Source organism: Xyrauchen texanus, chromosome 9 (assembly GCF_025860055.1).
Source record: "Xyrauchen texanus isolate HMW12.3.18 chromosome 9, RBS_HiC_50CHRs, whole genome shotgun sequence".
Lineage (NCBI taxonomy): Eukaryota > Metazoa > Chordata > Actinopteri > Cypriniformes > Catostomidae > Xyrauchen > Xyrauchen texanus.
Window position 1 is genome coordinate 28,157,114 of NC_068284.1, and position 268,194 is coordinate 28,425,307.

General features: G+C 40.0%; 8 protein-coding genes across 17 annotated transcripts; 6 read left to right on the forward strand and 2 right to left on the reverse strand.

The window, feature by feature from the left end:
* Window positions 1–676: 676 nt before the first annotated feature.
* Window positions 677–15,476, forward strand: LOC127648870 (neuropilin and tolloid-like protein 1). 2 transcript variants are annotated; one of them, XM_052133681.1, is made up of 9 exons: window positions 677–917; window positions 1,686–1,751; window positions 1,881–2,015; window positions 2,102–2,350; window positions 9,192–9,233; window positions 9,326–9,453; window positions 11,287–11,515; window positions 11,705–11,818; window positions 13,884–15,476. In XM_052133681.1, exons 1-9 carry the CDS (start codon window positions 890–892, stop codon window positions 14,462–14,464), a joined length of 1,572 nt encoding a protein of 523 aa, XP_051989641.1. In that variant the 5' UTR covers window positions 677–889; the 3' UTR covers window positions 14,465–15,476. The 2 variants fall into 2 exon arrangements, with proteins under 2 accessions (XP_051989641.1, XP_051989642.1); XM_052133682.1 differs by having other exon boundaries at window positions 1,896–2,015.
* A 214-nt stretch (window positions 15,477–15,690) lies between these two features.
* Window positions 15,691–18,052, forward strand: LOC127648880 (ATP synthase subunit C lysine N-methyltransferase-like). The gene is made up of 4 exons (XM_052133694.1): window positions 15,691–16,204; window positions 16,441–16,578; window positions 16,703–16,753; window positions 16,872–18,052. The coding sequence occupies exons 1-4, from the start codon at window positions 15,917–15,919 to the stop codon at window positions 17,064–17,066; spliced, it is 672 nt and encodes a 223-aa protein (XP_051989654.1). The 5' UTR covers window positions 15,691–15,916; the 3' UTR covers window positions 17,067–18,052.
* A 1,047-nt stretch (window positions 18,053–19,099) lies between these two features.
* Window positions 19,100–51,518, forward strand: LOC127648866 (E3 ubiquitin-protein ligase MARCHF6-like). Its single transcript, XM_052133674.1, has 26 exons — window positions 19,100–19,362; window positions 20,185–20,284; window positions 25,115–25,188; window positions 26,665–26,808; window positions 26,924–26,996; window positions 27,189–27,357; window positions 28,433–28,625; window positions 28,783–28,844; window positions 28,936–28,968; window positions 29,376–29,427; window positions 29,566–29,624; window positions 29,739–29,819; window positions 30,014–30,082; window positions 30,905–30,979; window positions 31,091–31,225; window positions 31,319–31,438; window positions 31,895–31,995; window positions 34,965–35,102; window positions 35,301–35,514; window positions 35,632–35,701; window positions 38,468–38,649; window positions 39,053–39,187; window positions 39,784–39,873; window positions 40,166–40,298; window positions 47,794–47,929; window positions 48,029–51,518. The coding sequence occupies exons 1-26, from the start codon at window positions 19,344–19,346 to the stop codon at window positions 48,114–48,116; spliced, it is 2,745 nt and encodes a 914-aa protein (XP_051989634.1). The 5' UTR covers window positions 19,100–19,343; the 3' UTR covers window positions 48,117–51,518.
* Window positions 51,519–52,246: 728 nt separating this feature from the next.
* On the forward strand, window positions 52,247–65,329 carry LOC127649709 (ankyrin repeat domain-containing protein 33B-like). Its single transcript, XM_052134942.1, has 4 exons — window positions 52,247–52,666; window positions 58,715–58,844; window positions 63,818–63,958; window positions 64,441–65,329. The coding sequence occupies exons 1-4, from the start codon at window positions 52,247–52,249 to the stop codon at window positions 65,259–65,261; spliced, it is 1,512 nt and encodes a 503-aa protein (XP_051990902.1). The 3' UTR covers window positions 65,262–65,329.
* A 6,573-nt stretch (window positions 65,330–71,902) lies between these two features.
* Window positions 71,903–215,755, reverse strand: LOC127648753 (catenin delta-2-like). Of its 6 annotated transcripts, none has more exons than XM_052133499.1 (23): window positions 215,512–215,755; window positions 185,451–185,584; window positions 171,589–171,701; window positions 142,723–142,757; window positions 141,214–141,330; window positions 137,607–137,773; window positions 130,814–131,168; window positions 127,946–128,089; window positions 120,080–120,329; window positions 117,095–117,151; window positions 101,033–101,165; window positions 99,444–99,657; window positions 95,834–96,017; window positions 91,046–91,163; window positions 88,676–88,861; window positions 87,799–87,972; window positions 86,895–87,045; window positions 85,125–85,347; window positions 84,244–84,328; window positions 83,811–83,937; window positions 75,635–75,766; window positions 75,153–75,229; window positions 71,903–74,243 (listed from the first exon to the last, which is right to left on the reverse strand). In XM_052133499.1, the coding sequence occupies exons 2-23, from the start codon at window positions 185,577–185,579 to the stop codon at window positions 73,998–74,000; spliced, it is 3,417 nt and encodes a 1,138-aa protein (XP_051989459.1). In that variant the 5' UTR covers window positions 185,580–185,584; window positions 215,512–215,755; the 3' UTR covers window positions 71,903–73,997. The 6 variants fall into 6 exon arrangements, with proteins under 6 accessions (XP_051989459.1, XP_051989457.1, XP_051989458.1 ...); XM_052133497.1 differs by having other exon boundaries at window positions 87,778–87,972; XM_052133498.1 differs by lacking the exon at window positions 215,512–215,755 and adding an exon at window positions 185,804–185,916 and having other exon boundaries at window positions 87,778–87,972.
* Window positions 215,756–230,084: 14,329 nt separating this feature from the next.
* On the forward strand, window positions 230,085–235,510 carry si:dkey-94e7.2 (uncharacterized protein LOC100141353 homolog). Of its 3 annotated transcripts, none has more exons than XM_052133511.1 (7): window positions 230,085–230,203; window positions 230,506–230,621; window positions 230,993–231,148; window positions 231,351–231,455; window positions 233,817–234,026; window positions 234,461–234,653; window positions 234,786–235,510. In XM_052133511.1, the coding sequence occupies exons 1-7, from the start codon at window positions 230,181–230,183 to the stop codon at window positions 234,886–234,888; spliced, it is 906 nt and encodes a 301-aa protein (XP_051989471.1). In that variant the 5' UTR covers window positions 230,085–230,180; the 3' UTR covers window positions 234,889–235,510. The 3 variants fall into 3 exon arrangements, with proteins under 3 accessions (XP_051989471.1, XP_051989472.1, XP_051989473.1); XM_052133512.1 differs by having other exon boundaries at window positions 233,817–233,975; XM_052133513.1 differs by lacking the exon at window positions 230,085–230,203 and having other exon boundaries at window positions 230,508–230,621; window positions 230,982–231,148.
* A 1,305-nt stretch (window positions 235,511–236,815) lies between these two features.
* On the reverse strand, window positions 236,816–245,164 carry LOC127649710 (oxygen-regulated protein 1-like). Its single transcript, XM_052134943.1, has 4 exons — window positions 244,499–245,164; window positions 242,752–242,911; window positions 238,524–242,571; window positions 236,816–238,223 (listed from the first exon to the last, which is right to left on the reverse strand). The coding sequence occupies exons 1-4, from the start codon at window positions 245,162–245,164 to the stop codon at window positions 236,816–236,818; spliced, it is 6,282 nt and encodes a 2,093-aa protein (XP_051990903.1).
* A 14,848-nt stretch (window positions 245,165–260,012) lies between these two features.
* On the forward strand, window positions 260,013–266,836 carry LOC127648756 (transcription elongation factor A protein 1-like). 2 transcript variants are annotated; one of them, XM_052133505.1, is made up of 10 exons: window positions 260,013–260,313; window positions 260,850–260,912; window positions 261,001–261,106; window positions 261,686–261,785; window positions 264,335–264,480; window positions 265,392–265,448; window positions 265,580–265,734; window positions 265,859–266,005; window positions 266,120–266,191; window positions 266,303–266,836. In XM_052133505.1, exons 1-10 carry the CDS (start codon window positions 260,239–260,241, stop codon window positions 266,309–266,311), a joined length of 930 nt encoding a protein of 309 aa, XP_051989465.1. In that variant the 5' UTR covers window positions 260,013–260,238; the 3' UTR covers window positions 266,312–266,836. The 2 variants fall into 2 exon arrangements, with proteins under 2 accessions (XP_051989465.1, XP_051989466.1); XM_052133506.1 differs by lacking the exon at window positions 260,850–260,912 and having other exon boundaries at window positions 260,964–261,106.
* The last annotated feature ends 1,358 nt before the right edge of the window (window positions 266,837–268,194 follow it).

A 268,194-nucleotide genomic window follows, 5' to 3' on the forward strand; every position in this document is an offset into this window, starting at 1 on the left:
GCAGGTTCTCTGTTTTTTGTTTTGTTTTTTCCATTTGTCTTCTTTGTATATTAACAAGATGCTGATGAAATGCAACCCCATAAAGAATGTCTGTAAATCAGAATACACCTGGGATCATATTAGTGTTTGTTTTTTTTTTTTGTCCTCCCAAATTTCTGTGCATCTAGTTTCTAGTTTAAATACAGTATTGTTATAAGGTGCATATAATGTGCTGCAATACAGTGAAAAGCTCAACAAAACATGGAAAAGGATCATTTTGTCCGGTTGCTATAGTGTGGCAAATAAAAGTCCATGTCGGTTCTAGTACCATAAACATGAGGGAAACAATTAAGTAGGCCTTTTAGAATGCTCAACCACCAATGTCGAACTTTTAAACTTAGATTAACGTTGTCAGACCATAAAGCTAATGGCAAAAATAGTGCATGATAGTCGCACATTTTTATTGTAGTTATGTTAATGTTACATTGAGTCAAACTAGCCTACACTGTTTTAGCATTTCATGAGTTAACATCACCGAAACAAATTTCATCTGCGGCATGATATAGCCTAACATTTAACGAATATTCACTATGATGACTGACCAAATATGAGAGAAGTGATCCTCTTAATCCACTCTTCGTTTCCGCAGGTCTTCAATTCGCTGAGGCGGATTACGCAGCTAAATCAACCTGTTCAGTCCATCTACTCTGCAACTAGCGACGTTAGTTTGGGGAATCGCTGCAACTATCGTTTAAATTAACATCACCAGATCTTCTTCTTACAACCTCTTTAGCAGTCAAGACGGACTCTTGTTTATATAGCAGTTACATATTCTCTAAAATTAATTGATTTCTTCCCCACTTCAATCCGCAGTTCATGGAATTCAAACTTGAAAACCTTGTGGAGAATCATGGTGTCGCGGGTGAAACTGCTTGTTGGTGAGGAAATATCGTATTTGAGAAAGTGGGAATAATACGATTTTTAAAGTGTAAAGCTTTTTTTTGTCCTTCATGTTTATGTTATGTGTTTTCAGGTTAAGAGAAAAGTATGTTAGTGACAATTACCTACTGTAAGCAGAAAATGATTATCAAATATATCGCTTAACCTCAAGTGAAAGTTAGACAGTACAGTTGTAAACATTGTGGTGGTAGAGTTGCAGTGCAAAAATGGTTTAGTCAACCTATTGTTTTTGATAAACAAGTGAATTCATTTTCACTCTTTATTTATTTACACTTCAGTTCACACTGTAACCATAATGTCATAATTGGGTAATCTTTCATGAACTAACAAAGAATAATTATTTTATTTCCACAGCATTTTTTAAACTTGGTGTTAATTGATCTAAATACAATATTTTTTTTTTGTTTATGTTTAAATTCATATTGCATTATGCCAACATATGCAACTTTTATGTTGATTAATGATACTAAAGTGTTGTTCACTTTCATAACTGTATCCCTGGGATGGGTACGGTTGTAAAGGTGTACACTGAAATAAAAATGTTAGCACTTTACATCACCTTTCCATTTAAGGGGTTATAAAGGGATTAATTAATGACTAGTAAGTCATTTACAAATGCATTTATAAATAATTTACATGCAAGTATGACAATTTTTTAAACTGAGACAACATCAAAAGTGTATGTTGGGTAAAAATGTAACATGATGTATTAATTCAAGGCATAACTTCTCTATTCGTTTTAAAAGTTGTTTCAAGTCTGATCAATCTTGGATTTTCTGGAGCACCAACAGCACCACCCAAGAAAGCTACAGGTAATTATATCTCCTCTTAAGTGGGCAAGAAGTGCATTGTGATAGTGTAATCTATATAGTGACCTCATGGTGATCTTCCTGTCTGTTTTCTGATAAAGTAATGCTGTATCTCTGGCACTTGAACTTAAGTTAAAAACAATTCAGGTGTAACCCCAGCGGGGCTGTGCGGTACCTGGGTCAAAGAACCTGATGGAGGGCTTTTCACGTCTCCTAACTATCCTGAGAAATATCCTCCTGACCGAGAATGCATATACATAATTGAAGGTTAGCGAACATCATTTTTGTCCATTGTTAATCAGTTACATTTGCATATCTAACTAGAGGTGTTTGTGCATTTATTTGTGTCATAGCTTCTCCGAGGCAATGCATCGACCTGTATTTTGATGAAAAGTATGCTGTTGAGCCCTCGTGGGAGTGCAAGTTTGACCACATTGAAGTTAGGGATGGCCCCTTCAGCTTTTCTTCTATCATTGGCCGGTACTGTGGACAAAAGAGCCCGAACTATGTGAGGTCAAGTGGACGATACCTTTGGATAAAATTTGTAGCAGATGGTGAATTAGAGGCCACTGGATTTTCAGCTCGGTACAATTTCACCCAAGGTAAGGATTCTAATTTGATCAGTAAGCACATTACACTTACATATTTACAATTAATTCATTAGACGTCATTGCCATGTCTGCGATTCAGTGTTGTGACACATTTTTGGTTCTAAAAGTATATCATACACTGATCACTGTGCAGTTTCAGTCATTAATTTGTCTGCATCCACCAAGTATCAAAAAGTATACACCTTTTTATTTTTAGTTTCGTGCTGGAGATTTATTCTTAGTAAACTCCTCAGAGCTCTATCCACATTTTGGTAAATGCTATGTTCTGTGCTCAGGTCAAATTTGTAGTGCAAGCACACATGCTGCAGCTGAGTGGGGGAGTTCTGTGATGTATCTGATCCCAGTTAATGAAAGCTTGTCTTCAGAGGAGCACACTCGGTCTGCTCCACGTCACAAGCTCTGTCCTCCTGCTTCAGCTTCGCTAAATCTTGTTGGGATTCAATGGAATGGCGAAAATAATTGCCATTGGTTGCAAAAAGTTGAAATTCTTTAGTCACAATGTTATCGAATTCGTATTTCATGGCATCATCCAATGAAGAGTGAAAATGAAAAAGGAAATGGGTGTTGTCTGACCATTTGACTGAGGTTCGAGACAGATGTGATGCCCATCTTGACTAAAGATGGCTGGATTCCATGATTATGTGATGTTAGGGTAAACTTCATTCTGATTACACCAGCCTTTACCACAGCTGCCTAATAAACACTGAGCAGGAATGCTAATCTCCTCTAAGCTCTAAATCCACTCAGTAGTGAAGGAAGCATCCAGCATCACTGCAATCCATGCATCACTACTAAAACTAGGAACAATGCATATGTAACGATTCCCCGTTGTCTGCCCTGTGTTCTCTGTCGCACGTTTATGTCATATTTCCTGGTCTGCTCCGTGTTTTCCGTTTCACCCGTCACCGTTCACGCTCCATGTCGCGTTTTCCTTGTTGTTCGCCCCGTGTTTCACTGTCCTTGTCTAAACTACATTTCCCACAATTCCCGGTCTCCCTCACTGCCTGCATTCATCATTGTTTTCACCTGTGTCTCGTTCAGTCTCCACTTTGTACGTGTATTTAACCCTGATTCTTTGTTTAATCACTGTCGATCGTTGTTTGTATCCAGTATGTTGTCAAGCCTGATCTGTGTATCCTTTACCCGAGTTCCTAGTTCTGTTTTTGTTCCCTCGTGTGTAATCTGATTCATTGTGTTTTCAGTTGCCTGTTTTCCCATCGTGGACTTTTCTTTGTGTTTACCCTTTTATTTATTATATGTTAAATATTCATTGTGTTTTCAGTTGCCTGTTTTCCCATCGTGGACTTTTCTTTGTGTTTACCCTTTTATTTATTAAATGTTAAATAAAACCGCGTTTGGATCCGCACCTCTTGTCCGTCTTATCCTGTGTCTACACTAGACGTTACAGAACGATCGACCAATAATGGATCCAACGGTTATCCGGGCATGCTGCCGCCTCCTGGACCTGAAGCAAGGAAGCTGCCCAGTGGAGGATCACATTAGGGACTTCCTGTACCTAGCGAGCGCCACCGACTATCCTGACTCCTCCCTGGTGGTGTTCTTCCAGGCTAGCCTGACCGGTACGCTCCAGGAGCGGTTGCCGCCGGCGACACGTGGCTGGACGCTCTGTGAGTTCATGGAAGAGACACTTCTGGCATGCGGCTCGCTATTTACTGTGGATGTGGTTGAGGATCCTGCCTCTCCTCCCACGGCGGTGACCCTCCAGTCGTCCTTGGCTCATCCTCTTCCACCTGCCCCACCGGTCAGCGAGCTCACCCCCACGCCTGTCGTCGTCCACGAGCCAGCACGGTCGACTTCGTCCGCCCGGAGGAGGAGAAGAAGACGGGCTTCCGCCTTCCGGCCAACGTCAGCCACGGTCAGCGGGCCAGAGCCCACGCCTGCCCCGGTCTGCGAGCCAGAGCCCATGCCTGTCACCGTGAGCGGGCCAGAGCCCACGCCTGTCACGGTGAGCGAGCCTGTGCCCACGTCAGCCACGGTCAGCGAGCTTGAGCCCTTGCCGGCCACGGCCTGCGAGCCTGAAGCCACGCCGTCCAGGAACAGTGTACCCAAGCATACCACGGTCAACGAGCCAGTGCCTGTAGCCTCGACCGTCCTTGAGCCAGCGCCTGTAGCCTCGACCGTCCCTGAGCCAGCGCCTGTAGCCTCGACCGTCCCTGAGCCAGCGCCTGTAGCCTCGACCGTCCCTGAGCCAGCGCCTGTAGCCTCGACCGTCCCTGTGCCAGCGCCAGCAGCCATGACCGTCCAAGAGCCAGCGCCAGCAGCCATGACCGTCCCAGGGCCAACGCCAGTAGCCAGGACCATCCAACAGCCAGCGCCCCTCGAACCTTCTAGGGCTCTGCTTCCCGAGCCTCCCAGGGCTCCGCCTCTCGAGCTTTCCAGAGCTCCGCCACTCGAGCTTCCCGAGCCTCCCAGGGCTTTGCCTCTCAAGCCTCTCGAGCCTTCCAGGGCTCCGCCTCTCAAGCCTCTCGAGCCATCCAGGGCTCCGCCCCTCAAGTCACTCGGGCCTTCCAGGGCTCCGCCTCTCAAGTCACTCGAGCCTTCCAGGGCTCCACCTCTCGAGTCACCCGAGCCTTCCAGGGCTCCGCCCCTCAAGTCACTCGAGCCTTCCAGGGCTCCGTCCCTCAAGCCTCTCGGGCCTTCCAGGCCTCCGACTTCAAAGCCTCCTACAGCGCCACCTCCCTCGGCTCTGCCTCCAGAGCCTTCCAGAGCTTTGCCTCTAGAGCCTCCTACGGCGCCACCTTCCTCGGCTCCACCTCCTGAGCCTTCCTCGGCTCCACCTCCTGAGCCTCCCTCGGCTTCACCTCCAGAGCCTTCCAGGCCTCCGCCTCTAGAGCCTCCTACGGCGCCACCTCCATCAGCTCCGCCTCCAGAGCCTTCCAGGCCTCCGCCTTCAAAGCCTCCTACAGCGCCACCTCCCTCGGCTCTGCCTCCTGAGCCTCCCACGGCTCTGCCTCCTGAGCCTCCCACGGCTCTGCCTCCTGAACCTCTCATGGCTCTGCCTCCTGAGCCTCTCGAACCTTCCTTGGCTCTGCCTTCCTCGACTCTGCCTCCTGAGCCTCCCTCTGCTCTGCCTCTTGAGGCCCCAGAGCCTCCCTCAGCTCCGCCTCCTGAGCCTCCAGAGCCTCCCTCAGCTCCGCCTCCTGAGGCCCCAGAGCCTCCCTCAGCTCCGCCTCCTGAGCCTCCAGAGCCTTCCTCAGCTTTATCTCCAGAGCCCCTTGCAGCTCCGCCCCCAGGGTCTCCTGCGGCCTTGCCTGCCCCTCCTTCGGCGCCACCACCCAAGTCTTCGACTGCTCCGTCTCAGAAGTCCACCTTGGCTCCGCCAGCTCCCCTAGTGGCCACTCTTCCTCCCAGGCCCCTTGAACCAGCCCTAGCCCTATGGCCACCTCCTAGGTCACCTAAACCTGTCCCTGTCCTGGAGCCACATCCCAGGTCCCCTGAACCGGCCCCTGTTCTGCGGCCATCTCCCAGACCTCCTAGACCTGTCCCTGTCCTGAGGCCGCCTCCCAGGCCTCCTGGAACTGTCCCTGCCCGATGGCCACCTCCCAGGCCCCCTAGACCTGTCCCTGTTTTGTGGCCGCCTCCCAGGCCTCCTCGAACTGTCCCTGTCCTGTGGCCACCTCCCAGGTCCCCTGAACCGGCCCTTGTCAAGTGGCCAGCCCCCAGGCCATCTAAACCGACCTCTGTCCTGTGGCCACCTCCCAGGCCCCCTGAACAGGCTCCTGCTCTACAGCCATCTCCCAGGCCTCCTAAACCTGTCCCTACCCGGTGGACGTCCCCCAGGCCACCCGACCTGGTTCCCTGCACACACCCCCAGAGACTGCTTACCTGCCCTCTCGGCCTCCCTGGTCTGCCTGTCTGCCCTTTGTGCCCCTGTGGACTGTCTCATTACCACTTTTGCCTCCTTGGACTGCCTAATTTCCCCTTGTGCCCCCGTGGTCTGTCTCTGTGTCCCTTGTGCCCCCCTGGTCTGTCTCCGTGACCCTTGAGCCTCCTTGGTCTGTCTCCGTGTCCCCTGTGCCCCCTTTGGTCTGTCTGTTTTTCCCCTTTTCTGGCCCCTCACTCCTTGAACATTTGTTTATCCCTGCTATTTTTTCTTTTCTGTGTCTTAAGACCGTCTGGAATCCGGTCCTTTTGAGGGGGGATTCTGTAACGATTCCCCGTTGTCTGCCCTGTGTTCTCTGTCGCACTATCACGTTTATGTCATATTTCCTGGTCTGCTCCGTGTTTTCTGTTTCACCAGTCACCGTTCACGCTCCATGTCGCGTTTTCCTTGTTGTTCGCCCCGTGTTTCACTGTCCTTGTCTAAACTACATTTCCCACAATTCCCGGTCTCCCTCACTGCCTGCATTCATCATTGTTTTCACCTGTGTCTCGTTCAGTCTCCACTTTGTAGGTGTATTTAACCCTGATTCTTTGTTTAATCACTGTCGATCGTTGTTTGTATCCGGTATGTTGTCAAGCCTGATCTGTGTATCCTTTACCCGAGTTCCTAGTTCTGTTTTGTGTTTTTGTTCCCTCGTGTGTAATCTGATTCATTGTGTTTTCAGTTGCCTGTTTTCCCATCGTGGACTTTTCTTTGTGTTTGCCCTTTTATTTATTAAATGTTAAATAAAACCGCGTTTGGATCCGCACCTCTTGTCCGTCTTATCCTGTGTCTACACTAGACGTTACAGCATATTGCTGAAACCAAATCAGATTTATTTTCTTGCACTATACACTCACTGAGTACTTTATTAGGAACACTATGGTCCAAATAAAGTGCCCGACATGGCCTTCTGCTGTTGTAGCACATCCACCTCAAGGTTCAACATTTTGTGCATTCTGAGATGCTATTCTGCTCACTACAATTGTAGAGTGGTTATCTGAGTTACCGTAGCCTTTCTGTCAGAACAAACCAGTCTGACCATTCTCCGTTGACCTCTCTCATCAACAAGGCATTTCCTTCCACAGAATTGATGCTCACTGGCTGTTTTTTTTTTGGCACCATTCTGAGTAACTCTAGAGGCGGTTGTGCGTGAAAATCCCAGGAGATCAGCAGTTACAGAAATACTCAAACCAGCCCATCTGGCACCAATAAACATGCCATGGGATAAATCACTGAGATCACATTTTTTGATGGTTGATATGAACATTAGAAGCCATTATTTTTTGGTCACACATTATCCATACATATATACAGTGAAACTGTATCCTATCCCAGCTAGGGCCAGCCATTATACGGCACCCCTGGAGCAGATATGTTCAAGGGTCTTGCTCAAGGGCCCAACAGTGGCATCTTGGCTGTGCTGGGGCTTGAACCCCCAACCTTGAGCCTCAACCGCTGAGCCACCACTGCCCCAGCTTCATTATTCAGTCAATTGGCTGATTAGATTATCAATGAATAAGTAGGTGTACAGGTGTTCCTAATAAAGTGTTAAGTGAGTGTATATTTATAAACAAAATATTTATCATAAAACCTAAAAAACTAAAAACTTGTGCCCATTGCTTTGTATTACAATGAATGCATAAGAGATTAAATATCTGTCTGAAATATTATAAAATCTTTTGCACATCATAAATCCAATTAATCAGAGATCTACATACATACATGTTGTTATATCAGAATAGAGAATAATCTAAGCCAAACTGCACCAGAGGTAAGAAAACACAAGAGGATTAATAAGAATCCCTGACTGATTTTAGATTGAACTCCTAAAAGGCTCTGATATGTCCTAGAGAAAATGTGGGAAATTATAGATTAGAACTAGATAGAAAGATAATCTGCAATAGCCTACCAACTCTTTAAAATCAAAATACGATGCAAAAATTAAGAAATACAGACAGGCTCCTGTAAACACACCTTAAAGTTCCACATTTTATTACTTTGCTTCCTGTCGCACTGGACAGCCTAATCTATGTAAGGCTGGTACAGGGATTATTAATCCACGTACAATCATGACTTAAGCTTTGGGACATCATTCTCGTTCTCTAATCCTGTGTGGTTGAGATATTACTTAAAAAGAAAATAACTGGTTGTTCTGGAACATTGGCAGAAGTTCTTCAAGGTCAGGGAGAAAAGTCAACCATGTGTTTGTTTTATCAGTGCTTGTTTTTTAAATCATCACAGAAATAAAATGCACTTTGCTTTTGAAATATTTCGTATGTTCTCAGAAAGAGATGACGCAGTGTAAAGCTGACCATTTTGATATTCAGAATCATATTTTATTTAAAACATTACTGGGTTACTGTATATCAGTAGTTCTCAACAGGTTTTACTCTGAACATCAAGAGGTGACCCAACACTGTTCCAAAATAGTTTATCGCACAAAAGTAAACAAAAATTTTCTTAATATCAAACATTGAAATTTCTTAACATGAGCATAAGACCAAAAATATGCAAATATGAGAATTTGCAAGTGAACCTGTATTTAATATAGTCTGGGTTAAATCTTTTATTACCCAGCAAAGTTTTGTTTTTCCGAGAATGAGAGCAGCATGTTATGCAACCTGTCCATTGGCATCTGCCTAATTTGGCCAGCTTCTACCAAGTGACAGATGAATGTGTGCCAAAATACCATAGAGTTTGATTGGACGTACAGCCATTGACGTCAACAACAGAAGATATTTTAAAAGTTGATACACCTGTCTATTTTGCTGTCCTTACTGTAGTTATATAGTTGGATTATATTATTTACATTTAGTATTGTTGTTGTTTTTCACATGCTGTTATATATGACCTATTTTTGGGATATAAGACCTTGTAACCTTGTAAATGAAACAGATTAAGATACATATATCCTTAATCACTCACTCTCCTCTGTTTATCTTGCAGATCCTGAATTCAAAGACCTCAAAGCTCCACCACCTCTTCCAAGTGAGCGTAGTGTTATTTAAGAACCTACAGATACCTACCAATCAAAGCCAGTACACAATGACGCATTACTGTTCTGTGTTTTCATGGTGCAGTTTGTGAGTTTGATATGAGCGGGCCAGAGGGATATGTGGAGTCTGTAATGGTTGCGAAGGAGGAAAAGGCGCTGCAGTCAGAGGCTGTAGACTGCTGGTGGTACATAAGGGCTCCGCCTGGCTTTAAGGTAAACTTTATTCAGAAGATACTTGCTGTTGGTTATGCCATTCATTTTCTAGGTGACATGTAAATTCTGCACTACTAGGAGCACCAAAAGTTATTACAAACATCATGATTGTTTTCCAAACAGGTTTCCCAAACACTCCTACCGCCCCTTTCATCATGCCTCCCATTTTCCAGCCAAACAGATAGTCCCACACAAAACTCACGCAGAAGTCCAAAGCAGACATGTCAAACTTATAGTTGGAATAGTTTAAACAAAAAGGGAAAATTTGTCATCATTTACTCACCCTTGTGTCATTCCGAACCAGTATGAATTTCTTTCTTCTATGGAACACAAAAAGAGATGTAAGGCAGAATGACACGTGCCGTTCTAGTTCCGAGGTGAAATGTGCACTGTTGGGCAAAAATAGAGTTAAATTTTCTCCCAAACAGGTTTTTAATGTTAATGAGTTTTAAACAAACAAAACCTACCTCCCAAGCCTATCTTGAACCTAAACCTAACTTAAATTGTTATAAAAAGCAAATGTAACATGAAAAATAGTTAATGCTCTGTCCAGTTATAAATCAACAAAACCGAACTCCCTATAGGCCTTAAACCTAAACCCTTTCAGATCATATGTCGACTCGCATGCTATACGGGACTCTTACCTCGGTCCTTTGCATTAAAAAAGCAATGTAATATCTAATTAGTTGAGGTTGAACAACCTTATACACTCACTGAGCACTTTATTAAGAACATTATGGGCCTTATAAAGTGCCCCATGTGGTCTTCTGCTGTTGTAGTCCATTTATCTCAAGGTTCGATGTGTTGTGCATTCTGAGATGCTGCTATTCTGCTCACTGCAATTGTAATGAGTAATCAATTGTAAAATAATTTACCTTTAGTCTTTCTGTCAGCTCTGAACATTCTCCATTCACCTCTCTCTTCAACAAGGCATTTCCATCAACAGAAATATTTTTTTTTGTTTTTGGCACCATTCAGAGTAAACTCTAGAGACTGTTGTGCATGAAAAATCCCAGGAGATCAACCGTTACAGAAATACTCAAACCAGCTCATCTGTCACCAATTATGCCACAGTCAAAATCACTGATATAACTACACTGATAGTTACACCATGCCGATAGTTAGTGTGAACATTAACTGAAGCTGCTGACCATATCTGCATGATTTTAAGCATTGCACTGCTGCCGCTCAATTGGCTGATTAAATAATTGCATGAATATGTTGGTGTACAGGTCTTCCTAATAAAGTTCTCAGTGAGTGTAAATGTAGTTTGTTATGTAAAGCAAACTTTAAAATTTTCATGCACTAAAGTAAATATGTTTAGATTCCCTAAAATAGCATTGTGTGAGGAATAGGTAGAAAAGTAAGCGTTTATGAACTGATATACTGCACTTTAACTCATGATTAGCGTAAAGGGGAAAAAAGTCATTGTTGTTGATGTTTCATCAGGAAAGTGCCACGATTTGTACAAGAAGCTGTGTAAAAATCAGTTTGCAAGAATGTAGGTATAGTAACATGATTCTATGAGTCCAGGTTGGAATTACCTAGAGTAATTGTCTCTGCACATTAAAGAATTTTAACATAAAAAAAACTTTTGTTAAGTTAGATTAAAATTAATAAAAAAATGTTAGTAATAATTCCCATACTATTCCATTCTATCACCACTCTGTGCACTATACTGTGTGTCATTTTGTTGACATGTTGGATGTAGCACTCATGTGGATGTTCAAATCTGGCCTGTGATGTATCTAGAATCTAGATCCCATTCCCCCTTTCTCTCCCCAATAATATACAGTAATAATGTTAATATAATTATGGCTCTACTTGCCACAGATCTACTTGCGTTTCCTGGATTATGAGATGCAGAACTCAAATGAGTGCAAGCGGAACTTTGTGGCAGTGTATGATGGGAGCAGCTCGGTGGAGCACCTGAAGAATAAATTCTGCAGCACAGTGGCCAACGACGTGATGCTGGTGACTTCATTAGGTGTGATTCGCATGTGGGCTGATGAGACCAGTCGAAGGAGCCGATTCCGCATCCTCTTCACCACCTTCCAAGAGCGTGAGTCATTCAACCATTTTTTGTCCCACATCTTGACACATTTCAGTAGCACATAGAGCCTGCTTACAGTTAAAGTCGTCCTTAGTGCCTCACTTAGTCACTTTGGTAATTTAAACCAAGTGGTCTGGAAGTGTGTATTTTGTAACATTGTGTGTTCTTTTGTAATTATAATTTCTCTCTGTTCTGCAGCTCCATGTTTAGGAGACACGTTCTTCTGTCATAGCAACATGTGCATCAACCACACACTGGTGTGCAATGGAATTCAAAACTGTGTCTATCCCTGGGATGAGAATGGTTGTAAAGGTACATCATTTCCTGATTGAACGGACTACTCTAAAACACCATTTAAATAAAATTTTGCAAAAAGTGTGGTAACACTTTATATCAATGGGCCATGGGTGCAATGATTTTATAGTAGGCGTTGATATTCTTGCTGTAGTGGTGATCATGAATTATCACTAATATACGAATGTATAGAACAAGGTGTTTGGTTTCAATAAATCCTTTTATTGCATTGGGGATTAAGCTTTGAATTCTGATATATACAGTATGTTTTTATAGTATAAAGACCTCTTATATGTCAAAATATCAAGGAAAATTGTATTCCTCATGACTAAAAAATAAAATGAAAAATGCTGTTTTTAAATATTGTTTTTAATAAATCAAATGCTCTAATTCAAGATCTCTGTCACAATGTAGTAAAATAGACTATGATATTGATATTAAAATGAGAGATCATATAAATGTTTTTAGTCTGCTTTGTGTTTATGTTAATTAACATGATGTATTGACTCTCTTGTGTTGTCACTTTAAAGTTAAAAGAATGGTGCTGCTCTAATTGGTGGCCTAACTTACCCAGTCCTAGTTACCTAAAATTTGTCAGGTCTCCATGCTCATTCACAGCATATATTACTGTATAAAATAAGCCTGATGGCCATTAAGCCATACTGAACTTTTATGTACAGGTTTCTAATATTGGCAACACTTTAAATGGATAGTTCACCCAAAAATGAAAATTCTCTCATCATTTACTCACCCTCATGCCATTCCAGATGTGTATGACTTTCTTTCTTCTGCTGAACACAAACAAAGATTTTTAGAAGAATATCTCAGCTCTGTAGGTCCATACAATGCAAAATGGTTTAATAAATGTCTTCTGAAGCGATCCAGTTAGTTTTCGGTGAGAACAGACCAGAATGCAACTCATATTTCACTGTACATCGTGACAGCAATCCTTGTGGCAATCATGATTTCAAGCTTGATTACACTTCCTATAGCATCATCTAGCACTCTGTGCATGTGGCAAGCACTAGAAAGTTTAATCAAGCTTGAAATCATGATCATGTCTGGCGACTGCAATGACAAGATATACAGTGAAAAAGAAGTTGCATTTTGGTTGATTCTCAGCCAAACACAACTGTATTGCTTAAGTAGACATTGCTTAAACCACAAGAGTCTTATGGATTCTTTTATGCAGACTTTATTTTTGGAGCTTTTGGAGTTCTGGTCACCATTCACTTTTATTGTACACACCTACAGAGTTGAGATATAATTCTAATAATCTTCATTTGTGTTTAGCTGAATAAAGAAAGTCATTCACATCTGGGATGGCATGAGGGTTAGTTACTGATGATCTTTGGGTGAACTATCGATTTAAGAAATGGTTCACATGTGTCTACTTTACATTAAGGTACAGTTTCATAGGCTACTAATGTTGAATAAGTATTATATGCAGTTATAACATATGAGGTAAAATTGCTTACTGTTTGGAAAGTGTTGCTTGAAAGTCACCCAATAATTCATAATGCAATTGTAAATGAAATATGCATCATTAATGAACCCCTTTATAATCCTTTAACAAAGGGAACATTAATGTAGAGTGTTACCAAAATGTACTTTCAAAGCTCTAAAAATGTATTCATGAGCAATTTAGTTTTCGTCTGCCTGCCAGTCATTGTAAGTGTTTGGGTTTGCTGATATTGGATTGCTGACATGTCTTTGGAGGGTGAAGTTTTGAGAGAGGGCATGTGTTTGAATGGATCATGGTGGTGTAATTTAGTGTCTGGTCATTTAAAGTCTGGCAGAAGCTAACAAAATGTCTGAAATCACTTGCAGTACCTTAGTGTAAAGTTAAGGACATTAAGTACCTTACTCAAGGTCAGGCTAATGAAAAACAATATAGAGATCTCAGAAAGTCTTCTGAGTGTCAGTTCTGGGTTTTCGTCTACTTAGGATGGAACCTGCAACTATTACAGTAGGCTACCCCACTCCATGTATTTACCTTTTGTAAATTCAGTGTTAGCTCTTTAGTTTTGTAAATGAAGAATAGCGTGCCTTAATATTTATGCTACTGTTGATATTCTCACAGAAAAAAGAAAAACAACTATCCTGGACAACCTTGACAATACCAATGTGACCATTATTGGAGTGACCTGTGGATTGGTGATTATCCTGCTCACTGTGTCAATAATTATTCAGATAAAACAGCCCCGCAAGAAGTACATTATTCGCAGGGACGAATTTGACCCCACCTTGCTGCATGAGGCCTTTGAACCCCCACACTATGAGCTGTGCACAATAAGGCAAGTGGCCTCAACTGATGAGGTTTTACCAGAGGACTTCCCCAGACTGCAACGTACCTCTTCCAAATGTGTCCATGGTCACCACTGTGGCTCTCAGGTGTCCAGCACTCGAGGGAGTCACAGCGATCTCAGCATGCGTGAAGCGGCAGACATTCTCCCAGAAATGCAGGTGGCTGCACAACCCCCGTTCCCCCGGCAATTTACACCCACTGGCCGCAGGAATATTCTAGTGATGAAGCACAGCTACTCACATGATGGGTCTGAAGAGTGCAATCTGGATGATGAACTAGATTATGGACCCACTACCAGTCATGGGAGAGCAGCATTGGAGAGAACTGTGCATCGGTCAGTATCTAATGACTTTTGATGGTTTTCCATGCATGTGAGACTCACATATCAGCCCAGCTTTTGGATAGATTGTTTCTTTATTGTTTAAAGTCTCTGTTTTATTTGTGGTAGTCATGCACCTTGTTTAGTCACTCCATACATATGTTGACTGTTTTGCATGTATGGTTACAAATCTATAAAGGAATATCAATAAAAATGGATGTACATACTACATACAGTATATGAATATGTGAACCATTACACTGTATTACTGTCTGTTTTCCTGTTTTGCATATAATTGCTCACTTACTTTTATGCACTTTTACGCATTTATTTGGATTTTAATTCCCTCCTAATATTGTAAAAGGATATTAGGATAAAAAGATAAAGGCTATTGGGATTGCATATGATTAATGTAAATACACATTTTATATTCATCCTGATTTGGATGAATGTCATTTTATTTAAACATGACATTCAAATGGAATGTAATGTCATTGCTGCTGTTTATTCTCACTATTGTACTTTTTTTTTAATGTGGAACTAGCTTCTCTCTTCTTTGTGCTGTGTGGTTTAATTGTGTTTATGTGATTATTTATTTGTATTGTCATTGCTTTAATGCCTATGTGAGAACATTTGTGCTACTTTTATACTTTATTGCCCTTCATGCCATTGTTTATCATATCACATTATATACACATTATATATCAAAGTATAATACACACAAGTACAGTTGATATGCTGTCTCATTTTCTTTCTTTGGGTCACTGCGTTTCATTAACATAGCATCTTTTGCTGTAGTGTCCGTACTCTTAGAAAATAAAGCACTTTTTGGCCTACATCATCAAAATCCAAGCAAAACAGCTCTTCCTCCCTTTATCAAAAGACTTAAAGTAATATTCCTGGTTCAATACAAGTTAAGCTCAATCGACAGCATTTGTGGCATAATATTGATTTTGCAAAGAAAAAATTCAAAAATCTGCCAGTGTGGTACAAGGAAAGAGAATGGGGCCACTCCGTAAACATTAAAATACTCACTGTTTCAAAAGTATAGCCACACGACGTAAACAATATGCTTGTTAACGTGATTTTAGTTCAATAAAATCACTTACTAACCTTTTCTGTGTTAAGTTATAGCCAATTGAAGAGTAGCGTTTGTGTGCCTGCTTGTGGTAAATTACATGTCTATGGTAAATGACGGGTGCTATGAGAGTGGAACTAATGACGCTGCAGTCTGTGTATCACGTTGGACACATTTGTTGATACACCAGTTCTCATGTGTCACGTTGGCTTTCTTGAAATAGGCTGATTTTGAAGTTTTGTGATGGTTTTGAATCAACGACTTGACTCTACATAGTCCGAATGTTGTCTTTAACTTATTGAAATGCTTTGTTCATCACTAGAGTATCCGGACACTTTTAAATTATCAGCTGTTAAAGACTTCAAGCTGTCATTGGATGAACAGTGAGGTCCAGCTTGTTCTCATTTCAGTATGTCTGACTTTGACGTAAGGTCAAATACTTTAACGGAGACTAATAGTAAGCAGGGATCATGTAGTGAGGGTGCTTTTAAAAAACGACTCGGTATTATTGCAACTTGTGTCGTCGGAGGGTCATTGGTTGCTCTGTACGCAGTAACTGGACCATTTATTGCACCAGCATTGAGGAAAATTTGTCTTCCATTCGTTCCTGCAACAAGGGCACAAATTGAAAACGTCCTTACGGTTTTGCAAACCAGATCAGGGTCCTTGGTGGATATTGGCAGCGGAGATGGACGGATAGTGAGTTGTTTTCATGTGGCATGGTGTACTATGGCATTCAGTAACAGAACACAATTGCATTATCTGATACTATTACGTACCATAGTGCAATTATGGTATTTTTGTAAGAGTGGATAACTACAGTAGAATTTGATAATAGCAGATCTCAGTATGTTTCGGTTTGAAAACTAAATGATCGTTGAACCAACAGTTTTCCAAATCTTGCATCTACAGTATGTGTTTCTGGTTTGGTGTAGGTTATAGCTGCTGCAAAACGAGGCTTCAAGGCAGCTGGCTTTGAGCTGAACCCATGGCTGGTCTGGTACTCTCGTTACAAAGCCTGGAGGGAAGGTGTTCAACACAGCACATCTTTTTATATTTCAGACCTTTGGAAGGTGAGTAGGATGAGCTTGCTCTCCTTTCATGTGCTTTTTAATTGTTATAACTTTACAGATCTGCATGAAATCATGATGCATGTGTTATGTGTCAATAGTCTCTTTGATTGACCTTCTTTAACAGGTCAGCTTTTCAGAGTACACCAATGTGGTCATCTTTGGGGTTCCTCAAATGGTAGGATTGTCTTCTTCATCAGATGTTTGAATATATAAACTAGATAGACACCATATTTGGCGATGAGTCTCCCTAATAATGTTTTATCTCATCTACAATCTGTTCTAATTTTTCACAGATGGAACAGCTTGAAGTCAAGCTCCAAACAGAGCTTCAGAGTTCAGCTAAAGTAGTAGCTTGTCGCTTTCCGTTTCCTACTTGGACCCCCAATGGCGTAGCTGGCGAGGGAATTGATACTGTGTGGGTTTATGATGCCAAGACATTCAAACCTCTCAAAACAAACAAAAAAATTCTGTTAAAGACTACGCAGTAATGAAAGAGGATAACAAATGCTGCTTCCAGAGCAATGATGCACTGACCAACATTTTGTCTTTATCATACTGTATATACAAAGATCAGCCATAACATGAAAAGCACCTGCCTAATATTGTGTAGGTCCCCCTCTTGCCGCCACAACAGCATCAACCAAGAATAGTATTCTGAGATACTATTCTTGGTTGATAACAATTGTAAAGCTGTTATTTGAGTTACTGTAAACTTTGTCAGTTCAAACCAGTCTGGCCATTCTCTGTTGTCTCATCAACAAGGCATTTTTATCTGCAGAACTGGATGTCACTGGATGCTTTTTGTTTTTGGCACCATTCAGAGTAAATTCTAGAGACTGTTATATGTGAAAATCCCAGGAGATTAGCAGTTACAGAAATACTCAAACTAGCCCATATGGTGCCAACAATCATCCATGCGATTATCTAATCAGCCAATCATGTGGCAGAAGTGCAGTGCATAAAATCATGTAGATAAGTCAGGAGCTTCAGTTAATGTTCACATCAACCATCAGAATGGGGAAAAAAATTATCTCAGTGATTTGGAGCGTGGCATGATTGTTGGTGCCAAACGGGCTGGTTTGAGTATTTCTGTAACTGTTGATCTCCTGGAATTTTCACATATAACAGTCTCTAGAATTTACTCCGAATGGTGCCAAAAACAAAAAACATCCAGTGAGCATCAGTTTTGTGGACTGAAATGCTTTGTTGATGAGAGAGGCCAACAAAGAATGGCCAGACTGGTTCGAACTGACAAAGTCTACAGTAACTCAGATAATCACTCTGTACAATTGTGGTGAGAAGAATATTCTCTCAGAATGTGATTCTGATATGCGGGTTGGCACTGTTTTGGCGGTACAAGGAGGACCTACACAATATTAGGCAGGTGGTTTTAATGTTGAGGCTGATCACTGTATTTTTAAAATTGTGTTGCTTGATGTTTTTTATTCTATTCATATGTCCCTTTGTTTTAGTAAAGAGAAAAATAAATAAGTAGTTTTTCTTTTCTTTTGTCATATGTCAAAGTCTGGTTTTATAGATTTTCTCAGAGACAAGTAGTAACCGTATTCCGATAAGAACAATATTTTTCATGTTGTTATATAAAGGTTCCCCCATTTATCCTACAAAGAAGTTTAGATATGTGTAAAGTTCTGAGCACAAATTGATTCAAATGCTCTTGCAATTCTTCTTGAATAAGAGCTATTTTAACCCAAATTATTATTTGAATAATACACATTTACTTGAATGGGAATGTACAGTTTTATACTAATAAAATAGCCAGATATGTACATATAGAAAGCATAACCAATTTAATTCCTATTTAACAACCCTATTTACATTTAACTTGTAAATGTAGCATTACAATCCTTAATTGACATCACATATACACAAAGTGTGTGTGTGTTTGCACATGCCTCTGGAATGTCAAGATTCACACCCCCAATTAAAGGGATAGTTTACCCAAAAATGTTCATTTTCTCATCATGCCATCCCAGATGTTTATGACTTTCTTTTTGCTGCAGAACTTAGAAGAATATCTCAGCTCTGTGGGTCCATGCAATACAAATGAATGTTGGCCAGAACTTTGAAGGTTCAAAAAGCACATAAAGGCTGCATAAAATTATCCATACGACTGCAGTGGTTAAACCATATCTTCAGAAGTGATATTATGTGTGTATTAGAAACAAATCAATATTTTTAGTCCTTTTTTACTATAAATTCTCCTCCCTGCCCAGTAAGGAGCACTTTATAGTATATTCCAAAATGCACGAAAATGTGTATTGCATTCATCATGGAGTAGGATTATTACATGATTCTTAATCATATGGTTACATAATGCGTAACGGTTAAAGCTCTCTTCATGTTAGCTATTATTCGAACAAGCCCTTTACAGTCAAACACATTGCTGTTTCTCATTTACAATCCAGTGCAGCCATCACCACTTGAAATGAAAGTGCTTGAAGTGTCGAGCTCTATGCGCGTGCGTGCTGATCTGCCGTAAATCGTAACTTTAGCCGCAAATTCTTTGGCAGCGGCAGCGGATCCAGAGAGGCCACAAACCTTTGCAACAAACATGTTCATCCGAGCCACGATAGTCGACCAACAAGTAGCTTGATCAGCGCTATCCGTGAGCACGACGCGAAAAGGAGGATCCCATTCGTCATGCTGTATTTTAGTGTCGTTGTGAGCTAGCTCATAGTGTGTTTTGTTCCGCGGTGTGTGTGTTATGCGCTGACTGTAAAAAGGACAGTGCGTCACCGTACAAGATGGACACTGCCGAAGAAGGTAAGCTGTCTAGACACGGCAGCACACTGTTCGCTGTCTGTTTATGTGATCTTTGTTTTTAAATGTACATTGGCACCATGTACATTGTACGAAATAATGTTTGTCACTACATTATGTTTTAGTTTGGGTGCTTAACCAGCTTTAATAGTTTTTTTAAATATAATTTGTGGCCCCCTGCTAGTTAACGAGCTAAAGTGTTTTACTGCCTGACGTATCTTTAGTATACCTGTCATCCATCAAGCAGATCTAAATAAAGAGAAAAATATGGACCAACTCGATTTTGGCCTTACAGCTTGTCGAGTAGAGTGTTATAGCATTATAAAGCTTGTTAGTCTAGTTTTAGCCACCATCATGAAATGAGCAACTATAATATCCTAGATATATTATATTACATTAATATATAATTAATATAACTGTATATTAGAAATTACTGTCAACTCCAAGTATACCAGCTGCGAAACACTGCCTACAGTGAGGACTCGTTGATTTTTTTTTTTAACTTTGTGTGCCATAGTGACCTTTCATTGTTATTTAGGTTGGTTTTATATTGTTATTATAACTATAGGGCAAAAGATGATCACATGATTGACTGGTAGAATAGTAGACAATGGGCTAATCTGGCATGTATTTACACAGTTTTGCCAATGTAAATCATAAGTCATAAAACCTTATAACCAATAAAGCTGCATAACCTGCACCTATATGGATTTTGTTACAACATTTATATGAGCAGGGAATCCCTTGCTGTGAATGTTAAGAGTAAAATTATTGTCAGAGATAACAAATGATTTTAACATGTATTTTGCCCATCTTTTCTTGCAGCTGATATATGTAGGGTGTGTCGATCTGAGGGAACTCAAGACAAACCTCTCTACCATCCATGTGTGTGCACAGGAAGTATTAAGTTCATCCACCAAGAATGGTAAGAGCTTGTTTCATTCAGTGATGAATTAAGCAATAGCTAAACATAATATGTATCATGATACATTGTGCATTGGAACTACAGTTTGAGGGAATATTAAAGAAGTTAAAATGACCTCCAAAGTGTCAGATTTACAGTTTCCATTGATATTAGACTTAAAAATTAAATATGACAGATGGGATGACCGTAACTTACTTAAAGCACAGGCTTAACATTTAGTCTGCCTACACCACATAAAGGCACGTTATACAGTTGAAGTCAGAAGTTTACATGTACCTTAGCCAAATTCATTTAAACTCAGTTTTTCACAGTTCCTGACATTTAATTGTAGAAAACATTCCCTGTCTTAGGATCACTATTTTAAGAATGTTAAATGTCAAAATAGTAGTAGAGAGATTTATTTCAGCTTTTATTTCTTTCATCACATTCCCAGTGGGCCAGAAGTTTACTTAATCTTTGTTCATATTTGGTAGCATTACCTTTAAATTGTTTAACTTGGGTCAAGCATTTTGGGTAGCCTTCCACAAGCTCCTCGCAATAAGTTTCTGGAACTTTGGCCCATTCCTCCAGTCAGGTTTGCAGTCCTCCTTGCTTGAACATGCTTTTTCAGTTCTGCCCTCACATTTTCTATCGGACTGAGGTCAGGACTTTGTGAAGGCCACTCCAATACCTTGACTTTGTTGTCCTTAAGCCATTTTGCCACAACTTTGGAGGTATGCTTGGGGTCATTGTCCATTTGGAAGACCCTTTTTTGACCGAGCTTTATCTTCATGGCTGATGTCTTGAGATGTTGCTTCAATATATCCACATAATTTTCCTTCCTCATGATGCCATCTATTTTGTGAAGTGCACCAGTCCCTCCTGCAGCAAAGGACACCCACAACATGATGCTGCCACTAGGGATGGGCATCGTTAAGAAATTATCGATATCGATGCCATTGTCGAGTCTGCTTATTGATGCGATTCCTTATCGATTCCTGTACCATTTGCTGTACACTTACAGGGTGGCTTTGAGAGTTGTTGGCTTTGAATGTCTAATTTAAAGTGGTTTTAGAGAATGAAAACCAAGTGTGCAATATCAATACAGAAGTTGAATGCATTGAAATTTCTAAAAAAAAAAGTAAACATTTCTAAAACAAAGCTTTGTATTGTAATCACACTTAGTCGACTCGTGTGTGCTAAACTATAAAAGAGTAAACAACGCATCATGGTTTACATTTTAACTTTTATTGTGTGTTCACAAAAACTTCATCAATTAATCATTTGAACTTTTTTTTTTTTTTACCTTTATTTAATCAGGAGAAGGCTTGTTTAACATTGCATACGGAGAAAACCGGCGTGTTTTGTTCAGCATGCCGCTTTTGGGTGAAAAAGGACTGCTGCTCTAGTTCTATCATTTTCGGGACAATTTGGACGAATTCGGAAGTCGGAACATTGGCTCTCGGCTCTCGGGGTCGGGGCTGTCCGATTTTTTTTCAGGACGTACTGGTCACCCGTACAGACTACTTGATAACAATATTGTAAGCATTTCTCCCACCTACCGAAATTCGACCTGCTCTACTGTCATGAAAGGGTGCAAACCTTTCACAACGAACCTCACAACCTTGCGATGACATTCGTTCACCCTTTCCTCTGTCATCTTGGCTCCCTGAGCAGCTAGCGTGAAAGGGGTCTCTCTCGCTACTCTCACCAGGCTGTCTGTCACTGTCACCATCTACAATGAATTAAACGAGCGAATATTTGCACATAATTTGACTATTTAGTTAGAAAAGATCATTGGTTACTTATCTAGAATTAATGTTTTGATATAACTTATAAGCCTACCTACCATTGTTTGTGGAGCGCAGGCTGTCAAATATAGTGCACTCCTGGTATTTAATGCCATGTATGTTATTTAAGTGTTTGAGCATATTTGTTGTGCTCCCCCCCTTACAAGCGAGAACTGCTTTGCAAAGATTACACTCAATGTTGCTGATCGTCTTTTTTTGTAAAATTAAGCCACACTCTCGATCGTTTACGTCTCGTAGCCATCGCGCTTTTGGGGGATTTAAAAATCCAGTCGCATACTGTAACGTCATGCCGCGACGCGGGAATGGATCCAGTCGCATACTGTGACCGACGTCATGCCGCAACGCGGTAATGGATGGAACGGAACATTAGGAATCGTTAGTGGAATCGTTAACGTGTGGACGTGTACGATTCCGATGGATCGGAAAGTTTGGAACCGGTTCCAAACCGGAACCTGGAACTGATTCCCAAGCCTAGCTGCCACCCCCATGCTTCACAGTTGGGATGATGTTCTTCGACTTGCAACCCTCACCCTTTTTCCTCCAAACATAACGATGGTCATTATGACAAAATAATTTGATTTGTTTCATCAGACAAGAGGGCATTTCTCCAAAAAATAAGATCTTTGTCCCCATGTGCACTTGCAAACTGGAGTCTGGCTTTTTTATGGTGTATTTGGAGCAGTGGTTTCTTCCTTGCTGAGCAGCCTTTCAGGTTATGTAGATATAGGACTCGTTTTACTGTGGATATAGATGCTTGTCTACCTGTTTACTTCAGCTTCTTCACAAGGTCCTGTTCTGTTGTTCTGGGATTGAATTGCACTTTTTGCACCAATCTACATTCATCTCTAGGAGACAGAATGCATATCCTTCCTGAGCAGTATGTTGTTTATACTTGCATACTATTGTTTATACAGATGAACGTGGTACCTTCAGGCATTTGGAAATTACTCCCAAGGATGAACCAGACTTGTGGAGGTCCACAAAAGTATTTTCTGATTTCTTTTGATTTTTCCATGATGTCAAGCAAAGAGGCACTGAGTTTGAAGGAAGGCCTTAAAATACATCCATAGGTACACCTCCAATTGACTCAAATCAGCCAATTAGCATATTAGAAGCTTATTGGCTATTTTCCTAAAGGCTTGACATAATATTCAGGAATTTTCCAAGCTGTTACATACTTGCATGGCCCACTGGAATTGTGATATAGTCAATTAAAAGTAAAATAATCTGTCTGTAAACAATTGTTGAAAAAATTAGTTTGACTACAATCTAAGTGTATGACAACTTCTGACTTTAACTGTTAGTTTACTGTGCCTACTATAAAATTGACAGATGGTTTAAGCTAATTATAGCAGTTAACTAAGCAGAACGCAATGCCTGGTGTAATATAAATTTGTATGTGTATATATAAAAAAAAAAAATATATATATATATATATATATATATATATATATTACACTCACCTAAAGGATTATTAGGAACACCTGTTCAATTTCTCATTAATGCAATTATCTAATCAACCAATCACATGGCAGTTGCTTCAGTGCATTTAGGGGTGTGGTCCTGGTCAAGACAATCTCCTGAACTCCAAACTGAATGTCAGAATGGGAAAGAAAGGTGATTTAAGCAATTTTGAGCGTGGCATGGTTGTTGGTGCCAGACGGGCCGGTCTGAGTATTTCACAATCTGCTCAGTTACTGGGATTTTCACGCACAACCATTTCTAGGGTTTACAAAGAATGGTGTGAAAAGGGAAAAACATCCAGTATGCGGCAGTCCTGTGGGCTGAAAATGCCGTGTTGATGCTAGAGGTCAGAGGAGAATGGGCCGACTGATTCAAGCTGATAGAAGAGCAACTTTGCCTGAAATAACCACTCGTTACAACCGAGGTATGCAGCAAAGCATTTGTGAAGCCACAACACGCACAACCTTGAGGCGGATGGGCTACAACAGCAGAAGACCCCACCGGGTACCACTCATCTCCACTACAAATAGGAAAATGAGGCTACAATTTGCAAGAGCTCATCAAAATTGGACAGTTGAAGACTGGAAAAATGTTGCCTGGTCTGATGAGTCTCGATTTCTGTTGAGACATTCAGATGGTAGAGTCAGAATTTGGCGTAAACAGAATAAGAACATGGATCCATCATGCCTTGTTACCACTGTGCAGGCTGGTGGTGGTGGTGTAATGGTGTGGGGGATGTTTTCTTGGCACACTTTAGGCCCCTTAGTGCCAATTGGGCATCGTTTAAATGCCACGGCCTACCTGAGCATTGTTTCTGACCATGTCCATCCCTTTATGGCCACCATGTACCCATCCTCTGATGGCTACTTCCAGCAGGATAATGCACCATGTCACAAAGCTCGAATCATTTCAAATTGGTTTCTTGAACATGACAATGAGTTCACTGTACTAATGGCCCCCACAGTCACCAGATCTCAACCCAATAGAGCATTTTTGGGATGTGGTGGAACGGGAGCTTCGTGCCCTGGATGTGCATCCCACAAATCTCCGTCAACTGCAAGATGCTATCCTATCAATATGGGCCAACATTTCTAAAGAATGCTTTCAACACTTTGTGGAATCAATGCCACGTAGAATTAAGGCAGTTCTGAAGGTGAAAGGGGGTCAAACACAGTATTAGTATGGTGTTCCTAATAATCCTTTAGGTGAGTGTATATATTACACCTGGCATCGTGTTATATGTCAGTGGAGTGTTGCTTCTGATATCATAATTTAGTTAAACTTTCTTTTGGGACCAGCTACTTTTTTAGATTTGTGCTCCTCTTGTGTGTACTTTGCTCAAGCTGGATGGAAAGAAGCAGAAACACCCATTAATTTGATTAACTTAAGTTTTAAATGCCTGAGTTGCACTAAGACAAGCTAACTTGTTGCCTTTTGTCCTTATAATGGTGACCAGCTGTGGAATGTCATCTTTGTCATGTTCCCTTGTGGAAATGAAGCAGGATTTTCTGTGCTTTACCACACTTCGGATCACTCACCCTCACCCCTTTCCGCTCACCCTCTTGTGTTTTTGCAGCTTGGTGCAGTGGCTTAAACACAGCAGAAAAGAGTACTGCGAATTATGCAAGCACAGATTTGCTTTCACGCCAAGTAAGTAACCCATTCTCATTACATTCTTCAGGGGAGGTTTGACTGTGAAAGGGCTCTATACAGCAACAAAAGCTTCGAACGGCCTGTTCAATAAAAGCAATTGTAGGCTTTACTGGTATAGGGTTCTGTGGAGTCATGTGATTTTAAAAGCACTTGTGTTGTTTGATGTTGATGCTCTGTACTGGGGTAAAATTTGGTTTTTACAACACCCAAAGTGAGTCATTGGTGCATGACCTCCACTACAGTGTGAGAAAAATGTTTAATCTTTTATAAAAAAGAATTTAAACTGGCTAAGTTTTTCAAAAAGTATTTAGAGAAATGTAAACACCGGCCAGTTGTAAAGCATTAATTTCAGTGCATGGAATATCTAATTTGATACTGGCTGTGATTGCATACATTTGCTTTGATGTAAATGCTGCATCCTTGTTTACATTTGTTGTTTGGTATCTGTGTTAATTTAAACAAAATATTTTTTTTTTTTTTGAGAATATGCTTAAGATGTACTTCTGCCATGTGTTTTTAATTTTTGTTCTACTGTAGCTGTAATAAAAGGTTTTATATTTAAAGGGTTAGTTCACCCAAAAATGTATTCTCTCATTTACTCACCCTAATGTCATCCCAGATGTGTATGACTTTCTTTCTTCTGCAGAACACAAATTAAGATTTTTAGAAGAATAACTCGGCTCTGTTGGTCCACAAAATGCAAGTGAATGGTGGGCAGAACTTTGAAGGTTCAAAACGCATATAAGTAATCCAGTGGTTAAATTAATATCTTTTGAAGCGATATGATCAGTGTGGGTGTGAAACAGATTAATATTTAAATACATTGTTACTTTAAATCTACACTTTCACCAGCCCTCCTATGAGCGTTCACGAGAAGAGTTCTTCTGTTTTTTTCTGATTCGCATTCTTCGTGCATATCACCACCTACTGTGCAGGTTGGAGAAAAAAATACAATTGAGGGATAAAACAAAGGAAAATAATAAATTAATAGTTGCACAACAGCCAAGTAGATGGCTTAAATATTTTTTTTTTCTTACCCACACATTATAACGCTTAACCACTGGAGTCATATGGATTACTTTTATGCTACCTTTATGTGCATCAAAGTTGGCCACCATTCACTTGCATTTAAAGGACCTTCAGAGCTGAGATATTCTACTTAAAATCTTTGTTTTTTGTTCAGCAAAAGAAAGAAAGTCATACACATCTGGGATGGTATGATGTGAGTAAAATATGAGTAATGTTTCATTTTGTGTTGAACAATTATTCCTTTAAGGCATTTCAGAGCCATTATATTGGAGCAGGATGTAGGCCTATATTAACTGTGAAAATAATCCCATAATTCTAATAAGGGTAACTTTAACCAATTGTTACTTTTCACAGATTTATTTTTATTATTTAGACACATGTTTGTCAAGTGTTTTGATATTTTTGTGTAAGTTGTAGTGAATTCCTCATCTCTTTTCCTCCTAGTTTACTCTCCAGACATGCCTTCACGGCTCCCAGTGCAGGACATTTTTGCTGGATTGGTCACCAGTATAGGCACGGCCATACGATACTGGTTTCATTACACGCTTGTTGCCTTCGCCTGGCTGGGGGTTGTACCTCTAACAGCATGTAAGTGATGCTCTAAAGTTCACAATCTGAAACGCTGTGAGTAATACACTGTCTTTATTCCCATTCTGCGCTTTTTATACTATGTTGATTACGTAATTTTCTCCTTTTCCAACAGGTCGCATCTATAAGTGTTTGTTCACTGGTTCAGTAAGCTCCCTCCTGACTCTACCATTAGACATGCTCTCCACGTACGTACTAGACAGGAAAGCGCTCAAGTTTTCTCCTTTACATGTTCATTTACTTTGTGCAGTCTAAGCATAATGGGTTATTTCATTCCTCACCGTGGTCTCAGGTTCAGCTGTGGCCAGAGTTGTGTGGTGCTTTGTAATGGTAGGATATTTCAGAGGTGATGATCAGTGCTCAATGTTCATCCCCTGCAGAGAGAACCTGCTGGCCGACTGCCTGCAGGGCTGCTTTGTGGTGACCTGCACTCTTTGCGCCTTCATCAGTCTGGTGTGGCTGCGGGAGCAGATTGTTCATGGTGGAGCCCCTTTATGGTTGGAGCAGAATCAGCAGCAACCTGCCAATGCAGCAGGACCAGCCAATGAGGTATAATATGAATGTTAGCGCTAGGGATGGGGAATCTGACTCTATATACTCTGACAATAGATATCTATACCAGTAGAGATTTTGCTATACCGTTTATACTGTTGTAGATTTTTATGCATAGCTATTGGTGAGCAATTGTTGCTTTATGTTATTAACATGAGAGAGAGCGATGAACATTAAGTAATGCAAAAAATCATAGTAGTTTGTGTCCCAAACGAGCCAAGATGAGGACGAACGTATGATGGGCTGTCCAAAAATTGTCTACGTTCACTTCATTTGTAAGTGCCTCACTGTAATCTCGATTTTTGCTCCTGCTTTTTTTGAGGAAATAGAAGGGACGAGTCGATTCATTTTTGTATTAATTAACATTATGCCAACAAATACTGTTGATTGACCATCCAAAAAGATCTGGGATTTGATTAGAAAGATGGAAAATAGGGGAGTTGGTCCTCAAGTTCAACATATTAAACATCAAATTACCCTATTAACTACAAAACAGGAAATCGCAAATAAACTACAGTCTTTTGAGAAGAACTCCTCACTATAAAAATTGTCGACATAATTTCAGTACAATAAGAATACAACAAGATGCACCTAGCATCATACTCCCTGCACCTAGTTTGCAAACATCTAGACAACACTGCGCTGCTTCTGATCAGACAAACCGACACTGTTTGTTTACACACAAATAGGCATATCCATACAGTTAAAAAGAAAACGGTGCATTTGCAGCTTATGTCAGCCATACTTCCTGTAGGTTGTTATTCTTCAGAGACCAATTACAAAGTTGGCACCATGACCCTCTCTGTTTACTTTGCTTCTTACTCACTGTAATTATCATTTTGATTTGAACACAACACCGTATTCTGCCTGACCTTCTGTCATCTTAAATTCCCTCATTATCCCTTGAATATCTATAGAGACTGTTCTTGAACCAGAGTAGCTGCTTGTTCTTTGAATTTAACAACATTCAATTGACTTCTTTACAAGCCCTTTTAAGTAGACCGTATATAGTAGTTGACTCCACTCAGTGGGTAGTGTCAGCTACATTAGTAATATATTGTCTTATCAATAGGCCCCTGGCCCAGGTAATGGAGGTGCTGAAAACCAGCCCATGCCAGCCCCGGCCGAACCCCCGGCAGAGAACGCTGCAGCAGCTGAGGCCCCAGACATTCCCCCTGATCCAGCAGAAGAACTGGAGCTGGATAACGAAGATGAGGAGGATGGAGGAGCTGAAGATGTGGCAGATGCAAACAATGGAGCCCAGGGTATGTCACAACACAGCACAGCAGCTTTCCCTAAACTAATTTGTGGTGGATAAATGAAACAATTTGAAAGCAAATTAGCAACTCTTCAAAGGGGATTGTAGTGGGGCAGTAAGCTCTAGAGAATAAGTTAATGGAAAGTTGTATATGTTCTTTACAGATGATATGAACTGGAATGCCCTGGAGTGGGATCGTGCCGCAGAGGAGCTCACATGGGAAAGGGTGAGTGCATGTGCTCTCTGTCACTATATATTATAGTTTATTCAAAAGCGTAGGAGAGAAATAATACAAAAAATTCCCTCCCTCTCTCCAGATGCTTGGACTAGATGGGTCCCTGGTTTTCCTGGTGAGTATGTAACGTATTTACCCAAGTGTAACAATGCATTAATCTGATCTGCCAACAAATATTTACCAAGTTATCCAGAGAACTTTAAATGGGGTCCTCATGATCATGGGAAAATTTGAAATGCATGAGAATTTTAAAATTATATTTTCCAGGTCTTGAAAAATTTAAATCTTAAGTAATGGAGAAGTCACAGAAATGTAAATGGAGAATGTACATTTTTGTAATTCTGCTCTTCTCTAAAATATTTAATTGGCTAGATATTGTTGTATTCTTTGCTTGCAAGCATAGTCATTTAATTTGCAAATTGCAAACTACTTTGGTCAAAAAGTGTGGGAACCATGTTTAAAATGATTATGGTATTTTTTGAGGTGTGGTTTTCTCAGATGGCTTTTGTTGTTTTGCTTTAGGAGCATGTCTTCTGGGTGGTCTCGCTCAACACACTCTTCATCCTGGTGTTTGGTAAGCATCACTGCACATTTGTTTAAACCAATTTATAAATTGAACGTGGTCCCATTCAGTAACCCATGTGAAAATGTAAGTATGCTTGATTTCTTGTTCTCCATTTACAAACTATCTCATAATTATCTTTTTTTTTAGCTTTCTGCCCCTACCATATCGGCCATTTCTCAGTGGTTGGACTTGGTTTCGAAGAATATGTAAGTGCCAGATTATGTCAGTGATCGTGTTTTGTTAATCTCTTTTCGTCTTTATTTACTCATTTGAATTTTACCTCTAAAATGACAAATCTTAACATTTATTTATATTTCCAGGTCCGTGCCTCACACTTTGAGGGACTCATTACCACTATAGTTGGTTATGTCCTTTTAGCCATCACACTCATTGTATGCCATGTATCCTTCCAAACTCAAAAACACCCAAAGAAAAAAACTTTCACAACTCTAGCCTGTATTGCATTTATTAGACTGCATTTGTTTACTGGGTCTTCCAGAAATTAAGGAAACATTTCTGAGCTGCATCTTTTTGAGTGAAATCAAAATATTTTAGTGTTGTCATCGTACGTACCTTTCCTTAATTCAGATCTCAGGGATTAGCAGCACTGGTGAGATTTCAAAGATCACGTCGTTTGTTAGGAGTCTGCTACATTGTGGTAAAGGTCAGTTATTTGAAGTTTGAATATGGTGTTCTGTAAAACCAGGTTTTCTAAACATATTGAGTAATTAGAATGAGCAGAAACAATGGTTTAAAGCTGAAGTATGTAATTGCTGTGCCATTGTCGCCACCATACAGCTTTCTGAAAATGCCCCCATCTGCCATTGATCAAACAAACAGATCCCCCAAATCACACCATTGGTCTAGTCAATGTTATTGTCACTCTGGAGGATGGTCGCTCAAAAAAACAGGAATTTAAAGTGAAATTATGCAATTTGTGCGATACTGGCACCATAAAATGGAATTGCAAAAATAAACAATGTTTTCAAAACAGCTTTCTGTATGCACCCCTCGCCTTCAGTTGTTCAGATAGTCCCGCCCCTAACTAACACCTTTGGTTGAGTAACATTGTTGGGGTGGGCCGCTCAAAAGAAACGGTAATTTTTATAGTGCCACAGAGACTGTGTTTATAGTTTTTGAAAATAAATGACCTATTAATGGCTCAGTTTTAGTTGATTCTGCATATTAACCTGGAATAGGAGAAAGTATTTAACATTGAAAAAATTACATACTTCAGCTTTAAGATTGCTACTTGACACTAAGAACTGGTTTTGCAAAAGTACTTTACTGTAAGAAACTTCATATGGATTTACTGCTTTGCAGTGTTTTAAGTCGCACTAATGCTATAATAAGGTCACATTAACTGAACTTGTATTACAGATCTAATGCTTTTTCTGTGGCATTATACTGAGCATCAGGAGTTCTGTCAGTCAATGATGTACTACTTTGAGTCTTGTATTAAATTAACATGTTTTGATTCTTCCAGGTGTCCCTGTTAGTTGTGGTAGAGATTGGTGTGTTCCCCCTCATCTGTGGCTGGTGGCTTGATATCTGTTCTCTGGTATTTTGTTTTATTAATCTAATTAATTCTAACCTTTGTACTTACCATCCAGTAAAGTTGAACACATGTTTCACACCCTCTTCAAAGTCGTATCCATTTATTTTTTTATAGGAAATGTTTGATGCCTCATTAAAAGATAGAGAGCTGAGTTTTGAATCGGCTCCAGGGACCACCATGTTCCTTCACTGGTTGGTGGGGATGGTCTACGTCTTTTACTTTGCCTCTTTTATTCTTCTTCTCAGAGAGGTGGGCCTTTCTATGCAAATGTTTAATCAAATTGAGATTTGTAGATCATTATTATATGAAATTAAATATAAATTATGTCATTGTATCTTCCAGGTTCTTAGGCCTGGAGTCTTGTGGTTTCTCAGAAACCTAAACGATCCAGATTTCAACCCAGTTCAGGAAATGATTCACCTACCAATATACAGACACCTGAGACGATTCATACTATCAGTGGTAAGGAAATATTTACCTGTTTAATGTACAGTTGCAGGGAGAAGTTTGTGAAACTGGGCGATGCCTTCTGGAGTGGGCTAGTCAGAGTTCTAACATCAACCCTATTGAAATGCTTTGTTGTAACTTTTAAGAGAGAGTAATTCATACCAGGCATCCCAAGAATATTTCTGAACTGAAACTGTTTTCTGAAAAGAGAAATGGTCAAACTCATCCTGAACATTGTACAGGTCTGATCCACAATTATAGGAAACTTTTGGTAGAGGTTAATTCTGTCAATCGAGAGTCAGCCAGTCATTGTGTTATTTAAGTAGAACGTGTTGGTCTATTGTTGATCAGATCCTGATAAATCCATTGGTTTACATACTTATTCCTGCAACTCTATGCTGAAACTCCTTTTCAGACACCTATTTGATGTATACTTTGAATTTAAAAGGCTTTTATTTATTTTTCTCTCAGGTAGTGTTTGGATCAATCGTTCTCCTCATGTTGTGGCTTCCGATCCGGATAATCAAACACATCTTCCCTTCATTTCTTCCCTACAATGTGATGCTTTATAGGTAAATAAACTGTATTACCACCTCATTCTGTTAGTCTTAAAACTTAATGGTCCTTGTTATTATTGTATGTACTATGTAAACCAATTCAGAGCTCTAAGATGAGAGTTGTTTGGTGGATTTGCTCATTTTCCTGTATGCCTCTGGTCAGAGATAACAAGCAGAAGTAGCAAAGTTCTTTCTTGATGTGACATCATGGCTAAAAGAAAGGGCTGTTAATATGAAGTGGTAAGTATTGTTGTCATGGCAGACCTTTGCATCGTTACCTAATGAGTGTCAGGACTCTCTGTAGTGTCTGGTGGGCTGTTGCATCATTTGGCAGGTTTGTTACACCTGATGTCATCATTCCCAGTAGAGTATTACTATAGTCTGATCCTGCAGAGAGCTAAAGAGTTATTATAGTGTCCATGACAATTAATGCCATTTAATGTCCCTTCACTCCTCACCACACTTCAGACAAGCCTGGTGTCTCTCTGTGTTTCCCAGCTGAGTTACCCTATATAACCCTGCTGGCTTCAAAGCAGTGCACTACTTTGTTCATCACTATGAGAGCACTTTGAACAGTTGTAGTGTTTGTATGGGGCACTGACTCTCACTTCTGTGGAAAGAGGCCTTCAAATAAGGGTGGTTAAATAAGGGTTGCATAAGGGTGGAGGACTTTTAAATATTGTTCTGATAGCAGAGAGAGATGATGGTTGCACTTTAATGGAAAATGCAGACAACGATACTGTGTGTGTGTGTGTGTGTGTGTGTGTGTGTGTGTATGTGTATGTACAGCCTTGGCCAAAAGTATTGGCAGTGACAAAGTTTGTGTTTTGCAAATGTTGCTGCTTCAGTATTTGTAGATTTATTTTTTCACATGTTTCTATGGTATACTGGAAAACAATGAGAAGTATTTAATACGTTTTAAAGACTTTTATTGGCAAAGACATTCAATATATGCAAAGAGTCAATATTTACAATGTTGACCCTTGTTCATGACCTCTGCAATTCGCTCTGGCATGCTGAATATCAGTTTCTGTGTCAAATCCTGACTGATGGCGATCCATTAGTGCTCGTAGTTGATCACAATTTGTGGGCTTCTGCTTGTCCACTCGCCTTTTGAGGATTGACCACAGGTTCTCTATTGGATTAAGGTCCATGGATTTGCCTGGCCATGGATCCAAAATTTTAATGTAATGATCATGAGCTAACTTCATTATCACTCTTGCCTTGTGACATGGTGCTCCATCATGCTGGAAAATGCACAGATCATCACCAAATTGCTCCTGGATCGTTGGAAGAAGTTGCTCTTGCAAGATGCTTTGATTCCATTCTTTATTCATGGCTCTTGCAGGATGCTTTGATACCATTCTTTATTCATGGCAGTGTTTTTGGGCAGAATTGTGAGAGAATTGTGGATGAAAAGAAACCCCACACATGGATGGTCTCAGGATGCTTCAATGTTTGCACGACACAGGACTCATTGTAGCGTTCACCTTTTCTTCACCGGGCTATCAATTTTCCAGATGTACCAAACAGTAGGAAGGGGGCTTCTTCAGAGAAAATTACTTTGCACCAGTCTTCTGCTGTCCAATCCTTGTACTTACTGCAGAATTTCAGTCTGTCCTTCAAGTTTTTCTTGGAGAGAAGTGGCTTCTTTGCTGCCCTTCTTGACACCAGGCCATTGTCCAAAAGTCTTCGCCACACTGTGCATGCAGATGCACTGACACCAACCTGCTGCCAATTTTGAGCAAGCTCTGCACTGGTGGTGACACGATTCCGTAGCTGAATCCTCAGGAGGAGACTGTCCTGGTGCTTGCTGGAAAATCCTCAAGCCACCTTCACTGCACTTAAATCTCTCTCCTTGAAGTTCTTGATGATCCGGTAAATTGTTCTTTCAGGTGCAATATTCTTTGCCGCAATTTCCTTACATGTGAGTCCATTTTGATGCAAAGCAATGATGGCTGCATGTCTTCCTTTAGAGGTAACCATTGCTAACAAGAACACAATGATTGGAGGCACTTCTTCCCTCCTTTTATAGCAATCAGTCTGCTCTAATAATCCAATCAGAATAGTGATTTCACCTGACTAGTACTCGTTCACACTTTCCTAGGTGCTGCTATATGATTAGTGAAATATGTTTGCTGGTTATTTTGTGCCAGGGCCAATGAAGCGTGTGCATGTGTATTATACAATGATCAGCCACAACAATAAAACCACCTGCCTAGTATTGTGTAGGTCCCCCTCGTGCCGCCAAAATGACGCCAACCCACATCTCAGAATGTTATCGCTATTTTTTATTTATTTATTTTTTTAATATTGCAGTCTCTGAACTTTTAAATAGTCCCCCTAGGGGATTCATGAGACTGTCACCACATTTATACAGCATTATGCCAAGACATTGAAGATACTAAATTGTGAACACATTTTTGATATATCGAACGGTGTTGCCACGTCGAGGCATTAATTGTGAAAAATGGGAAACAGGAAGTGTCTTATCTTCTGTGTGAGCAATGTGTAATTTAAATCAAAATTTAGAAGATGTTTAGTCTTTGGGGCTAATCACATGGATGTGACTATTTTGGTCATGGTCATAGCGCCACTACCTGACAGCAGGAATTGTGGCTCTTACAACAGACTTTAAAATACTCTTATATTTACCAAATTGTTTAGAATAAACTCAAATGCTTATATTTATTTGTTTTCCGAAAACCACAGGGTGTAAATGGACCTATTGTGTTTGGGCAAATCATCGCTGCTTGCAGCCATATTTATAATTCTTTTTCTATGCTGGAAATCAGATACGAAAGATACAAAATACTGTTTGTGCATAGCTTAATTAAAAAATTAAGCCACGCTACACAATATCTTGTTCTGTATGTGTTCCTTGTTCAAAATCCTTTACAATTGCTGAAGATAAACCACAAAACCATTTTTTTTTTTATACAAAAATGAAAATACATAATTGTTCTCTCTCCTTTTTTTCTCAGTGATGCTCCAGTCAGTGAGTTATCTCTGGAGTTGCTGTTGCTGCAGGTTGTTCTTCCTGCTTTGTTGGAACAGGGACATACACGGCAGTGGCTCAAAGGTCTGGTTAGAGCCTGGACAGTGACTGCAGGCTACTTACTGTGAGTCTTTCATGCCTTTTTCTCAAACAACTTATAGCATCTGTGATCGTCCATGTACTGAATATATAAAATCTAAGTTATATATTTCTTATGTTAGACAGCTGCACATAACACATTGGAAAAGGAGTTGATTATTTCTTAATTTTGCCCTTAAAACATTTGTATTGTTGGAACTGGATTTTGTTCCACAACTTTCAGAGACTTTCACTCTTATTTGCTGGGAGACCAGGAAGACAACGAAAACAATGCCAACCAGCATGCCAACCAGCAGGCCAACAACCAGCAACAGCCCCGTAACAACGCCATCCCATTGGTGGGAGAGGGGCTGCATGCTGCCCATCAGGCCATACTGCAGCAGGGTGGCCCAGTAGGCTTTCAGCCCTATCACCGCCCCATGAAATTCCCTCTAAGGGTATCACTCTCAGTCTTGGTCTTGTATTCTTCAGCCAACATTCTGGATATAAAAGTGGAAAATATCTCAATGTTTACAAATTGATGTTTAAAATTTTTTTTGTTTTGCTCCCTGTAGATCGTATTGCTAATACTGTTCATGTGTGTGACACTGCTTTTGGCCAGCTTAGTGTGTCTCACGTTACCAGGTGAGAGATCAACGAATATATATACATATATATATATATAATCAGAAGATTTTCCAGTTGATTATCGATATATATTGGAATTTTTTTCAGATATAAACTATTACACAATAGTCTGTGTTTCCAAACATATTTCTCAACACCACTTTGGTAAAGAATGAGCACCAGAATAAATTAAAGGGGGTTGCACACCAACCCCCTTTACCCCCTTACCTTCCGGTGACCAACTGGTGAAGGACATGGCACGTTCTAAAATTCGAAATAATTATTTTCTATGAGGGACATGCAGTCTCATAGTTTTCCATGATAATGAACTGGGTTGAATTTAAAAGGAGAAAGATTATTTACTCTAGCCATCAGTGGATGTATATATAATATATATTGTGTTTGTGCACCTTTCATATAGCCTATACTTGTATTTTCTGTTACAAGTACGTCATTTTGTGGTTTGACAGCTTGAATTAAACCTCTTCGAAGATACATACATAGAAATTGCATAATAATTTGTAATCATTCAGTTTTCGCAGTTAAACCAGTTTCATATACTAACCTGCAAACTCATTAATGTAACTTTCATTCTTGAAGAATTTGTGTGTATGTGTCCGTTGCAAGGAGCTCTAAAATACCTTACAATACCATAGTCTTTCGACCTGCTGCAGTAAATGTTATATCACCCCCTTGTGGTCTTCCAACGTTATTACGCCAGACATTCAACAGAAGCCCAACTGGGTGAATTGGAAAACGTGCAAATTAGACTTTTAATTTAGATGTCTGCTAATGTTAACATATCGATGCCTTAAAAATATAGTGCTGTGGAAAATTATTTGCCCCATCCTGATTTCTTCTGTTTGTGTATTTTTCAAACTAAATGTTTTTAGATCTTCAGATGAGATGTAAAAAACAAAACAAAAAGGCAACCTGAGTAAACCCAAAAGGTTTTCAAAAGATTTTTTGCTTTAATAAAAAATTTTTTAAAAAAAAGTTATCCAAGACCTATGTCACCCATGTGAAAACTTAACAGCCCCCTTGAACTTAAAAGATGGTTGTGCCACCATTAGTAGCAACAACTGCAACCAAACGCTTCCGATAACTGGAGATCAAATGGTAAATGGTCTGCACTTATATAGCGCCTTTTTAACCTTAGCAGTATTCAAAGCGCTTTACACTGCGTCCCATTCACATACCAATGACGGCAGAGCTGCCATGCAAGGCGCTAGCCTGCCATTGGGAGCAACTAGGGGTTCAGCGTCTTGCCCAAGGACACTTCAGCATGTGGAGTCATGTGGGCTGGGAATTTAACCACCAACCCTGTGATTAGTGGACAACCCGCTTTACCACCTGAGTCACAGCCTCCCCATCAGTTGTGAAAGATCAGTCTTTCACAACGCTGTGGTGGAATTTTGGCCCACTCTTCTTTGCAGAACTGCTTTAGTTCAGCCACATTGGAGGGTTTTTGAGTATGAACTGCCCCTTTAAGATCCTGCCATAGCATCTCAATCGGGTTCAAGTCAGGACTTTAACTAGACCACACCAAAACTTACATTTTGCTTCTTTTGAGCCATTCAGAGGTGGACTTACTCCTGTCCTGTGGATCATTGTCTTACTGCATAATCCAGTTGAGCTTCAAATCACGGACTGATGACCGGATGTTCTCCTTTAGGATTTTTTGGTAGAGAGCAGAATTCATGTTTCCCTCAATTATTGCAAGTCACTCTGGCCCTGAAGCAGCAAAGCATCCCCACACTACCACCACCATTCTTGACCGTAGGTATGATGTTCTTTTTGTGGAATTGTGTTTTAATCTGATTTACGCCAAATGTAATGGGACCATTGTCCTCCGAACAGTACCACTTTCAACTCATCTATCCACACAACATTCTCCCAAAAGGTTTGTGGATCATCAAGGTGTCTTTTGGCAAAATTCACATGAGCCTTAATGTTCTTCTGGGTTTGCAGTGATTTTTGCCTCGCCACTCTTCCATGGATGCCATTTTTGGCCAGTGTCCTTCTGATAGTGGAGTCATGAACAGTGACCTTTATTGATGCGAGAGAGGCCTGCAGTTCCTTGGATGTTATCCTTGGCTTTTTTGTGACTTCTGGATGAGTTGTCACTGTGCTCTTAGAGGAATTTTTGAAGGTTGGCCACATCTGGGAAGTTTCACTACTGTGCCAAGTTTTCTCTGTTTGAGATAATGTCACTCACTGTGGTCCTTTAGAGTCTCAGAGTCTTTGAAATCGCTTTGTAACCCTTCCCACACTGATGTATGTCAATCAATAATTTCTGGAATTTCTCTCGACCTTGGTATATTGTGCTACTGGGTGAGACCTTTTAGCCAACTTCATGCTGCTGAAAAAGTTCTATTTTGGTATTGATTTGATTTAACAGGACTGGCAGTAATCAGGCCTGTGTGTGTCTAGTCCAGCTGAATGCCATTATGAATGCAGTTTCATAGATTTGGGGATTTAGTAACTATGGGCAAATACTTTTTTTTTCTTAGATTGCCTTTGTTTTATGTTAGATTTTGTTTGAATATTTGAAACTATTTAGAGATATACACAAATACAGAAGAAATCAGGATGGGGCAAATACTTTCACGGCACTGTATATTGATAAAATAATGTGCCAATCAATTATTGATGTATCACTATTTTATGACATGCTTGACTAACACCTAAATTGTTTTGCTCGATTTCCATTTTGAGGTGTATGCTTTCAGATGGTACTATCTCACAAATTGTATTTAACTGCTGTTCACCTATTTATCTCAGTGTTCACAGGCCGTTGGCTGATGTCCTTCTGGACGGGCAGTGCGAAGATCCATGAGCTGTACACTGCAGCATGTGGGCTGTATGTGTGCTGGCTGTCCATCAGAGCGCTCACGGTGCTGCTGGCTTGGATGCCTCAGGGCCGCAGAATCATCTTGCAGAAAGTCCAGGAGTGGACTCTTATGGTACTGAATGCAAATCAGTTCTCTTTGTGGCTCTAGAAGTTCTCCTGAAAAATTAAAGGAAAGATACAGTTGAGTTCCAAGTAATTTAGAGGAGTTTTGCATCTGATTTATCGCTATTTAAACTTTGAGGAATGTTTATTTTCTCAGCCTATATAATTTACTCACCCTGCTCGTTTCCATGTAATGAAAAAGAATGGGGACTGTGAGGACAAGACTAAAAAAAGTTATTAGCTGAAAATCTTTACTTTAGCAGTAGTTCATTCACATGCCAGTATATTTAAATATGTGTCACACCAGGTTTAATGGCAGTGATAGTCACTTTGCTTTTTTTGTAATTTTTTTACTTTTGATATGAAATGCAAAGCTGAGCCCTGTTGCGGACTTAAAGTTTGTGTCAATTCAGATCGTGAAGACACTCGTTGTGGCTGTGCTGCTCGCTGGAGTGATTCCTCTGCTCTTGGGGCTACTTTTTGAGCTGGTGATTGTAGCTCCTCTTAGAGTGCCACTGGATCAGACACCCCTGTACTACCCCTGGCAGGTAAAGCACAATTATTAGGTACTGCTCGTCATGTTGTTTGGAGGAAATATTTTGATGATTACAATTAATAAATTCTAATTCACTCTTGAGCCAGTTCTTTTAATAAATTATTCAAAACACCAACTATGAGTAATCGGTTTTCCATCTAGTTGTGGGAGCTTCGCTGCTGCAAAAAAAACAATTGTGTAGGAAACACTGTTCACATCACTTATGTGGCCTGTCAATCAACAGATTTTTATCACTAGTTTTGGTTCTCCACAAATACAGTTCAAAAGAGCATTAACTGAGAAGCATTATTCTCAACTGACATGTCTGCTGTGTGTCTGTATTGATCTGACCTAGCTTTCCTTTTTGAGCTTGAACTGTGCTCTATTTGAGCTAATGAAGAATGTAAATGATGTACTGGATAAGACGTTGCTTAGATTTACAACAGCCAAGCCAACAGCAAACACATTTTACAAAATTTATATTGACCTGCAAATCGCTTTGTAAACATTATTTCCAAAAGTACTTAGTGGGGCATAGACGTATGACCATGTCATAGGAGGACAGCAAGAGTATTGACTTTTTTTTTTTTTCTCTCTCTCATCATTAAGGACTGGGCCTTAGGAGTGCTACATGCCAAAATCATTGCTGCCATCACCCTCATGGGTCCCCAGTGGTGGCTGAAGACAGTTATTGAGCAGGTTAGTTGACTATCATGGTTCTCAAAATCCATTGTTTTATTACCCATCTGGAGTGGTTCACATTTACATTTATGCATTTGGCAGACGTTTTTATCCAAAGCGACTTACAGTGCAATTATTACAGGGACAATCCCCCCGGAACAACCTGGAGTTAAGTGCCTTGCTCAAGGACACAATGGTGGTGGCCGTGGGGTTAGAACCTGTGACCTTCTGATTAACAGCCCTGTGCATCACCACTCCAGGTTCACTGTAGACACATGCTAAATGGATGATTTTTTCCACTCTTCTCCAGGTGTATGCCAATGGAATCCGGAACATTGACCTTCATTTTATCATCAGGAAGCTAGCTGCACCGGTCATTGCTGTGCTGCTACTTTCTCTCTGCATCCCCTATGTGATCGCTGTAGGCATCATCCCCCTCATTGGTAAGCATTTGTTAGAGCTCTGAGTCTCTCAATTTTTGTCTATCCTTGTAAACATCCATTTCTAGCTTTTGATGAAGAACTAAGTCTGAATTAACAGTTGGTAACGAAATCCTTATCATGCTAGGGATAATATTCATGAATCCTAAATCCATTTTGGATCATTTTTTACAGCTTTATTCCAAACCATGCAACACGTCATATCAGAATCCTATAACGACATTGTTCAACTTTTGATGAACTCAGATCTTTATTAACTGAACAGATATTAATGGAACTAATGTAAGAGCAGATACCCATGTTAGTCTATATTTTACCAATAAATTTACCAACCAATCAACTTTTCTTAGTGATTGTTTCAAGTAATGTTTTTAACCTTCTTTAAAAACTAGTCAACAATGACCAAAACACTTGAAATTTGAATTTACATTGTATTTCAAAGAACTATTCCAAAAACAGCCTAGTGGGTGCCTCCAATTAGCCTATCAGAAGCTAAATGGCTAATTACCTTGAAATAATTTTCTGGAATTTTCCAAGCTGCTTAAATGCACAGTTAATTTAGTGAATGTAAACTTCTGACACACTGGAATTGTGATATAGTCAATTAAAAGTGAAAATCTGTCTGTAAACAATTGTTGGAAAAATGATTGTCATGCACAAAGTAGATGTCCTAAACAACTTGCCAAAACTATAGTTTGCTAATATGAAATCTGTGGAGTACTTAAAAAATGTGTTGTAATGACTTCAACCAAAGTATGTTAGTTTCTGACTTTATCTGTACATGCATTTAGGACCTTCTACTCTTTAACAAAACACAAACTTTACTTTACTTTCTCAACACTCTTTTCCATACAAATTACTTTAGCCTTCTCTTCAAGCTGAGCTTTAAATCTCTCACACTTATCTTTTAGCACCGATCATCTTATTACTATTTCTCTGTTGATTCTTTGGATTTTTGCCCATGCTTTTCAAATGTTATTAGCCTCCCACCAAATAAAAACCCTTTCCGCACTTTGATCTTAAATTTCCTTTTACGCAACTATTTTTCAACTATTACTGCCACTGCTTTTACTGGTCTTAAAACAGTCTTGAACTGTTGGATTAGCCATGGCCCCCCTTTCCAAAACCCTGTGCTCCAAAGATACCAAATGAGATTTGAGACCGACATCAGGCAGGAACGGTTGTTAAACAACAGCATCAAATTGGCGTCCTCAACTGCTAGAAGCAAAATGGCATAATTTTATTATGCCTCAATAATTTGCTACAATTACGAGAATGCAGAGAATGATTGAAAGGCAAAAATCATCAGAGACCTCAGACACTGGTTACAGAGTCCAGTGCCACCACAGAGACTAGTGAGATATCTCACGCCACTTATTTGCTTTCAGGGACATTTGTTTTGCATACCTTTTCATGAAAAAATAATTTACCGCACCTTTAAGTAAGAGCTAGGTATAGGCAATAGGGGAATATAGCAGAACATAGGAGACAAAGTGATGGTAAAAATTTGCAGAATTTATTTAATAATCTTATATGCGTATGTCTCAATGCTCAGTCTGATTTTTTTCTGACCAGCACAAAAACTAGTGTTATTATACCAATCAAAGACAATGGAAAATTACTGCTTCACAACATCATCCTGTGACATTGAACACCTTGAAATGGAGGCAACTCCTTATCTCTAACTTGTGAAGACAATATCGTAAACAACATAAGATTAAGCAGAAATTATAATGCATTGCAAGGAACAATATAAAAAGAATATATAAATATATAAAGAATTGAATAAATATGTAAGTAATATGAAGGAGTCAAAGAAACAAATTAAGTGCAACACAGATGCATGTTTTCTCTCTTGAAGTCGCAAACACTCAGGTTGCCATTAAAAACTCAATTTAGATCTTTAGATCCTTCATATCCAAAAGGATCCACTTGATTACAGGCATAACACATTGTGTCTTTTTCTGACCAAGAAAAAAAAATATGATTAAGAGTTACTTTCTCATCACTTGATCATTGACATGGAATCGCTGTGGTGTGTGTAATAATGTCCCCGGACACAGCGCAAAGATTCTGCCCTATTCCAACCAGTGTTTAGAATTCACACAGGGCTGAATAAAATGTCAGAATTTAATGTCAAATTGGTCAATGTGTTGACTAGAGGTCGACCGATGCCGATCTTTTGAAATCCGGGTCGGCTGATGACCGATTAATGCTGCCGATTTATTTTGGTTGATATTTGGCTGATGTGTGCTTGTTTTTAACCTTTTATTTGAAAGATAAAATGTAACACAAATAATTACTTTAGACAACATTTCTCAACAAATACATTTATTGAACACTTGACCAATCTGCACTTGTAGACTTAAAAAGTGTAATGTAAAAACATATTGTATAAATAATGTATAACAAATATATTAAATAAACAAAGCAGGTGTTACGAATTGCTCCGAGACACGAAGGTTGAGATCCAAATGCAGCTTTAATTAAGGGGCAATCCAGACACGTAATCCAATATTCAGAGCATCCAAGAGAAGCACAGGCATAACTAGGGATGGTATCGTTAATGGTATTACTACTCTGACCGATACTGCTTATCGATCCGGTACTTCAACGATATTCTTAACTGTTCTTTTTTATATATATATATATATATATATCTTTTAATGTTTTTATTATTAAACGCGTCCCGCAATTTAGCAATAGTAGCTAGACTGCATTTTACAACAATCACCGATCGTGCTGATTCTGACGTTAAGTTTGAGTTTTAGGGAGAAATGTCAGTGCACCGCTGTGAAGGGAAGGAAGTGTGCTAGACAGAATGCGGCTTATGTATAAATATTCTTTTTATAATCTTTGGAAAGGCGAAATCTAAAATAAAATCAGACTAATATCACAGATCTAAAGTGTAACCAGGCTACGTTTGAATGTTTAGTTCTGTCACTCATTGACAGTGTTGTGCTCGCTGTGGCACCGCGTGAGCTCTCTCTCTCTCTCTCTCTCACTGCGAATAGCTAAATTGCATCACAGACAAATGGTTTCATATTATTATACATAGAAATGGCTGGCGAGATAAAATAACTTTCTCTTTATAGCAATAATACATTTATTTTCTTAATTTCTCCAGTACCGACAGCAGAACCGATAACGTCAGAGCTTACCAAAGCCAGTCCTTCAATAGCCTATAGTGCGTTGTTGTCTTTTTTATTACTTATTTCTCTGCATTGAGTGACAACCCTCTCAAATATAAGGCACACAAACAGAACAAATAAAAGTCTCAGATTCACTGTCTGTAATTGCAAAATTCTTGCTTACTTATTGTGACATGATAGCAACCCTTCTGCTGTGATAATGCAACTTCAACTACGCTATCGCGCTTGTCGCGTTTTTTCTTGAAGTTGTCAGTAACATATCAAAAGTTTTTAATTAAATATAAAGGAGTTATACAAATTTAATCCTTACCGTTTTCTCCAAGGAACTTAGCTCCTGCCTTAGGCACTGGATGAGGTCTGCTCACTCTGCTGGAAAATGACTCTAGGGGCAGCGTGCCTCGAACACGTGTTCCACAACAACACTAGGCTGCCCACAGATGCGCCTGCCTAATAATCGGCTTGATGTACTTGGATATTGGCCGATGCGATTATGTAAAAAAATGCAAAAAATCGGCCGATTAATCGGTCGACCTCTAGTGTTGACCAAATAAAAATATTAAATAAATCAAACTTTAAACATGAATTAATCGCATGCATTAACGTGTTTATTTCGACAGCTCTAGATTAAAATAATATTTTTTGATATGCATCTGAACTGTCTGATTTGATTTCTGTTAGTTTATATTATTATTATTATTATTATTATTCATAATGTGATGCATCTAAGAAAACTATGGGAGTTCTCTTTTAGGGATGATATGGTTATCACACGATTCGGTTCGATATACAATATGAGGTTCAAGATTCAATGTAATCTCGATTCGATATAATCACATTTAAATGACCAAATATTACAGAAAACGTTATTTTCTGAAACAATGTTTTAGCAAAATGCTTTTTATAATTTCTCATCAAAATAAAGTTTTTTAATGCACAATATAAATGCTCATACCTTTCTCTATATGAAAAGATCACAAGTAATTCAAATAAAATAACTTTCAAAAATAGTGGGCAACATTCAGACTGATCAGGTGCAGAACAAGCAGTAGAACTGAACAAAATCTCTCCTGAAAAAAGTGTGGAAAGTGTATATTTATATTTTAACCTGTTGATACGCATTCGTTCGCACTCGGTGGTGACGTCACTCTGTTTACATTTAATATATAATTTACTGTCTATAAATGTAATTAATGTTAACAAATGATACATCTTTTCAAAGGTTTAAGGGTTCAACATTGATATCCGATCTATGTTTCACGATAGCAATGCTCCAGAAATCGCAATTTATTTATTTGTGCCAGGAGTACAAATGAAAACATGCAATATCAAAACAGGACTTCATACATTTATTATGAAATCGCAATCGCCAGATGAATCCAGTTCGCCACACTTGGGTCAATTGTCCATGACAAGCATTCATTGAAAAATGTCCAATAGCACTTTTTGTCCATAAATGATAAATCTGAGAAAAATGTATATATTCTCCATTGTTTACATGAGATCTCACCTGAAAGAATTACCCTTCGTCATTGTTCTTCAACAAACTATGCAACCTGAGCAGCATTCATGATGTAAAACTGTATATTACCTTATATATTAGAGTCTTATAAACAAACGAGCCTGTCTCCAAAGTCTATTTTAAAAAAATGCAGCGCAGTTTCATTCATAATAGCCAAGAAGTAACGTCAGAGATTGTGTTGACTTTGAGAGGCGGAGCCTTAATTTTACTCTGTACCCTTCCAGCGATTTTACAGAGAAAAAAGCTTGTAGGAACCTCAATTTTTGTTAGATCAGCTCCAAATTTGAAACATAACTTCTTTAGACTTGTGGCATTGAGAACATTGTATTTCTGGGTTGTCTTTATTATTGTTTTTTGTTATTATAAAAACATGTTCAGCACAAAATATTTCCATTACTATAAACTTTATAGTTCTCTATCTTAAAAAAATAACAACATATATTAATTCTGATTTAAAGCTCGAAGTGTCGTCTTTCAAAAGATTTTACAACCGTGTCCATACTCGTAAATGGTAAATGGTTTGTAGCCACCAATGGTTTGGTGACATACAAAGGGTCCAGTAAATACAACCATTTAAGTTCAGGTATGTCATTATAATAGTTTGTATGGGGTGTGTATCAATAGGTTAATAATTTGTTTGTCCTCAATATTAGAATCAAAATGTATCTTTTGTAAAACAAAATAAAAATTATATTAATATTATACAATTTCATGATACGAGCTATGACTGTTTGACTGCTCCTACCGATGCAGGGCCAATAAAAGTGCCTCTGGTAAGAAATCAAGTTTTTTCATTGAAACCTGTTTGGTTGTAAAGAGGAGAGCCTCTAGTTTAATATGCCACATTAAAAATCTGTTCATTTTTCACACCGCAGTGGCCCTGATAAACATGAGTCCACATGTGGAAACTCGAACCACATTTCCTCAAAAGTAGAAAAAACTAAAACATGTTAACTTAATAACTTTCAACTCTAACACATCTGTGGATCATTTAGCTTCATTTTAATATACATTTTGTTATACTTTTATTTTATTACTGTGCAATACGATTCTATTCATTAACATTTGTAAATGTTGTAAATATATTCCTATACGTTTACTGTGCATTTTCACCGTGAGAATAAATAGTTTTATCCAAAAGCTGTAATGCAGGGGTGCCCAATACGTCGATCGCGATCTACCAGTCGATCGCAAAGGCAATGCTGGTAGATCGCACAAAATTTAAATGTACTTTTGTTAAATTTTAATACAAATAAATATAATGTCTTTCCTTCTTTTAGTTTTTGTCTGACTTGCACTTGATGAGAAAATATTGACCAGGCGAGGTTTTGTTTATTCAGTTGCCATGAATGGAATCAGACAGTTTTGCCTAATCCGGGCAGTAGCATCGCAATTTCGCGCTCTGTTTCAGAAGTCCTTGGAAGGCGTGTGCGCGCAAACCTAGTTGTCATGGCAACTGAATAAACAAAACCTCGCCTGGTCAATATTTACTCGTCATCAGAATAAGGTAAATGCCCTGGCTATTGTAATCTATTGTGCTGTAGGTGTTTTGGGTTTAGTGTTAAAACTGAATGATATCAACATTGAACATTGTTATATATTTTTTTTTTTATTAATTAGAAGATGAATTCCATGTAGGGATACATGCAGTAGTCCCAACAAGCATTTTCTTATTTTAAATGAAACTGTGTTTTTTTTATTTGGTAGATCTTTATTGAGTTGGTCATTTAAAAGTAGATCATCACACAAAAAAGTGTGGGCACCCCTGCTGTAATGTCTCAAAAACATGAATAACCAACAAACAATTTGAGGAAAAAAATCTCTCTATAGATAAGTGTTATTCAAACTTTCACAACTTAGTCTTGCTGTCCACATATGTGGACCTGTAATTTTTAGGAAAACATTTGCATTATTTGTTCTAGATATTTGTATAAAAAATTTTGAATTGTTTATTAGGTACTACTAGTTACAAATAAAAAATGGAAATGGAAAATGCACACAGCAGTCACGCAGGGGTCTTGTGAGGTTTATCTCAAGCACTTTTCATCAAAAGTGATGGTGATTTTCCAGGTACTTTCTAAAAGCTAAATTCAAGCACTTTGAATTTCAAGGACCTTGTGTGAACCCTGTAGAAAAAAGGTTCAGTAGGGATAAAATCAAGTGTAGACAGATTATGATGTTTGACAGGTCATTTAATTTATGATCACATGGACAGAAAACAATGTGGCAAATTTCGAAATATTGAGTTATGCCACGATATAACTCAATGTTTTGGTTTACGATATACAGAAATTTGATATCGTCCCATATCTATTCTCTATGTAGTGTGTCAGTAGTTTTGGAAAATATAGATGAAAGTTTAAATTGCCTCAGTTGATTCATTTCATTGAATGTTTCATTTTCTCATGGTGGAGAGGCAACATTTCCAGTTTTCTGTGCTTTTTCCAAACTCACAGCTACTCTGTTGTTGTACTCTGTATGAGAGACTTCTGCACAATTACTAGCAAACAATATGGGTTATTTACTACTTTGTCTTAACAAATGGATCAGATTTAATTACAGTGTGGACAGTCAGTCCTAAAGATGGCATTCGAGAACCAAATCGGATTTGTTTGCAGCGTCTTTCAAAATATCTAATGCCACGAACCTCACGCATTTGGACAATTCTAGCGACTTGATATTTTTCAGATGTGCTCATTGTATCAGTCGGTGCAGTGATTTCTGTCAACCTTTCCACTTTGATGTACAATATGCATTATTTGTCTGTAAATAGTCTGTGGATTTGCCGTCTGAGGCTGAAAACACAATTATTTTGTTTTGTTTTTAGGGGTCACTATGGAGATGAACAATCTGGTGCAGAGGAGAATCTATCCCTTCCTCCTGATGGTAGTGGTGCTGATGGGGATCCTCTCTTTTCAAATCCGACAATTCAAGCGCCTTTATGAGCACATTAAGAACGACAAGTGAGTTCTGAGTTTTGTTTAACTCTTACAAGCATAATATGTTTTTTATATGACAGTACTGATTGCCTTGTTTATCTTGTTCTTTCTTTGTCCGTGCAGGTACCTTGTTGGACAGAGACTTGTAAACTATGAACGCAAAGCTGGCAAGCCCAGCACTACCACACACAGCAGTTCAGTGCAGGAGTAAAAGCTTGGGAATGCTTTGGAGTCACTATTTTTTGTGTTTGACTGAGCGAGCATGTGTTGCGTGAATGACTTAATGGGCCTTCCTCTCCTGTTCTCTCTGCTTACCTGTGATGTGTGTGTGTCTATACGTCTGTCACGTCCACTAAGTCTCTAAAAACTGACCTCTGGCCTCTGACCCTGCCAGCAAAATGGGGCAAAAGAGCCATGTATATAAATGTGGAGAAAAGAGTGAAACCTTAAAGCCAACCAACTATGGATTAAAAAGAATGTCACTCTAAAAAAGATAACATTAAATATATGTATTAATTTATTAAATCTAGTTGTTATCTTATTTGTGGAGTTTTGTACATTGGTAAGACAACCCACATGGTTCTTTTCATTACCCTTAAGGAGAGGCCTGTCAGACTTCAGGAATGAAATGTCTCTCAGATGAACGTCTGGGTCACAATGGAGCTGGGATGTCACATTAGTACATTTTTTTTTTTTTTATTTATTAGTTGTGATTTTTCAATGGAATATGATTTTTAAGTTTTTGAATGAGAGATTCTCGCTTGATTTGATGCTTTCAGTAGTGTGTCTTACCCTAACTTCTCAATGCTTTGAAGAGATCCTTCTCCCAAAATGAAATCATTATTTACTCATCCTCATGTTGTTCTAAACTTATTAGACAGTCACCATTGACTTTCACTGTATGGAGAAAGATGCAATGAAAGTGAATGGTGACAAAGGCTTCCATTCTGCCTAACATCTCATTTTGTGTTCCACAGAAAAGTCATATGGTTTGGAACAACATGAGGGTAAATTATTTCACATTTTTGGGTGAACTATCCCTTTAACCTGCCTAATTTTATGTGCATAGACGAAGTTGGAGGTGGCTTTAAAGGTTATGCCTCAAGACCCACTAATCCTTGTAATGTGGGAAAGAGGGAATTTTGTTTCAAAAACAGTTAGCGCAGGAAGCTGTCAGACTTGGTTGACATACACAAGAACATACAAGCCCAGTGTCAGCAGCTAGCTGCTGAAGCTGAGTTTGAAGGTAGTGTTTATGGCTCACAATGAGCTACAAAGCCTACCTCTGCCTAATAGTTCTTCGTCATCTCTGAAAAGTCCTTTTCTGGTAATTTAGAAGACCATTTAGAGTGCTAATTGCATTAGTGGTTGAGCTAGCATATTTGTTTGCCATTCAAGTTGTAAGATATCGACTGTTGTGTGTCCGTCTCATGCTCCCCATGGCCTAGCAACACTTTCTCATAGTATCTCTGGAACGTACAAAAGTCGTTGCATTTCTTTTTTTAAAGAAAGTGTTGAAACATCTTTTAAGAGCAGCAATAGTTTTGAAACCCTTTAGACCAAATTTTTTAATCCTTATTCATATGTGATTTCACCATAATTTATCAAACTGATACAATTTTGGACTAACATGTATGATTTATGACTTGCTGCAGTTTGGTAGAAGAGAAGTCTGTTTTGTGTCAAGGAGGAGCCCTGGCATGTTTGTAAATAGTGTAACATTTCAATTATTCTGGATCATTTTTCGTAGTATGTTTTCTCTTTCAGATTTGCTACGTCTGTTACAAGTTTATGATTTCCAAAATTATCAGCTGAATTAGTCTAAGACGACATTAGAGATGGTGTTAATCAGTGCTGAGATACTATAAGTGACCTTATAGTATCTTATTACACTGAAACTGGATACTGTATGCTTCTTGATAATTTAAGCTCCTCTGAATGGCAAAATGTTCTATTTTTATATGTGCAACTAGTGGCACCAGTTTGTTGTTTGATCAGCCATTGATTCGATTTCCTCAAGTTTTTTTTTTTTTTTTAAGTTCAGCTAGAATCCAGGTAAAATTGGTGGCCCAGACTGAAGACCATTGTGTGTCTGGTTCACTAAGCCTTTCCTTTTCATAGCTTTGTATGAGAAGTACTCAGTATTCTGAATGTTTAAAAAAAAAAACTGCCAGGAGGCTCTCGCTGTAACAGTTACATCCACATGACAAATTTCTTTTTCTTTTTTGTTGAAGGCTTTTATTACAAATATTAAATCACAAAGTGTGGTACTATGGTGCTTTTGTCTCTTTGATCAAACTTCATGTTATGTGTGTAATGTGGAATCATTCACTGTCCTATTTTTACACATTTATTTTTCCGTGTACAGTCATGGTTGAAAATGGTTGTGCCAATTCAAATTAAATTTTCATCATATTCAGTGGAAGTGTGATGATATAAAGAAGTTTAGTAGGATAATGGCTCAGGATATCACCCCTTGATTCATCACAATAATGAGTCTGGAACATCTGGATTGGTGGAAGGGAATTAATTATCAGAGTTATATGAGACAGTCATTGCAAAGATGAAAGAACTTAGCTAATATTCCAATTTTGGATCTAGAATTTGATAGAATATTGTCTTGATGCCATATCCATGTCTTTATTAGTAAAACAGTGATCTAGACAAGGACCAAGTGACCCCTTGCCATTATTCCACCTTATTTTAATATAAACCATGATAGAAATCATAATGACACTTATCACTTAAAATAATCCTACCTATCCCGAATTTTATATTGGCCCAGGTTTTTTCAGTGATTTGTAATTTGTATATGTATCTACCACAAACCATTTACATTTGGGCTTCTGGGTATAATCATTCAGTACTAGACATATTCCAGTAATTTGCCCTAGTCCATGTCACTGTCATTTTGTTCTTTTGACCCTCACTGTATGATAATGGCATCAAGTGTGTTCAAAGACTCCAAATTAAATTCAGGACCTTATCAACCATAATATACAGGATATTGTGGGTTAGTCACAAGTTCTCACAGTGGACAGTTATGCAACATAATGTCCTGTCAAAATTAGAGAAAGAACTGGCTTCAGTTCATGGTTGGCAGCACTCAAAATGGCTATAAGATCTACAGGCAACCCTAATGCACAAATTATATTATTCAACCACTGGAATAGTGCTTAACACACATACTATTATAAATTTGGAAACATCTAATAAAACAGGCTACACCATTTAGGAATTAACCATTATGGAATTAAGATATCAGAGTTGGTGGCTAATTTTTCCTGAGTAATTTATCCAAATGACCTCTAGGATGTGCTGTTTCTGGTGTTGTTTGATCGAAAGTATTAGTAAAATTGTCTGTTTAAATTGGCAATATCCACATAAACCATGTATTATATTGCAAGAAAGCCACAATCTTAGTGTGATCTAATACACAAAGTTAAATTTGATTAGGTATCTTTGTTAGCAGTGTTTTAAAAAAGGATACGAGAAAACATCTTATCTGCAAGAGCATGTTATTCCTACTGCATCCAATTAACCTTCCACTGATCCCGTGATTAGGCTCGTGGAGCCAATCGTGGATTATGGTCAAATATAGGCAAAGGGCAGAAAGTCACTGTGAATGTCCTTGTATCAAAGTCATTTAAAAATAAAAGTGATAAGAATAATAATGTTGTAAATTGCAAGTGTCTTTGTTGCATGATCAGACTTCAGCCGTGTAAGCCACGTGTAGTACTATTGTTCATTAAACTGTTACACATTCTTGGATTCCAATTTTTGCAGCATTAGTTGGAAAATATACAGTATTGATTCCTTGGACAGTAAGATTACTGTTCTTCACATGTAACTGTGAAGGGAGAGAGAGAGAGAGAGACAGAGACTAAGGAGATTATGAAGCTTGTCTCTAAACTGTGCTCTTGCCCATGCCAGACACCGCATTCTCCAATGGAAGTCCTTCATCTTCACATTGAACTTTTGGTGAATTCTCCAACTAGATTCTGCATCCATAGATGGGATCACACAGAGTAAGTCAAGTGAAGAAAAAAAATGGGATAACTGACATAAAAATGATCTAGGCTGTGCACACTGTACAATAATTGTGGAAACCAATGGTGGACATGGAACAATGATATCCAGTTCTCGAAGATCAGAGGATATGGAAACGATGACCAAACAAGGTCTTTGACTTTTGTTGTTCAGTGCTTGGCAAAGTGCGAGTGACCCCATCTAATACCATTACTCATGTTCAGAATGTGCTGAGGATTACCACTTGTTATGTGAATTCTGCAAGATTTTTGCTTTTATATTCCACCTTCCAGATCTAAAGCCACATGTTAAATGGTTTTAACAATTGAGAATAGTGGTGCTGGAGGTCTACAAAATGTCTCCAGTGACAAAAAAGTAAGAGGCTGCAATAACGAAGAGTTCTCAATAGAGAGTTCCATTTTTGTGGAGTCCACAGAGGACTCTTATTTTGCAGATGATGAAGAGCACCATCATGATGATGATGATGTTGTCTACCAAGAATTTGAGCAGTTGGACTTTTCAAACCTGCCAGAAATCAAGAGAATCGCGTCAGATGATTCCTTCTACCTGCCTGATGATTCATTCAACTATGAGAAATGTCCAAGCCCAGAGAGTCCCGAGCCACTCAGCTTCTTCAAGGCATGCTGCACTAACAATGCCATCATTGTCAAGATCATGATAAGGCAAGGTGTGACACAGGATGAGGTACAAGAGGTGAACAAAAATAACAAAGTAAGTTTTTATAAGATTTTATAAGAAAATTTCATGAAGTAGACTCTGAATCAAACTCCAGTTTTCACAGAATTTTGATGCTCAGATCCAGTTCAAAGAAGTTTGATGCAGCATGGATACATAGTGAGATCTCTACAAGTGAGATCTTGATTTAAATTATCTAGTTTAACTTTGGCCTTTTCCATATCGAGCAGCACAAGTGATTGAAACATTGTTGATCATAAACATTCTAATGCAGCTAGAATTGTACCCAACAGGTATAGGAAAATCTGGATTTTCTTATGGATTTTCTGGATACTGACATCATAAACATATTACTTTCCAGGAGCGATTTATAAAATGTCCATGTTTAAAGAGTGATATTATTGACTGGAGGAAGTCCCTTTCACTCCCCTTAGCCCTGAGAGGCTTACAGTTATGACAGTGTGGGTGACATGTTTATGCAAGTCCATTATCATATCAAAGAGCCTTTAAGCATGCACAATCCTCGGAATGCTCCTCTGGGAATGGGCTCATGTGCTGCTGCTGTCTCCTTCCTTCATAAATATCCACTTCGTGCAGAAGTAAGGTCAAGACATTCATCTATACATGAATATGACATTAAATGCTGAATCTTAAAGGGAAGACATCTCCAATTTCCCTGATCCAGCTAGACGTTAAAATATTGTCAAAATATTGGCTAACCGATTAAGTTATGACATCTCTTATACATATAGATCAGGTGGGGTTTATTTGGGGTCTCATAACATTAGGCATTTCATCAATATCAAGTGGTCAGTGGCGAATGATCAGACTCCGGTTGCTGCCATCTCACTTGACGTTGAAATGGCGCTTGATATGGTAGAATGGGATTATATTTTTTAGATTTTGGAAATGTATGGGTTCAGGAATACTTTTATTGGTTGGATTAAGTTACTTAAAAGACACTCAGTATTGCCGTTACAAATGAATGGTTTAATTTCAGATTATTTTACTCTGGAAAAGGGCACCCGGCAGGTTTGTCCTCTTTCCCCAATATTGTTCTGTTTGCCCTGGAACCATTAGCAGCTGCGATAAAGAAGGATGATTTTCCAGGGGTGATGGCACCTTCCAGTGGCCCAAACAGGGCGTTAAGTATTTGGGTATTTTATTCCCAGCAAATTTGTGTGATTTATTTAGTTAATTTTGACCATTTAATAGTGATGTGGGCAGCTGGGCTTCATTACATTTATTCATGATTGGGAAGGTTAATGTTATTAAAATGAATTGTATTCCAAAATGTAACTACCTGCTACAGTCTCTCCCAATAAATGCCCCCTCTCTTATTTCAAGCATTTTGATAGCAGTCCTTCATTTGGAATGGTAAATGTCCCAGATTACATTTCAGTAAACTGCATAGGCCGATTGATAAAGGTGGGCTAAGCCTACCCAAGATTTTGTTTTATTGACAGAAATGAAAGCTCTGTCCCCCAGACTCTGAATTAGCAGGGACAGAGCTTTCATTTCTGTCAAGAGATTATGGGAGAAAGATTTATACTTGGTATTGGAGGAGGGAGTGTGGGCAAGGATTCTAAAAAACGTCAAGTCTGCATCAAGAGACGCAAGGGTGCACCTTATGCAATTCAAGATTCTATTGGACCCCCTCTAGATTGTATAGGCTTGGTCTTAAAGACACACCCACCTGCTGGCAATGCCAATCAGAAGATGGAGACAACCCATGTTTTGTGGTAGTGTGTTGAGATCCAAGAATTTTGGTTGAAGATTCAGAGTTTTATGTGTGATGTACTGGACACTCAAATTTCAGTTTTCCCCAGACTCTGTAATTTAGGCAATGGGGCAGTCATCAATATAGGGAATAAACACAAAAATTGGGATCTAACCAGTGTTATGATTGGCAGACAAATTGTTTTAAGGGAATGGAAGTCAGCTGGAATGCCCTGATTTCAAGAATGGTGCACTGAAATGGGGAGGGTGGTGGCTTTCGAGGAAGTGTCATGTAGAAGGCTGGGGAATTGGGAATCGTTTGATGGGAAATGGGGCAGGTATTTGGCATTTTTGGAGGGCTCTCTGGGAAGAGCAGTGGAGAGAGAAGTTTAGGTTTAAAAGTGTGTGATTTATTATTTTGTGCGTGTGTGTGTGTGTGTGTGTGTGTGTGTGTGTGTGTGTGTGTGTGAGTGACCACAGGGATGTTGTTGAGGGTCAGGGTGGGATTGCGGATTGGGAGGGGTAATAGTGGGGGTTAAATGGTGATTCTGTGTATATTTGTTTTTCTTTTCTTTATATGAATCAATAAAAATGTTAATCAGAAAAAAAAGGGAAGACATCTGGCTTGGATGGCCACTGTGAGGAGAATAAAACTTAATTATATATTATTTTGCTTTATGCTACACATTATGTTCCATGTCGTGACATAGTGGAACAGGGTATGTTTGGAAATAAAATACTACCACAGTGTATATAGTACTTATACTGTGCACAGTATTTACATTCTTTTAAGACACTTTTAGGCAACTGGATGATATTGAAAACAACCCTTTTTATTTCCAAGGTGATAACATGCAATATGATGAGGCCATGAGACAATATAGAGTACTGTTTGAATTTTTTTTTTTTTTTTGGTGGAATAATGCCAACTGTTTCACTAACAATTTTTTATACTAAGTATACAGTGTTTTCTGTGCAATACTCAGTAAGTAGTAAGATAATTTTCCATTCTAAATATAGCCCTGGTCTTCAATACATAATAATAGTTCATGTTGACATTTTCATTGGTGTTTGTTCACCCACTACACATTATGTACTTTAAAGTTTTTTTGTAATTGAAATGGTAGGGTCATTGTGAATTTGTCTACTTTTGACAAATCTTTGTCCAGACTTGATGTCCAGTTGTGTTGTGTGGCTGTGATCTGCTTCAGCTGAAATCTCAGGGGTGTGCATCCAGCCAGCTAAGCCCTAAAACAGATGGGAGTTTGGATTGCAGTTAATGATCCAGCCCAAGCAGATCATAATCATGCCTGAGCTTTTAAAAGGCTCTCTTAAGGCCCAGGCATACTTGCAGAGTTTTTCTTCATTCTTCGCTCGGACCCAAAAAGAAGTTTGAAACAGCTGAGCAATGGTATACTGTTTGCGAACATTCAGACACTGACCATGCCACTGTAGGAGGCGTTTAGTGGAGAATTTAAATGAGGATGCACAAGACTACATGTAAAACCTTAACTAATGTGACACTAAAATGTGTTCTTCCTCATTCTATGAGTAGAATTCACACAAGATCAGTAAAAGAAGCTGTTTTAACCACTTGATGATTTAAAGTTATATTTATGCTGTAGATAATGTGTCATTTGTCATGTTTACATTCTGAATTCATGAAGCTAACGTGCTAACACGCTATACGCGGCCATAATATGCTCTGTAATTTAGGATGACACTGATAGATTGGGCATAATAGAGTGTTAATATTTAGAATACAGACAAAATGATGATAAGAGAGGCATATCTCAATTTGGGCAGATGGCACATGAGTGTATAGGCACTTTTTTTGCCTTTTGTATTTAAGTAGATTTGATTAATTTTGTGGACTAATTAATAAAAAAATTACATGACATATTCTTGGAAAATGTCTCTACGCAATAGATCACACTAGGTAAGTTTGCGCCAGCTCACTAATAACTCCGCACGCCAGTGTGTTTATGCTGTCTGAGCTCCAGGTCTCACCATCCGATGATGTGGACCAATGGCAGTAAAGTGTTTAGCAGCCCGTCCTGGAAAAAAACACCTTTGTCTTGTCCAGATTCTGTTCTAAATGATGTCACACCTGTTTGTTCTTCGCTTTTGTATGAAGTATGCCAGGCCTTAAGACGTCAAAATACTACAGGGCCCCGCTCAGACAGCGATTTTTGGAGACTCATACGAGGGAAGAAACTCTCATTTGTCCATTAGACAGAGAACTTAATATATGAAGCATAATTCCACTCAAAAGAGTCTGACTGTAGGCCATAAAAGACTAAATTTGAATCTACCACCCATTGTCATACCAAATTATATGCGAGAACTGAGGTGACTTCCTTCCCCAATGAATCATTTTCACTTAAATTGCATTGACTGCTGCTAAACGCATCTGTCTGCCTGAAAATAGAACCCAGTAATAAAATACTAAATGAAGCATCACCTATTGGCCCCTCATTTGTGCCTGCACAGTCACCAAAAAGATACTCGGTCACACTTTGCCGCCTTGTACAAGCATTGAATGTATTAACAAACATCTTATTCAGCTTGGGGGGGGGAAAAAAACTTGATTTGCATTCTATCTAGGACTATAGACTTGGTGTATGACTCACTTCTAACTCACACAGCATTGTTTGAAAAATTAATGTACTGAAGACAGACAGAAAAAACACTTTCACGGAAACAAACGGTTTCTCACACACAGACAGAAAAGGCTCTTATTTCCAAAAGATACAGCTCTGCGGCAGTAAAAGACATGTCTTTTAAGACTCTATGAACCATTTGCATGTAAATGTCTTTCAACCAACACAGACCCTGATAATGTTTTAACCAAATCTTATTCTACTCATTCACATTAGCACAGCGCCATTAAGCTCCAGTATTTAATGATCCTGTTTATCAGTCTTGGGGGAAACCTTTTTCTAATGCTGATTATTTCATCATGCCTACTTTGATTAAGGCCTGCTATCTGTATTGAACAGTTTCAGATGTCACCTTGGAGTCTGTTTTCACCTTCACTATTTTGTTGATCCTTGGCAGGAGGAAGCTTTAGGAGACTTGAGAAGCTTTCCTTTACAATCACCTATTGACAGTGTGACATTTCCCTTCCCAGCTTGGTGTAACGTCACATGAGCCATATGAAGTGTCATTGGGATCTACCACTCTGTAGAAATCCTTACATATCAAAATACTGGTTCTTTATCATAAATAACATTTTGTATAGAGAGATATATTAGTTCTTAAATTTTGTTTACAAGGCAGCTGCGGTGAGGTTCAATTGACCAAGAAACAGAGAGACAACGTGAAGTCCCAAATTGTTTAAAAAACAACACATTTTAGTTTAGCTGTACATCACTTTAAATTTGTATTGCTATGATCATGTTAAGTTTCTTGTTTTTCTGGAGCATAGTGCCATAAATACCAGCAGACCAGCACTCTGAGCCCACAGGGAACTCCATACTAAATCTTAGCTAATAGTCTTTATGGGGCTTACCATCTGCCTGTAGTGCTCTGTAATCACTCTAAGTCTGGAGACGCACAAGAAAAGGGAAATGCTTTGTGTGGTTTGAGCAATGGTAATGACCTCATGCATTTGTTTTGATTTCCTCTTCACGCACACATATGCTGATTTACTTTGTGGCATTGCATGTGACACTGTACTTTGATTTGTTTGTGTTTGTTCCATGTGGTAGGCTGATAAATCACACTTCTGCTGTTACTTATGCATCTACAGCATTTACATTTTTTCTATTCAACGTTGTGTTATTAATTTTGAATATTGTTGGGTCTATGCAGCTCATTGTGATTTTAATAAATGTCAATGTTCTGTTTACATTTGTACCATGAACAGTTTTGGTATAGTATTGGATTGCCACTTAATGTTAAATGTTAATTTCCAGGCAAAACCAGTTGAAAACCACTGATTTAGACATTAAAATTTGTTTTTAAATAATAGTTTTTTAATACCCATAGAAATTTGTCTTGATTTTGTAGTAATATGCTTGGTCTGATCTAACAATACACTTGCCAGTCCAAACATGTTTTTAAAGGACACCAAATGTTCTAATTGACTCATTATCTTGCTAGGAATTCTAAGCTCATCTATCTCATAGGTAAGAGGACCAAACCCATGTGTCGGTGACCTCAACTCCCCTTAATGGATGAGGAAACTTGCCCTGCAACAATCTATGTCTTTAAATGAACTGCTATATAGTAGGGTTCAACTGCTTCAGTGCCTCTGCAGTTTGCACCGTAAAACCTTTCAAAATAATAATGGACATTGAAGAAAATTACACATCTAGACTGTTGAAGTGATGCATATTTTTCCTCTCCACTGCTTAACAGACAGGTCTGATAGTGGCATGCTACCAGGGCTTCGTGGATGTGGTCATTGCCCTTTCTCAGTGTGCACTTGTGGATGTGAACTGGCAGGATAACGAGGGGAATACAGCTCTTATGACTGCTGCACAAGCAGGTAAGGGAAGTGACCTCAATTCTGCTATCAAAGGCTATTGCTGCTGTTTCCAATCAAAATTCCCCAGTATGTTGCTAAATAGGTGCTCCTGTGTCTTTGTACAAGACAAATAATTATGTTGGATTGACAAAGTCAACGTGTAGTTATTGTACCACAATCTGGTCCAAATCCAACAAATATTCCACAGTCTTACAGTTGAAGTCAGAAGTTTACATGCACCTTAGCCAAATACATTTAAACTCAGTTTTTAACAACTCCTGATATTTAATCGAAGAAAACTCTGCCTGTCTTAGGTCAGTTAGGACCACTACTTTTATTTTAAGAATGTGAAATGTCAGGATAATAGTAGAGAGAATTATTTATTTCAGCTTGTATTTCTTTCATCACATTTCCAGTGGGTCAGAATTTACATATACTTTGTTAGTATTTGGTAGCATTGTCTTTAAATTGTTTGACTTGTGTCAAATGTTTTGGGTAGCCTTCCACAAGCTTCTCGCAATAAGTTGCTGGAATTTTGGCCCATTCCTCCAGACAGAACTGCTGTAACTGAGTTAGGTTTGCAGGCCTCCTTGCTCATACACACTTTTTCAGTTCTGGCCACAAAAATCTATTTTCAAATTCACAAATCTCACAAATCAGATTGAAGTCAGGACTTTGTGAAGGCAACTCCAATACCTTGACTTTGTTGTCCTTAAGCCATTTTGCCACAATTTTGGAAGACCAATTTGCGACTGAGCTTTAACTTCCTAGCTGAAGTCTTGAGATTTTGCTTCAATATATCCACATATTTTTTCTTCCTCATGATGCCATCTATTTTGTGAAGTGCACCAGTCTCTTCTGCAATAAAGCACCCCCATAACATGATGCTGCCGCCACCATGCTTCACGGTTGGGATGGAGTTCTTCGGCTTGCAGGCCTTACCCTTTTTCCTCCAAACATAACAATGGTCATTATGGCCAAAAAGTTCATTTTGTTTCATCCGATCAGAGTAAATGTCTCCAAAAATTAAGATCTTTGTCCTCATGTGCACTTACAAACTGTAGTCTGGCTTTTTTTATGGCAGTTTTGGAGCAGTGGCTACTTCCTTGCTGAGCAGCCTTTCAGGTTATGTTGATATGGGACTCGTTTTACTGTGGATATAGATACTTGTCTACATGTTTCCTCCAGCATCTTCATAAGGTCCTTTGCTGTTGTTCTGGGACTGATTTGCACTTTTCGCACCAAACTATGTTCATCTCTAGGGGACCGAATGTATCTCCTTCCGGAGCAATATGATGGCTGTGTGGTCCCATGGTGTTTAAATTGTGTACTTGGTGTTTGGAACTAACTATACTTGTGCAGATCCACAAATAATTTTTTTTCTGAGGTCTTGGCTGATTTATTTTTATTTTCCTATGATGTCAAGCAAAGAGGCACTTTGAAGTGTTTAAAGGTAGGCCTTAAAATACACCCACAGGTACACCTCCAATTGACTCCAATTAGCCTACCAGAAGCTTATTGCCTAAAGGACTGACATCATATTCTGGAATTTTCTAAGCTGCTTAAAGGCACAGTTAAATTCTGACCCACTGGAATTGTGATATAGTCAATTAAAAGTGAAACAATCTGTATGTAAACAATTGTTGGAAAAATTACTCATGTCATGCACAAAGTAGATGTCCTAAATGACATGCCAAAACTATAGTTTGCTAATATGAAACCTGTGGATTGGTAAATAAAAAAAGTGTTTTAAACATGTTGGAATGTTTATGAAATCAAATCATCTTTTAAATTGAATAACATTTCAAATATTTGTCTTTTAAATTGAAATGCCTTTAACCTGCATCTGTCTGTCTGTCTGTCTGTCTGTCTGTCGAGACTCGTGTGGGCAGATCTTGCTTTTTTTTTCTTTTTTTTTTTACATTATTCAAACACACAAAAAGTTCTAAATAAGAACGTTTTATCTTAAAATGTTGACTTGTAGATCAAAATCTAAATCAAATGTTATTTTATAATGTTAAGTGTTGTTGAAAACCCCCAGGGAGGAGAGGGAGAGAAACAAAAAAATCTACCAGCCATTTCCACATTTCCACAGTAATAAAAAAACAAAACATTATTATCATTATAAAACATTTTAAGTAATACTACATTTAAAACAGAAAGTTTCAAGAGCCAAAGCTTTTTGACATACAGTTTGTTGTCATAATCATACAGTATCTTACTACCTACCCCTATATTTTGATTGCCAAACATTTTTTTTTATGTCTGGCTTGTTAGGACCAAGTAGTTTGATGGCCAATTTGTCTTTAATTTGCAAATGAAATGGCACGCTGTTACGCACACGTTTATTGCTAGTGCTTATCATATTTGTCACACTACTGTTATTACTACACTACTAAAGTTACCTTTGGTTTGGTACTATGTTTATGGGCAGATCCATTTTTGCACCAATGTGTCTCAATGAGGGTTGGTTGCAGTACCATATTTGACCACAGATTTCTGTGTGAGGGGCGCTGTGGAGTTCGGGAGGGCAACAGACACTGCCCCACATGCTTGTAAATCTATATAAAACGCAGTACAGTATATAGCTGCATTCACACTGCCAGCGACACGCAGTGACAAAACGACCTCATCTCATTCATATTCAGTGAGAGCTGGCAACATCCGGCAACACGAGCGACGGTAACTGTTGGCGACCGGATGTGGGCGTGTCCAGCGACGTGACAAAGTTGAGAAATATTTAACTTTATGCAAATGAAGAGCAACTTTCGGGAGGGACAGCCAATATGAGAGAAGATGGTAGAGCTCACGTGATCCTAATATTTAAATAATAATAATAATAATATTAATTGTAAAGAAACAGTGCTTAGACTCTCCATACACACCACTAGTGACCTAACCATCAGCCACTGGCACCATGCAGCGATAGCTGGCAGCTTTCAGCTACATTATAACTTAAAAATAGATATAAAACATATACTAGGCCTGCTTTTAAATACATATGTCAGCATTTTGAGCACAATTATAAGCAAACAAATTAAATTGTTGGCAGTTTATACAACCCCAATTCCAAAAAAGTTGGGACAGTATGAAAAATGTGAATAAAAACAAAAAGGAGTGATATGTAAATTATATTCAGCCTTTGCTATATTGAAAGCACTACAACTACACATTAGATGATGTTTTACCTTGCAGTTCATAGTTTTTTTAAATGTACAGTAATTTCAAATCAGTTGATTGCAATATGCTCCAAAAAAGTTGAGGCAGCGGCTGTTTAAGACTAATAACAATTTGACGAGGTAAAATAACAAGGCGATGTGAAACAGGAGATGTTAAACAGGTGAGGCAATTGTGTCATAGTACTGTATACTGAATAAGGAGCCTCCAAAAACAGCCTAGTCCTTCAAGAGCAAGCATCGTTCAAGATTTGTGAATTTTCCAAGAGATGCTTCAGAAAATAATGCAGAACTTTGAGAACAATGTTCCCCAAAGACAAACTGGAAGGATTTGGTGCATTTCACCCTCTACGTTGCACACTATATTTAAAATATTTAAGGAATCTGGTCAAATCTCAGCGCGTAAAGGGCAAGACGAAAACCAGTTCTGAATGCACGTGATCTCTGATCCCTCAGACATCACTGCCTTAAAAAACGGCATTCATTTGTAATGGATATCCTGAACATGGGCTTGGGATAACTTTAGTAAACCTTTGTTAGTCAACACCACTTGCCGCTACATCCACAGATGCAAGTTAAGACTTTAGTATGCAAAGCAGAAGCCCTACATCAACACTGTCCTGAAGCGCTGCCGAATTCTCTGGTCTCAGTCTCATCTTAGATGGAAAGTAGAACAGTGGAACTGTGTTTTTTGGTCCGAAGAGTGCACAGTTTTAAAAGGTTTTTGAAAAAATCTACCATCTTGTTATCTGGGACAAAGAGGAAAAGGACCTTTATTAGCTTTATTAGTGTCAGGTCCAAAAGCCAGTGTCTGTATGAGCCAGGGGTGTGTCAGTGCCCAAGGCATGGGTAACTTGCACATCTGTGAGAACATCATGAATGCAGACAGATATGTAAAAATTTTGGAGCAACATAAACTGTCATCCAGCACCATCTTTTCCAGGAATGTTCCTGAATTTTCCAGCAGGACAACTTCAAACCACGTACTGCCCGGATTACAAGTGCATGGCTGTGTGAGCAGCGTGTGTGTGTGCTAGACTGGCCTGCCTGCAGTGCTGACCTGTCTACAATTGAGAATGTGTGGCACATTATGAAGCACACAATACGGCAACGAAGACCCTGTACAATTGTGCAGATAAAGACCTACAGAATGGATGAATGGGGGAAAATTCCACTTTCTAAACGTAACAAACTTGTGTCGTCATTGCTCAAATGAGTGTTATTAGAACAAATGGTGATGTTTCACAGTGGTAAACACTCTACTGTCCCAACTTTTATGGAGCATGTTGCAATCATCTGATTTGAAATTACATAAAGAAAAATAATTAATTCACAGGTTAAAACATTATATAATGTGTAGCTGTACTGCTTTCAATATGTCAAAGGGTGAATATAATTTACAAATCACTCATTTTTGTTTTTGTTATTATTTTTCATACTGTCCCATCTTTTTCAGGATTGGGTTTGTAGTATGGATCTATGTTTTCAAGTGGATGAATTTTTAAGTAAGGCCCTGCCCTACCTGCCTATATTAGATGAGTTATACCTGGTTTCCATCCATCCATCCATCCACTTTTGTAACCGCTTAACATCACTCCAGGAACTACCCTGAACAACCACAGAATTCTCAATTTAGGACACTTTGAATCTCTCTTTAACTGCTCTTGTATTCATGTACAAATCAGACCAGGTTTTGTCAAGCCAATATAAAAATTTGCCTTCTCTAGTTATATTTTATTTCTACATATCCCAGCTGAAAATAACAGCTTAGAGAAGACAAAGCCAGTCTGAAAATTCATGCTATGTCCTGAATTGTAGGCCACAGTATGATTACCAACTACCTGCTGAGCTATTTTCCTGGGCTAGACACTGAGCGCAGGAACTGCCATGGCTTCACAGCGATGATGAAAGCAGCCATGCAGGGTCGAGCCGAGTGTGTGCGGGTTCTTATAATGGCAGGTACAGTATCATTAGCTTAACAATTTATGTGGAATCTTGAACTCTTTAGTCACTTTAAAATGTATGAATGTCATTGGATTAGATTACAAAATATTTAAAAAAGTAGCATACTCTTCAAGCAAACGTTCAAGTTTGTCAGGTTTTAAATTACTTAACATAAAGTGTTCTAAAATTTAGAACCTAAATAATGAGAATGAATATTTGAATACTGTATTTTTGTCTATAGTCTATAAAACATCTCCATAGTTAATGTGTTTAACTCCATCTACCTGTATGGTTACTCTGCTAGGGCACCTGTGTAAACTGGAGGGGCACTGACTTGATACATTCCTCTAAATATCACCAGTTGATTGAAGTCATTGGAACAAGTCTGAGAAAAGTGTAGTTAGTTGTAGTTAAAGGTCAAAAGGTTGTCATTTGTATGACATGTTGATATTTTCTCAACTAAAGTAATGACAATGATATTTTTTTTCTTCATACAGGTGCAGACACTGAAGCAAGGGACTATGGCCGTAAGCTGACTCCACGAGAATGGACCCTGTTCACAGGCCGCTATGAGACAGCCAACCTCATGTCTCGACTGATGGAACAACCATGTGCCGAACAGTTCTGTGACTCTTACCATATGGAGTGGCCTGATCTAGACAAGCTGGTGGCTCAATCCAAGGAGCCAAAGTCTTGCTGGAGGAGGTTCTTGGAACATGCCTGTAACCTGTTCACCATCCGCATGAAGACCAACCCTGTGGATGAAGGTGTCATGGACTACATGGTGCGTATGACAACAGCACTGGCCAGCCCATTCATAGCTACTACCTGTCGCACTGTGTGCCCGGGCAGCCCTCCATGTGTGGGGAAACGTCGCCTGGCTGTACAAGACATTCTTCGTAAGCAGCGTCTGGCTGAGCTGAAGAACCTGGGGCCCGAGCGTCTCAACAACTACAGGCGGCTCTTCCAGAACTCCAGAGTGCAGCTGGTGCTGAAGAAGCAAGAGCGCCGTGCTAGTCTGCAGCCCCAGATACTGCGCAATGTCATGATGGCCTCCACTGTGGCCTTCAGGAGATTCAGCTTGCTACCTCTTCACACGATGCGCAGGAGCAGTGTGCGTCCAGGTTTGATGATGCCTAAAGTCATGCTGTGTAAAGCTCCTCCGACCACATATATACCGGAGAGGCCTCGACGCAGGACTCCAAATAATTCACAACACCTACAGATCCCTAAATGGAAGTACAAAGCTCTAAAGGAGGAGAAAAAGAAAGCACAACAGGTTGATAAGTTGAGATTGCCTGTTGTGAGGAAAAAGTGACATGGCTTTTGAAGGCTTAGTTTGGGATCTGTTCCACTTTGACACCAATTTGAAGGTTAACCAAGAAGGCTTTTTTCACACGTTTTGTTTTACAATCTTAATTTAACACAGTCATACCACAGTTGTGAATTTTGAAACTGTTGTGTGCTTGAAAGGTGAACTTAGTATTTATTTATTTTTGCTAATTAATCTTTTAAACAGATAGAAAGATTAATAATATAATAGTATTTAGGGATGCACCAATATGAACATTTTTGGCCGATACCGATTTTAACCCAAAAATGGTAGGCTGTTAACAATACCAATATTATTGCCACTTACCTTATTTTGCCATCAGGTCACTGTTTTACTTTAAAAATGTACAAAGATTAACATAAGATTTTTTTACTGTTCTAACAATAAATAATTTCCTTTTAAACATGGATTGGGTCTGTTAAGGCCAAATTTTTAAAAAGAGCCACACTGAAAGATAAATAGAATATAAAAAGATTTAAAAAAATAACAAAATATGATAACATAATGATTTATATGAATATTGTTATTTTGTACTTCTGCTGACTTAAGCCTGGACTGAAAGGCTAAATCCAGACTATATTTTAAAATGCACTCTTTTAAGATTTAGTAACCATGCATCATTAATGGATATTATACTGATGTCTCAGAATTCAAAGTCTGCTGGTTTCAAATAATGTTGGATGGTTTGCTCATCATGTAGCCCATAGGGCCGCTTTCACAACTGTCACGGCCGTTTATGTCGGTTTTTCTGCATTAATGCAAGAAGCAAGAATCAAATTAAGTGCCATTCCTTCATATTGTGGCTATTATTATTTCTGGATAGTGCATTTTAAGTTTTTACAAAGTGTGTTACTAATTAATTATTAATAAAACAATAGTTTTTAAATTGGCATTTTCATGGAATAGCCGCTATGCAGATGGTTCTCATTTGGTCTATAATTGGCTGATAAATATCGGCAGCGATACATCGATGTATCCTAGTATTTTTGAAAAATATGTTTTGTATTATGTATACTCCCACTACATGCAGATTCCAGTCATGTCGGTCTTAGAGGAAAAAGCTGCTTTATTCTACATATGGTACAGGGTGCACATGAGCGCTGCCATGTTAAGATCATATGACAAGCCGAATATTACTCTCTTGAAATTTGGCGCTTTCACTTGCAGAACAAATGAATCATGGCTGACTGTGTTGCGCATTTTTACAATAACATCAGTAACTACGTTTTTGCTTGAAGCATTATCTACACCGCTAGGTGGCAGAAAACATTAACAGAAATGTTACTAAGTGCACCTTTAAATAATAGTTGCAAACAATCAAACAAGGACAGCATGAGGACAACTGTTGCCCCATTAATTATATACACAGGCCCACAGAATTGGAATGTCATTCATTAAAAAAAATGTACACATAAGATATTTGTATGTTTCTTTACTAAATATTTTTTACATACATTTTGGCTTAATTTATCATGATCAATACATGTTTAAATCCATCCAGAATGTGCATGGAGCATGGAAAAAATCGGCAGATTCAAAATGGGCCTAATTATACGTCATTCGTCAAGCACGTATCAACTTTAATGAAAGAAAACCATACCATGGCTCAAAAATGCTAATTCTATAATGGATTTAAAGACTATAAATGGAACAGCTCTGTAGGCCTACTCATTTGTCTTGCCTGCCATTGACTTTGGCTCCTATCTAATGTCTGGCCTTGGCAACACATATTGATACACTATTTTTTACGTTGTAATGATTTCGGAGAATTGGATAATTTTCGGAATGTTCATATGGTAACATAACCAGAAAATATTAATATGACGGGGAGGAGGGCGAGGCAGGGCCGTGACGGTGCACGGCCGGCGCTGAATCAGCTGATCAGCGGGAGAGCGAGATAAAGGGGAGCCTGAGACACCAGTTCGAGAGAGACCTACGCGACTGCGCTGCATGAGTGTCCGTGTCCTTATGCTTTATGTTGTTATGTAAGTTCATTTATATAATTAAAGTTTATGTTGACTGTCGATCCATCCTTTAACTGTTACTGTTCAGTATCTTTTTCTTTGACTCACCCACTTCAGATCTCATACTTGAAATTTGTTGCATTAGTATTATAATTTTATTTTCTCTTATTAAATGAAAGACTGAATAAACTGAATTGATATATGGAAAGTGTTTTTTTGCAGAAGCTGCTTGAACAAGGATGTTTTGTGTCACAGACATTCTGTGCAATATGCCTGCAAACTGTCTCCTCACTTATATAATTTGGCCTCTTTGAAGGTTAGTCCTTTATTGAGGCTGCTTTATAAACTGACTGCTTTGAAATTAAACTCACGTTCCAATTATTGTGATGAAGAAATAATCAAATGCAATAATAAACACTAAGCCCTTCAAAGAAACAATTTTAAGACAATGGGGGCAGCCTTTTCAGTTTATAGAGATAAACATGTTTAAATCTCTTTTCTCAAATAGACAGTATTAGAGAAGGCTGAAAACACATTTAAAAGCCACAATGTATTATATATCTGAGCTACATGGTAGTGCCAATTTTATAGGTGAACAATTGAAATCGGACCACAGAAATCTATAGCTTGTTAGCAAAGAAAATGTTGTGGATTAGACAAGGGGCAATGATAAACAGGTCAAATAATAATGGTGAAACTCTTTCATCATAAAGCAGATTATAAGCAATGAACCTCCACAAGCAATGCAGAGTGAAATGGGCAATAACCGTCCAGTAGGGGTCAGTATTACACCTAACCAGTAAAGGAAAGGCTTTACATTCACAAAACTATATATATATAAATCTATATATATATATAGATTTATACACACATACACTCTGGCAGCCAAAAGTTTGGAGCATGGCATTCAAACGATCACAATGTATAGTCAGGACATTAATAACATGATTAATAATGTGTAATAACTATTACAATTTGAATAATGTTCAGAACTTCTTAAACTGCTTCAAAGAGTTCTCATCAAAAAATCCTCCATGTGCAGCAATGACAGCTTTGCAGATCCTTGACATTCTAGCTGTCAGTTTGTCCAGATACTCAGGTGACATTTCACCCCACACTTCCTGTAGCACTTGCCATAGATGTGGCTGTCTTGTTGGGCACATCTCACGCACCTTACAATCTAGCTGATCCCACAAAAGCTCAATGTGGTTAAGATCCATAACACTCTTTTCCAATTATCTGTTGTCCAATGTCTGTTTATTTGCCAATTCTAACCTTTTATTTTTGATTTTATGTTGCAAAAGTGGCTTTTTATTTGCAATTCTTCCCATAAGGTCTGCACCCCACGAGTCTTCTCTTTACTGTTGTACATGAAACTGGAGTTGAGCGGGTAGAATTCAATGAAGCTGTCAGCTGAGGACATGTGAGTCGCCTATTTCTCAAACTAGAGACTCTAATGCACTTGTCCTCTTGTTCAGTTGTGCATCTGGTCTTCCACATCTCTTTCTGTCCTTGTTGTCCTTTGTCTTTGGAGACTATAGTGTACAGTTTTGTATGAAATCAATTTCGAGCATTGTATAGCATTCATTCCTTAAAACAATGATTGACTGATGAGTTTCTAGAGATAGCTGTTTCTTTTTTATTATTATTTTTAACCTAATATTGACATTAAGGCATGTGAAAGAGTGGTTCATGGAGCATGAGGAATCATTTTCACAAATGAATTGGCCACCACAGAGTCCTGACCTTAACCCCATTTAAAGTATTTGAGATGTGTTGGAGAAGACTTTACGGAGTGGTTAGAATCTCCTGTCATCAATTCAAGATTTCGGCCAAAAATGTATGCAACTCTGCATGGAAATAAATGTTGTGGTGTTGCATATATCCACTGGCAGCCAAAAGTTTGGAATAATGTACAGATTTTGGAAGGAAATTGGTACTTTAATTCACCAAAGTGGCATTCAACTGATCACATAGTCAGGACATTACTGGTTTAAAAAACTGCACCATCACTATTTTAAAAAGTCATTTTTGATCAAATCTAGACAGTCCCCATTTCCAGCAGCCATCACTCCAACACCTTATCCTTGAGTGATCATGCTAAATTGATAATTTGGTACTAAAAAATCGCATGCAATTATATCAAACACAGTTGAAAGCTATTTGATTCAATAAATTAAGCTTAACATTGTCTTTGTGTTTGTTTTGAGTTGCCGCAGTATGCAATAGACTGACATGTCAATGTCAATATTAGGTTAAAAATAATAATAAAAAAGAAACAACTATCTCTAGAAACTCATCAGTCAATCATTGTTTTGAGGAATGAATGCTATACAATGCTTAAAATTGATTTCATACAAAACTGTACAAACAGTCTTCAAAGACAAAGGACAACTGGCTCTAACAAGGACAGATGTACGACTAAAAAAGAGGATAAGTGCATTTTTAAAACAGAAAGAAATGATAGGGTGGGCAAAGAAACAGACATTGGACAACAGATAATTAAAAGAGTGTTATGGATCTTTTTTTATTCCCTTCCCAATTTTGGAATGTCCAATTCCCACTGCTTAGTAGGTCCTTGTGGTGGCGCGGTAACTCACCTCAATCCAGGTGGCGGAGGACAAGTCTCAGTTGCCTCTGCTTCTGAGACAGTCAGTCTGCTCATCTTATCACGTGGCTCGTTGTGCATTACACTGTGGAGACTCGCAACATGTAGAGGTTCATGCTACTCTCCACGGTCCACGCACAACTTACCACGTGCCCCAATGAGAGCGAGAACCACTTTATCATGACCACAAGGAGGTTACCCCATGTGACTCTACCCTCAATAGCAACCAGGGTAATTTGGTTGCTTAGGAGGCCTGGGTGGAGTCACTCAGCACACCCTGGATTCGAACTCGTGGGGTGATAGTCAGCATCAATACTCGCTGAACTACCCAGGCCCCCCAAGTGTTATGGATCTTAACCCCATTGAGCTTTTGTGGGATCAGCTAGACTGTAAGGTGCATGAGAAGTGCCCGACAAGACAGCCACATCTATGGCATGTGCTAAAGGAAGTGTGGGGTGAAATGTCACCTGTGTATCTGGACAAACTTACAGCTAGAATGTCAAGGATCTGCAAATCTGTCATTTCTGTACATGGAGGATTTTTTAATGAGAGCCCTTTGAAGTAGTTTTAAAAGTTCTGATTTTTTTTTTCAAATTATAATAGTAATTTTTCATGTTACTATAGTCATGTCCTGACTATACATTGTGATCAGTTTAATGACACTTTGGGGAATGAAAGTAACAATTTCTTTCCATAAGAGCAAAATCTGTACATTATTCCAAACGTTTGGCCACCAGTGTATACTATATATATATAGTTCAAGTCAGAAGTTTACATACACTTTAGCCAAATACATTTAAACTCAGTTTTTCCACAATTCCTGACATTTAATCATAGAAAACGTCTTGAAAAAACTAATCTTGAAAACTGTCTGTCTTTTGTGAGTTAGGATCACCATAGCTATGCAGACAACACCCAGATTTATCTAGCCCTATTGCTGAGTAACTACAGACCCTAGACTCCTTGTGCCAGTGCCTTAGTGAAATTAACAGTTAAACACAGACAAGACAGATGTCATTGTATTTGGCAACTAAGGTGAAATTCCCAAGGTGAACAAATACATTAACTCCAGGGGTCTAAAGACAAACAAACAAGTAAGTAATCTTAGTCATTTTGGAGTCAGACCTTAATTTCAGCAGTCACATCAAAGAAATGGACAAATCAGACTATACTATCATCTGAAAAATATAGTGAGAATTAGCTTTTTTGTATCCAGTCAAGACTTATTCATGCATTCATCACCAGTAGGGTGGACTACTGTAATGGACTTCTCACTGGCCTTCGCAAAATACCATTAGACAACCGCAGCTCATTCAGAATTCTGCTGCAGGAATCTCACAGAACAAAAAAGACTGAGCATATCACTCTGTACTTAGGTCTTTACACTGGCTTCCAGTCACATTTAGAATTGATATTAAGGCACTATTACTCATTTATAAATCACTAACAGCCTAGGACCAAAATATACTGCAGATATGCTTGTTGAATAAAAGCCTAACAGACCTCTCTGATCATTAGGATGAAGTCAGTTAGAAATACCAAAGGTTTACTCAAAATATGGTGAGACAGCATTTAGCTATTATGCCACCCGAAGCTGGAACTAGCTTCCAGAAGAGGTTAGATGTGGCCCAGCAGTAGCCACATTTAAATCCAGACTGAAAACACATCTGTTTAGCTGTGCATTTTCAGACTGAGCATAGCTCTGCACTTATTCATTGTTTTCATTCATTTTAATAATTATATTTTATTATATCATTTTTTTTTACAATTTAGTATTCTTTTTATTTTTTACTCATTTCGACTTTTTGTATTTTATTACTTTTTATTCTTATTTTATGTCCTTAATAGTTTTTTAAATTTATTTTTATGTATCTTGTATTTTCTTTATCATTTTTATGTAAAGCATTTTGAATTGAATTGTGTATGAAATGCGCTATATAAATAAACTGGCCATGCGCCACAAATGCAGCCGCCTGAGCCCTTATTATTGTCAGATCTAATGGAGGAAATAACTTGGAAACAGAACAAAATAATAACAAAATGATGATTCTCCATTAGTTTATATAGCAGTTGCAACCTGGCATTAAAAAGGTTCACATTTCTCTCAAACACTTTGTCTAGCAACAGAAAAAAAAGTTGTAATTACATATTCAATACAGGTTGTCTGATATGTCTACTTTTTCACAGATATTTTGCTTGCTCTCAGACATTTTACTATCAGTGGTACTGAAAGATATGCGAGTTTGGGTGTTAGATCCTGAATCCTTGCATCAAACAATTATCTCTAAGTTTAAGATGATATGAAGGGAAGACCAGGGCTTGTTACCACACTTCCTAAAATCTGCCAGACTTGAGTTGTAAAGTTTCAAATCATATAAAAATATAGGGTGGCATCATTCTTCTCTGTTATCCTTTCAGTTCTACTCACTACAGAATTTTCGCCCATCTTCTTCAGCCAAGTAAAGGTAAGATGACCTGAGACACAAGGTATAGGCAAACAAAACCTTTTTTAGGTGCATCTATATGCTTTGCAGGAAATAAGACATATATTAGGGGGATTTCACTAAGGATATGAAACATTCAAACTGCTTTAATATAAGCTAGCATCATAGGCAAAACATGTAATTTTGACACCACAAGGAGTTAGAGTGAGCATACTGTAGTGTTAGCACCTTTTCAAGTAAATATGAGAAGCTTTATTACATCTGTCCTCTCTGTGCCCTAAGCCCTGGTCTCGCCTGTTTTACAGAGCAACATGACAACAGGAGGTCAACATTTGGATTAAAAATGAAGGTTGTCAAAACCCTATGCCTTTACTTTTTCTTTTTTTTTAATAGCAATTTTCCTTGCAATGTTCCTGCATTAGGTGACATCCACATCTGCACATAAAAAGTATATATATATTTGTATTTATATAATATATATCCATACTCTATTGACATATTTATCTACGATGAGTTTAAGAACCACTGATTTCTGGAAGAAAAAAGCAGATTTCGCAAAACTATTTTACAACACGGCGAAACGAATTGTACATCTTTGGAGAGAAAGTAGCTCTCAAAGACCATGCCCCTCCACTTTCAGGGTGAATGCTGTTGAAACATATAAAAAAAGCATTTACAAACAGGCGGCGGTTGAACCGGTGTCGTTAAATGTAACTTCAACGGCAGTTCTACAGCACCCCTCAGGTTAGGGATTACCACATTTGGCACATTTTACAAAACTAAGCACAGATTACTCAGTGGCTTGTGGAATGACCAGTTTTCATGTCAGTATGGTTAGAAAAAAAAGAGCTTGTCTAAATGTGCAGAGTGGAGAAAAAATTGACAGACAGGCCTGAAAATGTTCTTATTGTTGGTGGTAAAAATTTGTCCAGGCAGTGACGCTCTGTCGTCAGGTATTTTTAGAAAAAAGAATGAAAAATTACAATAGAGCAAACTACACATTTGAATTATATCTTTTCTGCAGCACATCTTACCTACAGAAGAGAATGCTGGAGTTGAGTGTGTATTTCTCTTTCTCTTTTAAAATACAGGAAAATAAAATGACATATTGAACCACATGGGAAGACACAGTAGTCTTTGCGTAATATACACAATGCACCTTGTATCTACATCTGTAATATACAACAAGTACTTTACACCAAAGAAGTTAAAAAGGAGGTACAAAAAACAAGCAAATAAAAAAAAAACACAAAAGAAAAATATATATAAAGGCTAAGAGTGAGAGAGCACTCCATAAAAGCATGGTTTCACATAAAGAAATGTCATAAAATGTGTGAAAACTACTTCCTTTGCTTGTGTTTTCTTGTGCTTCACATAAATGTCCTATCACTTCACCACATATTTACTGCTTTCCCGTTTACATTTAGATTCTCTCCACTGCTTTGAAAAAACATCAAAATTCTAGTGGTCCATTCAGAAAAAAACACATTCCTTGAGCTCCTTGGAAATCCCTTCCCTAAAATCTTCTCTCTTTCCAGCACTTTGCTAACTTTGCTCAAGGGCTGAGTGGCAGCCAACTGTGGTGCGAGCACTGAACCAAACTGAAGGTATATGTGTGTGAGATGTCTACTAGAGTTCATGCACATGCCGGGCTGGCCTCTGTGAATTGTGTTCATAGATCAGCCTCCAGCCTGCCTTTATGCCTCTACACCCAGGAGTCCGGCGAGGCAGGGTAGTGGCTCGTCTCATAGTTGAGTTCACTGTAAGGGCGGGACGCTGAATAAAAGTCCACGTAGTTTCCTGTGGACTTCAGTCCCAGGTGCATGATGCCATCGCTGGGGGGTGGGGGGCGTTTATGTGCTTGGTCATCATAGTACGTCTCCTCAAAGTTGGCTCCTGGTGGAGTTTGGAAGGGAGGGTAAGCCTCAGGAGGCTTGCCTTGAGCGGAGACCTGTCAGAAACAATGCTGCTTTAGAAAAGTGACATAATTCGACTACATGCTTGTTCAAAAACAGAAAGCAAATTTACAATCCAATCAAGAATATTTTTTTCTTGTAATATAGTCAAAAAGCAAAAATTACACTGCAAAATATGATTTTACAAAGTATTTTTGTCTTGTCCAATACAAATATTTAAATATCGTTAAAATAACTTCACTTTACCTGAGAAGCAAAATTGCAAAAGATACTAAGGCTTATTTTCAGAGAATGTATCTTTGTTTAAGTTTCTTTTCTTCCACCATTGGCAAAATTGGCTTTAGCAAAATGTAATGATGTTTCATGCCAATGGGGTAAAGAAATTAAACTTAAAAAGATATCTTACACCATTTTGTTTCTCAAATAAATGTATATTGTTTTAAGGATATGTGGTACTGAAAAATAAGGCAAAAATAATTTTTACTTCAGAAACAAAATAGTGTAAGATAAGATATCTTGAATTAAGCTTGTTTTTCTAACCCTGTTGGACATTTTTTAAGCCTCACTGAATATAGTTAGATCTATGCTTAAAAAAAATAAATAAATAAAATAAAACTATTTGTCAGTTGGGTAAGAAAAACTCATTTTAAGATATATTCTAAAAACAAAGAAAATCTTATTAGCTCACACGATTTTGGTTTTCAAGTAAATTTATCTTGTTTTAAGGATGTCGATTTTGTAGTAAAAAAAACAAGGCAAAAATATCTATAACAATTATTTTTCCATTTTTTAGGTTATGCAAAAGTTAATCTAAAAAGGTAGTAAAACCACAATATATTTATACTGTATATTTAGGAATCTAATAAAAGGTCATTTAAAATATTTTTTGAGAAATAAGTATAGCAATATAGCTACAAATGACAACTCTAATGTGATAAACTCACCTGGTTATGTTTGATGTCATCCCCAGGAGACATGTAAGCACCTCGGAACAGCGTAGATGTTCCACTGGAGATTTGAGCTGCAGAGGGAGTGAATTATGAAGATTCACAGGGGACTGTTAGGTGCATTTACTCATTCTATAGGTTTGTTTGATGAGGACAAAAAAATGTCTGACTGTAACAGATGTGGAGACACATCAAGTTCATGGCTTCTGCTGAGATAAAGGATTGCAATTTTACACAAAGATGCAAGAGTGAGATATCAGACACCTTTCTGCGGAATAAAAAGATAAGAGCTTAGAGCTGAAACAACATCAGTGTTACTAGGTTACTGCAAACTGCAGCACTCAGAGGTAATTCATTACCTTTGTTTATGCTATATTTGATGGCCTGTCTAAAAATCAGCATTAATTCTGTCAGCCATTTCACAGCAGTTATATGAAACTGTTAAACTCTAACTGGAGGACACTGAACTGCAGACTTACCTGCCATGGCGTCTTTTCTGGAGGTGTGCTCACCCTTGTCTCCATGGTAACCAGAATTCATTCCAGCTGACTCATAATCTATCTTCCTCTCCTTCAAGCTCATCATTTCTCGAGGGGAGGTGGGGGCACTTGCTAAAAAACACAATAGGCCAGCCAATAATGAGTTTGGTTGTTTTTTTTCCTTGCAAATGTGTCCTGTTAATTCTTGACACATTTGAAAGTTCAATGAGAACTCATACATCAAGGGATCTTTTATTTAAATAAAAATAATCATTTAAAACTAATTTAGTGTAATGAGGCAATGCTCTTTTTGAGGCAAAGAGGTGTCAGTGCTCTTTGTACTTGCTAAATGGAATTGGCCAGGTATGGATTGGTTTTGTCTGGGGTTTGTACTACTTAATGCAACAATAATATATTTGACATTTTTGCCAGTTTTGTGTTCTGCAAAGCTTTTGGTAGCTATCATGAAATGTGATTAGAAAATACCAGGTATTTAACAAAGAAATATCCCACTGAATGGTGATGAGGACCACTGAAGTAACACTTTACAATAGCTTTAAATAAAATTTAATTCTGTCATAATTTACTCACATTCCAAACCTGTATGACTTTCATCTGAGAAATATACACTGATCGGCCACAACATTAAAATCACCCGCCTAATATTGTGTAGGTCCCCCTTGTGCCACCAAAACAACTCTGACCCGTCGAGGCATGGACTCCACAAGACTTCTGAAGGTTTTCTGTGGCATCTGGCAGCAAGACGTTATCAGCAGATCCTTTAAGTCCTGCAAGTTGCGAGATGGGGCCTCCATGGTTCAGACTTGTTGGTCCAGCACATCCCATAGATGCTCTATTGGACTGAGATCTGGGGAATTTGGAGGCCAACTCAACACCTTGAAGTCTTTTTCATATTCCTCAAAACATTCCTGAACAATTTTTGCAGTGTGGCAGGGCGCATTATTCTGCTGAAAGGCCACAGCCATCAGGGAATACCGTAACCATGAAGGAGTGGTCATGGTCTGCAACAATCTTTAGGTAGGTGGTTCATGTCAAAGTAACATCCACATGAATGCCAGGACCCAAGGTTTCCCAGCAGAACATTGCCCAGAGCATCACACTGCCTCCCTTCCCATAGTGCATCCTGCTACCATCTCTTCCCCTGGTAAACGACACACACGCACCCGACCGTCCACATGATGATTCATCAGACAAGGCCACCTTCTTTCATTGCTCCATGGTCCAGTTCTGATGCTCACATGCTCATTGTAGGTGCTTTTGGTAGTGGACAGGGGTCAGCATGGGCACTCTAACCAGTCTGTGGCTACACATACTGCGATGCACTGTGTTCTGACAACTTTCTATCATGGCCAGCAATATGTTTTTCAGCAATCTATGCTACAGTTGCTCTTCTGTGGGATGACCTTCGCTCCCCACGTGCATCAGTGAGCCTTGAACCTGTCGCCGGTTCATCGGTTGTCCTTCCTTCGACCACTTTTGGTAGGAACTAACCACTGCATACTGGGAACACCACAAAAGACCTTCAGTTTTGGAGATGCTCTGACCCAGTAGTCTAGCCATCACAATTTGTCCCTTGTCAAAGTCACTCAGATCCTTACGCTTACCCATTGTTCCTGCTTCCAACACATGAAATTCAAGAACTGACTGTTCACTTGCTGCCTAATACCTCCCACCCTTGACAGGTGCCATAGTAACAAGATAATAAATGTTATTCACTTGTCACCTGACAGACACCTGTCAGTGGTTTTAATGTTGTGGCTGATCAGTGTATTTTGGGCAGAATGTTAGGGACTGACAACCTCAACATTCTTCAAAATTTCACCAAGTGTTCCGTGGCAGAAAGAATGATGACAGGATTTAAATTTTTAGGTGAATTTAATTTATTCCATTTAATAAGTAACTTAGAAAATATTATGCTTAACAATGGCTCATTTACATTCAAATATGAATATAAAGTATTGTATATGAAATTATATTAATCAAAGTGTAATTAAGCAATAAAATACAAGAGGCCATGTTATAGGCTAAATGTTGCTATTATTTGCATTTAAGCATGACAAGCTGCTTACTGAATTTTTGTTTATATAAAATGGTTACTACTGTTATGGATAAGATGAAGGCAGACATGGAGTGAGGATCTATTTGCAGGTTTTATTGAAAAAATTTGAAAACAGACAAAACAGGAACAAAGGAAATACCCGCAATTGGGAAATAAAACAAAAACACGGAAAACATAGAAAGGTTGCACAGGCAGGATAAACATAGAACGAGCACGGAAACAGGTGTCCACAAACATCAACAATCGACAGGGGAATGGAGAAACAGTAGGGTTTAAATACACAGGAGACATGATGATGACAAACGACGATCAGGTGAGCACAACGACACAGGGCTGGCAGTGATGAGGGCCGGGAATCATGGGAAGTGTAGTTTTTACAAAGGGAATAGGAGTTTGAGACAAAGACTAGTGAAACACAGGGCAGACAACAAGGGAATCGTGACAACTACATAATAAAAATAATTAGTGTCATTAAAACTTTATTTTATTAAGCAAATTCATCAAGTGCCATCCTTCAATTAGAATACAGTCCCTGATATTTAAACCTAAGTAGTGCCTCTATGGGTGCTGCGCATGTCGGTTAATATTGTTAATAAAAGTTTATTACAACGCTTACCCATAGCAATATCCAAATTAATTTTCCACTAAACATTTATTTGCACATGAACCAAAATCGTCAGTTGCAAGATGCAATAAACTACCAGTATTTTAAAACATGAGATTTCATTCAATGAGATCAATACTTGTGGACCATCATTTTTAATTATTTGTATTTTCAGCATCTGGACTCTTGAAGACTGGTTCTACCTTTGCACCTGCTCTTTTTAATGTGGTTTCATGAATTTGTCAGCTGGCACACATTGGCCATTTACTTGCAAATGTACACATTTTCAGAATAGTGATCTGAACTTGCAAAATTTGTGAGAAATATGTGAATTCCCATTAGGGATAGTACCCCACATCCTATCAAGTAGCAGTCAGAACCAATATGCCCCCCATTAATGCATGGTGCAAAATAATGTAAAAGCAAGATGAAAATTGTATCTGTTCTAATTAGACATTATGCAGATTTACAACATCAATTTCTATCCTTAGGCAAACATTTTGTTAGACTAAAGCTGATTCTAGAGTGCAAAGATAGCATTCTTGGGATTTAAAAAAAGAGAGACAAAGCACTGTTAAATGTAAAATAAGTCGATAGCAGAATCAATAACAGTTCATAATGTTCATGTGTTGGAAGCAGGAAAATCTTTCCTGTTGCTGACGGCACGCTGCACGAGTGTTTGTAGCTTGCTAGCCTACTTAGCATTGTTTATTCTTATTCATTCATCGTTTTATCCTTTGCCATTTTACGATGTGCTTCGGGGGTTTCAACTTTTCAACTGTTTCATCTGTATGTATTTTACCCCGCGCACCTGTTTCTCTAGTTTTTTTGTAATTTTTTTCTGCTAGTCTACATTTCACATCTCGACTGCATGCATTAGTTTTCTCCACTGTATTTTTATTGCATCAATCTCAAACATATGTTTATTAGGAACCACATCAATCTCAAACCCTCGCCACTCAAGAACAACAACAATAACAACAACAACAACAACAATAAACAAAATAGGGCTACTAAACATTCGATCTCTCTCTACCACAGCACTAATTGTAAATGAAATTATTACAGATCATAGTTTGGATGAATTCTGTTTGACTGAAACCTGACTTAAACCAGATTAATATATTAGTTTAAATGAATCTACTCCCCCAGTTTATTATTATAAACATGAGCCTGTTGCTACAATTTACAGTGAAGTTTATGGGGTTACTCAGAGGACAGGATATAAGTTGAAGTCTTTTGAACTAATAATGCTTAATATGACAATCAGATCTAAATAAATAATCTATATCATCTTTTGCCCTTGCTACATTATATAGATCACCTGGGCCATAATAATACGCTAGATTTAATTTTGTCATATGTAGTTGATTTTGATACTATAGAAATTCCACCACAGAGCGTTGACATCTCAGATAATTAACTTTTGTCTTTTTTGTTGTGATCAACTATGTCACTCAATCTACACCATGCTATCGTTGAGGTAGAACTATTCTTTCGACCACTAAATATAGCTTCACTAATAATCTTCCAGAATGGTCTCACATACTCAGTAAGCCAAAAAGTCTAGATTAACTTGATGTAATCAGAAAGTATAAATACAGACTTCTCTAAAACTCTAGATAGTGTCACCCCCTTCAATTAAAGAAAATTAAAGAAAAAAGCCTTGCATTGTGGTACAATGATTACACTCATGATCTCAAGAGTGCAGCTCTTAAAATTAGAGGTATTTGCGGTGCATGGAAGGATAGTGTCTGTAGCTACAGACAGGCACTAAAAGCTGCCAGGTCAGCATATTTTAGCAAATTCATAGAAAATAACCACAACAATACTAGGTGTTTATTCAGTACTGTGGCTAAATTGGTTAGGAATAAAGCATCGACTGAACCAGATATTCTGTAGCAGCACAATAGTCATTTAAATTTACATTTCTTTACTGATAAAATTTAAATAATCATAAGTAAAATTGGAACTATGCAATTAACTGTCACAGCACCTCAGAAAACAGTGTCTCATAATTTTGCTCACGGGCTACTTCAAACCATCGCTGTCATAGGTCATGAAGAGCAAACAAAACTTATCAAAAAATCAAAAGCCACAACATGTATGTTTGATCCAATACCAACTAAGCTCTTAAAAGAGGTATTCCCAGTAATCTCAGAACCTCTTCTTAATATAATTAACTCCTCGCTATCTTTAGGACATGTTCCAAGAAACTCTAAAATGACAGCTATCGAACTGCTTATTAAGATCCTAGAGAATTGGCTAGTTACAGACCGATTTCAAATCTACCATTTATGTCGAAAATACTAGAAACTGTAGTGTCCTCCCAACTATGTTTATTTCTACAGATAAATGTAATATATGAAGAATTTCAGTCAGGATTTAGGCCCCATTACAGTACAGGGACTGCACTTATCAGAGTTACAATTGACTTGCTCTTATCATCTGATAGCGGCTGCATTTCTCTTCTAGTGCTTTTAGATCTTAGTGCTGACTTCGATACGATAGATCACGACATTCTCTTGAATATGTTTGAGAATTATGTTGGCATTAGTGGGAATTTGGTCCTATTTATCAGACCGCTAACACTTTGTGTGTGTAAACAAAGTATTGTCAAATCAAACAAAAGTTAAGTATGGAGTGCCACAGGGATCAGTTTTAGGACCTCTGCTTTTCTCCTTATACATGCTTCCCCTGGGAGATATTATCAGGAATCATGGAATAAGTTTCCACTATACCCAACTTTATTTTTCTTCAAAACCAAAAATTCACAATTCTCCAAATTAGCAGAGTTTATCAATGAAATCAAAGATTGGATGGCCAGAAATTTCCTTCTACTCAATCCCAACAAAACAGAGGTACTAATTATTGGACCAAAAACTAAAAATAAGCTGCTAAAATATAATTTGACTCTCAATGGATGTACTGTTATAGCACCTTCTACAGCAACGAACTTCTGTGTTATATTTAATACCAATCAGTCCTTTGAAAATCTAATTTCCAGTGTTTGTAGAACAGCATTCTTCCACCTGAGAAATATTGTTATATTACAACACATGCTCTCTGTTGCCTATGCCGAAAAACGAATTCATGCATTCATGACTGCAAGACTAGATTATTGTAATGCATTACTGGGAGGATGTCCAGAAAGTTCAAATAAACTTCAATTGGTTCAAAATGCAGCTGTCAGAGTGCTGACTACAACCAAGAAATATGATCATATTAGCCCCATGCTATCGTCGTTACATTGGCTAAATGTAAAATTTCGTATTAATTAAAAAATTCTGCTAACTACATACTGTAATGTTGTTGCTGGCAATGACAATGATGAAGATGATGAAGATGGAGTGAAGAACCCAAGTGCAATTTATTAATAACAGTGGAATCCAAAAACCCTAACTACAAATATGAAACATAATCACAAACATGAACTTGACTAGAACTTGACTTGACAAAACATACCTGAAGATATACCTGAAATACCTGAAAAGGGAAACATGAGGGCTTAAATACTAGACATGGGGGAACATAAACCTATGAACATACAGAACTGATAACAAGGTAACAAGACAATAACTCAATGAAAACAATATTAAAATAAATCTTTTTTTTTAAATTAAGGCTTACTAATTTACAAATGTAAAACAATGACTTGCACTGCACATAAATAACTAATATTGGAATTATATTCATGTTGTTTAGCCAGAGTGGAGCTGGCCCCCACAGTGAGCCTGGTTTCTCCCAAGGTTATTTTTCTCCATTAACCAACATCTTAAGCAGTTTTGCCACAGTTGCCTTCAGCTTGCTCAATGGGGTTCTAAATACAATTAATATTTAATTATTTAATTTCTATACACAATTTACAATCATATTTAGTACAAATACACAAAAAATACACACTCTAAGACTTTATAAATATTACAGTTGGGCGGCTGTTGCTCAGGTGGTAGAGCGGATCAGCTACCAATCGCAGGGTTGGTGGTTTGATTCCTGGCCCACACGACTTCACATGCCGAAGTGTCCTTGGGCAAGACACTGAACCCCAAGTTGCTCCCAATGGCAGACTAGCACCTTGCATGGCAGCTCTGTCGCCATTGGTGTGTGAATGTGTGTGTGGATGGGTGATTGGTACACAGTGTAAAGTGCTTTGGTAACCTCTAAGGTTAAAATGTACCATTTACCATAAATATTACAGTTACATTTTTTGTTAATGCATAATTTCCTGTAAAGCTGCTTTGAAACAATGTGTGTTATGAAAAGCTACACAACTAAAAATGACTTGACTTGATAATGACTATGGGCTGTCCATAACCATCAATTCATAACCAGTAAATAATTACCTAAATTGGTTCCTCACACAAATCTATTTTATAGCATCAGAAGATTTGGGATATAGTGTGCAAGTTGTATCGACTATTTTTATGATACTTGATGGTGTTTTCTTTTTTTAGCAGAAAATATTTGCACTAAGTATATTCTCTAAGTACAATTAGAAATAGTGGTAGATAGTATTTGTTCTCCTAATTCAATACTAACATACCATACAGTATCATAGTATCACTGGAGTCCCCAGACAAAATTAACCATGGTTTTTACTACAGTAACTATGGTATCACCATGGTATTTTGTAGTAAATTCATAGTAACCACACAATTTAACATGGTTATTATATAAACAACACCATATTACTGCAGTAAAACCATGGTTAATTGCATAAAAACTATGGCATCTGCATGAAAAAAGCACGTCCACACTGTCTTTACGCTCTACCTCATTTCAGCAACCCTTTGGGAAGCAGTTTGTCTTCAATTTCTGTGTTTCCACCAACCTATTTGAGCTGCTCAGTGTGGCAGGTTCTAGTTCTAGCCTTGTGCCATTAATAATTGTTGTGTGTGTGTTCTTGTGTTCTTTTTTTGTACCTTGAAAGGCCCTGGTCACTTTAAACAGTTGTTGTATGGCATAGTTGTGTAATGATTTTTCAAAAATTCCTGTTCCACAGGGAAAAAATAAAAGCATATAGGTTTGGATTGACATGAGGATGAGTAAATGATGACAGAATTGTCATTTATGGATGAACTGCTCATTTAAAGTAAACTTTGCTATCTGAAACACAATTAGAAAACAGACAGTGCCGGCTAAACAACGCCTGGTTTAATTAAGCAGAACAAACTCTTCTGTAGCACTTTGTAATTAGGATATGCATAGCACCCTTGCACACAGTACAATTCTCCCGTATTCTCCGAAATGAACAAATATCCAACCATCAAATGTACCCTGATCATCACCTCACATGTTCCTTCTTTGATCACATAATGGCATTAATAAACCACACTTGTACTTGTGTCAATGTACTTTTAGAGATTAGAGGAGAATTACACCTATAGTATACTTCTCAGGAAGAGATGAAGATGTTGATGTTAACAGAGCACTAAAGAAATGTCAATGATATCACCTGCTGTCAAAATGGAGTAACAAGGAGCAGCTCTCACCTGATCGATTATTGGGTGAGGTCCGGACAGGAGAGATAGATGGAGTGCGAGAGGAGGAATAAGGTCGTTGTCTGTCTCTCTCAATTGTAGATGAAGAGCCGACAAAGTGATACTGAGAATAGCCGTCCTGTCATTAAAAAAAAAATAACAGTCAATAGAGAAGCATGTAAGGCATGGCTGAATCATCAAAACTTTCTGTTTATGAGTATGGTGAATTAGGGCAGTGTTTCATAACTTTGTTTGTCTTGGGTAACTGACAAAGAGAGACATATAGTCAATTTAAATTGATTAGACAAACATTTATTGGCCCTCTCTAGTCATCCAATATTTTATAATACTTAAACAAGCAGTTTGAGAGAACGAAAGTTTGGTCTAAATGGCTGTAAATGTACAATAGACGTGAGAATGGTGAGGTGTTTTCTGAATGCACCACCTTCTTATAGAGGCTTCGCAAATCTCTGTATTGCCACATGCTGTTCAGGACTTGAGATGCTGCTTTCACCACCTTTGGCGTGTGTCTGGAGGGAAACATAGAGTGAGAAAATGAATACATTACGCAGCCCTGTCTGTAATAATGTAAGCAATATAAATAGTGAATGTTCTGTTTCTAATCCATTTCTGGTGCCGCTTACATAATGGATTGCTTCATAATTCAAAAGAGTTTGCTAAGTTTGCAAACTTAGATAATAAAACCCCACAGTGTAATGTGGAAAATAGAAAACGTACCGTCTCAGCTATATAAATAAATAGTGTTGGCACTTATCTGCTGACTAGATGTAGACCGTAAATCTCCCTTTCAATTTTGTCTATCGTACAGTTTGTGCAGTTTTTACTTATGCGATAAACTATTAATACAAAATAAAACTCTAAAGGTTACCATAGATACTATAACATCTAAATGCCTATGAAATAAGTGGGTGAATGTCTGTCTAAAAAAAATCTAACTAAATAAATAAAAATAAAAAATAAAAGGTTAAAAAAAGCTTTTGAAAATAAAACTAATTGTTACATTAAATTTGCTGCAGCTATTAGGCAATGTTGTATTAGATTATGCTGAAACCACATCTCCAGAGAGGAGGCAACTGCTGCTGTCAAAATATATACTTTCCAAAATTGATCGCGCAATCTAATATTATTGCTAAAGTGGAATTCATTAGCTTAAGTAGCTTAAGTACAGTAGCTTTACATTTTAATATGAAACAATGACGAGACAAAATTTCAATAAGAGAAGCATCAAATGGAGGGTTCATCATCCCTGCCTCCTTTACAAATTCCATTGACATCTAAGAATAAAATCTGGTCTTGTCTACATACTTGTCTCCTTTGCTGCGGGCAATGCCAATAAGTTTGTCAATGCCACCGGCATCACGAAGGGCCTTTGTGTTCTCCATGTTCTTGGTGATGACCTCGTGCAAAGCGCAGCAGATAGCTGTGATAGTGTCATCAGACATGCTCTTGCCGCTGCTGCCGGTGCCAGTGCTGTTGTTATTGTTGCCCCCTGGTAGGCGATGAACCAGATCCCTCATGGCATACTTGCCTTTGGGTGGCAGGAGATGAGGTGAACAGAAGATAAATCAGAGAAGAGTATTTGTTAACAACTGTTTACAGTAGTAGTATTTAAATGGGAAGTGTATCATTTTTTCAATGTTAAAATACTTTCGTAGCTTAATAAATGACATCTGTACTGCCCCACAAATGCAAAACACAGTACCGGTAACTTTACTGAAAGTTGTTGTTCATACACATGCAATTTCATCATATTCAGGGGCCATTGACATCGAAATGTTTAAAACCTCTGGTATAAGAGACCAGATTTAGTCATGACTAAATTTTTCGGTTACCATTCTTAGGTATAGCATGGAAAAAAGATCCAATGAAAATAAAGGAAAGAATGAAAGTGAATTGTGACTGAGGCTAACATTGTGCCGAACATCAACTTTTGTGTTCCACAGAAGAAAGTCATTTGGGTTTGGAAAGAATTGTAATTTTTATGTGAACCAACTCTTTAAACCTGGTGTCACTTACCATCTGTACCTCATAACATTTGCACTTCCACCATTTTTTGATCTTCTGGTTAGATGCTAACTGTATTTCACTGACTCTGTACTTGTACTCTGCACACTGACAATAAGTTGAATCGAATCTAATATAAATGCTTTTTCTCACTGGGGAGCGAATTCACTCCATAACAGCCAGTCCAACAAAACTGCTTTGAAATTGTATGCATTGAAATTACATGAAAGAATGGTTCCCATGAATGAATTCAATAAACAATGGACTTTTGCTGAGCTCTATCCGCAACAAACCAGCAGGATCAGTATTCAAGTGGTGCTGCTGTCTCGACATTAGTATAGTTTTATGACACGCCTCTCAACCTATATTCCTCAAAAGATTCACCAGTCTTCTAACTCACACAGTGTCGAGACCAGACTGGTGAGACTGGTTACCATGGAGACAAAGGGGCCCATCAGAATCCAAAAACTATCAAAAAGATCAATAGTCTCATAGAGTCGTGAGCAGCATTTCAAACAATGCCACCCCACCCCACCCCACCTCACTTATGAATGCAAAACTTGTTTAAAAAAGTCGACTAGAAATGCTACCTATATGCCATTTTTTAGACTATACATCAGGGCTGGGAAATATAATGCTTTAATTTCTGCGATTGATCATTATTAATCAATTCGCAATTGATGCAGCATTAGTTTTTTTCACTTCCTGAAACTTCAATAATGTTTTCTCCAATTACTGTGGCTAAAGCTGCCGTATTTCTTCACAACGGCCGAAATCGCTCACATACTGTCATCTAAACCTGTGTCAAAAGTGAGAGACACAGTATGTGCACAATAGAGACTGAACAGCAGCCAGAGAAAATAATAGTTTTGAGATTTTAAACTTCAGTGTCTTATAATGCATTAGCAATGTTTTAATCAATTCATAGCAGTACTATACACATACAACACATGAATCCACACACAGAGAGTCCTTTGACTTACATTTGGGAGTACCTCTGTAGCATTTGGCTCTGAAGTCAAAGAGAAAATGTTAGTTTGAGGCAAATACACTTTGGTATCCCAAACCTACCAATGAGTTCCTTGTTCCTGACATCAAGGGCCATGTTTCGGAGAGCTGTGGCCACAGCACACACTACCCGGTCATTGTCTATTCTCAACAGCTCCACCAGAATGGGCAATCCTTTCTCTTTCCTTACTGCTGCGCGAATATACACTGACCACTGCAGGCGCAGGAGGCATATACAAGCAGCAGTCAAACGGGAGCTCTTACAAAATGATTATCATCACATCAACAGAACAATAATGACAAAAACAGTTGTTTTCAATGGGAATTTGTAGTCAACCTTGAAAGTACATGTACCCTGCTGAAAATAATATTAGTCTAAGCTGATTCACCATCTTAGCTGGTCTGGTTTTTGGTTTATAGAGGGGTTTTGGGCACTTGACCAACAAGCTAAATCAGTTGAATACCAGTTGGCAAGGCTCGAAGACCAGGTAACAAGCTTAAACTAGATAAAGACCAGTAAACTGTCTAAGGCTGATTGAAGATATTTTTTTCCGCAAGGAAATCTGTTGTTTTACTAATTGTTTTGCTTTTTTCTTAGATAAGTTCTAGCAAATAAATAAATAAAGAGAATAATTAAAGATTTTGAAGTGCAACATTGAAAAGTTTGACATTAAATGTAAATCCCTGTATCCACTTTCAGAACTTTGCATGATAATTCAGAATGAAAGAAAAACAAAATCTCTTTTCAAAGATGTATTTATTTCAAGATGCTTGTGTGAAGCTTTCAACTATGTTACACAGGTTGTGTACTCCCAAGTCCCAAAAGACACTTTACAGTTCATGTTAAACATCTGTTTACTGTTTGTAAATAACAAGAATTCCATGCCCATATCAAAATAAACAAAACTGGTTTGGTTCACGGCTCTTAAGGTTCAGGGTTACTCACAGGTTTTAAGGTGGGGCCTACCTTCCAGCTACCCGCTGCTAGGTTCTGTAGAGCCCCAGCTGCTCCCTCCAGTGTGTCCGGGTTTGAACACTCAGACAGCAGAGTGAGGTACGGTTTCACTATGGATGGGTGCCACAGCATCTGCAATCCCTTAGGAGGGTCACTGGAGTCTGGGAAAGGCCCAACACCATCCCACTGAGAGCAGAGACAGAGCAAGTCTCATTACACAAAGGCTGAACAATATCTACAGTATTGTTACTATTGACCAAAGGATCATATACAGAAACTTGAATTAAAGCCGTAATAGTTTTGTCCCTTTGCAACATTTATTTATAAACAAAGTAGGAAGAGTGCAGGAAATAATGGAGAGAAGAGGGAGAACAGGACTCGGAAATGTTGCAAGCCAGTCTTTTACTTAAACTCATGGTATTATCATGCTTTTGTCAGCGTAATGGTATGTGCTGTTATATATTGGGGGCTAGTCCGGGATCATACAAGAAGAGAAATGTTGTAAAGTATTGTTCATATCTTACACTAAAAAGCACTTGTTTAGGATAAAGAGTAATTTAATAGAAAGAGAAAACTCAATCATCACTAAGCCAGATGTGCATTTGCATCTTTGTTAAGGAAAAGATGATTCCCAGACAATTCAGTTATTTAAAAGCCACAATGCAAAGTAATTGCACCTTTTACCTCTCTATTCATCCCAGGCAAATGCAGAACAAACACTCCTAATGCCCCTATCTTTATCTGTTTTCAGAATTTAAATGAAATCAGTCTGGAAAATATGTAATTATCCACTGGAAAAGGATGAGTGTCGACGAAGGCGACCCACACTTGAATGAAGCTAAGTGATGCTAATTGCCAGCAGCTGCAGGAATAAAACTCCCCGGCCCACCTGATCGTGGCTCTTCTTTTTCTTTTTCTTCTTGCCCCAGCAGCCGGAGCTCTCCGCATCCTTCCCGCTGGCATCGGTGCACAGAACCCCATCCAGCTCCTCTGATCCCATCTGCTGACCCTGAGATGTCTCCGCCGCCAACCTGTACGACAGGTTCCGCAGGATACACACACAGTTCTCGATGGTCTAGAAAGGTGTGCAATTTATGCACAAGAGAGGGGAAACCAGAATTTTTAGATTATGAATATTTCAAAAGCGTATACTGTAAAAACTCTTAGTGTGCTTTCACACTAGCACTTTTAGTTCGCACCGGGTACAAATGACGTCAAAGTTCAGTTCGTTTGGATGATGTGAACGCTGTTTTCCGAACTCAGGTGCTCACCAGAATATCGCACCCGAGTCCGCTTGAAAGGTGGTTCATGTAAACTCTGGTACGGTTCGCAGCTGATATGAAAGCAATCGTACCAAATTGTGGAAGTGAACCGCTTGTGATGACGTATAATTTGTGATCCTTGCAGCCTCCCGTTCGCAATTATTATGGTATAATGGTTTTCTTAAACCTGCTTAATTCCAAATACATGTATATCCCCTTCAGAAAGCAGCTCACAATCTTCACATCTCTTGCAACACATCTGTGGGCTTGCGGCAGACAAACACTAACATTAATCACATAATTATACATTGAATGCATCCGTGGCAAACACATGTGTCATTCTGTGGCAAGTTTTGGAGGTAAATCCAAAGAGGCAGTGACATCTTCTAGATTTGTTACCTAGTTACAGTGGTAAACAGCTGCCTGCTTGTACAAATGTTGATGATGCAATTTGACCGTGATTTGGACCCAAATAATATGATATGAACAGCAGGGGCAGGGGGAGGAAACAAACTCGGCTTCGGTCCAAGCAATCGAACCAAGTGTGAAAGCTCCCTTACTTAGATTATCTTAATCAGTATTTTTATCTAGTTTACAGGTAAAAATATTTAAACATACTTAAAACTGGATAGATTTAGTTGTAAAGCAACTTGTTTTCAGAGAACATATCTTAAGTTTATTTTTCATTTGTGGTAAATTGTTTTCTCCAGTTTTAAACATAAATACGTTTAGCTAGATTGATGCTTATAAAAAAAAAAAAACGTAACTCAGTGTATTATATTCTCTTAAAACAAGCTTTAATGTCTTATGTAATTTTGCTTTAAGTACATTTATCTTATCTTAAGGAGGTTTACTGTAAAACAAGACAAAAGGGAGAAAATCTATCCTATTTGTGAAGCTTTTGCATCTTTGCGCTCCGAACCCTTAATGGTCTCCTGTTAGATTAGTCCTTTGGATGGACTCCAGTAGAGCTGGAGAGCTAATCCTATTGTGATGAGCAGCGAGGCAGGGAAAAACAAAGAGGATGACTTTGATCTTGTAAATGCTTTCAGAGGCATTAAACTGTAGCAGTCTTTTTTCTCACTCAAACTGGTTCTCACAAAGTATTATGCCAGTAACAGAGACCCCTCAAAAATCAAACAAAAAGTGGACACAGTAAAGAGAGGTGTGTCGCTGCACAATTTAATCTGTGTAATTACTATAAACCTCACTTAATTGGGACCAAGGGCATAGGGAGGAGTTATTCTGTAAGACTTTGTTGGTGGCAAAAGCAATTAGAGGAATAGACAGCTACAAAACCTACATTGTCCGTCTGATACAATGCCTTTGATTCCTACTATAAAAAAAGATATATATTTATTTTGGACCGGCTTAAATTCAAGATGGTCTTAACTGTTTTTAAATGGCAATGTTGGTTTGTAACTAGAACAACTAGTCAAGCTGGTTGCAGGCACACTGCAAAAATCATATTAGTGTCTTGCTTTCCAATAAAAATATAATTAAAATAAGGTCAATTCACCTGATAAGCAAAATTGTGTATGATATCTTGAATTGAAGTATTTTGTCTTTTGGCACTGGCAGAAGACATAATGCAAATAAATTCAAGATAGATTCTCAATAAAGTCTTTAATATATAACACAGCTTTGCTTATCAGTTAAATTTATGTTTTTTAAAGGATATTTAGATATTTTTACTGGAAAACAAGTCAAATATTATTATTATAAATATAATTTTTTTGTACTGTGTACATATTTGGTCACCAGCCATATGGTTTTAACTGTTTTTTCAGCTTTTTTCCCCCCCACAAAGTTATTTTTGGCTATTCTACATTGTGTCTTCTATCTCATCTTTAGTAGTGGAAAGGGGGTAAGAGAGGTGTAGTGCTCTGGTGCCAAAATAAAACTGCTTAGGGAGCAAAAAACCTGATTGGATTCTCTGTGGCTTTGCATTGAATGTATACACTTTGGTAGAAAGGCAGAAAGAGAAAAGGTCAAACCTTGCTGTCGATCTCACTGGTGCCCAGGGCTATCTGTATGACATAGAGCAGAGCATCAGTCAGCCCCTCACACTCTCTCATCCTGCGGCGGGCCTCTTCTCCAGCTGAGCTCACATTCCTAAAGAGTCCACACATTGTCACGCATTTTATGTTATCGACAATGTCCTATTGATCACACTTTGGTATTTCTAAGCTTCTAAGTCAATACAAAATCAACTAAAGGGCAGGTGGTCTTAAACATTAATGTGCTCTTCATATTTTTTTCAAGTGCAAAATGAGAAATAATTTGTTTTTGTCTTTTTGCCATTTTTATTGATAGTATAGACAGTAGAGAAAGGACAGGATATTTCAGAGAGAAAAGGGGAACATGGTCGGCAAGTGACGCAAGCCAGGTTTGAACTCGATGGAGCAAGAGTGCTAGCCGCTAGGACAGATCTCTTGACAAATAAGCAGTAACTTTGCATAAAATAACACTGAAGTACTACAATATTATCCAAACAGAGTATATAAATATATATATATATATATATATATACCAACTGTTTCCAAACAAGGTTCCCAAACACTCCTCAGAGCACGTTCTAATAGTGCCACATAGCTACAGTCAGTGTGTTTACATGCACTTTAAAAGTTTGATTTATGTCAGACTAAAACAGTAATATGTATTTTTTAAATGTTATATAAAGGCTTTGGTCAGACTGAAATCATACCAGTCTGAAACCCACAGTAGCTTGATAATAACTGTGTATACATGTTTACACTCTTTGGAACCTACCTACAAATGGCTTACTTATAGTTGTCTGGGATAGGACATGCATATAAACATTGAAAAATTAAATAGAGCTTTAGGAATCACCAGTAACAAGCCTCAAATCTCAAGCGTTGGAAATTCAGGAGATCTGACTAATGAAGTCTGATCTATTTCTATTAGATGCCAAATCAAAGACCACATCCTGTCTTCTCTCTCTCCAAGAGGCTTCTAAGAGATCTGTGTGTCTCTAGCAGTCCAGGCAGCTGCAGGTGCTGTGGCAACTGTGTCCAACCATTAAATATTCAATCAGACTTCTAGTTCCTTAGCCATCCATGAAGAGGATTAATTATAACACTTGGCATAGGGAGCTTAGTTCAGCCATCCAAGAGAGAGAATGACTCAGCACGTTCTAGAATCCTGCTGCTTCAGACCTGAACACTGGTGAGCGGGGCAGAAGTCAGGCTCTAGATGAAATGTACATTATGCGCTATTAATGTAAACTGCTTTTAAGATCAAGCTGAAGTTTATTTTCTCCATTATGCACCTTTCACTTGCGTAAGCAAGGAAAAATTAAAAACAAACATTTAAATGTTGTTAAGATATAATGCCAATGGTCTGAACATGTGCAAATATACTATATACACCAGTTTTCAAAAGCTTGGAATCATTATAAAAGTTTTGCTTTTCAAAGAAATTGATATTGAGTGTTCAAATTTTTATGTTGTTGTTTTGCTTATTTGAACCTCATCTTCTCAATTGCCAGTATCAGTTGTGTGTTTTTTTAAACTCTGACAACAAAGCCAGCATCCTGGAGTCTTCTTTTCAGTGTTGCAGATATAAATGTTGTTTGGCATGAACTGTTCAATGAAGCTGCCAGAGACTCTGAAGTACTTGTCTTCTTGTTGTGCATCTGGGTTGTCCAATTTTCTCTCTGTCGTGGTTAGATCAATGGTGATGCAATGGTGCACACTTATGTATGGAACATAAATCTCTTAAAAGGACAATAGACTTTTTTAGAGAAAGTAGTTCCTGTTTGGCCATTTTTGAAACCAATGAATATTTTAACCATTTTAATCTGGGTTGCTTTATCACTGCTTTATTGAATAAAAGTGTAAATTTCTTTCAAAAACATAAAAATATTTTAATGGTAGTGTACAACTGGATTAACAATTTATTAAGAAAAAAATAATATAATGTGGAGACTATATGTGATATGGGTAGAAATGACTCACGACATGCATTCAAATGAATCAGACAGGATTTTAAGATCACAGTAGGCTGCTCAGATATATAAACATTTCACAGAATGCCAAAGATTACCATGCCAGGTCCACAATCAACACTGTTACAGAACTATACAATCCTATTGGTGAATCCAACCAATAATGGACAGACTATAATCCTGCTAGTGGTACAATGAGCTGCTCTCTCATGACACTATATCACAAAATGGTTTTATGCACAGGACTCTGAGACCAGACAAATTCATCAAATGCAACTGAATCTATTTATTCCAATCAAATAAGTTAACTTATCAGGGAAAAGCTCCCGAAACATCTTCAAAACGAATTTACAAATGTGTTTGGTTCACACACAACCAGAGCCAGAGAGATTATACAGTGGTGAATTATTGCCACGAAGACCCCAATATGCTGTGACATTTATGAAGGCACAACATTTTATTGTAGAGGACAGTCTGTAATGTCTCACTCTGCTTTGAAATAAGAAAACTCTGGAGGCATTGTTTACTTAATAAAACAATGAATTAGTAATACACTGCCTGGCCCAAAAAAAAAAAAGGTCACATACAATATTTCGTTGGACCGCCTTTAGCTTTGATTACGGCTCACATTCGTTGTGGCATTGTTTCGACAATTTTATGCAATGCCACAACATTTATTTCCATCCAGAGTTGCATTAATCTTTGGCCGAAATCTTGTATTAATGATGGGAGAGTCGAACCACTCTGTAAAGTCTTCTCCAGCACATCTCAAAGACTTTCAATGGGGTTACGGTTAGGACTCTGTGGTGGCCATTTCATGTGTGAAAATGATTCATCATACTCCATGAACCACTTTTTCACAATTTTAGCCAGATGGATCTTGGCATTGTCATCCTGGAATATGACCATGCCATCAGGGAAGAAAAAATTAATTGATGGGATAACCTCATTTTATTGCCACATAATGTTGCTGAGCCTAGACCTGACCAATTGAAGCAACCCAGATCATACCACTGATTCCAGAGGCTTGTAAAGTGGGCACTATACATGACAGGTGCATCGCTTCATACACTTCCCTTTTTGCCCATCACTTTTGAATAGGGTAAATCTGGACTTATCAGAACATATTACCTTTTTCCATTGCTCCACAGTCCAATCTTTATGCTCCCTAGCAAAATGAAGTTGCTTTTTCCGATTATCCTCACTAAAAATGGCTTTCTTGTGGCCAACAGCAGTTTAGTCCCAATCCTGTAAGTTCTTGTTGCATTGTGCGTGTGGAAATGCTTTTACTTTCACTATTAAACATAGCCATGAGTTCTACTGTTGATTTTTTACGATGCTACTTCAAGCGTTTATGTGATATCCAATCACGATCATTCAAGATTTTTCCCCACCACATTTCTTCCACTAAGCTGACGGTTCACCACAATCCTTCCAGGTTTTAATAAAGTGTTGGACCCAATTCAAGTAATTTCAGCAATTTCTTGAGTTGTTTTCTATGCTTAATGCAGGCCAATAATTGGCCCCTTCTGAAACACAGTAACATCTTGACCACAACCACAGGATACGTCTTTCGACATGGTTGTTTAAGAAATGAGAAGCTACCTACAGCATCAGTTAGGGTTAAAAAAATTTTGCCAGCTGAAAAATATTAATCACTGCAATAATTATCCAATCATAGGCTCTTAAGTATCTGCTAATTTAAATCCAAACGGCGACAGGACAGGCATTGAGTAAAGGAAGAATTCACTAACTAATTTGTTAATTTTGGCCACTGAAAACAATGTTTATTTGTACACACTGTCTATGTTGTAAAGCACCAAAGCTGCCTTGGATAGAAGTGTCTGCTAAATCCACTGCATGTTACAGTTCAACTCTGCTCGCTTTACTTTTCTAAGCTTGCTTTTCCACTGCAGTTTAGTGCATCCTCAACATGGGTGGAATTACAGGCTGATCGTCATAGTTGCGCCACCTCTACTGCTGTGACATAATCTCAAACGTGACACAAACACACAACAAAGGAGCAATGGAGGATATTGAAGGAAGGGTGTTTCTGATTCTTGGCATTTGGCTGTTTTTCACAGTAAGATGACAAACTTTGTTTCAAAAGAGGCCGATGGCAGCAAGACAAAACACCACAAAAAAAAAGGAGAGTTTGGGAAATCATACACCAAAGCACAAAGTGTTCAGTGGACATCACTGTGTTAGCTCGAAGAAGCACGAGGGTAAGCTAACCTGCCATCTAGCTTATAGATTCTCTCTGAACAATCAGTGATCTGCTGGGTTTTGACGTCACATTTAGTATCGGCTCGGCTCGCTTGGAACCTCGACTGAGGTTGTACTAAAAAAAGCACCAGGAACCAGGTACTATCCACAGTGGAAAACCCCCAAAAAGCAAGCAGAGTCGAGTCGAGCCATACCGTGCAGTGGAAAAGCCCCAGAAATGTCTGCTAAATGACTAAATGCACTAAAGAATTGTGGAAATCAAACAATCAAACATAGTGCAATTGTTTAATTAATTCACCCTCAAACATCTTCAATGACTAGTTCACCCAAAAAATAACAATTTACTAATCATTTACAAACCCTCGTGTCATACTGATGAGATGTTAGGCAGAACGTTAGCCACAGTCACCATTCACTTTCATTGTATGGAAAAATGATGCAATGAAAGTCAATGGTGTCTGAGACTGTCACTATGTGTGTGAACTATACCTTTAAGAACTAAAAGTCCTTACATTTTGTACCATTTTGTGGTGCTGTGCCTGTATTGGTCTTTCATGAAACTTGAATGGACATTAATTAGGTGCTGTACCTGAGGCAACCAGTAGCATTGCGGAGCACCTGTGAGGAATGCAGGTTGAGCTTTTGGTCGTCCTGGTGGGGGGAGGTGTCCCAGCCTGAGTGAGGAATAATGACTGTGTTGGTCAGCACTGCCAAAGCATCCTGAATTATGGGCATCTTCAGAGCATCACACGAGGACAAGTTCCACAGCACACCTGTACACAATAACATAAGCAATTAACCAAAAGAAATGTATGTTCAAGGGTTGAGGAACCTGAACTCAATGAGTTCTGACCGGTTTTGGCTCAGTTTTTCAAGTATAGGGTAAGTTAGCCATGTTTAAAAATGCTTTTGTGTGTCTACACTCTTTTTCGATGTATGGTTCACACACTGGACGGACGCTGGATCGCCACATTTTTAGACACCAAGTTAACTAGAACTTACATTTTTATAAATAGTATCTCATAACACCTGTGCTGTGTTTCATACATTGTGCTACATTCTGAAGAAGTTCAGGTAGCAAAAAGGGACTTCATGTGACTGTTACACCATTTATCAAGATTCCAGATTTTCACATAGCAAAGTTTCATTGTTGATAAACGGTAGGACAGTGTTTTTCTGTTTTGCTATGATGTGCATATTTACGTACAACTATTAGACAAGTTCAGTGTAATTTGCTTTTAAACCATTTAAAAATCAGTTGCCATTTATATTGCAGAAAGGAGCGTCTAACTGCTCATTATCCCTTTGCCAAATAAATAAATTAAATATTTATTTGAGTTAAAATTATTTAATTAGCTTACTTGAGGAGATCAGACGGTGATGTGTAGCCATAATTCAGAAAGATGAGACCACTGGATGGCACGAATGACCAATCAGTATCAAGTACTCCAGAGAGCAGTGTAATACTTGCAAATAATTAAAGCAACTTGTTTTTAATAAGATTGTGTTACAATTTTATTTTGAGTTTGAATTTTATAAATGAATGCTTTAAGAATAATACATTTTAATTCCATTTAATTCGCCATTGGCATTTCCATCACAATCTCCCAAAACGCCTGCAGTTCAATCAACCGCCAGTTGGGGAACCCTGACCTACAACATGGCTGCATGCCAATTTAAATACAATCTATCCTAAATATTATGCAAGATTATTGTGTCCCAAATACTCAAAGTATGTTGAAAATAGTATGCCAAAGGTGGTCTTAAACTACATTTAACTACATTTGTAGTTTTACTCATCACACAAGCAGATCTTATTCTAGACTGTGGTTTACTGGTGTACTATTATCAAGGCAGGGGATGCAAAAAAAACCCAAAACAATTTAGAGGAACTTGCCATAATGAATAACACCACATATTCTTAACAAGACTGCTAATGCTTAGAGGGTCTGTTCCGCTGAAGTGTACGAGGAAATGCTTTTGCAGGTCCCTCATCCCTGCTACCCCAGCCAATTTTATCTGATATTATTGTGTTTGTGTTTGGTTTAAAATCGATGCGGCAACCAGACAACTACCATTGAGATTAATTGGAATAATAATGGAGGTCTGTTCATTTCTTAATTGAGGGCCTTATACATCATGATGAGAAAACTGTGTTGTGTTTTGAACTGCTCTCTAATTTACACCCTAATTTGATACAATTTCCAACTTCCCAAATTGTAAACCTTTCCAAAATGTTTCATCTAAGGTGACCATAAGCTCTGAGACATGGAACGGTAATAAGCAAGTGCCACTCAGCTTCACCTACGCATATTAATTTTAAACACTTTGGTTGTTTCTCTGAGCTTTGGGTTTTAGGATGATGGGGATTTTTCAATTGATGGACATTTAGATTGCTTACCAGGCTGAAACACAAGGGAGCCGCAACATCTTATTGAAATGTTCTCTAACAATTTGGCATCTGACATTTATGAAATGCCTCAAAAAGCAAATTGCCGCCCAATACTTCAGACAATACTTCAGACAGCTCTCAGAAACTGTCTCTATACCAGGAATATTTCTACAGGGCATTACAAAGAGCCTTTGTCTTTCGCCAATGCTTCAGACTCATTTTACAAAAGTCCCTAAAGAGGCTATGCTAAGCACTGGTATTTCCCTTAATTATTATAGACCTAACCAATTAGAAGATCATTAACAAATCACTGAATGGATAGTGAGGTCTACAGTAACAAGTGGTAGATTCCAGGAGAGCGGATTAATAAATTGGGCATTCCAATTATATGGAAGCCTGAGATAGAAAGGTCAAGATAATGTATGCATGCTGAATATGGTTAAATGCTTTGTCAAAAAATGTGCTTCATGTGGTAACAACAAAATATATTGCTTTTATCTCTTCCATGTAAATCTTAGTGTTTGTTCAAACCAGCCATTCATTATCAACAAGTGATAAGAGGCAGGACATTTTGTTAGTAGGTTGGTCCAAAATCTAGATCCACCTATTATGCATCAAATATGTTCTGTTTGGCTGTTAATAGTCGCTTTTACACATACAGCCTTTACCAGAAAATGAACTGCAATTTTCAATTTGGAGGTCATGTGTGAACACGTCCCATTTAAATATACCTGTACATTTTGCACTAGCTATTTCCCTGAATAAGAAGTTGTAAAATTACCTAAAAAGTTACGTTTGATGCTATGTGTGTGTGTGAACAGAGTTGTAAGATTAACGGTTTGTGCACATGAGGTCCGGATGCGCTGACGAAACATGGAGATTATTCAGTTATTCTGGAGTCCAAAAATGTCTTACAATTGGACAGTGACATTTTTCCATTCAGTTAGAGGATATAAAAATATCTGATATTTTAGAGCCGTTTATAGAGGAAATGTATGATGCTCCATGACTCAAATCTGAAGTCATATGGTGAGTAGCCAATGGAAATTAATCACACAGCCACAAAACTGAACTACGAAGAAATGGAGATGGTGAACAAATGCTCAAAGTGGAGAAAACATTTAACGGCACTCGCATCCAAACCACATCACCGTCTCCGTCTTTCCACCAAAGACCGCATCCAAATGTGCATAGCCTGTTTCTTTTGAGACTTGAAACAGAGAAGCAGCGACATTAACAGCAGCGCTCCCGTACATCCGTGTTTGTTTACATCTCTCATAGAACGGGGGCATGTGTTTACAAGTGAATTTGTGATCAGATCGACTTGACAGCCATAGCCGTTTAGTCTGTGATGCCCAGTTGTAGTCTGTAGCCATTTATATAGTCAGTAAGTGTTTGATACCAAGTATTTTGTTAAGATTTTAGAAGTGACATAGCATAATCAGCATGAAAGCACTTCATGTGGATGAAGAAACTTGTCAACTGATAAAATAACTAACTACATCTCAGAGTTTAATGACATTTTGGTGCTGTGTGAATGGTCACAAAGCAGAAAAAAGACAGAAACCGTTGGGTGAGTGAATAGCAGATGCATTTACCATTAAATGCAATCCAACAATTTTACTTCAATTTACCAGGTTGCATGTGTTAAAGGGGCTATTGTGTCACATCACACAGCATTTTTCAGTTTAGACAGAAAACTATCCTCTTGCTAGAATCTAGTGTTTACTTAGGTCACAGTGAGAAAGATAGAGAATAAAGCAAAGGAGAAAACTGAGAAATTGAATGTTTATTGTGCTTTGAATACCTGTGAGCAGCTCTCTGATCTCCACGTCTGTAGTCTTGCGCAGGAGTCTCACAAGCGCTGGGATCCCACCGCAGTTCTTCAGGGCGATCTTGTTGTCATCATTGACCTTGCCGTAAACCAGGTTCCTTAGTGCACCACAGGCACTCCTGTGCACGTCAGTCATGCGGTGATCCAGCAAGTCCACTAGAAGCTGAATCCCACCCTGCCTCCGTATCTGACATACAATGCAACAACATTATTGTATGCATGATAGACATTTAACTTAGACTAAGTTTTCCTTTTATCAAAGTTTTTGGTTTTAATATTTGGTAACAGATAAGAACTGTTAACGTGTGTACAAGTCCCTTTAAGACAAGTCAGGTCACTTGATGGCCTTTTGATGTAGGGAGATGTTAGGCAGAATGACAGCCTCAGTCACCATTCAGTTAAATGTATACTGAGACTAATGGCACATTTCCACGGCACGTTACGATTTGACTCACCTCAACTCTACTCGCTTTACATTTCTGAGCTTGCATTTCCACTGCTGTTTAGTGCCACCTCAACGTGGGTGGGATTATAGGCTGATCGTCATAGTTGCGCCACCTCTACTGCCGTGACATCATCTTAAACACGACACAAACTGACCAAAAAAATAACACGACTGCTAGCTGTTAGCTACTAGCTCATTGTGCTGCATAAAGCCGATGTTGCATGGTGATTTTACACAAGTGTAACAGTTAAATTGGCCAGGTTGTTTTAGTAAAGTAAAGTGAAGCTTTCAAGCAGAGTATTGAGCTAACGTAACAAAATGTACCATCCTCTATCGTGGATCAGTCCAGGGCACTCTCCCTCCCATTGCTCAACGGTTTAGATAGCGTCCATTTGGTCGAACCACTTCCACCTTTCCTTGATGGTTCTGTAGTCACTTTTACATTTATTTTACTTTTCCCTACACTGTTGGTAGGTCCGGTGGTAGCAGTGTGCGGCCAACAACTGAGACACTTCCTGAGAGATTTTTTCGTTTCGCTCATAGCTAACGAGTGGACCATCTACACCTCGTTTATTGACCACGGCGTGTTTTTGCGCACAGCCATTTCTTTTTTCACAATTTTAAATTTGCAAGAACAAATGATACTGTTATTGCTGTTGCTAGCTTAAAAACTAGCGGGTTGATGTCACGTGTCGGAAATCCAGTGACGCTGGTGGTGACGATTCTCCCTGACCAATCAGTGATCTGCAGGATTTTGACGTCACATTTAGTATCGGCTTGGCTCGCTTGGAACCTCGACCGAGGTGGTACTAAAAGTATCACTAACAAGGTACTATCCACAGTGGAAAACCCCAAAAAAGCGAGCAGAGTCGAGTTGTACCATGCAGTTGAAAAGCCCCATAACAAACTGCCTAACAGCTCCTTTTGTAATCCACGGAAGACACAAAGTCACATCAGTTTTGAACAACATGAGGATGAGTAAATGATAACTGAATTTTCTATGAAAAATTATTTCTATTAACTATTCCTTCCATGAGAATACCCTTTCTTGAATTTATTAGTTATATGGCCTTTGCATAATATGCAGAATTGTTTGATATAAATATGCAGGAGCTACCTCTGATTTGATTTTGTTGTCTCCAAAGCACAAATGCTGGAGGTAGGCTGCAGCGTTGGACTGTACAGATGGAAACTGGTGCTGCAGCATTTGGATGACCTCCGGCAGTTCAGGATCCCTCCAGCCAAACTCCCTTAAGAGGTACACAAACACAAAAGCTACTGCATGTGGAGAAACTTTCATATATAGAACAATACAATATCAAAAACATGTCTGTGCAGGAATGACAAAATGTATCTTGCTTAGAATGTAACATTTTCATCTTACCCTTTTAATCATTATGTGTAAACATTTAAAAACATCTCTCTGCAGTCTCTGAATATGTTTCTCTTCGCAATTAATCAAACTGAATGCAATATAATCGTACTTTTTTTGCCTACATCTGTGATCTCCCGCTGCTAAATGTACTACTTTTCTGCTTTGAAACTACTAATCAAACACTAATAAACAGAGAAATGAATGACACTAAACAACGAAAACAATTTAACCTCAAAATATGATGCATGACAGCTTTGGTAAGGAGAAAAATAAATTAAGACAAAAATAATGCTTGAGAAACAAAGGTTTTACAGCTACCACATGCCAGTGATCGTTTTTACAATTGTAATTTCCATGCTTTTTGCTGAAGTATGCTAGATCTCGAGTAATACTGTATATATATATATATATATATATATATATATATATATATATATATATATATATATATATACAGACAATAACATTATCACCGAAATTGTAGCTTTATCACGGGTATAATTGACAGCTGTGCTATTGCTTTTAGAAGTCCTCAGGTGCCTAGAACACTTCAGGAGAAGATCTGCATTGTCTATACCCCTGATCCTGTGACTATTTTGTTATATTTGTGTAGAATATCAGTGCAATATCAACTCAGACAGTGAATTAAACCAGTTCAGACATTAAATATATTATTCTGATCTCTGCTCTGAAACAAACACACATAATGCATTCACAACCGTGTTCACTAACAATTGTGGCTCTGAATTGTCCTTCAAAATATACATCAGCTTAAAGTAGTGGCTTAAATACTGTCTATGAAGAAATAACTGAAGTCAAGGCCATGTTCTATACTCACGACAGTCATGAATAACAGCTGTTACTAGTGACACTCATTGTGTTTCCATCCAAGTTGCAAATTTAAAGGCATTGAAAGGACCTACAGAGATGAGATATTTTTCTAAAAATATATATTTTGTTTTGTGCTCAGCAGAAGAAAGAAACCCATACACATCTGGAATGGCATGAGGGTGAGTAAATTATGAGAGAATTTTAATTTGAGTGAACTATTCCTTTAATTTATTTGAAAAATCTGAATATTGCAAAATACAAATTTCTAAAAAAGTAGTGTTTACATTCCATGTGTTTAAGAGAGCAAAATTGTCACTTTTGGATAAATTGATGCAAAATAGTTTTGACAATGAAAGTTGAAGCCACTGTGACTTTTGTGGCTTTTATTAAATGCAATAAATGGGTTTAGAGCATGCAGACAAAACATTCTGACAAACTTCATGTTTGCTAGCGTTAAGTAGCTGATGCCTTATGTCAGGGAGCTAAAACGTGTCAGACAGTTTTGGGAGCTAATTGTAGCCTATAATTTTAAGTACAGTGGCTCTGGCATTTCAAAATAACCAGAGCAACCTATGAGATGCTACGCAATGAAAATTATGAGTGAATTATGTATTCAAATGGTTTGTTGAGGCAAAGCCATTATTCTTTTGATGTGCATCTATATTATTATTTAAATTCTATAGATATATGTCTGGTAAATGTTCTTCCATCATAGTTTATGCAGTGAATAAAAAAAAAAAATGTAAAAAAATGTTAAATTATATAAAAAAACAATTTTTCTTTAATTATTTTTATATTTTTTATTTAAGATTAAAACATTTTTTGGGGAACTTCATTCATTCTTGGTTTTTTTTCCATTTAGCATTGTTTATACAATATCCCAAAATGTGCATATAAATGCAAAGTCTTCAAACCTGTCTACATTGGACACGTAGAAGCGAACTGTCTAAAAATGAGTAAGCATGTGTTGTGCCTTAGAAATGTAATGGGGTTTCCGTAAACTGTTGGCACAGTGCAATGCGACCATCGCATCGTGTGTAGACCGCATTATTGATTACAATGAGATTGATTAGCTTTTGATGCGACATGTAGACAGGGTGTTAATAGCAAATGACACTATGACCCCGTTTCCACCTGGTATTAAGATGCATTTCGTGTGAACCGATCACATGTGGTCAGCACTAAATGCAGGTCTAAACGGGGTCTAAAACTATTTGTGTTCGGATCACATAAAACACATACGAATGTGGTAAAAAACACAAGTGTCCACATCACATTTGAGGTGTAAATGCTAATCCATTCTGTATGCATTCCTGCAGCAGTGAAGTGCCACCCCTCATCTGTCAATTACCCACTATGCTAAAACAATTGCTTTGAAGTTTGCCGGTTACAAGCAGTTTTAAAAGGAAATAAATTTTTAAAAAGCTTATACATATCTGCTTGATATGTTGCATTTATGCTTCGAATAAATTTCAGCCGCACCCCTGTGAGAAAGTGTGTTAATATGTTTCATGATTTCTTTGATATGTCTGACTTGGTTGTGCTTTAATATCATGCAGTATCACACTGACATAATGACTGATTTATGTTGTCAAGAAACAGAGACTCTCCCTTCCAAATCCGAACACAAGTGGTCACAGGAAACACATTTAAACGACCAGGTGTAAACAGCTATATGTCTCACCTGACCACATATGATCGGATCACACAAGACATCGTAATACCGGGTGGAAACTGGGTCATTGTTAATAAATGAGTCCAATAAAGACGTGAGTTTATCCATACAAATCTTAATTCATCAACAGCTGCTTCAAATGTATTTGTTTTAACATTTTTAACTGAGATTAGAGCGTTTGGGTTGCATTATGAGCCCTGAACATATCCTGGAGTCAGGTCAGTTAAAGAATGTGATTGTCATTCTCATTTATTACCAAACTGTGTGAATGTAAATGTATTAACCTGTTAATACGCAATTCCCCCGTACATGGTAGTGACGTTACTCTGCTTACATTTAATATATCATTTACCATCTATAAATGTAATTAATGTTAACAAATTATACATCTTTTCAAAGATCTAAGGGTTCAAAATTGATATCCGATCTCTGTTTCACGATAGCAATGCTCCAGAAACAGCAATTTATTTATTTGTGCCAGGAGTACAAATGAAAACATCCAATATCAAAACAGGACTTCATACATTTATTATGAAATCGCAATCGCCAGATGAATCCAGTTCGCCATACTTGGGTCAATTGTCCATGACAAGCATTCATTGAAAAATGTCCAATAGCACTTTTTGTCCATAAAAGTGATAAATCTGAGAAATATTTATATATTCTCCATTGTTTACATGAGATCTCACCTGAAAGAATTACCCTTCCTCATTGTTCTTCAACAAACTATGCAACCTGAGCAGCATTCATGATGTAAAACTGTATATTATCTTATATATTAGAGTCTTATAAACAAAATGAGCCTGTCTCCAAAGTCTATTTTTAAATAGGTGCCGTAGATTTATTAATAATATCCAAGCAGTGCAGTCAGATTTTGTATTTGTATTGTATTTCTGGGTTGTCTTGGCACTTTTATTATATAATATAGTTTATTTATATTTTATTATATAATATAGTTTATATTATATATAAATCTTCAACTTCTCCAACTTTAAAAAATAACAACATATATTAATTCTGAAACTTGTGAAATAAAGCTCAAAGTGTCTTCTTTCAAAAGATTTTACAACTGTGTCCATACTCCAAAGGGTCCAGTAAATACAACCATTTAAGTTCAGGTATGTAATTTTCATGGTTTGTGCTCAAAAAGGAGGTGCATATCAACAGGTTAAGCCCTCTAAAACAGGATTGACAACAGTATTCAATTGCTGTGTGAATATAGCCATATTGCATGCAGTTGGCTCTCTCTCCATCCCTCCATCCCGCTCTCTTTCTATGTAATGCATGAACAGACCACCAAGCCCTGCACAGAACGGCAAACACTGTCTCCGTGCAACCGCCATGTCAGAGACAGTCAAACAAGAGGAATCAATTCAAATAATAAGATCCTGAGTGAGAGACATGGGTGGTAATCACAGAAGGAGAGCACAAGGAGGGAAGATAAGAAGATAAAAACATGAAAATGATGGGGGCAGAGAGAAAATGCAACATTGCCTTATTTTCACTCACGGCCTGTAAGGCAGGGGGAAAAAAAAAGAAAAACAACAACATGATGGACAAACCTCTCTGAGTAAGAGGCACCATGGGAAAAATGTATTGTAGCATGTCCTATTTTTCTCAGGGCAATTGTGGTCACAAAAAGAAAAATGGAATCCATTGGGAAAAGGTCACAATGGAGATTTGGGAATAATCCGGAAAGATGGGCACTTTGTCTTCATTGTATTTCTTTCTTTGTGTCACTGTTTAACCTTGAAGATGCAATCAAGATGTGTTTAAATCATGGCTCACACTAAGCTTTCGATGTCCGATGATCAAATCGTACTTACAAATGCATTAGATGTGATTGGAGCATCACAGCACGCTGTCATAAATCACAAAAGCACGCTAATTGACAATGTACATGTTAATAAGTAAATAAAAAAAACATATAAATGACTGTAAAACTTTATATGCTAATCAATGTGGTTCTGTCACGTATGTCAACTGTTGGTTAATTAATGTAAATAAAGTGTGCACATTAGCCTTAAAATTACTGTACTGTTAATTAACTAAAGCACTCAAATTGAATTATTCACCGTTTACCTCCATGTAATTACATGGATGGCAGTAAATCAGAAGGCATGGCCCCAATGCACACAAGCAGGTTTTGTGTCTAGCAAAGCAAAGTGCCTCTAGCACCGTAAAAAATTGCCAAGATTTAACAGTAATTTCTTACAATAAAATACTGTTTTCAATATTTTACTGTAAAACCAATGCAGGTTAGGTCCTTATCTGTCACAACACAACAATTACTGTGAAGAAAAAATTTGAATATCACACTGCATTATGGGAAAATTTTGTTTTGTTTGAAGTCACCATTATGTTGTTTAGTGATCACTTTGAATGGGACCTTATCTTATTTATTTTGAATTAAGTTTCTCCCAATTTGTATTCATTGTACTTTAATGTATGGAGAAACTAGTCAATTTAGAGGTTAATGTTATGCTGGCCCATATAAACTACAGCATATGATGTATTTGAAAGTAAAAAAATTGTATCATTTGAAATAACCAATGAGGAATGTATGTTTGCCAAGCTAGGCAATAATATGTTTGGTTTATCACTCATTAACTTTTTATCATGAGATATCATTCAGGCACACAAAATATCAGCACTCAGCATACAAATCTCAACGATAGTGGCACTTAACAAACAGCGTAGAAAAAAATGCAGATGATCATTGTGATTCTACAACACAGAATTGCTACATTACAGTAATTTATTGGTCCTGTTCAATGTGAAGTCACTGTATACAATTGTCTTTTATCTGTAATAAATAGTAGAAATACTACTGTAAAATATACTGTGAATGCCACGCAGTAACCAGGAATTTACTGTAAACTCACACTATTTCTTTTACAGTGTAGGTACTCCTACAATAACAAAATCTAGTATGAATGTACATAAACATATTTTTGCATTTTACTGAGCAATTTTACTGGCTTGTTTAACTTGATCTCTGTGAAGGGGATTTTTAAGTGGGCAGACAGATAGCAGCAGAAGTGAGAGGGGGCAGCAAGGAAGGAAGTCTAGCACTGGGAGTTGCTCAGAAATAGTTACCCACAGCGCTAGGACACAATTCATTTTCAACGAGAGGCCCAAATCCCTTAAAACTGCCACAAATAAGCAATAGAGTAGTACAGATAACTATCTGCTTCCTTTCACAGGGTTCATCACTGCTTTCAACAATATTTCTAATCTTTTAACATTATGGCTAAAAGGCTTCTGTACAGTTTACAGTTTTTTTTCTCTGTTTTAAAGGAACAAAACTACCAGTCTGAATTTATTAATATACCAACATTTCAGTATATGTAACTGTAATTCTAATTTACATTGTGAAATAAAAAAAATTCACAATATGTTACTAAAAAGATGTATTTTTTGGTTATAGATTTGAACCACTGGTTGGTACGCTTGTGGTTATGCACATTTTTAAATAAGTTTGCTCGTATTCAAGTCATGCGAGCAATGTCCCATACATGATACAGCCATATCAAAAATATTAACCCATGCATGCACACATAAGTGATGAGGATTAGCATGCAATGATTTTAATATGTACAGCACATTGCTCATATTTATTAAATATTTGCTGCTCTATAAACCACTATATAATTTATGATTATAGACAGAATAGTAATGGAACCCTGTTAGTCCTCATCCGCATCATTAAACCTTAGCGCTGAATCATTCCCAGAAAGTTAGTCCTACAGGGACACACACATATGCAAAGTGCAAGCTGCTTCTGCCTGGTGACACTTCCCTCCTCTCTGTCAGGTCTGTCACTGGCAGCCAAATCCTTAACCTCCCTATTATGACAATTAATGCCTGGGTGAGGCCACTCCCCCAGCAGAGCTCCAGTCAATGTGGCAGGCTGTTGAAGCAGGGATGAACCTACCATAAAATCACCAAACATGAATAATCAAACGTCTGCTCTGAGCCCAGGCATGCAAAAATGTCATCCCTTTGCCAAAGCCAGAGAAGGATTTGGCTGGGAAATGGCTCATTCACGCTACAGAGAACAGAGAGCACTTTTGTGAAGCGCACACAGATTTAAGCCCCACGTGGTCTGGTATGGAGAGGCGCTGTGGGTGGGTGGTTCGCCTTCTAATAAGCAGTCTGTCCCTTAACCTTCACCTGCAAGATCCGACATCTAATTGGTACAAATTAAACTAAGCATTGACAGTTATTAAAAGTTGTAATAAGAAAACGAGGGAGACAAAAGCAGATGCTCTATTCCAAAACCTAGTGAGCTGCCTACTTAAACTGCAATTTAAGGCATCATAGTAATGCTCCCGACACAAAGGATATTCCAAAAAGTAGTATCAAGTATGTACTTTTCAAGTATCAAGAACATGCTTTTTTTTGGGACATATTCTAAGACAGCATTGCATGTATCCTTCGTATATTGTGATGTGCCAAATTTTTTTTATCCAATATGGAGAGAAGGAGAAATTGATATTAAACTTATATTTCATGCAACACTTAAAATATTAATAAAAAAAATATTATAATATTAATTATTTTACCCAATATTTGTGTGTGCTATGTATTTATTAACTATTAAGAGTATCGCACTCAAAGGCAGCTGCCTATTTAGGCAAAAGTCAGTGAGGCAGCTCACTAAGTTGTGGAACAAAGCTAGAGACAAAGAGAAAGAACTTGTCCATGGATTTATAACAGGGTTGACAGGAAGGCAGCCTGAAATCCTTCAGCAGAAAGTAATGTAACATTTGGGCACTCACTGGATTGAAACAAACTCTCCAGTTTGTGGCAGCTCTTTGTTTGGGCTTTTGTTCTGGTTCAGTCAGGTGAGCCTATCTTTCATCCCCATTGCAGAAACATTAACACCACAAAACCCAGCTCAGTGTTTCATTGCATCAGCCTAAATAACCCATGGGGCCAGAGGAAGAAGAGGATAAGCCCCTCACGGACCACTGAATGATGCGCTGAGTGAAAAAACCAAATAAAAGCATCATAAATTATGCATTCAGAATGCCTGACTGAGCATGATTATTAGAAATAAAGCTAATGGAATGATTTTAAAAGGGATGCAGCCTAGGTAAATATAATACAGTCTGGTTGGGAGATACACAGCAAACTCTGCACTGATCAACTACAAAATGCTTTCACAAATACTCATACCAGGGGCATCATGCACCTATTATTATTATTTATTTATTTATTTTTTTTTTGAGGGGGCACCAAGGTCAACATTTGGTCAATGGTTCCCACAACTGCTTCAACTCAATAGATAATGAAAACATTCAGCCTATCTCTGAATTAATATATTAAATATTGTATTCCGTGTTCAGTGATAGCTAATACAACTACGTAAATTAACTAAATAAAATGGTTTGTATTTCTCCATGAGTGTGCTATTTCTCCATAAAATAGTTTAATTATGACTAGAACCTAGCTTAAATGTTAACTCGATCACTTGTTCACTATTACATATACAGCGATTGCCACACAATGCACTATATAGGAACGATCGACCAGGGGCGGGTTTCCCGTACAACGACGTAACTCACTGCTCAACCACAACAGCATGATGCATCATTGTACAATTTAACCAGCTAGTCAGACTGTTTCCCAAAACCGTAGTAACTATGTCACACATTCATTTTTCCAACCACGTTTGTTGAGCTGTTGTGATGACGCTACTCAGGGAGTGGAGTAATAACTTCTGTAATTATAAAATGATAATAGCTAATTTACACGTACACCAGAAAGCCGTTTAATGTGAGAAAGGTGATGAAGACACAAAATTGGCATACAGTGTAATGCGACAGATACATATGCTTCAATATATGGGTTTCCCTCTACATTAGACTTTGTTGTTCCCTTGATGCACTTGAGCACATACGCACTCTTCAAAAACCTATTAACTACAATTATGCGTTAACATAAACACACAAAAGCCGTGTTCTCCGACAGAAATCGTGTGATAAAGAGCTTTCTATTAACAGCCATTAATCCCATAAAAGGCTGCATTTATGTTTACATGAATTTTACAATGCCACTTTCTGCAAAAACCTGAAATAAGCAATTTTCTTAAGTGTACGTAAACGTGGTCTAAGTCTTGACAGAATGAAAGATATATATATAGAGAATAAAAGATATAAGACTCAGCGATATCAAATGATGTCCACACAGCAAACTAACATCTTGGTTACTGTTGTAACCTCCGTTCCCTGATGGAGGGAACGAGACGTTGTGTTAATGTAGTGACACTAGGGGTCACTCTTGGGAGCCCCAAACACCTCTGATCTCTGAGAAAAGACATCTACAATGGGAACCTGCCACGGCCTTTTCTCTAATTTTTTCTCTCAAAATTTCAGCTGGGGCCAAATGTATTCACGTCGGGGAAGGTATACTATCCCAGGAGGGAAAGACACAACAGAGACCACATCCTGCTCAAAGGGGAGGTTAACATGTGGCAAATACGTCATGTGGGCTTACCGCAGGCAAAGGGAGCTCTGCCCAAGGGAGACATGGATTTACCAACAGGGAAACAGTATCGCAGAAAATATATCACAAGTGGTTACCAAAGGTAACCAGAACATGTGGAGCACCTACCCCAGTACAAGGCATCGTAGCACACATATTGGGCCCAGCTACAAATTCCTCCACTGAATTTGCCAGCCACAGTGATAGGGAGGAAAGACATCCAGGGTCCACCGCCTTGTGAACTCGCATGAGGGAAAAAAGTGCATGTCTTCCCCTCTAGGCGGGGAAAGGCGCAGTATGCAAGCGGTACACCCGACCAGCTGCCCCGCATACTTACCTGTTCATACCTGACAACACACTGGGTGAAACTGGCTCAACCCAGATATGATAAAATCTTGAAGTTATTGGGTGTTGCCCAGTCCGCTGCTCTGCAGATGTCTGCTAGAGTGGTGCCATTGGCTAGTGCCCAGGAGGATGCTACACTCCTCATGGAGTGTGCCCTTTATTCCAAAGGGAAGGGAACGCCCTGGGCCTGGTATGCCAAAGGGATGGCATCCACAATCCAGTGGGCAAGCCTCTGTTTGGAGAATGTTTCTTTTCTGCTTTCCACCAAAGCAGATAAAGAGCTGCTCAGAGCATCTAATGCTCTGCGTGTGATCCAAGTATATGTGCAAAGGACGCACCAGACGCAGCAACAAGGCTGGGTCTGCCTCCTCCCAGGGCAGTGCTTGCATGTTCACCACTTAATCCCTAAATGGGGTCGTGTGAACATTGGGCACATAGCCCGGTCGGAGTCTCAAGACCATGTTAGAGTATACTGGACCAAAATCTAGGCAGGCAAAATCTAGCTCAAATGACACTAGGGGCTCAAACGGGGATCTCCGCAGGTTCAGCAGGACCACAGAGAGATCCCATGAGGGAAAGAGGTGTGGCCTGGGAGGATTCAACCTCTTGGCGCCTCTCAGGAACCTGATGATCAGGTCGTGCTTCCCCAGGGACTTACCATCCACTGAGTCATGGTGTGCCGCTATAGCAGCCACATACACCTTCAAGGTGGAGGGGAACAGCTGTCCATCCAGCCTCTCATACAAGAACACAAATTGGTCAAGAACACCAAATTGCGAACAAACGCCACTTCAAGGCAAACTGGCCTGAGTGATCATGTCTACCACCGCTGGTCCTTCCAGGGGACAGACATGGAGATTCTAGAGGTATGGGTGCAGGTACCAGATGGTGCCCCGTCTCTGAGAGAGGGCAAACCAGGCATACTGGAGAATTCTAATATGTGTGATTTGGCTGGGGAAAACGAGCGTACTGGGAAATGGGAGGTCAGTGGGGGAATTGCCCGTCAGGACCACTCCCATTGGGGACCATAAATTGTCCCCAGCACTAATCGACCCGTCCTTGTACCCGTAGGTAGAAGGCCCAGGGCGGGGAGCAGCTGGAGTGGCTTTCCCTTGGAAGAAGAGTGGTTCCAGGAATGCTGCCTCAATGTGAGCGCGGCCCAGACACTTGAGACAACGCTCTTGGCCGTCAGAGGCAGAGAGATAGCTACCGCATCCAAGAACTACACAAAGACGGAGAGGCTTCTTTAAAAAGACGCTCTCCATCAGTGCTCACTCTTTTAGTAGGAAATGTACTCTTTTCTGCAAGAATATATACTCTTTCAGCTGTCGAAGTGCCCAGGGGCATACTCTACACCAATTACGCAGAGGGGGAGAAAGCAGCTGAAATGCACAGTATATACAACAACAGATGCTTCTCGTTTTGAGGTGAATGGAACGGCAATGGAACTCGCTGCTCAACACACCTTGGCTCGAAGAAAAAATCTGAATGAGTGGTTGCCAGCCAGCTCCTTTTATACCCATATGTCCTGGGGAGTATCATGCAAATTCCACTCGCCAATTCCTATTGTGTTTGGAGCTCCCATGAGCGACCCCTAGTGTCACTACATCGGCACGATGTCGAATGAGTGATAGATAGGGAACAAGTACTAACAACTATGCTTCTAACCACAGGTAAACTTTGTGATTTCATGTTCATTATAACTACGTTTTTATTAAACTTAAAATTGTTGAACTATGTTGGTAACAATTAAATTGAGACCATAGCTGTCAAATGATGCTTTTGGGAAATGCACCCCAAATCAGACTGTGCTTAAGGGGAACTGAATATATAAAAGCTAAATGCTGGCTGATTAAAGTTATCCTTGTGAGTAGTCGTAAAAATATCAAATATTTCTATCTTGTGTACTGTGTGGCATAAGCAGTCATGCAAGAAAAAGCGAGCCTAATGTCTGGTGAACGAGCTTGAAAAGCACTGTCTTTCTCCCATTGAAAATAAGAAACATGTACAATCACCTTTTTGTTACTTTTGTGTTGGAAATGAGAAGATTCACACTGCAATATGATAAGCCACTGCTTTCTTTAAACATGAAGGAAAGAGTGTGTAAAAATGCCGCAAAACCTGTCAAATACATTACAGAACCAAAGGAAAAGAACAGTGACTGATCAAACATAAATATAATCTATATGCTTTGCATATCTATTTAGACTGCACGCAGAGCTTTAGATGTTCTGAACAGCTCTTTGTCTGCTTTGGCAGACGGTGGAAAGGGAACGGCGTCTCCAAACAGAGGTTAGCTCACTGGGTCGTTGACGCTATCTCTCTGGCCTACCAGACCCAGGCCATGCCCGCCCCCTTGCGGGTTCGAGCACACTCGACGAGAAGTGTGACATCCTCATGGGCACTGGCCAATGGCACCTCCCTAGCAGACATCTGCAGAGCAGCGGGCTGGGCAACACCCAACCCCTCACTAGGTAGGACCTACCACCACGCCGCTCCCACGTGTGGCTTGACAACCCACGGGGTGTATTGGCCACATGTCACCTCCCCCTAGTCTGGGCAGGATGTGGCCTCCACAGGGTCTTTTCCCCCTGAAAGAATAGGATCGGGGAAGACGCCTTCCCCGACGCATTTCATAGCGTTAAGATAGCCCCAGCCGCTTTACACTCTATGTGAGAGACATAGAGAGAGAAAAGGCAGGGGCTGGCTGGCTTGCTCCCATGCTGGTCATGTAGTGCCTGCTCCCCTCTTAGGGGTGCTGGGAACCTAAGGCCTGTATATGACACCTTTTTCTGGGGGCGTTGGGGAGGGTTACGTGTGGCCGATACAGTTGCTTCTAGCACGCAGCAGCCTGCTTGCACCTGTGTCAGCAGTTCACGTAACACGGTCTAGTGCATGGCGCTTTTGAACGTGACCCCTTGTCTCACTACATTCGACACAAAGTTGAGTGAGTGAGAGAAGGGGAACATCACGGTTACTGTTGTAACCTCCGTTCCCTGAAGGAGGGAAAGAGACATTGTGTCCCTTCTGCCACGAAACTAGACCTACCACTGTAAACAGCCGTAACTTATTCTCGGCTCATCAGTGCAAAAACCTGACTGACAGACACACATCTGCTTCCCTTTATACCCGTATGTCCGGGGGCGGGACATGCAAATTCTGTCTGCCAATTTCTCATTGGCCTTTTCTCAAGTTCAGAGGTATGAGAGGCTCCCAAGGAAGACCCCTTGTGTCACTTCATTCGACACAACGTCTCGTTCCCTCCCTCAGGGAACGGAGGTTACAACAGTAACTGTGACGTTTTCCAAAAAAGTGTGATTACGAACTTGTAGCTTAACATTTATAGCATAATTTACAGCTATCATTGCAAATTGAACACCTAATAAACTAAACATAGTTTATCCATTTAGTTCTGTTTGTATGTCGTACAACTTCCTTCTGGCACTACGGGCAGATGAATAGACAACTTACACATGCTGAACAAAGTAAATAAGACCAGTCACCAGCCCATGTAATCGCTGAAGCTCTAGCTTGTGTCTTAGCCGCTGAAGCGTGCCGTTAAAACAAACACTCTAATGAGCGTAGAGCTCCTATGTCCTCTCGGCTTGCTCCCTGGCTTTTCTATACAAACATGAGCAGCCCGCTGAATAAGCTTCACGCACTCACGCTGAAACATGCACTCCCTGCACTTCCATTCTAATATGTGTTTTTGGCTGACAGCAAACTGGAAAACGAGTGCTAGATCAACAACATGTTCATGGGGGGGTGTTTGGAATGGAAAACTAACTTCTGAATACTATATACTATTGATTTAATGAACACTTCAAACAGTAGTATGCTATATTGTTTTTAGAAGACCACAATTCAGCTAAAGACATCCAGTTGGAATTTCCATAAATATATTTTTTTTTTGCATTATTATTTTTGTTTATATTTAAATGTCCATACATATTGCCAATAATAGCTGTTATTGTGCATTTTAAACCAATTTTGTGTAAACCATTGGCAGTCTGGTCAAATAATTAGTCAAGAAATAGATGTTAAATACCCTGGCTGATATGATTTCATTAGTCACGCTAGTAATAGATGGTTAAGTCAAGTGCGTTGCATTGTGGCACACACCCTGTCTACCCAGGATGTGAGAAATGTTGCATTGCAAAATCTTGAGGCTGCCTACACTAAACGCATCAAAGTGAACCATAAACCATTTGTTGGTAGGAGTAGCGCCAGCAAGTGCAATGCAAAATAGAACGGGGCATCCGTTTACTGTCGGTTCGACAAGAAAATAGATTTTTCCTTAAGAAGCTACCTTTGAACCTGCTATATAAAGATTAACTTTTTAATTATTATACAAAAAATGTGCATAGTGTGCTGCAGAAATTAATAAGAATAGTGTGGTATTCCAAACATAGCCATGATTTGCCATGATGTTCCTGGAACAATCACCTTGTTTATTCCTCAACTACATTCCAATAAATCAATCAGAATTTAGGGGGAATAAGTTGCGGCTTAAAGCTAGAACAACGTTGAAATGTCCTAATTGAGTAAATCATGTTGTATAGGGCGGCTATTGGAACCTGCAGTCAATCTGATACTGAGGTGGCTAATTCTGACAGCTCTCGCCCTCCACTTGAACGAAGCACTAATACACTCTTTCTGACAGCTGTAATAGGAGTTGGGGACCCAGAGAGCTGCTAACAGTCACATAAATATAATCTGTGCAGTCAGGAGCAGTGAGCTCTAACAGGGTGTGAACGAATGACCCATGTTTGACCCCTCTTTATGAAATAGCGTTCAGCACCGTTGTTGATTCAGAACACATGCGAGCATTCCTAAGAGGACGCTTGAACTGACGGCAAAGAGAGAGGTCACGAAATGTCTCTGTTACACTATGATATGATCACTGTTAATACTAGCCATGATTTTTGTGTCAGTAGATAAAAATGATTAATAACATTTACATTCTCTATCATTTTACAGAGCCTACACCAATATCCTGAACCACATTTTCAAAGTGTATAAAAGAAAACGTGCCACATTCAACAAGGATTCAGTTAATGCACAAAAGAATGTAAGTCCATATTTCTATTCTTATAATTAATTGCATACAATCCATTTACATACCAACTGCTTATGAATGTGCTGTCTTTGTTTATATCGCCGATGCTTGAGTGAAATGAACTATACACAGACACTGAATTAACCGGAGAAGAACCTCTGAATTAAATTGCACTTGACCCAGCCCATTAGTGCCTAGCACGTAATTTCACCAAACCCACTTGTGCCTGGACTTAGCGCATGCTTGCAAGAAAATAACAAAACTTATGGCTATGCCCATTGACTTTATGCTTTATGCTTATGACTTATGGCATAGCGCTGCGCTTACAGTTAACACTCTTAAAATAGGGCCCTTGATGTGATCCCTGGGAATCGAACCCACAACATTGTCATTGCTAGTGTCATGCACCATCAAACTGTAAGATTTCAGAATGTTTTGGTCAAAACTAGCCACCATGTAATTTCTTGTAAGAGATGATGCAATTGTAGTTTCACTCAAACTGTAACATAAAGCACAATACACTTAGGCCACACTAAGATGCTTTAGTTAGAAAACACATTGATTTTGCTATGTTTACGCCTCATAACGTCAACATAACCATATTCTTTGGAAAACATGCAATGACATTAGGATGACATTAGATTTCTTACAAAAAACGATTAGTGTGGATGTGAAATAATCTAATCTATGAAATAATCTAATCTAAAAATCTCTCCGACATTTATGCCAATACAGTGATTACATAAAGCAAAAGTCAGAACACAAAAACACAACTATTGGTATTGCTTGCATTGAAAGGAGTACACAACTGAAGACAGTGGTGTTAAAATGAAAGTAAAAAAGGATAATAACCATGCTTTCACACAAAATGATAAAACAATGAATAACAACACAACAGGAGACTCACACACACACACACACACACACACACACACACACACACACACACACACACACACACACACACACACACACACACACACACACACAATGTGATGCTTTGCAGCAATGGACAAACACTGGTCACCTGTGCAGTATTACACTTTCCACTCTATCTTACATTCTTAGCACTCTTTGCTATAGCAATTATTCAGAACTGACTTTAGACTTAAAGATGACCACACATTACACTCTTTGTGGATTAATAAAGGACTAGAGTTCACATTGAGGAAATGTTGGGATGCAATCCATACAAACAGCAGATTTCTGTTCCTGTAGTAATTCACCCTGTAATTAACCTCAACAGCATCCTACTAAACAATGTAATATATTAGGTACCTTACAGCCTATACACATTCACACAGTTTCTAATTGAGTCATGCTACCCTAGCATATGATGTTGAGTAGAGGAGAAAAGTGCTTGTGTAGATGAGGAGTAGAATGTAAATAAATGCTGGATTACTTTGTCATTCTTTGCTCGGCTTGATTTTGATTCCAGACAAGGAATTCAGGGTCGTACCTATCAGGAGACAGGCAGAGAGAGAGAGACAGGGTAGGTGTCTAGCACAAAGGGATTTGACATTTAAAAAATAGTGTATTTACTTTTATCTGTCTTTTTATTGCTGTCACATATTACACACTTGCATTTGACATACACAAATGTTTTTTGTTGCAGGTTTTTATTAAAGTGGGGTCTCACATAATGGATTAGAACTCTTACATATTTCTTATGCTACATGAGAACTCTCTTACATATGGCTCCATTTTAGCAATGTATCTGTTGGAGACAGCTATAGCTGATTTGAGGGCAAGCTCTGCTTACAAACATTTCCAGTCAGAGAAAGTACTGAAATACAGCAAGAAGTACTCTGCATTTAACTTTTACAATGGAGCGGTCTAATTTTCAAAAAGATAATCTAGATGTTAATGTATCTTTATAAGAGGAACAATGTGTTATAATGCACTTACACAGATCAGCCACAACATTAATACCACCTTATTTACCACCAAAACAGCACCAACCCGCATCTCAAAATAGCATTCAGAGATGCAATTATTCTCATCACAGAGTGATTATCTGAGTTACCATAGACTATGTCCGTTCGAACCAGTCTGGCCATTATCTGTTGACCCTCATCCATGTGATTATTATCGAATCAGCCAATCGTGTGGCAGTGTATAAAATCATGCAGATATGTCATGCAGCTTCAGTTAATGTTCACCTCAACCATCAGAAAGGGAAAAAATATGATCTTAGTGATTTGGACATGGCATGATTGTTGGTGCCAGACGGGCTGGTTTGAGTATTTCTGTAACTGCTTTTCTCTAGAATTTACTCTGAATCGTGCAAATAACAAAAAACATCCAGTGAGCGCAGTTCTGTGGATGGAAACGCCTTATTGATGAGAGAGGTTAACAGAGAATGGCCAGACTGGTTCGAACTGACAAAGTCTATAGTAACTCATATTACCGCTCTGTACAATTGTGGTGAGAAGAATAGCATCTCAGAATACTATTCTGAGATGCAGGTTGGCGCTGTTTTGGTGGTACGAGGGTGGCCTACTCAATATTAGGCAGGTGGTTTTAATGTTGTGGCTGATCGCTGTATATTACCCTGTGTCTTGAGCATATACAAATATTAGGGCTGGGTGTTGATACAGATTTTTTGATTCCATTCCGATTAACAAGCTCTCAATTTGATTAGATTTTGATTCATATTTGTACATTTCTGTTACAATGTCCATTTTGCTTACATATAAATTATATTCTCTCTCAGCTAATGCTCTCAACTATAAAGGAACCTACTAGGCAATCCTTCTAGGTACAATTAAAATATATTAATTAAATAAACTAATATTATTATTAGTTTTTATTCAAATTGGTCACATCTTGCCTTTTGAAAAATAATTTAATTCAGTCTATTCCATCAATTAATGTCTTGAAATTGCATATATTATGTTACATATATATTTGTTAAATTTGTATTGTTTACTTGCATAATTTGTACTATTTACAAGTATTAACATTGATATGTAGAACACGTCCTTAATCGATACAGTCTCTTTATAACTAGTGGCATCAGACAGCAATTGCACATATATAACGAGAGAAGACGTGCATAATTTCTTTAGCGCATCCATGTATTAGAATTAAATAGATTTTTTTTTTTTATCAACAACTGTCTGTAAAAAACAGACACGGAATAAAAGAGACATTATTCAATTAAATATGGATCAGTAGATCTCGTCTTTGGACACACAGAACGAGTTAAACCAAACTTTTACTCTCAACACAGTGAAAGGACCTCTGTGCTAATAACTTCTCCACTTACTACTCAATCACTGGTGAGTGAAATCTGAACATTTACTAGCCAGTTGCTAATCATAGACATATTTAGTCACATAGCGTGAGATTTGGTTGCACATATGAGTGATTTACTTGCATTACAGAGGGTTATCACAGAGTGAAAGATGCATCTAGGTATTTAAGAATTGATTACGAGATCGTTCAAAGGAAGACTGCAGAGCATCAGAAAATCTATATTTTTACCCAGCCCTACAAAATATTGCAACAAATGATCTGTTACTCATAAAAGCAACACTGTTTTCTCTATCATTTTATTTTTACACTAATTTTGGTTATATAGCATTTGTTAAAAAGCATAAATAACATTGTATATAGATAAAAATGTGTCCACCCTTTAATACACCAAACATTAGTTAGAAAACCAAGGATAAAACACGACTTGTGTCTTGACATGTTCTGAAACATTATGAAATTATCTGTGCATATCTGTGCATTTGTTTGCAGCCAGTAAATGCAATGCATCACACGTCATACCAGCTCCACTATAACCAATATATGTGAAAGACATGGGAGAGAAACAAAGGCATGAGGGCTCAACAAAAGGGATGACACACACACAAAAAAAAAACACGGTAAAATCAGTAGAAAAAGCAAGCAAACAAAATAAATGTCTTATTGTAGTTTACATGTAAATTGATGATTGTCAATGGCTTCTCAGCACATTAAATTAATGTCACACGATAAATAAAAAAATATGCTTATTAGCACTATATAGACAGATTGAAAGTGGTGAAACATTACAAATTGACTGGGCAGGCTGTGTGAGATGCCCTAATCCTTGACCCAGACTACATTAAATATTGTTTAAATATTGGTTCGGTCTTTTGTTGGGTCAGCAATTGCTGTCCAATGTAAAATCTGAATCCTGAAGCAAAACCAGTTGAGAACCGCTGATCTATAACACTATAGGCAGTAAGGCCATGTGAAGTCTGATTCATGCTGTAAAGTGCCTTCATTGAGAACTTGTGCAAGTGAAGCTCGATTTGATAATCATACTGCGTGGCCATTTGGCAGTCAGTACAGCTCTTATGCTTTCTATTTGCAATTCCCTCAAGATGTATTATCCACTGAGATGACTAACCTGGGGTCCTTCTGGATGCTGTCCACGGAGGTTGACCTGACCAGTGTTGCCTCTGGGGGCAGAGCAGGCCCTGATTTACTGTAGGGGGAGTCTGTAGAGGGGCAGAACTGTAGTGTACGGTAGGGGTTGGCATAGTCTGCAGTGGAGGCACCAGGGCCAGTTGCATAGCCAGAACGAGGGAATGTTCCTGTGGCATTCTGACTTCCTGTGCGTTGCAAGGGTATGGAGTCAACACCAGGAGAGGAAGGGACTACAACAGGAGAGTAGGGACATAGCAGAAAGTTCAGGACTTGCTCACAAAACTGGTGCATTGGATCTTTAGGTGAAGCAAACATAACCATATGCACAATGTGAGAAGACGTACATGTATAAGCACAATAAGAGAGAAGGAGGGCAATGGAGCAAAACAGAACAACAAGGATATTAAACCATTTAGATAGCATTAACCAGTAACTCAGAAACCACCACTACTTCAAAATCAAAACAGACTCAGTTTACTTTATTAATTAATGTTCTCTTACGAGAGGTTCTCTCGTATTGCGTAAGCTAGCTTACGCTACGGGAAAGATTCATCTTTTCTGGGATATTGAAGCCAAAAAATTATCCTTAATTTTGTATCATTTGTCAACGCAGTGCAGCAACTGCAGACCTTGAGCGGGCTAGCTAGCGAGCTCATTGGTTGCTCTGCGGCAACTGCTGCAGCCTATAGATGAACTTGGGCGAACTCGCGTCCAATGAGAGGCGTCCGCACGCTTACTGCATCAAAGCCTGCCAAAATGGGCGTGGCTAGAGTGCATATAAGCGTAGTTCGTAGGCTGGAACCCTGATTTTCATCTCTTCAGCGAAGCTCTTCGCATCTCTGAACTGGGAGCCGAATCGCCGTTCGAGGGGCATCTAGCAAGCTTGGACAGCGCTCGAAGAAGCCGGCTGTCTTCGCCACCTTCAGCCATCCTGCGAGCTACGCCATCCGGCGACGTATCCTTTTTTAGAGCAAGCTAAGTTCCTCAGCGAACTTCACAAAAAGAGTATCGAGCGTCTTTTTAAAGATGCCTCGCACTTCCTGCGGCTCATGCCGCGCTCCTCTCAGCACTGGAGACCGCCACCTCATCTGCGCTCTCTGCCTGGGACGGGAACATGCAGAGCTCGCCCTCGCTGACGGCGGATGCGACTTCTGCGAGGAGCTTCCGATGTCGACCCTGCGGGCTCGACTCGAAGCATGCAAAACCGAAGCTGCCGCGCCGCCTTTCGTTTCGCCGCGCAATAAGAAGCGCCGCTCCCAAAGGCTGCCGGAACCGGTGTTAGAAGCGACTGCCTCGCTGGAGCCTCTCCCTCGAGTCTCGCTTTCACCCTCCCCGCCCCCCCGGGACGCGCAGTTGCCGCCGAGCGGCCGCACTGCTGCCATCTGGGATGACGAGGCGGAGGATAAGGGTTGCTGTTCCATCATGGCTTCGGACAGCGAGGAGTGGTCAGGCTCCCAAGCCTCCTCCTCGGCCCAGGAATCCAGAGGATTCGGTAGCAGCACACCTTTGCCTGCCCTCCGCGAGATGGCGGTCTAAACCGGTGCTCCCGTCTAGGCCTGCAGAACTACTTCCGCCTGTGTTGGCCGTGCCTATGCCCCCGCCGGCCAAGCTGCATCTGCTCTGCATTCCATGGCCGTCTTACAGATCCTCCAAGCGGACCTCCTTCGAGAATGGGATGAGAAAGCCTCTGGGATGGGACACCCAGAGGCTGTTTCAGATCTAAGGAGGGCGACGGACAACACGCCGCTCTCTCCGTCCGGTCTCTTCGGTTCCGCGGTGAGTGGCATTGTTGACCGTTTCACGGAAGTCCAGAAAGCCACCCAAGCCATGAATCTCTTCCTGCCTCGTCGCGCTAGCTCCTCTGCAGGCCGCCCACGTGACCAGCCTCCTGCACGAGCCTCTTCACAGCGCCCAGCTCAGCAAAGCCAGACTTTTCAGAGTCGACAGGGCGGCCGCCCTAGGTCGCGCTCAGACAGCCGCCACAGACCGCCGCCCCCCGCGGGCCTCGGCCTAAGATTGCGTTGAAACCTGAGCAACCGAAGTCCTCCTAGCTTTGTTGAGAAAACGACGGCTCAGTCCCGCCGCAGCCGGACAGCCGTCAAAGCTTCGCCCTCTGTCAGTCCCCTTCTCTCAGGCTACTGCAGTGGTGGATTCAGCAGCCAACAAGCCGGTGATACTGCCCGCTTGCCTGCACTCAAACGCCGTTTTCACAGCGACCCAAAGAAATCTTGTAAAGAGCAAACATGCCTTATGTGTAGAAAATGTGCCCACAATCCAGTGTTCACCCCTACACACAAGCATTACACTTCCCGTGTTCCTATCAGAGCCCACTCACATAAAGCGGACACAGCCCGCTCGAGTGTTAGAGTCAATAAACGCGCCCACGAATCCGTGCGCACGCCCCTTCTCTGGCCACTCTGTCACACGACCAGCCTTGTGTAGAAAATGTGCCCACAATCCAGTGTTCACCTCTACACAAAAGCATTACACTTCCCGTGTCCCGATCAGAGCCCACTCACATAAAGCGGACACAGCCCGCTCGAGTGTTAGAGTCAATAAACGCGCTCACGAATACGTGCGTGCGCCCATTCTCTGCCCGCTCTGTCACACGGCCAGCAAACACTTCTCTGTATGTAAGTCCCGTCCCCGTGACTATGCTCGCACATCACTTAACAGATGTGGCTATTTCCCCATTCACCTCAATCGGGAAGTCACTCACAGAACAGCCTGTCCCTGCTGTCTGCGAGCAGTCATGCATAAGCACAGTAAGCGCGCTCACACATTCTGTTCAGCGCGCTGTGTGCGGCAATCAGGGCGATTTGGCCATTCACCCTCTAGCGTTACGCTTCAAAGCGTGGGAAGCTATCCCAGGATATCCAAATGGGTGTTAAGCACAATAAAACAGGGCTATTTGCTACAGTTCGATCATCGCCCTCCCCACTTCAGAGCACGGCTCGAAACTATTGTGAACACGGAAGCAGCCTGCATGCTTCGTTCAGAAATAGCAAACCTTCTGTGCAAAAGGGCCATAGAGAAAGTGCCGCCTTCGCTGAGCGAGTCGGGGTTTTACAGCCATTATTTTCTTGTTCCCAAGAAAGACGGCGGCCTCAGACCAATATTAGATCTCAGGGTTTTGAACAAGGTGCTTGCAAAAAGACCGTTCAAAATGCTTACAATCAGGAAACTCCTCGCGCATACGCGCCAGGGGGACTGGTTTATCTCTCTCGATCTGAAAGATGCCTATTTTCAGATTCAGATAAATCCCCGTCACAGGCCATTCTTGAGATTCGCCTTCGACGGCCAGGTTTAGCAATACACCGTCCTTCCGTTCGGCCTGTCTTTAGCACCCCGTACTTTCACGAAGTGCATGGATGCGGCGCTCGCACCCCTGCGGAGTCAGGGCTTGCGAATCTGAACTATTTGGACGACTGGCTGATTATGGCACAGTCACATACGGAGCTTCTGTCTCACAGAACAGTTCTCCTCAGCCATCTGAACAGTTTGGGTCTTGCAGTCAATTGGACCAAGAGCTCACTACAGCCCAGTCAGGCAATTTCCTTCCTTGGAATAGAACTAGACTCCGTGGCAATGACGGCTTGCTTATCTACACAGCGCGCGCCGTGTTCAGCGACTAGCCGCGTCCTTTCAGATGAACAGCCTCACGCCTCTGAAAAAATTTCAGAGAGTGCTAGGTTACATGGCCACAGCCGCAGCAGTACTTCAGCTGGGTTTACTGCGCATGCGCCCGCTTCAGCATTGGCTAAACACCCGCGCGTCTCGCCGGGCTTGGGCCACAGGCCGCCAGCCGATCAAGGTGACTCAGACCTGTATTTCAGCTCTGCAGCCCTGGACAGTGGCCGAATGGTATCAGCGGGGAGTGACGATGGGAGCTGTATCTCGCCGAAAAGTCATCTCGACAGACGCGTCCAACACGGGTTGGGGCGCGGTCTGCGAGGGCTCTCCGGTTTTTTGGCCTATGGTCAGTTCAGGAAAAGCTCCTTCACATAAATTGTCTGGAAATGATAGCGGTCGAGTACGCGCTTGTGCGCTTTCTCCCGGTCATTCAGGGTCACCACGTCCTGGTCCGTTCGGACAACAGATCTGTGGTATCCTACCTAAACCGTCAGGGCGGTGTCAGATCCAGGAACCTCTTCCATCTGACGAAACGCATACTGAGTTGGTCCCAGTGCCACCTGCGCTCGCTGAGGGCGATGCACGTGCCAGGCCACCTGAACGACGGCCCAGACAGACTGTCCAGAGACAATATTCCCCCAGGGGAATGGTCCCTGCACGCTCAAACAGTCCAGAAGTTATGGCGCATATTTGGCAGAGCAGAGATATACCTCTTTGCGTCAGAAGAGAACGCTCACTGCCCAATATTTTTCTCGAAAAGCGAGGACGCACTGGCCCAGGACTGGCCCAACCGCCCGCTTTACGCCTTCCCTCCCGTCTCGCTATTGCCACAGGTAATACAGAGGATCAGGGAAACGCGTCACTCGGTGCTCCTCATAGCCCCGCGTTGGGAGAATCAGACATGGTTCCCGGAGCTTACGCAGCTGTCACTGACAGCGCCGTGGCCCATCCCAGTGAGAGCAGATCTCCTCTCTCAAGCTCGCGGCACGATCTGGCATCCCCACCCAGAGCGCTGGGCGCTGCATGCGTGGGTGATCAACGACTACCCGTCGCTCTGCCAGAAGGGGTAATAAACACCATCATACACGCTAGAGCCCCTTCCACGAGAAGACTCTATGCGTCAAAATGGTCTGTGTTTTCAAAATGGTGCACCGACAGAGACCTGGACCCACGGACATGTGGGGTGTCGTCGCTGCTCGTGTTTTTACAAAGAGCTGCTGGATAAGGGCAGATCCCCATCCACGCTCAAAGTGTATGTGGCGGCCGTCGCGGCGTTCGCTGAACCCCTGCACGGCCAGTCACTGGGAAAAAACGAGCTGGTCATCCGCTTCCTCAGGGGAGCTAGAAGGATGAACCCCCGTGCCCCCATCGGTTCCTATCTGGGATCTTTCTATAGTTCTCAAAACTATGAAAGCCCCCCCTTTCGAACCGCTTCAATCCGTGGATTTGAAATACCTTTCACTCAAAACCGTTTTTCTGACTGCCCTGTCATCAGTCAAACGTGTGGGAGACCTTCACGCGCTGTCTGTCAGCGCTGCGTGTCTTGAGTTTGGACCAAGTGACTCCAAGGTCATTTTAAAGCCTAGACACGGCTATGTTCCTAAGGTGATCGGTACTCCTTTCAGAGCACAGGTCATTTCCCTATCGGCGCTGCCAGCATCCGATAGCGAACGCGACGCCAATCTCCTTTGCCCAGTCAGAGCACTGAGATTGTATACTGCGCGCTCTGCCTCTTTCAGACGCTCTGAGCAGCTTTTCGTTTCGTTCGGAGGGCGCACCAAAGGTCTCGCCGCCTCGAAACAGACACTGTCTAGATGGATAGTGGACGCTATTGCTGCCGCATACGCGTCAAAAGACCTGCCATGCCCGTTGGGCATTAGGGCTCACTCCACTAGAGGCATGGCCTCATCGTGAGCATGGTCCAGCGGGATTTCCATTCACGACATATGTGTGGCAGCGGGCTGGGCTTCCCCCTCCACCTTTGTCAGATTTTACAATCTGGAAGTGCCCGCCCTGCAGGCAAAACTACTAGCGGTTTAATACACTACAGCTCCCCTGGTGAGCTGCACTGATGGGACTCATTCCACACAGACCGGCACCGCCGCTCTGTCGTTCCCTTCCCACAATGTGCTTATGTATTACACACACACTGGTCCGCACTCTTGCCGGCCAAATATTATTTCCCCACTCACAAGGGCTCCCCCGGGTACCCCCCCACCCCCGGGGCTCATGCAGTGGATGCTTGGCGCGCACGGCGTTGACAATGGGTTCCCGTAGCGTAAGCTACCTTACGCAGTACGAGAGAACCTCTCGTAAGAGAACGAATCGGTTACCTAACGTAACCTCGGTTCTCTCTAGACGAGGGAACGAGTATTGCGTAGCCGGCCGTGCTCGCGCCACGAGCGACTTTCGCTTCATTCAATGAAAACCAGGGTTCCAGCCTACGAATTACGCTTATATGCACTCTAGCCACGCCCATTTTGGCGGGTTTTGATGCAGTAAGCGCGCGGACGCCTCTCATTGGACGCGAGTTCGCCCAAGTTCGTCTATAGGCTGCAGCAGTTGCCGCAGAGCAACCAATGAGCTCGCTAGCTAGCCCGCTCAAGGTCTGCAGTTGCTGCACTGCGTTGACAAATGATACAAAATTAAGGATAATTTTTTGGCTTCAATATCTCAGAAAAGATGAATCTTTCCCGTAGCGTAAGCTAGCTTACGCAATACTCGTTCCCTCGTCTAGAGAGAACCGAGGTTACGTTAGGTAACCGATTCGTTTCTGGTCTTGTTCTGCATGGTTCATCTGTACTGGTAAGATATACCCCCCCTCTCACTTTTTCAGAACTGCCCTTCCAACCACCTGGCTCCATTCCGGTAACATTTAACTAATGCCCCTTTTAACAATCCGATAGATTTCTATAACATAAAATGAAGTCCCACGCTACTTTTCTAGCTCGTTGAATACCCTGTTTCACTTAAAAATATGTCACATGACTAGGGTTGCCACCTTGGCCCTGTACAAATTCCTAGACACCTCATTAATGAGTGAAAAACGTATTGTATGCGTATATTTTGTTAAAGATTAATCAATTCAATTTGATGGAAATTTGTAATGAAATTAAAAGTTGAAAAAACAAAACAACATTTGCACATTTAAACTAAAGTAAATCAAACAAATGTACATAAACATTTACAGTAAGCGTTTCATGATTTATGCATTTCTATTTTGTAACAAATTTCCATCTAATTGAATTGAGTAATCTTTAACAAAAGTAAGAAAATATTTACGTTTTACTTATTTAATTTTGTTAAAGATTTTTTTACATTTGTTATGAAATTTAAATATTGAAATATTAAATAAACATGTTTTCAAGAACTTTAAAACATTATAATAAGTAAACTATAGAAAACCTTTAGAGGATTATTCACACAAAAGTGAAATAACTCACTCTAAATCATCCAAGCAAACCAGTTCACTAAAATGAATTGGAATTTCTTTTGATTCATATAAGAATACTTTTGATTTTCCTCCTTGAATAGTGTGTTCATATGTGTGAACTCTTGTTTAAGTGGGGAAATCATTGAAATTCAGGGACATTTTAGGTCCTGGAATGGAATTTAATTTTTCCAGGACAGATGGCCAAAAACTTGGATAAACCTGGAAAATCCAAGATGGGTGTCAACCCTACACATTACAGAAGTAAAATGGGTTACGAACAGCATTTCATGTTTACCTTAATAAATAGTCAGATGCATGTGTTTGATTACAAAGCTTAACTCAGAAAAACATAAACTGTTATGATGGTTGTAAAAGTGCATATCCATTAGGCTGAACAAGTGTAGCTCGATATGTGCAGGAAAGTGCTTATGTAGATTACATTGTAGACATTAGACATCAAACAGCATTCAGTGTGCCATAAAATATCTTTATCAATGAATTAGTTGTAATATACTATATTCAGCTAAATGAATAAAAACATAATGTGAACAGGTGACTTTAAAACCTTTAAAATAAAAACTTGATACTATGTGGTACTATTAAAGTAATGATGTCTGGCTGCTTACTGCTGTTAATTAGGCATTTGGGAAAACATTCAAAAGCTGAAACAAGCCTTTTATTTCAATAATACACCTGTAAATTAGCCATATTTCTAGGTTACAAGATAGAAGGATTTTGTTGTTGACTTTAAATGGTTGGAGAACATATGTTGTATCTTACCCTGGCCTTGGTTAAAGTTTCTCATTGGAGCTTTCTGGTAGACTCTGTCCTCATAAATGGGGTCGATGTGGTGCTCAGGCGACTGCAGGGGCCTAAGCTCTGAACCCAGGTGACTGTGCTGACTGCTGTATGAACCTCTGGACCCTAAACAATGCAGAAAGTCAAAACTCTCAAGCGATATTATCTCGAATTAGTGCCGTGGCTACAGTACCACATAATATATCTAGAATTCACCATGTTTGGTAATCCTGTTTCAAATCAGCAAATTAGATGTTGATACTTTACAAAAACACAAATAATATTCAAACCAATTGAAAATAGATGTACTAAATGGTTTTTAGATTAACCATTAAGATCAGTTGGATTAAATGATAAGTAAGGGATAATTCACAATGGACCACTGAATTATTGAAAAATAATGCACACCCGAGGTGGTAATGCGGTCACGGCACACCGCGAAGTGAGAGTTGCACCTCGAGTGTGCATTATTTTTCAATAATTCAATGGTGTCTTGCTCTAATACAGCTCAAGCCTTCGTTGCTAGTTCAAAAACATCACTTCAGAACTGGCAACGGAGGATAGCAGGGCATGCGCTGCTTTACTGAAGCACTTACTGGAGTGAGAAGGTAGTGTGTTTGTGTGTGAGAGAAGCTCAAAAACTGAGAGAGATCGCCTGTGGGATTACCTTTATTTGTTGCAGCTCTCCTCAGAAGTAACATGGCTTCAAAATTGCCAAGATGTAAGTTTAAGCATTCTCAGCAGCAGCAAGTGTCACCATTTTTGTATACAGCTTCTCCGATGTAAACCTTAACAACAGTTTTTAACCCTACTGAGTGAGATGCAGGTGTGCGCTGACATGATGGCTCTGTTTTTCCGCTCGTGAGTGTGTGCGTAATGTTTATATTTATGTGTGTCCACGTGTGTGGGAGTGTGTAAAGAGGGGGGCACAAGAGTGTTTCCCACACATATTTCAGGTAATATACAGTTTTGATACAGTTCAAGCCTTCATTGCTAGTTCGAAAACATCAGTTTAGAACTAGCAACGGAGGATGCACCGCTTTTCGGCATGTGTTTGTGTGCATGTGCGAGCGAGCAAAAGAGAGGGGGAGGGGGTAGTGCAGTGCTTTCCACTACAGCTATGTGAGGCTGATTAGGGCGAAATACATAAAAAGTTTCACATATTAAATTTTATTTAGGATAATAGAAACCGTTGATCAAGTCGCAGGTGGTACAGCTCTATTTGTTGGTCACGACACGAGTCTCAATGTGTGTGTGTGATTTACTTTATCCAATGTCTTTGTTTATATAGTTATTTTGCTGTGGTAGCATGTACGGTGAGTGTGTGTGTGGGTGAGACGAGAGCGAGAGAGAGAGAGAGAGAGAAAGAGAGGGAGCACAAGGATGCTTTTCAATCAAAAAATGTTATACATTTAGGATATTATAGACATTGTTTGTCTTTATTATCCAATGTACTTAACCAATGTCTTTGTTTTAAATGTTTAATTTGTTGTGTAGGGCTCTTTGAAATAACTGAAATAATTTGATATGGAACCGTTATGCGGTCAATACCTGGAACTACTTCATTGCCATGCATTTACTTGAAAAATAATTACACACATTAGATCATCTGTCCACCAATCAGAATCAGGCATTTACCAGACCCGTGGAATAAATGTATTTAATGACTAGTTACCCAAAATAAAAATTATTTCATAATTTTCTCACCCTCATGTTGTTCCCAATAGCATAATTTTTCCATACATTGAAAGTGAATGGTGACTGAGGTTAAAATTCTCATTCACTATTCCAATAAAAGGGATCATTCATCCAAACATTAAAATTATCTCATAATTTTCTCACCATCATGCCATCCTAAATGTGTATGACTTTCTTTCTTCTGCTGAACACAAACAAAGACTTTTAGAAAAATATATCAGCTCTGTTGTTCCTCACAATGCAAGTGAATGGGTACCAAAACTTTAAAGCTCCAAAAGCACATTAAGGCAGCATAAAAGTAATCCATAAGACACCAGTGGTTAAATCCATGTCTTCTGAAGTGATATGATAAATGTGAGTGAGAAACAGATCAATATTTAATTCTTTTTTTTATTGTCAATCTCCACTTTCACTTTCACATTCTTCTGTTGTTTCTGGCTTTTTGCAATCTTTGAGCATATAGCCACCTACTGGGCAGGGAGGAGAATTTATAACAAAAAGGACTTAAATATTTATCTGTTTCTCACCCACACTTATCCTATCACTTCTGAAGATAAGGATTTAAACACTGGAGTCTTATGGATTACTTTAATTCTGCCTTATGTGCTTTTTAGAGCTTCAACATGTTGGTACCCATTCACATGCAGAGCTGAAATATTCTTCTAAAAATCTTTGTTTGTGTTCAGTAAAAGAAAGAAATATACAAATCTGGGATGGAAATGATGTCAGAACTTTCATTTTTGAGTCCATCTACTTTCCATTTAAAATGAATAAAAACTTTTTCAATTAAAAACAAAGTTTGGGTTAGGTTTATGTGCATTGTACTCATTTGTGTCATTTAAAAATATGCTGAAACATTTGAAAAAGAAACTGTATTTTTGATGATCTGTTGGGAGATTGGTACTAAGAATTTTGAAAATGTACCTCTTGTGAAAACCAACGTGATCAAAAAACATGTAGAACAACAACAAATATGGTATGAATATGCTTGGAAACGATGTAAGAACAATCGAGTCAAACCCTGATCCATCTGTCGGATGGTATCAAACAATTGCAAAGTGTGAAAATGAGCAGTCTGATTACTTACAACATGTACTGTATTTTAATGGTGACACAATAAGGAAAGAACCATATCCTGGAAAGCAAACTAACCTGCCAGACTGCCAGGCCTCTGAAGAGTGGCGTTGGCATACAGATCATGAGAGATCTTGTACTGATCAGTGGTGTGGAGCATGCGCTTGGGGGACAGAGTGGCGTAGCTTCCTACTGCAGCGCTGAGCTGGTGTAATGGAGATGAGCTGGAAACATTGCCTGCTCCAACAGCCATGTGCAGAGGTGAAGCGGATGACCCTCCACCTGCCGCCATGTTGATGGGAGAGCTGGTGCTGTAGGACTTAGCCAACCGGCTCGGGGACTGCTTGGGCGAAGACACCCGTGCCAGAGTGGCATAGCTGGGCATGTCGGCGGCTGAGCCCAGCCTCTGGAGTTTGGAAGGGGAGCCCAAAGCCTGCATGGAAAAGGGAGAACTAACTCGCTGGGCTGGTAGAGTGGAACAGGAATAGTTTACAGAGGCTGTTGGCTGAGTGTCTGGCATGTGGAATGCACTGCCATAACCCTGAGCAAAGGAGTCTCGAGAATGGGCCCAGGAGGCTGTCTCTCTGGCAGCCGGCTGGGCAGCATGATTAGATGTCACCTGGAGGTAAGTGACATGCAAAGAGCTAGAACATCAAACATCCAGAAGCTATGAACTAATTGATCCCTGCTGAAAAGACAAGCAGGACTTTACTAGGCTGGTTTATGCTTATTTGCAGGACTGCATGATTCTGACACAAATCGCAATTATTAATTCAATATATAGAATTTACATTAAAATACTCATTTTGTAGGACTGCATGGCATATTCATTACGTAGGCAACACAAAGCTGAAAATGATGTTTCTGAATTAATTTAAAGCTGTTTTATACACTTATAATACAGTTTGCTTTACATAAGTAAATCAAGACATTGGTAATTTTAGCAGCACAAAAAACAAAACTGTTATTCAAATTTTAAATAATCGATAAACAAAGTAATTAATGTGAAAATACTAGAATGCTCCCATCCCATTCTATCTCTGTGCATCAGGCTACATAAATCTGAGCATCAGGCTGCCTAAAACGTACTCATTGGGACTGGTTGTCATTACTGATAGAATCGGATTAACCATTGCTTTCATGCACAAATTGTATTCTCTATTATTTGTTTTATTGTGCAGCCCAACAGGTTAGTGCTTATTTGGTGGTGGTCTAGGTGGTGGACAGGCATTACCTTTATCAACAGGCATTACCTTTACCAACATGGCCTTTTCCTGTTAAGCTGGTTGACCATGCAGTCTTGTGGTTTTAAGGAATAGTTTGCCCAAAAATAAAAAATTCATCATGTACTCAACCTGTGAATGCTGATGGAGGTTGTCATTCTGCCTAACATCTCCTTCATTCCAAGGTTTGATACAACACAAGCATCAGTAATTGCTGACAGAATTGTACTTTGTCAGTAACTGTCCCTCTAAACTAGTAAAAAAAACCTGGTGGGCACACAAGCACCTGAATGCCATGTTGAGGACCAGCATCCAGACCGCAACATATTAGGGATGTCACAAAATATCGATATATTGGTTATTGATCGGCATGTTATGTTATCGATACATTTTTGAGGCAGCGATATATTGACATCAGCCGACATTTAAATTAGAAGTCTAATTCACTGCTAGTTGCCGTCCATTCAATGTAGTCTGACGTAATAGCTTTGGGAGACCACAAGGGGTTGACATAACATTTACTAAAGTCGGTCGTGACATATCAAGCACACACAACAAGCTGATGGCAGTCCGAAGTTACAAAGTTTTTTTTTGTACCTCAAGAATTAATAAAGTGACATTGATGAGTTTGCAGGTTAGTGTATGAAACTGGTGTAACTGCACATTTAACGATTCAAATTGCTGACATATATTATGCAATTTTTTTGTATGTAGCACTGAATAGATATTTCATTCAAGCTGTCAAACCACACAAATACATAATTATAATTGAAAATACATTGTGTAGGGTCTATGAATGATACATATACACAATATATCATCCTGTAATGACTAGAGTAAATAATCTATGTCCTTTGATAATGAATCGGATGGGTCGAATTTAATGGAAAACGTCTCGGGTTATGACTATAACCCTTGTTCCCTGAGAAGGGAACGAGACACTGCGTCGTTGAAAACGACTCTTTGGGGAACGCTCCTTAGCGTGCGCCTCTGAATTATGAATGAAACTATTCCAATCTTGATTGCACTGCAAAAAATGATTTTCTTGACAAGTATTTTTGTCTTGTATTCCTGTCAAATTATCTAAACTTTCTTAAAACACGATTTATTTACTTGTCAAGCAAAATGGGATAAGATATTAAGTCTTGTTTTAAGATAAATCTGACTAAATTTAGTGAACTTTAGACTCAAAACAAGAAAAAAAATCTGCCAATGTGGTAAGCAAAATAAACTTAATTTAAAAGGAAAACAAGTTTATTTTGCTTATCCCATTGGCAGATTTTTTTCTTGTTTTGAGTCTAAAGTTCACTAAATTTAGTTAGATTTATCTTAAAACAAGACTTAATATCCCTCCTCAGAGGAATCTGCCATGGCGGAGCTATCAGGAGTGAAATTATGTCTGAGAACCATACTCGGGCCGGCCACATGGGGGCAACCAGAAGTAGACTGATGCCCTCTTGGCGGACCCTTTCCAGGACTCCGGGAGCAGAGCGATCGGGGAAATGCGTGACAGGCGAAGCCTCGGCCAAGCCTGTACCATGGCGTCCAACCCCAGTGGGGCTGGATGTGAGAGGGAGAACCAAAGTGGACAGTGGGGCGTCTCTCGAGACGCGAATAGATCCACTTCTGATGGTCCAAATTTGTCCCATATCAACTTCACCACCTCTGGATGAAGTCTCCATTCCCCAGGCCTCAGCCCCTGCCTCGACAGGATGTCTGCTCCCTGATTCTGAACCCCGGAATATACATGCTCTGATAGACAGTATTTTCCCTTGGGACCAAAGAATTATCTGATGCGCCAGTCTGCACAGAGGGCGCGATCTGAGTCCTCCTTGTCGGTTCAGATAAGCTACCACTGATGTATTGTCCGAGCGTACTAGGACATGGTAACCTTTGATGTCTGGAAGGAAGCTCCTCAGAGCCCTGAACACAGCCAACATCTCTAGACAGTTTATGTGCCAAGAATGATGATGGTCCTGCCACAGACCCCTGGCAAAGCGGCAGTCCATGACCGCGCCCCAGCCAGTGAGGGAGGCGTCTGTCGAAACGGTTTTCGGCGACATGACGCTCCCAACACTGGCTCTAGGGACAGGAACCAAGGTTTCTTCCATATTAGCAGAGAACGAAGGCATCTGCGCGTTACTCTGATTATACTGAAATGGATTCCCCTTGGGGAAAACACCTTGGCTTTCAGCCACCACTGGAGGGGCCTCATGTGTAGAAGGCCCAAAGGTATCAAGTTGGATGCCACTGCCATGAGGCCCAGCAGTCTTTGAAACTGCTTTACAGTGATGGCCTGGCCTAGTTTTAACCCGGACACCATCGCCAGAACGGACTCGATACGTGCAGGAGACATGCGTGCCTGCATCGTAACCGAGTCCCACACAACACCCAGAAACGTTGTGCACTGGGATGGTTGTAACACACTCTTTTGTGTTGAGTCTCAACCCCAAACTTCGAATATGGCCAAGGGCGACATCTCGATGCCGAACCGCCATTTCTCGAGACTGGGCTAGAATGAGCCAGTCATCGATAAAATTCAGTATGCGGATGCCCTGAAGTCTCAGAGGAGCAGGAGCTGCATCCATACATTTGGTGAATGTCGGGGAGAGAGTGCTAGGCGAGCGGAAGAACCCGATATTGGTAAGCTTAGCCCCGAAAGCAAACCTCAGGAACCTCCTGTGACATGGAAGGATGGGTACATGAAAATAGGCGTCTTTTAGATCTATCGTGACAAACCAGTCCTCGGATCTGATCTGACTCACGATGACAGGAATGGTAAGCATTTTGAACCTGAACCTCCTCAAAGGCCGGTTCAAAACTCTGAGATCTAAAATCGGCCTCAACCCCCATCCTTTTTTTTTTTTTTTTTTTTTGGAACTATAAAGTACCGGCTGTAAAGACCGGACTCCCTGTCTGAATGAGGAACACATTCTATGGCCTCCTTCAGCAGCAGAGATTGCACTTCTTGTTCCATCACCTGAGCCTGCTCGGAACCACTGTAGTCTGCACCACCCCAGAGAATTTGGGGGCGGTGCCCGAACTGCAGTTTGTACCCTGATTTTATTATATGCAGGACCCATGCAGATATGTTGGGAAGATGATTCCATGCCTCTACAAAATCTACTACGGGAACCAGCCTCTCAAGGCTGGTCTCGGTGTTTTTCGAGCACTGTTCTCGACTTCCTGAAGCGAGATACCGGCAGGATTTAGTCGATACAGTCCTTGTGACCACAATTGATGTGTGTTTTTATTTTTTGATCGCGAGCGGCACGGTGTGCGTTCAGCTGGAAATTGATGTGGCCCGAAGCGTCAGAGACGGCGGGAACCGACACCGATTTCCTGAGGACTCCGCTGCGAGAGCAACCTCGGTTGCTCTGCAGCGGAGGGGGACAGCCCTCCGAGGTTCTACCACCTCGGTAGGACCTCTTTCCGAAGCTTCCACTAAGGGAACCAGCCTCTCGAGGCTGGTCTCGGGTGTTTTTCAAGCACTGTTCTCGACTTCCTGAAGCGAAAGACCGGCAGGATTTAGTCGATCACGGTTTCTGTGACCACCACTGATGCTTGTTTTTTATTTTTTGACACTGAACGGCACGGTGTGCATTCGCTGGAAATTGATGTGGCCCGAAGCGTCAGAGACGGCGGGAACCGACACCGATTTCCTGAGGACTCCGCTGCGAGAGCAACCTCGGTTGCTCTGCAGCGGGAGACAGCCCTCCGAGGTTCTACCACCTCGGTAGGACCTCTTTCCTGAAGCTTCAACTAAGGGAACCAGCCTCTCGAGGCTGGTCTCGGTGTTTTTCGAGCACTGTTCCCGACTTCCTGAAGCGGGAAACCGGCAGGATTTAGTCGATCACGGTTCTTGTGACCACAATTGATGCTTGTTGTTTTTTATTTTATTTTTTATTATTTATTTATTTTTATTTTTTTTTGACACGAACGTTACGCTATGCGTTCAGCTGGAAATTGATGTGGCCCGAGCGTCAGAGACGGCGGGAAACCAACACCGATTGTGTGCGGCCATGTAAGCCCTACTTATTAAAGCAGATGTATCTCTGCAGGGCTTACTAGGCAGCGCCGGGTTTTAGCCCATATACCGTGCCCCCAAAACATCATCTGTAATCAAACACTGGGGCTGGAGATACGGGACGAATGCGGTTTACCCCACGATCTCGTTTTAGATATCTTTGTGGAGATCGGGAAAAACGGCAAACCCCGGCGCTGAGTTTGTGATCTGTGCCGCAGGAAACGCGACGTCTAATTGCTTTCAACTTGCGTTCCCTGCTCATTTTGTGGCCAGCTGATATTCAGTCTGGCCACGGCACGCGTCACAACCTCAATCAGCTCCTCATAAGCTTGGCCAAAAACTGGCGTGCTTGGCTCACGGTCGATCCGCATCGATGCTGAGCATATCCACATCCTCGGAAGCAGTGAGCTCAAGCAAGGGGACCTGATCATGGGCAGAAGAAGCGCGACGCGGGCTTCTGCACCACTCACAGTAGGCTCGGGATCCTCAAATGAAGAATGAGAACGTGCCGCAGCAGTCTCATTCTCATCTGCAAAATCCGCTGCAAACCCCGCGATTTCAATCGCCGCGCTGCCTCAACAGACGCGGGACCAAAACCGTGGGGAACGCGAGCCTGACCGTGCTCATCGAAGCACGCCAACCGGAGCGCAGCACTCTCATGGGTAGTGCTTCACAACTTTCACAGGCAGATCCCTCGAGAGCTGCCTGTGCGTGCTGTGCTCCCAAACAGTTCACACATAAAGCGTGCGTGTCCCTACCCGTAATGAAACGAGGGCAGGAGTGCACGCACTTCTTGAACTGTTCAGTGGCCATAATATTTTTAAATCAGACAAACAACACCAAATAAGACAAACAATTTCAACATAGAGCGCTTGCTGAAGAGCGAAAGCTAATGTGTATGTGTACCGGCGTCACTTTTATGCATCCGGTTATGCCGTCACATGTTACGTCATGACGCAACACCAATCAAGATTGGAATAGTTTCATTCATAATTCAGAGGTGCACGCTAAGGAGCGTTCCCCAAAGAGTCGTTTTCAACGACGCAGTGCGAGTTCCCTCGGAAGGGAACTATGGGAGTTGAGCTCCATGGAGCTGCAGAATTTTTAACAGCCTCAGGATACGGCGGGCCCGCAGTGTGTGCGTACCATAATAGAAAACCATCCATCCATCCATCCATCGTCAACCGCTTATCCTGTGTACAGGGTCGCGGGATAATAGAAAACAATTGTTTTAAATTTAAGAACACGCCATGTCCACAGCCAGATGCATCCAGTGTGCAAACCACTTTATTTAACCCTGCCGCTCACACTTTACCAAAGTTGTGTTGAGAAATATGTTTGAAAAGACAAATACTTTTGTGCAACAAGCAGCCCTATTTATATCTGAAAGAACCTTGATATAAATGGATAATAATAGTGAAAATCTTCAGATTATCTATACGTGAAAATGGCATAGATCCCAAGCATACAACATATGACAATAACCAACATTGCTGGTCTTTTCAGCAGAAATGGTGATTGAAATTATGTTTTCAAGGAAAAGAGGGTCTTCTCGTAAAAACAGGGTGCAATTCACATGACGACATGGGTAAAGAGCTTTTGAAAAGAGATGAATCCCCACCTGATTATAGCCATGTAAGGCTCCTCCCACCTGACCACTGCGAGGGTGCTGGGAGGCCGACAGGTCGCCAAGGGCCAGGGTCTGGTTGCTATGGTAACTGACTGGATAGGAAAAGGTGCCCTCTTGATTATTGAGCTGCAAAGCACTCTGAGAGAGGATGCCAGGTCCTGCGGAGGAAGGATTTGGTAGAAAAAGAAAGGTTAAACCAACTTTCGATCCTAATTATCTTATAATTTCTACCAATATTATTTCCCTCACACCGTTTTACCTTTCTAACATTGATTAATTGCTTTACCATTTCATCTCACATTATTTCATTGTCTATCTGCCTCCATACAAAGTATTTCTCTCCTCTGTTTTACATGCCTTTTTACTGGTCATTATTTCAAGCCTCACAGTAAGAGGATGGACAGAATAGGCATGCATAATTAATCACTGCTGGAAGACACTCAATGAGCACACATTCAGAAAAATGCGGTCAGCGTGAACAGAATTCACAGTCCCTCCACCTAATAAGGCCCTCCTGTACTGACACTGTACCATATAGCACCACATATCAACTGAGAGAGAGGCTTAAATGCCTTTCCCTGACAGACTACAAAGTTGTGGTTTGTGTTGTGTAAAGTGGAGCTTATTCCTGCTTCTCCTCTGCTGAAGATGTCTGACAGCACTGAAAATGCATCTTTTAAAGAGCTGTGCCAGTTTGAAATGACTGTACTGACAGAGCAATGACATATGTACACAAGATATCTACATGCCTCATGCTGTCAGAACATTAAAAATATGAAAAATCTTATTTTAGTGAGCTTCATTCCTTATATGTTCATCTAATTCGGTGTTTCAAACTGATACAAAATTTAGTACGTTTATGTACCAAGGAATTATTTTGGATTAATCTGTTTAACACATTCAGAGGTATTCACATGTTTAGGTACAACCTCCTGCTTCTTCATTATCACTCGATATGGGTCTTCACCATCAGATCCCCCAAAAGTTGTCAAGCAACTTTCAATAGCATTTAATTACAGAACGGTTTCAAACTGATATTCAGATCTACTAAATCGTCACCACAGTCAGACAGATACATTATTAACTACACGTTATAACTAACTATACGTTATTAGCTATAACTTTGTTAAAGGGATAGTTCATAAAAAAGATTATTCTCACATAATTTACTCACCCTCTTGCCATCTCAGATGTGAATGACTTTCTTTGTTCTGTTGAACACAAAAAAGGTTTTTAGAATAATATTTCAGCTCTGTAGGTCCATACAATGCAAGACAATAGTGATCAGACCTGTCAACCTCCAAAAACATTATAAAGGCAGCATAAAAGTAATCCATAAGACTCAAGTGGTTTAATCCATACCTTCAGAAGTGATATGATAGGTGTGGTTGAGAAACAGATCAATATATATATCCTTTTTACTATAAATCTCCACTTCACGTTCACATTTTCACATTCTGAAAGTGGAGATTTATAGTAAAAAATATATATATATTGAGCTGTTTCTCACTCAAAGTGATAACATCGCTTCAAAAGACATATTAAACCACTAGAGTCATATAGATTATTTTTATGCTCCTGTGTGTGATTTGTGGAGCTTCAAATGTCTGGTCACCATTCACTTGTATTGAAAGGACCTACAAAACTGAGACAGTCTTCTAAAAATCTTTGTTTTGTTCAGCAGAAGAAAGAAAGTCTTACACATCTGGGATGCATGAGGGTGAGTAAATGATGAGAGAATGTTCGGTTTTGGGGGAAATATTCCTTTAACAGTTTACGGTGTTGACAAAAAAGAAACACATATGCAGAAGCCATTTTTCTTTCTGGTATTCCTAGCTACTAATGAACCAACTAAAAATGAGCTAATGTATCTAAAAATAACAAACAATTTCTTTATATAAATTATTATGATAGTTTAAAAATGTTTTTGTTAATTTTTCATACTTTCACAGTGGAAACTAATGACAAGTAAAAATGTAATTTTTGTGTTTTGGTTTCACGTCTCAATCAGTAAAAAACAGGCCACAAATTTGAAGTCAGACAGAACACCTACAAACTCTCATACACATACACACAAAGGCAGACCAACTATGTAACCGAATGACTTTAAAACCACTGAAGATGATAACTGGGCCATTTCAGATGGGTCATTTGAGATGACCCAGTATTATCAGAAACTGCTCAACTGCGATTACTGAAAATGGCTGGAGTTTACTACTATAACCACTTTACCCACTATCAGATTAAAAAAAGGCACATTTACAGTAAGAGCTAAGTGAGAGATTCATAAATGCATAATAAGACTTATGGTCCTTCTACAGTCTGAACCCAGGCATCTCAGACATTTTAAAAGTCCATTTGCTGTCATCCAGAGTGCTTGTGCGAGGGGTGATCTATGTTCAGGTGGCTGGTCACTTATCTGTTTGGGGAATGGGATTTTATCTCCATGCTACATGACCTGCATTTCAGATCTAGCTAAATATTTGATCAGAATTCTATTTATACCTACAGAGAGTAGAACCACAAGAGCCAAGTAAACACATACAATGGCAAACTAAAATATAGTCTATGTTTTGTGTATCCATGTACGATGATTTATTGAGCAGTTTTTTTTTTAATACTTAATGTTCTAGATAATGCTTAAGCTAACAACAGGTAACTTTTTTCAGCTCTGTGGTTTAGTTGAGCATTCTTAGGTGCTGCAATATCAAATGTCATATGTCATGTTGTATTGGCCAGATTGGTCAGATATTGACACATTGTGAATGAAAGGTAGGTGTAGTGTATGTGTAGTAATAATAATAAAAAGGTACAGACAGTTGTTGTATATAGATCACCTCAAAGGTAACAGACAGACAAAGAGCCAGACAAAAAGTCCCATTTTGATTTCTTTAAGGAGGTATTTTAAACTGAACTACTTTATTTTTTGTATAAAATAGAATGAATAATAATATCAATAAATGAATGTTATTATATTATTATATATATATTATTATAAATGAATGTTACCACATTAAGAACATTATTAGGTTAACTGACACGTTGATTTACAGTGTGACTTAACCTCATTTAAATACTGAAAAGCTGAGCATTTGAAAACATGACAAAATCTACAACTTATTTTAAGTTTCTGACATATCTGCTTCTCTGAGTATTCTGTACATACCTAATAAGTTCAGATGAGGTAAGCCTGTTCCCTTCAGCAGGATGAATATGCATGTGATTACTTTTGATGTACATTATGGTAACCATTGTTCCCTTCTTGAACTTGTCCCCCAAAATCTTGAAAAACAACAGGGTTAAAAATAACCCGTAATAAGCTACGAAAATTTACAATAGCAGGTAGTGTTCACTCATAAATTTCAAAGATAAATGACACACCAACCCAACGTGGATGCACTCTACAGCGAGAAAAGCAGAGAAACACCTGCAAGCTCAAATTAAGGGCTGTTATACATTCAATTCTTACTAAGAACACTCAGAGAATGTAAATTACAGTCCTTGACTCTCAATCATTTAATCTTTTTATTTTCAGTCTTAGTTGTATATACCATATATAAATACTGTCAAATGTATGTAATTTAACACCGGTACATACTTTCGCCTGTAGTAAATTCCTGTGAATCCAGAATACCAGACTCTTGAAGAGATCGGATGCAGGAATCTACAAGTTCCAGACCTGTGGTGAGCTCTTCCTCTATATCCTTCTGTCCATCTGTGAAGAAAGACATGAGATAACAGAAGAGAAACTCCATCTACCAGGATTTCAACTAATAGTTAGCTACCAATTTGATCAAAGGCTGTCATGAATTAAAACCTTAAACCAAGTCAAAAACCCTCCACCAAAGAATATACTAAATAATTTTCCATCTGAAGTAGCCAGGCATTTTGTCTCTGCATTAAATGAGAAATTATGCTTAATCTGGTTTTTATCTGGATGTTTCATCCAGAGTCTATCATTTTTAAAAGAGTATGGCATGAGTTCATTAATCGTTTATACTCTGAGACTGCACTGTTCCTGCTCTTCAATCTCAGCTTCTATTCTGTGTTTTATGTTGTGGAAGGCAGATAGTGTTGTCTTTGGCCAACATTCTGCTATAGCACAATCAATAGTCAACATCTTTCACTTTTGACATGCACGGTTTGCAAGTGGATATGCTAGATGATGACAACTGTCAAAAAACATTGCAGAAGATGCTCTTTATACAATATTCGCCACATACAATTTCTGAAGTTTTAAATCATGAATCACACAGAACCTTGAACTGAAATAATCTGTCAATACAGGCACTTAAAGGAGTCTTGAAATGCCTTTTTTATCATTTTGATATGTTTCTTGAGGTTGATTTATGAAATTAGGAAGTTTATAGCACAAAAACTGTAATATTTTTGTAAAATATGATAATTTTCCACCTTCATTCTGACCCTGTGTTAGAAACACTCGGTTTTGGTGCTGTTCTCCTTTAAGACTTAACAGTACATGCCCACTGTTATGATTGTCTCTCTGCTTTTGACTGATCTGCTCTCTCTACATGCCATCTCACTGCTCACTGCAACTGGGTGGGCTACTAAAGTGATTAAAGGTAAAGTAGACTTTGATGTGTTGGAGTTGAAGTAGTCAGATCCAAATGTCTTCCACAGTGTGACATCACAATGTGGAGGGAGTAGAGAATGAGTCGTTTTGGGCAGCCTGGTTTAAACAAATGCTCTTTTTGAAGTAAGGAACTTTTGAGTTCTGAAACTTACAATATGTTTTTATAGCACAATGACCTTTTATATGTCAAAAGATCAAGGAAAATGTGATTACTCATGTCATGTCCCCTTTAAAGAACTATTTCTACACTATTGGAATCCTAAAAATGCATTTTGTTGGTATAACCAAACGTATATAATATATTTTTTATAGTTTTTATAACCACATTTTATATCTTTGTTTTTAAAAATTAGAACAAACATATATATATATAAAATCATACAAATTCAATAAAACAAGTGAATTTAAAATGTACCCCATCTTTTTGACAAAATATTACAGGGTGCACTAACTTTTAAAAACAAAGATATAAAATGTGGTTATAAAAACTTAGCAAGAGAATATTTAAATTACCTTGGTTGTTCCAGCGAAACTTCTCATCGGCAGAACTGTAAGATAAAGGATAGAATTAGTATTGATTTAATGCATTGCCAACACAAATGATTAATTGTGTAAAGCACAATTGTTCACCTATAATTCAGGCTACCTGATGCTTCAATACTAAACAGATAACCCTGTAACTACTTGCTAGTATACCAATCACATGTACACTAAATGGTCAAAAGTGTGTGGACACCCACATGTGCTTGTTGAACATTTAATTTCAAAAGTAAGTCCTCGCTGTGCTGCTATAACAGTTTACACTCTTTCGGAAAGGCTTTAAAGGTTGGAATATGGCTGTGGGGATTCAGACAAAAGAGCATCTAGGCACTAATGTTGGACAATTGGGCATGTCTCACAGTCTGGTTTCCAAAGCATCCTAAAGGTGTTCCATGTCTGGGTTTTGTGCAAGTCTGTCAAGTTCCCCACACCAGACACCCCACAAATTCATAAACCATTATTTATGGACCTCACTTTGTGCAAAGGGGCATTGCTATGCTAGAACAGAAAGGGGCCTCAGACTACTAAAATGTTTGTCAAAACACATTGCAGGACTATATGCTTGTGTGACGAGTAGGAGGGTGTGGCCGGGCCATAACAGCGCATGCCTGGTGCTGACTTGCCCCAATCAGTGGGAGAAAGAGATAAGGAGGTGCCGAGGGACACCAGAGAGAGAGAGAGAAAGAGAGAGAGACACACACACACTGCTGTGTGCGTCCCTCTATCTCTCTCTGGCGTTCCTGGCTCATCCTTATCTCTATCCCTCGCTGATTGGGGCAACTCAGTGTCAGGCGTGCACCCTCATGCCCTCCTCCTCATCACATACATCCAATGCCGATTCAGGCCGGGGAACCAACCGGACAGGCCTACTCCTGGAAGGGAGGGAGAGGGGATAGAGAAAGAGAGCGGGAGAGTCTGAAAGAGAGAGAGAGAGCGAGAGAGAGAGAACGAGAGAGAGAGAGAGAGAGAAAATAATAACACTCTGGTTCGCAGGCCCCCGAACATGCTGTCACATGGTCCTCAGCCAGCTGCACTACCTCCTGGCGGATGGCAGTGGCGAGGACTCCATGACAGCGCATCCTTCCTCCTTCCCAGGTTTCAACACCAATGTAACAAGATTCGCTGTTGTGTGGAAAGGAGGAAGCTGGGACCGGGATGAACACTACACAAAGACATTTATTGCTGAATTCTTCAGTGACACACAATAAGACACTGCTTCACACTGACAAGCAGACACACACACACACAACGCTGCTGCGTGCATGTCGCTCTCTCTCTCTGGCATCCCCGGCTCCGCCTTATCTCCCGCTGATTGGGGCAACTCAGTGCCAGGCGTGCACCCTCACAGCCCGGCCATGCCCTCCTCCTCCTTGTCACAGACTGATTTTATGCACCTTTTAATAATGGATGGAGGTGAAATAGTCAAATCGACAAGATAGAAGGGGGTTTCCGCATACACCAAACAATTACCAAATACTTGGGTTTCACTTAACGGTTAATATAACTGTTTAACCATCAAGTTCATAAAGCTATTTTTACACTTTCTGAATCACACAATTCACAGGTCAATTAAGTATATTCTCTGTTTAGAACACACAAACAGTGGCAATGATGGATATGGATTAGTTGGAAATTAAGGTTTGAGGAGGAACGTTGAGGCCTAGACCCCTAATCATTGTTTGCCAGCACACGGTAAACAACACCTTCCCTCACCAAAAACACTATTAGAAGGCTAAACACTCACCCATTGTCCTTGGAGCCTTACAGCAGCTGCTAAATCACTCTATTGATTTTCCTCCAGCGAGTGTGTAAGGATTCATTTTGTGAAGCTGTCTGTGTTTGTGTGGGGGGTGACGAATCACGGAAGAAAAAAAACACCCCATGTTAATAGGGCCATGGTGTTGTCCTCCTAAAACCCATTCATCACATATTCTTCTGTGAACAATGCCTAGACAGAGACAGGCTCCCAGAGAGTGAGCAACAGGGATGAGCCAAGAGGCAATATTACCGAACCCCCGTTTTAATGAGTGAGTCAACCTGCTTTCAAACAAGCATTAACTGTTTTCATTCCTAATAGCTCTCAATAAAAGACAATTACTGGCAAGATATTTCAAATGTGCTCCAAGTTAGATAAACAGAGATTCAATATTGAGGTATGATTATGAGAATGCATATCATAAATAAAGAAAAAGACAAATTGTTCCCATTGGCTGGAAAATGTGGTTCAATTTCCAATATTGCATAACACTGACAGTTGTGACATCCCTCTTGAAAAAGCACGGCCAGATAGTATCAAGTTGATAGCGCAGAATGAGTCTGTCTTCATGGGGATCATTAAAGCCTTTTAGGATGCAGATATTTTTCTCTCCCAAGATAATTAACTTGAGAATAATGACATGACAGATGAGGCAATCACAGCTGTGGGTCATTGTGTGGTCAGAAGTTAATCACTGTTCTTTATGTGCTTCATTTCCATATTAGAACACTTGGAGCAATGTGATTTAGACCATTATGACAATTAGTGCTTTAATTTAAGTAATATTTACTTCCACTCTGACTAAATTTATGTTCCTACAGCTCCGCTAAAAAGGTCACATTAAAAGATTTTCTTGGTTTGCAAACAATAAACAAAGGAAAGTAAATTGCAAACAAATGCAATTCTAACACTGTGTCCTAGCTTGACGCGATGTTCTAAAACCACAAGCCACAAGGTACCACACTTTCTCTTTTATGTAGATTTGAGTAGTTGTCCTAACCAGTCACAGCAAGTGATGAGTGACAGGGCTTGGTTTCTATTTCTGCAGCATTGCATTGGTTAGCCCCGCCCACTGTTAATTGTTTTGGTACAAAACTGTACCTGTACGTTAAGCAGCAAATATCTGCTGATTGGCTGTGACTGTGTTACATTGTGCAGCACTTTCACATTCGGTGTGGACAGACAAATTGCTTGTTGCTGGAAACTTGTTGCATCGCGTCAGGGCAGCAGTTACACTGCTAAATTTATTAAAATTGTAATTAAACTATAAACTAAGGAGAACTCTCCATTTATGGTAATCTCACCTAAGAGTAACACCAGTTTAATTTTTAGTAGTACCATCAGTGTGTTTAGCTTCTAGGTGATATTTCTTACTTTTGAGCTTCAACGATAATTACTGTAAATTTAGCTTTACAAACACTTCAGATTCATTTATTTTTGTTGTTGTTAACAGCAAAGGTTCTCAAACAGGGGGTCGGGACCCACTGGGGGGCATCAGCACACTTCCAGGGAGGCCTCCAGATCTCTTAAAATTATTACGAATACATTTATATAATTATTATAATTTAACTTCCTGGGGAAAAAATAATATTTCCCTTCTACAGCTTTCTTTTTATGAAGAATATACAATTTTAGGCATTTCTGGTATCATGATTACCATAATTATTTAAATCTATTTACTTTAATCTTATAATACTGTAGATATATATTTTAATATAAATATCTAAAAGACACCATGCAGGGCCTTGGTTTTCTCAGACCCGGGGAGGGGCCTTGGAGTCAAAAAGGTTGAGAACTACTTGTTTACAGTAAAATAAAAAAAAAAGCCAGGCTACAGCATTGTTGTGTGTTGCAATGCAGACACCTGTAGTGCTTTCGAATGTTAAACAGAGAACAGAATGAAATATAACTAATGCTAAGGTAAAAGCGCTGTTACACTACACTTCCCACTCCATTCAATTCTATACATATGCATCTAAATGTGTGAGACCATAAACACAAAATCATGCAAAGAAATTCTGCTGTGCACAAACGTTCAAGTGTGGTGAACTCTGCCCTGTGAATTTGTATGATGAGAAGAAGTGTGACCAATAGAAGATCGAACGTCATATACTGACCTCTTAGATCAATAAAAAGAACACGTTGAAAAGCTGAATGTTTTTATTGTTGCAGGAAAGTGAGTAGATGGTCTATTAATTTTATGAATAAAAAAATATTTGCTATTTATTATTTATAAAAACCAGAAGCCCTTGAGCATCACATCATATCCTGTCTGCTGCGGTTTCCAATGTGTTTTCTATGCAATTTCTCAATGTCTAGTGTGACTGTAGCATAATAGTTGGCCATTATGGATGCGGTGCAGTTATACAGTAGCTAGATAAACAGTTGTTTTGCGTCACAGTTGACCCTATATCATGTAGCAGTGTTAGCACAGCTGGAACGCTGTTTTGACCAATCAGCATATACTGTATGTGTTTATATATATACTGTAGCTGATGAGAATTCATGAAGATGCTATGCCTAAACTTAATCAAATGACTAAAGCCCTTTTATTTATTTAAAATTGTATCTTCTCAATGTATGAAACCTGCATAACAAAACCAATCTGACAAGAATGCAGTACACAAAATACTTCTTGTATCTGTTTGCCTTGGATTGTAATTGGAAAAAGAAAGATATTTTTGTGTGAGAGGTAAAGTGTGCTATGAAAAGCCAAAACAAAGCAGAGAGCAGCTCTTGTTCACTGCTAATGTATGTGAAAAGAGTGAGAACAGGACGGAGAGAAGAACTCCAGCCCCTAACTGCTGGGAATCAATGAGTACCTACCAATTGACAGACAGAAAAATGCCACAAAGAAACAGAGGTTGTCTAATATTTTAGGCTAAATACATTTAATTTATGTTTTTATGTACAATGTAGCCTTAATATAACTCTGTGTATCAAGAGATGACTATCACAAGCAAATACAGAGCTGAAATTACGCATATCAAACAAACTGGTGATTTTCACATGCTCTTGATGGAGGGGGTTTGGCTAACTTCTCGTATTTTCCCCTCTCTTTAGTGTAGAAGTACAGATATTCTGCAGTGTACAGGACGTGCTGTCTGACAGAGCATGTGAAAGGGATTCACTTGATTGTATTAATGAGTGCAGAGTAAAGGCACTCGTACATAAAGAGACAGGCCACTCATCATTAAACTCTAGATGAGTGTGACTAAAATAGTCCTGGTTAGTCCTGGTACTTTATGGGAGATACATGATACTGAGAAAAACTTATCATTAATTAAACATTTTAGTTAGAACAGGGCTCATCAATAAGGATTTTTTCAGTAGTTCAGTATAATTTTCAACCCATCAAGCTGATGCTTCCAAGACTATCACAAATCATTATCACAATTTTGACAGAACATCTTCTATGTTAGCCAGCTAGACAACTTGGTAACATATACACATCAGCAGAACCCACAGCGACAATGTTTAATACATCACAGAGGGGGCCTTGGTTAGCAAGTTTGAATCCAGGGCATGCTGAGTGATTACAGTCAGGCTTCCTAAGCAACCAATTTGCCCAGTTGCTAGTGTGGGTAGTGTCACGTTGGGTTAACCTCCTCATGGTTACCATAATGTGGTTCTCACTCTCAGTGGGGCACGTGGTGAGTTCCACATGCGCTAGCCACGTGCTAAAATGCACGGACTGATGGTCTCAGACTTGGAAGCAACTGAGATCCTCCGCCACCCAGATTGAGGCACTACACCACCACAAGAACTTAGAGCGTGTGACTAAATTGGGAATTGGGCATTGGGAATTCCAAATTTGGAGAAAATTACAAATAATAAATAAATAAACACATTTAAGACATAGTACAGGCAAGCATGACAATTGACAGTTCCATCTACTGGCCCAAATCTCTCTCTCAATACAAGATTAAAGAATGGTTGTTTTGCAGCCACTTTGCCATTGGGCCATTATGATAGCAGTGCACCTAGGCTTTAAAAAGTCTGTTTACCAAGGATATGAGAAAAGCAGAAATTATACTATTTGGGCTTTTGAGCTCTTCCTGAGATATGATACACTGCAAATAAGAGATCTAAGTTCTCAGTTAGGAATATATTTAATTCCCTGTGAGAGAGAGAGAACGGCCTGTGATGAGAGAGGCCCACTCAAAGTGCTGATTCGAGGCTGCCTTTTTTAAAGCAAAACTGTGACAGTGGATATGAAGGCAATGGCTGGTGTGTCACAAGTATTCTATAGCTGCTCTGTGACTTCAAACACTTTTTTTTTGTGTATTACTATGAATGGCATATAAGTAAAATACTCTTTTTACAAATCATAACAGCATAAACTTAAGCCCATGACACCTCTGCAGCCCTGACTGCCACTAAATGACCCTTTCCTGGAAACTCCCTTACAAATAGCGTAGTTTTATTATACTAAAACCAGAGCATGTGAGCGGAGCATAGGGGAGCGTAGAGGAAGCGATCAAAATTTCACTGGAGCGAGGAGCATGTTTCACAAGACAGCGCTCAGCTCCGCTCCGAACACTCTCAAGGCATTCACTTTCCGATCCAAACAGAATGCGCTACACTGTGTGTGTGGCCACATTAATACGCTATGTGTGTGCTTCTACACTGACAAATATCTGGTGTTGGTGGCTGTATTATATTAGGTCCCAGATTTTAAACACATGGATTATCACAGATAAGGCAGCTTTTAAACTCGGTGTGATAAGCTGTTCCAACAACAGACTACAGTGAGGTGAGAGCGCAGATGCAGTTTAAAACACAGATTAGTTTCCCGGACATACATTTGTAAAGCAAAAATAATTTTATTAGGCTACCGCGGACGACTGTAAGGTTTGCCGTCAATTCGCATGGGATAAGCGATGTCTGTATAAATCACAGAGATAAGAGTGCTGACTGCATTTACACACTGCTGTCATGCGTATCTGACCCATCAGAAAATGTATGCTATTTAGCTGTGCTGACTAAATATAAAGTATTCAAATTTTTTACATATGTATCTGGGATTATTAGAAGAAACATCTCGGGTTACATGTGTAACCCTTGTTCCCTGAAAAAGGCGGAACGAGATGTTGCGCTGCTAAGTGCTACGGGGGAACAGCTTTAGCTGTGAGCCGAGCTGAATAAATGTGTGGAACACGTCAATGAACATTGACCGGAATTTATAGCCTCGGCTGATGTAATCATTAGATGCACCTGAGGCCAGGCTATAAATGGATACGTCACCAGGTGTCGTCAGATACTTCTTTTTGAAGAGCAGTCCTGGGACGCCCCAGTGCGGCAAAGCAGCGCAACATCTCGTTCCGCCTTTTTCAGGGAACAAGGGTTATACATGTAACCCGAGACGTTCCCTTTACAAAAGGCTTCACTACGATGTTGCGCTGCTAAGCGCTACGGGGAACGCAATACCCACGCCGCCGCACTTGCGGCTGTCCGGACCCCTACGGTTGTGCAGTGTACTCACAAAAACGCGAGAGGTCTCAGACATGAGCTTCAGATGTCGACTCAAGGGCATAAGAGCCCGGAGTAGCATAAACATCTAAACCATTGAATTTTGATGAATGTGTGCGGAGAGGACCAGCCTGCCGCATCACAAACTTGTTCAGGCATGAGCTGAGATGTCGACTCAAGGGCATAAGAGCCCGGAGTAGCAAAGCATCTAACCCATAAAGTTCGATGAATGTGTGCGAAGAGAACCCTGTCGCAACACAAACTTGTCATAAAAACTGATGAATGTGAGCGGAGAGGACCAGCCTGCCGCATCACAAACCTGTTCAGGCATGAGCTGAGTTGTCGACTCAAGGGCATAAGAGCCCGGAGTAGCAAAGCATCTAACCCATAAAGCTTGATGAATGTGTGCGAAGAGAACCCTGTCGCACCACAAACTTGTCATAAAAACTGATGAATGTGAGCGGAGAGGACCAGCCTGCCGCATCACAAACTTGTTCAGGTATGAGCTTGAGATGTCGACTCAAGGGCATAAGAGCCCGGAGTGCAGAACATCCAAACTAAAAAGTCCAATGAATGTGTGCGGAGAGGACAACCTGCCGCATCACACACTTGTTTAGGCATGGGCTGAGATGCCGACTCAAGGGCATAAGAGCCCGGAGTAGCAAAGCATCTAGCCCATAAAGTTCGATGAATGTGTGCGAAGAGAACCCTATCGCAACACAAACTTGTCATAAAACTGATGAATGTGAGCGGAGAGGACAAGCCTGCCGCATCACAAACTTGTTCAGGCATGAGCTGAGATGTCGACTCAAGGGCATAAGAGCCCGGAGTAGCAAAGCATCTAACCCATAAAGTTCGATGAATATGTGCGAAGAGAACCCTGTCGCACCACAAACCTGTCATAAAAACTGATGAATGTGAGCGGAGAGGGCCAGCCTGCCGCATCACAAACTTGTTCAGGTATGAGCTGAGATGTCGACTCAAGGGCATAAGAGCCCGGAGTGCAGAACATCCAAACTAAAAAGGTGCAATGAATGTGTGCGGAGGGGACAACCTGCCGCATCACAAACTTGTTTAGGCATGGGCTGAGATGTCGACTCAAGGACATAAGAGTCCGGAGTAGCAAAGCATCTAACCCATAAAGTTCGATGAATGTGTGCGAAGAGAACTCTATCGCAACACAAACTTGTCATAAAAACTGATGAATGTGAGCGGAGAGGACCAGCCTGCCGCATCACAAACTTGTCCAGACATGAGCTTGAGATGTCGACTCAAGGGCATAAGAGCCCGGAGTGGCAAAACATCCAAACTATAAAAATCCAATGAATGTGTGCGGAGAGGACAACCTGCCGTATCACAAACTTGCTGCAGAGGGAGACCTCTAGCCAAGGTTTTAGAGGAGGAGAGCCCTCTGGTAGAGTGCGCCCTGAAACCTACTGGCGAAGCTTGACCGCGCGCCTCCTAGGCCCGGGCAATAATGAGGATGCCTCTTTGAGGGCACCCCGCCCACCAAGCCGTGGCAAACCGCAGTGGCCACATAGAACCTGGCAGTGGCGAGGCAAGTGCCCGCTGACAGTTCTTTCTACAGAAAATCCAGAACTGAAACAAACTGGCAGTTAGCTGGTTCTGTAATAAGAACTTTAGTAGAAGGAAACGCATGCAGGTGCATTTGCGTTACTACGTTCAGCCCCGCCCAAGGGGGAGGGGGAGGGGGGACTGGGCGACTCGGGGAGAAGTAGAGGAGACATTGCGCTATCAACAGAGGCGAAGAGGTCCTCTTCTGCCCTGTAAAATCTACCCAGATCAGTTCCAAGTGGAGGGAGCCCTAGCACTTGAAATGGTCTCGATAATCTCAAGAGAAAACCCCGTGAACCTCATTTGGTACCCTTAGGGGCCAGACATGAAAGGTTTCACAATTCGGGACAGGGATGAAATATCGTCCCCTGTGCCTGAGACAGAAGATCCCTCCTGTCCGGAATCGCCCAAGGCGAGCCGTCGAGGAGAGATATAATTTCTGAGAACCAAATCCTGTTCGGCCAGTGAGGCGCTATCAGTAAGAGGCAAGACCCTTGCTGGCGAACTCTGGCTAAGACTCCCGGGAACAGAGAAACCGGGGGAAAAGCATACCGACACATTCTGGGCCATGTATGCGCCATCGCGTCTAGACCCAGGGGGGCTGGGTGACTGAGAGAAGTAGAGGGGACATTGCGCAGTCTCTTGAGAGGCGAAGAGGTCCACTTCTGCTCTGTAAAATCTCTCCCAAATTTGTTGTACTATCCCGGGGTGGAGTTTCCACTCGCCCCTCGGTATGTTCTGTCTGGACAGCAAATCTGCTCTCACATTTAGGCGTCCAGGGATGTAAATTGCCCTGAGTGACAGGAGCTTGCCCTGGGCCCAAAGGAGAATCCGACGTGTCAGAAATACAGCTGACAAGAACGTGGGTCTCCTTGATGATTTATGTAAGAGGCTACCGCTGTATTGTCCACCCGCACCAAGACATGGCAGCCTCAGGAGGAGGTATTTCAGGGCCAGAAATACAGCCATCAACCCGAGACAGTGACTGTGACAACCGAGCTGACGACCCTCCTATCCCCTTAAGCTGGACGACCACTTAAGGCCGCTACCCCGCCCGTCAGGGAGGCGTCTGTCGTTAGCAGTCTGCGACAACAAGACGCACCTAGAGTGGGACCCAAGGCAGAAAACCGGGGTCTGAACCACATAGAAAGGGAACGAAGCCTGAGGCGCGTAACCCTATTTAGCCCAGGGGTTTTGGCCCTTGGAAGAAATCCCCTGGCTTTTGGCCACAACAAAAACGGTCTCATGAGCAGAAGGTCCAGAGGGGTCACTGTGGACGCGTTCGCCCTGAGACCTGGAAATCGTTGATAATGATAACAGTGCAACCTAGCCTGACTTTGCTCAGGGTGATCTGAATGGACTCAATCCTAGCGGGAGACAGTTGTGCCTGCATAGTGATTGAACTCCATACGATGCCCCGATAGACAGTGTTCTGAGTGGGAGAGAGGACGCTTTTCTTGGCGTTCAGCCTCAACCCCAGAGAAACAGATGAGCTAAGACGATGTCCCTGTGCTGAACTGCCAGTTCCTGGAACTGCGCTAGGATCAGCCAGTCGTCTACGTAATTCAGAATGCAGATGCCCCGGAGTCACAAGGAGCCAGCGCTACATCATGCATTGTGAATGTGTGGGTAAAAAGGGCTAGGCTGGGTGAAAGAACCTGACCCTGGAAGACTTCGCCCCCGGAAGTGAACCTCAGGAACTTTCCATGTTGTGGCAGAACTTCTAAATGAAGCATAGAAGTGCGTCATAAGATTGATGGTGACCAGCCAAACGAGTTGTAGGGCTTGAGACACGACCGTCTTGACAGGCATCATCTTGGACTTGAACACCCACGGGTAGTTCAAGCTTAAGATCTAAGCCAGACGCCACCCCTCACCCTCCATGGGAAATGGGAAGTATTTAGTGTAATAACCTAACTCTCTCTCTGGAAGGGGAACACATACCATGGCCCCTTTAACCAGGAGATTGAGAAATCCGGTTTACGGTAGTGAGAACACGCCGTTGAAACACGGAAAAGCGGCGAGAGAATTAAATCCTGACGCCCTTATAAGACCCACAGAAAAGGATATATCCGGCAGAAGTTTCCACGCTGCCAGGATCTCTGAGATGGGTATTATATTTTAACACTTCCTGTTGAGGGGTTGTCGGGTGTTTCGCGTCCTGAATAAAATGCAGGAACAGCGAAAACACCCAATTTTGACGGAAGCCTCTGCAACCCGAAACACCAAGAGGTGGCGGGAATGGAGGGGCTTCGAGGGGGTACCGGGAGGGGTGAAGTGAAGCATGCGCCCCGTCCCGAGGGAAGCTACCCCCTAATCTAGGCGCAAGACCGTCAGGGTCTTCTCTTACTAGAATTTATAGTCCTGAGGGCTGGCAAGGGTGGCGAGACTGTCCCCAATCCCTGGGAGGAGGAGCACGACTCGCCACGCTTTGCTTTTGAGCCTCCCTTCAGTCAGGACTGAGGTGGGTCTGAGGCTTGCTTGTCAAGCGCAGAACCCACACTCAGGTCGTCCAGGAGGTCAGCCTGGTATGCCTGAAAAACAGCATAGTGTGCAGAGCAGCACCAGCCTGACCTGCTGCTTGATAAGCCCTTCCCACTAAAGTGGAGGTTGTCCTATAAGGCTTTGAGGGGAGAGAGGGCTTCTTAAGTGGCGATGTCGAGCCCGGCGAGAGATAGCCCGCAAGCGTCTCTTCGACCGGCGGCATCACTGAATACCCCCGTGCCTCAGCACCCACGATAGTCGAATATAATGACGTCGAGGGTATGTGAACATGGGAAGAAAATATATATATATATATATTTTATTTATTTATTATTTTTTTTTTTTTTAGGGGTTCTCCATGAGCGAAAAAGCTCTTCAAGGAGGTTATCAAAGAAAGGGAAGGGACCCATGAGACGATCCCTTTCTTAGACTGGAAGATAAAATCTATCCCCTAATTGGAGCGTTTGGGGGTCTCTTTTTCGCGTGGCCAGTCCAATCTGGCAACTGCACGAGTAACAACATCGACCAATTCCTCCGTAGATTTTTTATCGCGGAGGGAAAGCTCGGAGGCGGGAAGAGAATAGCGATCCACCTCATGATCCGAAGAAGCGTCGGAACGCGCTTCGAGATCATGTGAAGGACCAGCTGGGTTTGGGGAGAGAGTGAGAGAAAGGGATCAACCCGTCTCTTGCTCCTCAGCCAAATCCATGCACGAGCCCCACGAATGATCTTTTCGTGAGTGCTGACTCCCGGAAGCAAGCGAGGCGAGCACACCCTGCTGCAACGCGAGAGCAGCGTGCTCTACCCCCAAACAAACAGCAAAAACTGATGTGTGCCGTCTTCAGCTATAGAGCAAGAAGAGGGGAACACGCACCGTTTGCTTTCAGTCATTCTCTCTTTCTTTTTTTTTTTTTTATATATATATATATATATATATATATATATATATATATATATATATATAATATTTTCTAAACAGAAGAGAAAAATAGAACAACGTTTACTGCACACTGCCTAACTGAATCTATCTCCTAACAGAGGAAAGAAAGTTTTGACAGGGTGTGTGAAACACACAGAAACAGAATCGCTCTGAAAAAAGAGTTTCTGATGACACCTGGTGACGTATCCATTTATAGCCTGGCCTCAGGTGCATCTAATGATTACATCAGCCGAGGCTATAAATTCTGGTCAATGTTCATTGACGTGTTCCACACATTTATTCAGCTCGGCTCACAGCTAAAGCTGTTCCCCCGTAGCGCTTAGCAGCGCAACATCGTAGTGAAGCCTTTTGTAAAGGGAACTGACTTGAATATCTGGCAAAATATAACAGGATACATTAGCAAGCCAGTGATCCTAGAGTACAGTCTTGAATTAAAAATCTAGATAATCTTTTCACATTATGTAATTTTATTTGTCCCTCTGGAAAATATGTTGTGAAATGCTGGGTTCAACACAATTTTTCCCATTCCCTCTGCTCAAATCATAAAATTAGCACTTGTGCCCTTTTCTAATTTTCCTAAACAAAATAAATCGTGTTTGTTTGTTTCTCAGCAGCCACCGTTAGATAAAGTTTTGAAGGGCTGCTTACATTTTCATTACATTTTCTGGTGTCTTCTCAATGACCAACATACACTTCAGACACTTGGTGAACTTTAGAAACAATGAGTTAAAAGGTTCACAGATTGGACAGTGCAGATTCACTGGCTTACCAACATATCAATTCGCATGGGATAAGACTAACAGGGGTTATTTTTACAGAGCGTTTGATTGGTAAAAGACACTATTACCTTTACCTGCACGGGAACGTGCAGCCCACATTAATTCCAGAACATATCACAGACATGAACGATTGAACATGAACAAGGCTATTTTTTTAAGCAGCCTACATCAAGGCATTGTTTGTGCAGTTGTTATTTGCGCCATACAATATTAGGTTGTTTGCCAATATGAAGAGGGAGTTTTTTGTTGAAGAATATTGACAACAAAATTATAAGGGCAGCATGGTGGCTCAGTGGTTAGCACTGTTGCCTCACAGCAAGAAGGCCCCAGGTTTGAGTCCTTCTTTGTGGAGTTTGCATGTTCTCCCTGTGTTTGTGTGGGGTTCCTCCAGGTGCTCTGGTTTCCCCCACAAGTCCAAAAACATGCAGGTTAAGAAAATTGGAGACTCTAAATTGCCCTGTATGTGTGAGTGAGGATTCCCCCAGCCAGGGATTGCGCCAGTAAGGGCATCCAGCATAAAAACCTGTGCCAAGTCAAATATGCAGACCACAGTTAGTCTACTGTGACCCCTAACATGTTATCTGATCGTGACATCTACCAATACAATTAAGATGCTTATCAGAGTGGTTCTATTTAAGTCCTCCATATATTCATTATATTAGCTGCCTTTTCACTGCATGGATGCAAGCTGCACTTAACACCCTCCTGCATCCCAGCTCCACCTCTTGTATTGTAGCTTGCCTTTTAGTTTTCTCTACAACTGTCAAGTTGTTCTGTGCTCTAAGACTACAACATTGCCAGTTTGGAATTCCTATCTTCAATGTTTTATTGCACCTTGTTCTTGATTTACCAACTTGATACACAGTATTTAAAGTTCTATTAACTGTCCACTTAATCTATAATGCAGTGAAGGGTTGTACCACATTGCACTGTTAGAAAGTTATTTTTTTATTTTAGGTGGTTACAGCCTACAAATACCACAGTAACATTATGGAAACTATCCTAATTTTTCATAAGGCTAAGTACACTGCATGTCTACTTCTACTGTTTCCATGGGTGTTTCCAGATTGATTCTGTAAACAATGAAATAGGCCACATCCGTAATGCTAATAATGTGGCATATAATATATTTATCTCCAGTGTGCGCTTTCATGAGAGTAAGACAACAGCAGTTAGCCTTAGCAATTACAGAATCAATCACACATTTCCACTAACAAGTGTACTTCCTAAAAGGATGAAAAGTTATTTGGAGTCTATGTGAGGATGTGCTGGGTCATTAGGCTGACAGCATGAGTGATGTTACATGCAGGGATCTCAGTGGCTGAGATTCACGCTATGCTATGCCAGGCTTATTTAAGTTAGGAGGCAGTATGCTTTGCCCTTCACATGGCAGCGTGCAACTGTCTTGTGGTTATGCTGCAGATGGCATGGACAGCAATGCATTGTTGTCAAAAGACAATTTACTCTCCTTGCCTTGTTTAGGACTGAGGAATGCATTTGAAAACACATTAAGACCCAAAACTGATGATTTTCATAAGCATTAGCTGATAAAAAAAAATATTTTGAAAGCTATTACTGGTCTACCAGTCTTTTCAGAAATATCATTAACAATGTCATTCAACATACCATGATTATCTAAATCCACTTTCAATGCAGTAATAGCTGGAACGACCCCAGTAATTGACATGCACACAGTATCCTAGCATCTCTGTCGCCAGACTAGGTTTAAGTCTACATACATGGTTAGGCTAAAGTCATGTATTCCAGGCTTGTAACTAGCACGAGCAGCTTCCATGCTCTATATTTCCCTTACTTTATGGGGAGATACTTAGTGTGAGTCAGCCAGGGCAGCAGACACCCTAATATGCTTAATGTCCTGTAAAAATGGAGAGGGATTGTCTGAGCATGGACACCGCAGGTGCACAAGCAAATAGGAAGGTATTTTACTGGTCTTCTTCCAGCCAGTGTCCTTAACCTTGTACCTTCTGAAGATCATTGGTTCAACAGGATGTGAGGGATGACTTTTAAGAAAAGCAATGTTTATGTGTGTGTGTGTGTTTATTTGTATGAACAGATCAAAATCAATTGTGAAAGTGTCTATTTATGGCTTTCAAAATTCTAGTTTTACCAGTATTACTTTTTAAAGCCATTTATATATCATGCATTAATCTAAAAAAAAAATAATAATAATAGTAAAGAGAGGTCATTGATAAATAAGGTTGTCCGAGGTGATACAAATAAAAAATTATCTATAAATCTAGTTTAAAACACATCAATTATACAAAAAAAATTATAAATAAATAAATGTACTGACCTTAAAACTGTTTTGCGGTGTGACTATCAAGTAAAATGAATAAATTAATGAAAGTTACATTTATATAGTGCTTTTCAGATACTATACTCGAAGCGCTTAACATGGACAACATAAAAGTAAATAAAATACTTTTGATGTAATTGTTTAAATTGTTTAAATTACTCCTTGCATCTGTAAACAACTTAATAATAAACATTTATATATTTTAATAAGATTTTAATCAAGTTTTTCAAAGTAAAAACATTTTTTTTCAAGAATATCAAATTGGTTTCTCAGGATTACTCCATATGACCTGAACACAATGTGTTTTTTCATAAAAATGACAAAATATTGATATTCAAATGATTAAAAAAGACAAAAAATATACAAACATTCATTGTTGGACCAAGTTCTAAAAGGGCCTTCTCTGGTTCATGTCACATGACAACAAAATGGCTAACAACTTTACATGCTAACAACTTTACATGTCGATTACACCACCTGACTTTGATTTGGTGGCCAAATGTTTTTAAAGGGGACCTATTAAGCAAAATTCACATTTACATGGTGCTTGTACATAAATGTGAGTCGGCAGTATGTGTACACTTCCACCCTACAATTTTAAACGTCCACCCACTCCTCTTTCTTATATTTCTATTAATCAAACAGTGTGTCAAATAGAATGACTTTCATTTCACATTAGAGCAGGCCTCGTCCACGACTGGTGACGGACTCCACCCTATTATCATAGATCCTCCCCTGAGTGAGCTAACACAGTCCGCCATTGTTTTCTACACTGGAGTAGATACAGTGAGAAGAATAATGTCTCAGCTTCGTAAGCTTCATAAGTGTTCTGTTGTTGCTGTAAAAGTGAACATAAGAGTTTTCCTGTACTCCCGGCAACAGAGCCACTGAAGACACAGTGGACAAGTTTTGTTTTTGAAGGAAATGTGCCACAAAACATACAAAAATTTGTGTATGTTTGTGCAAATCATTTTACACTGGACTGCTTTGTGAATGAGTGTCAATATAAAGCAGGATTTTCACAAGACCAACTGTTCGTGTTCCAGATTTATATACTGAAGATGTAAGTTTATATTTTGTTAATGTTTGCAAATCGACTTTCCGAAAGTACTTGTTAGCTGACTCCACTGCTAATGTAGCTAAAGTTACCATTGTCTCTGATTGTATTCATGGAGACCAGAGCTATGTCGGGGGCGGGGAGAAGCAGCTCATTTGCATTTAAAGAGACACAAACGAAAACATTGTGTTTTTGATTCCACCCAAAAAGAGGCCTTTAAATCATGGTATATAATCAATTATCTGTGGGGTATTTTAAGCTGAAACTTCACAGACACATTCTGGGGAGACCTGAGACTTGTAAAAAGGGGCATAATATGTCTCCTTTAAATATTAATAATTTTAAATAATAAGTGTGTCACTGCTTATTTTTTTAAGAAATAATAATAAAAAAGTAAAAATGTATTACAAAATGTATTTATGGCAATATTTCAGTCACACAACCTTCAAGAGGCATTTACAAACAGAGTGCAATAGCAATACAATTTAAATTAGGTCATAACCAATTATCTGATGATCTTGACATAACTTAACCAATAACAATAAGTTTAATAGAGTACCTCTAGATAACACCTATAAATTCAGAAAAGAGAAACATATACATCACACATATATACACAAGCACATACAGTATATAGAAAATAAATTACAACTGGAAAATAAACCATGACATTATATACAGATCCTTTTCTTTCTTTTTTTAATATAGAAAGAACTGTAACTGTACATACAGTATATCTACAGCATCACATTAAACAAGAGTTCATCATTAAGTCCCATCGGTGATAAGGTTTGAAGTGTGTAGATCTAGTAAATCTCACGTCTCTGTAAAACCAATTCAATGTTGCCTCCTCTTGGTGGCATCTTATCATTCTCGATGCCACAAATGATTAATGGTTAAATTCAACAAAAGGAGCTGCAACTAGGTAATGTAGATCTTTTCGCCTGATTTAACTCTTATGTACACTAATGTGCTATTCCCCATCTGTCGCTCACTTCGACGTTGTGCATCTGTTCAGAAATCATTCAGATTTCTTCTTTGGAGCCGAGCAGTTGTGCGATCAGCAAGCTGAGATCACTACTGTTCCACTCACCTCTGTAGAGCATCTGCTGTTGGATCTACAGGACATATCAGCGGCTTTCTCCTTCTCTGAACGGCAGTGCAGCTTTGCCCCTGGGCGCTCGACAGCGCTTCTAAAAGAGAATATTTCTAAAAGAGTTTACTCTTTTAGAAATAGAGGGGGTGTTGTTCACAGTCCCCCCCCGGTCCCTTTCTTCCCAGAGGTGCATGATGAGCTGACAAGGTCGTGGGGGGCACCTTTCAATGCCCGCAACCGACCTCCTCGCTCATCCTCTCTCACTACCCTCGACGGCGGGGCAGCCCACGGATACTCGGAGGCCCCCCATGTGGACAGAGCGGTTGCAATCCACCTGTGTCCCGAAAACGGCGCCACCTGGTGGGATCGCCCAGTGCTCCCCTCCAAGGCCTATAGGATGACGTCGTCACTGACCGTGAAAGCCTACAGTGCCACTGGACAGGCCGCCTCTGTGCTGCATGCCATGGCCCGTCTGCAAGGACACAGCACGGACACTCGGGCAGGCAATGGCCACCCTCATGATCTAGGAACGTCACTTATGGCTGAACCTGCTTTCTCAACACCCCCATCTCCCAGCTCGGCCTATTCGGCGATACCGTCGACGACATCGCCCAACAGTTCTTGGCGATGAAGAAACAGACAGAGTCCATTTTCCACATAATGCTCCGCCGCCGCTCCAGCACGGGCCATGCTCCGTCTGCATGCCGAGGCGTCCCCCTGTGGCTTCCAAATGCCGGGAAATTTGTAATTTTGATGCCGCCTCAACCTGGGCCCAGCTCTCAGCCCCAGCGTTGAGCGCCCCACAGGAAGCGCACAACCCCGTCACCTGAACGTCCTCGAAGTTCCGGAAGGCTCCCAAGCGTTCCTGAGACGGACGACCCAGGGAACAAGATGTTCACTCCAGAGCTGGTAAGCAGACCACTCCATCCCCCATTGGAGGGCCAGGAGGAGAATCCACTTTTGACATTATTTCCTTTGCCGCACTACCTTCGAGCTGCAGTACCAACATTCTCAATAAAAGAGCGATTTCCACATTTCCTGGGTCATCTGGACCGCAAATGCCATTCTCAAGGGAACCCGGTGCCACACTCCGGCAGTCCCGACACACCGGACATGGAACCCTCACCTCAGGACCCACGACTGCTGCCCCCCAGCTGGCTGGTTCTGACAAGTAAAGAGGACGCCTACATGGAACCTCCTCCTCAGTCACTAACCCGCCCCCCCCTTCGAGCCTTCTCTCAGCACCAAAGCCTCGGGACACGTTTTTGCCTCCCGCCACCACACTACCTGCTCCGCCCCACTGCGAAGCCTTGCCAAGTACATCAAAAACAATCATCCCCTTAGTGCCCCTCGCACGGAGCTTGAACGCGTGGCTCTCACTTCCCAACCCATTGGCTGACCACGACCAACCGATTCGGCTACGATTCAGTTCTCCAGGTCCCCGCCCCTTTTCGGTGCCGTCCGGTTTACCTCTGTGCATGGCGAAGACACCAAAACCCTACGTGCGGAGATCGCGACCCTTTTACTCAAAGACGCGATAGTCTGTCCCTCCAGCTGAGAAGAAGAAGGGTTTCTACAGCCATTACTTTATCGTATCCAAGAAAGGTGGCGGCTTACGACCGATCTTGGATTTGCAAGATTTCAACTGGGCCTTGCACAAACTCCCATTGCCATCCCAGGCTTATCAGTACAAGGTCCTCCCCTTCTGCATGTTCCTGTCCCTTCACGTCTTCATGAAGGTCGCAGAGGCAGCCCTTGCCCCGCTAAGGCAAGTGGGTATCGGCATACTCATCCTAGCCCACTCTCGAGAGTCACTGTGCGCCCACAGGGACCAGGTGCTCAGGCACCTCAGCCGTCTAGGGCTTCAGGTCAACTGGGAAAAGAGCAAGCTTGCCCCGGTTCAGAGCATCTCTTTTTCAGCATGGAGTTGGACTCAGTCTCAATGACAGCGTGCCTCACCAACGAGTTTGCGCAGTCGGTACTGAAATGCCTCACCTTATTCAAGCCAGGCACAGAGGTTCCTCTAAAACAATTCCAGAGGCTCCTGGGGCATATGGCAACCTCCGCGGCAATCGCGCCACTGGGGTTAATGCATATGAGACAGCTTCAGCACCGGATTCAGACTCGAGTCCCGAGATGGGCATGGCGCCGTGGCATATACCGTGTTCTGACACCAGACGTTCAACCCCTGGACAGACCTCTGTTTTCTGCGGACAGGAGTCCCCCTACAACAGGTGTCCTGATGCGTTCTGGTCACCACAGATGCATCCAAACAGGGTTGGGGCGTCGTGTGCAACGGACACGCAACCGCCGGCTCCTGAAAGGGGCCTTGGCTGGGTTGGCACATCAACTGCCTAGAGTTGCTGGCTGTAATCCTGTGGAGGTTTCTTCCGCTACTTCGGGGCAAGCACATTTTGTTTCGCTCAGACAGCACCACGATAGCGTACATAAATCGCCAAGGCGTTGTGCACTCTCGTCACATGTCGCAACTTACCTGTCATCTCCTCCTTTGGAGCCAGCAGTGACTCAGGTTGTTGGCGCCACTCATATCCAGGGTAACCTCAACACGGCAGCGGACGTGCTGTCGCGACAGGGCACGCTCAGCGGCATGATTGAATAGGGACCACTAGTGTTACTTTACTCAACACAACGTTGAAGTGAGCGACAGATGGGGAATGTCTAGGTTACTGTTGTAACCCCTGTTCCCTGATGGAGGGAACGAGATGTTGTGTCCCCCCAGCCACGACGCTGAACCAAAACCTGAATGAATAGATGCATGACTCACTCCCTTTATACCCGTATGTCTGGGGGAGGGACATGCAAATTCTGTCTGCCAAATTCTCATTGGCCTTTTCTCAAGTTCAGAGGTAACTGAGGCCTTCAAGAAAGGTCCCTAGTGTCACTTCACTCAACACAACGTCTCATTCCCTCCATCAGGAAATGGAGGTTACAACAGTAACCTAGACGTTTTAACTGACGTGATGTTTTTATTGACTTTTCAACAGCTTATTTTCTACACACCTATCAATTATTTTTCAGGAGTGCCAGGTTAGTTGTTCATTAAGAAATAATAATAAAAGATTATTCTGCAATAGTCATGTCAAAATATGTATTTATTTTACAAGAATTTCAGCTTTTATTGAGACGTTTACACTATAAGACATTTTTTACTTTAAGCCCCAGAAAAAATATCCAAATAGTCTTTGAAAGAGGTGTCTTTAAGTGATTGCTTTGTGTGGATTGCATTTTTAATGAATGTTTGAAAAATGTGGTCACAAAATAAAAATTAAATACAAATATTATTCAGAAATCTCTTAAATATTTCCACCTGAAGAACCAAAACATTAGGTTGTGCAATAAGTAGGCGAAGAGAATTATAATAAAATTATAATATAATAAAACATGTACAGTCTCAAAGAATCTTTGAAAAGCCTTTCAATGTTTTCTTTCCTTTTCATTTGCAATTTCAGACAAAACATGCTTTTATGCATTTTGGCAGACACTTTAATCCAAAGTAACAGTGCATTTAAGATACACATTTTATTAGTATGTGTGCTCCCTGGAAATCAAACCCATGACTTTGGCATTGCAAGAACAAAGCGCTACTAGTTGAGCTACAGGACTCAAACAAAAAAGAAAGCTTGTTGCTATATACAAATCAAAAACCACCCACACCTTTTGACCAATTAATTTCCACGATTTTTCCAGTTGCTCATGATTACTGGATACAGATTTTTTTTTTGTTGTATATCATTTTATAGAGATTGCATTTACAAAAGGGACATTTCTAGCCAATTAAATATTTGAGAGCTATATGCATAATTAGAAAAATGTATTTTAACATATACATTTTCAGAATAATTTTCTAGGGCTGGAAATGATCAAATTCCCTTATATTTCCATGACCACAGGAACCTGGAAATACTAAATGAATATACACTCTTAATGAACAGAATACTGTACATATAATTATAAAATGTATATATAATTAATAATCTCCACCTTTTGCACTACTGACAGAAGTTCTTGCTTGCAGCTATAGCTACCACAGTGAGATTAGAGTGTTAGAGCTGTCAGACACATTGTCTTCTCAATACAACTTATTTACATCACATGCCAACAGAGCATTATCGCTCCTTGAGGCACACACTGTAGATGCATATACAGAAACAGTGCAGTCCAAGCTCACAGGAGACTGGTGAACTAATCTGGCAGGAAAACAGTCAAACAGCTTTGGTTTAATACTCCCTCGCTGTGCTCGACAGATAGCATTTAGCGAGACAACTCCACACAACAGGATGGGGCTCAACAGTGAACATCTAGTACTGAGTCAAAGGCCTCACTCTGTGTAGCAGATGTTTGTTGCTGTGCCTTACTAGAGACAATAAAACAACTTCACTTGGCATTTTCACAAGAAAAAGCAATGACCACAGAGGCATTTAACACATCCGCTAATCAGAGATTTGTTTTTCCTGGGTACTAGATAGTCAGTGCAGGAACTAGGCCAGTATTTTGTTTGTTCAAAATGAAGTACTGTTTGTTAAGATCCATGTTTCATTAAACAAGTGGATCACTGGATGAAAGTGCTCTCTTTAGAACACAGTGTTTCTCCTGATACTGTGTCTTTCAGTTTTCTACTTAAAATAAATTAATAAAATAACAAAAGTAAGACCAGTATTTTGTATCAGTATTTTTGTATCAGAACACCAGAGTATATTTTTTGAGAAGGCACTAGTGACAGTCTAGTGGAGATAATAGCAACTTTAACATTTGGATATCTCCTAGTGTATCCTGTCAGAAAACCTTTTAAACTACATGAAAGGAGGTAGATGAGAGAATTTTCAGTTAAAGGAATAGTTCACCCAAAAATGAAGAATATCGCAGCTCTATCTGCCCATACATGGCAAGTGAATGGTGACCAAAATGTTTAAGCTCCAATAAGCAGATAAAGGCCGTATAAAAGTAATCCATATTACTCGAGTGGTTTAATCCATGTCTTCTGAAGCAATCCAATCATTTTGAGTGAGAACATACCGAAATATAACCCCCTTTTCACTATAAATAATGACATCAGCAGTATTCTTGGCGATCATGATTTCAAGCTCGATTACACTTCCTAGCGCAATCTATCGCTCTGCGCATGTGTCAAGCACTAGGAAGTGTAATCGAGCTTGAAGTCATGATATTGCCAAGAGACTGCAATGGCAAGATGTACAATGAAAAAGAAGTTACATTTTGGTCTGTTTTGATCCAAAACCGATTGGATTACTTCGGAAGACATGGATTAAACCACTGTAATTACTTTAATGCTGCCTTTATATGTTTTTTGGAGCTTCAAAGTTCTGATCACCGTTCATTTGCATTGTATGGACCTTCTGGCAGACGCTTCAGATCTCTGAGCACCAGAACCATCAGGCACAGGAACAGTTTTTTCTCTCAGGCTATCCATGTCATGAACAGTTAAAACTGCCCCATTGAGTAATAATTATGTGCAATTCACAGTCTAGTCATTTTATATTTATCCAACACATCCAAACTCTTCTGCCATTACATTCCCTTGCACTGTATAGAACAGGTTTGTATTTAGATTTGTGTATGTGTGTGTGTGTATATATATATATATATAGTCTTATTGTGTATTCTATATATACTTTATTTTCTATTCAATTGTGTTTTTTTTTAATTATTTTTATTATTATCTATGTCTTGTTGCTGTTTTGTATTGTTGTGGACTGGAAGCTCCTGTCACCAAGAAAAATTCCTTGTATGAATAAGCATACTTTGCAATAAAGCTCATTCTGATTCTGATATTCTCATGAAAATCTTTATTTGTGTTCAGCAGAATAAAGTAAGCCATACACATCTGGGATGGCATTTGAGTGAGTAAATAATGAGAGAATTACATTTTTTTTGGGGGTGAACTATTCCTTTAAAAGCAAACATGACTTGATTGGACTGACTGAATGAATGGTGATTTCTTCAAAAACTTTTTGATTTCTGCCACATTTTTTACCTACAACAATTAATGCAACATAATTATTAAAATTACAAAGCTTATTTAATTTCTTTTTTCGGAAGTTACATGCACAAATCTGAGAGTTCTGAATACAATAGTGTAAAGTGTGTGTGTAATACGTGTGTGGGAAGCAGGAGAAGGCAGACGGGGGGTGCGGATCCAAACGCGGTTTATTTAACAAACAAATAATAATTAAACAAAACACAGGAACAAACGAAAAGCCCATGATGGGAAAACTAACTCAAATACAAAACGACACACAGGAGAACGCAGGTTGGGTAAAACATCCACGAAGGGTAAAGTAGAAGACAGTAATAACAGGGTACCTCGGCAACGAACATGACACTTAAACATTCAACAGGAGCAAATAATGCTCAACAGAGACTGAACAAACACATGGGCTTAAGTACACAAACACAATAATGACTAAACGAGACACAGGTGAGAACAATGATGAGTGCAGGCAGTGAGGGAGGCCGGGAATTGTGGGAATTGTAGTTTAAGACAATAGACTAGTGAAACACAGGGAGGACAACAAGGAAAACATGACATGGAATGTGAACAGTAATGAGTGAAACAGAAAACACGGGGCGGACATTAGATACTTGAATCCAGCGTTGTTTGACTAGCAGCTTGATTTATGCCTTTGAGCAACTTGTTTGGCTGTAAGCTGTATTTGTCTGGGGAGAGGTCTGACCTCGCCTGACTCTTTAAGACTAAACGTACCCCACCACAAACAGATAACTGTACCCCGCAATCTGAAGACAATCCACAATAAATCCAAGAACATTCTAAGATATTGTACTGTATGAGTTAGGGGCGGCTGTGGCTCAGTTGGTAGAGCGGGTTGGCCACTACTTGCAGGATTGGTGGTTTGAATCCCAGCCCCTACGACTCCACATGCCGAAGTGTTCTTGGGCAAGACACTGAACCCCAAGTTGCTCCCAATGGCAGGCTAGCATGGCAACTCTGCCAAAATTGGTGTATGAATGTGTGTGTGTGAATGGGTGAATGAGTCACAGTGTAAAGCACTTTGAATACTGTTAAGGTTAAAAAGGCGCTATATAAGTGCTGACCATTTACCATTTATGAGCAACAACTGAAAGACAGGTATAATAAGCAAAACCTCAAATTCTGGAGTCATTGACATCTGAGCACCAGGATGGATTACAATTTTCATGGTTTTGTCCTGAACTTTAAACCTATAACAACCCAAACCCACAGCATAACTATATACAACCCAGTGGTGGAACTGGAATCTTATGAACAAGCTGTGTTGTCTCCACTGCACTCTACTCTAATTAAATGTACTGTGACTCTTACCATGTCAGTCGGCAGCTCTCTTCTAATGTGAGGGAGAAGCCACAGAAATGCCATGAGGGAAAAAGAGAAAAGGGAGATCACTTTTTTCCCATTCTGATGGTGGTTGTGAACACTAACTGAAGCTCCTGGCCCATTTAGTCTGTGACTAAAAGCTTAAAATTAGCTTTGAAGCTATATCTGTATGATAGTGTCCTCCTAAAGGTTGACAAAATGAATGTTTAACAAATATATACATTTAAAATGCACAGTTTTTCTGTAAAGAAATTGACCCAACATAATCACACAGGAAGTCGGCATGTTGTTTCCGGGAGTTCCAATACCCTAAGAACAGCCGCATAAGCCAAATTACCGACAAGCGGCATCTCCTAACAGACATTTTTGCATCAGCTCCATCGTTTTTAACTTCTGTGACACGTCTGATAGTGTGTTGCATCAGACTCAGCAGCTTGGAAGACCAAGTTCAGTTCCCGCATTGAAACCAGGAAGTAATCACATTTGCATAATCAGTGACAAGCACAATTCAGAGGCTGCATGCTATAACAATATATTTTTACCCCACTGATGGTTAGATTTATGCTTGGAGTTTTGTTTGGAACGTATGTTTTTTAAAATATGCACTCCTTTTCACTTTATTACCGCCTGTACGACTGAAAACAACTCGCTTCACAACTCGCTTTTGGCACCCCTCTGTGACATTACATCCGGGAACATTGAGCTCACACATGCCCATAAGCCCAACAACACTTACTACTTTGGTAACTGGAAGCATTGTTTCACATTTCGATAAGTACAGACAATTTTAGATAAATAAAAGTCAACCTACTGTTTCTGATTTCACTGTCAGATCAGTCTGGACCACAACACCACACAGATTTTTGTCCAATCAAATGCTAGCTAGAATAACAATGAATACAGACTAGCAAGTAGAAAATCATTGTGAACTTTATTCATTTATCAGGTTCTCTTGCGTGTGCAAAGAGATTATCGGTCCACAGGCCCTTGTGTGACAGCCCACCTGGACTGCTGTTAGTTACACTACTGATACAAAAGCATAACCTTAAACCTGATATCAGCATGTGCAATAGAATTTCATAAACAAAGCAACCGAAGTGGGAGTCTCAATGGCTGAACAGCTGAAGGACATTTGATTCATTGAGTTTTTAGGCATGATGAATAATCACAAATAAGCTCCACGGCAACAACGAGAAGACAATTCAATGGGCTATAAAATTCAATTTGAACATTCACTGTAAATACTCATTAGGAACACTTATCAGCCCCTGAAGTGTATAATTGATTGCATATATAATCTATAAAGTCTTGTTATCTGCTGTTATATTGTTGTCACACTCACAAAAAAGTATTATGTTACCATGACAATTCCATGGATGTATGGACATATACCATAGTAGTACTATGGTATATATCAATGTACCATTGTAATAACATCTGTTCCCCTTCTGACACTCACTCGAGGTTGTGTCGAATGAAGTGACACAAGGGGTCTTCCTGGGATGCTCAACGTACCTCTAAACCTGAGAAAAGGCCAGTGTCAAGTTGACAAACAGAATTTGCATGCCCCACCCCGGAAATAAAGGTATAAAGGGAAGCGGGGCAGCGAGTGCCAGTCAGAATTTTTCTTCGGAGCCGAACGGTTGTGCAACAAGCAAGCTGAAGTTCACTACTGTTTCACTCACCTCTGTCAGCGAGAAGCATTGCTGTTGGATCTACGGAGCGTTTCCAGCTGGCGTTCTCTCTCTCTGCATGCTGTGCAGTCTACACCCCTGGGTGCTTCGACAGCGCTTTTCACTATTAAAAGAGTGTTCTCCTCCTAAAAGAGTTTGATTTCTCTAAAAGAATTTGAGTTTTCCACTCACAAAAGAGCAATACACAGCGGCGTTGAACGTTCTTTTCAGGACGAGTATTTTTCAAGATGCCTTTCTGCCCCTGTGTTGTTCCTGAATGCGTTCGATTTCTCTCCAAGACCGATGGCTACAGACGCTGCCTAGTGTGCCTGGTCAGTGTTCACACTGAGGCGGCGTTCGTGGATGGCTCATGTACTCGTACTTGCGAGAACATGACCATGGCAGCGTTGCGGTCGAGGCTCTCTTTCCTCAAGGTGAATGCCACTTCAGCCCGCCCCCCCACCCCGCATTGTTCCTTCTTCCCATGGGATTGAGGATGACCCGGCTGGCAATAAAGTTGATATTGGGATAACGACGGGCTCGGTTTCGCCAGGTAAATCCCCACGAACCAATCGGCCCCGACACGCTCGCCCCCTTGCGGGTTCGAGCACACTCTACGAGAAGTGTGGCATCCTCGTGACCACTGGCCCATGGCACCTCCTTAGAAGACATCTGCAGAGCAGCGGGCTGGGCAACAGCCAATACATTTGCCAGATTTTACAATCTCAGAGTTGAGTCGGTCTCATCCCATTTTGTCAGATCCGAGACGGTAGAAGTCGGTAACGCGGCACAACCGACCGGGTGTTCTGCTTTCACACAGCGCCCTTCCCCAAGTTGATCCAGTGCGCCTTCTATCCCAGGTTAGCCACTAAGCATCGCTCCCTGGATGTTCTCCTCCCTAGCATTCTGGCCTGTGAATTCAGCGGAGCAATTTGCGTCCAGACCCACTATGAGTCACAGGTGCTCTGTACTGGGGTCGGGCTCCATGGGCTTAGTTCCATTTTCAGGCAAACTCCCCGTGATATATTCCCTGTGGTACGGTCCTCCTGTCGGCGGACCCGCGTTTCCCTTGGGCAGCCCTGCTGCCCCGGTCACCGTGCTTGTAGAGTCCCCCCTCATTAGGCTGGACCTACCACCGTGCCATTTCCCACGTACAGCTTCACAACCCTCGTGGTGTATTTGCCACATGCTACCTCCCACTAGACTGGGCAGGATGTGGCCTCCACAGGGTATTTTCCCCCTGAAAGAATAGGACTGGGAAAGACTGCCTTCAACAATGCATTTCATAGCATTAAGATAGCATCATCACGTCCTATGTGAGAGACATAGTGAGAGAGAAGGCCGTGGCTGCCGAGCTTGCTCCCATGCTAGTCATGTAGCACCTGTTCCCCCCTCAGGGGTGCGGGGAACCTAAGGTCTGTATGTGACATCTCTTTGGGGGTGTTGGGGAGGGCTACGTGCAGCCGACACAGGTGCCTCTAGCCCACAGTAGCCTGCTTGCACCTGTCTCGACAGTTCACGTAACACGGTCAGTGCATGGCATTTTTATATGGGACCCCATGTGTCACTTCATTCAACACAACGTCGATTGAGTGACAGAAGGGGAACATCATGGTTACTGTTGTAACCTCCGTTCCTCGATGGAAGGAAAGAGACGTTGTGTCCCTCCTGCCACAGCACTAGACCTACCACTGTAAACGGCCGTACCTTATTTTCGGCTCCTAAGTGCAAAATCCTGACTGGCACTCGCTGCCCCGCTTCCCTTTATACCCGTATGTCCAGGGCGAGGCATGCAAATTCTGTCTGCCAACTTGATATTGGCCTTTTCTCAGGTTCAGAGGTACGGTTGGCATCCCAGGAAGACCCCTTGTGTCACTTCATTCGACACAACGTCTCGCTCCAGTAACCATGACCATTTCATCTCTGTACCATGGTAAAGCCAAAGTAAGTTTTTTTTTAAAGAGATTACAGCTTAAAACTGTTGAGATGTTTATTTCAGACTGAATTTCTAGCATTTGACAACTTAGTTTACTCAATAAACGTCATTAGATTTTAGTCAAAGAGAAAGTACAACCCAGGATAATCATCCGAGCCTCTTCTGATTATGGTTATGCTAAAATATTCATGCTGCACTGTGCTTGGAAAGAGCATAAAATATTTTGCAGGAAACAGAGACAAGCGAATACAGTCCGAGATTCTTTTAATGACATCTGATGTCAGAAAGGCTTTTGCAAGTAGGATGGAAGCCAAGGGAAAATGAAAGGATGTGTAAGATGTGAGAGTTGATTGCAGAGTTAGACATATTGAATAACTAAGATATATCATTCCATTGGACCAACCTGATGCTGCTCATGCTTCCGGTCTCAGATCCCAGCTTGCATCTCTCCAACTGGGTGGCAACAATCTGCCTCTCAGCCTCCAACTCTCTCGTCAGTCGCTCAAATTGCAGCTCCTGCACACATAATGCACATGTAAAGCTGTCAGTGAAGTCCTAAAGGGATTACAGAATCGATTGTGTGTACTGTATGAATCACACATGCACTTACATGTGCTCCAATAACTGCCATACAGAGCATGTGTGTGTGTGTGGGGGGTACGCCAACATGACAATATGTCACATCATACTGTTCATGAGTTGTCCTTGATATAGTTTCCTTCCATGTTGTTTCTTTATTAAACAGAAATTCCAAATGTAAATCTAGTCAATCACTGAAATATAGTATTCATTTCTCATAATAAATAAGAACCCTGTGATATCAAACTTATATACTGTAGATAATTTATGGAAGTGCAAAATCCAAAACAAAACAAAAACATTATTACATTCCTAGGGTCTCTAATAATCATATATACGTTTGGTACTAAAACCATTTAAATATATATATAATTTGTGCAATTAATTAATCTGTTTGGAAAATCCTATTAGAACTTCAGCTTTAAAAAACTTAGCACATGATGATTTTAAATTAACTATATTTTCAGTAAAAATGTCTGCATATTGTTTTATGCATTGCACATGAAATAAATCAATACAGAACATCATCACAGCTTAATCAAGAGATATGCTATGATAAGCCGTAAGGAATTCATTGGCTCTTCAGAAAGTTTTTTCAGAAAACTAGAGACATTGATAGTCACTGACAGACACTTCTGTCTTAATTAGATATGCACCGCTTAACATTTAATGACAAACTTGTCGATGCTAAATCAGAGATGAAATCCCAGAGCTCCTCTTTTAAGTAATCACTGTGAAAATCCAGTCAGAAACACTGTACTATGTGCCACAGCCTGGGGCTACAACAGTCAATGCAACGTTCCCGCTTCCTTTGTGACAAGGCTGAAATAATTTCACTCAGGCACAAGGTCAAAGACTCTCCTTTGAACAGTTTCAGCTAAGAGGGCTTCAGAATGCATCACCTGCTATTTTGGGCCGGAACCCAAATGAAGGCTACAAAAACACCCATTCAGTGCTAAAGAGAACATAACAGCATGCAGCCAGTGTAACATTCAACACTTTTCAAAAATAATTATGCAAGTCTACGGTTTCAATTAATGACAGTTTATGACAGACACATTTTGGTCTTTTTGCAAAAAAACAGGCATACTGTGTTGACGATATCTCTGACCAGAGTGAGAGCATGCTATTTCAAATAAACAGTTCTGGTAAACTTACATTTACATTACATTTATGCATTTGTCAGACGCTTTTATCCAAAGCGACTTACAGAGCCCTTATTACAGGGACAATCCCCCTGGAGCAACCTGGAATTAAGTGCCTTGCTCAAGGACACAGTGGTGGTGGTTGTGGGGATCGAACCAGCATCCTTCTGTTTACCAGATTACCAGTTATGTGCTTAGACCACTACACCACCACCACTCCAAATAGTAAACTCTGCAATTATGGTACAAAACAAGCATAATTTTTGACCCTTCTTATTTTACTGCTCAGAAAACAAGTTTATATTTGAGCCTTAAACAGAAAACAACAGCTTGATTAAATTAAAACAGTTTATCTATCAAAAAATAAATAAATCAACAAAAGTAATCTAGCTTCCCATTTACCAGCAAAATAAAATACTTGTGGCCTTCAAAAATAAATTAAGACTCTTACCAGCACATGTACCATAGTCCAGAGGCTGCCTGTGCAGAGAACAAGCTGTGTTTATTTGGCGCATCAACAACATCCCTCTACACTGTGTTCATCTCCGCTTATCATGAGTATCAAGTCATTAGAGAAACTACAAGACTGCTAGTGACTGCCTTCCAGCAGAAAAAAAGTGGAGAGCAGTCAGGCACAAAGGTCGTTATGGCAACAGAGAATTTAGAGCCCCTTTGGCATTATCTATGCAACATTGCATCACAAAAGGTCCCTCCCACCAGCCAGCCAGTCAAATACCACCTCCCTCCAGTCACTCTTCCATCTCCTCCTAAACTCTTCTCCTCTTTCTGAAGCCATCTGTGCCCCACACCGAAGGGGGATTCTGTAGAATTGCAGAGAGAAAGCATTGTTTTTGTGGGTACAGGCAGCAAAAAACCACCATTCCACTGAGCATTGCTAAGCATTGTGCTTTCTCTAGGGATCCTAACTGTCTGTTCTGCCTCAGTAGTCTGCAATGGACAGGCTCCCTGAGCGGGAAGTAGTCTCCACAAAAGTTGGTTAAATATAGCACTTGATGCAGACAGCTAGCTTAGGACGATATACGCATCACCTGAACCAAAACAGATTATTCCTTACCACTCAAAGCACATGTTGCCATATCCTTTATACAATACAACTATATCTGTTTTGGTATTAGTTTTATTAGTTTAAATAAATCAGTTGTACACTGTAAAAAAAAAAAAAATATTAAAATCAAATTCAACACACTAACTTCACCCACTAAAAATAAAATTTCTGTCATCATTTACTCACGCTCATGCTGTTTCAAACCCATATGACTTTCTGTTTTCCATGGAACACTCAGGCCACATCCACACTAATACATTTTATTTTGACAACTCAGTTTTCAGTTTCCTAATGTCATCGTTTTCTAAAGTGTACAGTAATGGAGAACGTTATCGAAAGTACATTTACATTTATTCATTCAGCAGATGCTTTTATCTAAAGCGATTTAGGAATGAGGAACATAGCAAGCAATTTGTCATACAAAGTTCAACAACATCAGTGTTGTACTGCCATGCTGTCAAGGTGGACGGAGTAGTATAGGTGCTAGCGCAGAAGAACGAGACAGAAGTTTTGTGTGTGTGTGTGTGTGTGTGTGTGTGTGTGTGTGTACAGTAAGTGCAAGTGAAGTTCAATAGTAAGTGCTATTAGTGTGGATTGGTTAAGTGCTCATGGAACAGATGTGTTTTCAGCTGGTTCTTGAATGTTGAGATGGTATCAGCAGATAGTGTGGAGATTGGAAGTTCATTCCACTACAGTGGAATAGAGAAAGTGAAAGATTGTGAAATAGACTATGAGCCTCTTAGTGATGGGACAACAAGGGCCAATCGTTCATAGGTCGCAGAAAGCATGTTGGAGCATAGACCTGGAGAAATGAATTAAAGTAAAAGGGTGCAGTTCCATTGGCTGTCCTGAAAGCCAGAGTAAAAGCTTTGATTTTGATGCGGGCAGCTACAGGTAGCCAGTGAATTGAAATCAAGATTGGGGTGACATAAGCCCTTTTTTGCTGATTGAAGACCAGACATGCTGCTGCATTCTGGAACATCTGTAGTGGCTTATTGTGTTAGCTGGGAGGCCAGCCAACAAAGCATTACAGTAGTCCATTACAGGACCAAGAGCTGTGCAGCATATTCAGACAGTCTGATTTTCCTGATGTTGTAGCGCATGAATCTGCATGACCGGGCAGTGGATGAGATGTGGGCAATAAAATGAAGCTGGTCTTCTACCACCACTACCAGGTTCTGAGCTGTTCTGGTTGTTGTTAGTGTAATTGAACCAAGATGAATAGTGAGGTTGTGGTCAATAGATGGGTTGGCTGGGATCACGAGGAGTTCTGTATTGACAAGGTTGAGCTAAAGGTAGTGTATCTTTGTCCAGGCTGAAATGTCAGAGAGGCAGGCAGAGACAGTAGGTTCATCAGGCCGGAACTGCAGGTAGAGCTGCATGTCATCTGCGTAGCAGTGGTAGGAAAAGCCATGTGGCTCAGTGGGAACACCTGTGGTCAGCTGGTGTGACATGGACATCTCTCCTCCTTAGGAGACCTTGAAAGATCTGCCAATGAGATATGATTCAACCATCCAAGCGCAGTTCCTGTGATGCCCAGGTCAGAGATGGTGGACAGGAGAATCTTTTTGTTCACTGCATCAAAATCAGCAGACAAGTCAAGGAGGATGAGGATGGATGATTTAGAGTTAGCTCTTGCCAGTCGCAGGGTTTAATCTACTGACAAGAGGGCAGTCTCTGTTGAGTGTCCTTTTTTGAAGCCAGACTGATGTCTGTTGAGTAGGTTGTTCTATAAGAGAAAAGCAGACAACTGGTTGAATAAAACCCTCTCAATAGTTTTAGAAAGGAAAGGTAGGAGAGACTGGTCTGTAGTAGTCAACTATTGTAGGTTTATATGTTGGTGTTTTGAGCAGTGGGGTTACTCAAACCTGCTTTAATGCATTGGGAAAGTTTTCTATTGTGAGAGATGTGTTGATAATGTATGTAAGTGTGGGTAAGATTGATGGAGAGGCATATTGCATAAGATGTGAGGGGATAGGGTCAAGTGGACAGGTGCTAGGACGGTTAGAATGAAGCACTTTGGAGACCTCAGTCTCAGAGAGAGGGGAGAAAGAGGAGAACAGAGGATGGGATGTTGGAAGAGAGTGGCTGTGGGTATTAGGTGTAGAGACTGATGGTGCTCACTATTTTGTCTATTTAAACTATTTAAAAAATATGGCAAAGTCATCAGCAGTCAGTGAAGTAGTAGGATGTGTTGGAGGAGGATAAAGAAGAGATGAGAAAGTTGAAAATAGTTTATGTGAATCTGAAGTATTACTGATCTAATTCTTGTGATAATCCAAAGTCAAATTTTTTCAGTATAAGAAAACGCATCTCTTGTGTGAATGGGAGGCATAAATCAACATGCTTTAAAACAAAAACATATTCAGGCTGATCTCATATAAATAGCCTGACCATGGCATGTTACTATGGTGCATTATTACATTTGGCTGCAGTTTCCCAGTGAGATGTCCAGCAGGGGGCGCCAAAAGCAAGTGAAATGGTGTTGTAATCAGACAAGGTTTTTAAGGTGAATATTAGATGGAGGTTTTAATGAGTAAATCGTACCTCCCTTTTACCTAAAGGAGGGTGCACACTGTACAATTTATAATAGTCCTTTACGATTGTTGCTTGTCAGACTGTATGGTATGAACACATTGATATCACCATGGCACACTTTGCGACATTATGTCAGACTGCACGATATACGTCATAGCCGACTGTGGTCCCAATTGTCCCGATCAGTGAACATGACTCACATTACAGCAGTGTTGCGGAATTGAAGTGAAACGGCTAAATTTTCCCACCACGGAAGAGCATATCTCTCTGCAAGTCAGTACATCAGCATTTCCATTGCTCCAATAACACTCCATCACAAGCATAGGCAAACATTTCCAAGAAAGATGGATTTTGTCAAATAGGCCCATAAAAATACAGCTTAATCACAAATACAGAAAATTACAGATGTTGCGAATGAACATGAGTGCGGGAGGTAGCCTAATAACGAGCTTCCACAAGCAAATAATCATTGTGGAAATAAAAACTTCTCTGTTCACATTGGAGAAAACAAAAAAGGTGGGTTAAGGTACGTCTTTCTCCTCTTTTAGATTAGTAAACTATCGGCCATGCAAAAGTTTGAAAATTCATAAAGGCTGGTAATATATCACGCTTCCATAAATACCAGAATAAATTGTTCAATCTTTCTATTTTATTTTATTTATTTATTTATAAATAAAATCGGAGTGATGTGAATCTTAACTAAAGATGTTTACAGATGTTTAAAGTAAATGTATTAAAAGTAAAATAGTAATTATAATAACGTAAAAAAAATGCATGATAAACGTAAAGAAAAATAAAGAGAAAATGCAATAATTTATTTATTTTCATTTTGTAAGCTATTTATTTAATTCAGAGAATAATGCTTTCATATTGCTGATGTGTTACACTTTTCTCCAAGTATTTTCTGCTTATTTATTTATTAAAATATTTTACATTTGAGAAGAAGAAAAAACATTGAAATTGCTTGAGTAGAGTGATAACTGGGCACAAATGTTGCTACGGTGGGGCAAACGCGGAGCAGGTTTCTTTCCAAGTGAAGGGTGCGAGAGAGGATCGAAATATCTCATCCTGTCGTAATAGCAGTCACACTATATGTCTACAATGCTAAATTACAGACACTGCCAGTACTTTGTCGGAGGCTGAAGATCATCGCAAAGGCTATTAATCGGCCGACAGTGAATATGTCACACTGAACGTTGTAAGATTGCCGATTTTGCCCTGCGACGAGAGAAATCCTTTAGGATTCCCAAGTCCAGTCAATCAATTAACGTCTTCTGAAGCAACTTGATACGTTTGTATAAAAACATAAATCTATAATTAAAACGTTATTAACTTTTAAAAAGCGCCTCCTGTCAGCAGCTGACATGAAGTGTGATGTACGAACTATTCCTTTAAAATGTATTGTTTTTTAAATGATGCGTTAAAGTGTTTCCATATAGTAGCATAGCAGTGTGTGAGTTATAGTGAGAAAAATAGTAGTAGTGATTAGTGTGAAAGTGAATAAAAGGCACATTTGTTGTAGCAAAACGTAGAAAACAGCACGTAAAAAACACTGTTTGCAAAAATGTAGTTCTTGTAACATCAGGGGTGTAAAGTAATTTAGTAAAAATACTTAAGTATTAAACTTAAGTATAAGTTTAGCAAACCTCAGAATACAATTCACAAAACCAATAACATTATTAACTTTCTTTAAAGCTTATTTAGAATTTTTTTTATCTTTCTCTATGTCTCTAGGGGTCTGGGTGCTTTGACATTGCAATTTGTGAGAGCCTTCTCCCATGCAATGAACATTGCGTGACTGTGACAACATTTTTACAAAATAAAATGATGTTGTTCATTAATCGTCTCAGGGCTGTTCTGAATTGAAATGTCCACTGTGTGGTGCTAAAAGCAAGTGAAATGCTCTCCCAAACAGATTAGGTTTTTAAAGTTAATGTTAGGACTCCTACCCCAGCCTTTTGTATTGCTTATGCAACACTCTATTAGTTGAGCGACCATGCAATTTGATCACACTTGAACAAGCTTGTAAATGTAGTTTGATATGTAATGCAAATGTTAAAATGAGTCTTGTGCTATAGTAAAAGTGTTTATATGTCATAAGATAGCATTGAGTGAGGAAGAGAGCAAAAATTAAGTGTTTATTTTACCAGGACATTGCGGTATTACGTACAACAGGCCACATAAAAATCATTATGCAAAAATTATTCATTGTAACATGAATGTTTGGCCAGGTTACGAATGCCACTGGGGGAGAAATATGACAGTCGTCACAGACAGTAAAAAGTCGACTTAAAAAAACAATCGAATTTAACAACATCCTCACTCACACAATCTTCTCACTTTTTAATTTTTTTTGTTTATTTTCTCCACAATTTGGAATGCTCAGTTCCCAATGCACTCTAAGTCTTCGTGGTGGTGTAGTGACTCGCCTCAAGCCGGGTGGTGGAGGATGAATCTCAGTTGCCTCTGCGTCTGAGACTGTTAATCTGCACATCCTATTACATGCCTTGTTGAGCGCGTTACCACGGAGACGTAGCTTGTGTGGAGGCTTCATGCTATTCTTTGCGGCATCCATGCACAACTCACCACACACCCCACCGAGAACCACATTATGGCTACCACAAGGAGGTTAATCCAATGTGACTCTAACCACCCTAGCAACTGGGCCAATTGGTTACTTAGGAAGCCTGGCCACTTAGCATGCCCTGGATTCGAACTTCCCACAATCTTTTTTACGTATTGTAACCTAATCTTTTCAGGTTGATATTCAGTTAAGTTAAATAATATTGTTGAATTTAATAAAACCACAGTCAATTTAAATGTTACCACATGAAGCATATTTTTAGATACATTTATTTTTTAAGTGTTCTGATTAAGAAAATAGAGTTGAAATTCTGACACCTCAAATAGAAATAAAAAAAAATGCAAGTTAAATGCATAAAAACAAAAATGTTGTAATTACATAATGATAAAAAATATCAGAGAAAAGTGTACAAGTGATCAATTGCAAAAAAAGGTTAACAAGGATGAGAAACATAAATGTATTGCCATGATCTTAATAAGTCTCGAAAAGACCATTAGGCCTTTTGTTTAGAAGATACATAGCTGAGGGACAGAAAAATTGATTTTGCTGCTTCAAGAGTTATATGTGGTGTTTCGGCCTAAATGTCTAATTGTGCCCTGTAGACAAAGACTGACATTTATGTTCCTTCATTGGTCCATTTGATTGCAAAATGTCACTGAGGGTTTCGCCTCATGAGTTCCTTTAAGGGTTTAAACCAATTTCTAAAATTTCACAGAACTTAATGAGTCCAGCTGAGCACCATATATAAAAGATAAAAGAGTGCTCAGACAGGAATGACTCGAATGAACTAGACATGTCAAGTTTGGTCTGTAAAGATCTTTTATAAGGAGATGCATATAATCCAGTAGAGGAAATTAAACATATTTGAAAATTACAGCAAAAATTAGGTCATGCAAAAGACCTCAGGAGAAACTTCAAAGAAACTAAACTAAACAGTCTTTTTATTGGTAATTTGTTCATTTGAATGGGGTGATGCTGAAATAAAACTAAATTTAAAAATGTTAAATATATTAAATTAACACATGATTTTAAAAAAATGCTTCATTTGATTTAATATGTGACATTAATTTTTCTTTGACCAAAGGATATTTTTTAATGAATTTACTTCTGGCTAAAGCAAATCACTCTACCCTATCAAACAGAGAATGAGCTGATTAACGTTTGTTCCCAAAAAGTAAATGGCCTATATATTTACCCTTGCTGTACAACCCCTTGATAATTTCTATTGCCATTTTCCCTAAAAAGACCTTGGCATGCTTATAATAAAACTTCACATTCCAATATCAATGGCCAACTACTCATTGGCTTTCTTAGGAGTAGTTAATATGTCAGCGTAAAAACACTAAGATAAATGTATTTAATTAACACCAAATTATAGGAACAAAAAAAGAGAATAACTACAAAAAGCTGAGCTACACTGGACTTAATGACAGATCTCTGCTAAATTAATACAACAGAGAACGTCTGTACTCAATACATTAATTAACCTATATGATGAATATGCTAAAGTACTACTTTGTATCAAAGGGAAATGATAAATGAAATGTGTTCATTACATAGAAGGAAAACACTGTTTGCTAACCACAAAGTCTTATGTACTGCTGATACAGCATGCTGCACTTTGTCCTTAGCATATAATTTGGGCATTGCATATTGCTACATTCAGATCATTAATCGTTCTCTCTTTTGCTGATTGACCCCCTACATGTTATTCTGTTTAGCATAAGTGATAGAAGAGAACAGTAGCAGTTCTAGCTTGCATGGCTACCTGGGCGAAACTCCCTTCAGCTCCCCTTATTTGTGTGGGCGCCTCATTCTGCCCCCGGCTGCCTATGTTGCCCATGTCTAAATACCCAAGAGATTTTTAAGGAGACTGTGTTCTGCTTGCACGTGCAACCTTGAAAACTGCACACACAGCACACGTACAAGGGACCTGGGACATGTTGCCAGACATTTTGAACATTGTATTTATAGAAAGCAGTGGTGACATGAGTTTTGCTGTATGTTAGATCTATAAAAATCTATGTAGGTTTTAAATAATTTGGTGAGATCCACACTTGAGTTTATTTTGTGAAATCTTCTGTGATAAACTTGTTCTATTAAATGCCTCCAAAATGGGAGATTGCCATCTAGTGGAGAACACAAAATGACTATGGTGATTCATCATAATAAGTGCAAATACACAAGAAGTACCAAGATGATAAACATATATATATATATATATATATATATATATATATATATATATATATATATATATATATATATATATATATATATATTCAAAATGTAATTTAAACATAAACAAAAATGTTGTGATGAAAAATTCATCACATTCAGATTCTACATTATTTCTAGGTCACTAATTAAATGTAAGCACATTTGTGACATTGGCCATGTTAACACTTTTACATACAAAGTGTCAGATTTACTTGTTTCAATTGAAGGACACAATTGGAGTCCTTGCTAGCTTGAATGAATTTTGTCTTTAAAGCACATAAACATAAATTGTTATGCTGGTAATATAGTTTGTCATGTGCAAAAAGACTGTATTACATAAGAAAAATTTAAAGTATAAGCATTTTTATAAGTGGACATTTTCACAAGAATTTTGAACTCCGCTGTATATTCAGGAATAATTTGAAACAGAAGATGTTTTTGTCATGATATGTTACTGTAATTTTGCTGCACTCAATTATAGCAACATGAATCATAAATATTTAAACACTTTTGTAATAAATACATAAAAAGACACTGAAATACAGTGGGGTGGGTTTATGCACTATCCCCTCTTAGAGAAAAACACTGCACTAGAAATGGTTACCGTCCACCAGTAACCTCCAGTTAAAGCCATCAAAAAGAGATGGCAGATTTTTGCTCACTCTGATAGGAGAACTATTAGACTGGCCCACAGCATCCCTTGGCTGTGGCCTACTTTAACACTCCCAGTGTAGATTTTCAACCCTGAGAGCATGTCACTTATTCTGTCCTGTGGTTAAAAGCAGGGGTGTGAGCGAAACACTAGCAGGAAGTGAAGGGCTTCTTGTTATGGTCCATTTCTATCTACACATGCTCTTGCATTGACTCAAATATGTCCTCCAGCCAAAGTACATGCTATATGCAAAGTAAAAGTGAGAAATATTGTACATTATCACACATTAAAGTTTGTCTTTTGTAATAATCCTATAAAGCATATCATAAATGACTGAACATTCATGGCAGCATGGTCAGACACAATATGCAGACTTTTTTCCCCATTTTTTACACCGATTTTGGAGTATAATCTGCAGAATTCTATGGAATGGATTTAAACATGGTAAAATGTTGAAACCTGAGAGTACTACACTGTTATTAGTAGATTAGAGGAATTATCAAAATAACAAAAACATTTAAGGGGTGGTTGATGGAAAGAACGTTATGGATGTTCAAAAAATAGTTTTCTTTGGATTCCATATGGGCCTGGTCATAAGGGCACTTACACACTAGCGTTTACCCTGCATCAGAGAATGCTGCAAATCCATTGATTTCAATGGGGATGGTGTATCGTAAGGACAAATGCAAGATTTTGCAAAAGTGTTGGTCACTGTGAGCAAAAGTTGAAAATATTTTAACATAGGCATCCGCTGACCAAAGAGTATTTCAGAGAGGCGATTTCAGGCTGTGTGTTTGGAACCCATCTGCTGTATTCTCTCTTGAATTAACACTGACCCTGCTCTTTCCACAATGTTATGTTATGTCATTGAGTGTGTTCACATGCAACATAACATTGATTTAGCTAAATAAGCCTACAATGATGTAAAGATCATTTAAATGGTTTTTGCCCATTACCCAGATTTTGCTTTGCATGTAAACACCTTTACCGGCATTCTTAATGGCTTATCAAATGATGACATCAAAAGCAGAGAATAAACCGATGATTTTATTTCTCCTGTAAACATATTTTTCTTGCATTGTCATATTTTTTCAATAAACATATTTTTGGTAGTTATCAGCATGTTGGTGTGCATGTAAACCCAGGGACTAAAATCGGTTCAGGATTAAACCAAAACCAAAAACGGGCAATTAATTTTTTTGCAGAAAGTAACAGAAAATTGAACAAAGTCCATTTCAATCTTTCTGAGTGAAATAAATATTTTTAAATGCTAGTTACCATTAATAACAAGATAATTACATTCCAATAATATTTTCATGAAAAAAAAAATTCCAAAGTGTTTATCACAGTAAATTGTCGGAATGATATCCCTTGCTGTTGCCTGAAAAATTTAGTTTTCTCTCTTTTTAGAACATGAGAAAGTGCTTTAAAAATCTAAGGAAAATGCTGCATCAACCATTTCTATGCCAAACTATGTGGATATAGTCTTCCTCGACATGCTAAAGACCTTTTTACCAACTATATATACTTACTACATATATATGCATGTTAATCCAGATACAAAGAAAAATATTGGAGGTAAAAACGTACATTTCTCAGTTGTTCCAAGTCTTCGCTGAATTATTGTCAGATATGCTGCATTAATACAAATTTGTTGCTGCTAGTTTTAACTGAGAAGCAGATCTGTAGTTAAAATTTAATTATTCATTCAGTTATTATTTTTGTATTTTATGCTTCTTTTTTTGAAGAAGACCAGATATATTTGAAATTGTTTTGAAATATTTTTGGGGATATATTGAATGTTTAGAATGCATTTACATTTATGCATTTGGCAGAGGCTTTTATCCAAAGCGACTTACAGAGCCGTTATTACAGGGACAATCCCCCCGGAGCAACCTGGAGTTAAGTGCCTTGCTCAAGGACACAATGGTGGTGGCTGTGGGGATCAAACCAACAACCTTCTGATTAACAGTTTAGTACTTTAGCCCACTACACCACCATCACTCATTTTTGGGAAAGGCTACTGTATACGACGCTTGTTATGATTTCTATTTTGATAATTCCCCCACATGGGTAAAAATGTAATCACTTATTTTTCCTTGTTTTGGGTGAGGCATATCGCTTATTTTGAGCTTGATTTTCCAGACCAGATCGCTTGTTTCTCTTGTGAGATCTTGCAACACTGAAACTGGTATAAAAGTGATTATGAGCAGTATTAGTTTAGTACAGACTGCTATTTTAAAAAATAACTTTATTAACAGTTATGTTTTGGTCCGCACTCATTGCTTTTGCTAGTGTGTAGGCCCCCTTACCATCTCCTGTCACTTTTTCTCACAGATCAAGACAATTTATCTTAAGGTATCACATGTTACACTAAGGTCTGGGAAGCTGTCTACCTGCTGACAAGCAAACTTATTACATTTATTATCTGGTGTAGCTGTGTAGTGACTAGAATAGGATGGCAACCTGATTGCAAGAAGATATGTCAAATATTACACATTTCTCACACCACACAGACCCAAAACTAACATCTACTCCTCCCACTCATTCCCAAAACCAGACAGTCACACTCACACTGTGTTGACGATCAAGCCATTCAGCGCCATTTGTATCTGTGAATTGAGACACCAGGTATTAAATGAAACTGGTAACATGAGATGATGTATCTGGCATGTGCAAAACCAAACAAACCTTGCTGCTCCTTAACCCTGATAGCATGTGCAGTTCACTTCAGGACTGGTATGGTTCTGTCTAATTACTGTTTACAGTATGTAAAGATTTAGAGAGTTTCTAATTAAAGTGTTGGATAATGGGAGGGAAGGAATGTTTCAGCATATCACAGCTTTTGGTTAGACTATGAGTATGAGGGAAAACATATCCTTCTGTTAGATTCAATCTGTAAGATTGACATCTATAGACACACCCTTGGGTGGGGGTTACAGTTTTTTAATAAAACTGGATATAGATATGACATACTACAGATTGAAAGTACATTAACAAAGTGTATTTAAGATAATTCGGATTATACAGCAGCAATATTCATAATGCCCCTGTACAGCTATTTCAAGTCATGCAAGTACAGCTCCTATCTTCTTAAATACCAAAATCGACAAAACTGATAGTCAAGATTACATTCCAATATAACATATTTCAAACCAGGAATAAAATCTTACAATGGTATCATAAATAATGCTTCTTTAGCTGAAATCATGGCAAAAAAAAAAATAAGCATGTGTTCTAGGGTAAACAAAATTCTACATGTAGGTAAAATAGTCAATCTCCTTTTTGACAGAGGCATCACAATACTCAATATGGTGGCATGTAGGAATGCAGCCTTACATTCCAACAGCCGACATGATTAGCATATTCTATCAAAAAAGAGATTGGCTCTTTTAACTCTAACGCTACAACAACAAAATCTTGCGTTACACATATACGAGTGGGCCGTCACCTTCCTTATAATGCTTCTGGGGGTACCCACCTGTTCTTTAACAGAGGCCAAGATGGCAGATGTGGTCTCTGTCTCAGATCCATCTCCATTGGAGGCGTTCAGTACTGGGCTCAACATGCTGGAGTTGTCTGTGTCAGAGAGCTGGTCTGGTACTGGCATTCCTTCTGCAGAAACAAAACAACAATGTCAAGAATTATGCAAGATGAAATCCACAAAGCTTTTATCATGCTTCAATGTAATTGCATGAGTAATCAGTCTATACAGATCCTTTTGTGTTTCTGTGGTTTAACTGTTAGCGCATACCAAGTTCATGGGTTTGAATCCCAAGAAACAAACATTTACATTTATGCATTTGGCAGACACTTTTATCCAAAGCAACTTACAGTGCACTTATTACAGGGACAATCCCCCCTGGAGCAACCTGGAGTTAAGTGTCTTGCTCAAGGGCCCAACAGTGGCATCTTGGTGGTGCTGGGGCTTGAACCCCTGACCTTCTGGTCAGTAACCCTGAGCCTCAACCACTGAGCCACCACTGCATAAAGATAAAATGTATAACTTGAATGTACATAACAAATACATAAATACAAATGCATAAATGGCCTTTCAGATTGTCAATTATACAGAAATTAAAATAGTTCACAAATTTCTAACTGTCACAACACTAATCAAACAGCATTATTTAAATTGTGATTGTTTGTCACGATGTAATGCTTGTTAGACATTATTTAATTAAGTGTTTCTCTGTTAGTTTCTCTTTTTTTGACCTACTTCTGTTTCCTAATGTCTTGAGGTTTGTGATATCCACACATGATTCTGAGCTTGTCACTTTCATCCTTTGATTTGAATAAAGGATGAAACAGTTTCAGAAAAGACTTTAAAACTTCTCATTTTGAGAAATGAAGTGCTAGAATGATCTGGTTCTCTCAGATCATTCACCCAATGCTTTCTCCAAGGCGATTGCTTTCCCTCTAAAAAATCAACCAGTCAAATTGAAAGCTTCCCTGCAGAACAGTCTGCACACAGCAGGAGCAGAGAGAAAATGGCTGCTCACATGCAGAATGTGCGCTGTGTGCACATACTAGCACTGTCAACATGGCCTGCCAAGCAGTTTTACACAACCACATCAGTTATCAGGCACAACTGAGAACACATCTGCTCTAGGAGGAACAGAGGATATATAATCATAAAACAATCATAAAACCATGAGCATTAAGATCTTTGAAAACAAATAGTAATCACTGGTGCAGTACAGAGTGGTAAAAATTAGAACATATATTTTTTACAGCTATTCACACTTTTTTAGATTATCAGTTGTTACCGGTTGTTTAAAATAGTTTTAAAATTGGAAAATGGTGCCATTTGGTGGGTTTCTAAAAAATAGCACCCAATAATGCCATTATACTACAGTTCACCAAGAAAAGAAACAACAAGCAGCGACCATTTAGATCGCAAAACAAGTTTGAATAATTGTAGTTAATTTTTTTTACTTTCATAATGCATGTTTTTACGACGGTGTTTCAGTGTTAAAATAAAATAAAATCTAAAATTTCAAAAATGAAGTTATTTTGAGAATAAATTAAAAGTTATGAGAATAAACTATCCTAAAGTATGATTTTCTTGTCATTCTATCGTTGTGATAATGACATGCTGTTTCTAGTAATTAAAAAAACTAAACTTTATTCATCCAATATAATATTTTATTCACATAATGTTATGACTTTATCTTAAAATATTACAACTTTAAAGGGGTCATATCTTGAGGAATCAAATTTTCCTTGACATTTTGACATATAAGTGGTCATTCTACTTTAAAAAAACATACTGTAAATTTAAGAACACAAAACTTAATCCCCAATGCAAAAAAAGCATTAATTAAAACCAAGCTGCAAAAACATGTCGTCTCTACTTCCGTGACTTCCTTACGTCACTGGGGGTCCTATTAAATCATGATCGCCTCTACAAGAAAAAAAAAAAACATCAATGCCTACACTATATATTTGCTCCCTTGGCCCTGCCCACTGGCGCTCCGAGCGAGAGAGAGCAGGACAAACAGGCCTAACTATTCCAGAAATCCAAAGGGATATCTATTTTGAATTATTTTTGTATCTAAACATGCACTAGACAGACATCTTTGACCGATGTCATGTATCTCGTGCCGTATTTAAAAGACACAGTGTCAAGTTACAACTCTGAAGAGGAGACCCCATTCATTCAGCTGCTCTGTCTCTTGCTGTTTTGAGCACAAACTGCTCAACAAACTGTTCTATCGCCCAAATGCTTCTATTTTTAAATGTTGGTGTATGTAAACACGCACTAGATGGATGCCTTTGACAATTTTGATGTGTGCATTTTTTTTTGGCTCATATCAGCGTGGATTGTATGTTTTTTTGGCTCATGTCAGAGTGGATTGCTTGTGAACCAGTCATAATGATTCAAGCTGTGCAAATGGACTGTTATTGAAGGATGGGGCAGTAAAAAACACTTGGAATCGATCGGTAAACAGTTTCACTCATAAATATTTCAAATGTCATGACAGTTTCATTAATTCTGATGCTGCTGTGCTTACAATAAGTGAATGGTTTAATTTATTCAGATGCAATTTGTTGGATGTGCGTTCTGTGTAAACCGTGAAGTTTTGTTTTATAATGTTGTGGAGCTTGTTTATTCTCTTCAGATTGAGCCAATCATAACATACCTTAATGTTGAAGTTTAAAGGATGCGCTTATGCCAAAACCAAGCGTTTCAGGCAGCGGACCAGAGACAGGGTGAAAAATGATCATATATTATGAAATTATAACTGTTTTGATGCTAAAAAAACATAATAATAATAATAACAAAGAGTATGTCATTACCTCATAATGCTATGATGTCATTCTGGTCATTATACTGGTCATACTTTATTCTCAAAATATTACTTTACTTTACAAAATTACAAATTTTAGTTTTTGTTTTTTTATGTGGCACTAAAACACTGTCATATGTTTTACTGTTTTAGTCTAATGGTTATTTATTTATTTATTATTGGAACAAAAATAAAATAAATAATTAAAAATTGGTTCTACATATTGTTTGTTGAAAATTGGAAAATAAAAATGATCAATATCGGTCATTAAAAAAAACTCTATTGGTTGATCTCTAGAAAAAAATGTAATACCCAAATCCTTGTTTTGGAAGGATAGTTCACCCAAAAATGACAATTCTGTCATATTTTACTCATTACTCATTACTCTTTTTGTTCCAAACAGGTAGGACTTTCTTCTGTAGAACAAAAAAGGAGATGTTAGGCAGAATGTTACTCTCAGTCAACATTCACTTTCATTACATCTCTTTCCATACAATAAATGTGAATGGTGACTGAGACTGTTATTCTGAGGTTGTCCTCTCCTTTTGTGTTCCACGGAACAAAAAAAGTCATATGGGACAGAATTGTCATTTTTCGTTTAACTATTCCTTTACTACTTCAGCTTGAGAGAGACTTTAATTTCTAGGTCAAACTGATGACTTAACATTGAGATCATGTGGAATAGACCAGAACATGGCAGTTCAACTAATGCCAGTCCCAGCTGTTGGTGTGGATTAAAGTTTTTGACAATCATTTTAGTCATCCATCTGCCTCTGATTGATAGTATAATGATATAAAACATCAGAAATAAATCATGAATCCACTATTCTATTCATATAATTTTTAGCACCATCAACTCATGCATATGGTACATATCATTAAAATCAACCGAAGTGTTGACTTTCTTTGAAGTGGTGTTCACTTGAAATATTGAGCATTCAAATTGTATTCAATGATGAATTACCTTTGAGAATATTTCATAACCAAGCATGTAAAATCCTGCTGGTACTAGATTAAATGTACTAAGATCTGGCACTGCCTTGCATCACAATGTATTTGACCAGCTGAGGGTGTTGCAGGATATTTGCATTATTGCAGTTACCATGTGAAATATGCATCTAAAATATCATGCCTATTTCTGATTGAGACAGAATTCACAAGCATATTAAACATGTTTAAAAAAGAAATTGCTCTAACATTGATAGTTAAAGGACTCTTAAAGAAATAGTTCACCCAAAAATGATGTCATTGTTATTGTAAAAAGTGTCCCCTTTGAAAGATGGACTCTCACTGTCACCCCTGTCAGCACGAAATGGACTATTCCCAAACTTTCGACCAGAGTTCACAAAGTGACGAAGAAGAGAGTAGTCGGGGAACGGGGAAAGGAAATCGGCTGAATTTTGTAGATAGTTTGTAGAGTAAAGTCAGTATTATTCCAAATCGAAGAGTTTTTTACCGATTGTGCGTGTGGGTGCATTACAATAACCACACCATATGCACATATAATTAAGACAACAATTTGGATTATAACCCGAGTAAGACATCATTGCAGCTTAGACATTCTCCTGAATATCTTACTTTGTGTTCCACTGAAGGAAAAAAAACATTTTTCCAAATGTTATTTTCAATTTTTGGTGAATAACTTAAGAATTTGAATAGACTACAAAGAAGTGAACTGGCATTTTATAGTATTTAGTGTGAAAAGAAAGGAAAAAGTCTGAATAAGAAAATGCATTACTTTGAAACAGGTAAAAGGGCCTATTGTATTGTGAGTCACATGATCACTACAATCACTCCAAGGCCACAGTTACCCTAGAAACAGACCTGTGCTACTTAGTGAATATTTACAGTAATTTTACTAAAATGTCTTTCACAATGGCTTTCAGATGGGCTGAGGCAGTATACAACAGAGTCATGTAACACAACCTAAATTTCATTGTCAGACACTATATAAATTGAACAATGCAAGAGCCTGAGTCATTGTTGCGAACAAGCTGTTATATCCTATTTCATTTCATCAATGGAGCCTTTTAATTTAAAGTGACAAAAGCTAATCTTTTGGATTACCATAATGTATTGTGCTTCCCCAATGACTTTTTATTCTGAAATTACTGAGGTGAATGTCACCATTTTAGCATTTTAGCCAGAGATCATTATTATTGACGATAAGTTATTGATGATATATTTAATTTTGTGTGTGTGAAATGTTTGTAATAAATGCTGTGACTTTAGCCTAGAATTACTTAAGGCAACAAACACAGAAGACCTCTTTATTGGGGCTCTACCGTGTCTGAATGCTTAATCTGTCTATGACATCATGCTTGATCTCACTAACTGGCTGCCGTTTCCATAGAGATATCTATCCATTATAACAGTCTCTCGCCAATAAGGCAACCACAAGGCTCACAGTTGATCATATCAGTGATACACAACAAACTAATTATTGCCTCACACTGATGAGTCAAAGTGTGGTTGCATGGCAAAACACTAGGCACAATAATATTTCTAAATGGATCTGAATAAAAATGCCATCTTACCCCAAGACCTGACCACCCAGTGAAACACCAGATGTTATATTGTCCTTACTCTATAACAGTAGTTCCCAAACTTTATTAAACTACAGCACCCATTTATAGTATTTTTTTTCCTCACAGCACCCCAACCAATAAAAAATAAATAAATAAACAAATAGGGCTGGGTATCACCTCACAATATGATACGTCTTGTGATACAAGTTACGATTCTATATATCGCGATATATCACAATTTCATGATTCGATTTTTATTTTTACAATTCATTTGTGTATATTTCAGTTATAATGTCCATTTTTCTTACATACAGTATGAAATAAATTATCTTTCAACTAGTGCTGTTATTCATTATACAGGGAATCTTCTAACTTGTTAAATTACAAACATACAGTATCAACTTATCTAATTTATTTTATCATTAGTTTTTCATCATATTTGGTGACATTTTAGCTTTTTAAAAAGATAGTCCAATAAACATGATATAATGAAATTGCACATACTATATTGCACACAAATATATTATATTGTTACAAGTTTGCTGTTTACATGGCTAATTTGTACTATTTACAAGTATTTACTTAGATATGTAGAACAAGTGCTAATGTGGCAGGGACTTTGACAGTAGTGTTTGTTTGATCAAATGGCTTCTTTACAGCATCCATGCTATGTGTGATTACAATTAAATGTTTCTTTTTGTTGTTTTTGATTTAAAAAAACTGTCTGTTTTGAATAATTGAGACATTATTAAACAACAAATTGTTTGCTTGGATCTAGTCTTTGGAATCACATTACACAGAAATAGTCAAAATGTTTACTCTCAGCATGCAGTGAGAAGATCTTGTGGCTGAACTTCGTCACTACACCACTCAAACACTGGTGAGTGAAATATAAAAACTTACCAGCCAGTGGATAATCACAGAGGACAATTTTTGTAGCATATAGGAAGTATATATGCACATATGATTGTAAGGATTGCAGATAGAAAGAAAGAGCGGCATCTTAGCATTTTAAGAATCGACACTGAGATCATATAAATAAAGATTAATAAGAACATTTATATTTTTGCCTGGCCCTAGATTCAAACACGATTCAAAATTAATTATTCAAGAGCTAGTAATAAAATAGAGAACAGACTAAACAGTGCTTTATGTTTTTTCAGTATCAGCAGCAATTAAAAAATACTGTGATATAAAAACATTAAAAAGTTAATCTAATGAAAAACATAACTACTTTAATTACTGACATAATCTTTACTGGCTGATTATTAGATATACATTCATACAGATTCTATACAGTTAGAGTTTGAATAAAAAGCAAAACTGTCATAAAACTTTTTGGACTTTTATCTTTTTGTTCGTGTCAATATCTTTATTTGATTGGTATTTTGAGAAATACGATTTTTGTCCTGTCTGCATCATACATTAATGGCTGTGTTTGTATTGATATTGCGTCAAGATGGCACAGATTTTTTTCCTGTCTGTTTATGCTCTAATACATTAACGACTGTGTTTACATTCATTTAATGTAAAGATGGGCATTTTGAAGCACATTTAAATGTTCATGCATGCAGCTTCATTCACCAATAGTATCCAGCTGCAGACCCGCAGCACCACCAGTTTCAGAACCCCAGCGCCAGAACCTGAAGTGAGGGGCGGAGCTTACGTTCTAAACCGAGTAGCGCCACCTAACGTTTTGGAGAGTAGGCTACGCCACCAGTTTCAGAACCCCAGCGCCAGAACCTGAAGTGAGGGGCGGAGCTTACGTTCTAAACCGAGTAGCGCTACCTAACGTTTTGGAGAGTAGGCTACACCACCAGTTTCAGAACCCCAGCGCCAGAACCTGAAGTGAGGGGCGGAGCTTACGTTCGAAACCGAGTAGCGCCACCTAACGTTTTGGAGAGTACTTTGCTTTTATTACAAACGAAACATCATACTTTATACGTATGTTATAATGATTCTTTAAGGTACAGTACAATAAGCATTTTAAAACATTGATCTTGTGTAATATAATTGTATATAGTTATCCGTTTCATTGTATTATGAGAGTTACTTCCTGATCATGACGGTGAAAAAAAATGCTTGAAACTTATGGGCATTTTATATAAAATATACTTTATTTCACATGAACATGTGCAGCATGCATTTTTCTTTATGTAAAATAAAACATGTCAAAAAACTAAAAAAGAGAGAAAATTCAGCATCATTTTAAAAGATTCAATAAAAATATATACAACAAATGACCAATTCACCCCTAGGCCCATTTTATCATGACAATCCTGTATAAATTAAACTTAAAATGTATCAAATGAGGAATTCACTGTCAGGCCCATTTTGTCCTTACATTCTTGCTAAAATAACTCCATGTCATCCCTGAACACAAAATGAAATAGAAAGGGCTCTCTGGAAGCTTCTGACTGTTCCAGGAGATTGTTGCGGGCCTTTTCCTTGTGGTCTTCATTCATTCGAAATGTCTCTATAAGAGATGAAAGCACCACACAATAATCTCAACGTAAAAAAAAAAAACTCAACTATAAGGTAACATTAACTCACAAACAATGCATATAACAGAGGAACGTGGAACAAACACTTTAACACCTTCACAAGATGTCTTCAAAACGTCACCGCAAGGCTCATTTACAACTTAATATATGCAATAATTTTTCACAAAATGATGTCAAAAACGTTACACAACTCACCATGCTCTCCGCCATGCTTGTCTCATTGTCAATAACTCCGCCCCTCACTTCAGGTTCTGGCGCTGGGGTTCTGAAACTGGTGGTGCTGCGGGTCTGCAGCTGGATATGTCTCGCATTCACCACTAGACAAGAGTGCTCTATAGTACACTCGTAGACATATACATGTGAGCATTTGAAAGCAGCCGGCTGTAGTTAAACAGCTTGCAGATACCGATTTGAATCAGTACTCGGCACTACCAATACTTTTACAGGTGGCTAATCAAATTTCAAACTGAGCAGATTTCGCTGCATCCCTAGCTAGCCCTGGCGGCACCCGGTTTGGGAACCACTGCTCTATAATGCCACTTTATACACAAAAAGATTTACCTACACTCAAAAGTACTTAAGATGTTTGACTAGTGTTGCAAGTGGCAAGCTTTACAATTAGAAGTCATGTAATTCCACTAGATCCCACACACACACACAATAGTGTTCTGGAGGTGATCTCAGGCTTGATTAGATGGTGGGATTAATGGGACAAAGAAAATTAGGGCAATGCATCATCAAGTCCATGTGAATCAGCACTCGCAACCAATTATTCCCCACATAAACAGGATATTCAGTGATAAAAATATGGTGGGACATGATATTATAGGACACAACCTTGACCTCTTCGATATACCTCCTTGAAAATACAACAATTCCACCAGGTTAGTGTGGAACACACAGAAAACCCTATTAAGTTGACTCTTCTCATTTGATTCAGTAAGCTTGTTCCATCAATTGAATTGAGTAATGGCATCTCCAAAACTTATGTGATTAAGTTCAATTAACTTGGTGTTCATTTAGAATGAACACAAATTTTAGGTTATAGATGCGAGCAGACTTAACTCAGACTCCCTGTCTGTCACTCAAAGTGTCGATGTAGTAACACTAGGGGGTCGATCTTGAGAGCCCCAATCACCTACGCTTAAAATAGGAAAGGCCAATGAGAATTGGTGAGTGGAGTTTGCATGCCACTCTCCACTCCAGACATACGGGTATAAAAGGAGATGGCGTGCACCACTCACTCATATTTTTCCTTCGAGTGCATGCTGTGTTCGTCTTTTCACCTCTTGCTTACGCTGCTGGATTTTACGGCACATATCAGTGGTCACCCTCGCACGGTCGAGTGTTGTACTTCCCCCTGGGCGCTTCGGCGGCTGAGTCTACAGCTGCTAAAAGAGTATATTCAAAAGACTATATTTCCACCTAAAAGAGCTTATTTTTAATTATTAAGCACTGTTCGGTGATGAACATGGCAGAGGAGTTACGGCACCAGGCCCTGTACTCGTGGTATGCCCCTTTTCAGGTGAGCCTGTGTGCTCTGGCTCAGTGCTCCATACGTGGTGATTCCTCTTGGTAATCCCATATGATGAGTTTTCACTGTTCGGTGTACCCTGTGTTTCCCCTCGCCAGAGCTTTCTCTGCATTGGCCACTGTTGCTGCATACCTTCTCTGTAGATAGGTTCCTCCGGTGGCTTCCCCGTTGGTAAGTCCATGTGAGGTATTCTCCATATGTTAACCTCCCTCCAGTAGGATGTCGTCTCCGTAGTGCCCTCCCTCCTGGAGAGGGAAGAGCACATCCCATCGCTATTCTAGACAGTGCTCGGCAGAAAATTGCTCAAAAGCAAATCAGGAAAGGCTCTGCTGGTAGCCTCCTTGGGTGAGTGCCTCCTCCCCCCTTAACGGGACAAGGGAGACACCTTGCCTAACTCACTGGAAGGTCACAACGTGGGTGAGTGCTCGCTGCGAGGCACACATCAGCCTGCCCATGTCCACTCTTCCGTACCTCGTGACGCGGTTCAGCACCTGCGGCGTTTCCTATAGGATCCCCTAGTGTCACTACATTGACACAGCGTCGAGTGAGTGACAGACAGGTAATGTCTTGGTTACTGATGCAACATCTGTTCCCTGATGGAGGGAACGAGACATTGTGTCCCTCCTGCCGCAGCACTGAACCGGCCACTGACATGGCTGGGACTCTCTATCGGCTCCTTAGCATAAATCTGAATGAGTGGTGCACGCAATCTCCTTTTATACCCGTATGTCTGGGGCGGAGAGTGGCATGCAAATTTCATTTGCCAATTCTCATTGGCCTTTTCTATTTTAAGCAAAGGTGATTGGTGCTCTCAAAATCGAATCTCTACTGTTACTAAGACGTTTTCTATTTAAATATTGTTGTTTCTACTGTTAATAATTGTAATTTAATTGATTTAATTTTAGATCAAACAATAGCCCAGCTCAAATAAAGAACATAACTGATTCTAGGAAATGTATATATACCTGCACTTTACCTGCACATGCACGAGAATTAGTCAACAGGATCAAACTTGACCAAATGGGACACTGATTATGCTAATGGTGACATCACACGAAATAACATAAAAATAACAAAATAACAAAAAAATAAAAAATACTACAAAAGAGCTAAAACCTCTATGGATTCTTAATTATAACTACTTAAATACACCATTGACCATGGAAACATAATATAATAGTTATAGCACTAAGCTTTATGGGTATTCACCATAGCCTTAATTTTGTACTCAAGAGTTAGTAACACTTTCTTAACACAAATTCTTAAGTCTAAGGATTTTTAAGATAAATAAGTTCAATAAACTGAAATATTTGAGTTATAAGCCCAAAACCTGACATTTCATGTAATACTTAATTAAGACAACTTGATATTTCCAGTAATGGCAACTTTAGGGTTTAAAGTGCAGCTCTGCATTTCATAAGGTGGCCATGGCCCCTCCATCAGCATTATCATGCCATTAATATATTAAAAGGTGCTGTAAGTGATTTTGTCATGGAAAGGTATGCAAAATGTTCCTACTCCCTGAAAGACATCACTGAAATAAATGTCATGAGATATCTCACCAGTCTCTGTGACAGCTCTAGATTTAAAAAAAATAATTAGTCCTTGGGCCACGGTCTCTGACACTTTCTGCCTGTCAATCTTTTTGCACGTTCTCTTAGTATTGTTTTTGCAGCGAATTATTGAGGCTTAATGTCATATTCTGATTTATAATTGGTCAGTTGAGGGTGCTATTTCGCTACTGTTGTGTTTGACAACCGTTGGAACATGCTTTGTGTCATTTCAGCAGTATCAGTGCAGTGTTTTGTAAAGAGGGGGCATGGCTAAATAAATTGCTCAGTCTCATGGAAGATAGAGCAGCTAAAATCATTTACAGCACCTTTAATGTGCAGTGACAATTATAAGTAAGCCGTTCATTGGTTTACCTACCCCAAAACTATAAACACTGTGGCTCTGTGACAAAACATTGAGGCTTATATTTATACTGTACCCTTTCAACCAATCATATCACTTTCTAGCAAAACCAATTTTGTGAGTTTGGGATGTGGCTTCCTGTAATGAGCTTGCGAAGTAACCAATCAGACGAGATCGACTGAACCTGAGGCGGTGCGGCTCATAATGCCTGAAAAAGTTTTATGGAAAGGAAAATAACTTTGCCATTAACAGATACAGGGCTACAATTTGAACAGACACAAAAGACAGAGACATAGACGCATTTACAAGGTGGAGTAATGAAATGGACAGACAAAGTTAATAGGCTCAATTTGGATTTCATGTTGACATAAATAACTATAATTTCGATCTAAATATTTACGTAAAATCTTAAGTGGAATAATTATACAAAAAAATATTTATTACAAATTATATTAGTTGTACTAATTTATACTGCATGTACAAGTGGGAAAATTTTAAAAATATCAAATATGGACCAAAAAATATTATGGACCTCAGACATTGTACATTAATAAACTAGATGCCTGGACTGTCATTGCAGTCTCAGACCTACATTACAATATTAATACTCTATAAAGAAAAAAAGGGTTCCCCTTCTGTCACTCACTAGACGTTGTGTCGAGGAAGTGACACTAGGGGTTGATCTTGAGAGCCCAAAACACCTTCAGATCTTTGAGAAAAGGCCAATAAGAATTGGTGAGTTGAATTTGCATGCCACTCCCCCTGACATACGGGTATAAAAGGGAGGCCAGCGGGCAAGTTCATTCCGATTTCTTCTTTGGAGTCGATCGGTCACACTACAGCAAGCTGAAGTCGTCTGCTCACTCATTCACTTTCCCTCTCAGAGTGTTACTGTTGGATCTACGGCAATTTGCAGTGGTCTCTCTCCACTCTGGCCACTTTACAAGTGCGGCTCTCCATCTTCCGAGGGAGCGCCTCTTCAGCCGTTCCCCTTCCCGGCCCTCCTACCTACGGGTACAGCGCTGATGTGGCTGACACTGGAGACATTGCACAGGCTTCACTGGGTACAGTCCCAACAGGTAATTGCTTGTGGGCCGCCCACCCCACAGCGAGCTCGCTGGCCTCTGTCCATCTCCGGGATGAGACAGGCAGCTCGCATCAGTGCCAGCCTAATGTCTCTACCGGGTCCCGAGACCCGGATGAGATGTCGATCACTGCATTGGAGGGCGTCCTAGCGGTGTTGGATGCTGAAGACTTCGGGAGTGGCAGCCAGGTCTGAGGTGGATGCCAAACTCACTGCCATGCTTTCCCGGGCCACCACGAGTGTCAGGCTTGAGTGGAACTCTCCGCCCGTCCCATATCACTCACTGCTAGATGACTGGTTTCTCGGTTCAGCTCGTCCACACTCACTACCCTCGAAGGTGGAGTGGCTGAGGGTTTTACCACGATTCCCCAGGTGGATAAGGTGATCGCGCCACACTTGTGGCCGCTCTGGGTGCCGCCACCTGGCAGAATCGACCGGCACTCCCTTCCCGAGCCTGCAGGGCGACGTCGTCTCTGGCTACGAAAGCCTACAGCTCTGCCGGTCAGGCTGCCTCAGCCTTGCACGCCATGGCCCTTCTACAAGTCCATCAGGCTAAGGCACTAAGAGATCTGCACGAGGGTATTTCTGATCCCGATGTGCTGCAAGAACTGCGCTCGGTGACCGATCTTGCCCTTCAAGTGACGAAGGTCACAGCGTGTGCCATCGGGTAGACGATGTCCACACTCATGGTCCAGGAGCACCACATATGGTTGAACCTGGCTGAGATGAGGGAGGCAGACAAGGCACACTTAATTAATGCCCCCATCTTTTCTCAAAGATCTGAAGGTGTTTTGGGCTCTCAAGATCAACCCCTAGTGTCACTTCATTGACATAACATCTCGTTCCCTCCATCAGGGAATGGAGGTTACAGCAGTAACCAATATGTTATTTACAGATTCATAATAGTCATAAAGACATTTATTATACCTTTTGTATTCTGACCGTGGAAAGATTTGTGTATTTATTGTTTCGACAGAAAACTGACAACATTGGGAATGAAACAGCAATACAATTCTGAGCAAACTTTAAGATTAAAATGTTCAATAAGGTCTTAAAGAAAATGACGTTATGCACTCCTGAGTGCACAGAAATTGGACTGGAGATAATATGCCCTTTATATTACAATCAGTATATTCATTTAGCAATGTCTTAGCTCTACCTGTAAACATTCTTATTGTTCCAGAAATGCATTATTCATATATTGTAGCAAATTAAATCAATTGCATTTTCTGCTATTGTGAGAAAGTCACCACTAAAACACAAAATTAATATGAATCCAATAGGATGATAAGACCAAATATGGTTATTCACTATATAGCACATCTTGCCCCATAAGATAAGGTTTTAGAGCTAATTAACAATCAATAAGTTCTCAGTGGTGAGATGTACAGTTTTTCTAGACAAGTCTCCATGCCCAAAATGTCAATGATACATTGAGACGCAGAGCAAATGTGAGGCAATTAAAATGCTTCTCGAATGGTGTTCTCAAAGGACACCTGAGTGTGACATCGATGATAAAGTGTAATTATGTGAAGTTTGTTGTGATCAAACAGGCCCCACTGCTTATTCTGGGTTTTCTCCTTTATAGTCTCTTGTGGTAATGAGTGCATTGTACATAGTAATAGCCACCTCTTCTCCTCTTTATTTTCATTAAATAGAAGTGTACAATAGATTAATAAAGATAAATCCTGTGCACATTAAGTGCACCATGATTGAAACAATTTTCCCATACGGCTTTGGCATCCAATTACTGAGGAGTAGCATCATGAGCAGTCATTGGTTAAAAAATAACAGGAAAAACATGCTCAGAGCTCACATATATATATATATATATATATATATAGTAGTAGTAGTCCTTTATTGTCACATAGTAAACCAGTGAAATTGGCCATCGACCTGTCCATACAAACATACATATGACAAGGGGATAGACAGGACAGGAAGACAGGGAATTAGAAGAAATACAGCATGACATGAGGAGAGGAGAGGAGAAAAAAAAAGGCAGCCCCCAGACTATGCTCCTTAAGAAGTACAGTGTGGGAACAGGGAAAAAAACACCTCAGCAACATTAGCACATAATCAGTACACTCTACAACATGAACAAGACTTGCAACAGGGGAGGGGATTGGGGGGTGGAGGTGGCCCAGCACAGGCAAGCAGCCATCCGGACCTGCAGCCATGTTCGGCGCTGGTCACAGACCCGCCTGTCAGACTGGGGGTACAAAGCGGCGAAGGCGAGGGATAGGGTATCGGGCGGATGATTGCATATCTGTATATATGTGTAAGAGTTCATGTGTGTGTAGGCCTGGAGAGTCGCTATGCCAGCATCTAATCTAGGTGCCTCAGTCCGCAGGGTTGTCATAGCGATACACAGCAAGTTGCCATGGAGACAACCTTGATCAGGTCCCAGACATAGTCAACAATCACCAGGTGTCTGGGGAGTCGGGGAAGGAACGCGAGAGTGGCTCACTGCTGTGCTCTTCCGGGGGAGTTGTTGTTCCAACAGCGGCCTTGGCCAAGGCCAGTGCTGGTTGAGGGTGGCCGAAACAGATAAGATTGGGATTGTTTGGTCTTAAGGAGAGTAGCCGCATTCTAATTTACACGGCTATTCTCCTGGTCCATTTTGGTCTCTGAAACGATCCATTTGCCTTTGCAAAGCTGTGAGCTTCTCCATGATGTTATCCGTATTTTGGTTCATAGACCCAGTCTGAGTGCAGACAGCTCTGCCCACTGTTTCAATCATGACGGGCAGCCTTGTGAGGCTTTGGACAGCTGTCACCGTCTTCTTAACTCCTCGATAAACCAGGGCAATGCCTAATCCAATCAGCAGAAGACCTGTTATCATGGTACCGAATAGGTAGATATCTTCAACGTCCTCCACGGAAAGAGCCGCCAGACACACGACCCGCCACCTCTCCCACGCGTCCATCGTGTAGCCAGCTGCGAACGTTCCGTCAGGGCAGACAGGTTCCCCCGAACCCAAGCTTCTCGTCGAGAAGATGGTGTCAATTGCGTTGAGAGACCAGTTGATCAAATCCATGATGACTTAGTTTGAAGAGCAGTGCTGAGAGTGTCTCTCAAGTACAAGACAGTAGACTAGATATGACGAGAGGAGCAAAGCAGGGAAGATAAGGGTAGGGAGAGGGTGAGAAAATGCGACCGCCTTCGTTGAGAGCCAAGAGAGCCAAATATATATATATATATATATATATATATATATATATATATATATATATATATATATATATATATACACACTACCAGTTAAAACTTTTGACTGAAATATTTCTCACGATCTTAAAAATCTTTTGATCTGAGGGTGTGTGCTTAAATGTTTGAAATTAGTTTTGTAGGCAAAAATATAATTGTGTCACCATATTAATTTATTTAATTATTAAAAAAAAATAATAATAAAAAAAAAAAGTTAAGTGCCAATAAGCCAATAAGTGCCCAACATAGATGGGAATTCCTTCAATACGGTTTAAAAAGCATTTCAGGTTGATTCCTCAAGAAGTTGGTTGAGAACATGTCAAGAGTTCAAGCACGCTGTTTCAAGCACGCTGTTTCATGGCTGACCCTGTGCTCTGACCCCAGCTTAGTTGGGATATGCGAAAAACTGCATTTCATTGGCTCTGTACCTGTACTCCGCACAATGACAATAAAGTTGAATCTTAATCTTAAGAGTAAATGTCTGCAAATTCTAGGCAAATGTTGACTACTTTGAAGATGCTAACACAGTTTTGATTTATTTTGGATTTTGTTAAGTCACAACAATATTCCCATAGTTACATTTATGTTATTCCATGGTTTTGATGACATTTACTATTATTTTAAATGTAGAAAATGTGAAAAAAAAAACAATTCCATTCGGATGAAACAGGTTTTATTCCCCCTTTTTCCCCACTTTTCCCCATTCTGTTTTCTAATTATTAAAAATAATATAAAGGTTGATTTACTCATAGTGATTTGGTCACTGTGAAGGTCGGGGAGTTGAGAAAAAGGTTTAATCCAGGTAAAATGAGCGCCTTGGTTACTGTTGTAACCTCTGTTCCCTGATGGAGGGAACATTGTGTCGATGCAGTGACACTAGGGGTCGCACTTGGAAGCCCCAAACACCTATTTCAGAACAGGCCAATGAAAATTGGCGAGTGGAATTTGCGTGCCACTCCCCCAGACATAATATACCCAGGGTATAAAAGGAGCCAGCTTGCAACCACTCATTCAGGTTTGTGCTGAGGAGCCAAGATAGAGTCCCAGCCATTTCAGCAGGTAGTTCAGTGTTGTGGCAAGAGGGACACAATGTCTCATTCCCTTCATCAGGGAATAGAGGTTACAACAGTAACCAAGACATTTCCTAACTGTCACTCACGTGACGTTGTGTCGATGTAGTGACACTAGGGGTCCCTATACAAAATGCCACAACCAGCTGAACTGTATTATGTGGACTGGAGGTGCAGGTGCAGGCAGGCCACTGTGTGGTCTGTGTGGCCTGCCTATCAGCAAGTGCACTCAGCCCCCACGTAGCCTTCCCAACGTCCACAAGTATTGCAAGGTCCCTCGTAGCCAAATAGGGGGTTTGTAGGATGTACTTACAATGGGAACTGGATGCACCAGCTGCTTCAGCCTTTTGTTTTCTTTTTCTCACACTTTTTTTATTTTAAATTTTTTAAAATAATCATTCACCTGGGGCCATATACTCATGTCAGGGAAGGTGTTCTTTACCCAAGAGGAAAAGACACCGCAGAGACCACATCCTGCCCGAAGGGGAGGTGAACATGTGGGGAATAAATCACATGGATTTACCAACCAGTAGTACACATGTAGAAAGAAGCCCCCACGGTAGGTCCTACCAGAGGGGAGGAGCTCTACAAAATCGGCAGCTGGGGGCAGAGGAGGCTCTGCATGAGGGAAGACACGGGTTTGCATCAAGGAAACCGTACCGTGGAAAATACATCACATGGGGTTATGATCGGTAACCTCACACGTGGAAAACCTACCCCAGTACAGGGCATACCAGCGCAAGTACTGGGCCCGGCATTGAATTTCTCCAGTAAACTCGCCTGCCGCAGGGCTGAGGAGGAAAGACATCCAGGGTTCATAGGTCTCGGGAACTCACATGGGGGCTGGCGAAGAGCACAGCTCTGTGTGCAAGAAATACACCCAGCCATCTGCCCGCTACTTACCTGTTAATACCTGCCAACACACAGGATGAAACTGGCTTAACCTGGAGATTTAAAAACCTTGCAAAGGTATTGGGTGTCGCCCAGCCCGCTGCTCTACAGATGTCTGCTAGAGAGGCACCATTCACCAAAACCCAAGAGGATGCTACACTAATAGTGGACGTGCTCATACTCTCAGAGGGGATGGTACGCCCTGGGCCTGATATGGCAAGGCGATGGCATCCACGATCCAGTGGGCCATCCTCTGTTTGAAGACAGCCTTTCCCTTCTGCTGACCCCAAAACAGACAAAGAGCTGCTCTGAGCATCTAAAGCTCTTCGTGCGGTCCAAATAGATACGCAAAGCACATACCGGACACAGCAATGACAAGGCTGGGTCTGCCTCCATCCAAGACCTGAACATGCGGCGACAGATCTCCGTGAAAGCCACGCGATGCTTGCCGCGGTGCCATGCCCATCTCGGGACTGGAGTCTGAAGCCAGTGCTGAAGTGGTCTCATATGCATCAACCCAAGCACCGCCGAGGATGCCATTTGCCCCAGGAGCCTCTGAAATTGCTTCAGCGGGACAGCTGTTTTTCCCCTGAATGACTTTAGGAAGTGCAGCACTGACTGGGCATGCTCATTTGTGAGGTGCGCTGTCACTGCGACAGAGTCCAACTCTGCGCCGGCAAGAGCTTGCTCTTTTCCCAGTTGACGTGAAGCCCCGGTCGGCTGATGTGTCTAAGCACCAGGTCCCTGTTCGCACACAGTAGATATCGAGAGTGAGCTAAAATCAGCCAGTTATCGAGATAGTTGAAGATGCAGATGCCCACTTCCCTTAGTGGGGCAAGGGCTGCCTCTGTTACTTTCGTAAAGCCGCGAGGTGGCAGGGACAGTGCAAAGGGGAGGACCTTGTACTGATATGCCCGGCCCTCTAAAGCGAACCGAAACAAATTATCTGTGCCGGGGCAAAATCGAGACACGGAAGTACTTGTCCTTCAGGACTACTGCTGTGAAACCATCTTGATGTTGGATGCACGGCAGGATGTGCTTCTGCGTCAGCATCCTGAACGGGAGTTTGTGCAGGGCCCGATTGAGCGCTCGCAAGTCCAAGTTTGACCGAAACCCACTGCCTTTCTTTGGTATGATAAAGTAGGGACTGTAGAACCCCTTCTTCATCTCAGCTGGAGGGACAGGCTCTATCGCATCCTTCTATAGAAGGACTGCGATCTCCACGTGCAGGACAGAGGCATCCTCACCTCTTACCAAGGTGAAATGTACACCATTGAACCTGGGCGGCCGTCTGGTTAACTGAATCAATAACATGCCTCCAACCTCCGAGCGAGGGGCACCAAGGGGACAATCACATTTTACTTACCTGTGGATGGGGCCTCATTGGCTGTAAACTGCTCTTTTTTTGAAAGTGTGGTTACCACAGCCCCTCTGGCATGCGGTGAAATTAACACAAAAGGAAACAAAAGATTCTCCTCCTGGCCCTCCACCAGGGGAGGGAGTGGTCTGTGCACCACCTCCAAACTTCCAGCGGGTCTTTGAAGCCTTCCTGGGGTACTTGGCACCGGATTGTGGGATGGGGTGTGGACTTCCTGCGGGGGGCTGAAAGGGAATGCCACAAGAGAATGCCCTCGACGATGAGCAGACGGAGTGTGGGACCCTGTACCATGCCGGGGCAGAATATGCTGGATAGCCTCCATCTACTCCTTGACCATTGAGAACTACTGTGCAAAGTCCTCGATGGTGTCGCCAAACAGGCCAGCCTGGAAGATGGGAGCATCAAGGAAACGAACCTTGTCGGTGTCCTTCATTTCGACCTGTTTTAGCCACAGGTGGCACTCCTGGACCACCATGGTGGACATCGCCTGCCCGAGGGCCCGCGCCGTGACCTTCATTGCCCGTAGGGCGAAGTCGGTCACCAAGCGCAGCTCCTGCATCACACTCGGGTCAGGACTACCCTCGTCTAGCACTCTCAATGCCCTGTGGAAGGTTTCACTCAAGCCCGCGGCAGCCCAGGCAAGTATGGCCGTAAGCGCCACGTCAGCCTCAGACTGGATGACCTCACCCGAAGTTGGGAAGCTAGCCGAGTCATCCACATCTGACCATGCCAGCCCGCTCTCCAATGCTGCAATCGAGAGCTCATCCTGCTCTTGAGCCAAAAAGAGACATTAAACTCATCCCAGAACTTGACCAGGGCAAACGAGCGAACTGGGGAATGGGAGGTCCATGTGGTTCACCTGGCAAAACAGCTCTAACAGTTCTAATACACGTAGGTAGAAGGACTGGGGTGGGGAGTAGCTGGGGTGGCTTTCCCTCTGAAAAAGGAAAGCCACGACAGCAACATTGCAATGGTCATGTTCTCGCAGTGAGAACATGAACCATCCACGAACGCTGTCTCCGTGTGGCTACAGCTCATACACGTGAGGCAGAGATCGTGACCGTCAGAAGCAGAGAGATATTGACCACATCCAGGAACTATACACAGATGGAAATGTATCTTTAAAAAGACGCTTTCTGTCAGTGCTCACTCTTTTAGAGGAATATACTCTTTTAGTGTGGCTGTCGAAGCACCCAGGGGCGCTCTCTGTACTTATCTGTGCGAGAGGGGAGAACCCACTGCAATGGGGGTATATATATCCAACAGCTTAAAATGCTCTATTGAGGTGAATGGAAAACCAGTGGAGTACATAGACACCGGTCGGATCTGAAGAACAAATCTGAATGAGTGGTTGCAATCCGGCTCCATTTTATACCCGTATGTTTGGGGGAGTGGCATGCAAATTCCACTTGCCAATTTTCATTGGCCTTTTCTCAAATATCAGAGGTGTTTGGAGCTCACAAGTGAGACCCCTAGTGTCACTACATCGGCAATGTCGAGTGAGTGACAGATAGGGAACCATGGTTTTACTAAAGTAAAATTAAAATTATATTTTTTTGGCCATAGTTTCAATGCAATAAACCATGGTGTAACCACATTTAATTTTGAAGTTACTATGAATTCACAAAAAAAAATACCATGGTATTAAAATCTGATTAATTTTTGTAATTTGTAATTAAGGGGTTGGGGTTAAGGTGCAGTCACACACACCTTTGTGTGGCAAAATTCCACGGGCTTGCCGCCAAAAGGGCATTCTCTCATAGACTAGACACAACAGTAAACAGGGGTGTCAGAGCTTAACCGCAAATACAACAAAAACACAACCAACACAACAGGCTGAAATCCGCTATATACAAATCGCTTCCCACACAGAGGTTACTGCGAAATCAAACAACTTCCTATTGGTCAATGTGTGGACATGAAATTGAATGTATTGATCCAAGATGGCGGCACGGTAGCACGCAGCGGCCACTCCGGATCCAAAATGGTGCTATTTTTGTTAAAAAAGCCAGACTTTTGCGACACATGGACATCGGAGCAACCGGTGTTGTGTCTACCATCGCCAGACACTACTGAAATATAAGACTCATGCAAAAACCAAGCTGCATGATGATCTGCAGGAGGCGCTATGCATACTTGGCTTGCTGCGGAGACCAGGCCTCCAGTCCTCGGCGTCGCCTGATGCCGGTGGCCGGGGGAGAGGACGTCGTAAGCGGTGTGCGAGAAAGCGGAAGCACGGCAAGAGGGCAGGGGTCCGTGCTAGGCTAAAAACAGTCCCTAGCCAGCTGGCTCTGCGTCTATCCTGCTCTCAACTGTTTGCTCCCTGGACAATAAACTGGACTATATCCAACTTCAGCAGGCTACGCAGCGTGAGTTTAGAGACTGCTGCATCTTTGTTTTCACGGAGACATGGCTCAGCGACAGAGTTCCGGATGCCGCCATTCAGCTAGATGGGCTCGCCTCGTTTCGTGCCGACAGAAATACAGCTCTCTGCGGTAAGACTCGCGGTGGTAGCTTGTGTGTTTACATCAACACGGAATGGTGCAAGAACTCTATGCTAGTCTCTAGCTACTGTTCATCACTGTTGGAGCTTGTGACTGTTAGATGCAGACCTTTTTATTTACCATGGGAATTCACCACTGTTTGCATAACCAGAGTTTACATTCCTCCCAGCGCTAAAACTAAGGAAGCGCTCTGTGAACTGTATGGGGCTATGAGTGAACTGCAGAACGCTCACCCCGACGGACTGTTTATTGTCGCCGGAGAGTTCAACCATGCGAATCTCAAGACAGTGCTCCCAAAATTCCATCAGTATGTTGACTTTGCAACGAGAGGGGCGAACGCGCTCGATCTTGTTTACACAAACATCCCAGTAACGTACCTGGCCCCGCCCATCCCTCAGCTACTCAGACCACATCTCTGTTATCTTAATTCCAGCATACAGACCGGTAGTCAGACCCACAAAACCGCTTCAGAAGCAGGTGAAAACCTGGCCAGCAGGAGCCATCTCTGCTCATCAGGACTGTTTTGAGTGTACTGACTGGCACATGTTCAGGGAGGCTGCAACATACGGTGATTCTACCAACTTGGAGGAATACACAGCATCAGTGACCAGCTACATCAGCAAGTGCATTGATGATGTCACTTTCTCCAAGACCATCACCACACGCTCCAACCAGAAGCCGTGGATGACTGTGGAGGTGCACACACTGCTGAGGACCCGAGACTCCACCTTCAGAGCAGGCGATAAGGCAGCCCTAAGAACAGCTAGGGCCAAAATGTCCCGGGCAATCAGAGAGGCAAAGCGCGCACACGCCCAGAGAATCCACAATCACTTCCAGGACAGCGGTGACACACGGCGCATGTGGCAGGGCATCCAGGACATCACCAACTACAAGACAACATCAGTTGCCTGTCACAAAGATGCCTCCCGTCCAGATGCACTGAACAACTTCTACGCTCGGTTTGAAGTGCAGAACGACGTGGTGGCGAGGAAGACCACCCCTCCTCCCAACGACTAGGTGCTCTGTCTTACCACGTCGGATGTGAGGAAAACTCTACGAAGAGTCAACCCACGGAAGGCTGCTGGACCAGACAAGATTCCTGGCAGAGTGCTCAGAGGATGTGCAGACCAGCTAGCAGTTGTTCTTACCGACATCTTCAACATCTCTCTGAGCAGTGCCATCGTTCCAACGTGCTTCAAGGCCACCGCCATCATCCCCATGCCAAAGAAGTCTTCAGTGTCCTGCCTCAACGACTACCATCCCGTCGCACTCACACCAATCATCATGAAGTGCTTCGAGAGGCTCGTCATGAGGAATATTAAGACCCAGCTGCCCCCCTCACTAAACCCACTGCAGTTTGCGTATTGTCCAAACCGTTCAACCTCAACACCAGCTCTATCACCAAGAAAGCCCAGCAGCGTCTCTACTTTCTTCGAAGGATGAGGAAAGCACATCTCTCACCCCCATCCTCACTACATTCTATAGAGGGACTATTGAGAGCATCCTGAGCAGTTGCATCACTGCCTGGTTTGGGACTTGCACCGTTTCGGACCGCAAAGCCCTGCAGATGGATAGTGAGGACAGCTGAGAAGATCATCGGGGTCTCTCTTCCCTCCATCAAAGACATTTACAAAAAACACTGAATCCGCAAGCAACCAGCATTGTGGATGACCCCACACACCCCTCACGCAAACTCTTTACCTTCCTGCCATCTGGCAAGAGGTACCGAAGCATTCGGGCCCTCACGGCCAGACTGTGTAACAGCTTCTTCCCCCAAGTCATCAGACTCCTCAATACTCAGAGACTGGTTTGACACACACACACAAAAACACACGTGTCCTGAGTTGCACTTTAATTACTGTCACTTTATAACTGTCTGCTACCTCAATAACTGCTATGTGCATAGAACACTATCTCATGGTATTATGTTTACGTTTTTAGAAACTGTCATCTTTTTGCACTACTGTGTACTGGTCGGCGCTGCACTGTCTCTCAATGTGCATATTGTCCTGTTCATTGTTAGAAATTTCTTGTACTGTCCCGTACTTTTTGCACATGTTTGCAAGTGCACTTTATATAGGTATATAGGTATATATAGGTATTTTATATAGGTATTTTATTTAGTTGTGTAGTCTCATGTGGTTCTGTGTTTGTCCTATGTTGTTTTTATGTAGCACCATGGCCTTGGAGGAACGTTGTCTCGTTTCACTGTGTACTGTACTAACTGTATATACAATAAAAACCACTTGACTTGACTTGAAAGCTTGCTGCAAAGTTTACCAAACTTGAATGCCACATGAAATCCACAAGGGGAAATTCTTCGCCACCAGAAATTAATTGTGCGAAATTCACAATTGCGCGGATTCCCATTAAAATGACTGTATTTCGCCCGCTGAAATGTTGATGAGCTTAAGGAATGTGTGACCGCACCTTAAGTTGTCTGTGAGTCTCTAAATAAACACAATAAACCTTCTGCTGACAGTTATTCTATCAAAGTTTGCTACACCTACATCTTTCACTGTCAATGGGGGGGGGTTGAAAGGGTATCTGGTCAATGCACTGCACACCACTGCAACTATATAATAAAGGAACTGTAGATTTTGCCCAAAAGGTTGAACTGTTTTCTCAGGATGAGTATGAGTATGAGTAACCCAAGACACATTTTTCAAAACACCCTAAAATCTTCAGTAGGAGTTGAAAATGCATCATGGGATGTCAGTATGAGGCTTGGATTTTTCAAGCGTGGCATGATGACATTGCTGCCATGCCTATGTAGCTCTGGGTGGAAGCAATTGGCTTAGTAAGAGCTTCTGACCTAGTATAGGACTAATAATGCTGTTGGAGAGAGTTGACATTGCTGCAAGAAGTGTTTACTGTTAGCTATGTGTACGGGGCAACAGTACAAATATAGGGTTTGTGCATTGGAAATGTACAGTTCTCCATGCTTCAAGACAGAATCAATGTGTAATTCTGACAGTTAAAGCTGAGGTGTGTCATTTCTGTGTCAATACCGTCACAAGATGCAAAACATATTCAATGTTTTTAAATAGAAATCATGAAATGTGAAATCAACCTACAAATGGCTTACATATAGTTCATCTAACTAGTTCACATAGTAACAGTACAAACCTTCCAAAAGAGCCACATGTATGAATTAAAACTCTGAGATAAGTTACCTCTTCACAGGAAGCACACTTCCTTTGTTTATGTAATGCTAATTTAAGACCACACAACATTTTGTGTTTGTCTGAGATAATACATTTACAGACATGCTGGGACCCACTATAATTTGCCACTAAGTGGTGCCCAAGAAGACCCCTGCTGGTGAGAGAATAGCAGGACTACATTTGACCACAAGTTCCAAGAATACAGTCCAAATCTCTCAATCAGGGGCGTAGATTCCGGGGGGAAGGGTGTTAACCCCCTTAATCAAAACAAGCATGTGCAACCCCCTACCCCCACCTCACCGATTATTTATACCATGATCAATAGATACATGAGTAAATGCTTCATGCTGCAATCCCCCAAATTTTCAAGCCAAATCAATGCCCTTGCTCTCAATAATACTGTAGCGAACACAAGTTGAGACAGTCACAATGTCGGGGAAAAACTGCTTTATTAAATAAAAGCAGGCAACAGTACAAAACAAGGGCAAATCCAGTGAAGAGTAGTCAAGGGGAGCGTGAGGTCGAAGCCGGGGAATCGGAGAATATAAAAGGGGCAAATCCAAAGAGAGAGGTCATGGAAAGCGTAGGGTCAAAGCCGGGGTAATCAGAATCAGCGAGATGGGACTAGAGGGAGCAAAAGACAGGGGAACAAGGGGAGCTGGCAAGCTAAGGGGTAAACGAGAGGAGTTTCAGAACTAGATGAGACTAGCGGGGGCAAAGACACGGGAAACTAAATACAATAACCAACACCCATGAAACGGATGTGCTGTGGTATTTATAGGGGAAGGTGCAGGTGTAAACAATTAAAGGTGATGAGACGAGTGCAGGTGAAACGATTAAAGGGGTGATTGAGACGAGTGCAGGTGGTCATAATGTTCTGGCCATAGGAGCGTGCATGTGAGCCCGAGGAGAGAGACCTGCTAACGAGCAGGAGATCTCGAAGGAGCAAAACGAGCGTGAGAGCTCGAGGGAGCAAAACGAGCGTGAGCTCGAGGGGGGCGGAACGAGCGTGCGAGCTCGAGGGGGCGGAACGAGCGTGCGAGCTTGAGGAGTGAGTGTGTGCGTGACGAAGCGGGGATGGGGCAGAGGAGCGGGGTTCGTGACAAATACTCAGTGCTCAGGGTGCAATTTCAGGGCTTAAGCTACTAATATTATCTTATAATAATTTCAGCTAGTAATAAAAATCCTAACCATTGGTTAGAGTATTATGACAGTACTCCGAGAATATTATGACAGTAACTCCTTTAGAATGTCTATGGGACCACCGCGTTATGCTATTTTATGCTAAGCTTGTAGGCTCATCTCATAGAAGTGCTCTGTGTCTGTTGGTGGTGTGTGCGTCAATGTTATGACTCCAGGTGTACAAAGGTTCTACCCTTCCCAACCTTAATTCTGACAGCTCTAGTATAAAATTGATTCATTATCTCCAGAAGAACATTTATGGTGCACAATATTTAAAAAAAATAATAATAATTCATCCTGTATAAGGTGACGTTTAGTTCAAATGTGCCCACACGGAGTGTGTGTGCATGCAGGAGAGAGATATTTAGCCTGTTAATTGATTTTAGATGGCCAGATGTATATTTGAAATATTTTGGACAATCCATCCATCCATTCTCCAAAGCCACTTATCCTATGCAGGGTCGTGGGAAGTGCTGGAGCCTATCCCAGCTGTCTTGGGCCGAAGGCGGGGAAACACCCTAAACAGGTGGCCAGTCCATCACAGGGTACAGACAAACGCATTCACACTCTCACTCATGCCTACTGGCAATTTTTGAGTCTCCAATTCACTTGACTTGCATGTCTTTGGACTGTGGGGTAAACCAGAGGAAACCCAAGCGAACACTTGGAAAACAAGCAGACTCCACCAAGAACGGGACTTGAACCAGTGACCTTTTTGCTGTGAGATGACAGTGCTATCCACAGAGCAACATTATTTTATATACCGTAGGCAACTGTATACAATGCTTGTTATGTTTTCTTTGCTTATAATTCACCCACATGGGAAAAAACTTTAATCACTTATTATATATTTTGGGGTAGGCTAGTCCATTATTTTGGGCTTGTTTTTCCAGATCAGGCCCCTTGTTTTTCTTGCAAGATCTGGCAACACTGCAATTAGTATATCACCCAAACCTATTGTTTCTGCACAGAATGGGTAACACTTTCTATGAAGCCCATATTTATAAAGCATTGTTAAAGCATAGTGCATTAGTAATGTCTCATAATACACATTATATAATATGTTATAACTTCTCATAAATAATTGTAACCACAATTATAATACATTATAATACTTACCTAAATGTAAATTTTGAGATATTTCGGAAAATAACACTTGAAAAGCTACAAGGTTAAAATATTTCAGGAAAAATATGTATATTGATCACAAAGTAGCCAATCTTCTTGGGTGCAAACACACAAACCATTTTAAATAAATCAAATTAATTCTACACTGAACTCTATGCAATATCTTATTTGAGACTTATTTTATAAATAACTTCCTTTATATAAGTTTGACTTGTAATTTATTGTATGTTACAAGTTTATATTAGGGGTGTTTATAAGAAGATATTGCTCTGGTAATTTACTTAAAGCAGGCAAAGACCATGACAGCACGTATACGTTTTATGATAAAATTGGATGTTGCTTGTGTTATAATGCATTATACTCTAAATTATAACTACAGTATGAATAGGGGAAGTCTTACAATGTATTATAACTGTTGTAATTGATTATGAGAAGCTATAACTTATCATAATGTGTTTATTTATGAGAAGTTGTAACTTATCATATGATGTTTTATGAGACATGAATCCAGTATAATGCATGTATAATGCCTTTACATATATATATATATATATATATATATATATATATATATATATATATATATATATGGGCTTCATAGAAAGTATTACCACATTTTGTTTTTAGTCCCTACTAATGCAAAAATGGTGTAGTACAGTGTATGACACTATTTGTTCAAGCATATTGAAAAATGTTTTAACCTTAACGTGTTTCATGTGGTAACATATAAATTAACTGTTTTTATTTAAAACTAGTGTTTAACATCACTGAATCAATTTGAATGCATCAACTAACACCAACAAAGCTCATTTTAAGGGTTATGTCAGGTAGAAATACCTCCTTAAGATAACAATTTTAGGTTACCACTATTTACAGCCCAAGGTCATGGTATAAATTAGTTAAATAGTTTACCATAAAAGCACCTAGGGCAAGTATCCTCCAATTACTGTACATTATTTGACAAACCTATGAAAAAAAAAACTGAAAAATATAACAGATCATTCAGATGAACACACATAAACAATATTTCAACTCTCATCCTGCAAACATGCAACTTCTCTTCCAAGACATCTTAGATGATTCCAGTTCAAAAGAAATGTAATGATGTTAAGGCTGAGGACAATAAACCATCCTTTAACCAAAAATATAACTGCATAACCTTCATTTTTTATTCATCTATAAATAGATGGTATGGGCCCTGCTGTCTCTCATATTTCAAATTTCATGTGTCAGTGGATTCCTTAATCACAAGTGCAAATGCTCAGTGAGCACAGCTTGTCTCTCCTGACTCTGGGTCTGTTTCATCCACGCAGTCAGGTAAGAATGTATTTCTGCCCTCCTATCAAGTCTTATCTAGAGCACTGACAGTGTGTGCATAAGCAAGGCAGCTCCCCGGTGCATTTGCCATGTGCATATAAGAGGATGTTTCCATGGTACACTGGCTAAATGAAGTTAAGGCAAGATCGCTCACTCAAGCATTTGATCTGTGTACAAGACAGTGCTGAGAAAGGACGGCCCTCAATAGCAGTAAGACAGCTTAACACACCTGGGAACTTAACAAGAGGGAGCTATAGGGCTAAAATCTACTTTTATCACCCCTCTGAACCTCATTTATATAGATTTTACCCTCAGAAATGACAGGCAAAGATCCATCCATCCATCCATCCATCGTCAACCGCTTATCCTGTGTACAGGGTCGCGGGGGGCTGGAGCCTATCCCAGCTAACATTGGGCGAAAGGCGGGGGACACCCTGGACAGGTCGCCAGTCCATCGCAGACAGGCAAAGATAATAAATAAAAATGTATTTATTAATAAATAAAAAGTGTGTATAATCTTAAAGGGATAGTTCACCCAAAAATAAAATTATGTTTGACTTTCTTTCACGGAACACAAAAGGAGATGATGGGCAGAATGACATACTCAGTCTTCATTCACTTTCATTATGTACAAAAAAAATGTGATGAAAGTGAATAGTGACATAGTAATAGAGACTATAATTCTACCTAACATCTCACCTAACAGTTTAATATATGTCTTCTGAAGCGATGCAAATATTTTGGGTGAGAAACAAATAAATATTGAAATCCTTTTTTACTATAAATCTCCATTTTCAGAATGTGAAAGTTTGTTTTGTTTGTTTTCAACAGAAGAAAGTCATATAAATCTGGAATGGCATAATGGTGAGTAAAAGATGACAGCATTTTCACTTTTGGGTGAACTAAGCATACACATCAAACCTCAAAGTAAACAAAAAAAAGATTAATCAAATTCCAAGTTCCACCATTCTGAGTAAACTCTAGAGACTGTTGTGCATGAAAATTCCAGGAGATCAGCAGTTACAGAAATACTCAAACCAGCCCATCTGGCACAACAATAATCCATGCGATTATCTAATCAGCTAATCATGTGGCAGCAGTGCAATGCATAAAATCATGCAAATATGGGTCATGAGCTTCAGTTAATGTTCACATCAACCATCAGAATGGTGAAAAATGTAATCTCAGTGATTTTGACCATGGCATGATTGTTGGTGCCAGACGGGCTGGTTTGAGTATTTCTGTAACTGCTGATCTCCTGGAATTTTCACATATAACAGTCTCTAGAGTTTACTCCGAATGGTGCCAAAAAGAAAAAAACATCCAGTGAGCAGCAGTTCTGTAGACAGCAAACGGCCTCACCTATGCAACCGCACAGTCTAGCCAGATACACTCCTATTTCCATTCTATCTAATTTATTTGACCAGTCCTAAACAAATGTGCTTTATTCATCTTTATCATTTACTTAATTTATACTTTATAAAGGAGTTTGTTTTATCTCTGTCCATTAGCAATGCACTCAATAATGCAAAAAGAAGCCGTAATGCAAGAAATAGGTTAGGCTACACAAGCCAGTAAATCAAGAAATTAAAAATTTATGGAAACTAAATGAATATGGTGCTTCATATCTAACCAAAGCAATTGACAGTTACCTTTTTTATTGAAGAACATCGAGAATATTGCATAAACTGGACAATGAAGCAGTGGTCAATCGTTATGTCCGTGGAAATCTTCGTCAGTGTAATCTTATAAATACATCATTGAGATTTAGGTCAATAGGGGAGTAATAGGTTTTCTGTGAACAGCTGGAAATGCAACTGGAATGACATTGTGCTTACCGAATAATGTCCAGTCGTACAAACGCTCTTCTCGCTACCCCTCCCCGATTAACACCGACAATTCAGAAGTAGTGACACACGGAAATCATTCTCAACGACTGGCATTGAAAGCGGACTTTCGAGAAGAGATGCTGGGGTGCAGTGTTATGGGTAGCATCCGCTAGGTATCCAAGGAAATCCGTGGGGATAGAAGGAGACCGGAAAACTGCGGTGGGTAGCCACGAACGCAGCAGCAGCAGCAGCAGCGCCTGCTCACTCTCTCACTCTCCTCCTCTTCCCTGCTGGACCATCCCTATCCGAGCACCTTGCTGCAGTGATGACAATACGTCCCGCAGTGACATCTCCCGGTCATGTTCGGAATTTCGCCTCTGCACTCCCATTTGAAGAACTGTGATGGCCTAAGTATACTTCTATTTTTACGCGTACAATAGCGTATGCGTAGACGTATGGCGTGAACTCCGTGCCAAAATGCTCGTCAAAAGCGTGCGTATGAAGAGGTCAGAAGATATCTGTATTAGTATAAATTGAAATTGAGTCTGAAAGGATGTAAATATACCTTTATGAGTCTAAACTTATATCTTTATGAGTATTAGTCCTTCTAACATAAATGTAAAAACATAAGTTTCCATATTTTCCCTGAACGCAGAAGTGTTTCATGATTCATAATGGAAGCTTGTTTTTGTTATCCGGTGCGTTCACTTTCATCTGCCTATGTTCTTTGCGAATAATGTGATGTTTAGCATCTTACATGTGATAATATTGTCCAAAACAGCACGTCGGAGTTGCAATGATAATTGTTTGACAGTGCATCACCTATCGAAGATTAAGGAGTTGGTGGATCGAATGAAGCTATGGACAGAGGTTAGTTGCCTGTATGTTGATATCATAAACTTCATTGCATTGTTTTGTCAGCCAACACAAGCTAAACAAATTTTCCTCCATTTAACACTTAAAATGGTGCTGCGCAGTTGATAGTCATGAAAATGTGATTATGTTGGGCTTAAAGGATTAGTTCACCTCTCACATCTCTCATCATTTACTCACACTCATACCATCTCAGATGTGTATGACTTTCTTCTGCAGAACACAAACAAAGATTTTGTCAGGAAGGATGAGACAAAAGATCCAAGTGTGGACAACAGTGATCAGTTTATTAATATAAACACAGCAAGGCTGGTAAAGCTTTGAAAGAGGAACCCAGCACTGACTGCAGTGTGGAGAAGGATGGGGTGTTCGTAGGCTTGTGTGTGTAGTGGTGCAGAGAAGTATCGCTGAGGAGAATCCAGTAACCACAATCTCGGCACACACAGCGCAGACTGGTAACCAATATACAATATACAGACACAATACAGGATATACTAGGGCAGAGGGAGAGAGTGGTAAGAAACAGGACTCAAACAAACAATCGAGCAATGAGCATAAAACAGAGGCAGGTAGATATAGCCCAGGAACTAATGGTGATCAGGTGCCACTGATAACTATTACCATGGAAACAATCTAGGCTTCCATGACAACGCTGAGGTAGTGGTGGTCCCGAACTTCAAAACAGGGTAACAAAAAGGGTAATTGATTTGATGTTCTTTGAGCCCAGCTGGTAGGATAAAATTAAGTCGAACAAGGAGAAAACAGCACCTAAAGGGCCTGTCTGGAGTTAAGACTCCAAGTTCTTATGGACAGTCCAGACTACGAAAGGTACCCCTGAACCCTCTAACCATTTGCCCAAGGCTAATCTGACAGCCAACAACTCTGTATTGCCAATGTTGTAATTCCATTCAGCTGGGAACAGGTGGTGCAAGAAAAAAAAGGCACACGGGTGCATCTTCCCGTCCGAGGGAGAGCGCTAAGATAGGACAGCACCAACCCCGACCTCTGACACATCCACCTCCACTATGAACTAATGTGAAGGGGTATTTAAAATGGAGTGATGGTTAACCTCTCTTTTAATTTGGAAAACATGTCCTCAGTCGACGATTACCAACAGAACAGTTCAGGTGGAGGTAAGGTCCTTCAGAAGGGTGGCGAGCTGACTGAAGTTTCTGATGAAACGTCTGTAAAAATTGGCGAACCCTAGAAACCTTTGCAAAGACTTGCGGGTAGGCCAATCGGAAACTGATTTAACTTTAACATGGTCTATGTGCCCTCTCTCAGATGAAACGAATAAACCCAGGAATGGAACCGATTGCCCATGAAAAACAGAATTCTCTTCTCTGTTGGTTCTCTAACAGTCACTGAAACACTTGCCTGATGTGCTGGACATGGTCCTCCATATTCTGGGAGAAGATCAGAATATAGTTTAAATAAACAAAACCAAAACAATCAACCGTGCCCGAAGTACGTCATTCACAAACACCTGGAAGATAGCTGGGGCATTAGCCAATCTGAACAGCATGACCGAATATTTTAAGTTACCCTATGGGTGTTAAAGGCTGCCTTCTACTTTCCCCTTTCTGATCCGAATAAGGTGATAAGCATTGCATAGATCCTACTTCATAAAGATGGATACCCCCTGCAAGAGTTCAAAAGTTGAAGACATCAACTGTAAAGGATAGTGATTCTTTACCATGATATCATTCAGTCCCCGATAATCTATGCAGGGTCTCAGTGATATATTTATTCATGGCCTCCCTCTCGGAAGCAGTGAGCGAATACAACAGGCCTCATGGAGGAGAAGTCCCAGGGTGCAGATAGATTGCGCAATCGCACGAGCAATGAGAAGGGAGGGTCGTGGCACAGGACTGACTGAACACTGCCCCCAGATCATGGTATGAGTACACCATGGGTACACTGGATAAATCCGCTGGTTCATCCTGAAGAGACACAAGATTACAGGACAGACAGCAGAGTTAAGACAATGGGAAAGACAAAAGAGATTCAGAATTGGTTAACCAGTCAAAGTGTGAATTGTGTGTTACCAACCAAGGATACCCGAGTACCACTGGTGCAGAGGGAGAGCAGACCAGCAGAAAGGAGTGTTGCCCAGTGTCGTTACCCGTGACGAGGGTGAGCAGCTCCATAGAATGTGTGACGGTCAGTAGGGATGAACCATTAAAGGAGCATTAAAGGACCCTTAATGGGTCCAGCCAACTTTACCACTGGAATCTGCCTCCTGGAAGCTGTGGCATCACCCCGGAGTCCACCAGGGTGGGAACAGAGTGCGTAGTCGATCCGTGCTGCAGCCGGGCCAGAAGAACAAGTCATTGTGCAGGGTTTTTGCTCAGAGATGTTGCGCTCACCAGTAACCTCTTGTCTGCCGAGCGAACATGGGCTTTTAATGGGCAGTTGGTAATGATATGATCAGAGACAAAGCCCCTTGGACATGGAGAGAAGCGTATCCTCCCAATCTGCATTGGTTATGCTTTGGTTGGATGCTCTGAGAACCCAGCCACAGGAGTGGAAGGATGGCAAAGGTCAGCTGACATAGGAGGTAAGGAGCGACATCGGCTGCATCAGAGTGCAAGTAGTTGAACAACCCTTATAGCGAGAGTGACCAGATCATCAAAATGGGAAGGCAAGTCCAGAGTGTAAACCTCATCATGGATCAAATCTGACAACCCATCCAGGAACTGACTCCAAAGAGCTGCCTTACTCTCACATGTGCGCTCACACAAAGAGGATACACAAAACACGAGGCAGGCCAATACTGCCACGGTCCTGTCAGGCAGGAACCCAACTTGACAAGGTGACAGGACTGTGATAGTTCTCCTCATGGATTGCTTATAGTTATCTTGATACAAAACTCAGAATGTCAATAAATTCTGATGCAAATATCCAGTGATTACGTCATCCTCAAATTTGCAAATTGTATCAATCTGGTACCTTGTAAACATTACTTACTTTCCTGGTGGACTGATATAAAACCTATGTGCCCTTGCTCCTGTAAGTTGCATAAGGCTAGCCAATCGTATTAGAGCTTGCCAGATCAAGAAAGTGATTTCCAATTTTGTGTGCAATATGTATGTATCAGACAGTCAGTGAATAAACTTTTGTCAATCCGTGAGTGACACTGGTCATGAACAAACATTGAAGACTTAGGAGGCAGGAAGATGGTATTGTTTCATCTTGTTGGGGATGGGGGCTTAATGGAAGCAATGGTAGAGTAAAAATTTTTTTTTCTGTTTGATAAGTGTAGATCACTACGCTGACTTTGTCTGAAAATGTATTCAGTCCAGACCAAAATGTCAGCATGATGTCATGTGAGAGGCACCGCTGAATGAAAACACTTTTAATCCTTTCTGCCTGTCATCAGCCAAAGCAACACACAGTGAGACAGCATGTCTGGACTGGCAAGGAGTTCATTCACTCCGGTGACATTGAGCAGAAGATTAGAGGGAAAAAGGCACAGATTTAACCATTACAATTTAACATTTGAAGATGAATGTGAAGCTGCACGTATACATTTTGAGTCAGAATCACAAATGTCCAAACTGTAGCATGAACTTTTATTTTCTCAACTTTTACACCGTCACACAAAGTGTGAAACAGACACTGGAACCAACAAACACTTCCGTAATGAACGAGTTAACCCCAAACAGCGTTGGAGAAGCTACTTTGAAGCTCGTGTCCCACTTCTAATTTAGAGCAGTCGAGCAACCCTTAAAATTATTTAGCAACTAGAAACATTTCATTTTAACGGAGTTGCAAACAAAGTGACAAATAGCAGCATTTAACTAAATATTTTGTTACAAAAAAAAAGAGGACATAATATGCTGCATATCACACTAAAATGCTATAAATTAGAGGACATTTTACAGCTCATTTCAGGACATTTTTTTAACTGTAAAGTTGGGAGGGCAATACAATGTAACAAAAATAATAAACCATTTGTTGATGATTGACACATAAAACTTTACCTTGGCTGAAAAAGTGGCATTTTAGCTTTATATGAGGTTAAAAAAAAAAGTTGGATATTTTTAATGCAGCACATTTTTTCAGAAGACAGTACACTGTTAGGTGCACGGCACCTCTCTAAAAGCTTTGAAGTTTTTATTTAAGTGTGGTTCTTTGGGTTAAGATTTAGGTTCAAGTAGTGTCATACAGATGACTATTACTTTATGCAGTCAGTCACAATCAATCTCCTGGTGATATCTTTCACCATAATTTGAGATGAGACCTATCTGCTGTCATAAAATGAATGGCATTGATTACCAAAAAATGTAACATATGCTAAGTGAGCACTGCATAACAAGCACTCACTTAGCCCTTACATTGTGTTCCAGTCAAAACTTTCCCAAACTATTTTTTTTTTTTTTTTACTGTAGTTTATTTCATCTAGTTGGAATAAATTTCCATGGCTTTGTTCAAAAAGGGGATTTGTACACAGCATATTTGTTTTTAAGATCATTGCAATAACATTTTATTGGTTTTATTTTACTTGGTTTTACCGGTGATGTTTCCGATCTAAAGTGACTGGAAATAAATATATTAGACTACAAAATACTGAAATATTATGTGTTCTGGAGCATCCCAGTCCTTTAGATGAGTACATACTGTATGTAGATGTGTGTTTGCATACAAAAGGTTCTTGGACATGTGCGCACACAGGTGTGTTAAGCGCACTTTTGAGCATGGTCTTTACCTGTGCACTCTTGGAGGAATATTTTAAGAATTTCTTATCATATTATGTTGTGTTTAGGCTTGTTTGAATCGGGATAGTCTGCTGTAAGTTACGATATGTAATTGTCTATGTTATGTGTGTTTCAGGAAGTAATAAGGAAAAACGTGACAAAAAGACATTGCTGTTTATTATATTTATGTGTGTCAGTGGGAATTTCGTACACTAATGCTCACTGCTGTTTGACATCTGAGTGAAACAAATGTGCTCATTTCATTCTACAAACTGAGAACTTTCCAGGTATATATAAAACACATGGCCATCTCATAATTATTTTAATGTTTTGAATATAATTGTTGTGATAACAAATTAGCAAATTATGAGAAGAAAACTGATCTAACTTGTCAGCAAATTAAAAAGCATTATTTAGGAATTGGTTGGATCAGCTATGGGCATTGTAAAGTCCAGATTATATGCGTTAAAATGACACATATTTTGTTTAGATCAAGCAAGTGGTTATTAATTTATTACACAATTATTATTATTATTATTATTATCTGCAGTGCCCACCACTAGCCCAGTATACGCTCAGTTGAATAAATACTTCTATCAATGAAAAATGTATACTTTATAATTTATTCAAAAAAAGAAGTACAAAAAGTTTGAATGCAATACCTTGGGATAATATATGCAATATGGGCCAGACTTTTTTGACCGGTAACACATATTAACACATCACAAGAGTTGAAGCACTTCAATTTAAGACAATACTCTTTATTGGTACTTTTAAGAGAAACTTTCCAAAACATAATATTAGTTAAAACAGTTATTGAAATCTTGTCTCATGTAGTAAATCATGAATATGATAACTTTTTTGAAGAGACTGCCATTTCTAGTAAAAAACTGAAAGACTAGCAAAATTAGCAATAATTCATTGTATTGTGATTATTATTTATTGCAATACAAGTTTTGTACTTAAACTTAAAGAGTCCTTATGAACAGTTATATTCAGTCTCATCATGTGATTTTCAGTTTACTATCAAAAGATATTTAACAAGCCAGACAGCATTATTGATTGCTGTGTACATATTGTAGTTTCTTGCTATACGCTTGCTGTTGACATTTTTGCCTTATAAGTAGTTTTTAATGAGCAAACCTTTTTTTATTGACCAACATGATGTAAAAATAAGCAACATTTTAAACATTTATTTTATTTTATAATTTTTTTTATTGAACAAAACACAAATTAACAAGACATAAAAGCTTATACATGTAAGCGATCAATGACATTATGTATATATATAAACACACACACACACACATAAAAAAACAAAAATATACAATATATATATATATATATATATATATATATATATACACTAGACACTAGTATATATTATATATATATATATATATATATATATATATATATATATATATATATATATATATATATATATATATATATATATATATATATAGTAGTGTCTACATGTACTGTGATAAGTTTAAGAAATAGGTTAACTTAATGTCATATAATAGTATTCATTATTATTAATTAAATTTTTCTGGTGATGTTGTGAAGAGAGAGAAATATTTTAAATATTTAAACCTGCTGTGGTAACTGGTTTTGCTGTTTATGGTGGGTGCTGATTAGCCATAGATAATGATGTTGTTGTGCTATAACAGCTTATAATTAATCACAAATTTACTTGCAGTGGAGCTTCACCAACTATTCAACACAAACGAAACACAAACACCATTACTTTGACGTCAGAGGAAAGAGAAGGAGGCCAGTTGTTTGTCTGAAACAAGGGCCTAGTTCGAAATGGCATACTACCCATTCTATTCTTTCTACTTCTGCCATATGTATATGGGGCCTCTAGAGGGTGGCAAAGCACAAAAAACAGGTTCTGATTTCAGATTAGTTATTCCAACTACTCCTCTTTTATCTTTTGCAAAAAATGAGAATTAATATCACAGGTATTGAACCTTTTATAAACACTCACATATATTTTAATAGTACTTAATTATTTCCTTGTTTGTTTCATTCAAATTGTTGCCTGTCTATTTATGACAGCATTGGAGAATGATTAAAGCTGTGGCCTGCACTAAGCTTTATGGTTAACACTATTGATGCACAGGTGCGGACTGGCTATTGGGAGAACCTGGACTTTTCCCGGTGGGCCGGCGCGTTGTGCAGATGGCCCATGATGTTGAAATCTGCCCTTTTTACATTTCTTAATACATAGAGCAGAAAATATATCTGGAAAAATACCAGCACACTCCAGATCAGCAGAATTACTATGAAAATAATGTTATTTAAGGTCTTCACGGCTGGAATTTGGAGAGCCTTACCAAAATGAAAGCACTGAGTAGAATCTTACTGCATGGATCCATAGTTAATCAAAAGTTGGAGGGAGCATAGATCATTATGACAACCCAGATGGTTGCGCTTTCAATTGTGGCATGAAGAATGTGATGGAATTCTAGACTGGAGAAGGAAGACATAAAAGATTGTAACTAACGCTAAGGAAAGTGTAAATAAAATAATCATTTCAGAGCTTTATTTTATTAATGTTCTCTGTTAATATTACGGGTCTTTTATTTTGGCGCATCCTAGTGTAATGTTAATTTCGCATCTAAAAAAGGTGAGACTAGTTAGTAAGACGTACCCTCTGAAGTAAGGAGGAAAAAGCACATTTCGTTCCGAAATTGTGTAAAGATCTTCAAGGATAATTTAAGCACCTAGCCAGAACGGGAACAAGGTATTGTGTGTTTAACTTGTTTAATGTTTATGTACAGAAATATGTAGGTTAATCCATTCAACTGTGAAGAAGTGTTTGAATGTATTATTATCTCTCGTGTCATGTGAAGTCAAGCTAACATAAGTTTTTTAGCATTGTTAATACTACACGGGTAACGTCACTAAAGGGTCTTTATAAATGACTGTTTGTACGGTTAATTCGGCCTTCGGGTAATGTTTATGTTTGTAAGAGCTAATTTTATGTTATTTATCTGTCCCGTAGCTCTTACGTTGTTTCAAGAAGAAAAGTTGTAATGAAAGGAAAGTAGATTTGCAACAGCATTATATGCAACAATTCATGTTGCTTCAAGGAATATTCCAGGTTAAATCAGGTTATGCTCAATCGAGAGTATTTGTCATAATATTGATGCCACAAAAAATAATTTTGACTTTGTTGTAGAAATTTTAATACTCATTGATCAGTGATAGTCATTGCAAGGGAATACCCCTGTGTCTGAGGAATGCAGAGGGGGAGGATCTGCTTCTGTTAGAGACCCTGGGGAAATGAGGTATAAAAAACAAGTCAGCCCTCCCCTTCAGCGTCTCACTCATGGCACTCCTGTGTAATGACTGGGTCCTTCTTGCAAGAATAAATTATTTTAAAAGACTGTTTGATTCAGAGTGTCTCTTACGCAGTGATAATGGTTGGTTAATAATTTTTTGCCACAACAACTTGCACCTCCTTTTCGTTAAATAAAAGAAACAACATCAACAACAACAACAACAACAACAAAATTGGGTTCCAGTGAAGAACTTACAATTGTTACAAAGGTTAATGGGGCTTATCCATAACATTAAAACACTATATCAAAAGTATAACCCCAAGACAATAACAATATACGTGTTAAAATTATTTTAGTGTGAGAAAATTACATACTAACCTTTTTTGTGTAAAGTTATTGTCAATTTTAATTTTGCCATGACAATGCAATGTCAAGAAACCCAAAAGTGACTGTAAAACGTATGATTTAACAATCTTTCAAGTTGTTTAGGACATCTACTTTGTGCATGACACAAGTATTTTTTCCAAAAATTGTTTACAGACAGGTTGTTTCACTTTTAATTGATTATATCATAATTCCAGTGGGACAGAAGTTCCTAAAAACGTAAAATAAAGTTAACTGTGCCTTTAATTATGTCAGGTTTTTAGACAATTAGCGAATTACCTTCTGATAAGAGGTGTACTGAATTGGAGGTGTACCTGTGGACGTATTTTAAGGCCTACCTTCAAACTCAGTGCCTCTTTGCTTGACATCGTTGACAAAAATGGTGGACTTCCACTAGTCTGATTCATCCTTGAGAACAATTTTCAAACACCTGAAGGTACCACATTCATCTGTACAAATCATAGTATTCAAGTATAAACACCATGGGACCACACAGCCATCATACTGCTCAGGAAGTAGACACTTTCTGTCTCCTAGAGATGAACGTTGTTTGGTGCGAAAAGTGCTAATCAATCCCAGAACAACAGCAAAGATCCTTGTGAAGATGCTGGAGGAAACAGGTAGACAAATATCGTCATGGTTACTGTTGTAATCTCCGTTCAGTCCTGATGGAGGTAACGAGACGTTGTGTTGAATGTAGTGACACAAGGGGTCTTTCTTGAGAGCTTCTGAACCCTCTGACCTTGAGAAAAGGCCAATGAAAAATTGGCAGACAGAATTTGCAAGTACCGCCCCCGAACATACGGGTATAAAGGGAAGTGGGCGTGCGTCTGTTAGTCAGGTTTTTGCACTGAGGAGCCGAGAATAAGTTATGGCTGTTTACAGTGGTAGGTCTAGTGTCGTGGTAAGGGGAACGGAGGTTACAACAGTAACCATGACGTTCCCCTTCTGTCACTCACTCGACGTTGTGTTGAATGTAGTGGCACAAGGGGACCCATTTAAAAAACGCCATGCACTAGACCGTGTTACGTGAACTGCTGACACAGGTGCAAGCAAGCTATTGCGTGCTAGAAGCAACTGTATTGGCCGCACGTAACCCTCCCCAACACCCCAGAAAATGGTGTCATATACAGACATCAGGTTCCTAGCACCTTTTCTCTCTCGATGTTTCTCGTCATAGAGCATAAAGCTGCTGGGGCTTTTCTTAACGCTATGAAATGCATCGGGGAAGGCGATCTTTTCCATTCCTATTCTTTCAGGGGGAAAAGACCCTGCAGAGACCACATCCTGCCCAGACTGGGGGGAGGTAACATGTGGCCAATACATCACATGGGTTGTCAAGCCACATATGGAAGTGGCACAGTGGTAGGTCCTACCTGCTGCGAGGGAGGAGCTCTACAAACAAAGTGACCAGGGGCAGAGGGGCTGCCCAAGGGAGACGTGGGTCCGCCGAAAGGGGGACCGTACCACAGAAAATACATCACAGGGAGTTGCATGAAGAGGGAATTAGGCCTGTGGAGCCCTACCCCAGTACAGAGAACTTAAGGCTCATAGTGGGTCTGACCGCAAATTCCTTGGCTAAATGTGCAGGCCAGAAGGCTAGGGAGGAAGAACATACAGTAAGCGAGAGCTAGGAGAGAGAGCACACTGGATCACTTTGGTGAAGGGTGCAAGGTGCAAGCAGAACACCTGGTCGGCTGTTCCGTATTACCGTGTTCTACCAGCTCGGACCTGACAAAACACGGCACAAGACGACTCAACCCTGAGATTGTAGAATCTCGGAAAGGTATTGGGTGTTGCCCAGCCCGCTGGTCTGCAGATGAGGTGCCGTTTTCCAGTGCCCAGGAGGATGTCACACTTCTCGTTGAGTGTGCTCAGACCCACAAGGGGGCGGACATAGCATGGGACTGGTAGGCCAGGGAGATAGCGTCAATGACCCAGTGAGATAACCTCTGTGTGGGTGTCTTTTAGAGGGTAAATACTCTCTTTTAGAAGTATGCAATCTTTCAACAGAATTGCTGTCGAAGTCCCCAGGGACGTGGACTGCACAGCGTGCAGAGAAGGAGAAAGCCACTGGTAACGCGCCGTAGATCCAACAGCAATGCTCTGCTTATAGAGGTGAGTGGAACAGTAGTGAGATTCAGCGTGCTGCTGCACAATCGCTCGGCTCCGAAGAAAAAATCTTGCAGATTGCACGCCCGCTTCCCTTTATACCCGTATGTCCGGGGGCGGGACATGCAAATTCTATCTGCCAATTTCTCATTGGCCTTTTCTCAAGTTCAGAGGTATGCGAGGCTCTCAAGAAAGACCCCTTGTTTCACTACATTTAACACAACGTCGAGTGAGTGACAGAAGGGGAACTATATTTACAATAAAACAAGTCCTATATCTGCATAACCTGAAAGGCTGCTCAACAAGGAAGAAGCCGCTGCTCCAAAACCACCATAAAAAAAATCCAAACTACAGTTTGCAAGTGCACATGGGGACAAAGATCTTACATTTTGGAGAAATGTCCTCTGGTTTAACAGTTTAACATTTCTACAATAATGGCAGGATTGGCTATGGTGTATAATCCCCGCAATTTTAGGCGTGAATCTGTCCGGAATAAAAGCGGGGGTGCAAACATCATTCCTCAGAATTTTCTTCTTTCAATACTGCAGTTCACCTCTTGTATAGAAGCCCTCTACTACTTTGCCTTCGACATACACGAGTCAGCAGGTGGGATCTTCATGGTAATGAGAAGACTCTCTGCTCTCCTGCAGTGTTCCGGAGAGCATTTACTCCACCTTGACGCTTCACTGGTAAATGGGCTGCTTCAGCTTCCTGATTCCCCACAGTGCTTCGGCAGGAGTATCCATATAAGCTATTGTGTTATTGTGTATATGTACATATATAGAGCCGCTTGCATGTTCGTGTCTTTTTAAAGATGTTTTTTAAGAAAGTGTTTTCTCATAGGAGGGACACTGCCGTCAGATCAGCTGCATTCGCTGCCCTCACTGTGAGAGCATGAGTCTCAAGAAGCCTCGCTCACGAATCACCCTTTTGAGACCCCCGAGGGAACCCCGAGGCACACAATAATGGTCCCCTTTTCCCCGCTACTGTTTGTTGGGAAAGGAATATTGTTGTTCAAAATGTTGTTTTCTGTGTCTCACATTAATCATTTACATTTACATTTATGCATTTGGCAGACGCTTTTATCCAAAGCGACTTACAGTGCACTTATTACAGGGACAATCCCCCCAGAGCAACCTGGAGTCTTGTGTCCATTGTGTCCTTGAGCAAGTGCCTTGCTCAAGGACACAATGGTGGTGGCCGTGGGGTTCAAACCAGTGACCTTGCTGATTAACCTTGCTGATTAACAGACCTGTGCTTTAGCCACTACGCCACCACCGAACAGGTTGTTTCATATGACTTAATAAGCCTGCTGTCCCGCTGCACGAATGCTCACAGGTGTGTTAGTGCTAGTGCTTACCATGATCGAACGCAATCTGTGGTCTGACCAAAGGATATGCAGGTTTTGTGCACACACACTGCAACACACACAGCATTATTTACAGCCATTATTTCCTTATGATGGAGAACAATGGCAGGCTTAATCGATTCTAGTTCTGAGATGTTTGAATTGCATGCTTGCGATGCTCCATTCAAAAGGTTGACTCGGAAATCTTATCGTACATCCATCCTCAGGAATGATTTGCATCAATAGATCTGAAGGATGCGTACTTCATGTACCAATTGTATCGCATTGCAGCTTTTTAGATTTGTGTGCGAGGGAACTGCGTATCAATTTGAAGTCCTTCATTTCAGTCTGTCTATGGCTCCCCGCACGTTCACGAAATGTAGAGCTCGCCCCATTGAACATGAACGGTGTGCGTGTTTTGAATTACCTCTGCGACTGGTTATTTCTAGCCAATCGCAGGCACTACTTGCTGCTTTGCCATATAGAAAATCTGGTCTAATGTCAAAAAGCACACTTTTACCCAGCCAGTAAATCTCCTTTATAGGAGTTCATGTGACTCATGAACGAGCACGTACAGACCATTCTTCTGTATAATTTCATTTTCATGCGCATCGTGGTGACTCGCCACTGTCTGCCTGCTCTAGCATGGACAGTGCCAGCCTTCTTCAACAGGGTGTTATGCTGGGTCAAGTTTTCAGAAGGAAAGTCCTGACCACAAATGCATCCAACACAGGTTGGGGCGAGGTGTGTAATGGATGCCCGACTTTCGAAACCTGGACTGGAGCAAAACGGCTATCACTGCTTAGCTACTAGCTGTCTTTCTAGCTTTGAGAGCTTTTCATTCCATTATTGTGAATCACCACATTTTACTTAGTTCATTAAAAATGGTGGTAAACAATGATGTTTAGTAGTGCCACAATACCTGTTAAAAAAAGAAGATTTTAAAATTATCGCTATCTTCTGCAGTGTCATAAATATGAGGAACTTGACTGCTGTATCAAGTGAGGTAATGACAGAAGCTTCTAAACACTCCCCTTGAAATTATTTTAAACACCTTACAATTTTAAAGGAAGAGAGAAAAAATAAATAGATGAGAAATAGATAAAGAAATATCCTTTATATATCTAAAGAAATAACCTCACCCAAATCTGCTCAATTTTTATGTTCATGTGATAAATACAAAAATCTAAAACTCTTAGCCTCTCCTCAAGTAATTCCCCTAAAGCAATCCACTGAAAAAGTGTTTTTTAGACCTTTGAGAAGGTTCACGTCATCGTTCATTTGAATTGTATGGATCTACAGAGCTGAGATATTCTTCTAAAACTCTTTGTTTGTGTTCTGCAGAAGAAAGTCATACACATCTAGGATGGGATGAGAGTGAGTAAAAGATGAGAAATTAAAAGATTTTGGGTGAACTATTTCTTTAATCTGTCATTGTATTCTCAATTGTGGAGCCTATGGGGGCTTAAAAATGTTTTACTCTGTACTCTTCGGTTATACTCCTGTAAAAAGTAAGATAGTTGAAGTGGGCTCCACATTTTGCAGTAAGAGCATTAATAAAAGAATTTCTAATTTATTATTAGTATTATAAGTATACTCCCTACTGCAAATTTTTACACACAGTTCTGTTCCTACATTAAATTATTTTGAACTCTTCAGTTATTGTTTCAGATTGTTTTAGATTGAAATGCTTGTATTTCTAGGTTCAGCAAACTTTAAAAACATGTGCCGTGCAGTTATTTTCCAGAATCCACTCAGGAATGCATTCAGGCTGAGTAAACAGTGGATCAGCGGTTTAAACCTTCGGTGATTAGCTGTGGATTAGTCTGTTCAATTTCTAACCCAGACCAATGCAGCGTGGCTCATGCTGCAATACAACCTAGTATTGTCTTTCCTTGCAGTATCTGCGAACAACTCCAGAGGAAAGTCATGTGTTGATTTTAGGGTGTCTTTTCATTGAGCAAGATGTCCAACATATATACTTTGAGGTACATTTCTAATTGTTATCTTTTGGAATAAGCTCACACTGTTTTCTTTTTTATCACACAACATGTTATTATTACTGCAAATATGGTACATATTTTAGTTAGACATTTCAAAAAGGCTGGTTAGGATTGTACAAACTTCTAGCAGATTGTATTTAGAAAACTGACAATGTTTTATTTAGCTTTTCCATTGATTTTATTTACTCTCATTTGTTTATTGTGAGAGATTAATTGCTATACATGTGTATTTTGTTGTTCACTCTTTGTCATATGTATTTTGTTGATATATGATATATATTGCACAGAGAACTTATCGGTGGCCAGTGGTCATCTAGCAGACGACTTGATGGCAAAACAGTCATTATCACTGGAGCAAATACTGGTATTGGCAAAGAAACCACAAGAGACCTGGCAAAACGAGGTATAAAATGTATCTTAATCTGGTTAATCTGGCATGCTCTTACTGTAATTACTGCCCTACATATTGTAATTTTGATCCTAGAAAACATACAGTAAGATGGATCATAACTTTATCTTTCTAATATTGGCACTTCACTGAAAACTTTGCTAACCTAAAATGTGGTAACATCTAAATTAACTTGTTTTAGTCTTTTTTTTACTATCAGTCTACACTTTCACATTCTTCTTTTTGTGTTTTTGGCAATTCACATTCTTTGTGCATATCGCCACCTAGTGGGCAGTGAATTAAATTGAGAAGTGCAGGTTACCACTTTTTACAGTGAAACATATTCTTGCTATTATAACAGTCATGTTTTTGGAGTTGTTTCACAGGGGCCAGTATAATCATGGCTTGCAGAGACCTTGACAAAGCAGAGATTGTACAGAAAGAGATCATTGAAGACTCAGGGAATCACAACATAGTGATCAGGAAACTAGACTTATCTGACACCAAGTCAATCAGAGAATTTGCTGAGGTAATTAACAATGGTAAGTGATGATCATCTATTTTACATTAATTTAATAAAAAAGCATTTTTTTTATATCTTCAGCGTTGTTTTTATTTTACACTCAAAACTGACTCTTCATTTGATAGTTTAATAATTTGATGAAGTGATGCACTGTTTTCCACTTTTCCACCAATATGCCACTCACAGCACACCAAACTACATTTTCCTGTCTTTTTTCTCAGAGGAGAGAGCCCTTCACATTCTCATTAACAATGCTGGGATCATGATGTGTCCTTATTCTAAGACAGCAGATGGCTTTGAGATGCAGTTTGGCGTCAACCACTTAGGTAAAAGGGTTTTCTTGTACAGTTCAATGGTTTACACATACTTGCATTATGCACACTTTTTAATGCCATCATCTAGCATAGCATACAGAAGCCTGTACCTTTCTGGCCAACATTGAAGCGTGCACACTTTTAATGTGCTATGATTCACATGTATGTTGTTTTGGGTGAAAGTGTCTGCCAAATGAATGCATGTACAGTACATATAAATGTAAATTACATTATGGGTCCTATTTTTAGGCGCTATGTCAATAGCGCAGTGCTATGTGCAAAGTCAGTGGGCAAGGCCATAACGTTTTTTGTATTTTTCAGCAAGATGGACTTAGCCTTAAAGCTCAGGTATAATAAATTGTTTTGCATGCCAAATCTAGTCGCAAGCGGTCGAGCGCTTTGAAACTAGACTCTCAAAAGTGTACACTTTTGACTGTGAGTGAATATGAATGCTGTATGTGTGTCGAGTAAAACTGGGCTGCACATGTAGTCCTACAGTCCGTGTAGACTGTGCTCATGATGAAATTTGCATCATGTGGAAAACCAAAGTACACATCTGTGAAGTGTACTTAGTGGGTTGGCGATAGTGTGATAGGTGTATGGGTTTGGTCAAGTGCATTTTAAGTCTGAGGTTCTTCTCTGGTTATTGCACCTGCCTAATATGCTGTTGATCCTCTGCATGCCACCAAAACTGTGTGGACCCACCTAGCATAGACTCTACAAGACCCCTGAAAGTGTCCTGTTGTATCTGACACCAAGACATTAGCAGTAGATCCTTCAAGTTCTGTAAGTTGTAAGGTGGAACCACAGTGGATAGGACTTGTTGGTACAGCACATCATGCAGATGCTCATTCGGATTGTGATCTGGGGAATTTGGAGGCCAGGGCAACACCTTGAATTCTATATCATGTTCCTCAAACCATTCCAGAACAATGTGTGCAGTGTGGGAGGGCACATTATCCTGCTGAAAGAGGCCACTGCCATCAGGGAATACCATTGCCATGAAGGGGTGTACCTGGTCTGTCAAACTGACGTCAATAGATTCAGGGTTTCCCAGCAGAACATTGCCCAGAGCACCACACTCCCTCCACCGGCTTGCCGTCTTCCCACAGTGCATCCTGGTGCCATCACTTCCTCAGGTAAACGGCACACACGTACATGGCCATTCACGTGATGTAAAAGAAAATGGGACTCATCGGACCAGGTGACCTTCTTCCACTGCTCCAAGTTCCAGTTCCGACGCTTGCGTGCCCATTGTAGGTGCTTTCGACGGTTGACAGGGGTCATCATGGACACTCTGACTGGTTTGCGGCTATGCAGCCCCATACGCAGCAGGGTGAAATGCACAGTGTGTTGTGACACATTCCTCCTATAAACATCATAAAGATTTTATGTGATTTGTGCCACAGTAGACCTTCTGTTGGTTCAGGCCAGATAGGATAGCCTCCATTGCCCTCACGCATCAATGAGCCTTGGGCGCCCACCGCCCTGTTGCCGGTTTGTGGTTTCTCCCTCCTCAGACCACAGTTCTCACCACTGCTTACTGGGAACATCCCACAAGCCTTGCCGTTTTAGAGATGCTCTGATCCAGACATCTAGCCATAACAATTTGGCCCTTGTCAAACTGATTGTTCACTTACCATCTAATCTACCCAGACCTTGACATGTGGCCTTGTTAGGAGATGATCAATGTAATTTGCTTCACCTGTGAGTGGTCATAATATTTTGGCTCATCAGTGTACATTCATTCCCTCTCAAGCAACGTCAATATAAATGAAGGCGGTCTATTTATAAGAATGGGCAATTTACAATGCATTTGAAGAATAGCAATATGGAACATTTGTGTCTTACGTTCTTTTGCGCATTTTCTACATCCTAGTTGACTGTCAAGCATATTTCTAGGATAGAGACACACTTCTTACATTTACGCATGGAAAATGTGGTTCTCGTCAGGACTAATTGGATGTAGACTGCATTAAATTTTAAAGAATGTGAGTACAATTAATCATATCGATATACTGACACACAAATCATGACTATTATTAAAAGTGATCGAAAGCTCTTTGATATCATCTGCTGGTGGAATCATCAAATTGCAAATGCAGGAACCGATTTGTCTTAGCGCAATTACCTATTACTCGGGACAATAGCAAATTGCGATTTGCGGCACTTAATTTACATACAATACATCTATAGTTTGGGTGTATATGCCCACAGATAGCGAAAGCACTCCTGTCCACTTGCACGTCGCGCTGGCATGAAAATTGTGTTTAGACGGAAATTGGATAAGACGTTGTGCACATTCGTTGTACATAGCACTGTGGCTAGCGCGGTCACAGAAATAGAGCCCTATAACAAATTTATGTCACTTAGGTCACTTCCTGCTAACATTCCTGCTGATTGATCTGCTGAAGAGATCTGCCCCCTCAAGAATCATCAACCTCTCCTCCATGGCGCATAGTTGGGGCACTATAAGACTTGATGATATCAATAGTGAGAGGAATTACCATAGCAGGAGGGCATATGGTCAGAGTAAGTTGGCCATCATCCTCTTTACTCGCTCCTTGGCCAGAAATCTCAAGGGTAAGTCTTTAAAAAAGTGGCAGATACAGTTTTTTTTTGTTTTTTTTTTTTTAATTAAAGGTGAAGTTTGTCATTTCTGCTCCTCTAGAAGTGCCAAATGGTACTGCAAAAATAATGACTGTTTTCAAATAGAAACACTCGCCCCCTCTGACATTGGTTGGTCAAAAATTAAGTCCTGCCTCAACGTCACACCACTGGTTGAGCCAATGTTGTTGTGTCGGGATGTTTAAACAGAGCATTATTTTTATAGAGCCACAGTGTTTACACTTTTCAGGGAAATCAGTATGGTTGACTCTGCATTAAGCTGGTATAGTAGAAAGTATTTAAACAACAAAAAAAAAAGATTGCACATTTCACCTTTAAGGCCTAATTGTTTAAGATAAAACATTTTATTGACAAAAAAATTATTTCTTATGTGTTTGTTCTGTTATCAGACACTGGTGTGACAGTATATGCAGTCCATCCAGGAATTGTACGAACAGAACTTAAAAGACATATGAATCTTGGACTTCTTATCATGTGGAAAGTTGTCAGACCTTTCACAAAAACTCCAGTGCAGGGAGCACAAACTACCATCTACTGTGCAGTAGAACCACATTTAGACACAGAGAGTGGTGGTTACTACAGGTAATAAAATCTGAAATATTACAAAATACACAGAGGTTTCATAATATACTGATTGAAAGTTATCATAATGAATAAAGGATTTAGTTAGTTTTGTTTGTTTGTTTTTCTCTATTCCTTCCACACCATCCAAAGTAACTGTGGGCCTTCAAGATGCACCCAAGCTGCTAGAGATGATGACATGGCTGAGAAACTTTGGGAGCTAAGCTGCAAGATGCTGCGAATAGTCTGGGTCTGAATGCAATTATAGTTTGTTTGTTTTTTTTCTCATGGACAATTACTTTATAGCAAATATAGCAATTTTTTAAATAACTTTACAGTTTCTGACAGACTGACGACTGTATTCTTATGAATTTGTTCGACTCAGCCAGTCACAATATTGTCATTTATTTTAATGAGCAGGACGCACAACAACAATACATGTATGATTTACTGCCTTCATACCACAAGATTAAAATATAAATTAATCACTCATCCTTGTCTCTTATATTTTTAAATAGAATCATTGATAGGACAGTAAAACAATTTATTACGATAACGGCACAAGCTGAAAGCTGTGCCTTCATTCACAGGAAATACACATGTGAAAATGAAGTTGTCAAAATTGTGGTTCAATTAGAAAAGATCTAACTATACAGAAATAGATCAATCTTATTTAAATTAAAATAAATAAATTTTCACACAAATTTTTGTAGTATTTGGACACTGACAAACACTGCAGTCAAAGGCATTTTACAGGAAGAGGTAAGTGCCAAATCAATCAAGCAATGACTGAAACATATGGACACATGCAATTATCTTTTCTACAGTATGGCCTAGTCATGTTAAGTATGTCAATGCATACATAATTGTGATTTCACAAACAAAATTATTAGGTTGAAATAGGTTTTTGCAATAAAACTGATGTCAAAATATATTGTGTCACCAAGTAACAAAGCATTATTTATTTTTTAAGAGCATTTTTTTTTGTAAGGCTAACATGAATGTGTCCATCTAAATAGAATAATATATGCCTATTTATATATAGATAAATAGATGTATACCCTGTAATCAAATATAGTAAATGGTATTTAATGTATATTTTATTTATCTCTTAACAGCACAATAAAGAGAATCACTTACCCAGTCAGATTATTACTCCTTTTTCATATCGTGTTATGAAATTAATATTGCATTGAAGAAAAAGACAACAAATCTAACAATATAAAAGGGCAACCATTTCACACAAAAATTATTTTTAGTGTGGCAAACAATATGCTGCTAAATGGGTTTACCACATGTTAGTGTGCTGCCTAGATTTGTACTCAAATAATATCTGAAAGCAGGACACGTTTTACTTTTCTCCCACCCTAACCAAGTGCAGTTGGATGAAGTAAATATTTTTGTGGTAACACATATTGAGTGATCTCCTAGAAATGCTCAATTAAACAGACAGACCCTTTTAAAGGATATTCCTCAGTGATGTTCCACAATCATTGCTATGAGTGATGTCCATTAAATGGATAATTCACCTAAAAATGAAAATGATGTCATTGTTTACTTACTCACCCATATGCTATTCCAAACCCATACCACTTTCTTTCTTCTTTGAAGCACAAAGGCATATGGGCTTGGAGCGATATACGAGTTGGCCAGTGATAACATAATTTTCTTTTTTTGGTGAACAACCCCTTGAATTATTTTTTATTTATTTATTTCATTATTTCAGTCTGCCACAGTCTGAAACCAAAAATCAAAAAGTATTTTTTATGGCTGAGGGTGAATCATTCACCATTCACATACGTAAGAGGCGGATCCACATTAGGAAACAAATGCAACAATAAAGGTTAATCAGAAAGAGTCTCTATGGCCAATAATACCAATTAGGACCTTCAATAAATTGAAGTACATTAGATCACCTTTGTGCAACTTAGCCTATCTGCAATGCAAAATACATGTTTTAAGGTATTCCAAAATGTATATGTTTGAAAGGGTCAAATACTGAAAGGTCACAAGACCAGTGTTGAAACAGGCACCAAAGTGAGGATAATAAAGTCATATCACTGCACTTAAACATTGTATGTCTTTATATAATGTGTGCTGTGTTGTTCAAACACATCCAAAATCTGTCAATACCATAGGTAGAACAGCTCATAATGCAAAACTGGTACATTTTCCCTTTTAAACTACAGTATTGGGCAGTGCTGCCCACACCTGAGATTTAACCCCTCTCTTGACTCCTCCACTTGTGTTGTCCTACTGTCTATACTCTGAGACCTATTAGCATTCACAGCACCAGACACTGGGCAATCCTGTGGATGAACTTTCCCATCAGGCAGTTTGAACTCAACAGATGAAAATGAGGACAGACTTCCATTTTTCTTTTCCCACATTTTGGAAGACTCCCCCATTGGTGCTACCCTAAGCTCCTTGTTCCTCCTAATGTCCCATCTGTTACCACCATTAATGCTATGAGCATCCAAATGAGGATCAGAGTCACTACTATGAACCATATTGAAGTTTGTACACTTTGGTGTATGGGGTTTAGCCATATCCTCCAGCTCAGAAGAAGATATTACAGCTAGTGGTGAGTGTTGGTTCTCACAATATGAGTAGGATGCATTCTCACTCGCATTGTCCTGAGCTGTGTCAGCTGATGTGGTGTCTCCATTTTGGTATATTCCCATGGGCACAGGAGGAGAATGATGGATGATGTGATTTTCTTTTAGGAGCCACCTGCCTTTATCAATATGCACTCCCTCACCAGAATCCACTTCACCATTTAAAGCCATGCACTGTACAGACTCAAAGTCTCCTTTAAAGGAACTTGATCTGTTGTAACATAATGGCTCCTGAATTGCACTTCTAGAATCTTGAAAAGAGGCAAGACTGTTATTGCTGTTTAAACTTGGACTGGGGGTATGTTTTGTTGTAGACCCTGAAGAAGATTTTGTGCAGATATTTTCTTTCACATTGTTTCTGATCTTTGGGTTCTGAGAGCTTAGTTTTATGATTTCTTGAATGATACATAATCTCTCTTCCTCTTCTCCTCCACTATCAGTTAAAAGTTCCATAGAGGCCTGTGACTGGTGTCCACTATTGTCTGATGTATCTGGCCTGTAATCAGAGAGATCTGATGTATTAGGGCTTGGGACGCATTTCTGACCATACTGTGCATCTGCCTTGTTTTGAACCAGGAACATCTCCCTCATTTTACATTTGTTTGGCTCTACTCTGAGGTTTCCATTTGAATCATATGTGACAGTCAGGTTGGATGACAACAAAGCTGAATTGATTAAGTCTAACAGCTCTTGTGAGATCTCTGTTGGATGTAATAAATAGTGATAACCATGTTCCATGCCAAACGTCTCTGCCTCCTCTAACAAGTTTTCACTTGTCTTTGTTCTCGAACTCTTGCAAGAATCCCTTTCTTGTGAAACAGCATCTACATCATTACCAGAATCAAGCATACTGTCCTCCTCATCTTCTTCTACATCATGCTCTCCACCAGAACTGTGCTTTTTATCTGCAAGGCTTTCTTCCTCTAAAATTTGGACCAAACAGTCAAGTTCTGAATCACAGCTTGTGCTTGACCTTGACTTTTTTTCTATAATTTCTTCAGCATCAGGATCTGAGGTGGCACAAAAACATGGTTCCATATCTGGATCTACCAATTCACAAACTTTAGAAATCTCACCATCTTTATCATTACTGTAATGCTCTTCCATAAGCCTATTATCTGCATCATTACCAGAATTGGGTATACTGCCCTCCTCATCCTCTTCTACATTGTGCTCTTCAGCAGAACTGTCCTTATTATCTCTGAAACTGCCTTCCACTAAAGCATGGACCTTACAGCCAAGTTCTGAATCACAGCTTGTGCTTGACCATGGCTCTTTTTCTATCACATCCTTATGCACAGCCTCAGAATCTGAGATGGTATTAGAGCCTGTTTCAGCATCTGGATCAACCACTTCACAAACTTTGGACACCTCTTCATCCTCATCATTACTGTCATTATCTTTCAACTGTACATTATCAATTTGTTGTATTTTATTGTAAAAAGCTTTTTCATCATTTTCATCAATACCACCACACTCAGGGCTATTGTTATTAAAGTGTGGATCAGGATCATCACATTCTGACATATCTGGCATAGCATCTTCCTGTTGCTCTGTCTTTAAATCTACAACATCTAGAGACATTAATTGATAGTTTTCTTGGCTATCTGTTTCTAATGTTTGCTGTCTATGTTTACTCTCTGTATCATGGTGATGTGGTTCAGACTGAGAATCCTTAGAGAATGGATCTGAGTGGTTGCACTTACTCTCATATTCTGATGAATCAGACAAGTTTTCTTGTTTGTGCCCTTCTCCTTGAACACTATTCCTTTCTTCTGAATTTCTTCCTTTCTCTGAATTATCAGCTTCCTCTCTGACACAGTCTTGCTCTTGCATTTCAGCTATCTCTCTGTCAGGAAACCGCACACATTCCATTTCTGATGCTGAATACAGGTATTTGGCATCTGTGTCTTCGAATTCTGAAATATCTGACTGTTCTCTATGTTCTCTGATATTTTGAATGGTGTCGTCCTCTGCATTAAAGTTTATTTCCTCTCTATTGTCTAGTGTTGTGTTGTTCTCTCTTTCAGACATATTGTCTTTGTCATCAGAGGACTCAGAAACTTCTTCAGCTATCTGTTTTACCTTTTTTTCTAATGTGGGAGAATTGTTTTCTACTGCATCTCTCTTCTCAGATTTTGAGTCTTTGTGCATTACAATTTCTTTTTTTCTTTGTGTGTCCATCTGGTTGTTATCAATAGTTTCTAAAGCCTTTGCTGTACTTGAATCACTACAATTTTCCTCAGGTGGTTGTTTGGGTACTGCTTTACCAGAATCTTCCATAACTGGGTCCTTTTTCTCAGTTATGGGGGAAAGAGATTGAATTAGATGCAGTTCCTGAGATTCTGGTTCTTTTGGGTCATCAATCATCTCATTTTTGGTTGTGTAATTTTCTTGACCAATATTCTCTGCGGAATAGTCCTCTTCCATGTCAGAAGCTTTTTCTAATCTACCATTCGTGGAGCCAGCATTATTTTCCTCATCTTTACCTGAGACTTCACTGGTGTTTTCAGAATGTCCTTTGTTCAAATTTGTTTGATAAGGACTCTTTAGTTCTCCTTCAACAAGAGAGGAAATCTCTCTGTGAAGATCTTCAGACATGTTGATATCTTCCATTAACAGTTCTATCCCAAAATCAGGCTTTTTTTCCTCATCATCTCCTCCTGAGTCCACCTCCAGTGCAAATTCTTGTTCAGGTTGTATTGGTGAAAGTGGTGGACTCTCTCCAGTGGCATTTTTTTTCTGGAACTCTCTCCAGCTCTCTTTTAATTGAAAAGAGGTTGAGCTTTGAAGACTTGTCAAGCTGGCCTTAAGCTCATCCTCATCCTGAATATTGGCTATTTTTTCTAAGGACTGCATGACCTTCAGGGACTCTGAGCAGCTGCCTGAGTTGCTGGCTTGTGACTCATCTTTTCTGAGGATTGAAATATCATCTCTCAGAGTCATTAGTGACAAAAAGGACAGAAAAGCTCTTGATGGAGAACCAAAGGCAGAGGCCACTTGGGATGAGAAATCTGGGAGGCTGCTGGAATTTTGCTTCACTTGGGATGTTAAGCATGGCTGATTTGAAGCCTGTCTTATAGAATGAACAGACAAACATAATTGTTCTAAAACTGGTTGCATGCCTGACCTAATATTAAGCTCTGTGCCTTGTAATGTCCCACCATAAATACAAGGGTCAGGGGGAACCAAGTTCTCAGACGACTTGTGCATTCTAACAAGGCACTCCTGTTCAGCAGCATGTACCCTCACACTTGGCATCGATTTACAAAAGCCTCTCAACCTTTGTAGCTCAATTGGTTCTCCCTCACAACATATTTTAACAGGTGGATGAGACATCAGCCTCTCAACAGCATTATCTTCAGGAGAAGGCTCTTCATCCATTACACTATCATTTTCAATTTCACTTTTAATCTCAGAGCCATTTGCAGAGTCACTGCCTATCTGAAATATTGCCCTTGGTACCTTCTCTGGATTCTCTGTCTCATCATCATAGGGAGAAGACTCTGGTTGAATCTTTTTCAGCCAGTTTTCAACATATTGATTCACATTGGAGGGTGATGATTGCAGCACTGGCAAGGACACACTCTCACTCATATCCTGTTTTCGTTTAGGGGATTTTGATCTGTTACCATTCATTGACCTTTGCTTTGGCAGCATCTTTTTTAATGGTGCTTGATGGCCCGTTGACCGAATGTCTAAGACATTTTTCCTTAAAGTAAGCCCTTGTGAGTCATGATCGCCTTTGTTTAATATGTTTGGGATGTTTTTGATGGTTTTATCTTGTAGCTTGAGCTCTTTCTCTGACCTTCTTTGATTCCCTATGTTGAGATTCAAGTTTTTACTTTTTGAATATCTTTCAAATGTCTTTTTATTTGTATCTCTTCCAGTTTTGTGTTCAGGTTTGTCACTTTCTGCTGAACTATGAGTCATTTTTTCTGATCCTGTGTGGCTCAGTGTTTCAGAAGTATTTATATTTTGTAGGTCTTTTGAAGAGGATGGAATACTACCCTTTATTCTTTTCCCAGATGAATCAGAAGTACCTGTCTTTGATTTTTTAGACTTTGGCGTATTATTTATTTTACTACTATTAATTATTTTATTCTCTGAGTCTTGTTCCATTGCTACCTCTTGCTGCATGATTTTCATTTCTCTGGATTCAGACTCTACTAAGGCCTGTTTTTCCTTTTCAGTGAAGACAGAATTTTGTTTTCTTTTCTTCTGAATAGGTGTTGAACAGGCAGATGACAATGAAATCATGTCAGTTTTTCCACCATCTTGGGAGTTTGAACTTGTGGACAGCCTAGTGATATCCACATCACAATCATTACATGATGACTGGGGTTTTGAGTCTGTTGAGCCTGGCTTACTGCGAGGCAAAGCTTTAGTACAATATCCAGGCTTACTATCTACATCAACCTTTGTATTTGCATAGTAATTTTCATACGTGCCCTGTGCTTCATGTATGTGAAGTACAGTCTCTGTTATTCCCATTGTCTCGTTGTTTTGTAGATGTAGATTGGATTGAGACATCTTTTGATTGGCCTCTCCTGGTTCACTCTTCTTGGGTTTTGACACAGTTTTTGTGCTGCTGCTGCTGCTACGACTGACCATGCAATAACCCTCTGTCAGTTCTCCCTGTGCTGTCCGCTCCAAGTATGAGTATGCACCCACTGTACTCTCCTGAACTTCAGTCTCTGAAACCATTTTAATGTTTTTCACAGAAGCCTCTTTCATTCGCTGTCTTGTATGCTTTTCAGAAGTCTGAGATGTAGCACTACCATAATTCTCTCTTCCTTCCTCATTGAATCCAACAGACTTGTCAGTGATTGTGGTAATGTCTTTAGATTCTAAGCTATGAGGACCATTTGACTCTTTGCTTGAGTGATTAGTAACATCTAATGAGTTCACGCCTGATCCTGGCTTGGAATTGCACACTGTCCTCTGCTGACTATTCACATAGTTGCGGCTTAGTGTAGTTGTCCAGTGGATCATTTCCTCTTGTTTTATATTAAGATGGACCTTCATCTCCACAGTCATGCTGCCATCCTCATTGACCCGGAATGATTTCTCAATGTCATTTTCAGTAGGCATTATGGGGTAGTTCTTCTCTTCCATATCAGCCGTGCAGTCACAGGTCTTCATATCCTCTGATACTGCTGGCTGGCTGACTTCGGTCTCCATTGATTCTGTTTTTTGGCTATTTTGCTCTGACAAATTTCCATTTAGTGACTTATTGATTTGCTCTACAAGGAATCTCTCAGAAGATAAAGAGAAATTCCTTGATCTTGAGAAAGTCCCAGTTTGTTTAATTTTTTCTTCTTATATCAGAATATGGAAGGGATTTTTTTGGGTAGAAAATAAGAAAAAAAATAATAGTTATAGGGTGCTTATGAAATAGACCTTTCAAATAGAGAAAATTCAAATGCTTCATTTTTGCCACTTAAGAGAATTGATTTATATTATAACATCTATTCATTAGGCAATAATTTGGGGCTTACGTAGAAGTGTCTTTGTTGGTGTGGGAGCCAAGGATTCAGATATGCTTGACTGTATGGTTTTAGTGGGACCTTGGAGATCGTAGTCACCCATTCTGAAGGGTTCATTACCAGCAGCCACAACAATCCCAGAGCACAAAATGAGGGCAAGAAGTCCTTCAACCTGCATGATAAATAGAACATAAACATTCTGGATGCAAATAAATGTATGTCCAATAAATAAAATCTGGATGTTTTTTTTGGATCAGAAGTAAAAAAATTAGCTTAGGGCATGCACTACAAAAATATATGTTATTATTCTGTATTTTTTGTTTTCCAGTACAAATATCTAAACATCCTTAAAAAATAAAAAAAAAAACATTACATTAAAAGCAAAATGACAAGATTTTTTTTTTTCTAACAAAATTAAGTGAAGTTTCTGCTTCTGTAAAGCTTGCTTTTTCTTACCCATTTGTCAAATATATTTTTCTTCATAAAACCTGACGTTATTGTGTTAAATTGTTCTGAAACAAGACTTAAAATCTTAGGTCATTTTGATTCTCAAGTAAATTTGTTCTGTTTTAATGATTGTTTTGATATTTTTACTTAATTTAATAAAAAATAAATATTTTGTTTACGCAGTGTGTTCGCAGTGCAAACCTTAGCTAATCAGCTGCTCCACTTTTCTTGAAAGCCAGAGCGACAAGAGTGATTAAAGTATGCTCACACAGCTGGGGTAAGGATTTCGAATATCGTAGCCAAGTACGTCAAGGATTGGCATTTCTATCAGGAAGACTTGCAGACTTGAGTGAAATTTAAGATGAAATTTATTTGATGAATATAAAACAGAAAAGTAATGTCTCTCCTTGGCGTAGGAAGAGACTCTGGCGGTCCGAAGAAGTTGTACTCGGAACCGTCATATCCTGCTGGAGATAGGAGGCAGGGGCGAAGAGCCTACCCCATGCAGGATGGGACTCAACTGGTGGTGGTGGGGTGGTGGAGGTTGCAGTGTTAGCGCACTGAAACAGCAATGTGATAGACTGTGAGCAGACTTATAAAGCAACGGTTTACATGTGATTGGCTGGGAATTACCCAGCTAATGGTGCGATGATGTACAGCTGCTTGTCTTCCCGCTAGAACTACGTTGCGCTTACATGGAATGTAACTGTAATGAAACCAGAAGTGATATACTTTGTAGTTTAATAGTAAAAAAAACTTTGTTCAATATTGAATAATACATATGCCCAAATGGTAAAACAAATATAGGGAAAAATAAAAAAAAATGTGTTGTTTAACAGTGTTTAATTATTTTGTACAAAACTACCATTATAACATTTCAGTATTGTGTTAGTGAAAGACATTGTAGTTAAAAACTAAACTAATCTTTTTGAAAAAAATCATTGCATTTATTTTTAGGATGGCAATATTACTAATTTACTATTTAAAAAAAATTGTTCTATCTAAAGCAACCTAAAATAAACTATTTGGAGGGCTGGTTCTCCTGCTTTCAGAGTGCTGGGATAACAGAGCAGGACTGCAATTTCAATAATGAATTTTTTCAAACAGAACAGATTCAAACTTCTGAAAGAGTATGTGATTATTTGTTTGCTCTACAGACAATTATTGTTTATTCTGCTTTTAACATAAAATTGTATTCTTAATATTCTATGTTAAGAAACAATAACAGTGTTTATTGACAATGTGATAATTTTAGTGAAGAAGAACTGTGATATTTCTATTCATTTTTCCTCTACTCATGAGTAATACTTACTCTTCTGCCATCTCTGGTGTAAAGCTTAATAACTGGGAACTGCATCACTTGAGAAAGATAATCCAAAAGGGCTTTGAAATTTGGGGCTGTTCTCCTGTGAAGAACAATTACTCGCTTTATGCTTGGATCCCTGTTTTTATATACCGTCAGCCTTTTTGGGGTCCGCAACACAGTGTGTTCAGCCATTTTTACTGTCCTTGTGGTCACAACACTTCTCTTAACTAGATGCCGGACCATTTCTCTACGTTCTTGACGCCCTGCACTAATGGGTCTGGTAGTGTTCCAAGGGACCTGTCTTTTGTGGACCTCATCCAGGTTAAAAGGCTTGACTTTCTTCTGGTCTGAGCACAGATAAGAAGCCCCATCCAGCAGATCATCGAGAGTGTGGACAGCATGTGTTCCCCTGGGTGTTGTGATGGTCCTTACCCCAAAAGGCAGAGGCACTTTCTTGGAGAGGACATCTAGTAGGGCATCAAAGGTTTTCAAATTGCGGCTATTGATGGTCATCCGGTGCCCCATGAACTGGGGGTCACCACTCTTGTAGAAACATACCCTCTTTGAGATAATCGGGTCTTGGTTTGGGAGCACAGGCCTGGAGACCAACGTTTGCATGCTCCCTGGGGACACATCTGGCTGAGATGCATCATAAAAGGGAGTTGTGCTCATAGTAACTGAAGCTGTAAAAAAAATATTATGTTATTTAATAATAATAATAATGTTATTTAAGCATAATAATAATTATAATATATATATATATATATATATATATATATATATATATATATATATATATATATATATATATATATATATATATATACACATATACCTATTTCAACATTTCATTGTTCTGCATCTACAGTGTTGTTGATTATGTTGTATATTTTTCATTATTTGCAGTATGAACTTATGTTTCACCCATAGCTTATTTTTTGTTAATGAGAGAAAGAGGATTTAGAGCACATTGGGAATTGGGCATTCCAAATCTGGGAGAAAAAAAAATAATAATAAAAAAACATATTATCTGTAGCGATGTTTCGGCCAATTATTGACCAAATTAAAACCAGCGGCTCTAACATTGATAAAAACCGCTGATATCAACCATAGTTTTTTCACAATGGCGTTTGCATGCTAATGATCACTTAAGTGAACATTATTCATTGTTAGAATAATAAAATAATTTATTTTATTTTTTTAAAGCACAATTACTAAGCAAAACAGTGATTTGATGACAAAATAAGGTGAGAAAGTGGCATATTATTGGTATAGGCTTATAATGGTTTGTTAAAATTAGTATAGTATAGGCCAAAACTGTTCATATCAAAGCATCCCTAATTATCTGGACAATGTTTAGCCTGTTTAGTATGCTGACAGTGTATCTTTTTTTTTCTACCCAATAATTGAGTAATGTTAAATGTATAACCCTGAATAGAAAATTTTCGATTAAACTGAAATATCAATAGTGTCAAATTTGTAAAATATAGTTTTTTTTTTTTTTTTTTACAAATATGAACACTTTGTTTTTCTCTCTGAAATTTTCCATAGCCCTACCTGCACCCTCTCACAGCCTCTTGGTGAGATGAAGGGAACGAGACATTGTGTACTAACGCATATGGGGAGTTGTCCTTCCACATGACCTATTTGAAACCTCTCTACAATAACACCAATATTCTAATATTGGCTATGGTGTTTGAGCCACGCCCTTTTAGGCACAAAGCTGTCCGCTATAAGAGCAGGTGCACAAACACCTTTCCGAAGAACTCGGAATTCAGAATTCGAAGAGTCTTGTAGTCTGGCCAACGTTCGCAATATCTTGTTCCCTTTGTCTCAGGGAACCGAGGTTTCGTATGTAACTCTTACGACTCAGTGCACTTGACATTGTGTGTTAATGCATATGGGGATCATAATCCCATCACACGACTACACGACTTAACCTTCCAGAGGAAACACGATGGTGCAGTCCCGCGTGAGTGTCCCGCAAGTAAGTGACCCTAATGTTGGGCCAGGAGGGGAGCACTCAGAATGAATATATGGACTATAATCATATATGAATTAACCCTTTCACGAACTAGTTATTTTTAATGAAAGTGCTTGTGACTTTATGATAAATTACAAGGCGCTTGTGTAAAATGACGGGGGAAACCACACTTAAGGGGAGGGGCATAAGTATGGCAAACGAAATAGCAAGCGCTCTAAACAGAGAGGACTTGTGAAGAGAGAGACGTTAAATCTAAGTTGTAAAACCTTGCGAATATGTTTTGAGAAGACCATCCTGCTGCAAAACATATGTCTTGTAAGGACACACCATTCGTCAATCCCAATGAGGAGGCGATGCTTCTAGTTGAGTGTGCTTTAACACCAATTGGGCAGATCTTACCCTGCAACTCATAAGCCAGGGCAATCGCATCAACGATCCAGTGAGAAAGTCTTTGCTTGGAGACGGACATTCCTTTCGTGCATCCTCCATAGCACACAAAGAGCTGATCAGACAGTCTGAACTGGCGTGTTCGCTCAACATATGTGTGTAGCGCCCGCACAAGGTATATCAAATGCAAAGATTGTTCCTCATCTGAAATAAATCAGAGGTCAGAAGGCTTGAAGGTGAACCATCTGCACTCTGAAGCATGGTTAGAACCTTAAGCACATAGCTTTTCTGGGTTTGACAGTGGCTTTTGAAAGACCAGAGCCAAAATCCAGACATGAATTGTCAATTGATAGTGCAAGTAAGTCACCAACCCATTTTACTGAGGCCAAAGCCAGCAGTAGTGCGGTCTTAATGGAGAGCATTCGCAAATCAACAAATTCCAAAGTCACGAAGGGGGGCTCTGCAAGCGCATTTAGGACCAAAGTTAGGTCCCAAGTCAGGACTGTAGCCAGCCGAGGTGGATTTAATCGTCTTGCTCCTCTAAGGAACTTTATGATTAAATCATAATTCCATATTGCGTGATCAGATTGTGCTCGATTGTTGTAAATACCAGCACTGACACTTCTGTGTAAAAATATGTGGGCTTTGAAGTCGTAAAGTCCTTTATTGAAAAAGTTTGAGTACCTCATGCGAGCGCTGTACTCTTTTATTACCTCCCACCATCCCCCCTCGAATCAGCTTAGAAAGATGAACAGGCAGTGTGTTCCACGCTCTGCTACTCGCCTGGCAGAAATGTGCCGCTACCACCTCTTCAGGGGAGGTAGTTGGGCATAACAGTTTTCTTCACCGTGATCCACATTAGAGAGAATGTAATCGCTGCACAGGTGAGGTGAATAAGGTGCGCTCCAGGATTTTCAGTGAGAACAGAGCAGATCTATGAGAAGCGGTCGATTGACAGCTTCCAAACTGCAGGAACCATTCATCAAGACAAGATTGTGTAAGTTTCTCTGGAGGAGACCACATGATATCAAGCTCTTCAACCACCCTTGAAAGGATGCAAAGCATCCCCTTGTCAGTGGAGCGTACACGCTCTTCACCCTCGTTGGGGGGAGGGGCCGCAGAATAATTTACTGACCACTCACCTGATGCAGTAAGGGACATGACATCGTCATTATCCCCAGCGTAAGAACCGGCGAACGAAACAAAGCCGTACACTCCTGCAGGGGGCCGGAGCTCGTCACGCACATAATGTATCAGCATAGACGCATTGTATGGAGGTCCACCTCAAATTTATCCTACTCGATCTTGCGGCCTGCCGTTCCTCCTCGTGTGACCGCTCGGGTATCACAGAAGAGGTGGGTGGGAGGGTGCATGAGGCTGAATCGTCCCTCAGAATGAGAGCAATTCACGAGCGCAGCATCTTGAGACTCATGCCCTTGCAGTGAGGACAGTCTGTCTCAATGAGAAATGACTCTGCTTGGGCGTGGCCCTGCTAAAGTTTGTGCACCTGCTTTTATGGCAGACAGCTTCGCTCCTAAAAGCTCAAATTCCATAGCAATATTAGAATATTGCCATTATTGTAGAGCGGTTTCAACTAGGTCATGTGGAAGGACAACTCCCCATATGCATTAGCACACATATCAAGTGTACGGAGTCATTGTTCTAGGGGGTCTTTCAGTTGATGATAAAAAAACAAAACCTTTAAATTAAACAATTATTTCTTTGTATGTTGCCTTTTTCCTGTGGAATTCTGTTACAGCTCACGCAAAAGAAGAATCAGTATCTATTTCAGCAGCAACAACTGTGTTGTAACTATTCTTCTTTTAGGTATTGTTTTAAAAATAAATTCCATTGACTTGTCTCTTGTAGGATTTATTCAGGAAGGTTTGCATAACATGGCAAGACTTGGAGGTGTTGTAATAGTTTCACAAGTCAAACACAATAACCAAATGCTAATGCTAATGAACGGCAACTGAGTGTAAATTAAACAAAGATACAAATATATACATACAATACTAATGTCTAAAATAAACTGGACAAGCAACATAGTTTGTTTATCTGATAAAGGATCTAAAATGAAAATCTAGAAAGAAATGTTTTGAAGTCTGGATAGGTCACAGGTCCTGAGATGAATGCAAAAATCGAATCAAGTTTACACAGATAACCTTGCTATGTGGTACAGACAAATTAGACAAATCAAATTAGAAAAATTAGGTCTACAGGAATGCTTTGTTGCAATGAATCATTGTTTAGATTATAAATTATAAAGTGTTAATCTAAAAAGCACTAAACGAGGCATAACAAAAAAAACTTCTTATCTCCTAAATGTGGCATTACTTAAAATACAATACAATACACTACAATACAATGTTTCTCAAAAGAAACACTGTATTCAATAACAGCTGATTATCAGCACACACTTTCTCTGTCAGATTATTTTGTCGTTTTAAAGAGAATTTCTGACAAGTCTTACTACGTTTGGTGACTTGGTTGTTAGATCACAACAACAAAAATTGGAGCATCTCAACTTACCTTATTTTACATTTTAGGAGAGTTGAATTGGAGAGTTGGTCGTCCATCATCTGAAGAGATTATGAACAACGCTCATGGCTATTTTAGGACTGCATGCATCAGGGTCAATTTGTGTAATCTTTGGTCATGGTTAAATGGAATTTTAGAGAAAAAGAACATCAAGAATACTTTCATTTAAGCCTCAAGGTTAATGAAAATATATTTTTAAACAAATTATTTCTGTAATCTAAATTTTCACAACAACATTAAATATTTAGCCTTCAAGCTTAATATCATGAAAGTATTGATAGAAAAGAATAATTATAATGATGAAAGTATAGTAATAAATGATATCATGTTCAATAACAATATAGTTATAAAATAACCTCCATGTAAACCTTTTCTGTAATCTCAATAATCTCTTTTACTAATCAAAATTCTGTTACTTCTTGCTATATAATCAACTAAAGTAATTCCAGTTGTTGAGGTTTTTATCCTTAAACGGAAGTCAGAATTTTACTTAAACATAATGAGTCCTAATGTAAGTCTTCTACTGTGTGATAACCAGCAGATGACTGAAGGTGTTTCTAATTTCTTGCAGAGGTATAAATAGATTGATGGCCTCTGCTAATAGGGATTAGAGTGGGTGTGAAGTAGAGAGGTTTAATGCTGTAGCTAACAATAAAGGAAAGAGAAGTCTCAGCTGCAAGCATGCTTCTCTCTGTGGGAGTGTAATTGTGACTACGGAAGGACAGCAGGAATATTGATATACTGATTGGTTTACAGCAGGGCAGCACCATTTTTTTAGTGCATTACATCTGTGACAATGTTAATCTTGTATTATATTAATCAAATATGTATATGAACTGCATAGAACAGTGGACCTTATTCTTGCAGTGACTTGCCTTTAGAACCTATTCACTCTTTATTTTATTTTTTATTTTATCTATTGTTGGATGTTTCTCCATGGATATTTAGTTGTTTCCAGTAATCCCAGGGCTCCCTGTCTGGTCTCCAGATATGTTTATGGGATTTCCTATCAGCATGAGGTGGAGATTAGCCTTGCAATGTTGTTTAGGGTCAATTCAAACCATTTTGACAATGTTTGTATTAATTTTTTATGGTTTGTCTGTGCATTTCTTGCAATCTTTATGACTGAATGAGTCAAAAGAGAGCTCAAGAGCTGTTGTATAGACTACATTCTCACCCTCATTATCCAAACTAAATAATAATTACTGATATTGTTGCTCAAGACAGTGCTAGTGACAGACAAATTCACTCAATGAGGAGTCAAGTTGTCTTGATCTCTTAAGATTAGAAGCAATTGGAAAGAATGACAAAAAATATATTTAAATGGCAAAAGAAAAAAATAGCAGGTCAATTATATATAAAAGTTAAAAAATTAATTTAGTTAAATTAATAAATACTTGCCAGACAAGCCTTCTCAAACAGAATGTAAAATTTTTAAGTCAATTTCTATGTAGCCCCGTAACTTAAAATGTATTTATTTGTTTAACCATTATTTTCCATGAAAAAAAAAGATACAGTCCACTGAACACGCGTTTATTTTTTGTGACAACATGCCCCCATTAATGGGGCATGCTTTGATCTAGATCAGGGTTTGTCAATGGGGGGGGCTGGGGTTCAAAGGATGTTAGGAGGCGCTGAGAGGAAATTAGTAGGGAGGGGGGCGTTAGTTTAAAAATGGGGGGAGTTTATCAATCATATTAATCACATCTATCATTTATCTAGACTTGGAGTATATCAGTTGGTTCTCAATTATACGGGTTTGTACACATTTTTACCATGGTTCATCTGAATTTGAAGTCTAGTGATGTATCTGAAGTATCTGGTTTAGCAGCGTCAAATACACAGGTGAAGGCACAACCTCGGCTTATGCACCTATATGGCTCTGTAGATGGATACAGCAAAATGGACAGAGCAGTGCAAATCTCTTAAAGCTCAAGCTCTTAAACTCGCAGCTTTGCAAGGATCAGTGAGAAGCAAGGCACGAGAAGCGGAAACCATTTGAATTCGGCACAGAATTCTACATCAACACCCTTGAATTTACTATAGTAACACTAACTGTACTTTTGGTAGAAAAAGATTCATAATAAATATTATCAGATCACTGCTTCAGCTCTATTGAATTTGTCATATGCTACATTAGGGGAGTGAGGGAATATAATTAATTTATGTTTCTTCTTATAAATATTTATATTTTGTATTTATTGTTTATTCATGTGTTTACAGTAGGTCTACTCATTGTAATTACAAAAATGCCATAGTTTGTTTTATAGAAATCATGTTACATCTAACCATGGTAGTGAAGAATATCCATGATTCCATGTGCTTGTTACATATACCTTGTCTTGTTTCTCTGTTGCCCTTTGTCTGCCATTTTTGTCACCTTTGCATTCCTTAGTTTTCACTTTTGTCCCTTGTGTAGCTCCTTAGTCTCTTTGTTAGCTTTCTTGTTCACTTGTCATTGTTTAAGAACTACACTTCCCAGCATCCACCTGCCATCATCACTGCCATTTTGTTCATTGTTCTCACCTGTCTTATTCAGTCATCACTCACTGTGTATTTAAGCCCTGCTTTTTGTTCACTCCTTGTCGTTCATTGTTTGTTGTTAGCCTGGTTTGTGTTCCCTGCCCGAGTTCTCTGTCTTGTTCCTTCGTGTTTAGTTTTTAGTTTTCAGTTCTATTTTCCCCATTGAGGGTTGTTCCTTTGTGTTTTTCTTGCTTGTTTATTTAATAAAGTGAAACTGCATTTAGAGCCGCATCTCCTCGTCTGCCTTGCTGCTCAAGCGTTACAGACGAACGACCACACATGGATCTAGCAGCCTATTCGGCGAATTACCGGCTCCTTAGCCTCCAGCAGGGGGACCGCCCTTTGGAGGACCACGTCCACGAGTTTCTGAAGCTGGCAAACATCTCTGACTTCCCCGATTACGCTCTGGTGGCATTCTTCCGGGTAACTTGAACAAGTCCCTAAGGGAACTGTTGCCGCCGGCGAAGCGTGGCTGGACACTCTTCAGTTTCGTGGAGGAGACCCTGCGAGTCATCGGATCGCCACTGACCGTGGAAGTTCTGGAGGATGATGCTACCGCTCCTCCCACAAGGATACTTCCCCTCTCCGCCACGATTCGTCTCTCCACGCCCGTCCTGACCTACACGCTGCCAACATTGTTTGCTTCAGAGCCGGCGCGCTCAACTTCGTCCGCCCGGAGGAGGAGGAGAAGACAGGCATCTGCCTCCCGGTCCACGCCTGCCCCGGTCTTCGAGCCAGGGCCCACGCCTGCCACGGTCAGCGAGCCAGAGCCCACGCCTGCCACGGTCAGCGAGCCAGAGCCAGCGCCTGTAGCACCTACCGTGCCAGAGCCAGCGCCTGTAGCACCTACCGTGCCAGAGCCAGCGCCTGTAGCACCTACCGTCCCAGAGCCAGTGCCTGTAGCACCTACCGTCCCAGAGCCAGCGCCTGTGGCCTCTACCGTCCAAGACCCAACACCTTCCGAGCTTCCTGAGCCTTCGAGAGCTCCGCCTCCCGAGCTTCCCAGAGCTCCGCCTCCTGAGCTTCCCGAGCTCCGCCTCCCGAGCTTTCCAGAGCTCCGCTTCCCGAGCTTTCCAGAGCTCCGCTTCCCGAGCTTTCCAGAGCTCCGCCTCCCGAGCTTTCTAGAGCTCCGCCTTCTGAGCTTTCCAGAGCTCCGCCCTCCCAAGCTTTCCAGAGCTCCACCCTCCGAGCTTTCCAGAGCTCTGCCTTCCGAGCTTCCCGAGCTTTCCAGAGCTCCGCCTCCCGAGCTTTCCAGAGCTCCGCCTCCCGAGCTTCCCAGAGCTCCGCCTCCCGAGCTTACCAGAGCTCCGCCTCCCGAGCTTCCCAGAACTCCACCTCCCTAGCTTCCCAGAGCTCCGCCTCCCGAGCTTCCCAGAGCTCCGCCCTCCAAGCTTTTCAGAGCTCCGCCTTCCGAGCTTCCTGGGCTCGCTAGGGCTCCGCCCCTCAAGTCACTCGAGCCTTCCAGGGCTCCGCCTCTCAAGCCTCTCAAGCCTTTCAGGGCTCCGCCTCTCAAGCCTCTCGAGCCTTCCAGGGCTCCGCCTCTCGAGCTTCCCGAGCCTCCCAGGACTCTGCCTCTCAAGCTTCTCGAGCCTTTCAGAACTCCGCCTCTCGAGCCTTCCAGGGCTCAGCCTCTCAAGTCTCTCGAGCCTCCCAGAACTCCGCCCCTCAAGTCACTCGAGTCTTCTAGGGCTATGCCCCTCAAGCCTCTCGAGCCTTCCTGGGCTCCGCCTCCCAAGCCTCTCGAGCCTTCCACGGCTCCACCTCCCGAGCCTCCTACAGCTCTGCTTCCAGAGACTCCAGAGCTTTCTAAGGCTCCGCCTCTCGAGCCTCCTACAGCTCCACCTCTCGAGCCTCCTACGGCTCCGCCTCCCAAGCCTCCTACGGCTCTGCTCCCAGAGACTCCAGAGCTTTCCTCAGCTCCGTCCTCAGAGCCTCCCAGGCCTCCTGACCCGGTTCCTGTCCTGTGGCCTCTTCCCAGGCCTCCTGACCCAGTCCCTGTCCTGTGGCCTCCTCCCAGGCCTCCTGACCCAGTCCCTGCCCTGTGGCCTCCTGACCCAGTCCCTGTCCTGTGGCCTCCTCCCAGGCCTCCTGACCCAGTCCCTGTCCTGTGGCCTCCTCCCAGGCCTCCTGACCCAGTCCCTGTCCTGTGGCCTCCTCCCAGGCCTCCTGACCCAGACCCTGTCCTGTGGCCTCCTCCCAGGCCTTCTGACCCTGTTCCCGTCCTGTGGCCTCCTCCCAGGCCTCCTGACCCTGTTCCCGTCCTGTGGCCTCCTCCCAGGCCTCCTGACCCGGTCCCTGCCCTGTGGCCTCCTCCCAGGCCTCCTGACCCGGTCCCTGCCCTGTGGCCTCCTCCCAGGCCTCCTGACCCGGTCCCTGCCCTGTGGCCTCCTCCCAGGCCTCCTGACCCGGTCCCTGCCCTGTGGCCTCCTCCCAGGCCTCCTGACCCGGTCCCTGCCCTGTGGCCTCCTCCCAGGCCTCCTCACCCAGTCCCTGTCCTGTGGCCTCCTCCCAGGCCTCCTGACCCAGTCCCTGTCCTGTGGCCTCCTCCCAGGCCTCCTGACCCAGTCCCTGTCCTGTGGCCTCCTCCCAGGCCTCCTGACCCAGTCCCTGTCCTGTGGCCTCCTCCCAGGCCTCCTGACCCAGTCCCTGCCCTGTGGCCTCCTCCCAGGCCTCCTGACCCTGTTCCCCTCCTGTGGCCTCCCCCCAGACCTCCTGACCCGGTCCCTGTCCTGTGGCCTCTTCCCAGGTCCCCCAAACCTGTCCTTGCCCGGTGGCCAGCTCCCAGACCACCTGAACCTGTCCTTGCCCTTTGTGCCCCCTTGAACTTCCTGCCTACCCTCTGTGCCCCCTTGGACTTCCTGCCTGCCTTCTGTGCCCCCTTGGACTTCCTGTCTGCCCTTCGTTGCCCCCCTTGGTCTGTCTGCCTACCACAAGCTTCCCCCCCAGTCAATGGACATTTTTTGTTTTGTTTTATGTTTCTGTATCGTCTGGTATCCGATCCTTGCGGGGGCTATGTTACATATACCTTTTCTTGTTTTTCTGTTGCCCTTTGTCTGCCATTTTTGTCACCTTTGCATTCCTTAGTTTTCACTTTTGTCCCTTGTGTAGCTCCTCAGTCTCTTTGTTAGCTTTCTTGTTCACTTGTCATTGTTTAAGAACTACACTTCCCAGCATCCACCTGCCATCATCACTGCCATTTTGTTCATTGTTCTCACCTGTGTCTTATTCAGTCATCACTCACTGTGTATTTAAGCCCTGCTTTTTGTTCACTCCTTGTCGTTCGTTGTTTGTTGTTAGCCTGGTTTGTGTTCCCTGCCCGAGTTCTCTGTCTTGTTCCTTCGTGTTTAGTTTTCAGTTCTATTTTCCCCATTGAGGGTTGTTCCTTTGTGTTTTTCTTGCTTGTTTATTTAATAAAGTGAAACTGCATTTAGATCCGCATCTCCTCGTCTGCCTTGCTGCTCAAGCGTTACAGAACGAACGACAAGAAGTGAACAAAAAGCAGGGCTTAAATATACAGTGAGTGATGACTGAATAAGACACAGGTGAGAACAATGAACAAAATGGCAGTGATGATGGCAGGTGGATGCTGGGAAGTGTAGTTCTTAAACAATGACAAGTGAACAAGAAAGCTAACAAAGAGACTAAGGAGCTACACAAGGGACAAAAGTGAAAACTAAGCAATGCAAAGGTGACAAAAATGGCAGACAAAGGGCAACAGAGAAACAAGACAAGGTATATGTAACAGTGCTTGCTTACTATGGTCTTTACAAATACCACTGTTAAAATTATAACAATAAATAATTATTTATTTTTAAATGATATCAAAATATGAAGTTATATACACAGAAAAAAGAAAGAAAAGGACAAGGTTAAATCATATCATTTATGAAACTTGCCCATTTTGTGGTTTTGTTGAAGAAACAGCTTCCCATTTATTTTGTGATTGTAGTATAACCAATACATCTTGGATTGACTTAAGCTCTTATCTTTTTAGCCCCACAAATACCTATAGTTTACACGCGATATTGCTATGACCTAACGTCACATCAAAACAAGTCAAGAGTAATCGAGCACACGCTTCAATCTATAATAAGCCAATGGTAAACCAGACCCGCCCACATAATTATCATACAAGAGACACAAATGTAAGAATAAATAAAAAAATAAATAAATGTGGGAATATTTAAATATAGAAATAAATGATGTGGGAATAAATAAATATAAAAATAAATGAATGCATAAATAATAAAAAAAACAAAAACAAATGAAAGAATAAAAAATGTTTTAAAGAATAAAAATAAAAAGAGAAAATAATAAATAAAGGAAAAAAATTCATACAAAAATAAATTCAGGAATAACTTTCATTAAAAACTAATCATATTTGTTTTATCAAGACATTTATTCCTTTATTTATTTTCTTATTATTACATTTATTTATTTATGTATTTATTTATTATTTTTGCATGTTTTGTCCTCCATATGCCACATCTCAATGTTTTTGAAACATCTGTGGGTCAATCATGCCTTTCCTCAGTTTCATATAATAAGAGTGTCCGTGTTCTCTTCCAACATGAAGTTGTCTCTTCTCCTCAAGGACAGATTAACAACCAGGCCAATTGGGCCGTTGCCCAGGGGCCTCTAAACCCAAAGGGCCCCGAGCTCTAAATCGATTATTAATTAATTAATTTATTTATTTTGAGATATCTATTATAAATCCACATAAATGTCAGCCTTGTGTGAAATAGGCCTACCATTAGTTCGGCCGAATGCTTGCTGGAAAACAGCAGCGCAACCACAGGCTCTCGAGTGCACACACAGGGAATCTGCGTCTCACAGCTGCAGCACAAAAAGAGTTCACAAACAGTTATTCTGTTATATGTTGGTAGTCGGGACTAGGGAATAAAGAACGTTTATGGCCATGGACAGGGTTGGGGAGTAACGGAATACATGTAACGGGATTACGTATTTAACATACAAAATATAAGTCATTACAGTTACAATTTGAATTATTGGTAATTAGAATACAGTTACATTCAAAAAGTATTTTGATTACTGAAGAGATTACTTTGCATTTTATTGTCATTTGTTTCATTTAATATTGAGCTAAGCTAAAATGCTATTTCTAGCCATTTAACATGCACATGTTACCAAGTACGATTATATTTTTTTATCAAGAATATTCACATTGGATCATTATTAATTTTTTCTAGTAAGACCTTTGATATTAGGGCAAAAATCGTATTCTTGATAATAATTTTTGTTTTGTTTTCCTGTAAAAATATATACAAATCCTTAAAACAATATTAATTTGATTTAGAAGATAAAGCAAGATAACAACACTGCATAAGATATTTTGTTTTTTTTCAGAGAATGTATTTTTAACATGTGTATTTTGGCTTACTGTACTGACAGAGTTTTTATAGACAAAACAAGTGAAAAAAATCTACCAGTGCTGAAGAAGGAATCCAAAGTATTTAGAATATATATTAGAATATGTTACTGACCTTGAGTAATTTAACAGAATATGTTACAATTTAAATTTTACAGCATGTATTATGTAATCTGTAGTCGAATACATTTCAAAAGTAATGTCCCAACCCTTGCCATGGATGTGTCAAACACAATCTTAGATTAACAGGGAATAAAGTGCACAGTGAACTATGAGATGAAATTGCACAATACATAGATCTTCAAATTATAAAATCACATTAAAGTAGAACAAAAATAATCTCTGTCACTGCCTGCAACACAGTAGGCCTAGGCCTATTCTTAATCAATGGAAAATGCGTAATTCTGCCTGGGCAGGTTCATTTTCCATAAGGCAGTGAATGTTATGGTTTACAGGTCATCTTTGGGATGATTTGATTTTTAAATGATTTATCATTTAACTTGCGTAATTATTGTCTGCACACCAGAGCAAAAAGAAGGAAAAAACATTGGCTCACTGTTTAACAAGCGCTGAAACTTTGCCAGGTGAAAAACAATCTGGAATAATGTGTAACAGATTGATTTCTTTGATTTGTGTCACCAGCGCTAAAAAAGCTTGATGCAGCGCAACAAATGGCGAAACAGAACAAAGGTGTCATGAGATGCGTTTATACATTTTAAAGTTGTTTTAAACTTAATGCAGTCTCTAAAAAATGTCATGGTCCTGAGTTGTGGCCGGCACAATGATCAAAGAAGTCTGTCTGATGAATGTAACTCCCCATATTGCTTACTTGAAAAACTGACCCGAACCTGGCCCAAAACCTATAGGTTTGTCGGGTATAGTGGATTAGAGTAATATGGGACACTGACTAATGTGGGACACCTAAACTTCAGTGCATTTATCTCTTCTTTTACAACATTAATGTGAATATGATTGGTGAAATCATGTGACTTTGTGGAAGGGATGTCATAAATATGGGTGGGAAAATCATCAAACAAGAAGTACCCCTTGTGAAGTCCACTCAATAACATAGGATTTAGACTAATGTTAAGGATATTAATCTGTTGTAAATAAAACATGTTTGTGATGTTTTCGTAAATCAAATGTTGCAATAATATTGTGAAAATGTGTTAAAGTATTTTCTATTTCAAGCAGTCTTTGTCGTCCCACTTTAGAAAAGGTTGTTTCGAAAGTCAAGACAGCATGTTTTGACTAATGTGGGACAGTCATATAAGTTATTCAATTGAGAACATATGTATTGGTAAATTTAAATGCCCTACATGTTTTATTGTTCAATTATTGGGCTTATAATGCAGCAGTATTATTTGTTTTAAGATCAGCATTCAAAACCATGTCATGATTTGCCAGTTAGCTAGTTAATGGTTTAGCTAACTAGCTATCTAGACAGCTAAGTCAAAGAAATAGCTTTTAGTCACACTGAAATCAATATAACATGGCACTTATTTTTTAGTTCAGTGCATAGAACAAATTAATTTTCTTATTGTGGCAGCGGGGGCGTGGTCAAGCGCCCGTCCGGGAGAGAAAAACGTTAAGGGCGCTTACACCTGAGCTAAATTATGTCTAACAACTGTGTCTAATTGCAGTAAGCATGGGGAGAGCGGCATAAAAGAGCAGCAGCCACAGAGCCTCGGGAGAGAGAGTGCCTACAGACCAGCAACTTCGGAGAAAGTGTGCTGTACAATTGTGTGTAATAGAAAGTGTGTTAATTAAAGATCCTTACCTTGAGCAAGAAGCTGTTTCCCGTGTCATCCTTTGGGAGCTGTGCTACACTCATCCATCTATAAATAATACTTAATAAATAATAATATAAATATTCCCAAATGCAATGTATTACAGATTGCAATGGCATTCCAGGTTAGAAAATCCAAACATTCTTAAACGATTTGGCAGGAGGAACACGAATATTGTGGCATTTTCCCTTTGAGTACAGAATCTGAAAATTGTCTTCTGATTTAATAAGGGAAAATCTTGTGGATGTCATAATGATATAAGGTGTTGATATATTGTTTGGCTTCATATGGAAATATGGTACACAAGTCAGAATTGCAAAAGGTGTCTCACCCCTCGGTTATTCTGCACGTGAGTTGTTCTGAGTCCGACGGTGGATTGAAGAACTGGATTGGGGTAATGTCGTCACTAACTGAACAGTTATTTTGATATTTGAATACCGCGCACATCCCTAATAATAACCCATGATTTTGGATCTGTTCATAATTTAAAAGTACATATAATTGGCCGTGTCAGAAACTTTACTTCCATCTATTTGAAAAACCCAATCAAATCTGACAAGCGTCCTGTAGCGCATAAAGTTGAACGTCATCACGTCATGTGGGGCCTCCACTCTGTACGCTCAGGTCTTTTAATCCGCCCTTGCTCTTCATAGTGCTAGAGCAGATACGTATGTAGACTGGGATAGAGTGTGGGATTGTCTTAGAAATAATTTATTTATAACTAAATGAAAGAAATGTCTTGTAGAATGATACATCGGTGTTACACTACAAGAACGTCCCCCCCTCCCGTGATATGAGCGCGAAGCGATCGTCTGTGTTCCGCAACTGTTTCGGGTCCTTGAATAACGTATACTGTGCGAGTAAGGGCAGCCGGTGGACTTTCTGGTGCCCCCCTAGGTAGTTGGTTCCCTAGCCTACGCAGATTGCGTAGCGGCGCTACTGTTTGATATAAATAAAAATCACACGGGTTCAATAGGTCGATTAGAGATGTCTGGGCTTTTCATAGAAACGCCTTCTTGCCAGAGCTGTTGTGTTCTCCGCCGGCTGAGTGGTGTGTGTGTGCATGTGCTTCTTGATCATTTACATTTAAGCCCCGTTGAACATAAACGGCATTCTCCACTAAACACCTATAATGGGTAAGAAAGAAGAGGAAGAGATCATCAGAATCGCAAAGAAGATGGATAAAATGGCACAGAAGAAGAATGGGGTGAGGTGTTTTGTCATGAATTAATTCCCTGTCTTGCATCACAGCTAGTTGATACATAACGAGCTAACAGCTATGAAGAACAGCGGTGTGTTGTTGTTATTATTTAGAGATAAACTGGGGATCCGTTGTCTGTATGATTTTAGTGATATAACCCACGAGTAAATGTAATCTGTAATAGTTTTATTTATTGGTTGGCGTTTCCCGCTTAGCGGGGAATTAGCAACATTAGCTGCTGTTAGCGAGGATAAAAACAGAGTCATTCAGCGGGAAGGACTGACACACAAACAAAATGAATAAACACTCTTTACTGTCATGTTAATCTGGTTTGTATATTATATGTTTTTTTTTTTGTTTTGTTTTCTCGAATCGTGGCAGTGAATGCAAGTAAAGTGAGGATAATTAGTAGAAGTTCTGATTCATAGACACTACCATTGGAATCTGTGTAAACATGAACATGGCTCGCATATCCAGTAGATCTCATTGAATATTTCAAGAATCATCATGAGATCTATTTAGTCATTAAATATTTATTTTAGGCTGGGGCTCTGGATCTGCTAAAGGAACTGAAGAACATACCCATGACCCTGGAGCTTCTGCAGGTATGTTTACTATATCCTTTGCTGATTATGTTCGATTTTGTTTTCTGGTAGATTTGACGAGAGTTTTCATCAGCTTTTCCTTAAACAGTCCACCAGGATCGGGATGTCGGTCAATGCCATCCGCAAGCAGAGCACTGACGATGAAGTGACGTCTATAGCCAAGTCCTTGATTAAGTCCTGGAAGAAGTTGTTAGGTAAGGATAGCAGACAAATAAGATGTATATTAATTTCTTTTGTTTGTTTTTTTCAATTAAGCTACTAAGCAAACATTTAAACACATGTATATGGGGAAAGTACATGTAGTTTAAATGCTGTTAGGGATAGGTCACCACTTGCAAGTTTTCCAAAATTTTAAACATCTTTTACCTTTTTCCCCCTTTATTGAAATAGGCCTACTGTATGACAAGGGATATTTCACAAGGATATAGTATTCCATGTAGTAACTTAAATATAAGATCCATGCATTATATATATATATATATATATATATATATGAATTAGAAAAATGTTGTTTAAAGTAATAATAAATTAAGTATAGCAGGTCACACTGAAGGAACCATTTCAAATCTCAAGTCAACTACCTGCAAACTGATAGATTAACAGTCTGGTGCACTGAAAAGGAAAACCTGAAATTGCTACCACTTGCAGGCAGTTAATGGTATTACAACAACACAAGTCTTTTTAAAAAGCCTGTTGTGTCAGTGTGAGGACCATTTATAGTCATTTATACTATTGGACTGATGAAATGGCTAAAGAGTGGTGTTGACATACAGATGAACCTGCTGGGGAGAAGAACTCTGAGGAGAAAAAGAAGGAATGCACAACACCGGTGGTCTCACCAGTTCAGGCTAGCCCAGAGCCCAGAGAGGAGAGGTATCACAGTGACCTTAGGCAATGAAATCATTGTTGTAAGTAGGTATGTGCCAGGATGGTCGACTAATGTCAGGTTCACACATCCTTCGTGAGCGGCATTTCTTTTGTTTCAGCGCCCATATTAACAGATACACCATTCCCACTGCAAGCGTGAGTCACAAGGCGATGCGTCCCAAATGCAACAGTTAGCGGATAGTTTCGACGTTGAGCCTGTTTTTGTTGAGAGTTCAGCAGATCTGGGTGCAGTGCAACATTAAAAGAGTCAGGAGATTATAGAAATGACACACAAGCAAATCAAAATTATTCAACCTGAAGTACACTACAGTTTGTCTTCATACAAGTAAACACAATAAAATAACTTAATAAAGGTTAAACATGAAGTGCATGTGGCAGCCCATTGATGTCCTTGAAGCAGCAATAACCTCAGATTTTTGTGACCTTATTAAAGAAGAGATATTGTTTAGTACCCCTTAGATAACTTCATTTTCTGCACATAGGTGCTGCTGTTTCTCGCGGAAGAGACGCAGCTAACGTGAATGTCCAACATGACCGCCCCACTCACGGAGGATGTGTGAACCTGACATAATCGAATAGTCATCCAACAACTGACTAGTTGATTAGTGGGTTCGACTACCAACATTAATATTTTTAGTGGTGGTGGTTGGGAGACACAATTCTCAAATTAATTAAGAGATGCTACTTCTTATAAAGCTTTTTTTTTTGCGTTATGATAGCTTGCTGTGCTTCAAAGTAGAGGTCTTCACGGGTCCAAAAATGTGTGCCAAACCCAAAGAGACCTGGAAATATACTACCCGGAACCGAACCGGGCTCGTCTATTATTTGAAAGCTTGGACCCGTACCCATGCAGAACCGAGAAATGCTGTACCCAAACCGGACCCGTCTATTATTTGAAAGCTTGGACCCGTACCCATGCAGAACCGAGAAATGCTGTACCCAAACCGGACCCGTCTATTATTTGAAAGCTTGGACCCTTACCCATGCAGAATCGAGAAATGCTGTACCCGAACCGGACCGTCTATTATTTGAAAGATTGGACCCGTACCCATGCAGAACCGAGAAATGCTGTACCCGAACCGGACCCGTCTATTATTTGAAAGCTGGGAGACATTAACCCGATTGATACCGATTTCACAGTTGATTGCTATTAACAAGTTAATTTACAAGTTGTGAAAACAAAACTTTGTCTCTTACCTAATGTAACGTTAGTAGCCTTCTCCCCTGTGCCTGGCTGTGATGCATATTATCCATCCTCCTTGCCAAGAATGTTGGTAAAATACATCCAGGTTTTCTGTGATTCCTGTCTTGCTGATTGAAACAGCATAGCTAATCCACTCGTTATTTCAGCTTCAAAAGTCCACTTGCTGTCACAGTGACGGATGACAAATGCGACTTGTTTAGAATCAGCTTCGCTTTTGGCTTTTTTATTTTTTTGTATCTCGCATAAGGTAACTTCGACTGTTTGCACTTTTGAACTGTAATAATAATGATAGCTCGTTCATTGCTACAGGTGCTAACTCTAGTATTGCTAATTTGCTATCGTGTGCCTAATCTCCACTCTGCCTCTGACTTCACTCAGCGTGTTGTGGCTTTGCTCCGTTATTCACACCTTATTTCCCGCCCGCACTTTCTCATCCTAATTTTACAATGTTGCAAGTTACAACACACACACACAGCACCATCACCATCGGTGCTGTCTGATCATGGCCGGGTCTTCTATGATCGACTCGGGTATTACATATATTTTTAAACAGATCCGGAACCCGCAGCAATAAAATTGGACCCGGCTGACCGTATTAAACCTGGATTCAAACCCAGACGGGTCCCGGGTCGGTCTTCGGGTTTGGGTGGACCCATGAAGACCTCTACTTCACAGTGAATAACAGTCAGCACAGTAAAACCCTCTGCAAGAAGTTTTATCTCTTTCATTTTTCAGGTTTATGCGCTGTTGTTACAGCAATCAAAGCACCGCATCAACAATATATTTCAAGATTATCAGTGTCAGACATTAAAACCTTTGCTGTGTGTAATGTTCCTGTATTTGTGAGGTGTTGTGGATAGATGAAAGTCCTTTGCTGATTTTGTCTGACACTGATAAATTAATAGTTGCAGTAAAAAAGGTTTAATCTTCTTGATGTCATGAACTAGATGTGCACCCGCAATATTGTCTTGCAGTTCTGCGGTTTTGAATGCGCAGCGAGGATAACCCTGAAGCACTCCAGTTACATAGAAGCACGTCATTCTGCATTACCATGTTGAAATGCTCAGTTTAGCATCTGTATATCCCTCTAAAATGCATCTGATTGGGGTCATATGAACATAATAGAGCCTAACAAGTCTTTAACATGACTAGTCATTAAAACAACTGACCGACTAGATGATTATGAAAATTGGTAGTTTTGCACATCCATTTATAAGATTATTAAAAATATTCCTAAACTTAATAAGGCTGGATCTGTCTGTCTCTCTCTATCTCTCTCTCTGTAATGTTCACCTCTATCTGTATCTCTCTGTTTCTTGTCCTAACTCAGCACAAGCAGTAATTCTATCAGTAAGAGTGAGTCTGGTGATGTGACAGCCAACACATTGATAGCCACTTTCCCAAGAGCACCAGGCACATCTGACTCGGTCCGTATCAAGTGCAGGGAGATGCTTTCAAGTGCTTTACAAACAGGAGGCAAGTCAAGGCAGGCTATTCTCTGATTTCTCCGAAAATGTTTCAGTCTGCCAGAACACTGATGCTTGATAGAACGTTTAAGAATGGGCCAAAATTAAAACATTTGGGGGGGGGGGGGTCTATTACCTTATATGGTCAAAAGTATGTAAACACCTTCTAATGAATGGGTTTGGCTATTTCAGATACACTTATTGCTAACAGGTGCATAAAATCAAGCTTACAGCCATACAATCTTTTTAGAAAATCATTTTCAGTGAAATGGTCTGTGTCAAAGTAATCGGTCACTTTCTATATGGCACTGTCAGAGGATGCTACCATGGTTTACTGAGTCTGGTGTGGAAGAATTTGACTAGCCTGCTCAAGACCCTGACCTGAACCCCACTGAACACCTTTGTGATTTAGTGGAACGCTGACTGCGAGCCCGATCCTATTGCCCAACATCAGTGCCTGACCTTACTTTTGCTCTAGTAATGGGAGCAAATCCCAACTGCCATGTTCCAACATCTAGTGGAAAGTTTTTCCCGAAAGAGTGGAAGCTGTTGTAGTAGTAAAGAGAGGACCAACATCCTATTAAAGGCCATTGATTTTAAATTAAATGTTTAACAAACTTAGAAGGGTGTGATGTTCAGGTGTCCACATACTTTTTGCCATATAGTGTGTATATGTATTCACCCCCAAATGCTTTTCAAAATCTTAAAGTCTGGGGTTTGAAAAATGTGGTTTATATTTTTGTGAAGTTTATTAATAACAAAAATACAATACCACATTAAATTGATAGTTTAAGCATGAATGATTTGTAATTGAGTCAAATTAAAGGGGCTTATTTTTGCAAGGCACTATATTTTGTTAATGTATATTGCATTGTGTTTTTATTGTGTGGTTTAATTGGTTTGTCTTAATTTTTCTTTTAGATGATCATATTGCCATTGGGGCTGATTGTGATGAACTTGGGGCTCAGATAGAAGAATATATCCTTTTCATATCTACCCCCATAACAGTTCTTGTCATTGAAATGAGTAAAATCAAATTCTTAATGTATGTGATTTTAGTCGTCAACGAATTCTTAGATTTTAAAGAATTGATCTTGACCATCTTGCACGCATCTTCTTGGAATTAAAAAATACTGACATGAAATACAAGAATCGTGTCCGAAGCCGAATCTCCAATCTTAAAGATGCCAAGAATCCAAACCTAAGAAGGAATGTTCTGTGTGGGAATGTGAGCCCAGACCGCATAGCAAAAATGACAGCGGAGGTGAATAAGCAGTGCTACACATTTCCCCCAATCACTCTTATGTGCTTGTTTTTGTATTTATTTAAAAGTTTGTAATAGTCATATGAACATTAGAAGTGAAAGTGTGAAAATCTAAATTCCAAAGGAAATGGCAAGTGATGAGCTGAAAGAGATGCGCAAAAATCTGACCAAAGAGGCCATTAGGGACCACCAGGTGGCCACATCTGGGGGCACCCAGACTGATCTGTTCACTTGCGGAAAATGCAAAAAGAAGAGGTGTACCTACACCCAGGTAATTCTACACCTCACTGTATAAATATGAGTGGTTTTGATTTAGTTTTTTTGTATACGTTTTCAAACATTTGAGATTCTTCCACACTTTATAAACACGTGTATCATTCTTTAGGTTCAAACTCGAAGTGCTGATGAACCGATGACAACATTTGTCTTCTGCAATGAATGTGGAAATAGGTGGAAGGTATGGGTTTTCTGATTTGACTCTTTACTTTGCTTAATTTGATGTAGCCATTGAGCTATTTAAATCTTTACATTTTGATTAACGGTCTCTCTATTAAATCTGTCTCCACAGTTCTGCTGAAGTTGGGGGCCAATTCTCTGTGTTTGGAGATTCAAAAATTCCACGTTTATGTATGATTGACGAATAGGAACCATGAATTAAATGGTGCACCTTTTGTACAAATGCCACAGTAGATAGCATCCTTGTTTGTTTTATTATTATAATAGTCCACAAACTCATGTCCTGTGTTTTAACTTGACGTATAGCTAGGCCATATGCCTTTGGACTATGATCAATGTCGTTGGATTTCTGTTTCTTTTACCATCACTTTTTATACTTTGTTAAAAATGTTGACAACATTCATTCCTAGTTTGGCTTTGCCCTAACAAAAACTTGTCAAAACACTTTCATTTTGAAATAGAAACATATGACCATTACGTTTACAAAAAAAAACTGCTTTAGCATATGTTTAGTTTTGTTAACAGCTTTAGAATTTTAAACCCGATTCATTTGGAAGATACTTTGAGTCTCTTTGTTACTCTGAATTATACATATTTATATGCATGATCTCAATTTTTACTGTGTACGTGGCTATTACTTTCAGAAGTAAAATGTTTTACAAATTGATGGTGTTTGTTGTTTTATACATGCATCTTTACAACCCAACACATTCTATAAAAATCTGCTACTGAGACGGTCATTTTTCTTGTGAACAATCTGGATGCAGAGAATTAAAAATAAGAAATGACAAAAGGGATGGTTCACCCCAAAAAGGAAAATTCTCTCATCATTTGCTCAACCTCATGCCATCCCAGATGTGTATGACCTTCTTTCTTCTGCTGAACACAAACAAATATTTTTAGAAGTGTATCTCCACTCTGTTGGTCCTTACAATGCAAGTGAATGGTGACCAGGCCTTTGAAGCTCCTAAAATCAAATAAAGGCAGCATAAAAGTAATCCATATGACTCCAGAGGTTAAATGTATATCTTCAGAAGTGATTTGTTAGGTGTGGATGAGAAACAGATCAATATTTTAATCCTTTTTCTACTATAAATCTCCCCATTTGACCAGCCCCAACCAGTAAGTGCCAATATTCTCAAAGAATGCGAAATGCCAAAAAACAAAAGAAGGTGAAAGTGGATATTTTTTAGTAAAAAAGTACTTGAATAAGAATCTGTTTTCTTTTTTTTTTTTATACAAAATCTCTCTGCTGAAGACCACTGGAGTCATATCATTTATGCTGCCTTTGTGTGCTTTGTGGACCTTCAGATTTGTGGTCCCCATTTTCTTGCATTGTATGGACCTACAGAGTTTTTTCCAGACTGAAAATAGTTGCTGTATCTTGTGCATGTATTTTATTATTTCCTGAGAAAATAACTTCCAAGAACCACATTTGGAATGCAGAATAAGGAAAGGTTCTCAAATAGACCTGGAAGAAGCTGGACAGCCTAAATACTATTTATTGCATAATGTTAATTTTGGCATCAGTAATCAATACAAAGTGCACACTACTTGCCATTTGCAACCAAATGAGAAGCCAGGTTTGATTGTACTGTCATGTCCCCCAGTTTTGTGAATTTCTATTGCACTTTTTATCACAAATGGCTTTGCTGTATTATCCACTACCGCCTTGATGTCTTAACAAGCCTCTTGCATTAGCAATGTCTAATCTGAATAACAAACAACCCTTTGCTGATGTGCTTTTGTGCATATGGAAAACAGGAGGTGACTGTTCACATCGTAAGACCTCAGCATCTTTACAGTAGTTTCAAATTTTACGAAGAGGAGCTAACCCAATCTTTAATGGGAAAAGAGTGTTCTTTATGTACACACCAACTTTGCCCCGTAGAAGCAGCAAAACGGGAAAGACACTTGCTACAGAGGTCTTTTGTGAGGTTCCCAGGTGCATCCTCTCCAGAGCAGAGGGAGTGGGCAGTGGCACTGTTACACTTCACCATAAAT

Excerpts from the sequence above, each read along its gene's own strand:
- LOC127648866 (XM_052133674.1), top strand. Across the intron at positions 28,626-28,782 it reads TGCAAACAATGGAGCCCAGG|ATGATATGAACTGGAATGCC; the intron begins GTATGTCACAAC and ends TGTTCTTTACAG. Across the intron at positions 30,980-31,090 it reads GGCTTGATATCTGTTCTCTG|GAAATGTTTGATGCCTCATT; the intron begins GTATTTTGTTTT and ends ATTTTTTTATAG.
- LOC127649709 (XM_052134942.1), top strand. The coding sequence starts at position 52,247 with ATGGTTTTAACAATTGAGAATAGTGGTGCTGGAGGTCTACAAAATGTC. Across the intron at positions 58,845-63,817 it reads TATGACTGCTGCACAAGCAG|GCCACAGTATGATTACCAAC; the intron begins GTAAGGGAAGTG and ends CCTGAATTGTAG. Across the intron at positions 63,959-64,440 it reads GCGGGTTCTTATAATGGCAG|GTGCAGACACTGAAGCAAGG; the intron begins GTACAGTATCAT and ends TTCTTCATACAG.
- LOC127648880 (XM_052133694.1), top strand. The coding sequence starts at position 15,917 with ATGTCTGACTTTGACGTAAGGTCAAATACTTTAACGGAGACTAATAGT. Across the intron at positions 16,205-16,440 it reads GCAGCGGAGATGGACGGATA|GTTATAGCTGCTGCAAAACG; the intron begins GTGAGTTGTTTT and ends GGTTTGGTGTAG. Across the intron at positions 16,579-16,702 it reads ATATTTCAGACCTTTGGAAG|GTCAGCTTTTCAGAGTACAC; the intron begins GTGAGTAGGATG and ends CTTCTTTAACAG.
- LOC127648756 (XM_052133505.1), top strand. The coding sequence starts at position 260,239 with ATGGGTAAGAAAGAAGAGGAAGAGATCATCAGAATCGCAAAGAAGATG. Across the intron at positions 260,314-260,849 it reads TGGCACAGAAGAAGAATGGG|GCTGGGGCTCTGGATCTGCT; the intron begins GTGAGGTGTTTT and ends TATTTATTTTAG. Across the intron at positions 261,107-261,685 it reads GTCCTGGAAGAAGTTGTTAG|ATGAACCTGCTGGGGAGAAG; the intron begins GTAAGGATAGCA and ends GTTGACATACAG.
- LOC127648753 (XM_052133497.1), bottom strand. The coding sequence starts at position 185,579 with ATGCCAGTACCAGACCAGCTCTCTGACACAGACAACTCCAGCATGTTG. Across the intron at positions 142,758-171,588 it reads GGAAGCATGAGCAGCATCAG|TTCTGCCGATGAGAAGTTTC; the intron begins GTTGGTCCAATG and ends TTTATCTTACAG. Across the intron at positions 75,230-75,634 it reads CAGAAAAGACGCCATGGCAG|CTCAAATCTCCAGTGGAACA; the intron begins GTAAGTCTGCAG and ends CTCCCTCTGCAG.
- LOC127648870 (XM_052133681.1), top strand. The coding sequence starts at position 890 with ATGGTGTCGCGGGTGAAACTGCTTGTTG. Across the intron at positions 2,016-2,101 it reads ATGCATATACATAATTGAAG|CTTCTCCGAGGCAATGCATC; the intron begins GTTAGCGAACAT and ends TTTGTGTCATAG. Across the intron at positions 2,351-9,191 it reads TCGGTACAATTTCACCCAAG|ATCCTGAATTCAAAGACCTC; the intron begins GTAAGGATTCTA and ends TTTATCTTGCAG.
- LOC127649710 (XM_052134943.1), bottom strand. The coding sequence starts at position 245,164 with ATGAGCACAACTCCCTTTTATGATGCATCTCAGCCAGATGTGTCCCCA. Across the intron at positions 242,912-244,498 it reads ACACCAGAGATGGCAGAAGA|GTTGAAGGACTTCTTGCCCT; the intron begins GTAAGTATTACT and ends TTTATCATGCAG. Across the intron at positions 242,572-242,751 it reads ACCAACAAAGACACTTCTAC|AAGAAAAAATTAAACAAACT; the intron begins GTAAGCCCCAAA and ends TTCTGATATAAG.
- si:dkey-94e7.2 (XM_052133511.1), top strand. The coding sequence starts at position 230,181 with ATGTCCAACATATATACTTTGAG. Across the intron at positions 230,204-230,505 it reads TCCAACATATATACTTTGAG|AGAACTTATCGGTGGCCAGT; the intron begins GTACATTTCTAA and ends TATATTGCACAG. Across the intron at positions 230,622-230,992 it reads AAGAGACCTGGCAAAACGAG|GGGCCAGTATAATCATGGCT; the intron begins GTATAAAATGTA and ends GTTGTTTCACAG.